The sequence below is a fragment of the Ciconia boyciana genome, chromosome 28 (assembly GCF_034638445.1).
Source record: "Ciconia boyciana chromosome 28, ASM3463844v1, whole genome shotgun sequence".
Classification (NCBI taxonomy): domain Eukaryota; kingdom Metazoa; phylum Chordata; class Aves; order Ciconiiformes; family Ciconiidae; genus Ciconia; species Ciconia boyciana.
Genome location: NC_132961.1, coordinates 423,987 through 704,035, shown reverse-complemented (window position 1 = coordinate 704,035; position 280,049 = coordinate 423,987). Strand labels below are relative to the sequence as shown.

The 280,049-nt window shown below is 53.0% G+C and overlaps 13 protein-coding genes across 14 annotated transcripts; 7 read left to right on the top strand and 6 right to left on the bottom strand.

Annotated features, from left to right (window-relative positions):
- The first annotated feature begins 18,983 nt into the window (after positions 1 to 18,983).
- Positions 18,984 to 34,198, top strand: LOC140644631 (scavenger receptor cysteine-rich domain-containing protein DMBT1-like). Its single transcript, XM_072847652.1, has 12 exons — positions 18,984 to 19,095; positions 21,070 to 21,402; positions 22,889 to 23,200; positions 24,439 to 24,753; positions 25,970 to 26,293; positions 26,775 to 27,101; positions 27,516 to 27,837; positions 30,684 to 31,018; positions 31,432 to 31,437; positions 31,825 to 32,221; positions 32,294 to 32,387; positions 34,166 to 34,198. The coding sequence occupies exons 1-12, from the start codon at positions 18,984 to 18,986 to the stop codon at positions 34,196 to 34,198; spliced, it is 2,910 nt and encodes a 969-aa protein (XP_072703753.1).
- Positions 34,199 to 37,296: 3,098 nt separating this feature from the next.
- LOC140644630 (scavenger receptor cysteine-rich domain-containing group B protein-like) lies at positions 37,297 to 44,120 on the bottom strand. The gene is made up of 7 exons (XM_072847651.1): positions 44,090 to 44,120; positions 42,093 to 42,119; positions 40,674 to 41,003; positions 39,919 to 40,248; positions 39,153 to 39,482; positions 38,268 to 38,597; positions 37,297 to 37,331 (listed from the first exon to the last, which is right to left on the bottom strand). The coding sequence occupies exons 1-7, from the start codon at positions 44,118 to 44,120 to the stop codon at positions 37,297 to 37,299; spliced, it is 1,413 nt and encodes a 470-aa protein (XP_072703752.1).
- A 7,742-nt stretch (positions 44,121 to 51,862) lies between these two features.
- On the bottom strand, positions 51,863 to 55,214 carry LOC140644629 (sulfotransferase 2B1-like). Its single transcript, XM_072847648.1, has 7 exons — positions 55,204 to 55,214; positions 54,392 to 54,564; positions 53,883 to 54,091; positions 53,362 to 53,488; positions 52,714 to 52,808; positions 52,446 to 52,626; positions 51,863 to 52,002 (listed from the first exon to the last, which is right to left on the bottom strand). The coding sequence occupies exons 1-7, from the start codon at positions 55,212 to 55,214 to the stop codon at positions 51,887 to 51,889; spliced, it is 912 nt and encodes a 303-aa protein (XP_072703749.1). The 3' UTR covers positions 51,863 to 51,886.
- A 4,348-nt stretch (positions 55,215 to 59,562) lies between these two features.
- LOC140644607 (uncharacterized) lies at positions 59,563 to 71,048 on the top strand. Its single transcript, XM_072847621.1, has 2 exons — positions 59,563 to 59,618; positions 64,799 to 71,048. The coding sequence occupies exon 2, from the start codon at positions 64,807 to 64,809 to the stop codon at positions 66,484 to 66,486; it is 1,680 nt and encodes a 559-aa protein (XP_072703722.1). The 5' UTR covers positions 59,563 to 59,618; positions 64,799 to 64,806; the 3' UTR covers positions 66,487 to 71,048.
- LOC140644628 (scavenger receptor cysteine-rich domain-containing group B protein-like) lies at positions 70,487 to 74,309 on the bottom strand. Its single transcript, XM_072847647.1, has 6 exons — positions 73,874 to 74,309; positions 72,935 to 73,288; positions 72,099 to 72,428; positions 71,519 to 71,848; positions 70,774 to 70,890; positions 70,487 to 70,629 (listed from the first exon to the last, which is right to left on the bottom strand). Exons 1-6 carry the CDS (start codon positions 74,307 to 74,309, stop codon positions 70,487 to 70,489), a joined length of 1,710 nt encoding a protein of 569 aa, XP_072703748.1.
- Positions 74,310 to 74,389: 80 nt separating this feature from the next.
- LOC140644627 (scavenger receptor cysteine-rich domain-containing protein DMBT1-like) lies at positions 74,390 to 119,730 on the bottom strand. The gene is made up of 27 exons (XM_072847646.1): positions 119,595 to 119,730; positions 118,599 to 118,820; positions 115,848 to 117,813; positions 114,307 to 114,627; positions 113,292 to 113,621; positions 112,561 to 112,875; positions 111,262 to 111,576; positions 110,565 to 110,879; positions 109,957 to 110,322; positions 109,043 to 109,351; positions 107,994 to 108,308; positions 95,989 to 96,324; positions 94,690 to 95,037; positions 93,602 to 93,931; positions 92,632 to 92,961; positions 91,701 to 92,030; positions 84,724 to 85,059; positions 84,268 to 84,638; positions 82,434 to 82,778; positions 81,755 to 82,058; positions 80,868 to 81,197; positions 80,269 to 80,598; positions 78,803 to 79,141; positions 77,813 to 78,142; positions 76,512 to 76,847; positions 74,931 to 75,254; positions 74,390 to 74,730 (listed from the first exon to the last, which is right to left on the bottom strand). The coding sequence occupies exons 3-27, from the start codon at positions 115,918 to 115,920 to the stop codon at positions 74,390 to 74,392; spliced, it is 8,019 nt and encodes a 2,672-aa protein (XP_072703747.1). The 5' UTR covers positions 115,921 to 117,813; positions 118,599 to 118,820; positions 119,595 to 119,730.
- LOC140644598 (uncharacterized) lies at positions 119,712 to 125,389 on the top strand. Its single transcript, XM_072847591.1, has 2 exons — positions 119,712 to 119,844; positions 120,464 to 125,389. The coding sequence occupies exon 2, from the start codon at positions 120,474 to 120,476 to the stop codon at positions 125,055 to 125,057; it is 4,584 nt and encodes a 1,527-aa protein (XP_072703692.1). The 5' UTR covers positions 119,712 to 119,844; positions 120,464 to 120,473; the 3' UTR covers positions 125,058 to 125,389.
- A 1,594-nt stretch (positions 125,390 to 126,983) lies between these two features.
- LOC140644626 (uncharacterized) lies at positions 126,984 to 136,528 on the top strand. Its single transcript, XM_072847645.1, has 9 exons — positions 126,984 to 127,050; positions 128,804 to 128,830; positions 129,739 to 130,053; positions 130,128 to 130,235; positions 130,909 to 131,223; positions 132,170 to 132,325; positions 132,604 to 135,168; positions 135,725 to 135,909; positions 136,445 to 136,528. The coding sequence occupies exons 1-9, from the start codon at positions 127,026 to 127,028 to the stop codon at positions 136,526 to 136,528; spliced, it is 3,780 nt and encodes a 1,259-aa protein (XP_072703746.1). The 5' UTR covers positions 126,984 to 127,025.
- Positions 136,529 to 146,694: 10,166 nt separating this feature from the next.
- On the top strand, positions 146,695 to 148,625 carry LOC140644625 (uncharacterized serine/threonine-protein kinase SBK3-like). The gene is made up of 3 exons (XM_072847644.1): positions 146,695 to 146,866; positions 147,107 to 147,309; positions 147,939 to 148,625. The coding sequence occupies exons 1-3, from the start codon at positions 146,695 to 146,697 to the stop codon at positions 148,623 to 148,625; spliced, it is 1,062 nt and encodes a 353-aa protein (XP_072703745.1).
- Positions 148,626 to 175,765: 27,140 nt separating this feature from the next.
- Positions 175,766 to 176,683, top strand: LOC140644703 (olfactory receptor 14A16-like). Its single transcript, XM_072847761.1, has one exon. The coding sequence runs from the start codon at positions 175,766 to 175,768 to the stop codon at positions 176,681 to 176,683; it is 918 nt and encodes a 305-aa protein (XP_072703862.1).
- A 47,761-nt stretch (positions 176,684 to 224,444) lies between these two features.
- Positions 224,445 to 225,407, top strand: LOC140644720 (olfactory receptor 14C36-like). The gene has a single exon (XM_072847783.1). The coding sequence runs from the start codon at positions 224,472 to 224,474 to the stop codon at positions 225,405 to 225,407; it is 936 nt and encodes a 311-aa protein (XP_072703884.1). The 5' UTR covers positions 224,445 to 224,471.
- A 10,607-nt stretch (positions 225,408 to 236,014) lies between these two features.
- LOC140644716 (olfactory receptor 14C36-like) lies at positions 236,015 to 242,270 on the bottom strand. 2 transcript variants are annotated; one of them, XM_072847778.1, is made up of 2 exons: positions 242,260 to 242,270; positions 236,015 to 237,053 (listed from the first exon to the last, which is right to left on the bottom strand). In XM_072847778.1, exon 2 carries the CDS (start codon positions 237,023 to 237,025, stop codon positions 236,015 to 236,017), a length of 1,011 nt encoding a protein of 336 aa, XP_072703879.1. In that variant the 5' UTR covers positions 237,026 to 237,053; positions 242,260 to 242,270. The 2 variants fall into 2 exon arrangements, with proteins under 2 accessions (XP_072703879.1, XP_072703878.1); XM_072847777.1 differs by lacking the exon at positions 242,260 to 242,270 and having other exon boundaries at positions 236,015 to 236,974.
- Positions 242,271 to 259,422: 17,152 nt separating this feature from the next.
- On the bottom strand, positions 259,423 to 279,642 carry LOC140644624 (maestro heat-like repeat-containing protein family member 2B). The gene is given in 33 exon segments (XM_072847643.1): positions 259,423 to 259,879; positions 260,389 to 260,526; positions 261,142 to 261,335; positions 261,627 to 261,789; positions 262,038 to 262,183; positions 264,289 to 264,398; positions 265,343 to 265,466; positions 265,692 to 265,796; positions 266,260 to 266,352; positions 266,458 to 266,593; positions 266,959 to 267,026; positions 267,349 to 267,471; positions 267,698 to 267,859; positions 268,692 to 268,808; positions 268,974 to 269,093; positions 269,349 to 269,456; positions 269,902 to 269,954; positions 270,678 to 270,819; positions 271,125 to 271,165; positions 271,560 to 271,719; positions 271,915 to 272,022; positions 273,074 to 273,193; positions 273,528 to 273,601; positions 274,090 to 274,203; positions 274,315 to 274,384; positions 274,885 to 274,977; positions 275,539 to 275,682; positions 276,072 to 276,163; positions 276,166 to 276,222; positions 276,840 to 276,938; positions 277,341 to 277,506; positions 278,040 to 278,162; positions 279,517 to 279,642. Coding segments are annotated over 33 exon segments (4,146 nt in total).
- Positions 279,643 to 280,049: the final 407 nt, after the last annotated feature.

Sequence of the window (280,049 nt, the reverse complement as noted above, 5' to 3'; positions counted from 1 at the left end):
GAATAGAATAGAATAGAATAGAATAGAATAGAATAGAATAGAATAGAAAAAGCACAACATATTGCAAAACATGTAGAAAAGAAAAGCCGTGAAAACAAACAGCAAGTCTTAAAGCGCCTGCCAAGTACTCTGTTGAGACTGCAATGCCAACACTGCAGCAAATGCAAAGACTGCAACAAACACCCTGAATAAGAAGTGTAATGCTGAACACTGAGCACAGCAGCTACAAGCAGGGACAAAGAGAAGGATGAACAATAAAAATGAAAGTAATGCCATAGGAAAAAAAAAACAACACAAAACGGAGAAGTGCAGAAAGGGATCTGTGCCCATTACATGATATCGGTGCTGGTCTGGGGCTTTCCAAGGGGTCTGTACATCCACATCCCACAGTCAGAGCATGGATTTCTCTCCACTAAATCCAACCCTACTCGGCTCCAAATCCAAATCTAACAGTAAGCATGGCTTCAGGATACGAAGGTATGTTTGAGGTTTTTCTCTTGCTCCCAAGCAGCAGTTCACCATGCAAAAACAGACACAAAACCGAGCTCAGCAGAGATAATCCTCAGATCTTTCAGGACAACACCTAAAATATCTGGCAAACAACACAACACAAAGCCTGCAGGAAACAGAAGGCTAAGAAAACATTCAGAGCTCTTCCCTAGAGAAGCAGCCAAATAAACCATTGCTTCAACAGAGAGAAACACAAACCTGTTTTTCAAGAACACCACCCTGGCTTTCCAGAAACGAAGCTGCACCTTAAAGAAATGTGCATGCAGGTGCTTGCATCCGTTGGTGATGCTGGTACCTTTGGACCCTGTCAGTCACTGCAATCCTGACCATAAAACTAACTTTTATTTCCAAAGGTTAGCTATTAACCTTTGCAATGCAGTACAGTGAGAGTGAAAGAAAATAAAAACAGGTGGGGCTGGGGAATTTTACTATTCGTGTTCAAATACTCTACGATAAGTAAAAAGAAGTGTAAAGAGCCCTTAGAAAACTTCAGACAGTGGAAGCTTTCTATAATGCTGTGAAAAATGGACCCCAAGAAACTAGTAGGGCTGGCCAATAAATTACAGTTAATCTAAAAGCAGAATAATCACTGGAAAAAGTAATGACTGTTATTGACTGTGCTGTAAAAATGTGTTGTTTTACCATCCTAGTAGTTACCCGATGTTTGCCTTAGCCCTGCTCCAAAATGCTTGTGCAGGAAAAGCTTTAGAAGACATGGGGGTGGATTGTCTCCCATCCTGAACTACTTTTAATAGAAGGCAGAACCAGGATGAGGAAGGAGGAGAAAAGGGGACAGGGACAGGGTGACAATGTGAGCTTGACGTTGGATGTTTTGGAAGAGGTCTCTTTGGGGAGAAAAAAAGCCCTCCTACTTGCAATCTGGCATCTATGTCCTCACTTGCTTTGATATTAGAAGATAAAATATGTGCCCTCCCCAAACTGACAGAATTCTCTGTCTGTCTATAAATCAATGTTAAACATTTTGCATAAAACCTCCCCCCTGTGGAAGTGTTGCATTCTTCTGAGGCTACTTCTATGGACTAAAAAACAAAACAAAACAAAACAAAACAAAACAAAACAATCCCTTCAATGAAAACGTGCACACACTGCAGAGGGGGAGTTTTTAGCAAGTGAAAAGGCATGGGGAAGGGAAGTCAAAGAGAAACTCATGCTGTTGTGTCTGACAAAATACTCCATGCAAAGACAGTGTCATCCCACCAGAGGGAGTTGCGACCTTGGCAGAGCTGCATCGAGTTTGTGGTGAGCCAAATGGAAAGCTCTACTTCTGCCAATACTTCAGCTTTTTGTGGATTTGGAAACCAAGAAGAGCCTCCCTTTCCAGGTCATGGGAAGCTTTTGGATAGATCTCTCGATTTGGATTGGCTCTCTGATAAATAGCTTATTTCCCCTAGAGAGGTGCAGTTTTATGTGCCTTTATGAACTGTTCACTTTCATCCCCCAGTCGCTACAACTGCACATCCCCGAAAAATACTATTCTCTATAAAGCATGAATTTTGTATAGTGTTGTCATGATTTAGCTTCAGTCTGCAACTAAGCACCACACAGCCACTCGTTCACCCTCCCCCCCCCCCCGGTGGGACAGGGAGAGAATCGGAAGAGTAAAAGTAAGAAAACTCATGGGCTGAGATAAGAACAGTTTAAGGGGGGTGGGGTGGGGTGGGGAATATATATTGTAATGAAAAGGAAAACAAGAGAGAGAGAGAGAGGAAAAAAAACCAAGTGATGCAGCCACTCACCACCCGCTGACTGACACCCAGCCAGTCCCTGAGCAGCGACTGCTATCCCCCGGCCAACTCCCCCCAGTTTCTATACTGAGCATGACGTCATATGGTATGGAATAGCCCTTTGGTCAGTTTGGATCAACTATCCTGGCTGTGCCCCCTCCCAGCTTCTTGTGCACCTGGCAGAGCAGGGGGAGCTGAAAAGTCCTTGACCAGTGTAAACATTACTTAGCAACAACTAAAACATCAGTGTGTTATCAGCATTATTCTCATACTAAATCCAAAACACAGCGCTATAGCATCTACTGGGAAGAAAATTAACTCTATCCCAGCCGAAACCAGGACAGTATCCACCCCTTATTCTATACCATCTACGTCATGCCCAGGTTCTACCCTTTCCAATACATTCCAATTAATCGCCACCACTTTCCCTGTCTTTTGATATATACACACAGGTATCATTCCCTTGGTCTGTGGACCATCCTTCTAAATGTCCGTTGAGTTCATTTAGTCCATGACTTTGGGCTCCATCTGTCATAACAGAACTTCTGGACAGGAGAGATGCTGTGTGCTGTTGGATTGTTGCACGCTGAAGCCAGTTCTGATTCCATCACTGCTGCACTTTGCTTGGTTTTGTCAAAGTTCATTCTTCATTAATCTAGGCGATTCTTACTGTACAGTTGGTATGGCATATAGCAACCGTAAAAGTGATGACATACAGTATTATATAGCAATTAACATCATACCATTTAGTTCATTGGCTATTCTCACCCCAAATCAAATCCCCTTGAGGTACATAGTGGACTTCCCCATCCTTTCGCATTACCCGCCAAGTACACCCAGGTCCTTGAGCAAAAGTAATCCCACGAATGGGCTTGCCTTTGCCCGGGGCAGGAGTAACCCAGACTGTCTTGCCCAGCATATTTTTTTTATGTGTTTTACAGGGACTTTATCCCCTTCAACAGTGCGTAAAAGTTTTGATTGGGTGGGGCCAGCTCGATTGACAGATCCCCTACTGTTGACTAGCCAGGTGGCCTTTGCTAAATGTATATCCCAATGTTTGAATGTCCCACCACCCATTGCTCGCAGTGTAGTCTTCAACAGTCCATTGTATCGTTCGATTTTCCCAGAGGCTGGTGCCTGAGAGGGGATGTGATATACCCACTCAATGCCATGCTCTTTGGCCCTGGTGTCTATGAGGTGGTTTCAAAAATGAGTCCCGTTGTCTGACTCAATTCTTTCTGGGGTTCCATGTCGCCATAGGACTTGCTTTTCAAGGCCCAGGATGGCCTTGGGCAGTGGCATGGGGCACAGGATATGTCTCAAGCCATCCAGTGGTTGCTTCCACCATTGTAAGCAGATAGTGCTTGCCTTGGCGGGTTTGTGGGAGTGTGATATAATGGATCTGCCAGGCCTCCCCATATTTATATTTCAGTCATCGCCCTCCATACCACAGGGGCTTTAACCACTTGGCTTGCTTGATTGCAGCGCATGTCTTGCATCCATGGATAACCTGTGCAATAGTGTCCATGGTCAAATCCACCCCTCAATCACGAGCCCATCTATATGTGACATCTCTTCCTTGATGGCCTGAGGTGTCATGGGCCCACCAAGCTATAAATAATTTACCCTTATGTTGCCAGTCCAGATCCACCTGAGCCACTTCAATCTTAGCAGCCTGGTCCACCTGCTGGTTGTTTTGATGTTCCTCAGTGGCCCGACTCTTGGGTACGTGAACATCTATGTGACATACTTTTACAACCAGGTTCTCTACCCGGGCAGCAATATTTTGCCACAACGCGGCAGCCCACATGGGTTTGCCTCTGAGCTGCCAATTGTTCTGCTTCCATTGCTGTAACCACCCCCACAGGGCATTTGCCACCATCCATGAGTCAGTATAGAGATAGAGCACTGGCCACTTTTCTCAGTCAGCAATGTCTAAAGCCAACCAGATGGCCTTTACTTCTGCAAATTGGCTCGATTCACTATCTCTTTCAGCAGTTTCTGAGACTTGTCATATAGGATTCCATACAGCAGTTTTCCATCTCCGATGCTTTCCTACAACACGACAGGACCCATCAGAGAACAGGGCATGTTGCTTCTCATTGTTCTGGTAGTTTATTGTACAGTGGGGCCTCCTCAGCACCCATCACCTCCTCCTCTGGCGATATTCCGAAATCTTTGCCTTCTGGCCAGTCCATAATTATTTCCAAGATTCCTGGGCAACTGCAGTTTCCTATTTGAGCCCATTGTGTAATCAGTGTGGCCCACTTACTCCATGTAGCATCAGTTGCATGATGTGTAGAGGGGACCCTCCCTTTGAACATCCAGCTCAGCACCAGCAGTCGGGGTGCCAAGAGGAGTTGTGCTTCAGTACCAACCACTTCCAAAGCAGCTCGAATCCCTTCATATGCTGCCAGTATCTCTTTTTCAGTTGGAGTATAGCAGGCCTTGGATCCTCTGTATCCCCAACTCCAAAGCCCTAAGGGTCAGCCTCGAGTGTCCCCTGGTGCTTTCTGCCAGAAGGCACCATTCTCCCTGGCTGCGCCGCATGCAGGGCCATTCTCCCCGGCTGCGGTGTAAAGCACATTTTTTACAACTTGCCCTGCCCGGACTGGCCCAAGGGCTACTGCAGGAACTATCTCCCATTTAATTTGTTCAAAGGCTTGTCGTTGCTCAGGGCCCCATTTGAAATCGTTCTTCTTCTGGGTCACTTGATAGAGAGGGCTTAAAATCAGACTGTAATATGGAATATGCATCCTCCAAAAACCCACAATGCCTAAAAAAGCTTGTGTTTCCTTTTTGCTAGGTGGTGGGGACATGGCTGTTATTTTGTTAATCATATCCATTGGGATCTGACAACATCCATCTTGCCATTTTATTCCCAAAAACTGGATTTCCTGTGCAGGTCCTTTGACCTTACTTTGTTTTATGGCAAAACCGGCTTTCAGGAGGATTTAGATTATTTTCTTCCCTTTCTCAAAAACTTCCTCTTCTATGTTGCCCCATATGATGATGTCATCAATGTATTGCAGGTGTTCTGGAGCTTCACCCTGTTCCAGTGCAGTCTGGATCAGTCCATGGCAAATGGTAGAGCTGTGTTTCCACCCCTGGGGCAATCGATTCCAAGTGTACTGAACACCCCTCCAAGTGAAAGCAAACTGTGGCCTGCACTCTACTGCCAAAGGCATTGAGAAAAATGCATTAGTGATATCTATTGTAGCATACCATTTGGCTGCTTTTGACTCCAGTTCATATTAAAGTTCCAGCATGTCCGGCACGGCAGCACTCAGTGGCGGCGTGACTTCATTCAGGCCACGATAGTCTGCTGTCAGTCTCCACTCTCCATTAGACTTTTGCACTGGCCATACAGGACTGTTAAGAGGTGAATGAGTCTTACTGATCACTCCTTGGCCAGTCAACGAATCAGCTTACGGATGGGAATCAGGGAGTCTCAGTTGGTGCAATATTGCCTCCGGTGCACCGTTGTGGTAGCAATTGGCACCTGTTGTTTTTCGACGTTCAGCACCCCCACAACAGAAGGGTCCCCCAAAAGACCAGGCAGGGTGGACAGCTGTTTAATTTCCTCCATCTCCAAGGCAGCTATACCAAAAGACTACCGGTACCCTTTTGGGTCCTTGAAATACCCTCTCCTGAGGCAGTCTATGCCAAGGATGCACAGAGCCTCTGGGCCAGTCACTTTTGCCACTCATTCCCAGTTAGGCTCACTTCGGCCTCCAATACAGATAGCTGTTGGGATGCCGCTGTCACTCCAGAAATACAGATGGGTTCTGCCCCTATATACCTTGATGGCATTAGGGTACACTGTGCACCGGTGTCTACTAGAGCCTTATACTCCTGTGGGTCTGATGTGCCAGGCCATTGAATCCACGCAGTCCAGTAAACCCGGTTGTCCCTTTCCTCCACCTGGCTGGAGGCAGGGGCCCCCTAGTCCTGGTCATAATATTCATTACCCATTTCTTGTATATATGAGTCAGGAGCTCCTTCATTAAAATCAGGAGTAAGATCAGCCCTTTTACTCTGCCTGGGGAACTGTCCACTGGAAACCGGAGCAGCAATTTTCCTGGAAGAACCCCCTTTGCTGACTGTTTTTTCCTTGCAACTCACATTCCCACGCCTCTAGGGTCGAGGTAGGTTTTCCATCCTACTTCCTCATGTCCTCTCCGTGGTCACGCAGGTAAAACCATAGGGTGCCCCATGGTGTGTACCCTCTATATCCTCTCTCTTGAGCAGAGGAACACTGACTCCTAATAGCTGAGATACTGGTCTGTACAAGTGGAAAGTAGGACCTATCTTCTTTGAGTTGCTGGACCTTCCGGGACAGTTTCTACACAACTGAGATGAGGGAGGAAGAGATACCTTCTTCATATTAACGGATCTGGCTAGCCACTTCATCCACCGTTGGACCCTCTCCATCTTTTCAGGTTGTTGCGTTAAGAGTTACTGTCGCATACAAATAGGAATCTGAGGAGTGGCTGGGGGGGGAAACCCTCCCGTTGAGTCACGAGGTTCAGACAGGACCCCCTTGCTTTCTAAACTCCTTCTCAGAGAGGAGCCTAGGTGCGGCTAGGTCTAGTCTTAGTCTCAGACTTGCTCAACGGTTTATTTTCTAAGGACTGTGTGTATAGCCACTCATTAGTTCAGGGCTTTCGCTAAGGCGACAGCATCAGTTTTACACCCCCAGTCTGGTCGTGTTGAAGGAACTATCACGGCCAGAGCAGTGAAGAGTGCAGTTTCTTAGAGCAACAGACACACAGATTCTTTGGACTACCGGTGATAAATTCACTGTCTGCACAAAGCACATGCAAATACCAAGAATATGAGTATGAATAACACGGCCGGACACAAACATGTATGTAACACGGCCGGACACAACGCGTATATCAAGAATATGAGTAACACGGCCGGACACAAACGCGTTAAAGATAATAAAGCGACTCTATATAGAGAGAGATTTCTAAGTTTTCCGGGGAGGCACTTGATATAACCAAGTGTTCGACTCTTACCCAAAGGCGTCCCGATGGGGGGGGAAGAGAGGCTCAGCTCGTCGCCTGATCCCAAACGTCAGAGTGGTACACAATGGTGTCTTCCCTAACATTCTCTTTCTCTTAAACCATTTTATACTATCTTTCACCTTTCGGGTGGAGCTTGAGTGACTCTAGTCATACATACCTTTGTTTAGGATTGGTGTAAAGTTTTCTCGCTTTGCTTTTAAAAGTATGAGCTAGAAAAATTCAGTGTGCAAGCTCAGTGAGGGGTGCTCGCACCTTGGAGGCGGGTAGCTTTTGGGATGGAGGTGTGTTTTGGTATTGTAATGATGTTATAATGAGCAAAGTTCACCAAAAGGACAGCATTTTGTCAAAAATGGGGCAGGCTGTTGGCCCAGGGTAGTAAATATGCAGCTTATCAGTTCCATGACACCTTTAAGTTCTCTTATTATTGCAGAGCCTGGCCGCGGCATCTCCACACCGCTCCACCCTCCGGGCAGCGCCTCTTAGAGTCAGCACACCAAGTTCCCCTGGCATTACCAACATCTAAGGTTGCAGGCCTAGGGAACTCCCATGGAATGGATTCCTTACATGTCAGCCGCATTCCACCTGGGGAGCTTCTTCAATGCTGTGCCTTACCTAAAAGTGTGAATATAAGTTCTAATTTTTAAGTCACCTCAGCAATTATCCCACACAGGTCAGTATTGCCAATAAGTTGGCATGCGATGATGGTGCGTTCCGTACCAACTTCCGCCACATGGGTCATGTGCTCTGGACTTCATCTGGATCTTTGAATAACTGTTGTATGGGTCACCATAAACTACCTTCAGCACGGCTAATTCCCTCAGGTACTAGATACCTTTCTCCGTAGTGGTCCATTTCCTGGGTAGATACATAGCATCTTCCTTGAAGGGATATCTTTCCTTCATAGCTGACGGGAGTCACTTCTAGAGGCTGAGGACTGGTGCCCTTTTTCTAATTGCTTTGTCAATGCTCCCTTCCCCAGAAAGGGATCCCAGCTGTTTGGCTTCCTTACCCTCTAATTCCAGGCTACTGGCCCTGTTATCCCACCATCAGAGCAGCCAGGTGACAACATATTCACCTGGACGACGGCTGAAATCTTTGTGCATATCTCGCAGCTCACTCAGGGAGAGGGATTGGGTGGTTTTGGTCTTGTCCACAAGTTCTTTCTCTGCCTCTCTTTGTGATGGCCCTGCTTTTTCACCCTCCCTTTCTAAATGAGCTGAGTTTTGTGTCCAAGATTTCTTCTTGTGTATAGGGGCGACTGATACCGACATGGGTTGGTTCCCTGGTTCAACTGCAGTATCTGTTGCTGGAGCTGAAGTAGCTGCAGTGCCTGTTGCAGGGGAGGGCTGCAGTGGCCACGGTGTCTGTCGTGGGGGGGTTGAAGTAGCCACTGTGCCTGTCGCTTTGTCGTCAGATCCAGAGACCTTCTCTTCCCCTTGAGGGTACTGAATAGTGTTGAACAGGGCTTGGTAGGTATGGGCCAGGCCCCAGCACATTGCAGTGACTGGTGTCTCCCTAGAATTGCCAGGGTGACAGCATACTTTTTCCAAATATTCTTCTAATTTTTCAGGATTCTGCGCTTGTTCAGGGGTGAAGTTCCAAAACACTGGAGGTGCCCACCATCCTAGGCTTTTGTCCATGCTATCCCACACACCCTGCCACTCGTAACTATCCAGCCTCGGGGCAGATCTGTGGATGATATTCTTAAATTGCTGATTAACCTTAGACAAAACCGAAACAATATTCCCAAGCAATACCAATAGATGTATCTTAACTACCCAAGGATGTTCAAGATACTGAAAAGTTATTGTAACGAAGGAGGAAACATCATAGAAGAAGGTAGCGAAGGTGCCATTCTGCATTGCCTCCATAAAAAACCTCTCAGAGGAAGAAGTATAATTGCTAATTGTCTCCACGAGTTGGTACCTGAAGCACAGTAATGGCTTCAGTACAAAACTCAGATACCAAAGTAAACCCAAGGTCACTGTTTTAATAAAAAATCTCACAGGCAAAACATCACTAATCACTGCAGAACACAACAAACTGCAAAAACCAACACCGATCTTTAACATGTACAGCAAAAAAATAAGCCTGGTGCAGATCAGGTAAACTGATATTGAGAACAGGTGAATCAATATTGTGACCCCCAACCATTAACAGATGTAAATGCCTTAATACGCTCTGGTTAATCTCTTATTATCTCAAACCCTTTGTGCCCCATGTTGGGTGCCAAAAAGTACTGTTGTGGTTTAGCTTCAGTTGGCAACTAAGCACCACACAGCTGCTCGCTCACTCCCCCCTGGTGGGATGGGGGAGAGAATCAGAAGAGCAAAAGTAAGAAAACACATGGGTTGAGATAAGAACAGTTTAATAATTGGGGAAAATATAATAATAATAATAATAATAATAATAATAATAATAATAATAATAATAATAATAATAATAATAAATGAAAAGGAAAACAACGAGAGAGAGAGAGAGAGAGAGAGGAAAAAAAGCCAGGGGGGAAAATTAAAAACAAGTGATGCAACCACTCACCACCCACCAACCGATGCCCAGCCAGTCCCCAAGAAGTGATTGCTACCCCCCCGCCAACTCCCCTCTGTTTCTATACTGAGCATGACGCCATACGGTATGGAATAGCCCTTTGGCCAGTTGGGGTCAACTATCCTGGCTGTGCCCCCTCCCAGCTTCTTGTGCACCTGGCAGAGCATGGGAAGCTGAAAAGTCCTTGACCAGTGTAAACACCACTTAGCAACAACCAAAACATCAGTGTGTTATCAACATTATTCTCATCCTAAATCCAAAACACAGCGCTATACCAGCTACTAGGAAGAAAATTAACTCTATCCCAGCCAAAACCAGCACAAGTGTCTATTGCTTTGTGATCAAATGTGCTTTTGGAATTAAGTTACCTGTCCCAAAAAAGCCCTTAGTACCAAAAATTATGACACCATTACATGTCTCATCATTAATTTATTTTTTTTTATTTTAATGCTACAAACCACATACATGTGTAAATATGCTGATAAGTAAACTTGGAAAAATGAGCTGTACTTGGACATTTCTCAAAATATCTGTTGGCGATGTGCAGTGAAGTGAAGGTCCAGAGCTTGAACACCACCACATCTCTGCTCCAACAGGATTTGGAGCTTGTGTCTGTAGCCACTCATCCCTGGGCTTCTGCCCTGGTATTTCCAGGCTGTGGTGGGCTACCTGCAAGCAGGATTTTTGCAGGAAGAGCATGGACGAGCATCCAAGGAGCTTCTTGCTCTTCAGCTGGAAGAAACTCTTTGGCTTCTTTTCAGGGCAAAACTTCTGTGTGAAGGACTCCGTTCATTTTGCATACAAGACAGCCTAATCACAGATTCCCATTCACATAGACAAGGGTCAGTCAAGACACAAAGACCTCCTAGAAAGTCTCTGCAGCCTCTGGAAAGCTCACCTCAACCAGGCTAAATATGCATATGGGTACCAAAGACCTTGCCTTTGGGTGATGCATCAGCCAAGAGTTGGAGCACCCTGCCCTCCATCTCCACTATTCTACAACTTAACCTCTTGTGTGCCTGCTGTGACCCCCTCCCACGACTGTTTTTGGATGTCAGTCCAGTTGTGTCACTCAGAGAAGAGAGGGATCACAAGCTGATGTAGAAAAAGAGGCAGAGATCTACTAATGGCGTCTGGGAATTAATGAGCTGGTGGATAACAAAAACACAGTGCTGATGTGATGGATGGTCTGGACACACTCCAGCCATACATTATCCCTCACTATTTGTCCAGGACCTTTCTTCAGTGCTGGCTAAATGTTTCACCACATTCCAGTACCAACATACCTTCCTGGTATCATCCTCATTAGAGATTGCAAATGGGCTGTTCTTTGCAGAGATATTTCTAAAGGTTTGGCAAGAGCTTTACAGATCTCTCCTCTCCCATCCCTTTTCCAGCTTGCAGATCTCACGAATGAGTCCTTGCTGTCTCCATCTACACATAGATGTCATCCATGAGGCATAACAGCTACAACACAGAGCATCTCATTGCTAGTCTAGTGCAGGACAATGGAGATGGGAGTGACACCATGCTGGTCAGGATGGCCCTCCAGGTGCTCAGAGGAAAAAAAAATTAAACAGATTATATGGGTACAATTATGCTCTTGAACAGCTCCTTATTGGCAACTTTCTGCTTCATGCCCCAGTTTAGCTCGGGCCCCTATTTGCTATCATCCAAACACATCACCAGGAAGAGGCTGACTATAAACCCACACTAGCTATTCCTTTGAGGATTAAACCTCTCTCAGCAGAAGGGGAGAGGGTTTTTGCTGTCAATGCTGGAGGCCTAAGCAACAGGAGCCCCAGAGCCTCACCCAAAGCAAGATGCTCACCCAAAGGATGTGGCACTGTTGATTTCTCCCAAGATATGCTTCCAGAATGAAGAACCCATCTTGTTTCTGCAGAACGTGACAAAGATTTGCTTTGTTTTACTCCTTAGTTGGAAGCTTTCCAAGAGCTGTAATTAATAATGACAGGTCTGTTCTCCAACAGAGAAAGCCTGAGGCACCTCAGTAGACTGATGCTGGGAGAATAGGGAGGAATTCACATGCTGTTCACCTTGACAAAGAAAATATTTACTTCTTTGAGCACCTGAAATTACCCTCTCCGTTGCAGTTTTACTCTCAGAAACTTAAGGCAGCAGGAAGATACCTCAAGCACATCAAGAAGAGGAAAGGCCATCTCATCTGAAAGAATGATGAGCTTTTGGGTAAATGTGTGAGTATTTCTTTAAAGGGAACGTAGGTTAGGTAGAGACATTTAAAGCAAATTCAGTAGCAGAACTAGTGGAAAAATGAGTTTCAAACAAAAGAACACACTAAGAGGTGTTAATGCTTCAGGAACTGGATTTAACAGTTGAAGAAATTAAAGGTTATGTATTTGAAATAAGAACTAAATTAGTTAATTGAAATTAATAACTTACAGTAGAGACCTTTTTAAAAAAAGATGAGCAATTTGTTCAATAGGTAACTCCTCAAGTGGAAGACAAGATCAAATATTATCACAATACTATCTGCTCGCATAGTAATCTATCGCATTATTTTGTACATAAGATGACTGCACCTGAACTTAGAAGAAAGATGTCAGTCATCAAAACCTGGCTGAAAATATCACTCAACAAATGTTTACAACTGAAAAAGCAAATGAACTTTACAGACCTAAAAAAAAAGTCATACCTATTGATACCAAACTTAAACAAGTCATAAGAGTTGGGCCATTGTTAGCCCTTGGCAAAGTTGTGCAGTTGCCTTATTTCAGTCAGCAATTAGACAGCCTCATCAAAATCTAGTCACTAGCAAACAGCACATACCTCCAACAGTCATAACTTTTGATGCTCAGTTCCTGTGCCTTTCATCACCCTTACAAACTGATGTTTATAGAGAAAATCATTTCCTACTTTGCCTGAGGGATATAATGTTTGCAATGAATGATGTCAAACAAAAATGCGCATGCATTAGAACATTATGGTTTAATATGAAGGTTCAAGCATTTTGCACTAATCAAACCCCTGTCTGTGTGCAAAGCCAAGTTTTGTAAACAAATTAAAGTCTACTTAAAGCTACTTTTGCCATTACACTACAGAACTTAACTCTTTCATGAACTATCTAATGCCTCAAACTGCCAAAGTTGCAGAACAAGTAAAAGTCTTGACTATCACAGAGCATGCCCAATTTAAGGTAGCTAAAGCCTTCAGTGAAATAAATTTACAGACATTTTTTCCTAATGAAAAAGTTGGGGTTTTTGTTTGTTTGGTTTGTTTTTAAACAGTCCCAGAAGCTGCCATGATTTTTCCATGCAATGCTCCAGTTTGACGCAGGTCAAATGTCGCCATTCCTAATGGTTGTATTATACCCCTTTCTTCTACACATGGCCAAAAAATAATGCAGCTTGAGGCCCTTGATGTGCAGTTTGGTGTGACTGTCTCTTTTGCATGAGAGCATTGCTGAGCTGCCAGACGGCTTGCAAGCGAAAAACAAGCAAGAGAAGAAACGTGAAAGCAGACAGATGCAAAATTGTTGAGACAAGAATGATGGAGACCCTGCAAAATTAGATCTGGTTTGACTTGCACATGTCCTTAGCAGGGCTGTGGCACACCACTTAAGGACTTAACAGCATTACTATCTCATTAGCTCAATGACTCACTTTCAAACATGTTCTTCGAAGGTGTTAAAAGTAATTATAAATATTTCTGGATGGTTTGGCCCTGTATTACACTACGCACAATTGTCAGGCCTGAGAAACAAAGACAATTTCATTTCCTTTAACATACAGGCAGGTATGAATGCATCTAAATAAGATTTTTGTGAACTATTATTGCATTTAATTGCCTTCTTTATTATGGGCAAACAAGGAGAACATACCTTATATAGAGAGCCAAGACTTTACTGTTAGCTTAATTCATGTTTTAACAGTCCAAAGATCATTGGCAACAATTATTGGCAACAATTACTGGTCTAATTGCAATTATATTAACACTTATAGCCCTAATTATATGATTATTACAGGAAAAATAATAGTTACAAATGGTCTACATAAACTTCACAACACATGTACATGTTCAGCACCAATAAATTACACAGTAGCCCCTCAGCCCCAATGAATATACAGTGTTGATATTTCTCAAAGGCTATATAGTTTGGTGTTCGGTTGGGGTTTGGGGGTTTTTTTATGCATTTCCTATTTGTTTATAGCTTAGCTGTGCAAATACCACTAGGCAAAAGTTAAGTGAGCATTAGACAATCACTGTCACAGCTAAAACAAGCTAAAATCTGCCCATATCAAGGCAAACCCTGTGCCCTACATTGGTGTATTGACACAAAACCTACGGTTTTTACTAGCAAGTGCAAGGCACTATCTACTGTATCTACAAGGCTGCAGCGTGCAAATATGACAGCTGGGTGAACCATATAGACATAGCAGGTGTTTCCAGTCTCCCTGCTGCAGATGCTGAGCTTCTTGCAGAGCCCTCGCACTTGGGTGAGCCAGAGACAGCAGGCAGGCTGAGCCCTCCCTGCCATAGTGTCCCACCGACAAATGTCCCTGTCAGCCTGTGACCATAAAGCCATGCCTTAAATCAGCAAAAGCCACAAAGAGGCTGAATTTATACAAACAAAAAGTATTTCAGCAAAAGGTCAGGGTGGCCTCAGCAAGAGAAAAGCAGGCTAAGCCAAGCCTGAGCAGCCACCTCAAGTTTGGCTGAAAAGTTGGGAAGAAAAAGGCACAAGCAGCAATCCAAGAAGAAAAATTGAGGAAAAGCAACATCTGCCCTGAAAGTTTGGGATTCCCAAGGAGCCAGGAGGGACAGCTAAAATGTGAAGGGGTGGGCAAGGGTTTCTGAATGCTCCGGTCACCCTGAGCTGTGCCACAAGTAGCCATGCATGGAGGGACAGTGTAGGAGCTTGTCTAGCTAGAGGGATTTAGAGGAGAGGCAGAAGAGATCTCAGGCAGCCTTGACAGCACTCCCAGGTGGGAGCAAGGGAGCCCAGACCACCAGAACAAGCAGAAGAGATCATGGACCTGCAGAAACAGCAGTTGTCAGAGAAGCTCCTTACAGATTCCATGAAAGAAGAAAATCACAGATAGGATAGTTCAGACAATAAAAATCAATAGTGTGGTATCGCCCTAAGGTCAAGCATCTAGGTGTCTTTATTTTTTATAAAAATAAGAAAGACATGTTCTCCCCTTTGGTGATGAAGACTATAAAAAATGATATGGTTAGAAAAGTATCCTGCAGTCACAAAGCTACAAAAAAACCCCTGACTCCAACCTGCAAAAGACAAATACCCACTGGTATGACTACTAGTGCTACTAGAATATCCCCTCCACTTTCCAAGCCAAGAATGGGAACTCTTCAAAGGCATAGGGCATGTCCAAGATGGATGGTCAGCTCTAGAGCTGGGGTGCTGTACAAGAGTTCAAGAAAGGGTGTACAGACAAGACAGCATGCCATTGCACCTCTCTTTATCCAGCCTGATAGAGCCTAAACCAGGTGATGGGTTTCAATGAACCAGCCCAGTTGTGCGAGACGCGGTGGGATTTAGAAGCACAGCCTTGTGTCCTTTTGCTGAAAGAAGTGTAGTGCAGGATGGGATCTCCCTGTGAACCACAGCCAAAAGCATCCCAGATAATCAGACTTCTACAAGATGTAGATGATTGTCCCCACAGAGTGGCTTTGGGGAATCAAAGAAGGAGAAGGACCTTTGTGGACCTCGGCCAAGGGATGGCTCTGTGGTTTGTGTACCCCCCGAGCCTCCACAGAGCCCGCAGGGAAGCTCAGCTCCTTGCAGTTGTGAAGGTGCCAAAGTATTTCTTGTAATTAATGACAGCCTTACTTCCTTACAGAGGCAGCCAGAGACACCAGGAGATGGGTCCAGGCTTAGCAAGACGCTGTCTAGAGAGGGAAAGTTGTTCTGGGGCAGGCAGCAATGCCTTCCATTTTTGTCAGTGCGGTTGACACATCCATGTTGAAGACTTGAGCAATGTCACAGTCAGAAGATGACCTGACTAAAAGGAAGTCTACTAGCCCTGTTAGCTGTGAAGACTAGGCCACCTTTATTGCACACCTGCTCATGCCCAATGACCAGCAGGTCAGGAGCTAAGACATAAAGAGAGAGATATAAAACTGCAAAATATTCTCTAAACCCACTAAAGTTAGGACCAATTTTTTTCCCCTCTTCTATTGTCAGGATGCTGAGTTCATTAATAGCCCTTAATTGCCAGACCCTGGAGCCTACACTAACACCCACACCCATGCCTGGAGCCTCCACCCACGCGCTCTGGCCAGGGGCTCCATTTAAGCTCACGGTTAGAAATTCAATCCTTACTTGAGGTCTGATGTGGGCGTGCCTGTTCCCAGCCTTGTTCCTGAGTTGTTGCTTGGATTTCCTGACTTGACCTTGGAGCTGGCTCATTACCTTGTCTTCACCTTATGATTATTGTCCCGTTGGTAGGTTCCATTGCTCTTATTATCCTTCTCTGCTCTTCCGGTGCTGCGGGATTGTTCCCTGTGGGTGAGGTCATTGGTTTGCCTGTGTGGTGGCTGCCCTCAGCTCCTGTCTTTTCTTCCTTTAGAGAACAGCCCTGTTCTTATTCACTATAGTCAGATGCCTTCACTCACGTGCTGTGCTCCAAATGTCTGTGTGCCCTGTTTGAACACTTGCATTCAAGCCACACGTAGCTCATCCTGCACCTAGCACAATGTTCTTTTCTTTCCCATCCTGTTAACGCTGAAGATTTACGTCAATGCTGCAGCATGGCTTTGCATGAACAAATTATGCTACATGCTCCTGAGAAGACTTCAGGAAAGAGCAATGCAGCAGACTCCCCTCCTCCAAATACAGGGATGGTAAATAAGCCAAGGCAGGATGATTTCAAAAGCAGAGGGAGATGTAGGAGCAGAGGAATGCAGAGCTGCTCGACTACTTGGCCAAAGGTCTATTGTTTCCAGTAAGTGGGGACAAAGAAGATATATAGGGTTATATTAAAGGTCAATAGGAATAGGATTGAAGGGTAAACAAGGAACTACAAAGCCAATTGAAGTTGAAGCAAATAGTAAATAGTAGGCTCAGAACGCAAGCTGAAGGAACAATGGCTACTTGAAAAAGACATATCTTCCTTGAAATTGTGAAATACTAAGGCAGAGCAGGGAGACTAATTGGCACCTCTGACAAAGATCTGGGCATGAGGACTCAGTGGCTCCCTTCAGAGACATAGAAGGTGTTGCTGATATTTTGTCCACAGGAGATAAGATTTGTTCATTGTTGCTCCAATATCTCATGGGATCTCTCCTCTTGGCTTATGGTCTCTGCCCCTCTTGCAGCCTGCTCTGTTCCAAGCCTTTCTTTCCAGTTGCCAGCTCATCTGCTCAATTTTCTTCATGGCATATGATTCAGTAATATTCACCTCTTGACACTTTTCCTGTGCAAATATGACTCAAAATGTGCTTCCTCGTCCATCTAGGAGTCTTCTACACTCCCATAATGCAGAGAGGGGGAAGAAAAATAGGAAAGACCAAATAAATTGAATGACCTGAATATCTGCTATGATCCAAAGAGTTTCTGCTTTCAGCCTTGGTCTGTGCCATGGTTTGGCTCAAAGGTAAGAGCTACCAAGATGGCCAGGCACCTAGAGCACGTGATAAATAAGTTGGGTTTGTTTCTTCTGAAGAATAGAAGGCAAAGGATGATGAAATAGCAGCTTAGGATCACTTGAAGGTCAGCAGTAAAGATGACAGAGCCAAAAGCTTCTTTACAGGGGCAGGATAGATAACAAGGCAATCAGACAGGCCCTGCACCTTATATTGTTCTTCATACCTCCAAATGTTCATCTTGGACATCTTCTAGAGTCAAGGCCAATCATACCATCACAGATGTCCAAAAATTCATCCATAATCTGTGTCCATGAAAATAACTGGTTGATGGCATCAAAAGCATCTTCATCATTCTGAATTTGAACTGGTGACTGTGAGTTTCGCCCTGTAGCTCTCAGAAAGTGTGCTTTTCCCCAGGAGTGCACCAGTGAAAATCACTTCTCTAAGGGAAGAAGACATAGTCCTGAAAATGCAGGCTAACAAAGTTTTTCTGAAGACAAACATTATTTTAATCACCAGTATTAAATACCAGAAATGTAGGTTCACTAGTGTTATTTATCCAAGCTGATGTTAAGCAGACTCCTTGCAAGCTGTTTCTCTCCAGAGGCCATGTTTATCTTCTGCTCCCTCCTTCAGCCTCCTACTTGCACATGCTGTGTCCCTGTCCTGGGACAATGTCTTGCATTGCACTCTTTGATTCTGAAGTTCTCATTATTGCAAGTGGTTTACAGTGACTTCACGAATGGCCCCATCCATTTCCTGAGACCCTTCCCTACCCAGGACACACCACTATATGGAGACTGCATTTCACTGTCCCCCAGTTCAGGCAGGAGTTAATCCACAGAGTCGCTGAGGTGGGAAGGGACCTCTCCTTCCTCATCTAGTCCAGCCCCCTGCTCAAGCAGGGTCAGCTAGAGCAGGTTGTCAAGGACAATATCAAGTCAGGTTTTGGGTATCTCCAAGGATGGAGACTCTGCAGCCTCTGTGGGCAGCCTGTTCCTGTGTTTGACCACCCTCACAATAAAAAAAAAAGTGTTTTCTTGTTTTCCATATGCTCCCCATTCCTAAACAACATTTAAGAGTCAGAGGAACAGGCAGACACAGAGATCACTCCTGCCTTCTCCAAGAAGTCTTCCTAGGGCACTGCCTGTTCATAAGCTAGTCCTGCCAGGAGAATGGCAGTTTTAGAAGTGCCAGAAACAGTTTGCTTTTTGCCAAAACAACAACAGAGAAGAAAAGATTCAGTGCTTTCTAGCAGGGGTTATTTTCCCTTAATAGGTTGATGTACAGAAGAGCATGAGAGCAGGGAAGTAGCATAGGGAGATGCAAGGAACAGGAGGGAAGGGGCCAGCACTGGAGGGTGAAGGGGGAGAGACCAATTAAGGGGAGGAGTCAAGGTAAGGAGTATTTGTCATCTACCTCCCGTCTTGGTCCTTACTGCCTTCTCTCCTGCCTCCCCAGCCAGCCACTGACTCTGTCTCTCCTACAAGGACAACCTTCCTGCTCTACCCTGCCAACCCAGCCTTCAGGACCTGGATTGTATAAGGTCTCTGCTGCTACCATGGGACCACCAGGAAATCCTCTCCGACCCAGAGATGCCCGCAGTGGGAACCTGGCTGCCTTCCCTCGAACCAGGATGGAAACTGTGCTCTTCTTCTTGGCATGTCTTTGGGGTAAGTTTTCTCCTTTGCTCCTGGAGAACAGGGTTCTAGATACGGCCAGATAAATGGGACTCATAATGGATTGACCCCTCTCATATCCCCAGTCTTGGCAAGGAAAATGTGTTTCATGGCTGGAATAAAGGACTGAAGGTCCAGGAAGCTTGGCTTTTAACTCCTGGCACTGGAAAAGGGCTTTACGTTTCTGAAACAAGAGAAGACAGTAGTAGAGATGATAATTTGGCTTCCAAAAGTCACCTAGAGATTTAGAGGCATTAACAATGCAAACATACAGAGACAAACCCTGGGAACAAACAAATGCAAGCATAAAGAGAGCTTCCTTTGATTGATCCATGTAATCCAGAATGTAGTCCTGTTTTTTTCCTCCACCCTAGAGTCACAGCCTGTTGGAACCAGGACCTAAGAGTGAATAAGCATAGGAGACCTCTGTTGCCTCCCTGTCAGAGTCAGTGCTTAATGCAGCTGCATTTATATCCTGCAAATCAGGATAATCCAATAACTTAAACCAAAAAGTAGTAAAAGAATTGGATAAGGATTATCCTGAGACAGTGATGTTGGTTTTTAACAAAACCTGGTACAAGTTGAGGCTGTTTCACAGGCTTGGATGAAGTAAAGGCTCTGCCAGATCTGCAAATGATCAAGGAGGATGATCTGGGAATTTCAAGTTTGTTAGAAAAATATCTGTGCTTTCCAACAGCATAGAAGAGTGGACCTGGCAAGCCTTAGGTGCCAACCCTTGCTCTAAAGCCTCTCATATATCAAGGCCGTGGGGAGCAGCACCCAGGACCAAAGATGTAGACACAGTTTAAGCATCTGACAGGGCCTTTCTGAATCAGGAGGGATCTTTGGCATCTTCTTCCAGGCTTAGATTCCAACAGTAGCCTGGATTTTCCTTATACCCATAAAGAGAAAGAGGCCCTTCTCTACCTCAAGTCTTCCTCCCTTATGGATGGATGCTGACTGGAAATACTTTATTTTCTGCATTGTATGGGAGTCCAGTTGTTTAGCATGGACAACAGTGCAACTGTCAGCAGCCGGGAGGTCAATCCTACCCTATGGACTGTAGGCAGTTGTCTTAATGTAAGTGCCTAGAGCCATTTGAGTTGCCCTAGTTTCTCAGTCCTGACCTCCAACTACTGCTCTGGAGGGTGCAGGTCTACAAAGGGCACTAGAAACCTTAATTTAGGTGAACAAACTGCTCCACATGGCACCAGGTGAGCAAGCTCTGGATAGCAAAGTTCTGACAAGCGTTTTGGACAAGGATGTGGATATCCTAATTTGGACCCAGAGAAGTGACCTGAAAGCTTCCTTCCATAACTTGCACAACACAGGGAGAGTGGCAGACCTCAGGAAGAATGTTCATGGTCTTGTGCATGGAGCAGGGAGCTGCACAATGAGGGTGGGGAGGGATGATCTGAGACCCTTGGCGCTACAGCAGCTCAGGTTGTGTGGAGGCACTTACTCTGGGACCTCCATGTTCCTAAGGACCATAATCTGAGGTTTTCGTCTCGTCTTCCTGACTGTGTGCAGGGTACAGTCTAGGGTTTCTGTGTTGTGGAGCTGTCACACACCCTGTCGGAGGGTATGTTGGGACTGTTCCATGGCTGGAAATGATTGGTTCTCATCCGAGGTTTTGCATATTTGCCATGTGTCTGGGAGGGCCATATTAGTAGGAAACCCATGACCAGAACTGTCCTAGATGACTGAGATCTTGCAGCTGCTTGTAGAGATGCAGAGATGTGTTAGAGGTCCTAACACCACCTGTGCAAGAAATTTACACCACTAATTAGCCAGCAAGCTTTTCTTATAATGTTCTTGCTGGAAAAAAAGTGGTGAGCATTTCAGCAATCCTTCCCCAGACAGACCCAAAATGGCATTATTCCTGCAAGAGCAAAATGTTACGTTCTCCACCATCAGCCAAAACCTGGCTCATGCCCATTTTCTACCTTGGCTTGTTTTGGGATTCAGGTGTGGCCAACTCAGCTCCCATCAGACTTGTGAGTGGCCCCAGCTGCTGCGCAGGGCGGCTCGAGGTGCTTTGGAAACAGCAGTGGGGAACCGTCTGTGATGATAGCTGGGATCTGTCCGATGCCATGGTCGTATGCAGGCAGTTGGACTGTGGGGAAGCACTGTCAGCCCCTGGCTCGGCCCACTTTGGTCAAGGAAGTGGTCGTATCTGGCTGGATGACATGAACTGCACCGGTACAGAAGCTGACCTTTCTGCCTGCAGGACCAGACCCTGGGGAGAGCATAACTGCAATCATGGAGAAGACGCAGGCGTTGTGTGCTCAGGTAACTCATGTTTATGCCCTTCCCCGTGTGACCCCAGGAGGCTGTGCTATGTAGAGGGAGGTTTTTAAGGCTGTTTGCAAAATTTTATTTCTCCATCAGTTCTACCCTTAGGGTGCAGGATGGAGATGGCTGCTTCAGGCACTGACCTGTACCATGCCAAGGACAACGTTATCCGGTTCAGTTCTACCAGTAAAACAGTGTGTGGGGGGGTGGTGGTGTTTGTGCTTGTTCTGTTACTGGGGCAGAACAGAGATCGTGGGGGTTTTTCCCTGATCCACATTATTCTTGCCTCTTACGCCATCACCATGAAGTTAATAGGCAAGGAGACTGAAGGATCCCCACCTGGATTCACGTACTCTCCATGCACATATTTCATGGCTGAAATATGCCATGGAAGTTGAGCATTTACATGGCCTCTTTCCATTTGTATTTTGTGACAATACTCTCTCCTGGTGGATGTGTTTATTCTCCAGACTGGGACTGGGATGAGAAATTCAATTGTGGGTCACTTGTCTGTGAGCCAGTCCTAACTTGGACATCACAGCATGATGCTAATGATGCTGTGATGAATGTGCTGAGCTCCAGGAACTGGGTGGGGAAGGCTTGAATGTGTTCCCTAGCCCTCTACATCATGGTTAACTGGGGAGTAAATCTTCATCAAGTGGGCCATGGACCCCAGGAGGTAGAAAGGGGATTGGGATGTTGACAGGCTGCCCATTGCCCTCTTTCAGGTCAGTATTTCCCAAACACTGCTCCACTCAGCACTGAACAACAAGTCAAATTTCCAAATGCACATCCCCGTAGTTGGATCTGGAATGGGATTCAGCTCCATGTTAAGACTCAGACATATATATGTCTAAATGCAGGTGTCACCACTTGGGCTGGGTGTCTTCCTGTTGCAAGCAATGGAGATCTAGGGTGGAGTGAGTTCCCTACACAGAGTTGCCAAGTGCAATTAGAGATGTCCTGGGGCATTTGACACAACATGGCAGATGAGACACTGGTCCTAAGGGAGACCCTACAGAGCAGGAGTCTGGGGGAATACCTATGGCATCACATGTGCTGCTGAATGCTTATTTGGGCAATTGAATCAAATTCCAGTATTTGGCCAGCTGAGCAGCTCCACAAATGTCATTGACTAACTAGAATTTCAACACCCACCTCACATGAAGACACCAACAGGTCTATAAGACATGTGGGTCTCTTGATCTGTAGCCAGTCCCTACCCCTGGAGTAACATCACAGGGGGAATTGCACAGTCCTGTTTCATACGGGATTCCCAACCTATGATATTTATCTCTCTGATTCTGAGCTCTGAAACCACAGAGGCAGATACAGAACTTGATACTCATCAGCCTTCACCTTGTCAAACCCTGGCCAGTACTAGTGCAGATCTTTCCTCACCTTTGATCTCTAGGCAATCTTTCCATGTGCAATCCCTGACCCTGTTTTTGTTGATTTTTTTTTTCTTTTTTTAATGCAGAAATTAAAGAAGCAGTTAAGCTGCAACTAGTGAATGGTTCAAGTCGCTGTGCTGGGAGAGTGGAGGTGCTTTACAGCCAGCAATGGGGAACTGTCTGTGATGACAACTGGGATATAATTAATGCTGAAGTTGTATGCCGGCAGCTGGGCTGCGGGACCGCTTTGTCTGCTCCTTCCTCAGCTTACTTTGGGGGAGGTCCTGACCCCATTTGGCTTGATGATGTGATCTGCAAAGGCACCGAAGCTGCCCTCTCCCAGTGCAGTGCAAAACCTTGGGGAAGCCATAACTGTGTGCACGGAGAAGATGCTGGTGTTGTGTGCTCAGGTAAATCCCACTCTGCATGACACGAGTGGGTTTTGTGGGATGTGGAGAGATGCTGGAGGTGCTATAGGAGGCCCTGTTCCCTTTTGAGCAGCACTGACCCCAACACCCAAGAGAACTGTAAGATAAAAAGCGATTCATACTGTTAAGCCCTAAAGTGGTCTTGCCTCTTCTCCTTAATTAAAAACCACCACCACATGAGCCACTGGTAAAAGACAGTGGTGCTGCAGGAATTACTTGTAGGGCTCCCCTTGCACGTGGCCAGTGGATGCCTTGGCAGACCCTCCTCTCTCACTGCAGAAAGCAGTGGCTTTGGCAGCCGCGCCACCTCACCCTCATGCCAGTAGACATAGTTCCTTCTGAAGTTCCCAAAAAAATCTTGCATTGAGTGAGGTTCTTCCCATGGCCCGCATTGTCCCTCCCAATGCATTAGTATCAGGTCCTTCCATGTAACTGGAGCCCCAAGGTTACACCTCCAAGTCTCCTTTCATGATTCCCAGAGCCACCCACTCCTTCCCAGTTCACCAGCTGTCTGGTCAAGCAAGAGGCAGCATATGCCATAGCTGGATTACCATTAGGCATTTGCTGGTGGGCCAGTTATTATGAATGTGCTGATTGCTTGGACAACACTGGAAGGAGAAGAGTTGGTTTCCACCTGCCTTTCCTGTAATGGGGTGCTAATTAGTGCCTTTCCTCTGTACACACGTACAAAGTTTTGCAAAGTTTGTAGGGTCTTAATATATTGAGAAATCCACATTTTGTTCATTGACTTGTGGGTAAAAACAGCATTAACATGAAGCTGAGAGGTGGATAGAGATAGAGAGTATGAGAGTGATTCTGGCATCTCTAGGTATCTAGCACCTCTGGTGTGTGTTAAGGGAGCTGGGACATCTATAAGGGGCTGGCGGCAAGACATACAGCAGACCTGAAACCCCTTGCAATGGCAGACAGATGCTAGAGCATGTTAAAAGCACTGGACATCCATATTTAAACAAGACTGGGGCTTGTATATCTTGTATATCAGACTGGGGACTTCTGCCATCCAAAGTATATTTTAGTTTGTAAAAACCATTGCTGAGCAGCTAACATTGTGATGGTGGAGGAAGTGCTTGTGTTGCCTCTTTATGCAATTTTTCCCATGCAAAACTGTGAGAGATGCTAAGTTCATTGCCAGGTGGACCACAGATCCACCAGATACTTTATTGGGTTTTTTTTCTTTTTTTTCCCTGTAGGCTTTGCAGAACCTGCCCCACTTCGATTAGTGGATGGATTGACCCACTGCTCTGGGAGAGTCGAGGTGTTTTATGGCCAGCACTGGGGAACTGTGTGTGATGATAAGTGGGACTTGGTCGAGGCAGAAGTGGTGTGCAGGCAGCTGGGCTGTGGGAAGGCCTTATCGGCTACCCATGGGGCTTACTTTGGGCAAGGATCTGGCCCCATTTGGCTTGATAATGTCAGCTGCACAGGAACAGAAGCTGCTCTCTCCCAGTGCAGAGCCACTCCTTGGGGAAGCCATAACTGTGGGCACAGAGAAGATGCCGGGGTGGTTTGTACAGGTACCCATCACTCATGGCACGTCATGGGGGAAGCTGTTTGTGGGCAATCCTTTCAGACAGATCCTGAAGCCCAGGTCCTTCAGCACAAATAGGTCTTCCAAAGAAAGTGACACAGAGTGCTTCAAAAGTGCTTCAGAAAAAGATGTGTCTAAACCTATCAACAATTCTGACCTCTCTTTTCTCATTTAAGTCTTTTTCATTGATTGCTTCTGGAGGCCAGTTTGCTAGAGCAGATGGAGGAAACACTCATTTTGGGGTGTTTTCTCAGCTCAGCTACTCTTCAACACAATAATTTTGTGCTTCTTGTAGTGCAACAGAGAAGAGCACATGGAGTAGGAAGGATCTTCTTGCTGATTAAGTCAGCTACTGCCCAGTCCATCCATGCGTGACAGCTCTGAGTCTCAAATGCTACCATTCTTCTTTCTCTGGTTCCTCTTCCTTCACACTGATTCACAAAAATACATCTGTCAGGGATGCCCGTAGGTCTTCCAGTCTTCTGCTCTGCTCAGCCAGTCCTGAGCAGTTTCCATCCTGAGCAGCTGCCTAGTCTGAGGAGGAGGTATTTCACATCTACCTCAGAACGCAGATGTGAAAAATGCATATGTTAAATCTAACAGTGTGGGTTGACTTCACATCTGTGAAGGAAACAGGCATCTCCAGCGAGATTTGTCTGGCCTGTCTCACAGTCCCCAGCACCAGATACCTGATGTTCACCAACACCAGAGCTAGAAAATTTCAGCACCTGATATTAGCAGTCCTCAATCAACTCTTTCTGCTTTACCAAAATTCTGATCCCAGATGCTAAGACTCCTTAACACAGCCTAGATCATAAGGTAACCCGCTGCTCCTGGACCAGTGTTAGTCCACAGGTCCCTATCCCTTCCCAGCTCAGCTGGCCAGCCCAGTGCTACTCCCCCTAGTCTGGTCCACCACAATAACAGGCTGCAGGCATAACTGTAATCTTCTGGTGAGATAAAGGTTCAAAGACAGCTGGCTGATTTTAGGAGGGACTAGTTCACAAGAGAGGTCCACTGGAGACCACTGCTCTAAGGGACTGAAATTGCTGCAAGGATCTGCTGAGCTGATATGAAAAAAAGAGCAATGTCTGTCTATGCCAGACTGATGCAATCCAGGAGTGAACAGCACAGTGCTCTACCCTGTCAGCACAGACCAAAATACAACAGAGAATTGAGGTCTTTATTATTTCTCAATACAGGATTTGCTGAGCTGCTTCCAGTCCGGCTGGTGAACGGTTCGAGCAACTGCTCTGGCAGAGTCGAGGTGTTTCATGAGCAGCAGTGGGGGACCGTCTGTGATGACAGCTGGGATTTGACAGATGCTCAAGTGGTGTGCAGGCAGCTGGGCTGTGGGACAGCGGTCTCAGCCCTTGGCTCTGCCCAGTTTGGACAAGGAACTGGCCAAATTTGGCTGGATGATGTGAACTGTGCAGGGGCTGAAACCACCCTCATTGAGTGCCGGGCGAGGCCTTGGGGAGACCACAACTGTAACCACGGAGAGGATGCTAGTGTGGAGTGCTCAGGTACCACTAATGCATGTCATGAAATGTGGGATATGAGGGAGAGCCTGTATTTGTATTTGATGGCCTGAAGGGTGCCAGCGGCCCTGGACCTCTCATGGGGATTAGGGTGCTGCCGACTTTGTTGGCCAGTCTTGATGGCCAGGCTTGTAGAGGCTCAGCTTGTCCTGGGGACTCAGCACTCTCAAATGCAGTGTTTCCACCAGTGCTCTGTTCCCTCCTCCCCATTTCAGTGCTCTGCTGTTAGGGAAGTAACCTGGGTGCTCATCTATGATCACGTTGCAGGTGATTGATTTATTGCAAAAACTCCAGCCAAGGATGTGGGATCAAGCTGTGAGATGATAGGCATCTAGTGCCACTTTACACATCATGCACCCAAGCCCTGTTGGCTTCCAGACCCCTGAAAGGAGGGGGTTTTGCCCTCTCCACAGAGCTCTGAGGCATGCAAAGCTCCTCGAACATTTCCAATTGTGTTTCGGTCCAGGTGTTGCAGAAGCGGATCCCATCCGGCTCGTGAATGGTCCAAATCGTTGCGCTGGGAGAATCGAGGTGTTTCATGGGCAGCAGTGGGGAACCGTGTGTGATGATGGCTGGGATACAGCTGAAGCCAGCGTTGTGTGCAGGCAGCTGGGCTGTGGGACAGCGCTGTCAGCCCTGGGTTCAGCTCATTTTGGACAAGGGCCTGATCCCATCTGGCTGGACGATGTGAATTGCTCAGGGAACGAAGCTGCCCTCTCTGAGTGTAGGGCCCAGCCTTGGGGGTCCCATAACTGCAAGCATGGAGAAGATGCTGGTGTGGTGTGCTCAGGTAACCCCTCTCTGTGTCTGTCTGTATGATGGGGAAGGTTTTCTGTTTCCAAGAGGGGTACACATGTACCACCTCAGCAGCAGGATCTGTCTTGAAGTATCCTGAATCTGGATTGTGAGCTCTCTTTCATCATAGTGGAGACCTGTTACAAATTCTTCTCTTTTTTTTTTGGCGTGTGTGTAGCTGTTTCTGTAAACAGAAGCTTTCCTCGGCTTGGATTTCTAATTTATATTCTGCAGAATACGGTATGCTGTCTGTTGTCCACTTATCTCTGAATACAAGAACTGGGGAAGATATACCAGCTTTATGCAACTGGATAAATGCATCCTGGATGTCATTAGGCTCACACACATTTTATCTTATTTTTAATCTGGTAAATGGCAACTTAATGTATATGCCTGCCCTTATTTTTTTCTTCAGATATACCAAGAATAGCTCCACTGCGGTTAATGAATGGACCAAATCGTTGCAGTGGGAGAGTTGAAGTTTTTTATGGCCAGCAGTGGGGAACGGTATGTGATGACAGCTGGGATATAAGTGATGCTGAAGTTGTTTGCCGACAGCTGGGCTGTGGGAGAGCACTGTCTGCTCCGGTCTCTGTTTATTTTGGAGAAGGATCTGGCCCTATCTGGTTGGATGATGTGAACTGCACAGGGACTGAAACTGCCCTCTCCAAATGTGAGACCACTCTATGGGGAGCCCATAACTGTAGGCATGGAGAAGATGCTGGTGTTGTGTGCTTGGGTAAGTCTCATCTGTGTCATCAGCTGCTCGACTTTTGGGGTATGTGGAGGGAAGTTTGAAATGCCCTAGGGTACCCTCTTCCCATCTTATGACTCTAAAACCATAGTACTGTATAGAGAAAGTGCTTCAAACAGGGATGTGGGTAAATCATCTGTATTCCCCTCTCCTTCCCATTCAGAAGCTAATCATGACACTGTGATACTGCAGTCCAGCCTGCTGCTGGCTGTGCAGAAGAATTTAAATTTGGGACTCTTTCCCAGGTGAGTTACCAGTAAACCTGGTGGCATTGCAGGACTGGTGTGATTCACCCTGTTACAGAGGGTGTAGAGTCACTCGAACCCTTCTGCTGCCACCAGTGACAATCCCAATGAACTTACCACATTTGAAAAGTCAAGATACACTCTCCATTTTTCTCTCTCTTTTCTCTTCCGGACAAGAATATTAAAAAAACTTGCAGAAACCGACTTAATGTACCTCTCCTCCTCCCTCACTTGGTAGAACCATCTTCACGAGACCTTTTTTCACCAATGTTTCTCCAGTGTCTTCTCTGAAACCTCCACAGTTGAGACAAATTTCCTCAAAGTATTGCAGCACTGCACTTTATTGCCACTAGAAGGAAACCCTGAGCTCACTATCATTACCTGGAATTTATTCTACAGCCTCTTGTCTCTTTGCAGTGCACATTACTACCATTGATTCTTTGCATCTACCATACTGTTATGTCCCTTTTCCATTTCCTCAGCCTCTTCCCATCTCCCTCTTGAGACACATTTTTAAGCTTCTTCTCATTCCTGTCGTTCTTCTCTGTTTTTTCCTTAACTGTTGGGCATATGTCTTTTAGTCTGTTATGACAGCTGAGGCTTTGCCAGTGCTGAGTAGCTCTGAAGGCTTGGTTTGCATAACTTGTAGTCAGCACTCCCATTTATACATGCCCATGCCTTTCTTAGGACAGCATGACACTGTAGAGTGTCACTCTCAATCCCTTATATCCCTTAAATCCCTTTGTGAAGACTTGTAACTTAATTTGTTCTTCTTCATCCTCTATATGATCATTTTACCTCTGTCACGGATGAGTGGAATGAACCTCACTCAAAAGAGAGAAGCAGCAATATGTTTTATTGAGGTAAAATAATAATTTGACAGAGTTCAATAAGTTTGATGGAATTTAACAAAGTTTAACAGTGATTTGACAAGGTTCAATAAGTTTGATGACAAGGGTCACCTTATTAATTACTGCATGAAAGAAACATACAAAGGAAAATTGAGTTAGAAGCAAGTTAGAATGATGCACGCAGAGACTGGAGACGCAAAGAGTAAGGAGGACCCTCCCGTTGAGTCACGATGTTCAGAGTGGACCCCTTGCTTTCTAAACTCCTTCTGGAGCCTAGATGCAGTTGGATCCAATCTTAGTCTCAGACTTGGTCAACAGTTTATGTCTAATGGAATGATGCATACAATGTTTATAATAATATTGAGTAGCTACATGGATTAGTAATGTTTCATTAGTATTAATTCAGCATGCTATCAGTCACTTACCAAGGATCTGTCGCAGGTAAGGGAGTAAGGAAGGATCTCAATCTCAGGTAAGGAATCTCTAACCTTGAGAGGGGTCCCTGCTCAAGGGGAGAGTCACCTGGCCTGCAGTCCAGCTGCAGTTCACGGAGAGCTCAAATTGGGACCATCCTGATGGTAATATTTATAGAGTGAAGTAGTTGGCTGCTAGTCAATAGTATAAGCAAGATAGATGTCTTAATCTTAGCTCTGGTATCCTGTTCTGCACTTCAGTTATCTTGCATTTTTTAGTTTCGAAACCACCTTTTGAAATATTTTTCCCAGGCACCTTCACTCGCTTGTACATGAGCCAGGGGCTTTCCAGCTTGCAAGTTCACCACAAGGGTGTGAGGCGTGTTGCTCCTTAGTCAGCCTGAACCAAAGTACGGCTAGGAGTCAAATGCATCCATCACAACCTCCCAGAAGTGGTGAACATTTGCCTTGCCCTTGCAGGAGATAAACTGCTTTCCTCTGCTTACTTGCCCACATCTTCAAAACACCCTGTGGATTCACTGACTAAACACAGATGTCTGTCTCTGAATTAAACATCCTGCTGCCCCTTTGCAGCCAGTGAGGACTGAGTCAGTGCAGTCAATGGCAGGATTTGGCCTATCCTGATGCAGATGTCCAAAGCAGATTAAAGAAGTTGCAACCCAACAGTGTTCATTTCCTTCCATTGACTATAAAGGGTACCGAGGGTCCTCAGCAGAGTTGTAAAACTGAGGTTCAGTTGCCTAAACACAGGTGTCTAGTGTCATCTGAGGTGTCCCACTATATCCCACCCAGTCTCTAACTGCAGATCCAGAACGGCACCAATCTCCCTTGAGTCCTGCATCAAGTCTGCCAACCCCATTGGGAATGTCTGAGATTCCCTGGGCATCTCAGATGACACCAGGTACCAATGCTCAGGAAAGCCAATCAGCCCCTGGAAGTTTATGCTTAAGGGCTCCAAGTCTAGCTGAGATGAATCATACGGAAGTTTTCTCACTGTTCTCCTAAAGAGTTCTTCCTTGCTAAAGTCTTTTCCCTTGGTCAGTAAAGTTACCTGCATTTGCTGTCTGAGCACAGGTATCTTTCTAGTCAAAGACGGAGGGGGAAAGAAGTCCTTGGTTTTGGACAGCACCTTTCCTTGACTTTTGGGACAAGAGGAGGGAGAACAACCGTGTTGAACTTTCTTTCTCCATGCTGCTTGTCCTTGTCAGTTGTACTAAGCCATTGGGTACATGTTGTGCCTGCTGACATGGCTAGCAGGAATGTGTTTGCCAGAATAAAACTTACCTGGTCTTACCTTTCTGGTTCAGGTGTTCCAGAACCAGCCCCAATCCGACTGGTGGGTGGTTTGAATTTCTGCTCTGGGAGAGTCGAGGTGTTTCATGAGCAGCAGTGGGGGACCATCTGCGACGACAGCTGGGATTTGACAGATGCTCAAGTCGTGTGCAGGCAGCTGGGCTGTGGGACAGTGGTCTCAGCCCCTGGCTCTGCTCGGTTTGGACAAGGAACTGGCCAAATTTGGCTGGATGATGTGAACTGTGCATGGGCTGAAGCTGCCCTCTCTGATTGCCGGGCACGGTCTTGGGGAGACCACAACTGTAACCATGGAGAAGATGCTGGTGTGGTCTGCTCAGGTACTGTTATGCCATGTAATGTGGGGTGCAATGGGGACTATGTTTCAGGAAGGGTTTTCTGTGGCCTTAGGGAACATGTTTTACCATGATGTTGCTCTTAGATGAGATACAGAAGGAGTGAATCCAGTGCTATTTTAGATTTCTTAGGGGATCCAAGACACCTGCACGGTGCTGGGGAATATGACAGAGGATCCAGTGCTCCTCTGGAGCAGCAGCTGGAAACCAGGCAGAATAAATTGTCTCCCAAAATGGGCATGTATGTTTAGGTAGCTGAAATTCCATCTGCAGTATGGGCCAAGCAGGGAGAAGGCAGGCCCAGGTGCTGTGGGGTGGTGTGTGGGAGGGTTGTGTTGAGTAATGAGGTAAAGAGCACTCTCCACTCCAAATCACAGCAGCACAGCATCGTGACAGAGAGACGTGTGCCACAGTGGCTAGGGAATATTCCTGGGAAGGTGCTGTGGGAAGGAAAAACAACGGGAACAAGCTGCCCTGGCCATCCCTGACCTCTGCAGAAAATGGGAGTGCTGTGTAGCCAGTCATGGCACTGGCAGCATCTGCAGCTTACCCTGGGCCCTGAGCCAAGACTTCAGGCCCTGAGTTCAGCTCCTTGAAGCTCTCTCCAGTAGTAATCTGCTGCAGGTACAAACTGGCTCATCTAGGTAGCAAAGCTCACATGCTCTGGTGATCAACATCCATGTCCACAACCTTTTTTTGGCACAGGACCCCTGTGAGGGTTTTTTGCCCTCTCCACAGAGCTCTGAGGCATGCAAAGCTCCTCGAACATTTGCAATTGTGTTTCGGTCCAGGTGTTGCAGAAGCAGCTCCCATCCGGCTTGTGAATGGTCCAAATCGTTGCGCTGGGAGAATCGAGGTGTTTCATGGGCAGCAGTGGGGAACCGTGTGTGATGATGGCTGGGATACAGCTGAAGCCAGCGTTGTGTGCAGGCAGCTGGGCTGTGGGACAGCGCTGTCAGCCCTGGGTTCAGCTCATTTTGGACAAGGGCCTGATCCCATCTGGCTGGACGATGTGAATTGCTCAGGGAACGAAGCTGCCCTCTCTGAGTGTAGGGCCCAGCCTTGGGGGTCCCATAACTGCAAGCATGGAGAAGATGCTGGTGTGGTGTGCTCAGGTAACCCCTCTCTGTGTCTCAGTCTCAATGGTGTTGTAAAACATGGAGGAAAGATTTTCACCCTCAGTGGAAGGTCTTCTCTGAGCTCATGCTGCTCCTAGTGTGTGCTGTTAATCATAAACCCATTCTTGCGTAACTTATGCAGTGCTCTGGCCCTGGCCATGGTCAGCAGTCACCACTGGAAGCTGATCCAGAATTATGGAGTTACCATCAGCAAGCCCCAGGCTGATAGCTGCAAGGTTTGTATCCCATACCTCAGCTCCTGAAGGCTCCAAGACTTTTCCAGGGCTGGACAGGTCCCAGAAATATCCCATTCCTGCTGAGGTACAGGCTTGCGGTGTCATATAGCCAGAGTCACCTCTGAGTCTACACTTTTACATGAAGATCACAGGTAAAACTCAGTAGTGTTGTCAGCAAGTTTTGGTCTCTGGCTGATTGGGAAGTCCATTTCATTCTCTCATGAGAAGAAATAAAATGTCCCATTTCAGGATTCACAGAGAATTTTAGAAACCTGAAACCACTGAATGTGTCTTTACAGCACTTGTATCTAAGTGCTTTTTCAGTCTTCTCTTCAGTGTCTCTTGCAATCTGCAGTCCTGAAGAAACCTCTTGCTTTGTTAAAGCAACTGGGAGGCTCGTAGGATAATTCAGGTTGAAGGGACCACAGGGGGTCTCTACACCAGTCTCCTGCTCAAAGTGAGGTCAGTTATGAGGTCAGACCAACATACCTTTATCCAGGCTCAAAAACCTAGTCTAACAGTCTTTCAGGGCAATCCTAAACAATCCCATTATTTTCTTTAAAATCAGGCATCCTGTTTTCTCAACTTTTAGCCATTCTTTTCTACACTTCTGGGATGTCACAGTGAGAAGCTAGTAGAGCTTTCCTGGAGTCCCTCCTTCCTTCCATGAAGAGCTTTGGGAAACTTCAGGAGAACTCAGTGCTCTTTCAAGAGGAGTCATCTCTCCTACCATGAACATAGCAAAGTACACACCTGCAGCTGAGATGGTTGAAATGCTGTAATGCAGTGCTGGGTTCTCAACTATGGACAGGACAGACCCTTTGTTAAAAACCTAATTTTAACCTCCTCTTTTGACTAATTTTATTTGGCACACTGCTTCAGCGCAGGAAAGGGTTGGCTGATGCTTTTTAACACCATTTATTGTCCAATTCAGCTGGCTTTACCAGTCATAAGAGTTTTCAAGGAAGATTAAGTGTCTATTAATATACATTACCATAATCTGCTTTCTCCTAGCAAATTATCCAGAATACATATGGTGAATACTGCAGTAACTGGAGTAAAATGTGTAAGGTCAAAAGAAAGTTTCAGGAATATGGGCATTCGCTAGTCTGTTCACTGATGGACACTATGAAGCTTCACGTATGTGACTCGGTTTATTTGGGCATGCATCATGTTCCTGGACATAGGTATCTAATGTTATATAAGACACCTAACAGTATGCAGACATCTACGTGGGGCTGGCTGATATGATCCTGGAGCTATGAGACCCACACCTTTCCAACATGACAGCGGATGGCAAGGATGCCCCAACACATCTCAAATGGGAAAAGACACCTAATTGGAGGCTCCTGAATTGCTCCCTTTGTACAGGTTTTGTCTGTAGATAACATTAGATTTTTATTTCAGAGCTCAGCCCAGCAGATTGCTATTTATACAGAGCAGGCACAGGGTCCCATGTCACTGTAGCATCAGCAGCAATTAAAAAAACCACATGTGAAACATGACTGCTTGGAAGGGATGCATTAGTATGTCTTACTGGCTGTGAGACTGAAATCCCACTCCCAGTCCTAACTGGGACATTTCTGCCAGTCTGCAGGCAGTGCAGAGCCACACAGACTTTGGGGTAACCCTGAATGGATACCCAAAATATCCTCTTTAGCCATCCGTTCTTCATCCATGGGACACCCTGCTTGGCCCTTGTCCCCTACAATGTGTCAGCAGTGTTCAGGTGCGGTGTGTTTGTGTGCCTTTATCCTTTTTGGTTGCTTTTTGTGCAGGTACTCCAGAAGTGCCTCCTCTCCGGCTGGTGAATGGCCCCACTCGCTGTGCAGGGAGAGTTGAGGTGCTTCACAGCCAGCAGTGGGGGACGATCTGCGATGACAGCTGGGACTTGAGCGATGCTGCAGTGGTGTGCCAGCAGCTGGGCTGTGGGACTGCCATGTCCGCCCCAGGTTCAGCTTATTTTGGGCAAGGTTTTGGCCGTATCTGGTTGGATGATGTGAAATGCTCCGGTAGAGAAGCAGCCCTCTCTGAGTGTGTGGCAAGGCCTTGGGGAGTCCATAACTGTAATCACGGAGAAGATGTGGGCATCGTGTGCTCAGGTAACCTTCATCCATGTCCCATCGTACTAGGCATTAGTCGATACTAAGCTTCTAGGCTGGATGTTGGGGCTGGTGGCTCTTTGTCCTTTCCCAGTGTAATCTTCTTGTCTTAGACAAGTGCCACGGGGTGATGGTGGAGGCGTGGAGTTGGAGCTTGGTGTTTTGAGGGATGATTCCCACCTTTCCATGTGGCAGCACATTTTTCCTATTTGCATTTTTTAAATACCACTAAATATTATATGCACACTAGTAACTTTCAGTGGCTTGTCAGGCTAAAGCAAGCTGCTTTTACAGGTCTGAATTGCATACATTTCCTTCCAGGTGGGATCTAAACCTCACAGATGTTCCAGAGTGGAGAAGAGAGATGATATTGCCAGCCAACATGAGTATGACATTCATTTCACCCAAACAAAAGTGATTTTTGAAGTCCAAAGAGCAAGCACTACAGAAGCAAACAACTGAGACTCAGGTGCCTGCACATGGTCCCACTGGCCACAATTCCTGCCACAAGACAAATCTCCAGGCATCTTCTCTCAGGGGTGGAGGGAATATTTGGAGAACACTGTTGGGCACTTGAAGTCAACTTGAATCCTTGCAACATCTCATATTAGCATGCCTTCCCTGCCCAATAGATCATATAGTTCCCATGCCAGCTCATCCTTGCCTGATGATATTGCCTCTAATCCATAAAACTTGTCTTGTGCTGATGGTAGGGATATCATATATAAACATTTGGCTCTTGCTGTATGGGCTTGGACAGCCTTGGGTAGCCAGCACCCTTCCTCCAGAAGTGTTTGGTTACTGCAGTGAAGTCCTCACATAGCTTGCCCTTTCATAAGTAAGACAGACTGAACCTCGTGGCCCTCTGAGACACTCCCTCCAAGCCTTAAACCATTTCTGTGCCTCTTCTCACCTTCTGTTTAAAAAAAAAAAAAAAATGTACACAAGTACCTGAACTTCCTGTTTCTGTGAGTCTGTGTGATGCTCTGTGTTGTGGCAGCATCACTGGCAGCATCACCTCATTTCTGCCCTCCCCAGAGCCATACTGAACCAGGGCACCTCCCAAACGCATGATGATATGAGCTGCTTTATACCTGCTTTGCAATGGGGTCAACTGGTCTGGGGGGAGGTGGGAGAGAGGACCCCGTCATCTGTCCTTCCCATAAAACTAGCTTGAGTTGGCCAACTAATTTGGAGACACCTGATGTCAATGTCGAGCTAAAGACCTTTGCTCTTTGCTTCGCTGGGATTAAAGCATTTGTGTTATGCTGACAGGCACAAAGTACATTGTTTTTTGGAAAGCAAAAAATCACCAAAAAAATCTGTGTTGGAGGCTAAGTCTTGATTGGACATCCCCGAAATGGGAAATTATCCACTTGTAAAGTGCCAGCTTTGGTCTGTGGGAAAAGTGAAGGAGGAAAAGGGGTGAATTGTTCCCACAGGCTGGATCAACGGGCTGAGGCCAATTGTATGAGGTTCAACAAGGCCAAGTGCAAGGTCCTGCACCTGGGCCACAACAACCCCATGCAACACTACAGGCTTGGGGAAGGGTGGCTGGAAAGCTGCCCAGCAGAGAAGGACCTGGGGGTATTGGTTGACAGCCAGCTGAATATGAGCCAGCAGTGTGCCCAGGTGGCCAAGAAGGCCAATAGCATCCTGGCTTGTACGAGAAATAGTGTGGCCAGCAGGACTAAGGAAGTGATCGTGCCCCTGTACTTGGCACTGGTGAGGCCGCACCTCAACTACTGTGTTCAGTTTTGGGCCCTTCACTATGAGACACTGAGGTGCTGGAGCGTGTCCAGAGAAAGGCAATGAAGCTGGGAAGGGTCTAGAGAACAAGACTGATGGGGACTGGCTGAGGGGACTGGGATTATTTAGCCTGGAGAAAAGGGGGCTCAGGGGAGACCTTATTGCTCTCTACAACTACCAGAAAGGAGGTTGTAGCAAGCTGGGGATCAGTCTCTTCTCCCAGGTAACAAGTGATAGGACGGAGGAAAAGGCCTCAAGTTGCGCCAGGGGAGGTTTAGACTGGATATTAGGAAATTTTACTTCACTGAAAGGGTTGTCAAGCATTGGAACAGGCTGCCCAGGGAAGTGGTTAAGTCACCATCCCTGGAGGTATTTAAAAGACGTTTGGATGAGGAGCTTAGGGACATGGTGTAGTGGTGGTCTCGGTAGTGTTAGGTTTACGGTTGGACTCAATGATCTTAAAGGTCTTTTCCAACCTATATGATTCCGTGATTCCTTGGGGGCAGTTCCCCCTGCCTAAGGAGGGACAGACAAACCTTCAGAGATAAGCTTGTATTGTGCAATGCTCAATACCCTTCCCAAGGTTCTTATGGCTGCCCTTGTTACTGGTCTGAATGTTAGTGGAGGCAAATGTTTCTCTGCAGACCTGAGAAATGGTATGCTGTCATACCATTGGTATAAATATTCATCAGATAAATATTCATCATGTTGGACCAACAGCTCCCTGCCATATGTGCTCATATATGGACCTCAGCAGAAGTCCACGAGCAATTTATGAGACAGCCAGATGTTCAGTTTTAGGGGAACTTTATTGATACTTTGTGATATTTGCTTTTCAGTGGGAATAACGTGTTCAGCTGGGTTTTCCATGAGTGCAGTTATAACCAAGTTTGGAGATCCTTCAAAGGATGAGAGAGAATGGTTTTGCCAAACCCTGGATCCCATTATGGCACACTGATGGTTCTGCAACATCCCTGCCCTTTGCCTTCTCAGCTGAATCTTGCTGGCCCATCTTCCTGTGGCAAGATGAGCATGGTCCAGTGGGGCCAGTCTGGCACTCACGGTGCTTCTGGCTCCTCCAGGTTCTTGTTAACTGCAGAGAAAGGGAGCAAGGTAAAGCAAAATCTGCTCCCAGGAACTGTCTGACACCAGAATTGCCTGCTAGAAGTGACAAGGACTCTGCTCCTGAAGAAGGTCTGCAGGTTGGGTTATACCCATGTATTTGGGGCTGTCAGGAACCCAACACCTGAGCTTTGGACAGGGCCCTGTGGGAGCCAGGACAGGACTGCATGAAGTGCAGACTCTGACCCTGATGCACAATGCACTGCTTGATCCAGAAGACTGCAGCACATGGTCCTGACACCATGACCCTGCGCAGCACCCAGGTGAAATCCAAGCCCCTACAGCCCTGCTCTTCCATAATGAAACCAGCCAAAGACCCCCAGGGATTCCTCCCTTCACCCATGCAGGGCCTGTCCAAGATTCTCTCCCAAGAAATTCCCTCCCAAGGGCATAAGGAGTCAGGAACTCAGCTCCTAAGAGCTTCAGAGAGTCCAACTCAGACATTTATTGAGTATTGATACAGAGGCATCTCGCCCCAGACACCATTCCAGCTGTCCTCCCCTTGCCTCCCATGGATGCTTGTTGTTATGTCCTTCCCTAGAAACTGCCCAGCTTCCCTCTTTCTGCCCTTCAGGAGCCTTGCCCTATACAAAAATCCCTTGTCAGCATCTCCCTGGCAGGATCCATCCCATAGTCAGACTGTCACTGGTGTGTTTGCCTCTGCTTTGCTGATGCCCCTCTCCCACCAGCTGGTCCAACCACATCCATCCTAACCAGATGCTCTATATTCCTTACAGCTCCCTGCTGTGTCCATTTCCCTGCCTCCACCAGCATTATCCTGAGCTGGGGGGAGCCCTCCTGCCCTGTGATTCCCCTTCTGAACCCTGCAGTCCAGCCTGCTGGCTCTGCTAGAAGTGTTTGACACTGTCCTCGCATCACTTCAGATGCCACGGTGATGGGTAGTTACCTTCACAAACAACATCAGCGTCCTCTCCGTGATAGCAGTTGTGTTCACCCCATGGTCTGGCCTGACAGTCAAAGATGCTCTCTTCCGTCCCATTGCATTTGACATCGTCCAGCCAGATGACGTCCGGCCCTCGCCCATAGCGGGCACCTCCCAGAGCCGACAGTGGTGACCCGCAGCCCACCTGCTTGCACACCACCTCGGCGTCCTTCATGTCCCAGTCGTCGTCACACACACTGCCCCACCGGTTCTCGTGGAGCACCTCGACTCTCCCAGCACACTTGTTCGGGCCATTCACGAGCCGGACCGGCCCCTCCTCAGGAATGTTCACCTCTGCACCCATGCCCAGAAAATAAATGTTAAGGGACCGTCTTACATACTCCACCACCTGTGGAAAGCTTGCCTGCTCAGCAGAGGTTCAGGTGTCTCTGAGCACACCAGAGATATGGCAAGGGCTGGGCTTCTCGGGGGGGGAAGGAGGACAGAAAAGCCAGGGAGAGGGGCTGTGGGAAAAGGGCAGGAGGAAGCTTTCCTGGTCTTCATGGATCTACCATGTGTCTGCTTCAAGGAGTCTGCTGATGCTAATCACCCTGCAGCACAGAGGTGGGATAAGGGACCAGAGCAGTCTCAGGTAGGAGAGGATTTAATGCTGCCCCTGGGTCAGCTACATCCACGTGTCCCCCCTGGGTCATTGGGCAAGCACTGCACCCAGTGATGGGATGTTAATCAGCTGCGTCCCTCTCTTGTTCCCACCAGCAGACATCCACAGAGCCCGAGTCCCACTGGGGCTCAGGACCAGCCCTGATTCAGGCAGGGGGCATATGTGTGGTGGGATCTGCCCATCCTACTGCCCATCATGTGCAGGATGGGGGACAGAGAGGGGGTTACCTGAGCACTCCACGCTGGCATCTTCCACATGGTTGCAGATGTTGTCTCCCCATGGCTTTGCCTCACATTCAGTGAGGGATGCTTCTGTCCCTGTGCAGTTCACATCGCTCAGCCAGATCTGGTCCTTCCCTTCCCCATATTTTGACTCCGGAAGGGCTGATAGTGCCGTCCCACAGCCCAACTGCCGGCACACAACTTTCGCCTCCCGTAAATCCCACTGGTCGTCACAGACAGTCCCCCAGATGTCATTGTGAAGCACTTCGACTCTCCCAGAGCAGCGGTTGGGGCCACCCACCAGGCGGACTGAAGTGGAGACGGTGATCTCCGAGTCTGCAGACATACCCAGAGAGGGCATGCTCAGAATGTGCATTGGTGTGTGTGTCCCCTCTTCTCTGAGTATCCCTGCCCTTCCCTGCACAGCCTCTATAGCTGTGAGCTATAGAGCAGCCTCTCCTCTATAGCTTTGTCTACGTACAACATGCAACTGTCCAAGCAAGAAGCACAACAGCAGTCTTAACCTCAAGCCAGAGCTGAAGAAAAATGACCACAGAGCACCCCAGTGAGCAGAGACAAGAAAACCTCCCAGACTGAAGCCCTCTTCCATAGTATAAGGACCCCAGGCCACCAGCAGGACTATTAGGTTAGCACCAACTCAGTAGGAGAGTGTTCCATGGGAAGCCCTTGTTCCTGTCCAAGGTTGTGCCCACATTGACTGTGAGGACATCCTAACACATGGCTGTCAAAAGCGGGAGAATGAAAGGATTACCTGAACAAACTGCACTGGCATCTTCCCCATGGTAACAATTGTGCTCCCCCCACGGCCTCGCTGGGCACTCAGAGAGAGCAGCTTCCACCCCTGTGCAGTTCACATCATCCAGCCAGATGGTGTCAAATCCTCGTCCAAACTTGGCTCCAGTGGGGGCCAGCACCGCATCCCCACAGCCCAGTTGCTTGCACACAACTTGGGCATCATTTATATCCCAGTCGTCATGGCACACACTGCCCCACTGTTCTTCATGAAGCACCTCAACCCTCCCAGCACATCGGTTCGGGCCTCCCACCAGCCGGATTGGCCCTGGCTCAGGTATTTCTGTTCCTGCCAAAAACAAATGAGGGAGAAGTTTTGGGACAAGTCTCTGTGCCCCTGATCACCTGGAGAAAGTAGAATCTCCCATGATGCACCAAAACTGTTTCTGCTTATCCCAAACGCCTGTCAAAGGCTCCCTTCCTAACTTCTGGCTTGAGAAGAAAAGTTGAAGGGAAAGTAATATCGGTATGGAGGCCATCAGGGGAGGGAGGGAAATATCTGTGTCCTCTCCCAGCTCTGCAGGTTGTTCCAGATCCAGGATTTATGATGCAGTTATGACCCAGTTCCCTGGGTCAAGTGGGGTAGGAAGCTGGAGCTGAACAAAGTCATTCTGCAGCCCTGACCTCCTAGCTGGATGGGTCAGAAATTGCACCCTGGCTTATTTGAGGCAGAAGGGTCAACGTGGCACGAAGCAGAAAACACCTGGTGGTTACCTGAGCACTCCACGCTGGCATCTTCCACGTGGTTGCAGATGTTGTCTCCCCATGGCTTCGCCTTGCATTCAGCGAGGGATGCTTCTGTCCCTTTGCAGTTCACATCGCTCAGCCAGATTTGGCCTTTCCCTTCCCCGTATCTAGACTCCCGAGGGGCCGACACCGCCATCCCACAGCCCAGCTGCCGGCACACAACCTTCGCTTCCCGTAAATCCCACTGGTCATCACAGATGGTCCCCCAGATGTCATTGTGAAGCACCTCGACTCTCCCAGAGCACTGATTGGCACCATCCACCAGGCGGATCTCAAGTTTGGTTGTGTCTACGTCTTCTGGAGAGAACAGACACCCCAGGGTGAAGGCAGGGAATGAGAAAGAGGGCTCTTCCTCCCCAGTGAGGCTGTCTTTATTGCCAAACCAGGAGGAAGAAAAGCCCAGGGTATTCTGGCATCCCAAATATTCCGTGGTTGGGAACTGGGTTTTGAGCTGGGAATGGCAGGTGTTCATGGGACCGTAAGTCTGTTTTGAGATACAAATCACAGGGTTCATTTTCAGCTGTAAAGGGAGAGGTGTAGCCCCCTGAAAACCTACACCAGCATTCAGGTTCTGCATAAGTTTCCCCATAGTTAAGGCCAGCGTCTCCCAGCAAATGCTGCTACAAGGACTGGAAGCAGGGAGGAGGGAATTGAAACATTTCTACCCATTCTCCAAGGGAAGGGTTGGGTTTGCTCAGTTACTGGCAGTGATTGCTGGGTGCTGTTGTGGACCTACAGACAGTCAGCACTCGGGAGTGGAAAGGAGCTACTCAGTCCTGTTCCTGCTGTTGAACCCACCAGGACACACAATCCCTCTCAAAACCTGGCTCCAGCTGCCAAACCTCCGATCACAACACTGTTTGCCACCTGAATATCAAGAACCAAATCTCTCCAGATACCATTTTCCCTTTGCACAGATCTGGGGTGCTGTATTTGGAGAAATTCAGGGACTGAAAAGTGCCAGGGACTGAAACCCTGAAGCACCTCCACACCGGCTCACAGAGCCAAGGGGACACCAGGCGTTCCTCCACCTCATGGAGATCAGACCCCAACATTGAAGATATCCTGACTTCTGGTTTAACTTTGCTAAAATGAGCAGCTGTTTTGTCAATGTTTTGAATCAGTAATTCTCCTTTCACCCAGCATCTCCAGCAGCTGCACCTGACAGAGCATACAGGAGGTAGAGTCAGGTCTTCTCCATTGGCTAATCAGGAGAATGTGGTTTACAGAGAGATCACTGGCCACAGAAATAGATTTCAGACCAAGGTCTCTTGGCCCCAAGCACCATATTTAAATGTCCAGATCAGACATAGCATCATCCTGCATGACATTTTATGATAGCTGTGTGTGCTGACTCATGCTCCACTCTCTACTACAAATACTGACCTGCCAGTAGGACTCCTGCAAGGGAAGCTGAAATAGAAGAAATACAGGATGTTAGTCTGAGTCTCATGAGCTCTGCAGAGTGTGGAGATTCAGGAGAGCAAAACACCTGGCAAGAGACAAGACTCTGTGAGCTCTGTTAGAGCCCATCATTGGTCTCTGTCTCCCAAACCCAGCTGTCAATGGGCTATGCCTATCCTAGTGCATGTCCACGGGACTTTCTTGATAAAGACATCGGATAAGGAGAGAAAACCTAAAAAAAACCCAGTCTACTGGAAAAAAAAAAAATTGTTTGGGCAGATAATGTGAAAATACCATAACAGAGCAGTTGGGATTCCTCTTGTCCGGATTCAGTCCCCTGAAAGTCAGTGTCCAGACAGATTAGATGATATGATTAGATTAGATTAGATTAGATTAGATTAGATTAGATTAGATTAGATTAGATTATCTAGGCTCCTGTGACAGCCAGTGAAAAGAGCTGAGTCATGGCTGATGCATACTTATCTCATTCTAGGGCTGGTGTCCAGAGCAGACAGTAGAATTGGGGCTGGAGGTGCTTGTCTCTGCCTAGAGACTCTGGATGTGACACCCAGCTCTTACCAACAGTCAGGCAAGAGGTACACCACTGAATGAAGCTGCTGAAAATGTGATGAGTTGCAACGAGCACAGTGTTTTTATTTTTTCCTTTTGGTTAGGGCCAGACCATGAAAAAGCATTGCCATCTCTGAACTTCAGGCAGACACCAGACAAAATTAACCCCAGGACTACTGTCAGTCCTGCAGACATTAATGGCAGCAATGAAATGCCATGGGAACAGCTATGTGCCTGCTAATGGGGTTGTGCAAAAAAGCATCTTCAAGGTGGAATGCATCTGGAGACTTGTGCAAAGAGGCTATTCCCATTCAGAAGATTTCCCTGAAGATTAACTAGAGATTGAGACAAACCCTGGGAGGGAAAGCCCAAGGAAAAACTTGCCAGGATCTGTTTTTCCTGGAAACCCAGGAGAAGGGGACTTTGTGCCCACTGTAGAAGGTCAACAGCAAAGACGAGCTCAACACAAACAATAATTTCTGCTCCTAAATGCAGCAGTCTGGCAAGATCCCAAGCATTGACCAACAGCTTCGGGCAAGGGCAGAACTGCTGACACCAGGACAAGCATTAGCGTTATTGCCCAGGTAAGTCTTTTTTCCATCTGCCTTTTTTTTTTTTCCAGCTACTTTTAAGATTTATGGGCTGAGATGCCTAATGGTTATTCCCTTTCTCTGTAAATTCCAGTTGCATTCAGATAACATATCATCTTGGAAGCCTAAAGTGCCTACCCCCGTACCGTAGCCACCAAGTACGCTTAGTGCCTCTGCCCATTGCCAGCAGGTCTGGTGTCATCCCTGATGCACGGGAACAAAGGAAGATATAACGAAGAAATTTTTTACGATGAGGATGGTGAAACACTGGAACAGGTTGCCCAAAGAGGTGGTAGATGCCCCACCCCTGGAAACATTCAAGGTCAGGTTGGATGGGGCTCAGAGCAACTTGATCTAGTTGAAGATGTCCCTTCTCATTGCAGGGGGGTTGGACCAGATGACCTTTAAAGGTCCCTTCCAACCCAAACCATTCCATGAACCCACACAGACTAGGAACCCATAGCAGAGAAACAGGAGCAGGGAACCCCACCCTGACCTTGTGTGCTGCTGTCTTTGCTCACGAGGGCTGGGATTCAGTTCCCAAATGAGACACTTCTCAAGGTGTCTAGGTATTGGTGTCAAGGTGGGGCAGTATCCAGCTGCCCACCTGTGGCTGCCTAGTGACATCTGAGGGGATCAGAGTGTCCACACTCAGCTATCAGATATGGATCAAACACCACTGATTGCATTTCAGTTCCTCACAATGTCCCATTTGCTTTGTGCTATGGGCTGTAGAAGAAGCAATAACGGAAGAGGAGAACCATCAGCAAAGAGATGCCAAGCCAAAAGCAAAGAGAAAAAAAATCCCACCTCACTTACCCCAGAGACATGCCAGAAGGACAAGCCTCATGTTGGTAGCAAAGATACTGTGTGCTTGTTGTCTCCACAGGAGAGCAGGGCAGGGAGGAGGCAAGACATGCACCCAAGCGACTGGCTATTTGAGAAGTCCCCCTTGTCACGGCTCCTCCCCTCCACCCCAAAAACCTCCCTCTGTGCCCTGTGGCAGGTGCTCAGCAAGTACAAAAAGCCAAGCCTCTGCCAGGAAGTGACTCTTATGAGCATCACGTAGGCTGCGGGATTGTGAAACTGGGCTGTTTCGGGAATCTGCTGAGGAAACAAGTCCTCTCAGGACAGCTGGTTCTGGACCATCACTGGCAGGGATGGGGAGAGACAGGATTTTGCAAGTTGCCTTCCAGGACTGGCTTCAGGGAGCTGCAGGAATAGGGCACCAGTGCCCAGGCTTAGCTGGGAAAAATGGGTATGATTCCGTGCTGTGTTAGCAGCATGAGAAGATGTAAGAAAACTTTTCCCACTGCTGAAAGCAGCATCTTCCAAAAGTGGAAATTTTTTCCAGTTTTTCTCCCATGTTTGTCCCAAGAGATGGAAAGTATTCATGAAATTTGGTTGCAAGGTTTGTGTGTGTTCACAATCCAGTTAATTTTTCGGTTGGTGTGAGACCTCTTCCCAGTCTTGACAAAGCCAGACGTGCAAGCAGCAGGATGCTCTGTCCCTGGACAGCAGAGCCAGGCTCCCAGGTCCCTTACACGTTTGAACCACCCAGATAGTCACACAGCCGAGCAGGGAAATGATGCTGCAGGGATGTGCTGCTGCTGCTGTCATGGGTGGGATCTACCTCGTGCCAACTTCTCTATCTGGCAAATGCATTCAGATACATTGTATGCTCAGCAGAGATCATCAAGCACTCCTAAGAGGTGCTTGCAGTCAGGTGTCGGACTCAGACACCTGTACTGGAGCTGTGTAAGGGGGAAGATGCCCCAGGGCTGGCTGAGGAGGTGGATATCCTGAAGGGAAGGCAGTGTGATGCTAGAATTGCACCGCACTCTCCATCACTCAGCAAAATCCTCAACCCTCCTCTTTGCATTTGCACTAGCTATCTGGGCAAGACTGGCCCACAGGACCATTGCTCAGCATCATCTCTAGGAATAGAGGTGGGTGCAAAATAGCTCAGCTGAACACACAGAAAATATGCTTTACTGCTGAAGACACACAGGACTATCTTTCATCCCAGGGAGTGTGTGTTGGACAGACGAGAGTTTGTGCAGCTCTGAGGTAGTCCTCTGCTTAGACTGTACAACCCAGGGAATACTTGCAACATGTCCTTTGTCTTCCCCATGCCAAGGAAGAGTGTGAAGATACCCTCTGGAGATGACAGACAAGGAGAGAACATCCCTGGCAGAAAGGGAGGGTAGGAGTGGGTGACAACTCACAGGGAAGGTGGATGAGGGTAGGGGTAGCAAGTCTTTTCTTTGCAACAGCCAGTCCAGCAGATGAAAGGTGAAGCTGATAGGCCAGAAAAGCAAGCCTGAATAAATATAAATCTCAGGCTAACGAGGACCATGGCCTTCTCAAAGACATGCATCAGTCCAAGTTTAAGTCAGTTCCATATTAAATTCATTATCAAAGCTGTGCGTGGTGGAGGAGAGCATCGCATCCAACTGAGAGCAGATGAATCATAGAACCACAGAATAGTTTTGCTTGGAAGGGACCTTTAAAGGTCACCTAGTCCAACCCCACTGCAATAAGCAGGGACATCTTCAACTAGATCAGGTTGCTCTGAGCCCCATCCAACCTGACCTGGAACGTTTCCAGGGATGGGGCATCTACCACCTCTCTGGGCAACCTGTTCCAGTGTTTCACTGCCCTCATCATAAAAAAGTTATTCCTTATATCTAGTCTGAATCTACCCTCTTTTAGTTCAAAACCATTACCTCTTGTCCTATCACAACAGGCCCTACTAAAAAGTTTGTCGTTTGTCCCCATCTTTCTTGTAAGCTCCCTTTAAGTATTGAAAGGATGCAATAAGGTGTCCCCGGAGCCTTCTCTTCTCCAGGCTGAACAACCGTAACTCTCTCAGCCCTTCCTCATAGGAGACAATACAGATGAGCTCTGTATTTTAGCATTTGAAGACTGTTCTCATCTGTTTGCTTAGTTTTCAGTTTTGCTCACTGAGGACATTTTCAATCTCTCCATCTCTGTCCTGTTTTCTATACTTAGATAGCTGTTACTGCCTCCCTTCTGGACAGTTGCCAGCAGGCCAACAGTTGGCCAACACCCTTCTTGAAAGCTGATGCACACACTCAGCCACTGATGTGCAGCAGACACCTCAGCACTCCTGGGAAAAGACAACGGTCACACAGACATCTCGTACATGGGAGGACCTTCTGTTCCAGAAGTCTCAGGTGAGGTTTGCTTTTTTCGCAATACCCATAGGTTGTTGAGCCACAGGCCATTGTGCTTTGATACTGATCCTTAGGTTCCTCCCATTTGTGGGGAGTCTGGCCAGTAACTCCTGGTTTGTATTTGTACAGTCGATTACTCACTTGACAGTTAATCCCAACAAACCTGTATTCGTTGATAACACTTTGCATGTTATCTTCTAGGCAGCTACAAATAGAAGTATTGGCTTTGTGCTCAATATTTTTCTAGGAACTGAATTTCGACTGAATCTTCTAAAATTCACCAGAGTTCTTTCCCTCCCCCCTCCCTTCATCCCTCCCTCGTTCCCTCTTCCTTCCTCTCTTCCTTCCTCTTTTCCTTCCTTCCCTCCTTTATTCTTCTCTTCCTCTCTTTCTTTCTCTCTCTCTTGTTCATTGATTTATTCATTTGTTCATTTCTCTTAAGATCCAAGTGGATCAAAGTGTAATTTTGACCACGCAGGGAGGCTTGGAGCAACTGACTGTGCATGAGGGTCCTTGCACGGAGTGGTGTCCCTTATACTATATGACAATTCTTGACATCCACTGTGGCTTTCCTGAAATGCTGTGGAGTTTCCCAGCACCCTTTACTTGGAGTAACCAAAAATTCAAGAATAAATTCCTCTTTTCTCTCTGCTGACCCGTTGAAAACACAGTTCTGCCCAGCCCTGATACTTCTCCTCGGGACACTGTGAAGATAACCTGAATTTCCTGATTTTTCTTCAGCCCTACACTGGTCCTGTGCATGCACACCAGGGAAGGCAGTGCCTTCAGCTGCTTTAGCATCATAGCTGTCAGTCAGTTCTCAACACGGAGCAGCAAAGACCTGCTATTTATTTAACCAGGCACTCAATCTCTTCCAAGGGAAGCAGTGTCCATGCTATCTTTTAATAATATCATCACTTTCTCAGGCATGCCAGGATCAACCTTTAATATCATTGCCATTTTTAGGGTAAAACCTCAACCACTTGCTGAGTTTCACCATCAGACCTGCTGTGTTCATCAAGCTTTAGTATCACTGGCATTCTTAGGGTGAAAACTCAACCATTTAACCTTTCATCATCAGACCTGCTGTGTTGAACGTGGCTCTGTGGACCACTCCATGCAGCCAAGGCATGAACCAGCTCACATTCACACTACTGAGGGTTAGCACCACACAAAGTGGACTAGCTATGCTCATTCGCTATGCTCATCCTTCACGATGTTTGGTTTGGGTGGGTTCTTTGTCCCATGCCTGAGGATATATTTGCACTGTTTTTCAGCTCAAAATGTTTGAGGCAGTAGGAATTTCTTTTTTTTAAGCCTGCTAGAGAGTGTTTTTTCATAGGATGAAGAGGAGATGTGTTGGATACACTGGGGAGTGGCAGGGAAGTGTGTGCATGGGGAGGGCAGAGCTGGCTACAATAGAGCCGGAGTTGAGAGAGGCAAAAGCAGTCTGACACATCTCTACATGGCTTGTCTGGAGTGGGCTCTGGTGTGAACTGTCCCTTAGCTGGGCTCTGGCTTTCCGTGGGGAAAATACATGGTCTGGTCTAGAAGAGAGGGTGGGATAGGATTAGCACGCATATCGTGTAAACACAGAGGGAACAGGCGAGAAACTAGTTAACGAAGATATATCTTGTCTGGGACCTGATGTCTGTGCCCTGTGGCAAGGTAAAATTTACAACTGCAGCTGGTTGATCTGAGGTGAGACGGTGTAAACGTGTAGAGATAGGAAGGATGCTCTTCACGTATCTGAGGAGATGCATCCAAAGAGAACTGAAGCATGCTCTGTTTGCATTCTCCCTCCGAAGGCCACGTTCCCTGAGAGAGAGAGAGAGTGTATGTGTAGTGTTCTTAAGACTCCTGATCACTGAGTGACGCTGGAGTCACCACATAGTATCTAAAACACGTTCCCTGAGCACAGTGATTACTTTCTATGGCTTAAGGAGGGCTCTGCATTTAAGAGCAAGTTAGGAGGAGAAAGAGTAATCACAAACTGAACTCTTTTTTGCTAGAACAGCTGTACTTGCTGTATTTTCTTTGGGCTCTGCTCCTGCTGAAAAGGAGTTTGAGTAACTCTGGACGTACAAGGCCCATTGTTTCCCAAAGCCAGCAAAGCCCTTTAGTGGTCTCATCTTTGATGGAAAGCCTTTGCACACACCATAACATGTCCCACTGGCCTCTATCTGATACCCTGATGTCTCTAAAGGCAAGATGAATGGGGTAAAAAAAAAACTTGCTATTTTCACATTGTGGTGAGATGCTACCTAGTGCAGAAAGATCGCTCAGGTGTCTCTGACAGACAAACTCAAAAGTACCCATAGTGAGCTAGTTCTTCCTCTGTCATGATCTAAGCACCTTTTTTCAACTTTAAGTTTGCCACCCAGTAGGAGAATGTGGCTCAAATAGTCTAAAGAACAAAATACCTTGAATGTTGTATTGCAGTCTTGGGTCTGCATTTTCTTTTAATAGCTGGGAGGACTCTTCAGAGTGTGTGTGTGTGTGTTGTGTGTGTGTGTGTGTGGTGTTCTTAAGACTCCAGATCACTGAGTGATGCTGGAGTCACCATGTAGTATCTAAGACATCTTCATCAAGTTACAAATATGGCACAAGAATAAACAGAGACTAGCAATTTTCTGTAGTGGATGACTGTCTATATTTAGACAAATGAGCCCTTTCCTGGGTGTCTGTCGTGTTGGTGCCTACATCTGATTAGTAGACATTCAGGGTTCCTTTTATAATTACTGATGATTCAATCGATACACATAGTTCAAACTAGCATTTTGGCCTCTGCAAGACATTGAACATGGCCCAGCCCTTTGTCAAAAAGTCCTGTGCCAGGGTCCTTGGGGATCCAACAGCTCTCCATGTCCATTCCCACATCCCACTCTCCTTTAACCTTGGCTTTTTCCCCTCTCCATACTTTGGGTTGAGGGGGGCTGTTGCACCAAGGCTCCACGGTATATGTTCTTACAAAGCCTTGCTGAGGCATTGACCCAAACCCCAAATTTTAGCAGGATGGGAGGCGGAGAGAAATGTCGTGCTGAGTATAGAATGAGCCACATACAGCTTGAAGGCAAACATTTCAATAAGGCACTCGGACATCTGGAGCATAACACATGAATGGGGTCATTTGACTGTACTTTATATAAGAGGAAACAATTTTGACTGTGGTTTTGGGGAGTACCTTCCAATGCCATGTCACACACTCTTTCTCATTATTTCTCAACTCCTGACCTGGTGGTCATTGGGCAGAATGTGTTGGGCATGAGTGGGCATGCAATAAAGGTAGCCCAGCCTTCACGGCCAACAGGGCTAGAAGGCTTTCTCTAACTTAGGGCATCTTCTGGCTAGGACGTTGCTCAAGACCTCAACATGGACATGCCAAAGATGGCACTTCTCACTGTCCCTGGGACAACTATCCCTCTCTAGACAGTGTCTTGCTAAGCCTGGACCCATCTCCTGGTGTCTCTGGCTGCCTCTGTCAGGAAGTTAGGCAGTCATTAATTACAAGAAGTACTTTGGCAGCTGACGGAGCTGGTCTTTCCTGACAGCTCTGTGGAGGCTCAGAGGTACACAGAGCCGTCTCTCGGCCAAGGTCCACAAAGGTCCTTCCCCTTCTTTGATTCCCCAAAGCCACTCTGTGGGGACAATCATCTACATCTTGTAGAAGTCTGATTACCTGGGATGCTTTTGGCTGTGGTCCCCAGGGAGATCCCATCCTGCACTACACCTCTTTCAGCAAAAGGACAAGGCTGTGCTTCTAAATCCCACCACGTCTTGCACAACTGGGCTTGCTTCACTGAAACCCATCACCTGGTTTAGGCTCTATCAGGCTGGATAAAGAGAGGTGCAATGGCACGCTGTCTTGTCTGTACACTCTTTCTTGAACTCTTGTACAGCACCCCAGCTCTAGAGCTGACCGTGCACGTCTGTCTTGGACATGCCCTATGTATTTGAAGAGTTCCCATTCTTGGCTTGGAAAGTGGAGGGGGTATTTTGCCATCCTGCTCTTCAACCCATCCTGTGCAAGGGACGGACTGGGCTTCCAGGTTCCCAGGGTCTGGCAGCCAGCAAGCCTTACTTTTGCTCAGATTTTATTATTAATATTATCTATTTCACCATTTGTGCTAGCACCAGCAGCACACCTGAAACACCTCTGCATTCAAGCAGGCCTCCCTGTTTTCCCTGCTGTTCTCCTGTTTGATGAGCAGCCCCAAGAGAACATTTTGGCTGGTTGCAGCTCCTAAACAAGGTGCCCTGGTCAGTGGATGTGACGGGCAGGATGTTTCATCTGTGTGCTCTCAGGCGTGTGCTACTCTCCTCTGCCTGCAGAAGACGAATGTGTTGGAAGGCAGGGAGGTGGGTCCTACCCTGGGAGACCCTAGAGCCTGCCTCAGGGGAAAAAGAGTCGAGGGATGGGACAGGGAGGAGAGGCACAACCCAGGAGAAAAAGCCCTCCCAAGGAGAAAGGGTACAAAAGTGCAGCAGAAAGTGCTGGAGCGTGTCCAAAGAGCAGCAAAGCTGGTGAAGGGTCTAGAGGACAAGTCCTATGAGGAACAGCTGAGGGAAGTGGGGTTGTTCAGTCTGCAGAAAAGGAGGCTGAAGGAAGACCTTATTGCTCTCTACAACTACCTGAAAGGAGGTTGTAGAGAGGTGGGGGTCGGTCTCTTCTCCCAGGTAACAAGTGATAGGACAAGAGGAAATGACCTCAAGTTGCGCCAGGGGAGGTTTAGACTGGATATTAGGAAATTTTACTTCACGGAAAGGGTTGTCAAGCATTGGAACAGGCTGCCCAGGGAAGTGGTTGAGTCACCATCCCTGGAGGTATTTAGAAGACGTTTGGATGAGGTGCTTAGGGACATGGTATAGTGGTGGTCTTGGTAGTGTTAGGTTTACGGTTGGACTCGATGATCTTAAGGGTCTTTTCCAACCTATACGATTCTGTGAGTCTGTGATTCTGTGAAAGGAGGTTGTAGCGAGGTAGGGGTTGGTCTCTTTTCCCAAGTAACAAGTGATAGGACAAGAGGCCTCAAGTTGTGCCAGGGGACGTTTAGATTGGATATTAGGAAAAATTTATTCACTGAAAGGGCTGTCCAGCATTGGAACAGGCTGCCCAGGGAAGTGGTTGAGTCACCATCCCTGGAGGTATTTAAAAGACGTGGAGATGTGGTGCTTAGGGACATGGTTTAGTGGTGGACTTGGCAGTGTTAGGTTTATGGTTGAACTTGATGATCTTAAAGGTCTTTTCCAAACTAAATGATTCTATGATTCTCTGAAATTAATTGCTTGCACACTGAGGTTCAGTACCATTTGCAGCCCTGGGTACAACCCCCTCTGTCCAACAGCAGCCAGTTACCCCAGATGTTGGTGGCTGGTTTATACCCAGTTCTTAGCTGGCTTCAGATAGGGACAAATACTAATGCCTGTCCCAAGGAAAGGTCATGTTCAGGCCCTGCATCCTGTCCTGGTAGATCCTGTCGAAGGTCTCGCTCTGCGCCACTGTGAAGTGGTTCTCCCAGTCCCCGCAGATGCCTGAGGAAGAAGCATTTCTGGCTCAGAGCCCACCCCAGCATGCAGCCCTCCTCTCTGCTCTGTAGGCACAAGGGGAGAGGCTCAGCTCTTGGGTCCAGCTACCATCCCAAGGGGGTTGTCCAAAATGAGAGACCATCCCCATCCCTGGAAACATTCAAGGTCAGGTTGGATGGGGCTCTGAGCAACCTGATCTAGTTGAAGATGTTCCTGCTCATTGCAGGAGGGTTGGACTAGATGACCTTTAAAGGTCCCGTCCAACCCAAACTATTCCAGGATTCTAGCCTATGATTCTATGATTCTATGCACCCCGTTCTTCAGACCCAAATGCACTGTGATGCGGCTCTCCAAGACACCCTCGCTCTGGCTGTCCTCATGGGGGAGGACACCTAATGGTGGGGGGGCGGGTCTCCCTGAGGTGTCGTGATGGGGTCCCTCTCGCTCACCCTTCCTCAGGAACTGGCCCTTCGTCTGGTCCATGATGTCTGCAGGGAGCAGGACGGAGCTGCACATTGGGTTCCCCCGCATGGCTGTGAAGGAGGCATTTTGCACCACCGAGGAGATGGCATCGTCATCCAAATCCTGCCCCAGGAACTCGCAGAGACGTCTCACACTGCTGTGCAGGTCCTGGAGGGACAGATGGAGCCTGTTACCACCAAGCGGTGTGTGACACACCAGCATGTTTGGAGCTAGAGGGTCTGCCTAGGTGTCTACCTGCTTCAGCTCTTCATAGGTGATGAAGAAGAAATTCTCCGTGTCCTTCATCTCCATCCAGCCTCGGACATGTTCGAACCAGGAGCCATGGGGCACTGATGGGAGGCAAAAGGCAGTAGGGCAGGGCAAGGCAGCGGATGTGTAAGGCTGAGGAGGATTCACACAAGGTTGGGAGCAGAGCAGCCATGATGCAGGTCAGAGCAACGGTGTCCAAGGAGCAGGTGGGACTGGGAGGTTCAACTGCAATTGCAGCTGAGCAATGGGCTCTCTCCAGCCGCCTCCACGATGGGAAGAGGTTGAGGCTAGAGGTGTGCAAGGCTCATGGGTAAGGTCCTGACAGGGCTTTACAGGGTTTCTTGGCCAAGACGATATCTTGGCTTCTTGGCCAAGAAGATATCTGAACTCTGCAGGAGAAGGCAGGGAAATCTACTTTCCAACTGCTTCGAAGCACAAGAGGGCTTTGTGGGCCTGTGTCTCTCCAGAATTGCTTTGCTTTCCTCCCGAGCCATTCACCTCTCTCCTGTGGGAAGCTTGCCCTCACAGCCATCATCAGTGGACAATAGCAAAAGACCCTTGAGCCAGAGGCAATGGGAGACACCACCCACCCACCCACCTCTGTGCCCTGAGTAAGCCCCAAACCACACTCACAGTCTCCATTCAGGAAGTCCCTCAGGAACTGCTCGAAGGACGTGGGATCCTCATAGCTGTTGCACATCTTGGAGAAGTAGTAGTAGGAGACGACAACATCTCGAGGATCCCGTAGGGTGTAAATAACCTGGAGTAAAGTGTGTACAGGAGTGATACACTCCTGGTAGAGGAAGGGGAGCTGCAGGCCCTGGCACTGGGGTAGATCTGAAAATGGAGGGGTCTGCCACACAAGGACCAACTCTGTGCTAGACTCCATCATGCAGACCTTGGGCAGGGGTCTCCATGAACACACAAGTCCCCTAGAGCCATTGGAGACTTCCCAAAATATCCAAGAGGGGAAGGATGTGAGATAAGGATCTGCATATTTCCATCTGGAGGGCATGGAGGACACCCGCCACTCTCCTAGGCCAACATCAAGGTCTTCACCCAACGCCCCTCACTCCAAGGTTCCCCAGATCCTGGGCGATGGTCTTCCCAGCCCCCCTGTCCCCCTTGAATCTCTGCATGGGTGCCCGTCCCACCTTGGCACTGGAATGGGAGAAGGACTTGGGGAAGATGTGCCTGGGGAGGTGGCAGGTCAGCAGGCGAGGCGGAGGGTAGCTGAGGGCTGACTCCAGACCCAGACGGGTTGAGAACCAGGGCATGCGGTCAGAATTGAGGACGGTTCGGTTCCAGCTGGGGCAGCCGTGGCTGCGAATGAGGCTCAGGATCTCGGTCATCCACACGGTGCCTGCCAAGGAAAGCAGAGATGCAGGGCAGGGGACCTTGCCCGAAGGGTCGGGATGGGAGGACCTCACTGTACCACAGCTCCTTGGTCAGCAGCACCCTCAACACCGAGTCTGTGCCCTGCCAAGAGATGGTGCTGCCCTGCCGATGCACAGCCACTGCAGTAACTCCCCCCCAAACATTCCTGTTGTCCACCACAAGGGAGGATTCACTCTCTAAACAATACCTGGAGATGTTTCCAAAGCCCTCACTGCTCTCCTGCCCCTCTCCACCCTTGGCCAGCCCTGCTGTCCACCCCTCATACCAGACTTGGGGTAGGTGACGTTGAAGATGTCATCGTCCCGCACCAGGAACTCATTGTGGGCGAAACTCAAGCTGTGCTCAGAGTTGTAGGCAGGAGGGAACTTAACGCCTTCGTACGTCACATAGTGGACCGGCATCGCGCCTGGGTGGGGATGGGGATGAAATGCTGCAGCTCTGCGTCACTATGAAGGGGAGGGAGAGAGACGGGGTAAGGGTGCTGACTCCAAGCCAAGAAACCTCTTCCCCCAATAGCGCATCCCCAACAGGAGCCCAGATACTCTCCAGTCCTTCCTCATGGGGACCTTACCCCAACAGTAGGTTGTGTGGATGGGGGACTGCTGGCTCATAGGGCATTTAAGGAGCTCTAGGACTAAATTCCTGCTGATGGACCAACTTCCCATCTCCCTCCCCTTGCTGCTCCACATGTTTACCTGCCCTCACAGCTTGGAGGAGTGTCAAGCAGCCATTGATGCAGGTTCTCTGGCCAGCCAGGGGGAGAGGAGGTAGAACTTCCCTGTCTGGTACACAAAACCCAGCTTTGCTCTGCTCCAGGAGCTACAGGTCCTCGGAGGTGCCAGGAGCTGGAAGGAGAATAAAAAAAGGAGGGAAAAGTTTCCTGCCCTTTTGCCACCATTCTGGAGCAATGATTAACAAGATCCAAAGTCCAGCGGGCACCCCTTTCCTGAGGACAGGGTGGGTGGGCTGGGATGCGGGGAGCACACCAGTGTCGGTACTTTTGGGAGCACGGTGCGGTGGGAAGCTGGTGTCCTGTGTCCCTTGCCCTGAACTCCAACCCCACTGCAAGAACCCCACTTTTTTCCCATGCCCCTTTGAATTCCCACCTAACCCTCTCCCTTTTCCTCCAAATACACTATTAAACGATTTCCCTGAGCTGAAGATCCTTTCCCAGAAAATTTCGCAGTAAGTCCCAGTAAATTTAACAAATCCATTAAAAAATGGATTATTAAAATGGCTCATTAAAAAAAAAAGTCTTTCCAGGAAAGGCAGAGATGCTGCTACAGCAATAAGGGATGGGCCAGATCTTCTTTTTCATTAAAAACCTTAATGATTGCACTACAGGGAGAGGAACAGAAGTTCTCCCTCCATTGAGGCACTATATGGTCTGCTGTAGATCCAAGGACAGGGATGTTTAATGCCATTAACTAGAAGCAACCAATGCTTCTTGTAAATAGGGCAGCCATGCAGTCATCTGTAAAATTAAAAGCATTCTCTAAATGTTCCCCTAGGAATGCAACAAGTATTCCGCTTTCTCGCAAAAGGACTGCTATTTTGAAAATTTTATGGAACACGATATGCTGATAAAAGTAGACTGAAAAATAAGTTCATGGGCTGTGTGCAGAGTGTTTGAGACAGTTGTTTTTTTAAGACAACCAACTAAACCAGCAATTTCCCTTTGGATCCTGCTTTGTTTTCCAAGCAAACAGGAGAGAAAATGGGATTAAGAAATGTTTAAACACTTCAAAGAGGAATGTTAACCCACCCCTGTAGTAGGTTAACAGTGGAAGTGGGAAATAAATTAACCCATCACCTTCCTTGCTTTGAGTTAAGAAATAAGTTAAGCAAAACTAAAAACAACAGGGAAAACCTCAAAGTATTACCAAATATTTTTTTTTTATTTGCAATCCGAGCGGGTATCTACACTTTTCAGAACAGACCTAAAAGAAATCTACCTGGTGTTTTACAATCAACAGTTAATAAATAACTGTAGGCTTGCCTACCTCCAAAAAGTAAGTATACTAGCCTAAATAATTACTAAAAATTAGATAACAAATATGTTTGTAAACACCTTGCTGTGGATGAATTGTTAGTTAAAAAATGGCATCATCTGTATTTTAGAAATATGTATATCATCATATTAAAAGGCATTAAAACATTATAAGCAGTGTTTGGTTAGTTAAGATATAGAGAAAACCAAAAATGAATATATTAAGTTTTAGATATTTTAAAGTTTTCTTATTAAAATCCCATCCATGCTACTGGGGGGAAAAAAAGGAAAAAAAAAAGGAAAGAAAGGATTTTAAACTGCAGCCATGGCATTTAAGTTAAACTTTAACGAAAAGCCTGTAATTATAAAGATTGTCAAGTATTAAAAATATTAACATGCAACAATTACAAATCAAACTCGTCATGTCAGAATTAATAGCAGTTAAATAATATTTAAAAGCTAAGAATGAATGAATGCATGCTAGCCTTTTAAAACATAGTGATGAGGTATGAATATAATAAATTAATTTCTTCAGCACTAAGGTTTTAGAAAGAAATCCCAATCTTACCCAAACTGGAATCCACAGCACTTTAGAATGAATTAAAATTAGTTAATTAAAGTTACCACTTTAAAATTAATTAAAGTAGTAATAGAGGAGTGAAATCTCATTAAAGAAAACCTATTTGTGCTAAAGTAGGACAGAAATCAAATGCATCACACCTTCCAGGAGCCCATGCAATTCCCCCGCTGCTGCAGATCCAACAGGACATTGTCCCTGGTTGGATGGAAAATTCGAAATAAATAAATAAAGCAGCAAAAATATCAATATCTGTTTGGAACAGTGTTTTTTCAGATCTCACCTGGATGGGATGCGCTGGTTAGACACTCTGGGTAGGCGGTGAATGGTTAATCAAAGATAGAGATGGCAAAAGGTGGTTTGTTTCAGGATCAGTCAAGCTCTGGGTCTTCTCTGGAGGCACCCACTGGTGCTCATAGATGATGGGGAGCAGCAACACGTCCAGATGGGATTATGAGGAGCATCAGGTCCCTTGGGGACGTGATTCCCTGCCCTTCCCCACTGAACATAGAGGGAATCTGGCAACTTTTAGGTCCCTAAAGGGTGCTTATAGATGCAGCCCTCCAGGCTGGTTAGCATGATGGTCCTCCGTTGGGATGTGCCTCAAAGAGGTCCATGTCACCATGTCATCGTGCCTCAACCTCCACCAGTTGCCTCAAGCCAAGTCCTTCCTGGGATCCCAAGCAGGCAGCAGATTGAGTTGCAGTACGAGATGGTCCAAGCAGCCTGGGGACACATGGAGACATTGCTCGTCTGCGTTGATTGCACCTCCAAAGACCTCCTTCACCTCCTCCAACTGTGGTTATTTGCAACCTTGTTTTGTCTTTTTTTCCTTTTTTTTTTTTTTTTTTTTGAAATACGGTGTGGCTTTTCAACCAGCTCCTGCATTTCTTTTATTTCTCTGCTTGGTGCAGCTCCAAGTAGCTTTGTATCTCCTTGTTTGCTTTGCCTCTTGGCAAACTCAAGTCAAAGAGCTGCATCATCCATGGGTCCTTTGAATCACTTACAGCCCTTTCAAACCAAGGGCAAGCATTTGAGCTCTTTGAAAACGTTTGCCTATGGGCTGATGGTGATTGTGTTACTGTTTTTTCTTGAGTCCTCTTGCACTTTGGCAGGTGGAGGTAGGGTTGGGTGATAGGAACATCTCAGAGCTTCCCTGTAGTGAACCCCAAACAATCACTTTGGTTAGCAGGGTGATGACCCAACAACACGAACCCTTCGGGTCCTGGGGCTGGATGCAGCAGGGTTATGCACCTCCCTTTTGCAATGAGGGTGGCGAGGCACTGGTACAGGTTGCCCAAAGAGGTGGTAGATGCCCCATCCCTGGAAACATTCAAGGTCAGGTTGGATGGGGCGTTGAGCAACCTGATCTAGTTGAAGATGTCCCTGCTCATTGCAGTGGGTAGGTGGGGGGGGGTGGGTTGGACTAGATGACCTTCAAAGGTTCCTTCCAACCCAAACTCTTTGATTATTCTATGATTCTACTTCATCTCTCTCTCTGTTTCATTCCCAGGATCTGACCCTGTTCCATGTGTCCTCCCGTTCATCTACCAGGAGAGATCCTACTCCTCCTGCCCTGAGGATGGGAGCAGCAAGGGAGCAGCCTGGTGTGCCCTGGCCAGCACTGGGTTGCAAGGTGAGGGGCTTGACCTGCACACACATGCTCCAGGCATGTCCCTGCCATGCACATGTGTCTCCACATGCACACACACACATGCTCCAGGTGTGCCCCTGCAATGCACACGTGTCCCCATACACATGCATGTGCTCCAGCTGTGTCCCTGCTATGCACACACGTCTCCACATGTGCACACGTGTACTCCAGGTGTGTTGCTGCATTGCACACGCATGTCCCCACATGCACACATGCTGCAGGCATGTCCCTGCACTGCACAAATGCCCTCACATGCACACCCACAAGTGCTCCAGGCATGTCCCTGCCACACACATTTGTCCCCATGTGCACACGTGTGTCCCCACATGCAAAAACACACACACTCCAGGCATAAGCTTGCCATGTACACACATGCCCCACATGCAAATGCACGTCTCCATACACACACGCACTCCAAGCACATCTCTGCCCTGCACACGTGTCCCCACATGCAAACATGTGTTCCTGCATGCACCCACAAGTGTTCAAGCATGTAACAAGCATGTCCCCACATGCACACACGTGCTCCAGGCTCGTACCTGCCATACACACACACGTGTTCCCGTGCCTACACATGTGCTCCAGGCATGTCCCTGCATTGCACAGGCACGTCCCCACATGCACACACGGGTCTCTATGCACACACATGTGCTCCAGGTACGTCCTTGTATTGCACACGCATGTCCCCACGTGCACACGCGTGTCCCCATGCCCACACACGTGCTCCAAGCACGCCCCTGCATTGCACACGCGTGTCCCCATGCCCACACACGTGCTCCAAGCACGCCCCTGCATTGCACACGCGTGTCCCCATGCCCACACACGTGCTCCAAGCACGCCCCTGCATTGCACACGCGTGTCCCCATGCCCACACACGTGCTCCAAGCACGCCCCTGCATTGCACACGCGTGTCCCCATACCCACACACGTGCTCCAAGCACGCCCCTGCATTGCACACGCGTGTCCCCATGCCCACACACGTGCTCCAAGCACGCCCCTGCATTGCACACGCGTGTCCCCACACGCACCCGCGCCTCCCCCCAGTCTCCACGCTACAGCCCCGCGCATGCGCGCATCCCCTCCCTTAACGCCGCGGCCCCTCCCCCCCCCGCGCATGCACCACCCACCGCCGCTCGGCTCCGCGCCGCGCGCATGCGCGATTCCTCCACGGCCGCCACCGCCCCGCCCCCGGAAGTGGCGTCGCCGCGCAGCGCGCGCGCGCAGCCGGAAGCGGCTCCGGGGGAGGTGTTGGACTGCGGCACCGGCCGGGGGTGAGGGGCGGCGGTGGGGCCCGGTGAGCCCGAGCCGGGGGGACAGAGTCGGCAGTACTGGGGGAGGGGGGAACGGGCCGCGGCATCCCCCGGGAAGCGGTCGGGCTGGGAGGATCCACCGCGATACTGGGCTGGGGCGGGGGAGGCCGGTGGGGGGCGAGGGGCTTGTGGTAGCGGGGGGGCGGCGTTGGGGAATGGCTGGGGGTCGGCGGTGATAGCGGGGAGGGTCTGGTTGATACTGGGGGGACTGGGGCGCGCTGGGGGCTGGTTGTGATGGAGTAGGGGAGGGATGAGATGGGAGGGCTCATGTTGATACGGGGGGGGACTGGCGCGTACTGGGAGGGTCTGGTTGTAATGGCGGGAGGAGGGCAGTGAGATGAAAGGGTCTGGTTGATACTGGGGGGAGCTAGGAAATGCTGGGGAGGTCTGGTTTTAATGAGAGTGGGGGATGAGATGAGAGACTCTGGCTGATACTGGGAAGACTGGGACGTGCTGGAGGGATCTGGTTGTAACAGGGACGGGGGGAGAGCAGTGAGATGAGAGGGTCTGGTTGATAGTGGGGGGACTGGGACATACTGGGAGGGTGTGCTTGTAATGGTAGGCGGGAGGGCAATGAGATGAGAGGGTCTGGTTGATACTGGGAGGGATTGAGCATATTGGTGGAGTCTGGTTGTAATGGGGGAAGGGATGAGATGAGAGTCTGGTTGATGCTGGGGGGGACTGGGATATACTGGGGTGGTCTGGTTGGGATGGGGGAAAGGGAGGTCAATCAGATGAGAGGGTCTGGTCGATACTGGGAGGGATTAGGGCATACTGGGAGGGTCTGGCTGTAATGGTGTGGGGAGAGGGCAATGAGATGAGAGGGTCTAGTTGATACTGGGAGGGATTGGGGTGTGCTGGGGGGGTCTGCTTGTAACAATGAAGGGGAGGGCAGTGACATGAGGTCTGGTTATACTGGGGGTGGGGTTGGGACATACGGGGGGATCTGGTTGTAATGGGGATTGGGGATGAGATGTGAGAGTGTGGTTGATACTGGGGAGATTGGAGCATACTGGGTGGGTCTGGTTTTACTGTTGCAGAGGGGGCAGTGAGATGGGAGGGCCCATGTTAATACTGGGGTGCTCTGGTTGTAATGGAGGGGGAAGCAGTGAGATGAGAGGGTCTGTTTGATACGAGGGGGGGACTGGGGCTGGGATGTTCTGGTTGTAATAGGTTTTGGGAGCGGGATGTGATGGGAGTGTCTGGGTGATACCAGGAGAGACTGGGACATGCTGGGAGGGCTTGTGGTGTTATTGGGGGGATGATATCAGGATATGCAGGCAGGATCCTTGTTGATACTGTGGGAAAACTGGGCCCTACTGGACTATCTGGGGTGTTCCAGGGGGTGGAAAAGGGGTGAGGGGCTGGGCTGGGGGGGTGGGTCCTGGCCATCCCACAGGCACTGGGGATGCTGGGTGGGGTGGGGGCGTTGCTGATGCTGCTGGGGGGCGAAAAAAATTGTATATTTTTGGCCCAGCAGCTCCTACGCGGCTGCGGTTGGAGCCTTTTCCGCTGCTGCGAAATCCTCCGGTGCTGTTCACTGCCTCTTCGCTCCCACACCGGCCCTGGCCCTCCACTGAAATTATTCTTTTTCCCTTCCTGACATATTTTCTTGCTTTTATTTAGAGCCTGCAGGCAGAAATTCCTTTGCAGCTGCGCTTGATACCCCCAGCTCTTGCTCTGCGGGTAGGACTGGTCGCCTCGATCAGTCCCGTGACTCTCTCCGAAATGGCAACTTGCCATTGCCCTGTCTTCACCCAAGCCGTTTTCATCGGGCTTCGGCTTGGCCGTGGCGCTGCCCACCCGGGGAATACCTCTCCTGCTGCGTTTTAGGAGCACGTAAGCTTTTTTGGGACCCTTGTGGTTGCCTGTCTTGGGCTGAACCCCCCAAATCTTCTCTGCTTGGGCATGTAGAAGCTCTGCTGCGGCAGATGCTTGCTGGTTTTTCCCCCAAATACGTCGCCTTGCCACCCTTGTGCTTTTCTTGCTTCACCCCTTTCTTTTCCTCTGGCTTGCGAGGTCTGCAGGTGCTGCCCGTATACTTCGATCCCTTCTCCAAGAGCAGACCCCTCAGTTTAAACCAACTGGTGGTGGTGGATCCCTCCTAGCCCTCAGTAAGTGTAGTGTCTAGCTCCACTCCTCTCCCAATTAACATGCCCCCACTGTGGTGGGGGGGTCTTCCACGTATCCGTACCCAGCACTGCGGCAGGTAGGGTAACCCTAAAACCCCTCGATGACGTCACTGTTCCCATCACACAGTGCCAGAAAACACTGAATTTATCAACCTGCCTGAATTCATGGTGGCGACTCAGCCAGAACGTGCTGGATGTCTGGATGGGAGCAAAGGCAGCCCTAATATTTGACTTTTTCAGAGCTGGGGGAAGCGTGTTTCCAACGAAAGGCCAGGCATGGGGCTCCTCACCACCTGCTTGTGTGAGTCTCCTCCATGTCCCCTGTGAGCTGTGTCCCGCTCCCAGCCTGCTCTGTGCTGTCCCTTTCCGCCCACGCAGGCGATTCCCTCTTTTAACACCTGGATTTGAGAGCAGGGGGACCTGAGACAGCAGGTTCATTCTTCCCTCTGCTTGGTGGGGGCTTTCTGATCCCCTTGCCCAGTGTCACCCTGATGTCTCAACCCAAAGGGAAGACCACAGCCTCCAGGTGAGAAATGGTCAAATCCATCCCAGAAAGGCGAGCGTGCCCTGGGAGAGGGTAATCCTGAGCCCTCTTCTCCGCTTCCAGCATTACTTGTGCAGTAAAGACTCAGGGCTGGGCTGTTTAACCAGTAACGGGAGTGTCTTGTGAGTGCCTGCCTCAGCAGGGGACAAAAGCGTTCGTCTCTGGCTAAATAAGGATTTCTGCTGGTTTGGGGTTTTTTATTGGCTTTTTCTACTTCTAGCACTCTCATTTATTCAACTTGCTGTCCCCTTCACCCTTTTTGTAATATATTCAACCGTCACCTTCATCTCTTCCCTTTTCAACATGGGATTCCTTGGCTTTGCTTTTTTGGGGTGTCCCCTGTTTCTTGCTCCCTCTAGAACAAACATCTCCTCTCCATTACTGCCATGTAGCCCACATGGCAAGTGCCAAGGCAGGCTTTATCCTAGAGCTTTCTCTGATAACACTCCAGGCACCCGACACAGCACCAGCAGAGACAGTAAAACCCTTTTGCTGTCCATCAGGGGTTGGTGTTTCTTTTGTGATGTGAAAAAAAAAAAAAGTCTATTTAAAGGATTCTGCAACCCTTTGGGTTGACGGTACTCACTCCGTGCCACTGAGATGAAATTGCGCCTGGAAACCCTCTCGCTTTGGCTGTGAATTCCCTTCTCTGCACCTCAAGACCTGGCCGGAGGTGGAAGGCACAAGTGAGGAGCAGTGTTTCTTGGAGCACCTTTTACTTATTAAGCTTGAATGGGATCAAAGTGGTTATTAATAGTGTTTAGCTCGTTCACTTGTAGCTCACCCTGTTGCCTTCCCTTGCAGTTGTCTGGTTGAAGTTGCATCTGCAGCTGCGGTGGGCTCTCATTGACATCCAGGTGCTGGGTGGGGCTAGGAAAATCCTTTGGAAAGACCCCGCCGCGTCGCTGGCTGGCTGTAATCCCACGAACTCCCATCTGTTCATAGCAGCCACTGAGTTACACCAAATTGCACGCTGTCACAGATGCCAGTGCGGGCCGGTGGCCTCAGGCAGACTCAGAGGTGTCTTTGTGCCCAGAGTTTGTCGGTTCTTGGGGGTCCAACTGTGCTGGCAGGTCTCCAGCACTTATCAGTCCTTGGGAGGCTTTGGCATGCTGCCTCCCCAGCCTGTACCTTTCTTTTCTTCTGCTTTTTATTCTCTGGCAGCTGTTTCCCTGCTCATGCCCTGGGGATTCCCTTCTCGGGCACCTCTAGGACAGTTTTACATCTGGCTTTGCGGCAGCTTTCTCGCTATGTTGGCACCAGGTCGGTGGGAGTACTCTCCTCTGTGCAACGTGGTGCTTGGAGGCTCTTAAAGCATCTGCTGCTCCTGACCTCCCCTCCACCCCACTGCCTCACTGGGATGTTTCTGGACATCGAAGGCAAGACTGAACCACCTGAATTTAGCTGTTTGCAATGAAGAGCTCCTTATTTTAGCTGATCATTCTTGCCTGTGCATCAGGCCCTTGCGGGGTGCGATTTCACATGGGGTTTTGGGAGACGGATCGCGCTTTAGCCTTCTTCCCCTCCCTTGGCTAAACCAATCCATGCGTGGTGTCCTGAATGGGGACAGCGAATCCAGTGCAGGGGATCTCCGAGGTGGACATCGGAGCCTGGCATCTCTTGTCGAGCTGCGCAACCGCTGAACAGGCTCCGGAGGTGTCAGTGGGCTTGGATGGAGCCTGGAAAAACAGCGGCCTAAGACAGGAGCATTTGCTGAGAAGGTGATCTGAGAAACGACCAGAATATGCTCTGGAGCTGAGTTGTGCTGTTGAATCCCCAGGAGATGGGGGCTGAATCCCTTTGTGCCTGTGCCCGAGGCAGGGCTGACAGCTCCTTGTCATGGGCGAGGGGTCATGCAGGCACCTGGTGAGACCAAGCACCCTCTGAGGAGCTTTTCAAACCCTGCCTGGAAGCTGCTGGCCAGCCAGTACGGCCCTTGACGGCTGGGGAAACAGTTGAGGCCAGTCCCTCAGTTGTTGCTCTGACCAGGTAACTATGAGCAGGCCCTGCGAGGAAGCGAACCACTCCCCGCTATGAATAGCAGCTAGTTTTGGGTGCTAGTGACAGGCTCATGGGTAAAAAGTCTTTTAAGTGCTGATCTGGGCCGTTTCTCTGGCACTAGGACTGCCCGCCACCTTGATCCCCCGACAGGGGATTGGTGAGGCCAGGTTTTACAGACTCTTTGGTGTCTGTCTCTCTGCCTCCTTTCTCCCGCTCCCTTCTGCCTCCTTTCTCCCGCTCCCTTCTGCCTCCTTTCTCCTGCTCCTTGTCCTTTTTCCCTCTTCTCCTGCCTCCTTCTCCCTCTTCCCTGCCCCCCCCCCCCCCCCCCGAGAGAGAGATCTGTATCTCTCTCTGACCTCAGTCTGTGCTGCGGCCACCCATGTCTTTGTCTTCAACCCCCTCCCTCACAGTCTTGCCCCCAGCCTCTTGTCCCTCTCACGCTCTCTCCTTTCTCATTTTTGCAGGGGCTGCCATGGAAGGGCAGCCGGGTCCTCCGGCCTGCGAGCTCCCCTTTTCCCGGAGGGTCTCCCTACTTTCCGAAGGAGATGGTCCTGAAGGTGAAGAAGAACAGGAGGAGGCTCAGGAGGATGATGCGGCCGGGGTGCAGCTGAGAGAAGAACTGAGGGAAGGCTCCCTGGAGCGGCTGGGGCAAGCTTCTCCACACCGCTTGGGTCGGTGCTGCCGTGGGCAGGGCTCTCTCGCCCCTCGGGCTGCAGGCAGGCCCTGCCAGAAGACTGGTGAGGATGAGGGGGCTTCCCCATGCCGCCAGGCGCCGGGGGAGCTGCGGCTGTGCCGGCGGAAGCACCGACTGTGTCTGAAGCCTGAGACAAGCCGGCCCTCTGCATCCCCGGGACTGGGGGAGAGCACCGAAGAGCCAGGACCCTCCCGGGGTAAGAGGCTGCGGTTGATCTGGAGCCGGACAGGTGACTTCAGACAGAGGGAGATGGAGAACGGGCTGGAGGAGGTGCCACGGAGCAGTGAGGAAGAAGAGGAGGAGAGGCGGTCTCGGTCCTGCTCCCCTGAGCTGCCCCTTTCTGACGATACCCGTCCCAAGCCGGACTTTGTACAGCTGATCGATGAGCGTGGCATCTACTCCACCGCCAAGCTGGTGCTGGGGAGCGCGGTGGGTGAGCTGGAGGAGGTTGCAGTGGGGCTGCCAGCCCACCCAAAGCGGGGAGCAGGTGGCGTTGGCGAACTGGAGATCCGCGAGGTGATTGTGGACGAGAAGCCCTTCCAGTGCGGTGTCTGTGAGAAGGCCTTCAAGCGGGCCTGGGAGCTCTTCAGCCACGAGGTGGTACACAACGAGGAGCGTCCCTTTCGCTGTGACCTCTGCCAGGCCTCCTTCAAGCGCCACTCGGACTTCAAAAGCCACCGGCTGGTCCACACGGAGGAACGACCCTTCCGCTGCGAGCTCTGTGGCAAGCGCTTCAAGCGTTCCTCCAACCTCCAAGAGCACCGGCGCATCCACAGTGGTGAGCGTCCCTTCCGCTGCCCCCGTTGCGCCAAGAGCTTCAAGACCCCCTACGAGCTGCAGCGCCATGCACTCACCCACTGCGCCGAGAAGCCCTTCAAGTGCGCCGACTGCGGGAAGGACTTCCCCACCTCCAACGCCCTCCTTCTCCACCAGCGCCAGCACTGCGATGACAAACCCCACGTCTGTGGGGTCTGCGGTAAGAAGTTCACCTATGGGCACAGCCTCAAGGTGCATGAGCGAGTGCACACGGGTGATCGCCCCTTCGTCTGCCCGCTCTGCGGCAAGGGCTTCAAGCAGTCCAACGCCCTCTCTTCCCACGAGCGGGTGCACACTGGTGAACGCCCCTTCGTCTGCAAAACCTGTGGGAAAGCCTTCAAGCAGTCATCCTACCTGGTGATCCACGAGCGGGCGCACACAGGGGAACGCCCTTACAAGTGCGAGGTATGCGGGAAGGCCTTCGCCCGGCCCTCCTTGCTCCTCCAGCACCACCGCGTGCACAGCCAGGAGCGGCCCTACAAGTGCAGCTTCTGCCACAAGTTCTTCAAGGACCTGGCCTACCTAGCCGTGCACGAGAAGGTACACACGGGCGAAACCCCCTACAAATGCAGTGTCTGCGACAAGGGCTTCGCTCACCCTTCCAACCTGCTGCAGCACCAGCGCGTGCACCGCGACGGTTGAGCCCCAGTGCGGCGAGCACAGCCACGGTGTTGCCAGGCCGCAGCGGCCATAGGCATGCTGCCACCGACAGCAGATGAGCCCCAGGCTGGGGGACCCCGTACATGCGCTCGAGGACCAGCGTGGACCCTACAAAGCTGCGGTGCTTCTTCTGAGCTCTAGCCCTTTGCCAAACCCGGACCTGTGCCGTGCTCTCCTCCTCCCTCCATGGAGGGTGATCCCAGCGGGACCCTCCCTGAGCTCATGGGCCAGGGTGGCTGCAAGCTCCTGGTAGGCATGCTGCAGCTCGTGGCATGCTGTGGCTTGTGGCACACTGCCAGCGGGCAGGCAGGAGCCCTCTTCTTTGCCCTTGTGCAGGGAGGAGGGCTGAGATGCCCCTTAAGTCACCCCAAGACCCTCACCCCAGTCATCCCAGTGAGTGTGGCTCAGCCTGGGCTGGAGGCTCCCAGGGAGCTGGGGCACGCTGTTACTGCAAAAGGGGACAGACCGGCTTGTATTTTGGGAGGGCGATACGATGACGGTACGGGCAGCGGAAAGGATTATGGGGAAGAGTGAGGAGCAGGCACCTCCCTTTCCCCTTGGAGCCTTTTGGGGTTCAAGTGTCCCGTCCATATCTCACGCTGCTGCTAATGACCTGGTTAATCACCCCCTTTTTTTCTGCCCCAGGGCACTGGTGGGGCTGGTAGGGAGCAGAAAAAAGGGGGAACACGCTGCTGCCATCCACTTTGGGAGCCTCAGCAAGCAACACCTGGCGCTGTAAGTCCTTCTCCAACCTCTCCTGGGACTGTCCAGGCAGGAACCTGGATGGGGTACGGGCAAGCGAGACACAGCCAGCCCTCTGCATCATCATCCTCCTCCTCTCTCGCTTCCCAGAGCTACCCCCGTGCTGCTGCCGGAGCCTGGATTTGTCCCCTCCTTGGCTGATGGCTGCTGGGCAGAGGGTGGCACATGGACCTTTGCTCACGAGGGCAAGACAGGAGCCCTGTCCTTGCCTGTGCTGGTGCCCTTGTGCTGTCCCTCGGACTTCTGGAGATCCCGGGTCCCACCCCGTGCCCCCCTTTTCATACAGTCCCTGTAGCACTGGGAACGGGGGGGTGGGATGTGCGCGCTCCTCGGCACTGCACACTAACTACAGGATGGTTATTTAATGACAGCTCTGTCTCATTGCCTCTAGCTCACGGCCGCGTCCAGATGGGTCTTGACATGGGCTTTTAGTGCTGGTACAATCCTTGGTGGTCTTGCCTCCTTCTCACCCAGTACTTTCTCCCAGTGTCCTTCAGACATGAGTGGGAGGTCACCTGGCACATGTTGCTGGCAGACATGGTAAGGAGAGACCCACCAAATCCTGGGTGTGAGGCGGATCTCACACAGTGTCACCAAGCCTGTACCCTGCAGAAGTTGGGTGCAAGATGGGCCAGCAAGATGTATTTGGGATTTGGGCTGGTGGATCCCCCTGCAAGGATGGTTGTGGGCCTCCTGGTAATGTTGGTCTTTTCCCCTGGCCCACAGCTTCCCAGCTTCCTCCCATTTCAGCCCTTGAGACAACTCTGGCGCAGCTCTGGCCTCTTCCAAATGCTGTTCCCAGCTGTGGGTTGTGAGGTTGTGATTTGGCTTCAGGGTTGAGCCTGTCCCTGAACATCTGTCCTCTGTAGCCAGCTGGTGGTGGACACATCTCAACAGGTTCCCATCCTGGGATCTGCTGTGTCCGTGTGTCTCCGGGGAAGGGAGGTTGCACCTGCAGCCCTGGGAACAGACTGTCTGTGGTGATGGTGGTCCTTCACCCTTTAAGGCACGGTGAGACGCTGGAGGTGGTGTATTGGCAATGAAGCACCTACATGATGTGTGTTTGTAGTGGTGGGGCCCCCTTCACCCCAACTCCAGAGCAGAGGCAGCTTCCCTTAAGCCATATCCCCCCCCAAACTCGCCCTCTCCTTTAACTCATGGTCCTGAGCAGAGGGGGGGATTCTCATAAAGGAGGAAAAACTTGGGGACATGGGATTTGGAGGACACCTGATGGTGCTGGTGGCAGGAGGTGGCTGCCTATGTAGTGTCATTTATGTCACTCCAGGTCTCTTCCATGTCACATTTTTGCTTCTGTGGGTGTCACACACCTGAAGGCACCTCCAATGATGTATGTTGCCTGTGTAATCAAGTGCTCCAAATGGTTGGTGGAGATCTGGGGTTGCATTCCACTGCTGAGGCCATCAGAGATGATCTGGGGTACCCAGTTGGCCTTCAGCTCCTCTTCCAGGAGTGCTTGCATCTCTTATAGACCGTATGTCCTATATGCCAGCCCCCCTTATGAGTGTCTGGGGTGATTGAAGGCATCTCAGGTGGCACTAGGTAGGTAGTAGTTAGACTCTGTGTGTTCTTGAAGTTGGACAAGCCCCAACCTTTGATGAGCATCCTGCCCTGTGGCATCTCCAGCCTTTGGCATCCTGGAGGCCAAAAGGAGGTTTATCTTCCTGATCTCCTGCATTTCAGATGGGGGGAGAGGACCATCTCCGGTGGTTCAAGCCCAAGGGTGGCTGCTCCCAGAGATGCCCATCTTGGAATTGAGGCTTTTCTCATGTGCTGGGATCATGCGTTGCGTGATCACCAAGCAATGTGGTCACCAAGCAATTGATAAGGTCACCAAGCAATGACCTTATGGCCAACAGCAGCTTTGTAGCTGGCAGGAAAGGGATGGCCTCACTGCTGGAGGAAATTATTTCAGGTTTTGTGCTGCTTGGATGTCCTGCAGTCCCCCAGCTCCCCTCTCAGCCATGGCCTGGGGGGTGATCTCATGCTGGTGATGCCCAGCTTTTCTGATCCACCTTGAGAGGTTTCCTCCAGCACCTGGTGACTTCCCGGAGTTTCTCAAGCAGGATCTAGGGGACAGCTTCACCTGGGGTGAGGAGCAGGGGGGCTCGCATGGAGGGCTTTGAGTTTTTTTCTGAATGTGATGGACCCCAAGCAGCCCTGACTCTGATTTTGCTCCTAATGTTGGGACCTTGCTCTTCAGCCCTACTGAAGTGTCACAGGAAAAAGGAGAAACATGGAGAAACCTTTGGTTCCATGCCTTTCCCAGTTTTGGGATGTCCTTCATCCCTGGGGAAAGTACAGAGAGGACTGGGCACAAATGTACCTGTGTTTCCTTCTGGCAAGGAATGCATAAGTTGCCTTGGCAGACGCCATCTCCTGCTGTTGGGACCTCTGCTCGTTGGGTCTCCTGGCCTCCCTCCTATCATCCCTGCTGCTTTGGGGGCACAGCCCTCAGTTTGCAAGCCTGACAGACCCTGGGGCAAGGCTGAGAGTGGGGTCCCTCTGCACTGGGATGCTTTTGGGCATGGAGTGCCAGCAGAGAACTGCGAGCTAACAGGCAAGAGCACGTTTGTGTCCCCATGAACCTCAGCAGAGAGGACTGCCATGGTTGGGTCCCCAAGCGATGGTCACAGATTGGGGGCATGGAGCAAGGAAAATGGGGCTCTCTGGCCACCCCAAAATGTATTCAGGGAGGATGGCTGAGTATTTGGGGTTATGGGGTAAAGTGCTTTGCAGCTCTGGCACCTGGGATAGTCAAGAAATAGGGGGACTTGCCTCCATCCAAGTTCTGGGGGGAGCTGTGGCATAGGAGCACAAAAGCAGCTCATGTCCCCCCCCACTGGCACTCACAGCTGTCATGCCTGGAGGGTTGGGGACCCCCTTTTAATTCATTTGCATCCTTCCTTCTGCTCCTTTAGCTCAGCCTTGCGTTGGCCACCAGGTTCATCGGGCTCCTCCTGAGCTGCGGGGGCTGCCCGGAGGGTGCTGAGATGGGTTAAATAAATGTTACCAGACTGGGAGACCCCAATTGACCAGCTATTTTGGTGCTCCTGATACAAGTCATTGGTACCAGCTGGTTTTGAAATGTCCTGCCCGTCAGCTCCTGCATTGCAGTCTTCAGGAAAGCAGATTAGGGAAAAGGGGGTGCAGTGGGAGCCCGGTGCGACCCCCTGGGGCATGAGCTTGGGAGGGGCTGGCATCACAGGGCAGCATCTTCCTTCATGAGCTCTGTCATCTCGGTGTTGGTATCCTCAGGGGCTTCTGCCTTGGTGGGGAGGTAGATGGCCCTCCCGGGCTGGAAGGGCGTTGCTGAAGTACTCTGGTCTCCAGGGTGCCGGTGGGCTGTGAGATGGAGGGGACACCGGGCTGTCACTGGGCTCTGGCTGAGCTGAGCTGACCCCCGTCTCTGTGTCCCCCTGTGTTTTGGGGTGGCTGGAGCGGGGACTGTGAGTTGGGGGGTGGGACACACAGGGATGGGACTGTCACCTCCAGCCTGGACTGCTGCTATGCACCTCCTCTTCAGGTTGAGCCACAGCAGGACCCCACTCAGCAGCATCAGCAGGGCCAGCAGCGCTATCAGCACCGAGCAGGATGGTGAAGCACCTGGGATTGGGGGGTAGAGCAAACTTGGGATCCCATTTCCAGCCAAGACCAATAACAGTGTGCAAGAAAACCTAACACCGAACATGGCCTGACTGCCCCCAGCAGCTCAGCTGGTGGTGGAGATGGGCTTTCCTTAATTAGGCTTCACATGAAGACCCATTTCCCTTGGGTGGACGATGGGATGGGAGGGTTAGAGTGACCTTCCATGTTCCTGCTCTTAAAACCTGCATCAGCTCTCTGGTGTGTTGTCCTGCTTTGGATTTGGGATGCTACATCTCACGTAGGCCTATTTCTGACCCTCCTCCATCCTTCAAAGTTGTCCCAGCTCTACCACAACCTATGTGAGGAACGGGGGCTGGTCCTGGAGGGAGCCCAGAGGGTTTGGGAGGGGATAAGGAAATTTGGGCTCCAATAAGAAATGGGAGGGATTAGTGCGTTTTGGGGTGAGGAAAGCATCTCCAGTGCTCCCAAGGGTGATGGAAAACAAGGTGCATTCCCCAGGAAAGGTCCTCAAGAGCTTTCCGGGATGAACATGTGCCACCTTTTCCCCTTTCTTCTTGCCTTGGGACCTTCCTCCCCGCCCCCCCCCCCCCCCCCCAGCACAGACACGGAGAATCCCGGCGCTCACCTTTTGGCTTTGTGCACACCACGCCGGCTGCCCAGCCCTGCCTACACGGCCCCAGCCCTATCTCTCTCTGCTGGCACTCCAGGAGCAATGACTCGGTCCCCCGGCAGCTCAGGCCCTCCAGCAAGGCAGGGCCGCTCCCCTGCCTGAGCTGGGGTCCAACAGGCACCGACTGGGCTGGCCCACAGCCCAGCTGCCTGCAGACCACTCCGGCTTCCAGCAAGCTCCAGGTGTTGCTGCACACCCCGTGCCAGGTGGTGTTGTACAGCACCTCCACCTGCCCTGCGCAGGGACCGGGGCCATCTTTCACCCGCAGCTGCAAGGGGCTTGTTCCTGCAAGAGGGAGCAAAGGGGGTGAGACGGCCCCTCCGACCCAGCAGGCAGACGGAGAAGGGCGTGCAAGGGGCACATGCATGCAAGGATGGGCATGTGTGCCATGTGCCACCTGTACCTGCTGCACCATTCCACCCCCAGGTCCCTTGCAAGGTAATTCCCATCACTGATGTCCCACCAGTGCTGCCAGCCTCCCAGTCCCAGATAAAACCCTTTTTTGGGGCATCTGAGCATTCCCCCTGGGGACCACCTGAGCACACAACTCCTGCATCTTCCTCATGGTTGCAGTTATGGATGCCCCAGCTGCTAAGGCTGCACTGGGAGAAGGTGGTCTCCATGCTGGTGCACTCCACGTCATCCAGCCAGATGGGATCCAACCCTTGCCCGAAGTGAGCTTGGCCTGGGGCTGACACGGCTGTCCCGCAGCCCAGCTGCCGGCACACCACCTTGGCCTCTTTCAAATCCCAGTTGTCATCGCAGATGGTCCCCCACTGCTGGTTGTGAAGCACCTCCACTCTCCCGGCACAGCGGTTTGGGCCATCGGCCAAGCGGACCTGCACCTCCTCTGTGACGTTGGCATCTGCCAGGAGAAATCTGGTTAGGAAAGGAGAACAAGGCACCCATCACCTCACCAAAAAAAAATAATCCCCATGCCAGGGTGCAAATAGAGTTGTTGTGGTCCCCCACAGCAAGGGATGCAACCTTCCCCAACCCTTCCAGAGGAGCGTGGCTGTAGGGATGGACTTCAGTTGCACCTTCATACTCTAAAATGGTGGTATGACCTCCATGCAAGCATGTGGACCAGGCAGTGGAGAACAGGCTGAGGATTTGGGGTCAGGTGGTCCCCTCGAGACAGGGCTTGGCTTCCTTAGTGCCATGGGGTGGGGGTGTGAAGGTTTCAGTGAGATCATGGTTATGAACAGGGTGGGAACCTGTTGCTGGGTTGGGGACAAGCCTGGCCAAAAAGATGCTACAACCCTTTGCCAGTCCCCCTCCCCAAAGAAAATGTCCTTCCAAGGCTAGCATTGCCAGAGAGGCAGCCAGACACAGGATAGACCCTTCTGTCCTGTCCTGTCCCCCAGATGCCCTGTATTGCAGGATGGGAGGTACCTGAGCACACCACACCGGCATCTTCTCCATGGTGGCAGTTACTCTGTCCCCAGGGACGGGCTTGGCAGTGGGCGAGGTTGTCCTCACTCCCGGTGCAGCTCATGTCATCCAGCCAGATGCTCCCCTTCCCCTGCCCGAAGTGAGCCTGGCTGGGGGCTGCCATGGCCCTGCCGCAGCCCAGCTGCCTGCACACCACTGCTGCATCATTCAGATCCCAGCCGTCATCACAGACCGTCCCCCACTGCCCGGCGTAGCGCACCTCCACCCTCCCGATGCAGCGGTTCGGTCCTTCTGCCAGGCGGACCTCTGCCACCTCTGCCCTGGGCAGGTCTGCGGGCAGAGAAGCAGGGAATGCAGTGTTGAGGACAAGAGGACCGTGTGTCCATGGGGGACTTTCTGGTGGCAGTGGCTGGGGTGCAAACCTAGGGCAGATGCCCAGGCATGGTGGGACGGGAGGACAGATGCTGGCCTGAGCCCTGCCTGCAGAGACGTGCAGGCAGGCATAGCCCTTGGGGCTTCATAAGCACCACCAGACACCTGTGTTTGGCCTCCCAGCTCGGTCCCTGATGGGGAAGGGGAGAAATAAATCCCCTTTCTTGGAGCCTCGCTGGGATCCAGCAGAGTCTTGGTGCAGCCTGCATCCCAAACCGGGCGTCAACGTCTTTTTTCCCCCCTTCCCTGCTCAGCTGTGCCAAGGGTGGTTGGATTGGGGCAGCTCCATGGGCTACTGGGGTGTGGGCTACTGGTGGGGGCAACACCATCTGCCAAGGGGACAAGCCCCATGCCCTTGAAATCTCCTTCCTGCAGCCAATGGTCCTGGGCTCAGGTTGAAGAGGAAAAGGGTTTTTTTTTTTGGGGGGTGGGGGGGTGCAGCTCCAAGCTGTGCTTTTAGGACCCCGCAGGAATGAGCATCACCTGAGCAGACCACGCCGGCATCCTCTTCATGGGTGCAGCTGTGGATTCCCCAGGGCCTGGCACGACACTCCATGAGGGAGGTCTCCTTCCCAGTGCAGGCGACCCTGTCCAGCCAGATGGGATCTAGCCCCCTCCCAAAGGAACCCACTTCTGGGGCTGTGACGGCTGCCCCACAGCCCAGCTGCCGGCAGACCACCGCTGCGTCGCTCAGGTCCCACTGGTCATCGCAGACCGTCCCCCATTGCTGGTTGTGAAAGACCTCCACCCTCCCGGCACAGCGATGCGGGCCATCCACAAGCCGGACAGTCGTGTTAGTTGTGGCGGCATCTTGGAGCACTGTAAAAATGTCACAGTGGGTTGGGGACACACATGGTGCCGGTGGCAATGGCTGGGGCTGGGGCAAAAGGACCCCCCACCCCAGGAAGGGCTTGACCATCCCGCTGCAGCATCACGCCGGAGGCAGCAAGATGCAGGATGGACCCCCCCTGGCTCCCCAGGACACCCCATGTTACAGGATCAGGACGTACCTAAGCACACCACGCTGGCATCCTCTCCGTGGTGGCAGTTACTCTGCCCCCAGGGACGGGCTCGGCACTGGGCAAGGGTGCCCTCACTCCCAGTGCAGGCCACGTCATCCAGCCAGATGCGCCCTGTCCCCTGCCCAAAGTGAGCCCCGCCAGGGGCTGCCATGGCCCTGCCGCAGCCCAGCTGTCTGCACACCACTACTGCGTCGTTCAGGTCCCACTGGTCATCGCAGACCGTCCCCCATTGTTGGTTGTGAAAGACCTCCACCCTCCCGGTGCAGCGATGCGGGCCGGCCACAAGCCGGACAGTCGATGTGTTGGTTGCGCCAGCATCTGGAAGCACCATAGAAATGTCACAGTGGGTTGGAGACACACACTATGCCGGTGGCAATGGCCAGGGCTGGGGCAAAAGGACACCCCACCCCAGGAAGGGCTTGACCGTCCCGCTGCAGCATCACCCCGGAGGCAGCAAGATGCAGGATGGACTCCCCCTGGCCCCCTAGGACACCCCATGTTGCAGGATCAGGACATACCTAAGCACACCACGCTGGCATCTTCTCCGTGGTGGCAGTTACTCTGCCCCCAGGGACGGGCTCGGCACTGGGCAAGAGTGCCCTCGCTCCCAGTGCAGGCCACGTCATCCAGCCAGATGTGCCCCGTCCCCTGCCCGAAGCGAGCCCTGCCGGGGGCTGCCATGGCCCTGCCACAGCCCAGCTGTCTGCACACCACTGCTGCATCGTTCAGGTCCCAGCTGTTGTCACAGATAGTCCCCCACTGCCCGGCGTTGAGCACCTCCACTCTCCCGGCACAATGGTGTGGCCCATTCACTAGCCGCAGGTCAGCTGAGCTGGAGTTGCCTGTTTTTGTGGAGAGGGAAATAGCTGGATGCGTGGTTGCAGGGAACCCCCACATCCCTGGACCATCCCCTGCCTGCATCCCTGGACCACTGCCCACCTGCAGCATCCCGTGTGCCTCCAGGGAGGAGCAGGGCAGGGCCAGTATTTGGGCATTGGTAGCATTGAGTAAAAAAGGGATTGATGTGGCCGGGCGCTGCCATTTTACCAGGGGGACAAAACCCTGGGCGTGATGCCTGGCTGCAGGGTTTGGGTTGGAAGGGACCTTTAAAGACCACCTAGTCCAACCCCCTTTTGTGGGCAAGAACATCTTCCACTAGATCAGGTTGCTCAAAGCCCCGTGCAACCAGACTTTGAACACTTCTAATATAGATTCATAGAATGGTTTGTGTTGGAAGGAACCTTTAAAGATCATCTGGTCCAATCCTTCAGCCATGGGCAGGGACATCTTCCACTAGATCAGGTTCTCAAAGCCCCATTCGACCTGACCTTGAACACTACCAATGATGGGGCATCCACAACTTCTCTGGGCCACCTGTTCCAGTTTCTCACCACCTTCATCATAAAACATTTCTTCTTTATGTCCAATCTAAATTTACACTCTTTCAGTTTAAAACTGTTGCCCATTGTCACTACAGGACTTGGTAAAAAGTCTCTCCCTGTCTTTCTTAGAAGCCCCCTTTATATATTGAAGGGCTGCAATAAGGTCTCCCCAGGGCCTTCTCTTCTCCAGGATGAACAACCCCAACTCTCTGAGCCTTTCTCCATAGGAGAGGTGTTCCATCCCTCTGACCATTTCCGTGGCCTCCTCTAGACCCGATCTAACAGGTCCGCATCTTTCCTGTGCTGAGGACTCCAGAGCTGGACGCAGTATTGCAGGTGGGGTCTCACCAGAGCACAGTAGAAGGGGAGAATCACCTCCCTCGACCTGCTGGCCACGCTTCTTTTGATGCAGCCCAGGACACGGTTGACTTTCTGGGTTGCAAGCACACATTGCTGGCTCATGTCCAGCTTTTCATCCCCAAGCCCTTCTCCGCAGGGCTGCTCTCAATCCCTTCATCCCCCAGCCTGTATTGATAGTGGGGATTGCCTTGACCCAGGTGCAGCTGGCCTTGAGGTGAAGGTCTGGGAGATACACATGGGTGAGAGCTGCAAGAAGCTCCTACACCAGCCCAGCACACAGCATCTCCTCCGAAGTGGGGCAGCTGCCTGCTCCTGGGTACTGGCAGGAGCTCTCCCTCCAGCCAGACCCATCCCGGCTCTCACCTGCGCACACCACACCGGCGTCCTGCCCGTGGTGGCAGTTATGGGTACCCCACGTCTTGGATTGGCACTCGGAGAAGTCAGTTTCCTGCCCCGTGCAGCTCACGTATTCCAGCCAGATGGGGCCAGCTCCTTGCCCAAACTGAGCTGAGCCGGGGGCCGAGAGGGCCACCCCACAGCCCAGCTGACGGCAGACCACCGCCGCGTCATGCAGGTCCCATCTCTTGTCACAGACCGTCCCCCACTCGTTGTCATAAAACACCTCGACCCTCCCGTCGCACTTGCTCAAACCATCCACCAGGCGAAGCCTGGGGATGCCGGCATTCCCCGAGCCTGAAAAACACCACGAACCGGGCATTATTAGGGATCTGCTTGTGTGTCTTAACACCTGCTGGGCTGGAGAAGGCAGGACATCCCTGCAGTGGTTCTGGATGCCATTGCTGCAGCGAGCATGTATGTCCCTTGCTCTTTATCAGGGACTTGCAGCAAAGTGAACACAGGTTTTTTCCTGCAGGGTGGAAGGAGCTGCAGAAGATCCCCTCCACCAGTTGCACCCTGAGGGTGGTTGCACCCTGGTTCAGAGGTTGAGACAACAGAAAGCACGTGTTTCCACCTGAGTGACACTGTGCTGGGAAGAAGGGATGCACAAGGGTCCTTCCCAGTGTTTCTCCGTGCTTTCCTTCCCTGTTGCTTGGAAGCTGTATCACCTAGGTTCGCCTGGTGCTACCCACTTCTTGCCCTAGAGGAAATGGCAAAGGATCTTTTTCTGGTTGTCCCTGTGCTGACTGATTCTGACTGCCACATTGACCTGTCTGTGGAAGATGACCTTCTAAGGCCAAGGCTAAACTGGTAGCAGCTAGCTCAAAAGTGGTGCATCACATGAGAGCAGCTGGTTCCAGTGTATCTTCCTGCATTTATCAGCACATCCTGGCATTTTACAGTGCCAGCAGCGCAAGTTGCCCTGCCTGCTCTTGAGTTGAGGCAGGACACAGTCGCATCTGCTGCCATTCGAGCAGCTCCCATGCACCCTCCAGCTACCGCTCCCAAAGGGTACAGGTGCTTCGCCCCATGAAAACGTCCCGGACACCTCCAATGGTACCAGGCACTGAGGCATGTCTTAAGCCATGCTGCTTTTTTCCCAGCATACCATATTTTTCCATGTCTCTGAACACTGTTATTTTAACAACTTTTCTACCAACCTGGGCAATTTGTTGGGCAGCTTGTTCCCAAACTGTTCCCAGCCTGCAGAAGGATGGGGCTTTGTCTGTCTTACAGTGAAAACACGTGGTGAGGATTACCTGAGCACACAACGCTGGCGTCTTTTATGTGGTTACATGCATGGTGTCCCCAAGGCTTGCCCGGGCATTCAGCGAGGGTGGCTTCTGTCCCAAGGCAACTCAGCCCATCTAGCCAGATGGGGCCAGATCCTTGCCCAAACATAGATAAACCTGGGACTGACAGGGCCTTCCCACAGCCCAACTGCCGGCACACCACGGCCGCGTCGTTCAGGTCCCAGCTGTCATCGCAGACGGTCCCCCACTGCTGGTTGTGAAAGACCTCCACCCTCCCGGCACAGCGGTGCCGGCCGTTCACCAGCCGCAGGGCTTCTGAGCTCCCTAGGTCCAAGTCTAAAAAGAGAATTGGAGGACAATAAATCCTGGCCTGAAATTCCTGCCTGCCCAGTGGCTGGCAATGTGGTGGACCTCCCCTTGCAAGGGGTCTTGCAAGGTCTCCACCAGCATGTAGCATTTCTGCTACTACTGCACCCTGGGTGTGCGCACATGAACACCTTTTGGGACAAGCCTGCTAGGGCCATGCCCAGTAGATTGTGAACCTGGCCAAGTTACCAAGGAGCTCCCATGATGTGAATATCTTCATGGGGACAAGCAGGCAAGGAGGCACCAAGTGCATTGTGCACCTGAGCAAGGAACAGCTTGGTGAAGAGAAGGGACTCCCCGAGGACTAGAGGCTGTGCGGTAGCACAGATCAAAAAAGCCCCACAGGGGCAGCTGCAACCCTGGTGTGCCAGGGCTCTTTGCATGTGATGGAAAGCCTGTGTCTTACAGGGTTGGGATTTCTGGGAATCCCAGGCCTGGGATTTCCAAGCACTTTGACTGAGGGAAGCCAGGGACTGGTAGACCTCAAAACAGAAAACACCTTGTGCTCCCTGGTGGAACCTCAAAAACAAGGGGTGGTTGAGCCCCAAGGAGGAGCTGGATGGGTGAATTCTGGTCAGATTGCACGGCCTCCCCCAGGGGAGGACTGGTCCCTGACTCACCGCCACTGACCTGCAGCCGCAGAGCACGAGACGCCTGCGTGCCTCCTCGACTTGCAGCTCTCGGCACCCCAGAACTTGACCTTGCATTCGAAGAGGGCCCCCTCTGTCCCCGTGCACTCCACGGCATCCACCCAGATCAGGCCATCTCCTGTCCCAAACCAGGTAGACCCTGCAGCCGAGTGTGCCACCCCGCAGCCCAGCTGCCGACACACCACATGGGCTTCAGCCAGATCCCATCCATCAGTGCAGATGCCCCCCCAGCGCTGATCATGAAACACTTCAACTTTCCCGGAGCACGAGTCTGAGCCGTTCACCAGGCGGAGGCTTCCGAGGTCAGAAATGCCCGATCCTACAACATCAGAGAGCATACACATGTTAAGGAGATACCTGCTGCCCCAGGAAACCTCCAGCTGCCAGGAAGGGGTTTATACCAGAGGCTGAGCACCCTTGGGGGTCAAGGATGCTCTTGTGGAGACAGAGAGGGCAGACCTTTGAGGTGTGATGTGAACGGCCCAATGGCCCAAGGCTTGATTAGCATGGACTTGACCAGACTATAGTCACTGGACCTTACATAGTTTGCCCTCCTAAAGCAGACACATAGGGCAGGGTCCAGTCACCAAGATGCAGGTGTCCTTGTGCCATTTGGGACTCCTGGGATACCTCACCTGCCCTCCAGCTGCTGCTCCTGAAGGGCACAGGTTTTTCTGTAGCCCGACTAGGGTGAGATGCTACCTTCCCATGCTGGGGTGACTGAATTCAATGCTGGCTGTCTCAATCAGTGACACCCAGATATTAAGCAAAGTCCATCCTGATATTAAGCAACCTGGTTGCAACCCAGTGGCCCCAGCTTCTTAACAGTCACTAAAATGGGCTGCGGGGTTCCTCTGGCAGAAAGTCAGAGCTGGAAAGGAGAGAGAGGGATGGGAGGTGGGCTTTCATGGGCTCATGCAGCTCTGAGCATCATGGGGTACATCTATCATGGATCAACTAAAGGTGTCGGAGAGTCTTCCCTGACCGTAATGGGAGAAGACCCATTTGTACTGCAGCCTGCCCTGCTATGAAGAAGTAGGTGGCCATGTTGTAATTTGTGTGATGGGAATGGTCTCTGGCCCATGCTAACTGCCAGGATTTGTGATAAATAACGTCAGCCAAAAGCATGCCAGAGACTATTTTTAGCGATAGCTGTGCAAATGGGCAAGGTGTTTGTTTTTCTCAGACTTTAATGTCTGCGTACAGCTGCCCTCTTCCACCAGGCTGGACCACGAGGGGTCAAAGCAAAGCAAACGGTCTCCAAGCAAAGGGTCCAAAGCAAAGGGTCTCCTTTGCTTCAAAGCAAAGGGTCTCCAAGCTGGCTGCAGACTGTTGTGCATTGCAAGCCCTTGCACCCATAGGGGAAAGCAGAGTCAAACCCCAGTGCAGGAGGACCACGGTGAGGTTTGACGCAGTGCTACCGGCACCATGACGGATGGCGGTTACCTGAGCACACCACACTGGCATCTTCTCCATGCTCACATCCATGGACACCCCAGCCCTTGGTTCTGCATTCGGAGAGGGCTGCCTCGGTCCCCATGCAGTGCACGTCGTCCATCCAGATTTGTCCCTGTCCCTGCCCGAAGTAAGCCCGCTGTGGAGCTGATACCACCATCCCGCAGTCCAGCTGCCGGCACACCACTTTGGCATCCGCGAAGTCCCAGCTGTCATCGCACACCGTCCCCCATTTCTCATTGTGAAACACCTCAACCCTCCCAGCGCAGCGACCTGGGCCATCCACCAGCCGGACTGGGGCAAAGCTGGAAACAGCCGAGCCTGCAAACAGGCAGGGAGATGCTCAGAGCATCCAGCCTCTTCATGGGAGGAGGAACGACCATGTGTTTGGGCACATAGCCGGTGCTGTGTGGTCACATCGCCTCTGAACTCACAGCATCTCATCCCCACCTCATGGAGGAACTTCTCGAAGGGTTTAGGGGTACTTGACCCAGCAGCAAGTGGGGTGAAACTGGCACCTTGCTCCCATCTGGGATGGGGGAAATTACCAATGCATCCTGACCCACTGCTGGTGCCAGAGTGAAACCCACCTGAGCATACCACACTAGCGTGCTTTCCGTGGCTGCAGCTGCTCTCTCCCCATGGGCTTGCCTGGCATTTCGTAAGGGCTGGCTCCGTCCCCTGGCAGTTCACGTTGTCCAGCCAGATGCGTGGGGGTCCGGCACCAAAGTCCACCCCCTCCAATGCCGGCAGCGCCGTCCCGCAGCCCAGCTGCCGGCACACAACCTCAGCGTCTTGCTTATCCCAGCTGCGGTTGCAGATGCCTCCCCACTCCTCCTGGTGAAGCACCTCGACTCTGCCAGCACAGCGGTGTGAGCCATTTGCCAGCTGGAGATGAGCCGGCTCAGGGATGATCGAGTCTGCAAACATCCGAGAGATTTATTAATGCCTTCAGATGGTGGCCACTTTCCCTCCATGCTTATCCTGTTGCAATTAAGCTCCCGGCCCCCCTTCAAGCTGTCAAAAAGCATGGAGGAGGGGAGAACAGGAGGGCTCCCTACCACCACCCAAAACTCTGGCCAGGAGCACCCTGCACCAGAGCATCTCCCTGCAGAGGGTGGTCTGCACTGGTCCTGCATCCTCCTGGACCCCAGCCCCACTGCCTGCAAGAATTGCTCTCCAGGCAGCTTGCTTTCACCAAGCTTCCCCCAATGAGTTGGTCCTGTTGTTGGAGCTGGAAGGTTCCCGGAGTGGTGGGAAATAGGGATCCCTGCAGGAATGCCTCCCACCACCTTAAACACCTTGGGATGGGAAGAGCAGTCCTCTGATGGGACCATCAGGTGCAGGGAGGGTCCAGGAAAACCCACTGGCTGCTGATGCTGACCCCCAGTCTTACCTGGGGGTGCAGACCTGCCGTCATGACACACACCCCCTCCCGCTGCCTTGTGTGGAGCGATGCCAAAGGAGCATTGGTCACCTGAGCAAACCACGCCAGCATCTTCCCCGTGGTAGCAATTATTGATGCCCCAGGGCCGGGCCCGGCAGCTGGACAGCGTGTGTTCCATCCCTGTGCAGTTTGTCTCATCCATCCAGATGATGCCGTTCCCACGCCCGAACTGACCCGCCCCGGGGGCCGACAGCGCTCGCCCGCAGTCCAGCTGCCGGCAGACGACCTCAGCATCCAGCAGGTCCCAGTTGTCATCACACACGGTCCCCCACTGCTTGTTATGGAAGACCTCAACCCTGCCAGCGCAGCGGCTGCCATAGTTCACCAGCCGGACCTGGTCTCCATCCATATTACCTAGAAGAGGAAAATATGGGGCAGGGCCGGCACGCTGAGACCCCTGGGTAAGGAAAACTGCCCTGGCACCTTCTCAGGTCACTGCGCATTGCACCAAGTGCTGCAGGCTTGTCTAATCACTGCAAAAAGGAGCTGGCTGATCCCCAGTGCCTGCTGGCAGAGGGGCGAGAGGCTGCAAGCTGCACAGCGGCAGCATCCCACCCACTGGCATTGGCACTGACCCCTCCAGGAGGACACTCAAAATTTCTCCACCCCCCAGACACCCCACGACACCCTGTCATGGAAATGCCCCCAAAGAGGGCACATTGTCTGGGGCTGCTTGCAGAGGTGGAAAATCAAGGTGATGGACCAAGACCCCTCCCACTTCTCGTACCATATCGCTCTTGAGGGGGTTACCTGTGCACACCACGCCAGCTTCATTCCCATGGTGACAAGTGCTGTTGCCCCAGGGCTTTGACTTGCATGCAGAGAGGGCAGTCTCTGTGCCTATGCAGCTCACGCTGTTGGGCCACATTTGCCCAGGTCCTTGCCCAAAATGTGACCCACCGGGTGCCGACAGCGCTGTCCCGCAGTCCAGCTGCCTGCACACCACTTGAGCCTCAGCCATACCCCAGCCCTCATCACAAAGGGCTGCCCAGGTGCCGTTGTGGTTGACCTCCACCCTGCCTTCGCAGTGCGTCGAACCGTTGGCCAGGCGGAACTTGGTGGCCACAGACACCCCCGAAGCTGCCAATGACATGCAAGGGTAAGTGCACCAGGAGAGCCACAGCTGCTTCTGCTCCAGCCTGAGCATCCTCTGTACACAGTGAGCACCCAAACTGGAGACTGAGTGACTGCAATGCTCACCATCCTTTTAAAAGTGAATGCTGAGGGTGGGCTTTGCAAAGGGGCTTTATTGCAAAGACATTTTATTGCAAAGTCACCTTATTGAAAAGATACCTTATTGCAAAGTCACCTTATCATAGAATCATAGAATAGTTTGGGTTGGAAGGAACCTTTAAAGATCATCTAGTCCAACCCCCCTGCAATGAGTAGGGACATCTCCAACTAGAACAGGTTGCTCAGAGCCCCCTCCAGCCTGACCTTGAATGTTTCCAGGGGTGGGGCATCTACCACCTGTCTGGGCAACCTGTTCCAGTGTTTCACCACCCCACCTTCACTGTAAAAAAATTCTTCCTTATAGCTAGTCTGAATCTCCCCTCTTTTAGTTTAAAACCATTACCCCTTCTCCTATTGCTACAGGCCCTACTAAAAAGTCTGTCCCCATCTTTCTTATAAGCCCCCTTTAAGTATTGAAAGACCGCAATCAGGTCTCCCCAGAGCCTTCTCTTCTCCAGGCTGAACAACCCCACCTCTCCCTGCCTGTCCTCATAGGAGAGATGCTCCAGCCCTCTGAGCGTTTTTGTGGCTCTCCTCTGGACCCATTCCAACAGGTCCACGTCTTTCCTGTGCTGAGGACTCCAGAGCTGGACACAGAACTCCAGGTGGGATCTCACCAGAGAGGAGTAGAGGGGCAGAATCACATCCCTTTACCTGCTGGCCAGGCTTCTTTTGATGCAGCCCAGGATACGGTTGGCTTTCTGGGCTGCGAGTGCACATTGTTGGCTCACGTCCAGTTTTTCATCCACCAAGTCCTTCTCCATGGGGCTGCTCTCAATCCCTTCATCCCCCAGCCTGTATTGATACTGGGGGTTGCCCTGACCCAGTTGCAGGATGTTATTGCAAAGGCACTTTATTGCAAAGGCACTTTCCTGCTCCCTGCTGCACAGCCTAAATAAAAGAGCTGAGCTACACATGCATCAAAAACTCCATCCAAAGCCCTGCATCGTGGGCAATGGGCAAGACAGACCTGGCCTGGCTGGATGGGCAGGAACTGGGGATGGTGATTTATGCCTGCAGAAAGCTTTGCATGGTACAACATAGTTGCCCCCAAGGCAAACCAGGCTCTGGGGTAGGTCCTCAGTAATTCATGCATGCGACTGCAAATGAATGTCCCTTTGCTGTTCCTGCAGCTTCGCACTGGATTCATGGCAGAAGGAGGTGGGCAAAGGGTTTGCAGGGCGACTTGCCTGCCTGCATGCTGCAGGTGCTTCCCAGCACTGCAAAGGGAATGCCGCAGACCAACATCCTTGGGGAGGATGCGGGAGCCATCCCATGATCCCTGAAAGTCTGATGTTGACCCCTCTTGCACCTCGAGGTGAGTTACCTGAACATATCACTCCAGCATCCTCCCCGTGGTAGCAGTTGTTGTCCCCCCACGCACTGGCCTGGCAGTCGAAGAGGGTGTCCTCAGTGCCGGTGCAGTTCACCTCGTCCAACCAGATGGGATCGTGGCCCCTCCCAAAGTGAGCCCCGCTGGTGGCCAGCAGCGCCGTGCCACAGCCCAGCTGCCGGCATACCACTGCTGCATCCGCCAGGTCCCAGCCGTCATCGCAAACCGTCCCCCACATGTGGTTGTGGAGCACCTCCACCCTCCCGGCGCAGCGGTTGGAGCCGTTGAGCAGCTGGAGGGTGCCCAGGGTGGTGATGCTAGAGTCTACGGGTGCCCAAGGGGAACAGTTAGAGAACGGTTGTGCATCACTGCCGGTACAGCAGGAAGGGATGCAGGGATGGAGGTGGTGCACAGCAGGATTGCTGCTATCCTGGGCTACCTGAGCACTCAACGCTGGCATCCTCCACGTGGTGACAGTTGTGTTCCCCCCACGGCCTGGCTTGGCATTCGAAGAGGTCCCTTTCCTCCCCGGTGCAGTTGACCTCGTCCAACCAGATCTGTCCCATCCCTTCTCCATACCGAGCTCCTGGTGCCACTGACAGCACTGTCCCGCAGCCCAGCTGCCGGCACACAACCTGGCCCTCAGGGGAACCCCAGCCATCGTGGCACACTGTCCCCCATGTCCCGTTGTGGAGCACCTCGACACGCCCAGCGCAGCGGTCAGGGCCCACGAGGCGAAGGAGCCCCCCTGGGCTCTCAGCAGCTGTGCCTGCAAAGCCAGGAGGGGCAAGAGGAGGGGAGGTGAAATCCTGGGGGTGAATGAGGCTCAGCTGCTTGCATGTTTGAGATGGCTCCTGCTCCCCAAAAAGGGTTTCAGAGGAGGCGTTGACCATCCCACGCCTGCCCTGGGCATCTCAGACAGCCCTGGGCGGCTGTTTGTAGGCAACTGAGCCCTATCTCTGCATCTAAATGCCTGAATGTAACCCTCTTAACATCAGTGGGGATCTCACACCTCAGGAGCCCTTTAATAGGAGCTCATGTAATAGGCAGAAAAAAGTGGGTATTTGAGCTTATGCATGTTTTCGTACAAGCAGCCAGCAGCAAAGACGTAGCTTGACCATCAAGGGTAGGTAATGCCTTGGGGTCCAGCTGAGCAGTGAGCTTGCAGGGACAAGTGGAAAAGTGCTTGAACTAAGGGTCTTGGCAATGTGGAAGACCCACAGCGTGAGATTGCTGCTGGTGCCATAGGCACGCTTTTGCAAGAGCGCTAACCGAAGGGAGACCATGCAGAAAGGAGCTGTAACTGGCTGTTAGTCACGTGGAGAGCTTAACTGGGTCAGCAGAAAAAGAAGTTCAAGAGGGATATGATTGCGTTGTGTAAATAAGTTTTTTGACCATGGATAATGATTTCCCAAGTGCTCAGGCACTGATCTGTGCGTGGGTCTGACCATCAGCAAGCGAGGGGCCAGACGTAGCACTTGGGAAGTCACAGGAGCCAGAAAGAGGACAAAACAGGTTAAAAATCAAATCCCTGAGTCATTAAAATATGAACAGTATCTGGGCAGCTGTGGCACGCTGCATGCAGGTGTGCCTAGCTCACCTCTTTCATTCGGACTGCACAGCGGGGGGCGGGAAAGCGTCTTTGCAATAAAGCATCTTTGCGATAAAGCATCTTTGCAGTAAAGCCCCTTTGCAAAGCCACCCCTCAAAATTCACTTCTATGAGGAGGCTGAACCACATGCATTGTGGGCACTTGGTCTCCAGATGCAAGCTCTCCTGTCCCCAGGCTAGAGCACAGTCCTGAGGATGGCTGGCTCTTCTGTTTCATCCTTTCCCCATGCGCCTTTTGCTCTCCTTCCTTATTTTATACTAGGAGCGATGAGGCTACCCTGTGATAAGCAATAAATCAGCCCCGCAGCTGAGACTTAGCAGAGCTTACAGATTTCTTGGCAAGTTTCTTGCAAGCATTGCCTGGTCACGTGCGCATTGACTGTGGTTGGGTGGACAAGTCCCAGCACAGGTGACTCCAGCCAGCCAGGAGATACTGACTGTTGAAGAGGCACACGCTGTACTGAAATTTCCAGGAGCAGGACTTCCAAAAAAAGTGGGAAGATTGTACTGTTCATGAATAGATCACCAAAGAAGGAGAAAACCCAAATGAGTTAAAGCAAAATTTTAGTTCCAAGAGGCAGTGGTACAAACTGGCCTTAGCAACTAATCATCCTGGAAATCAAAACGAAATCCCTACCAGCAGGGAAAGCATGTTCCTAATTTTGCTCACTCCAAGTCTGATCAGAAGATGAGTGTTTCTGCTCGTGCCCTTTGTAAATGGGAAGCAGCACTAAGAAGGTTGCCCAAATCAAATAACCAGCTTCTGCTCTGAGCTGGGGCAGCTTGGGCAAAGCCCTGAGCCCTTTCTTAGCCATTTCCAAAGTAAAGCTGCCTTTGAACCATTGGCATGATATTGCTCTTGCAGCAGAGCTCTTCCCCATCCTTGCACCGATGTCTGAGAGCAAACCATGGCTGCGGATAAGGGACCTGTAGGGTCTGCGGCTTCCTTACAGCTTTGCCGGAGCACAAGGGTCATGTCTCTTGCCTGTCTTCTTTCCTGTCTGCCCCATTAGCCCAATAAATATTTGGTTCCTTGTGCTGCACAGCCATGAGCCACCCAGCCTTGTCCTGGCAATGTGGGTCCCTACTTGCTCACCCCCGCATCGTACGGGGAGCCGCCCTCTTAATGCACAGTGCTGTTGGGTGTGGCCAAGCCCCCTCCGTGCTGCAATGCCCTGAGTTTGCCATGCACAGCCCGAGATAAGGCAAGATTAAGGCAGGGCAGGAGGCCTGGCGAGCTGAGAGACAGCTTCAGGATCGGTCATGCTTCCCTCCACTCTTGTCATGCCCACAAGCCTTTAATTATGAGGCACAAGCCTTTGATTATGGGGCAAAACCATGTGTGCCGAAGTAGACCTGCAATGCATGGCTCTTGGAGTGCAGCAGAGAGAGCTGAGCTCCCGACTTTGCGTAAAAAACCTTTCACCTGCCTCCAAAGCCATCACCAGCCATTTCCCCCTGCCCCAGACCACCAAGAGAAACCCAGGACCCACGACCAGCCTCTGCTGTGCTCCATGAAGTGCTAGCTGAGCAGGCTGGAGGAGCAGATGTGGCCAATGGGCTCCCTGCGCTCAGCAGCGAAGGCGAACACCACTCACCCCAAAGGCACGCCATCAGGAGGAGGGTCCCTGCGCTCTTGGTCCCACCGCAAGTGGGTTGGTTTCTGCCCCTGGGGCGGCAGGACAAGCTACGGAGACCGCCCAGCATCCCCATGTTCGCAGCCTGGCCACGGGCTGGAGGCTGGAGTGGACTGTCGTTGTGAGAGATGCCAGCTGAGTCCCGTGTCCCACTGGCCAACTGGGAGGGCAAACTGGGATTTCTGCAGCGAGCCCTCCTCTTCCTCTGCCTTGCTCCCCCCGGGAGCTTCACCTCCTGTGAAGCTCTGCCAGGAGGTGACCTGCTGCCCCATGCAGCGGCCAGTCCTGTCATCGGCTTGCGAAACGGCGAGCTGTTCCAGGAACACATGGAGCAAACAAAACCCTCTCAACACTCGGGTCCTGTCTCGTATACGCCAGTCTCTGCGGGCACCTCAGCTGCCCTGACGCATCCTGGTACAAGATATCTACTTTTGACCAACTAAATCAAGCCTTTATGTACAGAACTTGGGAAATATAGCTACGTTAGCTTCATTAGAAAGTGTCTGGTTGGGTTGTGGGGCGTGAGGGACCATCCACTGCAAGAAAATAGGTTACTAAAGGCTGGAAATGGCTTTATTGTGGAGGCTGGAACCAGCGCCTGCACTGTAGCTGTTTGTCATCAGGTGAGCCTGGACACCTTCCATGATGAGAAAGGGGTCTTGAACCAACCTTGTGATGCTTTGAATGCTCAGTCGGATTTGGAAAACAAGGGGAACTGCCATTTTCTTACCCTACTGTGGCTGCACTTGCGAGACCCCAAGGGTCCCTTTTGGATTAGCAGTTTGCTTCCCAATTGCTGTGATGCAGCTGATGCTCCAAGCATGTCCCTTGCAAATCACTGCCCCAGGCATGTCCCGAGATGCTGAGAGGATGGAAGAGTTTGCTGTCCTCCCATCCCTTCATGGTGGCATGCTGAAGTTGTGCAAAGAAAGGGCCTGAAGACAGAGCAGCATGCTGCTGGAAAATATGAGTTTTGCAAAAGGGTCATCAAATTAACATCACTCGTTGCTCCAAATGGGAGGGTTCAGACGGAGGTGGGTGCTGTGCTGGTGGTGCATTGAAGACAGGGCTTGCACTGGGCAAGGATGTGACCCCTGCCAGAAACAGGGTGGATGGTTCTGCCCATGTCTGTGCAAAAGTAAGCAAAACTGGAGCATGTAATGGGAAGAGGACAGCATGGCCAGGAAGGTCTCAGGCTGAGTTTAACCTGTTCAGCCTGGCAAAACCTGAGAGGGGTAGTAGAGTGGAGAGTAGATTGCTGCCTGTAGGAAGATCAAACAGGAGAAACCCAAACCTCAGAGGTGTGCAGAGCTAGGGCTGAAGACCAAAGGAAAAAAGAGGTGTATTAAACAAAGGTACAAGAATGAGCGGGTGAAAATTAGGAGGAAGCGAGTCAAAACGCATCTCATAAAAGGTCGAGCAGTCGGGAAAGGTGACTGTATTCATTTGTACCGAGGCTCAGTGAGTCCAAGGACTTTGTTCCCCTTCTTTGCAAACAAACAGGCCAGCAGCAACGAGATTCCTGACACCAACCAGCACAGAAACGCTATGAACTATCGTAGCCTGACGTGGCCGACGCAGCTCTGGGCAAGGGCGTTTGTGCTGGAGCTGTTTTCACAGTTTGGACAAACAGCCGCTCTGGAAGTGAGTCATGGTCCTATGTCCCTTCTGCTCCTTTTGAATGTGGGTGTTGTGTCCCCCTGGGAAGTCTGAAAAAAACCCTTCTTGAGATACTGCAGTCCCGGCAGAGCATCTCTGCAGAGTAGCCCATGGCCTGAGCTCGGATCTAGCAGGTGCTGGTCCTGTATGTTGGAGCCCTGAAGAGCCCCAACTCATCCCAGCTTTATTACAAAGACCTTCTCCAAACGGTGCACAAGTTTTATTGCACAAAACTAGGTCCAAGCTCCTGTTTTCCCCTGTTCTATCCAGACACTCTATCCAGAGCTAGAAGGAGCCCTAGGCCTTTGATGTAAACTTTGGGACAGGCAAGGCTGGAGGCAGGTCTTGGCAGGTCTGCTGGGGCAGCCAGCAGGAAGATGAGAAGGCTCGGGTACTAGCAGGAGGATGAGCAACCCTGAAGTCCCAGGAGTGACGGATGTCCGTGGAGGAGTAGAAGATGACCTTGCGGCCATGCATTGACAGGAGACAGCCGGCCAGGGGAGCTCTATGGCTGGGGCTTAGGACAAGGAGCAAGACACAAACTGGTCACAGCTGCCAGCCACTGGCTGGGAGGGAAGGAGAGGTGGGAGGCTAGACCTGAAGGGCATTGAAATACGTGCTGTGACTTCCATTACGTGCGTATTCTCCCTGCTGCCTCTTGCACCGACTCTTCCTTTCCGTGCCCTTGTGCGGACATCAGCTTGGCTCACAAGGTGCACCTTCATCACAAACTGGTCAAGCGTGTGGTCCCTTCATCCCCTCCCCATGGCACTGGGATGTTCCTCTGACCACAGCCCCTCCTGGCTTTACCAAAGTGGTGGATGGTTTGGGGCTCAGACCTGACTCCATGGGTTGCTCCATTAGGAACATGACCCTTCCTTGTTGGTGGCCAGGACAATACTTCACCCAGCATTAGCAATCTTGAGTCTCCTGTATCTGACCTGATCATCTACAATCCCTGTATAACCAAGGGGCCTAATCTTCCACCACTTCCACCTCGCCAAGTCACTCCATATCCCTGAATCTGTGCTGCAAATAATGCTGCATTCTCGTTCTTTTGGGTTTCAGGGTTTTTACCGGTATTCAAAAGTGGATTGAATAAATACAATGGGTGAGGGACTTCTCACCCTATTCTGGATGGGCTTTTAAGTGCACTCTTCATTTTGCAAAGGTGGTTGTGTACAGTGCAGGAGAGCACCCTGCTCGCTTGCTCCTGGATCAGGAAGCAATCCTCACTTCCGTGGGAGATTAGGGGAAAAAGTATGATCCCGTTGGGAATGCAGTGAGGGTGATGGCACTGGGTGCCACTGCAGGTGACTCTGCAGGGGTTTATAGGGATTACAGGGGACTATAGGGCTGGGAATAGGGATTATAGTGGTTATAGGGCTGGGAATAAGAAGAGTCTGTGCAGATGGGGTTAGAATGCTGGAGCCTACCCGGAGGACCAGAAAGGGGTTATTCTGAGAAGACCTTGCTTGGAGACTGAGGGACTTCATGGTGCTGCGTGGAGGAACTGGGACCCACAGAGGCTCAGCGCAGTGAGCTGGGGGCTCTGGGGTACACAGGGTGGGGGTCTCTGCTCTGCCAGAGGGGGTCCTCTCTGCTGACCATCGCAGCCACTGCTCTGCTCTTCTGGCTCCACAGAACGGGGTCTTCTGGGGTCCTGAGGGAACCTTGCCTTCGACACCAGGAGCGTGGCTGCCTAAGCCTCAGATGATGTCCCGGTGTCCTCTGGCTTCTTTATAAGTGGCTTGTCTGCAAAATGAAGGAGCAGGATGATGCGTGGAGGGTGCAATCCCCAGCCCCAGGTTGGGGTGCATCCATGCCAGCCAGGAGTGCAGCCAGCTCCACAAGCAGGCCAGGTGCACCACGTGCTGTGGTCCTGCTCTTACCTGGGGAGCATCCAGCCTGTCTTCCACACCTCATCCACAGGTACAGGACCAACAGGGTCCCGCAGAGCATTGCCCCTGTGCCGAGCAGGCCTGCCAGCACCGAGCAGGAATGTGTAAGGTCTGCGGGAAGAGTGAAGCTCAGAGGGGTTTGGTTGGATGGCCTGCCCCTCTCTGCCCCTCTCACCCTTCCCTTCTGCTGCATGTTTCTGGGGACTTGCAACATCCTCCCTCACTGCCCTCTTGGGTGCTGGGGCTGACCCTCATCAGCAGGAGTGACAGCTCACCCTCTGCTTTGTGAGGGTGGCTGCATGGACACCTCCCCATTGGGCTAAGGCAAACAGAGCATGCCCACCGAGGATGCTTGGATCTCCATGCCCACTGAGATGCCTTCACCCAGTTGGTCCCACTCCGTTGCCTTACAGCCGCTGCCTTCAGGTGCTTCTACCCCGCCCACCTAACGTCTCCTGGCAAAAAGGTTTATGGCAACGCTTCTGCCTGCCTGGGAGGAGGCCAAGACTGGGACGGAGATAGGAGCCTTTACCCCACCATGTGTCTGCACCAGGTTGGCCCTGATGCAGACAGAGCGAATGACAGGGGATCCTGGCACTCACCTTTCTGCTCTGCGCACACCACACCGGCTGCCCAGCCCTGCCTGCAAGGCCCTGGACCCATCTCTCTCTGCTGGCACTCCAGGAGCAATGACTCGGTCCCCCGGCAGCTCAGGCCCTCCAGCAAGGCAGGGCCGTTCCCCCGGCTGAGCGGGAATCCCACAGGCGCTGACTGGGCTGGCCCACAGCCCAGCTGCCTGCAGACTACTCCGGCTTCCAGCAAGCTCCAGCTGCTGCCACACACCCCGTGCCAGGTGGTGTTGTACAGCACCTCCACCTGCCCCGCGCAGGGACTGGGACCATCTTTCACCCGCACCTGCAAGGGGTTTGTGCCTGCAAGGAAGAGCGCATGGGGGTGAGACGACCCCTCCGGCCCCATATGGCGATGAGAGCTTCTGACTTGCTCCTGGACATTTTTTTCTGGTGCCCTGCTGAAGGCAAACCACCAGCACCCACGACCAGCTATGAGGCATGGATTGCCTTCCTCCATCCCCTTGTACGAGATGCCATAATAAGCAACGTCTGCCGCAGAGCTGGTATCTGTGAGATGGGGCTCATGGGAGACCCACACCCACCTCCCCGGTGGCACTGGACTCCTGTGTCTAGGAAAGGTGTGCCTGGATTATTTTTTTTTAAGCAAGGCTTTGCCCATCACAGGATGCTGTCATTGATGAGCTGGAAGGACATAGTCTAGACTAAATCAATATCAACTCCTGTCTAAGGTAGGGTGGCATTTTTGCTCAACTCCAAGCCAAGTGGCTGGGTGAAAGCTGACTTCTGCTCTGATGCTGGGGATGGGGAAGACTGAGCAGAGAGAAAAGAGCCTGGCACAGCCCTGGGGTAGAACAGCAGCTCCAGCACCTGTCAAGCCCCTCCTTGGAGGGACACCAACCATCCTGGCTCACCCACCCCGGTCCCTGCAGCCTGGTGTTACCTGAGCACACCACGCCAGCATCCTCACTGTGGCCGCAGTTGTGCTCTCCCCAGTTGCTCAGCTCACACTCGGTGAGGGCGGACTCAGTCCCTGTGCAGTGAATGCCATCCTGCCAGATGGGATCTGACCCTGGCCCAAAATGAGCCGAGCCCGGTGCTGACAGTGCCATCCCGCAGCCCAGCTGCCTGCACACGACAGTGGCGTCGTGGAGGTCCCAGGTGTCGTCGCATACGGTCCCCCACTTATGGTCGTGAAAGACCTCGACTCTCCCCAGGCAGCTGTTCGAGCCGTTTGCCAGCCGCAGTGGGTGCTGCCCCGAAGTGTCCGTGTCTGTGAAGGGAGGAAGGGGCACGTTCATGCCTGACCGTCACCCATGGTTCCAACTGAGCTTTGCAACATGCTAAGCGGTGGGAAAATCAGAGCATCCTTCCGTGTGTGCAGCCTCCAGCTGCCTGGGAAAGGTGCTACACCGACAGGGCTGGCTTGGGATTTGCTTCTCACTGGGGTGGATAGAGGTGTTGCAGCTCCAGAGCTTGGGGCTTGGAGCCTGACAAAGGGTTCTGGGGTCAACAGTGACTATGGGAGGGTCCTGGGGTCAGTAGCGAGCATGGGGTGGTCCTGGGATCAACAGTGACTATGGGAGGGTCCTGGCGTCAACAATGACTATGAGAGTTGGTAGGAGGCATTGCCCAATGAATTTGTGTAGCTAGAGCTCTCAGAAAGGGGAGAGGTAGGAGAAGGGCTTGCACTTCCTACACCAAATCATCCTAACAGCACGCTGGGGTCTCACAGCCTGCACCGACACAGGGAAGAGCATCACCCACTGTGGCATTCATACCCTTCTCTTGATTTAAATTTTTTTTTTAAACTAGGCTGGGGTAAAGGCACCCATCCCTGGCTACCTGGGACGCAATTGAGCTGATCCTGCACCCCAACCCGCACAGTACTTATCATGACTAACGTGGATCACCTGAGCACACCACGCCAGCATCTTCCCGGTGGTCACAGCTGTTGGATCCCCATGGCCTGGCCTGGCATTCAGAGAGGTCAGCTTCTCCCCCTGTGCAGTTCACGTTATCCAGCCAGATGCGGCCGGACCCTTGCCCGAAGTGAGCCGAGCCTGGGGCCGAGACAGCTGTCCCGCAGCCCAGCTGCCGGCAGACCACTGCTGCCTCAGCCAGGCTCCAGCCATTGTCGCACACCGTCCCCCACTGATGGTGGTGGAGCACCTCCACACGCCCTGCGCAGCGGCTGGGGCCACTCTCCAGGCGCAGACGAGCTGGTGTGTTGGTGGCGGTGCCTGCTCATGACACGAGACACAAGGGGAGTGTCAGACTCGGTCTCCCCCAAGTTGCCTCTTCTTGCTACCATGGTGAGACCCATGCTGGAGGATGCTCCCCTGTGTTTTGCACAGGGGGGTTCCCATGTCCACAAAGAGTCGTTGAGGAATATCAAAAGTTTGAGACTAAACATCTCAGGTACAGGCAAAACCAGCCATGCAAACTCAGAGCCCATGCATGTTCAACATGAGCGCAAGCAAACCATAAATGGCTGCAATCCTTTTTTTTTAGTTCTCCCAGGTGGCTGTCCGTGAATCCTTCACATGGCCGCAGCAGCCCCCAAAGGGAGAGACTTTCTGCAGACTCCCGTTGCCACTGCCCCTTCTTCAAAAAGACTTCATCCACCCCGCCCCCCATCTTTGCACAGCCCGTGGGCTACTGGTCCCCGTAGTGTGTTGGGTTGGGACCTTGCTAGGAGCATGTAGCACCCAGTCCGGTGCTTCCCCTCTCTCCTTGGTACCCATGCGAGTGCACTTTTGCATGCTGCCCAAAGGGCATCGTTCCCTTCCTGTTATCCCTGCTGCTCCTTACTTTCATGGACCTGCGTGCTAAAGGGTGCCAGCATCACATGTTGTAGGAGATGGGACAAGGGGGATAAGGTCACCCACCCAGGTGTCTGCTGCCCAGCCCTTGGCTTCAGCTGTGAAACCAGTACAAATCCCCAGAGCAGAGCATCCTCCACTGAACTTCTCCTCCTGGTCCGCAAGCGTGATGTTACCTGTGCACACGACGCTGGCGTCTTCTTCATGGTTGCAGTTGTTGACACCCCAAGGTCTGGCCAGGCATTCGGACAGAGCAGCTTCGGTCCCACTGCACTGAACGTTGTCCAGCCAAATTGGGCCCAATCCCTGGCCAAAGTGAGCTGCGCCATAGGCTGAGACCGCTGTCCCGCAACCCAGCTGCCGGCACACCACGCTGGCATCACGGAAGCTCCAGTCGTCGTCACACACGGTTCCCCACTGATGGTCATGCATCACCTCTACTCTTCCAGAGCAGCGGTTTGGGCCGTTCACCAGGCGGAGCTCTGCAGGACCAGCGTGGATGGCCGTAGGGTGGCTGGATGATTCTACAGAGGGCATGAGTGGTGAACCATGAAAACCCCCTTGCCCCTCATTTCTGCAGGACCATTTCTGCACTCCACTACAGTCATTGGCTGTGCCCAGTTGCTACCAACGTGCAGCCACCTTGAGACTGGGACAGGGGTGATGCCACGTGCGCCCAGCAACCCGTGGTCTTTCCAGCTGTGGCTGGAGGTCCTGAGGATGCTGGGACAGGAGAAGGAGAAAAGCTTTTTTTCCTGGTGTTCATGCGGCACTACGTCCTCTTTACAGGTCAAGGTGACAACCAAGGGGGCTCAGCACACCTGTGTGCTGATGTCTGTTGGGACAATTCTGGCACCGGTGGTTCCAGCATCTACTGTGATGCCATGAGTGCCTGCACCTTGATCAGCCACGAAAGCCCCAAGCTTTTGGAGCTCCAAGCTTTTGGAGCCTCACAGTTTGTGGCCATAAAAGAGTGTTCTCTAGCTGACTGCAGCTCGCCAGAGGCAAGGGCGTGGAAACCATCCTGTCTCTCCTGTTGGTGTTGGGGAGGAGGAATCTGGGTGTCTCCTCCTGGCCATTCTCTCCCCTGTCTCACAGTGCTGGCCTGCAAAACACAACCGGTCTCTAGCCCTGCCTGCGTCCCCAGAACATGCAGCCAAAGCAAGGCACACGGGGTCCTGTTCATTACGGAGGTGTGTGATGTGCAAGGGGTCCCTACGCCTCCCCCAGAGGTGGTTCAGCATCTCAGGAAGGTGGAGTTAGCACAGATAATTTTTCCAAGCCTGCTTCCCCAATTGCTCACTAGCCTGCAGTCCCTTGTATGGGACAAACCACAAAACCATCCCTTGCTGGGGCCATGGATGCTCTGTGCCACAGGGAGCTTTTGGAAAATTGGGGGGGGCAACACTACTTGTGAGGCAATTGCTTTGCAGACCATGTGTTGTCATCCCCCCCGCCCCATAATTTCCGCGGGCCATTACCTGAGCATACCACGCCGGCATCTTCGCCGTGGTGGCAGTTGTTCTTTCCCCAGCCCTTCGTCCTGCAGTAAGACAGGGCGACCTCCGTTCCTGTGCAGTTGACATCGTCCAGCCAGATGGGACCGGACCCTGCCCTGAAATGCCTGGCTCCGGGGGCTGACAGTGCCATGCCGCAGCCCAGCTGCCGGCACACCACGCCAGCATCGTCCAGGTCCCAGTGGTCATCGCATACCGTTCCCCACCGGTTCTCGTAGAAGACCTCAACCCTGCCGGCGCAGCGGTGTGGGCCATCTGACAGGCGGACGGGAGCCCGCTGGGAAGCAACTGCGTCTGCAAGAGGGATACGGAGAGGGTCCAGTGCGGAAGAGCTGCACCAGGAAAGGCTGCGTCGCTTGCATGAGCTTCACGGAGCCTCTGCAAATGGCAGTGGCTTATGTGAACCATGGACGTGCTTCTCCTTTGGCTCAAAGACAAACAAACAAACAAACAAATCCAAATCCAGGAGAGAAAATGCTCTGCAAACCCACTTTTTGAAAGACAATTATCTCTAAAGGGGCTTCAGATATTTTTTTGCTTAGTATTCCCAATCACTGAAAAGAAAAACACTGCCAGCTGGATTGAAAACTCCAGGAAACTGTATGCAGGGAGTAGCTGCCAGCCATCTGATGGAAAGGGGGGTCTGTCTGTGTGCAACCTGATGCTTTCATTAGCGATTTGCATGATGTGATTGGGAACCTGTGCGGCAAATAGGCCTGTGGCCCCTAGCCAAGTGGAGCTGCGTCTTAGAGGAAGGCATTGCACGGGCTGAAACTACAGCAAGAAAGGTAAATATGAGGTGTTTAATCGCTGTGGCAGTAAGCGCTGGTGTGGCTGAGCCACTGTGGGATGCCTGGGTTAGGGTCTGGGTAGAGGCTGCAGCATCTCCTGGAGAAGGGGATGCAAAACAAGGCAGGCAGAGGCAGAAAAAAATAAGAAAAGCACCTTGGCATCCCACTTGCAGCACAATTGGTCACCTCCTGGAAAGCCTTCATGTCTGCAGGGCGCAGAGCAGAATAAATGCTCCTGTTTGCGCTGGGGGGAAGAGGACTTTGTGCCTTTTGTAAATGAACTGGCCGGCCCTGAAGAGGTGGCCAACACAAATAAGCAATTTCTGGTCTTGACTGTCACTGGTTGGTAAGGCTCCAAGCATTTCCCAACCACTCTGTGCAAGGGCAGCAGCGCAGAGGCCAGGATAATTACCCGGCTAACAAGGTCTCCTTCCCCATCCACTGCTTTCTCTTCCTTTTAAGGGCTGGTGGGTCAAAGAAGGCTTTGCCCCATCCATCTGCAAGCCCAGTCCCCCCTATTCCTGCAGATCTCCGACCTGTCTTTCTCCTAGGATGCTCCTTCCCCATGCAAGAGCCACTCACCGCAGAGGCACGCCAGGTAGATGAGGAGCCCTGCTCTGGCGAAGCCAGCCAGGCTGCTGCGCAGGGACAGGAGGCAACGTCCTGAAAACCCCATGCCCGTCACATACGCCTTAGGACAGGCAACTGTCCCAGTGCGAGCTGCAAGCTGAGCTGGGTGCCCTGGGTGGCGAGAGCAGGTTTGTCCCCTCCTCTGCAGCGACTTGCCCCGTGTTTGCGTGGCGCTCATCCCTCCTCCTGCATTGACCCCTCCTCCCTGCTGTCCCTGGGATTTTGCCCTCTGGTTTTAAGTGGTTAAAGTGCCCCCCCAGCACTCGAGCCATGTCTGCTAGAAGGCTCCCCCTGTTCCCAGCTGCGTCTGCCCCGTTTCACCCCTGAAGTCACATCGCTGAAGCCATCATACATATAAAATGCACAGCCTGTATTCTGGGAGTATCACATAATATAAAGAATAAGGGGAGGGTGGTCCAGAAACCATGCTGTAGCCACTGAGATTAAGCTGCTAACACGCTCAGGTTTTGGGCACCCCCCGTTGCGTTGATTCTCATCCTTAGTTTAAGGGAATTTAGGGAATTTACAGACTGATCTCTGAGGCGGGTGACGGTTTAGCACAAACCCCTGGGTCTGTGCTAAACATCCCCATGCTTGTACTATAATTCGGATATTCAGTGAATAGTCTTGTCACCTACAAGCCACAGGATGGGGTGCCACAGGGACTCTGGGATGACTTGCTGGCTTTTGCATCCCAGGGCTGGGGTGGAGGCATGGGTCTGGGGCAAGGAGCCTGCCCGCACCCTGGGGCTGGTGCAAGGAAAGCAGAGCATTGCCGAGCCCTGGGACTAGGACACTGGACTGAGTGGGCTCCTGGCTGTGCCATCATCAGACATAATAGAGCTGGGCACAGTCATGCCTGGCAGAGGGAGCAAAGAGCGGAGCTCAGCACCTCCCGACGCTGCAGCCAAGGACCCTGCAGCCCCTTTACCTTCTCAGCTCCTGGCCAGGGAGGAAGGTCACCCATCCATCAGAGATGAGTCCTCTCCTCAAATCCCCTCCCTGGGCTGTCTCCACTCAAATCCAGCCTGCAGCCCCAGCAACACCAGGCACAATGGACAGCAGGCATCAACATTTCTGAGACGACCCCGTGGAGCACACCACCCCTCTTTATGACCGTGAGATGGGAGTCCCATTCAGTCCATGCTGGGCTGCTGGCTCCCCAGGGCCACAGGCTCCCACAGCTGTGCAAGGCGAGCTGAAACAAATGCAAAGACTCTTAGCAAAAAAAGCAGTCCTGAAAGAATGCTCCATGCTGCTCCCAGCAATGAACATGGCCCGGGGAAGGGTTGCCTGAGCACACAGCACTGGCATCGTCCCTGCTGTGGCAGGAGCCTGCACCCCAGGGCTGAGCTGGGCACTTGGAGAGAGCAGTTTCTGGCCCCATGCAGTCCACGTTGCTCAGATGGATACAACCCGGCCCCTGTATAAAATCCTTACTGCTTTACAGTGGAAGATGACCGTTAATTTGTAGCTTTTTGTGTCTGCAAAGTTTAAGCCTTTCCTAAAGAGAGCTCCCCCATCTTTTCAATTCACTGCTCATGCCAAGAAGAGGAGCCCCAAAGGCTTCCCTGCCCACCTCCAGCTCCCTGTAGTTTGAACATCATCTTAGGGGCTGCAGGAAGGTATTACCCCACCGGTAATTAAGGTGCAGCCCTTGGTGTGATGCAGCATGGAGGCATGATGTCTTGCCTCCATGATTTGCTTGCACAGCTACTAGTACCCTTCAACCTGGAAACATGAGCCTGGATGGTCCAACAGCTCCTTCTGGAGCCACATAAACATGATGCAATAACTGTGAAGCCAGAAGAACAGAGTGAGATTGCATCCCTGTAAGCTTGCATATGATGGGCTGGGTTGTGAAGTCCTACAAGGTGTGTGTCATGGTTTAGCCCCAGCCGGCAACTAAGCACCACACAGCCGCTTGCTCACTCCCCCCGCAGTGGGATGGGGGAGAGAATAAGAAGAGTAAAAGTGAGGTTGAGATAAAGTGGTTGAGTGAGGTTGAGTGAGGTTGAGAAACTCGTGGGTTGAGATAAAGACAGTTTAATAAGTAAAGCAAAAGCCATGCACGCAAGCAAAGCAAAACAAGGAATTCATTCACTACATCCCATCAGCAGGCAGGTGTTCAGCCATCTCCAGGAAAGCAGGGCTCCATCACGCGTAACCGTTACTTGGGAAGACAAACGCCATCACTCTGAACATCCCCCCCTTCCTTCTTCTTCCCCAGCTTTATATACTGAGAATGACACCATATGGTATGGAATAGCCCTTTGGTCAGTTTGGATCAACAATCCTGGCTGTGTCCTCTCCCAACTTCTTCTGCACCTGGCAGAGCATGGGAAGCTGAAAAGTCCTTGACTGGTGCAGCAACAACTAAAACATCTCTGTATTATCAACACTGTTTTCAGCACAAATCCAAAACATAGCCCCATACCAGCCACTATAAAGAAAATTAACTCTATCATCTATCATCTCAGCTGAAACCAGGACAGTGTGACATGCATGATGCTCATGAAATCACTGATGTCTAGGGTAAACAAATAATTTTTGGCTGGTAAGACAGTACACAGAGGGGAAAAAAAAAAAAAAAACCAAAAAAACAACCAAAAAACCCCACAAAAAACTGTGCTCCACTTTCAGTGTTGCTATCCCAGCAGCTGCATTTTGAAACCCAACCCTCACTGCATTTGTTGAGTGCAAGTGAAAAGGGGTTTGTGTGTTCATGCTGTCAGTGGTGGGAGGGTGCAAGAGCTTTGCAGGCATCACAGCTTGGAAAGACTTGGACTGCAAGCCCTGCTGATATCCCTCACAGACCCATTTTTAAGGGTTCTGTGAAGCAGAGACACGGAAGCAAGTTTGCGGTTGGGGGATGCCCATTCTGACCAAGTATTTGACCAAGAGATCATTGTATAACTTACCTTTAACTCTTACTTTAACTCCTAAGTAAGAGCTAAATGTAAGTTATACAGCATTTTCCGCTGAGTCTGAGAAGTGTTCAATCCAACCCACCCCATAAGTGGCACAGGAGATGGGGTCAACATGCAAACTAGGCCACTTCTGATGGCCTCCTGGCATCTAGACTTCTTGTGTTAAGCATGTTCCCTTTAGCATCTGCTTTTAGACACATTGTTCACACTTTTGTCCAATTTCTCTTTGAACTAGCTAACAGCATCAGCCCCACAACCTTCCCTGAGGCAGCAGCTTCCAGAAGCTTCCAGCCCTTTGTGCAGTCTCTGGACCTGCTCTAGTTGCAGTACACTCTTCCTGAGACATGGTGACCAGCACTACACACACTACAAAAGATGTGGAAGAAGCAGGATTGTATATCGCAGCAAAATTATACCCCGTCTTGTCCTCAATGCTCTTCTTAGGGTATGCAACGTTTTGTTGGGTTTTTTTGGCTGCTGCAGCACATGGAGATGATGATTTCGGAGAACTCATTTGCAGCTAGGTACTGGAAAAGGAAAATATTCAAAGCCAGACATGGTACACCATGAATTTCATTGCATTGCATTGCACAGATGAGTAGCTAGATGGCAGAAAATTGCCTTATTATTCGAGGGCAAGCAGTTGGAAACACTATCCTGTGACTGCCTTGCAGTCTCCAAACTTGTTTGCACCTTCCAGGGAGAGCAAAGAGATCATGTATGTGCCAAGAGCTGAGTGTCACAAACTGTTCTCTGCAAGGCAGGGATGCAAGATGGGAGAAGCCATCAGGATCTTCTTGTGCAGCTCGTTTTTCTCTGCTGACTGCTCTCAGTGACTGTAATCGCAGCCCAGCACAGATATCTGCACTTGAGCACTCAGGGTCTTTGCAAATGACTGAGGTCTGCAAGTGCCAGCATCTCCATGGTTCAGCCCACCATGGCTGATGCAATGCGGACTCATCTTGCCCTTCGGCCTTCAAATCTCAGCATCTTCTGCTGATCTGAAGCATCTGAAATCTCTCATCCTCCCCTTCAACGATGAATTAATCTATTGCAAACTCTGTCTAGATAAACGTAAAGAAGAGATCCCAGGGAATAACAAGCTGGAGAAAATCCATTAGCCATAACAGGAATGGAGGAAGCTCACAGCTTGAAAATTTTTTACTATAAATGGCCTGATGATTTTGTAAATTACATGATTTTATGCAACACGCCTGATGCCCCTCTCCCCGCAGCCAGGCTGTAGGACTCCCCAGCACCATCCCTGGACATTTGGGCTGCCACATGCCCTGGCAGCCCTTCGGATCCACCCCAGAGCCCCTGAGGATCCTCACGGTTCTGGATCCAGCACAGGCAGCCAAGCAGCCCCAGCTGCTCTCGCAGACCCTCCAGAGGCAGAGTCCAGCCCCACCAGGGCTGGGACGGGGGAGAAGATGGTACTGGGGAGAGACCTAAGCTGTGCTCAGTGTCATGGTCGCAACTGGGGAGTAGGGGAGGAGGATACAAAGCAAATCGCTGTCTGCCCAGACACTGACCCCCCCACCCCTTCATCTGCCCATCCTTTCGTGTCCTCCATACTGAACCTCCCCCAGGGGCCTCCTGAAGGAGCTCTCTCCCAGGGGATCATCACTGCAGTGATACTCAGGAGACACAAAAACAGATATCCCATGGAGAAGTATCTCTGTTAGCAAGGACCATTGCCTCATTTATCACCCCACAGAGAAGGCAGCATGACTGATGGGTCAGAAGTGTCAGCATCCTGGGGCAGCAGGGCATGGACTGGAGTTACCGCCCAGGCCTATTTGCAGAGAGTACTGAAAGGAACTGCAGGGACAGGCGGGAAAATGCATTTAAGATCAGCACACCCCAACCTTGGATGTTTCAGAGACCTGTGCATGAGTGTCAATTCTTTTTTGCAAGGTGCCCTTATGTCCCTCAGTGCCGTTAGACACATGCACTCAGCTACCCAGATCCCACTTCTACCCTTAAAAAGAGCTTTACCCTGCTCCTAACCCTTTCTTGCCACCTCCATGGGCTTTAAACACAACCTGAAGGATGGGCAGGTTGTAGAGTCAAAGTTAGTGCCCAAGGAGATGTTGGGTGGTGGGTGGGCTGCCTGTCCCACCACACTGGTGGCTGGATCTCCTGTCTCACCTCCCAGTCCTCTGCAAAGAGCCAACCGAGGATCCCTGGTCAAATATCCAGGTTGCATCAAACTGGAGCAACCCAGGGATGTGTCCAGAACGGCTCATCCACAGAGGAGATGAAGGAGTGGGAGGCTCTGCAGCAGCCTGAAATGACCACCCAGCCACGCAAGGGAGGACCCTGGAGCTGAACTCCTCTAAACCGTGCTGGCAAAAGGCTGAAAAGGGAACTGTGCTTCCTAGGGGTGGAGGTAGGTAGAGTGTAACTCTGGGCCACAGCTGTAGGAACAAGAAGAAAGAAAAGCTAACTTTGCAAAGCCTGCTGCATGCGTCTCCATTACCCTCATAAGGGTCATTAGGGGAATGACCGCTACCCTGCTCATTAGCAGACAGCAGGATCAAGGCAGTCAGCGGTCAGCACAGGATGTCCTTGTGGCCTAAGGCAGAACTATTAATTCTGATGTATGTTTTAATCTCAAAGTGGCTGAAATAAGGTTTGTTTCAGCTGACTAAGGGGTGTTTCTGCAGCACAAAAGGGACCATGTGTTGCATACCCCAGGTCATGGTGCCAGGACCTGGGTGCCTGGTGGGACAAGACCTGCTGAGATAGCTTTGGGAGACTGGATAAGGGGTGAAGGATCCAGCCCTGCTGTAGTCCATACCACTCTCTAGAAGCAGCCCATGGAGTGCAGGACATGTAGGGGTGTCCAGGGGCTCTCAAAGCCGGGAAGAAACATAAAGCTGGTGTTACAGCAGAAGCCTTGAGAAATAGAAACACACAAGTCGGTGTGGAGGACAGGCATGGGATGATAAAGAGACGGGGCACACTGGAAAGCCCAAGGCTATCAGCAGCTCACCAATCATCAGCTTGCAGGCTTGGATCTGGACAAAAACAGTTTTAAGGGTAATAAAGAACAAGTACCCAACACAGAGAAAAAGCCCCATATAAAGTCAGTTTGGGTGCAATATCGATTAACGGGGCAGATAAGGGAAGAACAAAGTGTGAAGGTATGTCAGAAAACATGTGAATCTGAAAATAGAAGAAGGTGAGGAGGAAGAAGAAACCCCATCAACATCACACTCTTCCCCAGAAAAAGCTTGGACCCCTGATGACCCACTGCCAAGCCCCCTTGCACAAGGAAGACTGGTGCCATTGACCTTCAGATTGAGGGAACAGCAGAAAAGTGAGCATAAGACCTAGAAAAGTGGCAGAAACTAGGGAGTGTGTGCCCTGGGCAACTCCTTTCTAGTGCAATAGAGCCCAGGACCAACCCACATCCATGCAAGTATTAACTGAAAATTCCCAACATCACCACCAACTGGACTATGGTTCACGCAAGGCTTACTACAAGTTTAACACAAAGAGTTACTACTCAGAGAAGCACTCCCACAAGCCTTAAACACTCCTCTGTACATACCACACATGTCCTGCACGCTGTAGGATCAACTTTTACTCATTAGTTCTCCGAGCTTTTGGCCTGTTTGGGCTCTTCATGTACTCCTCATTTCCCTTGGCAGATGCTTTCCACACATTGTGCAAGCTATCTTCTTTTTTCCAGCTTGGTCAATCCTCTCGGGGCACTCCAAGCCTTCATCTTCTAAGCCCCTGCAACCCAGCGTGCATCCCGTTTCCTCTCTTCCCCTGCCTTGCAGATGTTCATGCTTTTACCCCACCATAGCCACTATATTGATCACATCACTCGTCCCTCTGGTTGGCTACCTATCTATTTTCCTGGTCCTTCGTGAGCAGGACTATCCTGCCAACACATGGTAGGGTGCTTGCATGGGGTCCTGCTTAGCTGCTCATAGTCCCATACCACTCGGGCTGGCAATGGCTGCGCTGGTACCCAGTGCGTATTTGATGACCAGAGCTTCTTAAACCTCATGCCAGCATCCCTCTGCATGGCTGACTCGCACCTCCATACCCTTCACAAGAAGCCCCTGTCCTCTGAGAGGCCCCAGGAGACTGATGTCCAAGGACACAAGGCACAGGAGCGTGTCTGGGAATACAGCAGATGGAAGCGATCAGAGAGACCTGGTTGCCCCCATACAGATGCATCTAGTGACCTGTAGGTCCTTTGTAACGTTTGCCAGTCCCATATCCATGTCCTAGAACTAGGGCATCTTGGATGGCTCTAAATATCTACGTGAGGCCTAAACTGAGCTCACAAAGTTGTTCAACTTAACCATTGTAGGGAAACAAGCCCTGGTATATACTTCAGGGTAAACTTTGCAGCCTCCACTGACTGGCTATAAAAAAAAGAAGAAAAAAAAACCTCCAACAAAAAATCCTCCAATAGTAAAACACTGCTCGAGTCTTACAGAATGTTTTTATTTTTCACAAATGCATGAAAAAAAACCTGAAATAGGGAACCTGAAATATTTCTACGCCTTGAATGTCTTCTGCGTGCAGACCGTTGGTGCCGCACAGTGTGTGTCGTGCCTTGTATTGCTCGGAGTGATTGACCGAGGTGGGCATGGAGATGAGTGGTGGATCTAGTGACCTAGCTCTGTAGAGACAAGGTGGTCCAGGGCCCTTGGTGAAAGAGCTGTGTGCTGCGATAGAGCTGCATCACTGGAGTTTTAGGTCTGAGCTTGTCACAGCCTGTGCTGAGCTCTCTTCTTGTTGGCATCCCCAGCAGGAGCCACCTTGGCCGCTGCTTGCTCTTCTCCAGGCGTTGAGATGGACGTGTCAGAGACAACCAGCTCCTCCATACGCACAAAAGCTGCAGAGCACAATGATTCAGTTGACGGTTTGCTCCATGCGGCCTGAATTTTCCCCTTTTTAACAAGACCAACTGAGGATGCCCACTCCATTGGAGACAGCACAAATCACTTTGGCTTGGCCAACAACAGTGGCAACACAGGGCATACCACCATTGCCCCTGCCAGCACTCAGACATGAAGCCTGCTTTGCAGAAACCACCCTTGATCCAGCATTTGGTCCACACGCAGCACCTTTCATCAATGTGATGGATGTTCAACAAGACAACATGGGGATGTTCAACATGGGCAACCCCAACCGCTCAACCCCACTTTCCAAGAGTCTCCACCACAGCCCTGAAACTTCAGGAACAGACACAATTCCTGGTCTTTTCTCAACCCTCGGGCTAAAGGTGGAACATCCCTTGCCAACAGGGAGCTAGGAACCCACAGAGGTGTCCTCTGCTGAGAGCTCCTGTCTGATGTACAGGCAGCACAGGCAGCAGAGGGAAGTGCAGGCAGGCTTCGAGGAGGCTTCAAGGGCCGTCCCACCTCCCAGCATGTCCATAACCCAGCAGGGAAGATGGTGTCAAAGTGAAAGGGGAAGAGTGGAAAGAAAGAGAAAGGGGAAGGGATGGGGAGAGAAGAGGTCAAACCAGAAAAGAAAAGTTCCTTTCAACACAAGCCACAGGGAAAAAAACCTTCTGCCCCAACTCTGCTGACATTAAGATTTTGAACAAAGCTCATTTTCAGCCACACACTTCTGCAAACTCCATTGCCCTCTTCACCCACAGTGGAGCTCACCTAGGTGGGAATTAAAAGCCCTGTTTTGCATTCGCCTCCTCCTCTGGTACAGAAGAGCCCCGCAGACCAGTATCAAGACTGGAGGGATGATCGAGACCAGCAACGGGAGCAGAGGCAGAGGCTGCGGAGGTCTGATAGTAACAGAGCCTGTGGGGAGAAAGCAAACATCTCTTCATCCAGAGCTAATTCAGGAGATAAACAAACATCACAAGGACATGAGGAAACGGGCACCGTGTGCACCGTGGCAAATTCCCATTAAGCAGTGGAAAATACTCTTTTCCCCCATGAGGATGGTTAAATATTCTAACAGAGATGAGAAAGGCATTTGGATCTCCATCCTTGAGGACTTCCACATCTTCACTGGTCAAGGCCATGAACAAAATGGTCTAGTTGGTCTAATAGAGAGTGGAAGATTAGACCAGAGCTCTCCAGAGATCCCTTGATTGATTCAGGAATGGAGATACAAAGAAAGCTTCTGCTAAGACCCTGTCACCATCAGGCATGGTCCCCTTGGTGCTGTAGCACCTTTGCACTGGTCGTGGCCATTCAATGCCCACATCTATGTACCATCTGGTGCATCACGACTGTCTATGTTCCAGGGGTGGACCACTGGGGAAGCCAAGGCCATTCAAGGAGCCACCACTCTGACTGCTCCAAGTAGGGCAATCTGCAATGGCTTATCCCTCGTGGGCCCTACCAGGGCTGGACGATTGCAGAATGGTCCCTTCTGCAAACAACATCCCATGGTCATTTCTCTCCTCAAAGAAGCCTGGGTGACCAGTTAAGACAGAGGTGCCTGCAGGATGTACCACCCATGTGGTACTCTCCCCAAGGAGACTGCATTTGAGTCCAGGTGGCTCCCAAGCAAGTGCATCCAGTCCTGGATAACTCACTGGACACAGACATCCTTCTTAGAAGGACGTGGAGATTACTCTGTTCCCACTGGCCTTGAGGGGACCACAGAAGCCTTGAGGTTTGTCCGAAGTTAGTCAGGAAGAGAAGGGCAAGGCTGGATACTGGGACAAGTCTTTCCAACACCAACCATGGCCCTCATCTTCCCAGCTCAGCCATGAGGATATTCCCCATGCTGTAGCTTTTCCTCCTGGAAGGTTTTCATCACAGTATTTCCTATGGCCAGGATCATTCCCCTCCAACTTGTGCTGAGCGCATACTCAGGAACCTCCATCCTGAGATGATGCTGTTGGCCATAGTGCTCAAGATGATTCCAGTGGGGTCTACAAACATAGGACCCAGCTTGCGCTGAATGAAAGCCCATCTTCACTCTCCAGCACACACATCCCTGTTTCTGCCTCCTGAGCCACTGGCAGGCATGCACTCTCCGAGCTTGAGCTCACACCAGCGTAGAATGGTTTGGGTTGGAAGGGACCTTTAAAGGTCATAGAATCATTTAGGTTGGAAAAGACCCTTAAGATCATCGAGTCCAACTGTAAACCTAACACTGCCAAGTCCATGACTAAACCATGTACCTAAGCACCACATCTACATGTCTTTTAAATACCTCCAGGTCTGGTGACTCAACCACTTCCCTGGGCAGCCTGTTCCAATGCTTGACAACCCTTTCCGTGAAGAAATTTTTCCTAATATCCAATTCAAACCTCCCCTGGCACAACTTAAGGCCATTTCCTCTTGTCCTATCACCGGTTACTTGGGAAAAGAGACCAACACCCACCTCACTACAACCTCCTTTCAGGTAGTTGTAGAGAGTGATAAGGTCTCCCCTGAGCCTCCTTTTCTCCAGACTAAACAACCCCACTTCCCTCAGCCGCTCCTTGTAAGACTTCTGCTCTAGACCCTACGTCATCTAATCCAACCCCCCTGCACTAAGCAGGGAGATCTTCAACTAGATCAGGTTGCTCAGAGCCCCATCCAACCCGATCTTGAATTTTCCCAGGGTTAGGGCATGCCCAGACCCTTCTCCAAACCCATGGTAGCCATGTTACCTGAGCACACCACACCAGCATCTTCCCCATGGTCGCAGTTGTGTGTCCCCCATGGCCTGGCCAGGCACTCCAAGAGGGTGTCCTCCCTCCCCGTGCAGTTCACGTCATCCAGCCAGATGGCATTGTGCCCTTGCCCAAACCAAGACGCACCAGGGGCCGAGACCACCGTCCCACAGCCCAGCTGCCGGCACACAACCGTGGCATCCTCTTCATCCCAGCTGTCATCGCATACGGTCCCCCACTGATGCTTGTAGAGCACTTCAACTCTCCCAGCACAGAGGCTTGAGCCGTTCACCAGACGCAATGCCACAGGGTCTGAAATGGGACAAGGTGGACACCCTTTTTGGAGGTCTCCTTCCACGCCTGCGCTGCTCGTAGTGGCTAATGCACATCGCCCATTTTTGCTCCTTTTATGCCCTTGGCAACCTGGACCTTTCAGAAGGACATACTTGATCCTGCTGTTATACTGAACATCCCCAAACACCAGAGGGATGTTGGATATTTAAAGCTAGGCTTTAATTAACATCAGCCAGAATAAGAAAACTGCTGAAATAGAGAAAATTCAGACATGCTTGCTGGAAAAGGGTAACAGCAGTGGAATTTGTAAAACTGTTCCCTTCCCGACCACTAGCATCTTTGTATGATGGGTCCCTTCTTCCTACCCTGCTCTCAATCCAGCAGCTTTTGGTGGTTTTCTGGATTGCAACAAACTCTACATCTCACCTTCTAGGTCCCTAAGTAAAGCCTCTTTCTTCCCATCCCCTTGAAGGCTTGGTCATGCGTCTTTCATTGCTTTGCTCAGATTCTTGTGCTCAGCATTTCTCAGGTTGCTCGGGTCCTCCACACCCCCAGGGTTTCATCAGCAAGACCAGTCACCGAACAAGGTGGACAGACCTCTGCCAAAGAGCGACCTCAGCTCTTCCGTGGGGTTTGGTGCTACTGCTACTGCTCAGAGGAGATCATATCACCAGCAAAGTCACCCTCCCTCTTTCCAGCCACACAGCCCAACACTCCTGAATAATGCCATTTGAGAAAAAAAAAAAAATTACCTGAGCACACAACACCGGCATCTTCCCCATGGTGGCAGTTAATGGGTTCCCCCATCCTGGACCTGCATTCAGAGAGGGCAGCTTCTGCCCCTGTGCACTCAACATCACCCAGCCAGATATGGTTGGACCCTGGCCCAAACTGAGCCAAGCCTGGAGCTGACACAGCTGCCCCGCAGCCCATCTGCCGGCACACCACCTCAGCATCACTCAGGTCCCAGCCGTTGTCACACACCGTCCCCCACTGCTGGTTATGAAGCACCTCGATCCTCCCGGAGCAGCGGCTGGAGCCGTTCACCAGCCGGAGCTGAGCTGGTCCTGGAATTATGAAAGACATGTGGAGGTCAAACGCATACATGTTTCTTGCCCATGCACTGGAAGATGGGTCCTCAAATGGTGGCCACGTGCAAGGTGATGTGGAGACTGTCACCGGCATAGACACAGACATCTGATCCCATTTTAGGTGCCCTCAGGCATCCAAGAAACCCAGGAGGACAGGGCAGCTGTGACACAGGGCTGAATGGGAGACCCACCCCCATCTGGAGTGATGGCAGGAGGCCAGCGCAAGTGGCAGTAGATGCTGGTGTCCTGGCAGTCCAACCAGATAAGATGAACCCAAGGTAGAGAGGAGGTTCAATGGACTTTACAGTACAGTGACAATGCGTGTCACGTTAGCACCGTGCATGTATGAAAAAGGAAAGAATGCTCATAGCAGAAGAGTTGAGGGACCAGTTAAGGGGTTATAGGGGAGACCAAGGTGGTGGTTGGGGACTGACACTCGTTCTCCTGGCAGAAAGTCCTCACGGTGGCCAAGGGGAGCTGCTGCTCTCAGACAACCTGAAATTGGTTCCTATACAGAGGCAAGAGGCTTAACGTGAGCAGAACAGAGGTGTTTCTCCACTGAGTTATCCATGCACCAACATTGCTCTTCCCAGAGCTGCACCACAATGGAGCATGAGGTGGCTTACCCAGGCACACCACGCTGGCATCTTCTCGGTGGTTGCAGTTACTCTCTCCCCATGGTCTGGCCCTGCACTCGGAGAGGGCAGCCTCAGTACCAGTGCAGTTCACATCGTCCAGCCAGATGGGCTCGTGCCCCATCCCAAATTGAGCTCTGGGTGGAGCAGCTATGGCCGTCCCACAGCCCAGCTGCCGGCACACCACTTCTGCATCGTCCAGGTCCCAGCTGTCGTCGCACACACTTCCCCATCGCTGGTTGTGCAGCACCTCAACTCTCCCAGAGCAGTGATTTGAGCCATTCACCAGCCGGACCTCAGTAGGGTCTGAAATGGAAAGATAGAGCGGTGTCGCCTTGTGGTGGTGGACCTAGTGATGTAGAAAGCAAGTGTTGGATTTGAGATGAAAGATGAATCCCCACATGTCCAGCATCTGTCTTGACTCAGCGTTAGAGATTTGAGGATTCCCATGTGGAAAGAACATAATCAGAGATAAGCAAGGAAAACTGGTCCCAGAGCTCCTGCAGTGGTGGTACCCAGGAGCTCATCAGCAGAGGAGCAACAGCTACCTGAGCACACCACACCAGCATCTTCTCTGTGGTGGCACTTGTGGACTCCTTTTGGCTTGGCCCCGCATTCGGAGAGGGCGGACTCAGTCCCTGTGCAGTTCACCTCATCCAGCCAGATGGGATTAAGTCCGTGGCCAAAGTGAGCTGAGCCTGGGGCTGCGACTGCCACCCCGCAGCCCAGCTGCCAGCATACCACCTCGGCATCGTGCAGGTCCCAGCCATCGTCACATACCGTCCCCCACTGCTGCTGATGAAGCACCTCGACCCTCCCGGTGCAGCGGTGTGGACCGTCCACCAACCGAAGCGCCATCGGGTCTGGAACAAAAAAGGACACCAACAACCCTTCAGGAAGGTCTGGTGGAGATGGTCCTGGGCATGGGATCTCATGCAGGACTATGGCCCCCTCTACTTTCGGCTCCCTGACGTGACACCTTCATGAAACAGGGATTCCTATAGGACCCAGCATGGCCATTCACACCATGGAGATGCTCAGTGGTTGTCCACTTGGGCTGAAAATGAGCCAGGGAACAAGGGAGAAGCAGCAGTGATGGGATCCCCCTTGCATCCCTTACCCTTATTACCATTAGTATCAAGGGAGTTATCATTCCCTTGCCCTCTGGAGGAAAGGGAGCTATGGCTCAGTGGTGGCACAGCTCTTCCTATGAACACGCGGGAGGAACGCAGTGTGGGGGGTCACCTGAGCACACCACGCTGGCGTCTTCCCCGTGGTGGCAGCTGTGGATGCCCCACTCCTGGGCTCTGCACTCGGTAAGGGCAGTCTCTGTCCCCTGGCAGCTAACTGTCTCCAGCCAGATGGGGTCATAGCCCCTGCCAAACCTGGCCCAGCCTGGGGCAGAGATTGGAGCGCCGCAGCCCAGCTGACGGCACACCACTTTGGCATCCTCCATGTCCCAGCCGTTGTCACACACGGAACCCCACTGCTGGTTGTGAAGCACCTCAAGGCGCCCAGCACAGCGATTCGGGCCGTCCACCAGCCGTAGCTCCGTGGGGTCTAAAGGGGGAATGAGACAAATGAATAAATGGGGGCATAGCGTACCTCAGTCCTCTGAAGTAGACGCCCTGCTAGTGTTGGCAACAACATGCAACTGTACAAGGTATGAGTGCATAATCGTGCTTCCCCCACAGCATCTTCAGCTTCCCCACAGGTTCCACATCAGCATCGTCAGTTGGAAGCAACAGAAAGACCTGGTTGTATTTAGGAGAAGGTAAAAACACTGGGATGCCTCACAGAGAGCGTTTCCCTTGGGCAATACCAAGAAGACTCTTGGACATCCATGTCCAAACCACGAGCGTGCTCTGGAGGTTTGCTAGGGTGACTACATCTCCCTCGGAGAACACATCTAACAAGGAAAGACTTTAAAAACCTGCATTTATTTACTCTAGCCAAATGAAGGCTGGACTGGCTTGGCTCCATCAAGGAGGAGAGTCTTTCCATGCTGCTTCTCCGTTTGCTCTGCTTTACTGCAGCTCCTTGCAAATACTCCCTGAAGTCACCCAGGTTTTGTCTTCTGGTGAGACAGGGCTGGCATTCCATTGCAAGCTGGTGGGATGGAGGGGATGTCTTTCCATCTTGGACTGCCTCTAGAGATCCAGAAGAAACTTGGGACATAGAGATGGAGAAGCCTGCAGCCATTCATGGCAAGCATCGATGGCCAAATGCCTCCTCTGACCACAGGCACTTCAACATCCAGAGCAGGTGTGCATGATAGACGTGGAAAGCCACTTGAGAACCAAAATTTTCAGGTGTCAGATAGAGGATTACCACAAACGGACAGGAGTGCATCCAGATAGTCCATTGATATAATGCCTACAGAAGCAGAGATACCTCACCTGCCAAGCATTTTTGATTGTTGCTTGCAATGGCATTATACCCAAAGGAAAACAATGTGTGCAGAGAGGGAAGCAAACTGAAATTAGATGCAAGCATACCCACAGAAAAACTTCTCCCTGAAGCCATGGCCTGGACCAGGCTTACCTGAGCACATGACACCCGCATCTTCACCATGATTGCAGTTATGGGCTCCCCAGGGCTTGAAGCTACATTCAGTGATGGCACCTTCCGTCCCTGTGCAGTTCACTTCATCCAGCCAGATGGGACCATGTCCTTGCCCAAACGGAGCCCTGCCAGGGGCTGACACGGCCAGCCCACAGCCCAGCTGCCGGCAGACCACCTCGGCATCACTCAGGTCCCAGCTGTCATCGCACACCGTCCCCCACTGCTGGTTGTGGTGGACCTCGACTCGCCCTGAGCAGCGGCTGGAGCCATTCACCAGCCGGACCTGAGTTGGTTCTGAAAAGAGACAAGTACCAAAACCATCTGGATGTCCCAGGAGAGGTGACAGGGCTGGAGCTGCCTGGTCCTTCAGTCATCCCAGAACCTCGCAGCTGGAGGGTGAGGAGGTTGCCCATCCAAAATGAGAAGAGCAGGCTCCCCTCAGGTGCTCACCACCTCCCCAAACTCATCACCCTCCCTGGCAGGTGGCATCTGGATGAACGTCCCCTCTGAAGCTCCCTCTTCCCTTCCCCAGCACACACCCGCCCATCAGGGCATTCTTCCTGCCTCCACTGGCAGGGATGCAATGAAGACATCTACATCCAGGATCATTTCAAAGGTCTTCTGCTCTTTTCTCTACCCCTCCCTCACAAAAAAAAAGAGACTATGATTGCCTGAGTGCCAGCCCTGATGGGGCAGGAGTCAAGAGTTACCTGTGCATTCAGCACCAGCATCCTCTCCATGGTTGCAGTTATGGCTTCCCCAGGACCTGGCCTGGCACAGAGAAAGGGCAGCCTCCGTCCCAGCACAGGTCACTTCGTCCAGCCAGATGGGCCCCGACCCCTGCCCGAAGGCAGCCCCGAACAGAGCTGACAGTGCTTGGCCGCAGCCCACCTCCCTGCACACCACTTCAGAGTCCATCAGGCTCCAGTTGTCGTCGCACACAGTGCCCCATTCGCCATCATGGAGGACTTCAATTCTGCCAGAGCAGAAACTTGAGCCATTCACCAGCCTGGTATGGGTCGAACCTGGAGCGGGTGCCCCTGCAAAAACCCCCGGGAGCAAATGGTCAGAGACTTTGCTGGGCATGCCATTGCCGGCAATGCTTAGGAGCAGGGTCTCCTGCCTAGCAAGCCTGGATGGCATCCAACAGGCCGTGCCCATGAAGAGATTAATCCCTGTGAAGCCAGGAGGTGACTGGACTGAAAAATGGCGAGGGAGCTGCAGCCTCGATGCCAGGAGATGTGGAGAGCTTTGGAAGGTGAGAACAGCATTTGGAAATTGCCTGGAGCAATGGTGTGAAGAGGCTAATTCTTCACAAAATTAGGTAGGGAGGGAGTAATTCTGCCTACCTGTAGGGGACAGATCGAGCTCAAAATTAAGGGTCCTACCTGCCAGTGGCCATAGGTACGTGTCTATCTGTGAGATGGGTGCCTACACTCACTGTACAATCAGAGGACACCCAGTCAATAGCAAGGGGCAACTAGTCAACAAGAAGTGGCTACCAGTCAACAACATGGGGCAACTAGTCAACAGCAAGAGGCAACCAGTCAACAAGGATTGGCTACCAGTCAACAAGAAGGGACGACCAGTCAACAGCAAGGGACAACCAGTCAACAAGAAATGACCAGTCAATAGCAAGAGGCAAGATGGCTGTCCTGCCTGCTGTTTAACCCTTTGGTCATCCACAGGGGCTGATGCAAGCCATGGTGAATGCATGTTCCTCACCCGAGCACACGACGCTGGCATCTTCCCCGTGCCCACAGTTGTGGGCTCCCCAGGGCCGTGCCCGGCACTTGGAAAGGGCAGCCTCCGTCCCGGTACAGCGTACGTTGTCCAGCCAGATGGGGTCTGCTCCTCGCCCGTAGCGAGCCCCGCCAATGGCCGACAGCGCTGTCCCGCAGCCCAGCTGCCGGCAGACCACGCGGGCTCCATTGAGGTCCCAGTGATCGTCGCACACCGTCCCCCAGGTGCCATTGTAAAACACCTCCAGTCGGCCCGTGCAGGGGTCAGGGCCATTCACCAGCCTTATGTCGGCAGGACCTGGCGCTGGTGATGATGGAGAGCAAAGGGAAGATGTTAATGGGAAATCATGCAAAAGAAGAGGCTAGGCAGCAGCTAGGAAAGCATCTTGACACTTGTTGGCCAAAAGGAATGGGGAAGAACCAGCAAGAGAGAGAGAAAGACATGAACAATTATAATTTTATTATAATTATTTTCAGGGGGACACATGGCAGCTGGCCCTTGAGCAAACTCCAGGCTTTTCCAGCCGAGAATACAGTCCCTCAAAACAAGGAAGGCCAAAATACATCAAGATGGTTTGCTAGTTGCTTTTTAAGTGCACTGCTAATTGCTTTTTAAGTGTTTGACTCTGCACAGGTTGCAGGATGAACTCCCTAAGCACAACACCAGCACGGGTAACTGAGTTGCAGGCTCTTTGTGGGAGTGATTTTGAGCAAGACTCTGCAGCCAGACCACAAGGTGCCAGGGACCCTGCACCCATGGCTCTAACCTGGCTTTGCTGAATGAACAGCTTTGACCCCAGGGTAAGGAATGGAGCTGAGCAAAGGGCTCCCTTATCTTCTGCAAGCACCCATCCTGCTTCCTCAGACCAGCCTGACCGAAGCACATCAACACTGTGATATTTTCTTCCCCATCACAGGGCAGGTAAATCCCATTCCTCCTTGTTTTTTGGCCATTCAAGTTTCATAGCCCATCATCAGCGCTACTGAAATGGCAGCGACACCCTCACTGCACTTGGTTTCTACACCTTTCCCACTTTTCACTGCTTATTCCTAATGTGCTGTGCAACTCTACCACCATAAAAATTTCTCCCCTCTTCGTGGCATGCACCTTCTAGAAGATACTGACAATTCTGAGGGAGCCTCAAGCCTTCTGCAGCCATTAGCTGGAAGACAGCGGCCCCTTGCGGCTCTGCTTGGCAGGTCTGCATCTACCCTACTTGCAGAAGCACCCATGGAACCATGGGCGTTGCTCTATATGCATACCTTATGAAGCCATGAAACCATGAGTGTTGCTCTAAGCATACACCTTAAGAAACCATGAAACCATGGGTGTTGGTCTACATGGGCACCTTAACCATGAAACCATGGGTGTTGGTCTAAGCATGCACCTTACAAATTTGCAGCAACCACAATCAAACCACCCAGAAGAGGAGCGGCAGCACTCTGGCATGCCACGTCCCGAAATGCGGCGTGCAACCAGCACCGGGGAGGGGGGAACGTGGGGGGAAATGCAAGAGCACTCACCACACAGCCCTGCTAGGACGAGGAGGATCTCTGCAGCCCCAAGCCCAGCACGGGTGGATAGTCTGTCGCCCATAGGGTCCCCAGCTGACAGCAAAGGACTTTTGGAGAAGCTGCTCCGAGCCTGGCAGAGGTGCAGGAAGAGGTAGGCTTGGCAGAGGTTGAGATCAGGTCCACCATCACCAGCTGGAGAAGAAATACACCGACGGCCTGATGAAGGCAGCTGGGAGAGGACGCTTTCCGCGCTGCTCCGTCCCCTGGCTCCCTGGTGACTCTTGCATCACGTGGAGTCTAGTGGATGAAGGGGAACCGAATCTTCTGCTTTCAGCTTGATCCTTGGTGACCAGCAAGCACCCTCTGGCCATAGCTGCTGTGGGTGATGTCCCATGGGTCCACTGTACAACAGAACATCAGAAGGGGGACATGGAGGGCTGGGGGAGTTGCAGGGCTTGGTTGTAGGGTCTTAGTTTCGCCCCAGCGAGTGTGTCTGCTCATACACAATGCGGACTCCATAGCCAACGGACAGGAAAATGCATGAGTATCGAATGGCTCGTCGCCTTAATGAGGAGCAAACTCAGGTCTGGCCCCACCAAGGGCGCTGAGACCAGCGGATCAGGCATAGGCACCAGCATGGCAACCCTTCAGGAGCATCTCAGAGGTTTGGGACAGGCAGCAGGTGCTCTTGGCGGGGAAGAAGAGCAGCCTCTTCCACTTTCAGCTACTATCTTGTTCAGATCTGAAGCAGGAATTTGGCCCAAACCTGCTGAGGCCATCTGCAAAAGGTCCTTTTCTTCATCTCCACAGGCAAACGTGGGCAGTGAGGCTCCAGACATGCCCGTGGGACCACAACTGGCAGCAGGTCAGCCAGTTATTAATTGCCAAGCAGAGGACGCCAGACACCACATCTTCCTGCCTAGCTCTCGTTCTCATTTCTTGCTTGGCTTAAGCTGCCATCTTCCTCATGGTTCTTCCCTCCTCTTTGGTTCACCCAGGTCTGGGATGGGGTCTCCATGGTTGACCCAAGGACTTCAACTGAGTCTCATCAGTCAAAAACGGCTGGGGCAGACTTGGGGTTGCTTTTAGGATTCAACCTCAGGAACAAACCTTGGCTTCACCACAACAAAGCTCTAAGCTACGAATTCAGTTTCGGGCTTCATTGAAGGTGAGCTGGAGCCCACAGCCAGCCGATGGAGACTGGTGATGGCTGCTTGGTATCAACCACCCCCAGAAATGCTTGCCTCATGGCAAATATCTGGGAAGACCTTCGTATGGAGGGTGGAAGGCAAAGCAAGCTCCTTCTCCCAATTATTTTTTTTCCCCCGGTTGTTTAAATAAAATAAAATAAGATTGAATAAGGTAGAAATGGCCACCAAAGTATGAAGCTGTAACTTGCTGTACCCACTTTGCCTGGGTTTCAAACCACTTCCCGCACTGCCCCTCTGCACGGGGTGCCGATTTCAGGTGAGCATCCTCTTGCAAACATTGGACCAAGAGTAGTAGCCACTGTCGGATGCAAGGAGTGCCTCGTGGGGAAGGTAAAGGGCTTGTCTGTTGCTCGGAGAAGCCTCCTGCTCCAGGGAAGGTGGCACTGGGAGTCATGGAGGAGCAGGGATAAGAGCAAGCATTTGAGATGGCCCACTGAATCAGCTGGTGCAGCCAATGCCCCATGTGTACATGGGCAGGGAAACATGTTGGAGCATTTCCAGCATCATCTCCAACGTCATCTCCAGCATCGCAGGTGGGGCAGGTGTTTTGCATCCTACACAAGGTCCCCAAGGGTGCAGAGGGTGCGGATGGAGATGGCTGGAGGATAGGGACACCTGGCACGCTCCACATGCATAGGGAAGGTGGGCAGAAGGATGTTCTGATCCTGAGGTCTAGCCAGGTGAAGGACATTGCTGTCTGCCTGGGTTCCTCCTCTGCTGGGATGAGATCCACGCCACTGGAAAGAAGCAGGAGGAGATCCAGGCTGCCGGGAAGAGCAGGAGGAGACTGAGGGGGAGCTTTTCAGGGATCTGTAGGGCACAGCTGGGGACACCATGGGCTACAGGGCAGTGCTGGGGGGCTTTTCAGGAATCTATAGGGCACAGCTGGGGATACTTGCCGCTACCAAAGCCAGGGGTTGCATAAGAATGGACAACATAAGAACAGACGATATAAGGACGGACAATATAAGGACTATATAAGGATGGACAATATAAGGACAGAGAAGATGCATGCAGCCATGCAGGGACAGGAGATGTGGGGCAGGGAAGGGGGAGCACAGGGGGAGATGTGGGGCAGGGAGAGGTGCAGGAGAAAAGGGGGTGGATGTGGGGCATGGAGGGGATGCAGGAACAAAGAGTGAGATGTGGGGCAGGGAGGGGGTGCAGCAAAAGGCAAGATGTGGGGCAGGCAGGCGTGGGGCAGCCCCCCTGTACTGGTGGCCCAGGCCAGCACCCGCAAGAGGGTCCCCTGCCCCATGCCCAGCTCCCGCCCCCCGGGGGACTATGGGGCACCCCAGGCACAGGTACACATGGGCCACCAGGTCCCCAGAGACATGCTGACCCCCCTCAACTGCCCCGCCATCACCCACCTGCCCCTGGGTGGGGACATGACACGTTGGTAGCTCCAGGGTGGTGATGTCGGGGGCTGGGGGCTGTGAGCAAGAGGGGGCAACAACGGGGGGGGGGGGGGGAAGGGGAGGATGAGAGGGGCCGTAAGCAGGGGGCAATAAGGGGGGGTATAAAGGGGAGGCAGTAAGGGGACCCCCACCTTCTTTCTTATGGCAACCCTGCCCAAGCAACAAGCCTCCCCCAAGGGACATGGGGGGACAGTTCCCAAGCTGGGGGGGCAGGGGGACAGTAGGGACACCCCAACCACCCTCACCAGGGTGGCTGCTGTCCCCCTCCAGGGGCTCCTGGGGGGGGGAGGGTGCCTCTCCTGTCCTGCACCCGTCACTGTGTCCTCGGTATCATGGCCTGGGGAGAGGGTGGCCTGCAGGAGAGGGGACATCACTGTGGGGGGGCTGGGAGGGACAGGGGGACTGGGGACAAGGGAGATGGGGTGACAGGGGTCCTGGGATCTTGCCTGTTCCCGTCCCCACCCCATATCCCAATGGCACTGGGTCCTCCAGGAGGTCCCAGGGGTGTCCAGGGGACCCCCAACCCCTCCAATCACTCCCAGCCCCCCAGTTCCCCCCAACCCCCCTGTCCCCCCATAGTGCTCCAGTTGTCCCAACCCCCTCTGAGCCCCCCCCAAATTCAACCAACCCCTTTCTCCGAGCTCCCCCAACCTTTCCCGAGCCTCCCAACTCCCCAGCTCCCCTAAGACCCTGCCCCTCCGTTCCCCCAACCTCCCTGAGCCTCCCTAACCCCCCAGCCCCTGACCCCCGAGCCCCCAAATCCCCATCAGCCCCCAACGTCCTGACCCCCAGTTTCCCCAATCTCTCTGAGCCCCCCAACCGCTCTGAGCCCCTCAAATCCCCATCAGCCCCCCTCAGCCTCCTGCCCCCCCCCCGAGCCCACACCCCCTAACCCCTCCCGGCCCCCTGAACTCCCCAGGCTCCGAAGCTCCCCGCCCCCCCAACCTCCCTGAGTCGCCCAAACCGTCCAACCCCCGACCCCCAACCCGCCGAGCCCCCCAAATCCCCTGAGTCCCCTGGGGGCGGGGGAAGGGGACACGCGGCCCGCCGGTCACCCGGCCCCCTATCGCGGTGACCCGCCGGGTACCCGGATCCGTTATAGCAGGGACACGCTGTGCGCCCCTCACCTCCCTTCCTAACCGCTCCAAGATGGCGGCGCCGCGGACTCCATTTCCCAGGAGAACCCGCGCAGACCCGGCCCGGCCACCGGGTGCGCGCGGCGCGGCGGGGGCGTGGCTCCGCGCGCGGCGCGGCCCAGTCGTTGCGCGGCGGCGGGGGCGGGCGGGCGTGCGGCGGAGGGCGGCCGGAGCGGGCCCTGCCCTGCCCTGCCCTGCCCTGCCCCGCCGCGGCGGCGCTTCCCCGCGCCCTTCCCGGCAGGTGAGCGGGCACCGGGGGGGCGGCGGCGGCGGCGGCGGGGCCGGGGCCGGGGCGGCGGCGGCGGCGCCTGCGCGGGGCGGGCGGCGAGGGCGGGGCCTGCAGGGGTTTGCGGGGAGGCGGGGGCGGGACCTGGAGGCGCGGCGGGGCGGGGCGTGGAGGGCAAGCCCGGGCCGTCCGGGGCGGGGCCTGAAGGAGAGCGCGGGCCGGCGGGGCGTGGCCTGAGGGGGCTCTCAAGAGCCGGCGGGGGCGGGGCCTGCAGAGAAAAGCGAGCTGGGCCGGGGGCGTGGTCTGGACGGCCTTGAGGCCCGGCGGGGGCGGGGCCTGAAAGGATTTCAGGTACGGCGGGGGCGTGGCCTTGAAGGGAAAGTTGGCCGACGGGGGCGTGGCTTGAAGGGGGATCACGGCTCGGCGGGGGCGGGGCCTGAAGGGGAACGCCGCTGGTGGGGGCGGGCCTTCCGCGGGGTGGCCCCGCCCCCGCATGCCGGGCCACGCCCCCGCAGCGCTGGCAACGCGCCGGGGCCGACTCCTCCCTAACTGGTGAGGCCACGCCCCCGCGCGGAGGCCACGCCCGCTCCTCCCCTGCGCTCGCACCCTGCCCAGCCCCCCCTCTGTCCCCCAGGGCTGTCAGCATGGCGGGAGCGACGCCAGCAGCGGGGCCGGCCGGGTCCCGGGCTGGGGGTCTGGGCACGGCCGACCAACCCTACGCCTGCCGGGAGTGCGGGAAGGCCTTCAGGTGGTCGTCCCGCCTGGCCCACCACCAACGCAGCCACACGGGTGAGCGGCCCTACAAGTGCCCCGAGTGCCCCAAGGCCTTCAAGGGCTCCTCCGCCCTCCTCTACCACCAGCGAGGCCACACGGGCGAGCGGCCCTACGCCTGCCCCCAGTGCGGCAAGGCCTTCAAGCGCTCCTCCCTGCTGCAGACCCACCAGCGGGTTCACACGGGGCTGCGGGCTTTCGAGTGCGCCCAGTGCGGTCTCACCTTCAAGTGGGCATCCCACTACCAGTACCACCTCCGGCAGCACACTGGCGAGCGGCCCTACCGCTGTCCCGCTTGCCCCAAGGCCTTCAAGAATTCTTCCAGCCTCCGCCGTCACCGTCACACCCACACCGGCGAGCGGCCCCACGCCTGCCCCGTCTGCGGTAAAGCCTTTGCCCAAGCCACCAACCTCCGGCAACACCAGCGGGTCCACACTGGTGAGCGGCCCTACGCCTGCCCCCAGTGCGGCAAGACCTTCACCCACTCCTCCAACCTCCTCCTCCACCGCCGCACCCACGCTGGCTCCCGGCCCCATGAGTGCCCAACCTGCGCCAAGGCTTTCGTCTCTGACGCCTGCCTGCAGAAACACCTCCAGAGCCATGCTGGCCACACTGCCATGCCTCCGCTCCTCCCAGCACCCACCGCGGCCCCGGAGACACTCTGGAGGTGCTCTGCCTGCCCGCTGAGCTTCACCAGTGAGGAGGAGCTGCTGGGCCACCAAGGCAGCCACTCGGTGACAGCAGTGACCCCCTCGGCTGCCCCCCACCGCTGCCCCACCTGTGGCAAGACCTTCAAGAACAGCTCGGGGCTGGCCCGGCACCGGCATGGCCACGCTGCCGAGCGGCCCTTCAAGTGCGCTGTCTGCCCCAAGACCTTCACCCAGTTGGCTGGGCTGTTGGGCCACCAACGCAGCCACCCTGCCGCTGTCCCGCCACGTCCCCCCCCCGAGGCTCCTCACCCACCGGCGGCACCCCAGCCCGCCCCGGAGCGCCCTTACCAATGCACTGAGTGCGGCAAAGCCTTCAAGGGCTCCTCGGGGCTGCGTTACCACATGCGGGACCACACGGGCGAGCGGCCCTACGCCTGCCGCGAATGCGGCAAGGCCTTCAAGCGTTCCTCCCTCCTCCAGATCCACCAGCGGGTTCACACAGGGCTGCGGGCTTTTGAGTGCGCCCAGTGCGGTCTCACCTTCAAGTGGGCATCCCACTACCAGTATCACCTTCGGCAACACACTGGCGAGCGGCCCTACCGCTGTCCTGACTGCCCCAAAGCCTTCAAGAACACCTCCTGCCTCCGCCGCCATCGCCAGCTCCACACCGGCGAGCGGCCCCACGCCTGCCCCGTCTGCGGCAAAGCCTTTGCCCAAACCTCCAACCTCCGGCAACACCAGCGGGTCCACACCGGTGAGCGGCCCTACGCCTGCCCCCAGTGCGGCAAGACCTTCACCCACTCCTCCAACCTCCAGCTCCACCGCCGCACCCACTCCGCCGCCCGCCCCTACCGCTGCCCACTCTGCCCCAAGGCCTTTGTCATGGCCTCCTACCTCCAGCGTCACCTCCGCACCCATGCCCCCGGGCCCCGTGGGAGCCCCCGACGCCCCCCTCCCCCCCCCCCCGAACCCCAGACCTTCCTCCTGGTGCAGACGCCTCAGGGCCTGCAGCTCATCCCCAGCCCCCCAGCACCTCCGCGGAAGCTTCTCCTGCTGCCCAGCCCCCCGGCCGAGCCCCCTGCCTTCACCCTCCTGCCTGCCGAGGGTCCCCCGCCACGGGTGGGGAAGGGTCCCCGGGCATCGGGACCCCCCGCCACTGGGCAGAGCATCCTGTTGGTACCTGGCACAGGGCAGGCGCTGCCCGGCGTCCAGCTCCAGGCAGTGGCGGGGGCCCCGGCAGGGGCCAGCGTCATCGTCCTGAGGGGTGGCGTCAGCAGCGTCCTCCCCCCACGGGGGCCACAGCCCCCTGAGGTCACCGGCATCCAGCTGCAGGCAGCCGAGGTGACCAACGTCCAGCTCCAAGCCCTACCACAACCCTTGGAGGTCACCAATATCCAGCTCCAAGCTGCTGAGGTGACAAATGTCCAGCTCCAAGCCACGGAGGTGACAAGTGTCCAGCTCCAAGCCCTGCCGCAGCCCTTGGATGTCACCAACATCCAGCTCCAAGCTGCCGAGGTGACAAATGTCCAGCTCCAAGCCCTGCCACAGCCTTCCAAGGTGACCAACATCCAGCTCCAGGCCAGTGAGGTGACCAACGTCCAGCTCCAAGCCCTGCCGCAGCCCTTGGACGTCACCAACATCCAGCTCCAAGCTGCCGAAGTGACAAATGTCCAGCTGCAAGCCCTGCCGCAGCCCTTGGATGTCACCAACATCCAGCTCCAAGGCAGTGAGGTGACAAATGTCCAGCTGCAAGCCCTGCCACAGCCCTCCAAGGTGGCCAACATCCAGCTCCGTGCTCTGCCACAACCCTCAGATGTCACCAACATCCAGCTCCAAGCTCTGCCACAACCCTCGGACGTCACCAACATCCAACTGCAGGCCGCAGAGGTGACAAATGTCCGGCTGCAAGCCCTGCCACAACCCTTGGATGTCACCAACATCCAGCTCCGAGCCCTGCCACAACCCTCAGAGGTCACCAACATCCAGCTGCAGGCCACTGAGGTGACAAATGTCCAGCTCCAAGCCCTGCCACAACCCTCCAAGGTGACCAACATCCAGCTCCAAGCCCTACCACAACCCTTGGATGTCACCAACATCCAGCTGCAGGCCACTGAGGTGACAAATGTTCAGCTCCAAGCCCTGCCACAACCCTCGGACGTCACCAACATCCAGCTGCAGGCCACCGAGGTGACAAATGTCCAGCTCCAAGCCCTGCCACAGCCCTCTGAGATCACCAACATCCAGCTCCAAGCCCTACCGCAGCCCTCAGAGGTGCCCAGCGTCCATCTCCAGGCCACGGAGGTGACCGATGTCCATCTCCAGGCCACAGAGGTACCCGACGTCCAGCTGCAGACCACAGAGGTGACAAATGTCCATCTCCAAACCACCAAGGTCCCCGACATCCATCTCCAAACCACAGAGGTGTCCAACATCCATCTCCAAACCACTGAGGTCCCCAGTGTCCATCTCCAAGCCACAGAGGTCCCCAGTGTCCATCTCGAGCCTACAGAGGTGCCTGACATCCATCTCCAAGCCACAGAGGTGCCCAGCATCCAGCTCCAGGCCACGGAGGTGCCCAGCGTCCAGCTCCAGGCCATGGAGGTGCCCAGCATCCAGCTGCAGACCACGGAGGTGCCCAGTGTCCATCTCGAAACCACTGAGGTGCCCAACATCCATCTCCAAGCCACAGAGGTGTCCAGCGTCCATCTCCAGACCACTGAGGTGCCCAGTGTCCACCTGCAGGCCACTGAGGTGACCAACGTCCATCACCAAACCACAGAGGTGACAAATGTCCATCTCCAGGCTGCAGAGGTGCCCAGTGTCCATCTCCAGACCACTGAGGTGCCCAATGTGCATCACCAAACCACTGAGGTGCCCAGTGTCCATCTCCAAGTCACGGAGGTGCCCAGCGTCCATCTCCAGACCACAGAGATGACAAGTGTCCAACTCCAAGACACTGAGGTGTCCAGTGTCCATCACCAAATGGTGGAGGTGCCCAACATCCATCTCAAGATCACGGAGGTGCCCAACATCCAACTGAAGACGATGGAGGTGACAAATGTTCATCTCCAGGCCACTGAGGTGCCCAGTTCCTGTCACCAAATGATGGAGGTGCCCAGCGTCCAACTCAAGACCATGGAGGTGCCTAACATGCATCTCAAGACCACGGAGGGGCCTAATGTCCAACTGAAGACCACAGAGGAGGTCCCCAACATCCAACTCAAGACCATGGAGGTGCCCAGTGTCCAGCTCAAGACCGTGGAGGAAGTGCCCAACATCCAACTCAAGACCATGGAGGTACCCAACGTCCAACTCAAGACCGTGGAGGTGTCCAGTGTCCAACTCAAGACCATTGAGATGCCTGACATCCAACTCAAGACCATGGAGGTGCCCAGCGTCCAACTTGAGCCCACAGAGGTGGCAAATGTCCACCTCCAGGCCACAGAGGTGCCCAATGTCCAGCCGCAGCCCCCTGAGGTGCTCGTGGCAGGGGGGGGGCCGTCCCCCTCCCTGTCCCCACGGCTGGCAGTGGTGGGGGCAACCGGGGGGCTGCCCCCCTTATTGCTGCTGCGGGGGGCAGCGGGGGGACCTGCCCGCTTCTGCTTGAAGGCGCTGGCCCAGCTGCCGCCCCCCGGCCCCCCCCGGATCCTCCTGGTCCGAGGTGAGCCGGTACCGGGGGGCAGTGGTGGGGGGCAGCCCCCCGCCCCGGCCCGGGGGATGGCCGGGGGTGGCAACAGTGGGGGGGGGACGGGGACGGGACCCCCCACCCCGGAGCTGCCCAACGTCCCACTGGTTCACACCTTCTGAGGAGGGGGCGGACCCCTTGGGACCCCCCAGAGCCCCCCTGCGGAGCCGGAGCTGGGGTGGCTCAGCTCCGGGGTCCCACTGATCTTCGGGGGGGGAGGGGCTGGACCCCCATAACCCCCGGGACCCCCAGGATGCCCCAGGGCCCCCCAAGGGCACCCGGGACTTCCCCAGGATGCCCCACGGGACCCCCCATGGCCCCCCCCCAGCCACCCCTGCAGAGCCGGAGCTGTGGGGGGGGTCACAGCCCCGGGGTCCCGGGGAGGGCGGTGGGGGGTCGGGCCCCGGACGCCCGGGACCGTCGTGGGCGTGGTCAATAAACGGTGCCCCCCCCCATCCCTGCGCGCCGTGCGGCTCTTCCTTCTCGGCGGGGGGGGCGGGGTCACCAGGGGGAGGCTGGGCCGTCGCTAGGGGCGGGGACGGTCGCTAGGGGAGAGGCCGTCGCTAGGGGCGGGGCCGCGCTAGGGTAGAGGCTGTTGCTAGGGGTGGGGTTGCGGCCCGGCGTGGCGAGGGGCGGGGCCACGCGGGGTGCCTGCGCGGTGCAGCGTGGCCGGGGCGGGTCCATGGGCGGGGTGGGGGAGGTGCGGGAGGGACCATGAGGGAGCGCTGCGGGGGGGGAGGCGGGAGGTAGAGGGGTTACTGGGAAGCTGGGGGTTACTGGGAGCACTGGGGAGGTGGGGTTGGGAGGGAAGGGCGGCACTGGGAGGGGGAGTGGGAACAGGGCTCTGGGGGTTATTGGGGGCACAGGGCTCCGGGGGGGGCGGCACTGGGATCTTGGGGGCTCTGAAGGCACTGAAGGGCACAGGGGTCCGGTGGGGGGGCTCTGAAGGACATTGGGGGCAACAGGGGACACAGGGGTTCCCCCAACCCTTCGCCCAGGGGAGCCCCCCAAACACTGCCCCGCTGCCCCCCCCCCATGCTCCCAGCCCCCCACCCCACATCAAGCCTAGTGGGCCTGTGATCCCCCCAGTACAGCCCAGCTGACCCCAGTATGGCCCCAGTGTCCCCCCAGCATGGCCCCACTGACTCCCAGTGTGTGTGTGCCTGTGTGTGTGCGCACGTGTGTGCGCGTGCGTGTGTGTGCAGGTGTGTGCCTTTGAACGTGTGTGTGCACATGTGCACACATATGCATGTCTATGCGTGTGTTCCTATGTGTGTGCACGAGTGTGTACATGTGTGCACGCATGTGCACACGTGCACACGTGTGTGTGTGCAAGTGTGTGCATGTGCACATGTGTGTGTGTGCATGTGTATGCGTGCATGTGTGTGTGCGCCTGCACGTGTGTGCACGTGTGTGTGCATGTGTGCAGTTGTACATCTGTGTGTGCATGTGTGCGCATGTGTGCACGTGTGTGCAAGCGTGCATATGTGTGTGTGCACATGACTGCATGTGCGTGCACCTCTGTGCATGTGTGCATTAACAACGTGTGTGCAAGTGTACGTGTGTGTGCAAATGAGGGTGCACATACGTGTGCCCGTCTCTGTGCACGTGTGAGCGTGCAACAGCTGTGTGTGTCCTGTGCCTGTGTGCTGCTGCTGCAGGAGGCCCTGTGCCCATGTGTGTCGGTGGGAGGCCACGTGCTCATGCGTGTCAGGATGGCGGGAGGCCACATGCCCACCCGTGTCAGTGGGAGGCCACGTGCTCATGCGTGTCGGGGCAGTGGGAGGCCACGTGCATACGCGTGGGAGCCGCACGTGTGTCCCCTGGGCGCTGCATGCTCCGGCGTTAACCCCCACCTGCCCTGGCCCAAGCCCCACTGGGTTGGGGGGGACACAACAAGGGGGACACCCTGATCCCCTCTGCTCCCCAGCCTGGGGTGTCCCAGGGCCCCTCCTGCCCCCCAGCCCAGCCCCCTGGCCCCTGGACGGCCAGCTGGACAGACGGATGGACAGACTGAGTCATCCTTGGCCCAGCAGCCCCATCTCGTCCTCCCCGCCCGCCGGCCGTCCCCATCGCCACCACCGCCCGCCATGGCCCTTGCCGTCCTGCTCCTGGGTGAGCCCGGCAGCACCACCTGCGCTGCATGAGCACTGGCACTGCATGAGCACTGGCACTGCACTGGCACTGCACTGCATGGGGCTGGTGTGCGTGTGGCACGGGTATGGTGTGGGTGCTGGGAGGGGGGTCGAATACAGCACCGGGCACTGCACAGGCACTGGCACTGCACTGGTGCAGGCACTGCATGGGCACTGCACAGGTTTGGTGTGCATATGGCACAGCTATAGCATGGGTATGGTGTGGGTGCTGGGAGGGGAGGTTGAATACGGCACTGGGCACTGCACTGGCACTGCACTGTATGGGCACAGTGCTGGACATGGCACTAGCACTGCACGGGCACTGCAGTGGGCACTGCACGGGGGGGTGTGGGCACTGTCCTGGGCACCCCATGGGACCAGGCGCGCTGCACTGGGTGCTGGAAGGGAAGGGCACTGCTGGCGTGGGGGCACTGGGCAGGGCACTGCAAAGGGGCTGGGCACTGCAAGGACACTGCAGGGGGCACTGGGCACTGCATGGGGCGCTGTGCTCAGTTAGGGCTGTGGGACACTGCGGGAGGGGGGGCAGGCACTGGGCACCATGGGTGGTGCTGGGCACTGGGAAGGGCACTGGGTGCTGTGGGTTGTGCTGGGCACCGGGCAGGGTGTGGGACACTGGGCACTGGGAAGGGCACTGGGTGCTGTGGGTTGTGCTGGGCACCGGGCAGGGTGTGGGACACTGGGCACTGGGAAGGGCACTGGGTACTGTGGGTTGTGCTGGGCACTGGGTGCTGTGCGTGGGGCACTGCGGGCTATGCTGGCAACTGGGCTGTGCGGGATACTGGGAAGGCTGTGAGGCACTGGGCAGGGCACTGGATGTTCTGGGCTGTCCTGGGCACTGGTCACTGGGAGGGGAACTGGGTAGGGTGGGCTGTGATGGGCAGTGGGCATGGGTGGCACTGAGGACTGGGCACTGGGAAGGGCACTGGGCACTGGGAAGGGCATTGGGCACTAGTCACTGGGAACTGGGAAGGGCACTGGGCATGGGACAGAGGTCACAGGGCACTGGGCACTGGTACTGGTTGCTGGACATGGGGTACTGGGCACTGGGAACTGGGAAGAGCACTGGGCATGGGGCACTGGGAACTGGGAAGCACACTGGGCACTGGTCGATGATAGTCATGGGGCACTGGGAAAAGCACTGGTCACTGGACACTGGTCAGGGGGCACTGGGCCCTGGGAACTGGGAACTGGGAAGGGCACTGGGCATGGGGCAGAGGTCACGGGTCCCTGGGCAGGGCACTGGGCACTGGGCTTGGGGAGGGCACTGGGAAGGGCACTGGTCGTGGGGAACTGTGAAGGGCACTGCGCATGGGGCACTGGGGACTGGGAACTGGGAAGGACAGTAGGCACTGGTCGATGATGGTCACGGGGCACTGGGCAGAGCACTGGGCATGAGGCACTGGGCACTGCAGGAGGCCACTGGGCATGGGGCAGGGAGCACTGGGCAGGGCACTGGGCACTGGTCATGGACACTGGGAAGGGCACTGGGCACTGGCTATGGGGCACTGGGCACTGGTCACAGGGAACTGGGAAGGGCACTGGACACAGGGCACTGGGCACAAGGAAGGGCACTGGGCACGGGGCACTGGGCTCTGGGCACTGGGCACTGGTCCCTGCCGCTGGGCACCCCAGGGCCCCCCAGCAAGCCTGGGACAGGGTGGGGTGCCTGGACGCCTGTGTCCCCCCACTCATCCTCTCCATTCGATCTCCAGTGGGGCTGCTGGGACCCCGCAGCACAGGTACTGGGGGAGCAGGGGGGGGAGGTGGGGCAGCAAGAGGGGGCCTGGCCCAGTGGCTCCCAGTGAGTCCCAGTGAGGGGGAGCTCCCAGGGGGTCCCAGTGCGTGCAAAGGATCCCAGTGGGTTCCAGCAGGTCCCAGTGTGTGCAGAAGATCCCAGTGAATCCCAGTGGGTCCCAGCATATGCAAAGGATCCCATTGGGTCCCAGTTTGTGCAAAGGCACAACACGTCCCAGTGCAGGCAGGGCTCTCAGTGGGTCCCAGCAGGTCCCAGTGCGTGCAAAGGATCCCAGTGAGTCCCAGTTTGTGCAAAGGATCTCAGTGGGTCCCAATGTGTGCAGGGGTCCCAGCAGGTCCCAGTAGGTCCCAGCAGGTCCTGGTGTGGGCAGGGGTCCCAGTGGGTCCCAGCAGGTCCCAGTGTGTGTCCATCCTAGTGGGTCCCAGTGGGTCCCAGTTTGTGCAAAGGATCCCAGTGCGTCCCATTGTGGGTGGGGGTCCCTGGGACATGTAAGGGTCCCAGTGCATCTCAGCAGGGCCCAGTGTGTGCAAAGGATCCCAGTGGGTCCCAGTAGGTTCCAGTTTGTTCAGAGGATCCCAGTAGGTCCCAGTGTGTGCAAAGGATCCCAGTGGGTCCCAATGTGTGTAGGGGTCCCTGCAGGTCCCAGCAGGACCCAGTGTGTGCAAAGGATCCCAGTGGGTCCCAGTGTGTTCTGGGCTCCCAGTAGGTCTCAGCGGGGCCCAGTGTGTGCAAAGGAGCCCAGTGGCTCCCAGTGGGTGCAGGGGTCCCAGAAGGTCCCAGCAGGTCCCAGTGTGTGCAGGGCTACCAGTGGGTCCCAGGGAGTCCCAGTGGGTCCCAGTGGGTGTTGGCAGGTGCCGTTGGCCCCAGTGCCTGAGTGCGGGCTGTCCCCAGGGCCATTCCCGGTGCGGCTGGCCGGGGGCCCCGGGCGCTGCGCTGGGCGGGTGGAGGTGCAGCACAGTGGGCACTGGGGTACCGTCTGCGACGATGACTGGGGGCTGCCGGACGCGGCGGTGGTCTGCAGGCAGCTGGGCTGTGGGGCTGCCCTGGCCGCCCCATCGGGAGCCTGGTTTGGAGAGGGTTCCGGTCCCATCTGGCTCAATGGGTTGCGGTGCCGGGGCACTGAGGAGCGCCTGGCCCTGTGCCGGCACCGGGGTTGGCGTCCCCACGTCTGCGCCCACGAAGAGGATGCCAGCGCTGTCTGCTCAGGTGGGCTGCGATGGGTGGGTTGGCAAGCGGGGGGCCAAGCTGGGGACCCCTCGCCTGACTGCCGCTCCCCACAGCTCACCGCTTCCAGCCCCTCGGCACCACCGAACCACCCTGGAGCCCCACGCCGCTGCCCACCGTCACCCAGCCACCCGCTACAGCATGCAGGGGTGCAGCGTGCACAGGTACGGTTTGCACGGGTAGAGCATGCACAGCAATAATGTGTGCAAGTATGGCAAGCACAGGTTACAGCACACACGGGTACAGCGTGCAAGGGTATGCTGTGCACAGGTAGAGCATGCATAGATATAGCGTGTGCAAGTACAGTGTGCACAGGTTACAGCATGCACAGCTACGGCGTGCACAGCTACGGCGTGCACAGGTACAGCAGGCACAGGTACAGCATGCAAAGCTACTGTTGGGTACAGTGTGCACAGGTACGGTGTGCAGGGGCATGGCGTGCACAGGCATGGCATGCACAGCTATGGTGTGCACAGGTGTGGTGTGCACAGGCAAGGTGTGCACAGGTACAGCATGCAGCGGAATGGCGTGCACAGGTATGGTTTGCACAGGCAAGGTATGCACGGGTACAGTGTGCATGAGCATGGTGTGTACAGGTACGGTGTGCACAGGCACAGCATGCACAGGTACGGTGTGCACAGGTATGGCGTGCACAGGTAGGGTGTGCACGTGCAAGGTGTGCACGGGCACAGCATGCACAGGTAGGGTGTGCACAGCTATGGTGTGCACGGGCATGGCATGCACAAGGAGGGTGTGCACAGGCATGGTGTGCACAGGTACCCCCCACCCATGGGTCCCAGGGGCCCGCGCCAGCGCGGACCCCAGCCTCTCTCCCAGGGCATCCCACCATGCGGCTGGTGGGGGCTGCAGGGCGCTGTGCTGGCCGGCTGGAGATCTTCCACGACGGGCACTGGGGTACTGTCTGTGACGACCTGTGGGGACTGCCGGACGCGGCAGTGGTCTGCCGGCAGCTGGGCTGTGGGGCTGCTCTCGACGCACCCCGGGCAGCTTTTTTTGGTGAGGGCAGCGGGCCCATCTGGCTGGACGATGTGCGGTGCCAAGGGAACGAGTCATCCCTGCTGGGGTGCCCGGCTTCCCCCTGGGGTGTCACCAACTGCCAGCACCGGGAGGATGCCGCCGTTGTCTGTGCAGGTACCCGCGATGTGGGGGGCTGGGGGCCATGCCCCCACAGGGATGATGCAGTGGGTGAACAGTCCACATACCTGTGCACTGGTCCCGGGGCAGTGGGTGGGCACGGGGATGCCGCGGCTGAATTGCAAACCCTGTGGGTGCGCGGTCTGCAGGGTGCACCGTGGCCGTGCTGCAAGCGGTAACAGTGAGGGTGCAGTGCATGTGCAGTGTGTGCGTGGGCAGGGCACAGTGTGTGGGTGCAGTGCATGCGTGTGCAGGGTGCACTATGTGTGTGCAGTGCGTACGTGGGCAGGGTACAGCGTGTGTGTGCAGTGCATGGGGACGCTGAGTCTGTGCAGTGCATGTGTGGGCAGGGCATAGTGCATGTGTGCAGTGCACAGGGACACGGAGTTCATGCAGTGTGTGTGTGGGCAGGGTGCAGTGCATGCATGGGAAGGGCACAGCACATGTGTGCAGTTCACGGCAACACCGAATCTGTGCAGTGTGCACGTTTTCAGGGTGCAGTGCGTACATTTTCAGGGTGCAGTGCGTGTGTGCAGTGCATGGATGGGCAGGGCGCAGTGCGTGTGTGCAGGGCATTGGGGACACAGAGTCTGCACAGTGCGTGTGTGGGCAGGGTGCAGTGCTTGTGCGCAGTGCATGCGTGGGCGGGGCGCAGTGCGTGTGTGCAGTGCACGGGGACGCTTAGTCTGTGCAGTGCATGTGTGGGCAGGGCGCAGTGCGTGTGTGCTCTCTGTGCATGGGCAGGGCGCAGTGTGTGTGTGCGGTGCACAGAGATGCCGAGTCTGTGCACTGTGTGCACATGCGGTGCTTGCATGTGCGCAGTGTGTGCGTGGGCAGGGCTCAGTGTGTGTGTCCAGTGTGGATGTGGGCAGGGCTCAGCGTGTGTGCAGTGCATGTGCAGTGTGCATGCTGCAGGGCTCATACTGGTCTCCTCTGCTTGCAGATGAGCTGGCCACATTGGATGTCCACCCTGCAGAGCCCACTCCCCCTCAGTCGCGGATGAAGCCAGCCCGGGTGCCCCCCTCCACATGGCCCCGCATCCCTGGCTCTCCCTGGAGCACCGCAGCGAGCCAGCCCGCTGCAAGGACACCCCGCAAGGGTAGGAGGAGCAGGGATGGGGGTCCCTGTCCCCCTGTGCAAGGTCCTAGGGAGCCAGTGGGTGGCCGGTCGCAACATGGGACCCCATGTTTTGCCGCCCTGGCCTAGCTGTGGGGCTGGGGGCTGGAGCAGATTTGGGGGCATGGACCCCCCCATGCACCTCCCCTGCCTGCTGGGGTCACTCCCCATGTTCCAGACACCCTGTCCCCAAGGAATGCCCCTGCCTCTGGCCCTGGGTACCCCCCAGAGCTGGGCTGAGGAACCCTCTTGTTGCTGCAGGGCAAGGGGACCTGCCGTCACCAACGGTGACCTCTCCGCCGACCAGCAGCACCCAGCACCCTGTAGGACAGGGTCTGGCCAGCACCACCCCTGGCACCCAGCACCCTGCACGATGGGATTCAACTGGTGCCACCCCCGGCACCCAGCGCCCTGCAGGACAGGGTCGAATCAGTGCCACCCAAGCCAAAGCGGGGCGAGATCCCATTCGTAATATTGGGATCACCCGACTCAAAGCAGAACAGGATCTGTCCAGCATCATCCAGAGCACCAAGCCCAAGGCAGGACGGGATCCAGCTGGTGCCACCAGGTCTAAAGTGGGACGGGATCCGGCTGGTATCACCAGGTCCAAGGCAGGATGGGATCCAGCTGGCACCAACAGGTCCAAGGAAGGACGGTATCCAGTGGGAACCAACAGGTCCAAAGCAGGATGGCATCCAGCTGGCACCAACAGGTCCAAGGAAGGATGGGATGCAGCTGGCACCAACAGGTCCAAGGTAGGATGGACTCCAGCTGGCACCAACAGGTCCAAGGAAGGACGGTATCCAGTGGGAACCAACAGGTCCAAGGAAGGATGGGATGCAGCTGGCACCAACAGGTCCAAGGAAGGATGGGATGCAGCTGGCACCAACAGGTCCAAGGCAGGACGGTATCCAGTGGAAACCAACAGGTCCAAAGCAGGATGGCATCCAGCTGGCACCAACAGGTCCAAGGCAGGATGGCATCCAGCTGGCACCAACAGGTCCAAGGCAGGATGGACTCCAGCTGGCACCAACAGGTCCAAGGTAGGATGGCATCCAGCTGGCACCAACAGGTCCAAGGCAGGATGGCATCCAGCTGGCACCAACAGGACCAAGGCAGGATGGCATCCAGCTGGCACCAACAGGTCCAAGGTAGGATGGCATCCAGTTGGTACCATCCGCGTCACCCAGCCCAAAGCAGAGCGGGATCCAAGCAGTACTGTACGGATCACCCAGCCTAAAGCTGGACAGATTCTGACCGGTGCCAACCAGACCTCCAGGAAACCACCAGGACGGGGTTTGGTTGGGACCATGCAAGGTACCAAGTCCAAGGCAGGGAGGGATCCAGTTGGTGCCACCCAACTGCAAACAGGGCAGGATGTGGCAGTTGCCATCCAGCTCACCCAATGGACAGCAGGACAAGATCCCATTGATGCCACTCAAGCCAAAGTGGGGCAGAATCTGGTTAGTACCACGCAAGGCACCAGGCCCAAAGCAAGGCAAGACTTGGCCCCCACCATGGTGGTCCCAGCAGGTAATACCATGTGGAGTAACCAGAACCTGGGAGAACCAGGTCCTGAAGGTACCATGAAGAGCACACCTCCTCCAGCAGAACTGGATGCAGATGGTACCAAATGGACAACACGTTCTTCAGCAGATTTTGGTCTAGGTGATACCCTGAGGAGCACACATCCTGCAGCAGAACCAGGGCCTGAAGGTACCATGAGGAGCACACGTCCTCCAGTGGAACTAGTTCCAGGTGGTACCATATGGAGCACACGTTCTCCAGTGGAACAGGATTCAGATGGTACCACATGGAGCACACATCCTGCAGCAGAACCAGGTCCAGAAGGTACCATGAGGAGCACACGTCTTGCAGAACCAGGTCCAGAAGGTACCATGAGGAGCACACATCCTCCAGTGGAACTAGTTCCAGGTGGTACCATATGGAGCACACGTTCTCCAGTGGAACAGGATTCAGATGGTACCACATGGAGCACACATCCTGCAGCAGAACCAGGTCCAGAAGGTACCATGAGGAGCACACGTCCTGCAGAAGAACGAGGTCCTGAAGATAATGTGAGAAGCACACGTCCTCCGGCAGAACTGGATCCAGATGGTACCACATGGAGCACACATCCTGCAGCAGAACCAGATCCTGAATTTGTCATGACGAGCACACATCCTGCAGCAGAACCAGGTCCAGAAGGTACCATGAGGAGCACACGTCCTGCAGAAGAACCAGGTCCTGAAGATAACATGAGGAGCACACGTCCTCCAGCAGAACCAGATCCTGAATTTGTCATGACAAGCACACATACTGCAGGAGAAACAGATCCAGAAGGTATCATGACGAGCACACGTCCTTCAGCAGAACCAGGTCCAGAAGGTAGCATGCAAAGCACACGTCCTGCAGAAGAACCAGGTCCTGAAGGTACCATGAGGAGCACTCATCCTCCAGCAGAACTGGGTCCAGATGGTACGATGCAGAGCGCACATTCTTCAGCAGAAAGGGGTCTGGATGATGATACCATGTGGAGTGCACATCCCACAGCAGAACCTGGTCCCAGTGGTGCCACACCGTACACACATCCTTCAGCAGAACTGGGTGCAGATGGTACCACATGGAGCACACATTCTTTAGCAGATTTTGGTCTAGATGTTATCCTGAGGAGCACACGTCCTGCAGCAGAACCTGGTCCAGATGATACCACATGGAGCACACGTCCTGCAGCAGAACCTGGTCCAGATGATACCACATGGAGCACACATCTTGGAGCCAAACCTGGTCCAGAAGCTACCATGAGGAGCACACATCCTCCAGCAGGTCTGAATCCAGATGGTACTAAGCAAGGAATTATTTGGAAGAAATTTTCAGGAAAAGAATGAAATGTTGGAGGGCTGGGGTGGGTGGAAAGACAGTAGGGACTATGTGTGGATAGACTGAGAGGGGAAGGGGCGATTGACTGGACAGAAAAGTGGAGGGTGGGAAGGGCAGCAAGTTAGGAGAAAGGGAAGGTAGATTGATGGATGGATGGAAAGGAAGAACTTGTGGGACACTGGATGCATGGATGGCAAGGAAAGAGGAATGGATGGATGGGTGGGTGGATGGATGAACAGATGGATGGATGGATGGATGGACAGATGGATGGATGGATGAATGGGTGGGTGAATGGATGGATGGACAGACGGATGGATGGATGGATGGATGGGTGGGTGCGTAGATGGATGGGTGGATGAGTGGACAGGTGGGTGGGTGGATGGATGGATGGATGCATGTATGGATGGGTGGATGGGGTTTTCTTCACCCAGCATGCAGGGCAGGGGGCCTGGAGGCGGTGGTGCAGGGGCCTCGCAGACCTCTGTGTCCCTTCCCTCCCCAGGTGCAGACCCGGACCCAGGCCCTGCTGAGGTCTCTACTCCCCCCACAGAGCCCCCATCACCCCCTCCATCGCAGAACCCCACCCCGATGCCAACATCCCCTCCTGCCCTTGCAGTCCAACTGGATCCAGGCTCCAGCATCCCCTCCCAGTGCCTCCCAGAGCCCCCCAGCACCCAGAGCCCCCCAGTACCCACCCACTCCCCCAAGGAGACTCCCAGCACCCAGAGCCACCCAGCACCCACACAGCCCTGCAAGGAGACCCCCAGCACATGGAGCCCTCCAGCCCACACCCAACCCCCCATGGAGATCCCCAGCACCCAGAGCCCCCCAGCACCCATCCAGCACCCCAAGGAGACCCCCAGTGCACAGAGCCCCTCAGCACTCACTCAGGACCCCATGGAGCCCACAAGCACCCATAGCCCCCCAACACACCCCTGCACCCCATGGAGACCCCCAGCTTCCAGATACCCCCAGCCCCCACTCAGCACCCCATGGAGACCCTCAGCACCCAGAACCCCCAGCATCCCCCCAGCACCCCATGGAGACCCCCAGCCCACAGATACCCCCAGCACTCCCTCAGCACTCCATGGAGACCCTCAGCAGCCCAAACTCCCCAGAATCCCCCAGCACCCCATGGAGATCGTCAGCATGCAGACCCCCCAGCACCCTCCCAGCACCCTTTGGAGACCCTTAGCACCCACGCCCCCCAGCACCCCTGCAGGGCCCCACAGACACCCTCATCACCCAGACACCCTCAGCACCCCCGGGGCACCCCATGTTGCTCCTCGGGACCCAGACCCCCTAGCACCCCCTCAGTACCCCACAGAGACCCTTGTCACCCAGAGCCCCCCAGCTCCCCCCAGCACCCCTTGGAGACTCTCATCACTCAGACCCCCAGCACCCAAGCAGCACCCTATGGAGACTCTCAGCACCCAGATCCCCCTAGCACGTCTGCAGCACCTCATGAAGATGCTCATCACCCAGACCTCCCCAACACTCCCCCAGCACCCCACGGAGACCCTCAGCACCCAGACACCCCCAGCACCCCCTCAGCCCCCCTGGAGCCCCTCGGCACCCAGACCCCCAGCAACCCCACAGCACCCCATGGAGACCCTCAGCACCCAGACCCCCCAGCACTCAAGTGGCACCCCTGGAGTCCCTTGGCACCCAGACACCCCCAGCACCCTCTCAGCCCCCTGAAGCCCCTCAGCACCCAGACCCCCCAGCACCCCCGCAGCACCCCGTGGAGCCCCTCAGCATCCAGACCCCCCAGCACCCCCTCAGCACCTCATGGAGCCCCTCGGTACCCAGACCCCCAGCACTCCCGCAGCACCCCACGGAGCCCCTCAGCACCCAGACCCCCCAACAACCCCTCAGCTCCCCCCAGAGCCCCTCGGAGGCCTCCCGGAAGCCCCGGAGCTTCCCCCCACCCATCCTGCTCGTACCCTGACAGACCCCATGCTCCTTGGGGCCCTGTGTGCAGGTAAGCCTGAGGTGAGGGAGCACAGTGGCAGGGGGGTGTCCTGCCAGCGGACCCCCAACTCCTGAGGTGACACCCCCTAGGACCCCAGGGCTCTGGGGCGGCATGGGGGTGGGTGCTGGGAGGATGGGGGGGGGGAAACAAGGCCCCCTTTGCACCCCAAATTCTGAGGGTTTTTTGGGGGGACACATTTGGGGGGGCTATCTCTCATGGCTGTGCTTTAGGGGGTCTCTATGTCTCACCCCACAGGTCCAGCTCCACCAGCAGTGCCACCAGTAGCCCACCCCGCGGCTGGGGAGCAGTGGGGAGGGGAGTCTGGCAGCTGCCCCCCCTGCCCGGCCCCCCAACTGCAGGCCCTGCTGCAGGAGGTGCGGGGGCTGCGGGGGGACCTGCGGGCTCTGGCCTTGACCCTCCAGCACCTCCTGGGGGGCTTTTCAGGGACGCCCTCTGCTACCGGCTCTCAGCCATGATGGGGTTGTGACCCTTGCAACTGGGTGACTCAGGGGCGCTGCCATGACCCCCAGATGAAATAAAGTGGGGCTGGCTCCCCCAGCCCCCCCCAGTCCTGGAGCACCTTGAGGTTGTGGGGTGGTGGGATGAGGAGCATCAATTTTTTTTTTTTGGGGGGGGATAGGGGGACTAGCCTTGGGCTGGTCCCGTGGGGTGCCTGTGGGGTGCCACGAGGTGCCCCAGCAGGGGAGGGTGAGCTGGTGGGGCACAGGCAGTGGAACCCCTTCTTGGGAGGGGGGGGGATCCTGATACTGCTCCCTATCCCACACCCCCATCTCTGCCGGCCCTATGGCGCCGGGCTGGCTCCCTCAGCGCTTCCCCATGGCACTTTCACTTCCTCCCCCCTGCTCCCGCCCCCGCTGCCCCCCAAAGCCCTCCCTAGGAGGAGCTTTAAAAGGGGGGGGGGGGGGATGCTGGGAAAGGGGTCCCAGGCAGCTGCGGCATGGGGGGCTGGTCGGCCTCGGGCTGTGTCTCGGTGAGGGATTGGGGGTCATGGTGGGGGCGGGGCTGTGGGGCAGGGGCTTGGGGACCCCAGGGCTGGGAGTGCACTTGGGGGCACAGAGCTGGGGGTGAACTTGGGAGGCACAGAGCTGAGTGTGCACATGGGGGGCACAGATCTGGGGGTGTACTTGGGGTGAACAGATCTGGGGGTGAACTTGGTGGGGCAGAGCTGGGGTTGAAGTTGGGGGTCAGAGCTGGGGGTGCACTTGGGGTGTGTGTTGGTGGTTTTACTAGGGTGTGCAGGATGTGGAGTGTCTGTGGGGTGTGTCTTGGGGGTCAGTGGGGTGTGTGGGGCATGGGGTGTCCGTGGGGTGTGTCTTGGGGGTCAGTGGGGTGTGGGGGGTGGGGAGTGTCTGTGGGGCAAGGGCTGGGGCCCCACTCCCAGCTGTTCCCTCTTTCCCCTCAGCTCTGTGCTGCGGCATCGTGGCCGGATCTGGTATGTTGGGGGACCCTTGGGTGTCCCTTGGGTTTTCCCCGGGTGTCCCCTGGTGTCCCTCTGGTGATCCTTGGTGACCCCTGTGTCCCCCTGGTGACACCTGGGGGCCGTGGGGTCAGCAACCATGGGATGTGGCAGGCACTGGGGCATAGACCACATGTAGGAGGGCTTGAACTGGGCCGACTGGGTTTGTACTAGGCAGACTGGGCCTGTGCTGGGCAGACTGGGCATGGGTTGGGCAGACTGGGGCTGTACTGGGCAGACTGGAGCCATGCTGGGCAGACTGGGGCTGGGTTGGGCAGACTGGGCTTGTGCTGGGCAGACTGGGGCTGTGCTGGGCAGACTGGGCATGGGTTGGGCAGACTGGGGCTGTGCTGGGCAGACTGGGGCTGTGCTGGGCAGACTGGGCATGGGTTGGGCAGACTGGGGCTGTGCTGGGCAGACCGGGTCTGGGTTGGGCAGACTGGGCTTGTGCTGGGCAGACTGGGGCTGTGCTGGGCAGACTGGGTCTGGGTTAGGCAGACTGGGGCTGTGCTGGGCAGACTGGGTCTGGGTTGGGCAGACTGGGCTTGTGCTGGGCAGACTGGGGCTGTGCTGGGCAGACTGGGTCTGGGTTGGGCAGACTGGGCTTGTGCTGGGCAGACTGGGGCTGTGCTGGGCAGACTGGGTCTGGGTTGGGCAGACTGGGCTTGTACTGGGCAGACGGCATGGGTTGGGCAGACTGGGGCTGTGCTGGGCAGACTGGGGCTGTGCTGGGCAGACTGGGCATGGGTTGGGCAGACTGGGGCTGTGCTAGGCAGACTGGGCATGGGTTGGGCAGACTGGGGCTGTGCTGGGCAGACTGGGTCTGGGTTAGGCAGACTGGGGCTGTGCTGGGCAGACTGGGTCTGGGTTGGGCAGACTGGGCTTGTGCTGGGCAGACTGGGTCTGGGTTAGACAGACTGGGGTTGTGCTGGGCAGACTGGGTCTGGGTTGGGCAGACTGGGCTTGTGCTGGGCAGACTGGGTCTGTGTTGGGCAGACTGGGCTTGTGTTGGGCAGACTGGGGCTGTGCTGGGCAGACTGGGCATGGGTTGGGCAGACTGGGGCTGTGCTGGGCAGACCGGGTCTGGGTTGGGCAGACTGGGCTTGTGCTGGGCAGACTGGGGCTGTGCTGGGCAGACTGGGTCTGGGTTGGGCAGACTGGGCTTGTGCTGGGCAGACTGGGTCTGGGTTGGGCAGACTGGGCTTGTGCTGGGCAGACTGGGTCTGGGTTAGACAGACTGGGGTTGTGCTGGGCAGACTGGGTCTGGGTTAGGCAGACTGGGGCTGTGCTGGGCAGACTGGGTCTGGGTTGGGCAGACTGGGCTTGTGCTGGGCAGACTGGGGCTGTGCTGGGCAGACTGGGTCTGGGTTGGGCAGACTGGGCTTGTGCTGGGCAGACTGGGTCTGGGTTAGACAGACTGGGGTTGTGCTGGGCAGACTGGGTCTGGGTTGGGCAGACTGGGCTTGTGCTGGGCAGACTGGGGCTGTGCTGGGCAGACTGGGGCTGCGCTGGGCAGACTGGGTCTGGGTTGGGCAGACTGGGCTTGTGCTGGGCAGACTGGGGCTGTGCTGGGCAGACTGGGGCTGTACTGGTCATACTGGTGCCATACACCTTCCCCCCGCCCCCTGCAGCGGTGCCAGCCCGGCTGCAGGGTGGCCGCTCACGCTGTGCTGGGCACCTGGAGCTCCTCTTCGCCGGCACCTGGGGCTCTGTCTGCGCCGAGGGCTGGGACCTGGCGGCTGCCCGGGTGCTGTGCCGCCAGCTGGGCTGTGGTCGCCCGCGGCTCGTCCCAGCGCCCTGCGGCCCCGCGGCAGCCAGTGCTTCCATGGTGGTGCTGCAGCAGGTGCAGTGCACTGGGCAGGAGCCGGCCCTGGAGCATTGCATCCTCCAGCCAGGGCACCCATCCTCCTGTCCCACAGATCGGGTTGCCGCTGTCAAGTGTGAGGGTAAGCGTTCGGCAGGGTGGGGTGGGGGACCCCCACCTTAGGTGGGGGGTCCTATGGGGCTGGTGTCACCCCGGTGTCCCTGCAGAGCCCTTCCAGCTGCGGTTGGTGGGTGGCCCTGGGCGCTGCGCTGGGCGGTTGGAGGTGAACCACGCCGGGCAGTGGGGCACAGTTTGTGATGATGGCTGGAATGGGACCAACGCGGTGGTGGTTTGCCGAGAGCTGGGCTGCGGGGCGGCAGGGGCAGTCGGTGACCTCCCCCGGGGACGGCCCCGCTTCGGCTCTGGTGCTGGGCGCATCTGGCTGGATGACGTCCGCTGCCGGGGTCAGGAGGGGACGCTGCAGGATTGCGCCCACCGTGCCTGGGGACGCCATGACTGCACCCACCAGGAGGATATCAGCGTGGTCTGCCAGGTCTGGGAACCCCTCTGCTGCTGTGGGACACCTGGGGTGGCCTGGCAGGGCTGGATCAAGCCACGGTCATCCTCTTGTCCTCGCAGGATGCCTGAGCACTGCAGCTCTGCCCCCAGATGGCCCCCGATCTCAACAGTCACCATGTCCCCCTGTGGAGCATCCCTCCTACATCCCTGCCTGGGCAGTCCCTGGCCCCATGGGGGACCCCACGCACAACATCCCACAGGAGGCCATGGGTGGCAGCAAGGGGTCCTGCCCCAGCTCCTTGTCCCCCCACCTAGTCATTAAATGTGAAGAACTGAGCATCTGTCTGCACCATGCCTGTTGCCGGGGATGTGGGCACCCAGCCCCACAGGGCACCATGGGATACCTGTGCACAACTGTGGCCATGCTGTGGGGCTACAGTGGGGTGAGTGCATGGGCCTGGCTGTCCCAGGTGTGGCGCTGAGCCAAGCCTGGCCCCCTGCCCACGCTCCCCTCATGGCCTCTCGACCCTGTTATGAAACAGCTTGTTAGCGCTAATCCTGCAGCCACCTGTCCCGCTCCCAGCACCCTGCCTGCCCGGGGGAGGGGACCTGCCCGCAGCTGTGCCCCATGGCATGGGGCAGGGGCCAGGCTGGGTCCTACTGGGAGGCAGGTGGGGTGGCCAGGGCAGGTGGGGCAGCAAGGCAAGAAGTGGGGCAATGGGGTTTGGAGGGCAGAGGGGCTGGGTGTGGGGCAGTGGGACTTTGGGGTGCAGAGGGGCAGAGCATGGGGGCAATGGGGTCAGGGGAGCAGAGGGGCAGGGACTGGGGCAATGGGACCTACGGGTGCAGAGGGTATGAGAGCAGTGGGGCCATGGGCTGCAGAGGGGGAGGGTGTGTAGCAATGGAACCTATGGGTGCAGAGGGGCAGGGAGTGGGGCAATAGGGGCCAGGGCTTGCAGAGGGGCAGGGTGTGGGGAAATAGGGGCCAGAGGGGCAGGGTGTGGGGCACTGGGGTCCATGGGCTGCAGAGGGGCAGGGTGTGGGGCAATGGGGAGCTATGAGTGCAGAGGGTGTGGGTGCAGCGGGGCTATGGGCTGCAGAGGGGCAGGGTGTGGGGCAGTGGGACACCAAGGGGGCACATCCAACCCCCACAATGACAGAAGGGGGACAGGGGGATGCAGTCAGGGGCAGCAAGGATGGGGGCAGTGGGCCAGTGGCTTGTGGGGCTCAGCACTAGGCTGTGTCCCTCCCAGCCCTGGGGACGAGGACGGGGACAAGCTGGTGCCACCTGGCCTGGCTGCCCGCTGGCTATTTCGGTGCCCCCGCAGCTGTCCGTCCCTCCGCCCCCGCAGCCCTGCCACCACGCTCCCTCTCATGCTCCTGGGATGCCAGCCAGCAAAGGGCCCCCCCCGGGGGGGGGGATGGACAGGGACAGGGACAGGCGTCCGCATCCTCCGCATGCCACTGAGGCCAGAGACGTGCCGGTGGGGCTGGACAGCCAGACCCTGGGGATGGTCCTCAGTGGGGCAGGGGGGTCACAGCCCCCTGATTCCTGTCCCATGGTGGGGGCTGGGGGGACAACCCCTGGGAACAGCCCCCGCTCCCCAGGGGGGTAATGGGGGGCATGACCTTCCCCACCTCGGCCATCCGCCAAGCGGGTCCCGCTAATGTGCTGTCAAGTATTAATTACCTTCCAGCGGGGCCGGGGTCAGGGCCTGGCGAGCAGATGGGATGGGGGGAAAGAGCAGGTGGGGAGGGAGAGGGAGGGATACGGCCCTGGGAACTGGGGAGAGGGAGGTGGCTGTGGGAAATGGGGGGAGGGAGGGAGATGGTCATGGGAACAGGGGAGAGGGAGGGAGGTGGCCATGGGAAATAGGGAGAGGGTCGAGTATTATTATGGGAAATGGGGAGAGGGAGATGGTTATGGGAAATGGGGAGAGGGAGGTGTATGGTTGTAGGAGCTGGGGAGATGGAGGGGTTATGGTCACGGGAACAGGGGAGAGGGAGGGAGATGATTGTGGAAAGTGGGGAGAGGGAAGCGTATGGCCCTGAAAACTCGGAGAGAGGGAGGGATACAGCTTAGGAACTGGAACTGGGAGGATGCTGGGGCAGGCACAGCCCTGGGGTGCAGGCAGAAGGATGAGCAGGGTGCCCCAACCCTCACGTGCTGTCCTCCCCTCACTCCAACCTGGGGAGACCCCCCAGCACCCCCTGCTCCGTGCACACCTCCCCCCAGGCTGCACCCACATGGCCGACCGCCGCATTTTGGTGTGGCTGGTACTTCCTTGGCAGGGCACCAGGTGTGTGTGCCGCCAGCTGGGCTCTGCCAGCCCCATCCCAAAATAGACCCCCCAGGAACGCACCCCGCTGAGAGGGGGCCAGATGTGAGTCAGAGCTGGGGGGGGACGGCGAGGACATGGGGCGGGGGTGGTGTGGCTGGGGCTGGGGACGCTGGGGACAGTGGTGGAGGGGGCTTGGTGTGGGGACGGCATCTCGTGGGGTTGGTGCCAGCCCCATGGGACGATGTCTCAGTCCTGGGGATGGCTGCAGGCCAGCAACCGGGGCTGATGTGTCCCCCCTGTCCCCAAACCATTCTGCCCCACATCTGGGGGTCTGGCACCCACTGCTTGCTCCCAGTCCCTGCCCCGTACCCCTGTGGAGCTGTCTGGCTCGTAGGTGGGTGGAGCTAGAGCTGTGAGGTGCTGCATGTCTGGGGGACACACAACAAAACAGATCCCTCCCCCATCCTCTCACGGAGGTGGCACCAGAGAGGGGAAACTGAGGCAGGTGGAGGGATGCTCGTGACTTGCTGCATGCTCCCAGGATGCCACCACAGTGGGATGAGGGGTCATGGCCAGGCTGGGGCTGGGACTGCAATGGGATGTGGTGGTAGTGGTGGGGCTGTGACTATGGTGGGGGAAGGTGGTGTGTGGTTGTGGTACGGCCAGGGCTGTGTCCTGGTATTGCTAGGCTGTGTCATGGCATTGCTGGGCTGTGTCGTAGCATGGCTGGGCTGTGTCGTGACATGACCAGGCTGTGTCGTGGCATGGCCAGAGCTGTGTCATGGCATTGCTGGGCTATGTTGTGGCACTGCTGGGCTGTGTTGTGGCATGGCTGGACTCTGTCGTGGCATGGTCAGGCTGTGTCGTGGCATGACCAGGCTCTGTCATGGCATGGCTGTGTTGTGTTGTGGCATGGCTGGGCTCTGTTGTGGCATGGTCAGGCTGTGTCGTGGCGTGACTGAGCTGTGTCATGACATTGCTAGGCTGTGTCATGACATGGTTAGGGTTGTGTTGTGAGATGACATTGTGATGGCATTGCATGGGGGACAGACAGACAGGATGGGTTGGGCATGGGGGGACAGACAGGGCATTGCACATGGGGACAGACAGACATCAAGGAGCATGGCTTGGTGAAGCAGAGCAGATTGGTCTGGTGGAGAGGCAGCACTGTGAGGAAGGACAGATGGACAGGATGGAGCATTGCATGGGGGGACAAACAAAGGTGGCATGGGGCAGCTGCCACAGAGGACTATGGACATGGGCAGACAGACAGAATGATGCATGGCATGGGGGGATGAACAGAACAGGGTGCATGTGTGGATGGACAGACAGCACAGGCAGGGACAGTGAAGATAAGAAGCAAGGCATGTGGGGACAGATGGACCAAGCGCTGTGTGGGATGGATGGATGGATGGACAGACGGATGGACAGACAGTGTGGAGGACAGCTTGCAGGGGTGGATGGACAGAGCGTGGTGCTGAGGACAGACCCCCTCTCTGGGTAGACAAGCCGCACAGGGACAGACAGACAGACAGTGCAGAGCAGCACACTGAGGGACAGCCAAGAGGCCTGCACCCTGCTTCCCGACCCTGCGTTGGGTGCACCAAGCCCTCTGGCCTCAGCTCGGCTCAGACCCCATCCCCAGCTCCATCCTGTCTGTCTGTCCTCCTATGAAATGTCCTGTCTGTCCCTGCCTGCCCAGCTTCATCCTGTCTGTCTGTCCCTCCATGCAATGCCTCATCTCTACCCCCATGCCCAGTGCTACTCTGTCTGTCTGTCCCCCCATACTGAGCTCCACCCTGTCTGTCCCCCCATGCAATGACCTGTCTGTACTCCCACCCCCAGCTCCATCCTGTCTGTCCCCCCATCCCCAGCTCCATCCTGTCCATCTGTCCCCCCCATGCAATGTCCTGTCTGTACTCCCGTCCCCAGCTCCATCCTGTCCGTCTGTCCCCCAATGCAATGCCCTGCCTGTCCTGCCTCCTGCCTATCTTTGGCCCTCGGCACGCGTTGGGGCTGACACATGTTCCCTGCGCGCGAGCGGCAGAGATTAGCACGGGCCGGCGGCATGGGAGCGGGCAGGAAAGTCTGAGTCACAGCTCCTGGTGCCGGGGGCAGCCGTGGGGCCGGGGGCACCCAGCAGTGCCCCAGGAGCACCCGACCCTGCTGGGACACACAGCGAGGGACACAGGTGAGGCATGCACTTGCTCGGCTGTCCCCGTGCAACCCCGAGTGACACTCAACCCTGCCTTCTGCTTCTGGCTTGCTTGCATGGCCCTCTTGGCTCAGCCCCATGGCAGTGGGGGTGTGTGTGTGGGGCACAGGCTGGTTGTCCCAGCCCTGCACACCTGGAGGTGCCGGTGGTGGTGGTGACCTCACTGCGGCTGTGCTGGCACAGGTGGCTGCAGGCGGTGGGATGGGAGAAGGGTCCAAGGTTCTGCTTCAGAGCTGGGGATGGAGGAGCAAAGAGTCATCCCTGACTCCCTGCAATGGGGGGATGTGGGGAGGGACGGAGGCAGCCCTGAGCCCTTGCAGTGGGGAGGATGTGGAGTGGAGAGAGGGAGCCCTGACTGCTGCTGTGGGGTGATGTGGGGTGTGATGTGGAGCTTCCTGTCCCTTGTCTGGGAGGTTATAGGGCTCACTGCCTCTCCTCTGGGGTGTGATGTGGGGCTGACACTCCCTCCTACATGGGGATGTGGGCGGTCAATGGAGTGAGTGTTCTGGCCCCCCCCAGCTCCCTTCGGGGGTGCTTGACCCCACTGGACAGGAGCGTTTTGGGGTCCCCATCACCTCTTGGCATGGGGCTGCACCTTCCCACCAGCTGGGACCCCTATGTCTATGCAGTGCCTGGGGGAGAGGGGCAGGGCTTGATCCTGGCCAAGGACACTGTGGGGAGAGCCCCTGGGGTGGGACTGGGCTGAGCTGGGATGTACTGGGCTTGACTGTGCTGGGTTGGGCTGGACTGGACTGGGCTAGAATGGGTTGGACGGGACTGGGCTGCATTGGACGGGACTGGGCTGGAGAAGATTGGACCAGGCTTGTCTGGGCTTCACTAGACTGGGCAGGGATGGACTGGATTGGGCTTGCGTGCATTAGACTGGACTGAATTGAACTGGACTAGACTGGTTGGTCTGGGCTCCACTAGGCGTGGCTGGGAAGGACTGGACTGGGCTTGGCTGGGTTGGACTGGACTGAACTGGGCTAGACTGGGATGCTTCAGAGCAGGTTGGTCTGGGCTCCACTAGGCTGAGCTGGGCTAAACTGGACTGGACTGAGCTAGACTGGGCTGCACTGGGCTGTCCTGGCCGGGTGCCCTTGGGCGGTGAGGCTGGTGCTGTCACCATCTCCCCATACAAGGGCCTGGGAACAGTGGGGCTTTGCAGCAGCACGGGGGGCTTGACTCTCCCCAGGGCCCATGGAGGAGTCAGACGAGGACGGGGAAGACAATGAAGAGTTCCTGGAGCGGCTGATGGCACAGACGGGCCAGGAGGTGCCACAGAGGGAGCTGGAGGAGCATTACGCCGTGCTGGAGGAGCTGGGCAGCGGGACCTACGGCCGTGTGGTGCTGACAGAGCCCCGGGATGGTGGTGAGGGGTGCTGGGGGGATGGGAGATGGGGAGGACGACCCTGGGGAGAGCAACCCTACTGCTGGCTGGGGGAATCTGCTCCCCAGTTGTGCACAGATGTGCACAGCCCCACTGCTCGCCTGACCCACCTGAGCCCAACCCCAGCTCTGCCCAGACCACCCCATGCCAGCCCCTGTCTCTTCCCTGCCTTGGTGTCCCAGCTGGTGCTGACCCCCCTTCAGCTCCTCCCGTGTTTCCCAGGCTCACCGGTGGTCCTCAAACTGATGCTGAAGGAGCAGACAGAGCGGCGGGCATTCCTGCGGGAGTATTGCATCGCCCTGTGCCTCTCCAGCCATGCTGCCTGCCTGCGTGCCCTGCCCATTGCCTTCGAGAGCTCCACACACTTCGCCTTCGGGCAGGAGCTTGCTCCCGCCGGGGACCTGTGTGCCCTCCTCAACCCGGGGGTGCGTGCTGCCTCGGGGCTCTGTGGCAGAGGGGCAGGGGTCAGGAGGGGTGGGAGGATGGAGGAGAACATGCCAGAACAGCTTTGCAGTGGGTGCAGTGATGCTGTGTGTGGGGACACCCTTTGCAGTGGGGTGCATGGTCATGCTTTTTGCGGGGACACCCTTTGCAGTGGGTGCAGTGATGCTGTATGTGGGGAGATCCTTTGCAGTGGGATGCATAGTCATGCTTTCTGTGGAGAGCCCCTTTGCATCAAGTGCAGTGACACTGCATGGGAGGAGACCCTTTGCAGTGGGGTGCAGTGACACTCTGTGCGTGAGGAGATCCCTTCCAGGGAGCACCCACTCACACCATGCAGGCAGACCCTTTCCAGTGGGATGCATGCCCACACTGTGCATGGGGACAGACCTTTAGCAGTGGGTGCAGTGACATCATGCATGGGAGGAGACACTTTGCAGTGGGGCGCATGCTCATGCTACACGTGGGGAGACTCTTTGCAGTGCAGGCATGTGGCTACAGGCTGCTGTGGGGCAAGGCACAGCTCAGCGGTGCTGGACAAGGGTCTGGGTGCTGCAGCAACCCCTTCGGGGAGGGGGCCGTGCAGTGGGTGATGGTGCCACCCTGCCTGCAGGAGGGCCTGGCGGAGGAGCTGGTGAAGCGCTGTGCGTCCCAGCTGGCTGAGGCACTGGACTTCATGCACAGCCGGGCCCTGGTGCACCGGGACGTCAAGCTGGACAACGTGCTGCTCTTTGACCGCGAGTGCCGGCGGGTGAAGCTAGGAGACTTCGGGCTCACCCGCGTGCAGGGCTCAGCAGTGGGTGCCATGTCAGGCACCTTGCCCTATGCCCCGCCGGAGCTCTGCCTGCTCCAGGGCTCTGACACGCTGGAGCTGGACTCCAGCCTGGACGTCTGGGCCTTTGCTGTCCTGCTTTTCTGCCTCTGCACTGGCTGCTTCCCATGGGCTGTGGCTGCCAGCTCTGACCCCCAGTTTGAGGACTTCAGTGCCTGGCAGGGCGGTGGGGCGGGGGGGGAGGTGCCTGCGTCCTGGCAAGGCTTCGGCTCTGCGGCACTGGAGATGCTCCGGCGCTTGCTGACACTGGACCCCGACCGCCGAAGCCCAGCCATCGAGGTGCAGAAATACCTGTCCCTGCCCTGGGTAATGGCCCCCAGCACCGGGGAGCCAGCACCAAGCAGCTCCCAGTCCCCCCTTACCAATGGCTCAGGGGAGAACCCGGGGGGCACCGGGGGATGGGATACTGCTGGTGGGGGAGATGGGGTTCCCATGCCCCCCGCTAACGCCCTGGCCCCATGCTGGTAGCCAGCACCTCCCTCCATCCCGGGGCTTGTATCGCGGTGGGCGCACCCTGGGGGTCTGGGCTCCCTGTCCGATGCCAAGGCCTGTGGGGCTAGAAATGGGTTGCAAGTGTGGGAAGGAGAAGCGATACCTCAGGCAGCACTTGGAGACCCCAGCCCTGCAACTGGATGCCCAGCACCTTGCAAATCGATGTCACTCAGCAGTGGTGACAACAGTCTACCTGAGCAACCGTTGCACAGCTCTGAGATGCACAAGGGAAACTCAGGGCAGAAGCAGCCCACGGGATGACAGACAGAAACAGGAGGAGAGCAATTAATTAGAAATTAAACCTGTTAAGGCCGATGCAAGACCTTGGCAGAGGTGGGTGGTGAAACTGCTCAGCAGAGGAACCCAGAAACGGGTATGACCTTGACCTCCTTCCTGCACCTTAGGGATGAGGAGGTTGTCAGGGCTGCTGTTAGTTAGGAAAGATGCTAAAGAGCCTCCCCGGGGGTTCTGTAACTGCTGTAACTAGGGAGAGATGCTAAACAGCCTCCTGGGGCGTTAAGGAGCTGGGGAAACAAGTGTAAGCTCTCAAGGCATGCAGCTGAACTGGGGTGTGATGGGGCTGGGAGGAGCTGCCAGGTGGATCTCTAGGACTTAAGTTAAAATTGGACAAACCTGGGATCTGGCTGTGTCTGAGCAATGCAATGGGCAGGGTGATTTGCACTGTTAAGGGCTGGATGTCGGTTGTCTGATAGTGCAAAAGGACAAAGAGACAGAGTAAGAGAACAAATTGGGATGGCTCTACATGTGCAGGAGGGGACACACATGAAAATCAGCTTCAACGACTGCAAATATCCTCCATCTCCAGCACAGGAGGGACTGGACAGACTCCAGAGGGAAGTTTGTGGGGTGAACTCGCGGTTTGGAGGCTGGACAAACACCTGCCCAGGCTCAACCAGCCATCTGGTCCCTGCTGGCTTTCCCACCGGGACTGCTGGCAGCCGGGAGGAGAGCAGCGGGGTCCCACAACCTTTGGCATCTAACCTTGGTGCTACACTGCACGCGGGCAGGGCTCTGCCTGCCTGCTGGGGAGCACCATCCTGGGGCTCTCCTGCACCCCTTTGAGCAGTCTGCACCTCTGTTTTGGGACACAGGGCTTCTGGGTCCCCTCCATGCTCTGCCTGGGGAGCCCATGCCCACCCCTCCCCGGGGACACCCAACAGGCTGGGGAACACTGTGCTCTGCTGTTGGCAGAGGATCCGTCTCCTGCACCACCACCCTGGTTCAAAGTGGAAGGGGAGGGGGAAAATTAGCTGAGATGCTGAAGCTTAATAAAATTCTCTGTTGTTTTGCCTTCTTTTTTAACTGTGTTTTCCCATGAACCCACTGCTTGAGCCCTAAATCCTGCTTTTTCTCCTCCTTGGGGCAGGCAGGCTCTGAGCAAAGGGGGTCCGGCCCCCCCCACCCCTCCATGGTGGTGGTAAGTCTCTGGGGAGTAGGGTAGGGTCCTGCAGCCTGTTGCTGAATTTCTCCTGAGCTACACGGTTTTTCAGGCGAGAAAAACCTTCCCAGCACAGCGCTGGGGTGCATGTCGTGGAGCTTCCTCCAAAGGAAATAATGTTCCATGGAAAATGCATTGGGTAACGCTCACAACTAGCAGCTCATGAACACATTTGCAGCATGGGTTGATCTGCCATCCACACAAATATATGGCTGTAGCCCTCACTCAAGCTTCCCAGTGGCTGGGGACAGCTGGGCCAGTAAAGCTGGACAGGGCGGTCCAGAGATGCTGCTGGCTGAATGGCAAAGGGGGGCTGTCCCATCATAAGAGGGACAGCCAAGCTCCCTGGATGATTTAAAGGAGGGTCTTGGGGACCTTATGAGGGAGTGCAACCTTGCAACAGCCCCCTGTTATGAGCTATGAAGCAGTGCAGCTAGACCTGCAATGGAAAAAACATCGGCTGCATCTATGGAGCCAGGATGGGAGAAACCTCCTGGTCTGAGTCCACCCATCTCATCTCTAGGGTACTGGGAAGGAGAAATCCCTTGGGGTCTCAAGATCTGCAGGATTTGGCTACTCCTTAACAGGCAAACCCTCCCATCTCCAGCCCCCAGCATCACGGTGAGAGGGGCTGCGGGGGGGCACGCTGCAAAAACCCTGGGCCAGTGACTGGCAGAACTCTTTACTGAGATATCCAGAAATAATGTGTACGGGTGTTGTGGTTCAGCCCCATTCGGCAATTAAGTACAACACAGCTGCTCACTCACCCTCCCCCACGGTGGGATGGGGGAGAGAATTGGAAGAGCAAAAGTAAGAAAACTTGTGGGTTGAGATAAGAACAGTGTAATAATTAGAACAATAATAATAATAATAATAAATTGTAATGAGAAGGAAAACAACAAGGGAACGAGAGAGGAACAAAAACCCAGGGGGGGAAAAAAAAACCAAACAGTGATATAACCGCTCACCACCTGCCGACCGACACCCAGCCAGTCCCCGAGCAGCGATCGCTGCCCCCCGGCCAACTCCCCCCAGTTTATGTACTGAGCATGACGTCATATGGTATGGAATAGCCCTTTGGTCAGTTTGGATCAACTGTCCTGGCTGTGCCCCCTCCCAGCTTCTTGTGCACCTGGCAGAGCATGGGAAGCTGAAAAGCCCTTGACCAGTGTAAACACCACTTAGCAACAACCAAAACATCAGCGTGTTATCACTATTATTCTCATACTAAAATCCAAAACACAGCACTATACCAGCTACTAGGAAGAAAATTAACTCTATCCCAGCCGAAACCAGGACAATGGGCACGTACCCAATAAAATGTATTGCAACTGGGTGTATCCAGGAGATGCACCAAAAGCAAACCTCAAGAGCACTGTTGAGGGGTGGCCCCCAAACCAAGCTGAAGCATCATCACATCACCTCTATCTTCCTCCTTCTGAGGCAGGAGCTAATTTGGATACAAGACATTAAAGCACATTGGAGGCTTACCTCATGGGCTCTGCTGAAGAACAGGATTGCTCCTAATTCCTCTTTCAGGATGGACTTTAATGGGAAAGACAGGAAGGCCACACTGGGAGACAGTGGCACTGGTGGAGAGCTGCAGCTCTCAGGCTCTTGGCATTGCCAGAGCAGGCATGGAGCAACATGAGAAAAAAGCATCTCAACTGCTGCTGTAGTCAACAGAGCTCCCAGAGGGCTCTTGGAGGGTCTCAGGGGCCCATCCATGGCTTACATTGACCTGCAAGTCTTGTGTAGGTCAACTTTGCATCACCTGCCTCAGTCTGAAGCTTGTGTGGCACTTCACAGATGGAAGACCAGATGCAGGGGGAAATGCTTAGGACAGACCGCCGGTTTCCAGGTTTTGGGAGATTAAAAACCCCTCATCTCTGTTTGCATTCCTTAAAACCTACTGAAAATGAGGGGTTTGCACTCAGAAGAGGTTGCAGAAATCCCAGTTCCTCAAATGCCCAATTGATGGTCCAGATCTGTTGGCATCACCACCAGGGACCCTTCCCGGGAACTGCTCAAAACCCAGCGAGAAACAGTCACAGCTGATTTCTGGCTTCTTTTGGGGTTTTTTGTGGGTTTTTTGTTGTTGTTGTTTGTTTGTTTTTTTTAAACTCTGCTTTTCTGAGAAATGGAAATTACTTGCAAGGTTTTCCACTATAGGCAGATCCAGGGTTGCAGAGCTGGTTTTTTAACCCCCAGAATTTATTCAGTGAGATAAAACATAGGTTACTGTCAGGGCCAGTGATTTAATCTAATTTCTCTTGATTATTTTTGATTAATTGGTATTTCTCCCCAGCTGCCTCCCTCCTCAAATGATGATGTAAGTGGCGGAGAAAAAATAGCCTAATGCTTCCTATAAGCTGGAGATTTTTCTTTAGAATCGTAGCAGGTTAATGCAAAATCCTAAAATTATGTTAAGGATCTGGCAGTTCAGCACTTCAGGTTCGCTTTATGGGAAATGACTGCTTGTTGCACTGAAACCGACCCTGCTTTGACAGTCGTGCTAGTGGTTTTTGGATTCTGAAAAACTCCTTTCAACTCAGCTGTGAGCCCACCCTGAATTTAAAGTGAAGCACCTGCATATCCTCAATGACCATCAGGAACGGATTTTTTAAAAGTTAAATATTTATTAAAATATTCATCACAATATTTATTTTAATATTATTTTTTATTCACTCAAGGGGGAATTGGATGAAGGCAGTGTCCTTTCACTCTTTCCCTCCAAGAAATGATGTCCCAAGGAGTGCTCAGAAAAGGACCTGCTTCGCTGCTAAGCATCCCTGTCCTTTGCAGTAATTTTGTTTAGTAAAGTTGCAAATTGCAAAGGCCAGCACGTTCCCCTTACAGCTGCACTCTCCACCATGTACAGTCATCTTCCTTCCACCTCTATGCAAGACTTCAACCCATAACCGGCACTTGACGAGCTTTCTTCTGGTTCAGACCAGGCTGATTCCTGCTTCTCCTGGCTGTCTTTCCTTGGGAAGGACTGTACACCCTCCAGGATCTTTTGTAGGTGCACAGCTCAGACCTCCATCCCTCCTCGCGACAATGTCATCCGGTGCATGTGCTCTGCTTGGCTCTGCTCTCCATGATATAAAGCAGGTACAGGTTCTTGGGGGCAAGAAGAAATCTCCCTGGGGTGTGGGAGGAGGGTGAGGGCAGCCCCTTAAATCTCCCATTGGAGCTCCATGCCCAACGCGGGGCCAAATGTTGCTGGGACCCCTCCGCAACAATTCGAGTGTAGTTATCCTTTTATTTTTACTTTTATTTTTAAACCATAAAAAACATCTTCGCATTCCATAGCAATATACAGATGTGCAAGGGACCGGTTTCTCCATAAATTTAGAGAAATAGTCCAGCTCTAGTCAGCAAAGGTGTTCACCACTTGCTGCAGTTTCTGGGGTCCTCACCCCCAGCGTGGAGAAGGCAAAGAGCCAGGGACACTTCCAGGGGTTTACCCCAATTATTGCATACTCATTCGATGATTTCTAGATGAGGGATGGGACTGACCCACCCTCTCTTTTGCTTTAACATGTGTTTTCTTAGAGAGCAAAGGGAGAGAAAAATGTCCAAACGACATGGCTCTTTGAGCATGGTGAAGTGCTCTGTTGTACCCCACTGCACAGCAGGAGCAGCCGGGATTAAAGGACCATGTCCATGCTCTGAGAAACCCTCATTCAGGTTTTCCATTGGAAAAAAAATGCTCATGAATGCCCGTTCTCTCACCCTCTGTCAGAATAAGTGGACTGAGGGGTTTCTGTCCTTCAAAGGAAAATCATAGACTGGAAAAAATTAGTTTCTGATTGCTTACAGGACTGATTTTAGCCTGTCCAGGAATGTTGCACAGGTTCACAGGCTCAAACATGCAGCAGTGAAAGCTCCTGGTAAGAAAAGTAATTAAAATCCTTGTATCCCCTTGCATGCAGATGCAAGAGAACAACCTCGGTTTAAGAAAACAGCCACTGCACTCACCCCGCATGGCTGAGATCCTCCCTTCCCATCTCTGTGCTGAAGGAACCAGGGCTGTGCACTTGGCACACACCTTAGCAGAGTGATTTGAGGTTGATCCTTGCAGGAGCTGTACTGGCTGGTTAGACAAGAAAACTCTTCAGCAACAGATCACGTTTGAGTCTGCTCAACCATTCCGCAAGTTACAGCTGTTGTGTGATAATTTTGTTATTTTCTAGGTGTTGCACAAATTGGTCTATTTCTTGCTCAAATATTCTGCTCTGCAGAAGCTAGTGCAGAGTTGCATGAAGGTGTCCCTGCTGTTTTTTCTCTAATGCCACAGAGAGCAGACATGACGCCAACTTTATGTTCAAGTGCATTGGCATTGATGATGTGTGGGGGAAAGAAGTGACCACCAAATTTTACAAAAAACATTCTTGAACCTCTGGATGAGTCTGGAAAGCTGGCAGATGCTCTTATTACTGTAAGTTTATCATTTTCCCAGGGCTACTTAGAGAGACTGAGTCCTTGCTGAGGCCAGACCCCCTTTTGCTGCCAGACACCAGAAACCCAGGCTCATGATGTGACTTCCATCATGCTTGCCTCCTTTGACTTTTTCTTCCAAAAGAAGCCATCTCCTGACTAGGCTGTTGGCTCTTGCCCTTGCAAAAAGGCTGAAAATGTTCCCAGCCCTGGCAGATTCATTTGAGCTGAGGTGAGAGCACTCGGTGGGAGGTTTGCCGAAAAGCAGCCCATCCTTGGAGCTATAGAAAGGTCATTTGTGAGTGTCAAGACCATTTCCTCGGAGTCACATCAGGTGTGCCTGGTTGCAGTGTCCACAGATGAAGGATTTATCATGCCCAGTAAAGGAGCTCTTCTTCTGATTCTGCTCTTGCTGTGTCCACCTCTTCCCACAGTGACTGCATTTGTTTCTGCAGCCCTCCAGATCAAGCCAGGATCTGCTCAGCTCCAATTCGGTAGTGGTGTCTCTTTTTGGAAGCTGTGGGCTTTCACAATGAATTTTAATGACCCCAGTATTAATGTAAACCACAAAGGGGATATTCTACCCTTTCTTCAAACTACTCTCTTCCTTTTTTTTCAGGCTCTGGGCTCTGAGAGCAATGAAAAAACAGCTGACGACTTTCCTCCGAAAACTGGGGCATCTTCTTCCCCCAAAGAAGAGAAGAAGCCACAAGTATGGACTGAAGTAACCAGAAAGGTCATGAAACTGCTGATTTCTGTACCTTTCAATTTTTTTTCCTTGCCGGTGGGTGCTTGGAGCCCAGATTGCAATGAGGTTCCTGGGATAGCAGGCTGCACCTTCTGTGCAAATCTCAAGGGACTCATTTTTGTACAGGATCCCAGGAGCTCTCAGCACCACCCACTGCAGTAGATGGTGCTGAGGTGCATATTGCTCCACTACTCTGTTCCCTAGAGTATAACTCTTCTATTTTATGAGCTTGGTTGTAGCAGAAGGGAGTAAAAATTTGGGGGCACTGTGAATAACAAACTCTGCCTTGGGTTGTGGGAGACTGGGCGTTGGCATATCTCTTGGACTGTGTCGTAATTCGTTGAGAAAAGTCCTGTAGAGGACAACTGTACAAAGGTTGCCAAGCTGTGCTGAAGCCTCATTCCTCTTTTACAGCTGGGAAGTCTGAGTCCTCTTTCTCAATTCCTCATGAGCACCACGGTTATAATGTGTTCAAGTTGAATGCACCACGGTCACAAAATTGGGTATGCAAAGCTGGCATAGAGATCCAGGAATCTGTTCCCCAGAAGGTGGCTATTCATAAGCTAAGGACTGGTGAGATATGGTGATATCAGATCTCCAAAAAAACATGTCTCCAAGGCAATCACAGTGAAGGCTTGGACACCTTACACCATTAGGGAGCAGACCTGCCCACCACTCCTTTTGGAGCTGCCATAGACAGTGACATGAAGGGTTTTCCTCTTCCATGCTTGCATGGTCTCCTCCCACCACCTGCCTTCTCCTGTGACAGAAGATTTCTCCCAGGGGATCAACGGTTGGCCAGATGAACAAAGAAACAGTGCAGAAGGCCAAGGGAAAAGAGTTCCCTGACTTCTGGAGGGCAATATTAGTGCAACGCCATGATTCTGTACTAGTCTGATGTTCTGTTCCACAGGTCCTTGTGGGAAATGTGCCACAGGGCCTTGTGAATCTCCTAATTCGTCCTCATTTCTCTCCTGGCTGTTTCCAGGGTCCAGATCCTCTTGGTAGCTGAAAGATGAGGTCAATGCACGAGGGAAGGGCCAGAGACAGCTAAGTAGGAGAATCGCTGTTCTCAGTCTGCCTTTGACTCTGCTCCCCATTTTCCATCACTGAATTCAAGAATCATGGAATGGTTTGGAAGGGACCTTTGAAGATCATCTAGTCCAATCCTTCAGCCATGGGCAGGGACATCTTCCACTAGATCAGGTTGCTCAATGCCCCACCAAACCTGACCTTGAACACTTCCAATGATGGGGCATCCACAACTTTTCTGGGCAACCTGTTCCTGTGTCTCACCACCCTCATCATAAAACATTTCTTCCTTATGTCCAATCTAGACATAGCCTCTTTCAGTTTAAAACCCTTGCCCCTTGTCTTGTCCCTACAGACCCTGGTAAAAAGTCTCTCTGCACTGTTCTTATAAGCCCCCTTTATATATTGAAAGGCTGCAAGAAGGTCTCCATGCAGCCTTCTCTTCTCCAGGCTGAACAACCCCAACTGGGCATCTTGTTCTCAGCAATGTAGGATTTCTGCAAGGAAAGAGAGACCCTTCTCAAAGGCATATGGAGCTTGTTCCCAAATACATGATCCCCTTCTGAGTTCAGGTTTTGTCCTGAGCATCAGTGCTTGCTGCTTCCCCAACAACAGACAGCCCAGTACTGGGGATTAGCCAACACAGTCCTACCAAGTGGTCTCTGCTCTCTTCAGTAGTCCTTCTTTTCATCTCAGAAGTCTCCATATTAAAAGCAAGCTCTTTTTTGTTGATTTAGATTGTTTACCAAAGGTTTCAACCTGCTATGCAAGGGAAATATATATAATGCCTATTGGCTCATGGGGTGAGCAGCAGGAATAGCCCTGAGCCAGCTGGAAGCCATCTAGTGATTGCACTGCCATGCCCAGGACACTAAGTCCACATAATTCAATTGAAAATTAGATTTGCAAAGTTATGCTTTCTTATGAAAACAATAGCCACCTGCCCTGCTCTTTGTAGGCAGCGGTGACTTCCTCTTCAGCCAAGGATGGCTGGTCATTTCTTTTGTCCTGCTGCAAACATCTGCAGCACAGTTCCTGCACAGAAATGCAACAGTTACCTGCCCTGTTACCTGCATCCCTTTCTAGTTTAAACAGTTTCCCTCTTGTCTTCCCCTTGCCTGAAGGGTTTCTGTCAGCGGTGTTTTGCTCCAGAGTAATTACAATTGCAAGCAGAAAGCCTTTTATGACCAAGCAACTGTCACGTCAACGAGCTATTAAGAAAATAGCTATTTCCAAACCCATTAAACAGGTACATTTAGAGCATAGCAATACTTCTAGAATAACAGGTGACCACGCAAAATGTTCTTAGGTCCTTTATGAGATTATAGATATTAGTAAGTGTAAAAATGCAGAGTAATTTGCATCTTTAAGATTCAAAAGAAGCAATTTACTGTTTAAAGGAACACTCATTAAGAAATCTTTGCAGAATCAGTATCCCTAGAGGTATGCTTTCCTACATCTAATGTGACCCAATAATTACATCCCTCTGTGTCACATACTGCCCTTCTATGATCTTCACATTGTGGGTGTGCAACTGGAGATTTGCCTGGATGAGCGAGTTTGCACTCCTCCTTGCTTTCATCTTTCTGCTTGGGAGAGCTGCTTGAGCATGGTGGGAGCCACCTATGAATATGCACCAGGGCACATGAGTGCAGGAGGAGTTTCTCCTCCGTCCTATGTTCACATGCTGATCACTGACTTCCGAAGCAGAAGGTGCTGCTGCAGGAGAACACGGTCTCTTCACGTAGTTATCTTCCCATCAACAGACAGAATCCCCCTCCTGGCCATTGCGTCACCAACTGTGAAGTAGTCCCAAATATTGTGGGGAAAAAAAAAATAATGGACATAAGCTAGCAATGTGTGCTTAGCCCAGAAGGCCAAGCATATCCTGGGCTGCATCAAAAGAAGTGTGACCAGCAGGTCAAGGGAGGAGATGGCTCCCCCTCTACTCTGCTCTTGTGAGACCCCACCTGGAGTACTGTATTCAGCTCTGGGGCCCTCAGCATAAGAAAGACATGGACCTGTTGGAGCTGGTCCAGAGGAGGCCATGGAAATGGTCAGAGGGCAGGACACCTCTCCTGTGAAGAAAAGTTGAGAGTTGGGGTCACAAGCGCAACAGCTGAGCCTCCCCAAAATCCGAGAGAGCTGGGAAAAAAGCTGCAAAAAAGAAAAAGCCACAGAACCTGGAGATAAAGGTCTAAAGATGGGCCAAGTGAAGAGATCTGCTCTCCTGCTGAAGCTCTGGGGCTTTTGAACCTCATCCTGCAGCATTTGCTTTCACCATCATTAAATTTTTTTTTTTGTGTTGTCCCCATGCGTACAGTTCTTAGGGCTTTTTTTGGTTTTTAATGCTACCTCTTGCAGACATGCAAGGAACACTGCCAGCCTCCTCTAACGTCCACTGAAGGCCTGAATGTGAGGAAGTTTGGGTGCAAGAAGAAACCCACAAGCGGCCCTTTGCTGGATGCAGATGCCTCTGGGCAGCACAGCTCAGCAGCAAGGATGGGAACAGCGAGGATGTAGGATAGTGGGTGGTCATGCTTGACCCACTCAAAGTCCCTGGGCTCAGTGGTGCTCAGGGCTATAGTGCTCATGTTGCAGCATGCGACCCAGGGGTCTGCAACAGCTTGGGCAGGAGAATTAATGCACAGCTTGCTCTGCATCGCAGATAATACTTAAGGGCATAAAGTCACTACAATCTGGAACAGTGAGGAAGAAGTTAACTGGGATGGACGGTTTATTGTGGTGGTGATTGGGGAGGTAATGAGGGTGGTAAAAGATAAAAATGCACGGATGGAATAAAGAGGGAAAACAGGAATATAAGGGAAGAAAAACTTGTGAGTGGGGCTGTCTGGTGGTGCCATGTGGACACCATGGCTTGAGCAGGTCAACAAGCAGCAAAACGGTGGTCACCCTGGTCCTACTGCAGAATCCTGCTCTACATTCGGGAGGAACCTGGACATCCTCCCCTATGATGGTGAGGAGCAGGAGTCCAGGGGTGCTGGGGCATCTGGGGGTTGGCTCTTCTCTAAGAAACTGGATGCATCAAGGAGGCAAAGGCATGGGGGAAAGGGATAAAGAGAGGGGACAATATGGGCACAGTGGGTTCAGACTCATGGGGATCAGACATGTGGGGTCACAGGTGATGGGAGACTTGGGGAGAGAGGAGCATGAAGGTGGTGGTCAGGAAGTCACACTGCCTTTGAAGGAGGTTTCTTAGTGGCAAGATCAGAAATATCTGCAGCAAAACGAAGACCTGCTGGAAATATGGACCTGCTGCTAGATGGGGCAAGAGACCTGGTGACAGGGGAAAAGGTACAAGAATGAGGTATTGAATGCTTTCATTGCCTTGGTCTTTACTGACAAGACCAGCCTTCAGGAATCCAAGGACCCAGGGACCAGAGGGAAAGCCTGGAGCAAGGAAGACTTACCCTTGGTAAGTGGGTAAGTGGAGGAAGGACTGGGTTAGGGAGCACTTAAACAAACTGGACATATCCAAGTCCATGGGCACTGCTGGGGTGCACCCATGAGTGCTGACACAATGTCATTGTGAAGCCACTCTAATTATCTTTGAAAAGTCACGGTGAGTGAGAGAGGTGCCTGAGGGCTCTGAGAAAGAAAGTGTCACTCCTATCTTCAAGAAGGGCAAGAAGGAGGAAACAACAGGCCAACCAGTCCCACCTCAATTCCCGGGATGATGAGGGAGCAAATCCTCCTGGAAGTCATTTCCAAACATATAAAGGACAAGAGGGGGTCTGGCAGTAGTCAGCATGACTTTAGTAAGAGGAAATCATGCTTAACCAATTAAACAGCCTTCTACAACAAAATGACTAGCTCAGTGTGTGAGGGGAGAGCAGTGGATGCCGTTTATCTTCACTTTAGAAAGGCAAAATGCTGTGTTTGTCAATGAGGATGTCTCCCATAGCATCCTCTTAGACAAACACAGCAAGGTAGACTGAAAACCGGCTGAACAGCCAGGCTTAGAGGGTGCTGCTTGGTGGCACCAAGTTGAATTGGAGGCCAGTAATTAGTGGTGTTGCCCAGGGGTCAATACTAGGTCCTTAACATCTTCCTGAAATAATGGTCTGGGTGATGGGGCAGAGAGCACCCTCAGCAAGTTGGCAGATGACACCATTACGCCATTTGAATTGTTGCCTAAGCCACTCGTGCATTGCTCTGCTATTACCATTACTCTGAGGTCAACTGGGTAACTGGAAAGTCCACATGACTCCAGGCTTGATACACCATTCCTGTGATATTTTATTTTTAAAAAGTGGCCCATTGTCTGACTGTATCTCTGCTGGCTTTAGGTGCGTAGTGGTTTAATCCTGCTACAGTCACCCACACAGATGCAGTGCGTGGAAAGCAAACGTTATCCAAACTGCTCACTACTTCAGCTGCAGTCACAATAAAATTCCACCCCCTTGGGGTCTGATGCAGTCTACTTGCCAAGTATTCCAATGGGCTTTTCATTCCCTTTTCGTGGTTGACTTTTGACAAGACAAACCTTCATTTCATTGCAAAACCCACAGGTGCTCATAGGATGGTCTCCTTGCTGCTTACTCTCACTAGTCATATGAGCCAGTGTGTCCCAGCTGTTCCTGCAACCATCTACCCAACCACTCAGCACTCAAGGCAGAAGAAAGTCCTCCCACACTTATCCTGCTAAGTTGTTGGCCATATTGCCACCTGAGTGGTACTTTTCTGGAGTGCTGCTATACGTCCTACAGGAATAAGACCAAAGTTAGCAATATCATACATTTGCTACCAATATTCCCTTCTCCTTTCCTCTCCATTCCCTGTCTGCCTATTGTGTTTTGCCCAATTTCCTAGCCATGGTCTGGCACCAGCCCATACAGCATTGGGACTGGTGTGCCATTTCCAAGAGCATCTGCCACTTACCCTTTTTTTTGGTGAGGGTATGTAACAAGTATTCAAGTCCATGTGTACGCAGCAAAAGGAGCCATGCAGGGTCCTAGTGGTTGCTGTACATGCACTTTAAAACCTCCAGGGCATCTTCGTGTTGTGGCATAGTTTGCGTTTCTCTCTAATAAGCTATAGAATGTTTGCGTTATGATATTAAATCTCGGAATATGTGCCTCCAAAACCCTAAAGTCCCTAGCACAGTACATAACTACCTTTTTAATACTTGGGGATGGTAGATGGTAGATGGGGATGGGGATGGTAGAAACTGCTAGATTTCCTGTGGCACCACAGCAGGGGCCATTTTTCTCCCACCTTTCCATCTGATGCCCCAAAAGCTTCCATCCTGAATGGATCCCTCTTTCTTTTCCTCCAGTACCTATACCCCAACAGGCTGTAGGCGTGTGATAACCTTGGCCACAGCCTGTGTCACAGGTTCTGCAGGACCTCTGATGACATCATCCATTGGCTGCACAGCAGTGACCTCCTTTGGTAATTTTAATATATCTAGCTCTTTAGCCAAAACAGCATGAGGCCATGCAGGAGAACTGTGGGTGGGATGAGAATTGAGAGTGCTGATAGATTCGAGTATCTCCCGGGGATCACATCCCGAACACCATCTGGCTCTCAAGTCATTACTTTCTTAAATCACCCAGCATCACCCCCATAACCTGATACAGATTTCACAGGACTATCGCGAGGAGTTAGTAAGGGAAAACCAGCCAACTGCTGTAAAACCGGAGTTGGCAGCCCATTTAAGTAACTCAGAGAGAGCCATTTATGTACACACACTTTTCTGGCATCTCTTATGCTCAGTGGTGTCTGAGGGTGCTCCCTGTTTTCCCCATTTTGTGTAGAGACAGGCTGACTTTTTCCCATTGCATTTCCTTTAGCTGAGGCTCTCCCCTTGTTTCCATCTCTTGCGAAGTGTAGTGGTAAATCTGCTGGCAGACATTGGAGGACCTTGCAGAAAGTAATGATGTTTAAGACTCAGGGCTGTCTGGAAAGGTGGCAACCATGCCCCAGAGCCTGCCCCAAGGCACCTCAACATGTCTGACCACGAGGTACCTGATGAGTCAGGAGCTCAGACCAGAGCTTTGGCAGAAGATGGGAACTGAAGCCCAACACTATCACCCCCAACCCATTCCTCTCCCACCCAGGGAGGTTGCACGGCTAGGTTTTGCTGTTCCCCAGGTGCACAGTGATGCCTGCACAGCTCTGGGTACATCCACATGGCTGGCAAGGGTAGCCAGGAGCAGTCAGTCATTGCAATGAAGTGGTTGTATTGCAATTAAGACTGTTGAAATATTATTTAGACTTAATTAGACTCCGCAGAGAGGGGTGTGTTGTTCCAGTTGTCGATACTGAAATCTTTGGTCCAAGTGTGCAGCGTGCAACACTAAAGGATTAAAAAGACAGGTAGAAATACCGTAACCCTGTTTCAGTTGATGGCTTACTGGAGCTGCTGCTGCACTTCAGCAGCTTTTGTGATCCTCCTGGGACCCCTTGTGTCCAAAGTCGGGAACTTCTGCGCTTTTCATTTACAGGTTTTCATTTATAGCATAGTTCAGTTGGAAGGGACCTACAACGATCATCCAGTCCAACTGCCTGACCTGTCCAACTGTTAACCTCAGTTAAGAAGTGAGAAAATGAACTGTGAGCTGTGCTGCATCTGTAGAGCTCAGGGGAAAAAAAAAGCAACAAAAATATTTTAGTTAACCAGGGCTGCACACATGGATCTGAATACACACAGGGAACAGGGTTTTTTTTAGTAAAGCGGTGCCATTTTTACATATTGATGAGTAATAAAACACTCAAAAAATGTTTTATAGGATTTGATTGTGAGAGACAGAATTATTTTGGAAACTTTGCCTTTTGAAGACCATGGCATCCACTAGAAAGGTGAAAAACAGTCTCCCTGGGTCATTTCTGTGGAGGTTTCTGATAGCAGCTTGGCTGGTGCTCACTTCTCTGCATGGCAGCAGAATTACTGACTTTGCTGGGAACAGCCAAGACTCTCCTTGCTTAATACCAAGTTATGACAAATCACTGTTAATTCTAGTGCTGGCTATAAATTGTATTAAAATCTTTATTTGAGATTTTAAGGACCAGACAAAGGATTTGGAGGACTGGAATGGAAGTGTTCCCCTGTTGACCAGTTTCTCTGTTAATTCCATACAGGTGCCTTGATTCTTGGACCTCTTCTTTCTCTAAATAAAAGTCTGTGAAGGTCTGATACCAGCTATCTGCCAGCTGTGAAATGTCCTTCTGTGACTTGCACAGCATGACTTGCACAGCAAACCACCGCACTCTGAGTGGCACTTAATCAACCTGGATCTATGTGTGGCAGGACCTGAGGCCATGGGACAAATGGGTACTGAACACCAGGACAAAGCCTCTTGACTAAGACTTTCTTTGGAAGGAACAGCAGACTCTCTGCCTTAACAGGGGAGCATCAAGTAGCTGATTATTCCTTTAATCTTGAGCCACATAATGCTTTTCTGTCCTGGATTTAGATCACATTCTTAGATCTTGTTCCCAACAGATTCCCTGTGGATGAAAGGGATGTCTGACTTGGTGTCTGACTTAAAAGAATCTGCTGCTCTTGCACAAGTGGTGTCCGCCTTCCCTGGCGCTGCTTGTTGCAGAGGAAAGGATGTTGCAGGAGATGGGGAAAAGCCTCAGGTGTGTTTGCAGATATGTACTGGACAGTCTGATGCTCCCCATGGATTTTTCTCTCTCATCAGGGATCATCTTCTGCAGTTTTGTCTACAGAAACCTTTGAGAGCTTTGTCAGAAATTGTATAACTGTGGCCATAGCTGTAATACCGCAGGCGTTGCTTGTCTTGCAATTGCAACACTAATTTGGGGACAAGGACCAGGCGTCCCAGCTGCAGGCTGCTGTGCAGGTCTGGTGGATGCTTGCAGCAGCCCGGGGCCCTGGCTGTTAAAACTGATTGCATGGCCACGATTTCTTGTGAGAAGTACAAGTGGAGGAGCATCACAAATGCAAAGGCTGTGAATGTGGACTGTGCTGCAAACAAATCTGTAACGTAAACCAGCAACAGCACTGCATGCCTGTGATGGAAAGTCCAGAAGCAGAACGTGGATGTATCTCCTGAAAGGGAAGAAATATGCTCAAAAGGTGATATCTTATTCCACTCATGCCCACAGAAGACTATCTCCCACCCACTAGCCACTTTTTAAAGCCAACAGAGGAATAGGTCCTTGGATGGAGAAGGTCCACCGCTGCAGCTGGAATGAAACACGCTCTGGGTTGCATGCTGTGCATTTGCACCTAAGATCTCAGCGTTGGCAACCCGAACAACACAATGGCTCTGCAGAGTCTAATTAAGTTAGTCTAATTGACATTTCAATAGTCTTAATCTGCAGTGTCTTTCCCTCCTGCATCCGAAGCTGGAAGAGGACTGCAAGCTCTTGGGACAGACACAGTCCCGGGAGGTCACAGATTAGTCAGAGGACTCTCACAACACTCTTCTTAGACATTTTATCCTCAACCCATTATTTTCCTGCCCTAAGAAGGGCCTTCCAAGCCTGAACAAACAGATTTCTAAAGCTCAGACAACCAGGTTGGGAGCCCACACACAATTCAATTGTTAAAAGCAAAAAGTGATCACCTGATATAAAAATCCCACAGACTGACTTTTAGCAGGTTGGTAATTCTTTCAGACAGCATAGTTCCCCTGCTCAGCATTCATACTAAAAGCAGAAATTTTAGATCATGATCTCCAGTTCGGCTGTGTTTTGCTGGAGGTCACATAGGCAGAGCTATTCACTGAAGATCCTTGCCCTTAAGCACGATTCTGCTCCCCATCATCTCAAGCAACACCCTGTTCATGCCAGTGATCTTACTGAAACCCACGTGTTTACTTGGGAATAAATATTTACAAGCATGAGGGCACCTGAGATGGGTCCTTCTTGAGGCTCCCCGTGCATCCCCTCAAGGGGTGCAAATCATGGTGTGCTCCTGGCATCCAGCGTGGCTCCTCCTCTTCTTTGTCTTCCGACGCCTCATCATGCAGTTGTCACCTGCAGCCACCTCCTCCTCACCATGCTTTTGTCTCCTGCTGCCGCCTCCTCCTCCTCCTATTTGTCATGCTTTTGTCTCTTGCTGTCTGCTCTTCCTCCTGCTCCTCCTCCTCCTCGTCATGCTGTTGTCTCCTGCCTCCTCCTCTTCCTCCTCCTCCTCACCGTGCTGTAGCCTCCTACTGCCTCCTTCTCCTCCTGCTCCTCATCATGCTACTGCCTCCTGCTCCTCCTCTTTATGTTCCTCTCTCCTGCTGCCTCCTCCTCCTCCTCCTCATCATGCTGTTGTCTCCTCTGCCTTCTCCTCCTCCTAATCATGCTGTTTTCTCCTCCTGCCTCCTCCTCCTCCTCCTCTTCATCACGATGTTGTCTCCTGCTGCCTCCTTCTCCTTCTTCTCTGCCTCCTCATCCTCCTCTTCCTCCTTGGCATGCTGTTTTCTCTTGTTGTCTCTTCCTCCTCCTCATTCTACTCCTCAGCATTCTGTTGTCTCCTGCTGCTTCCTCGTCATCCTCCTTCTCATCATTATCATCCTTGACATGCTGTTGTCTCCTCTTCCTCCTTCTCCTCTTCTACCTTCTTTTCCTCTCATGCTGTTTTCTATTGCTGCCTCCTCCACGTGCTCCTTTTCATGCTGTTATCTCCTGCAGCCTCCTCCTCTTCCTCCTTGTCATACTCTTGTCTCCTGCAGCCTCCTGCTTTTTGTAATCTGTTGTCTCCTGCAGCCTCCTGCTCCTCATCATGCTGTTGTCTCCTGCCTCCTCTTCCTCATCATAAAATTAATAGAATCCTAGAATCATTTCGGTTGGAAAGGACCTTTAAGATCATTGAGTCCAACTGCTGACCTAGCACTGCCAAGTACACCACTAAACCATGTCCCTAAGTGCCACATCTACATGTCTTTTAAATACCTCCACAGATGGTGACTCAACCACTTCCCTGGGCAGCCTGTTCCAATGCTTGACAACCCTTTCCGTGAAGAAATTTTTCCTAATATCCAATCTAAGCCTCCCCTGGTGCAACTTGAAGCCATTTCCTCTTGTCCTATCACTTGTTACTTGGGAGAAGAGACTGACACCCACCTCGTTACAACCTCCTTTCAGGTAGTTGTAGAGAGCGAGAAGGTCTCCCCTCAGCCTCCTTTTCTGCAGACTAAACAACCCCAGTTCCCTCAGCCACTCCTCATAAGACTTCTGCTCTAGACCCTTCACCAGCTTTGTTGCCCTTCTTTGGATGTGCTCCAGCACCTCAATGTCTCTCTTGGAGTGAGGGGCCCAAAACTGAACACAGTAGTCGAGGTGCGGCCCCACTAGTGCCGAGTACAGGGGCACGATCACTTCCCTAGTCCTGCTGGCCACACTATTTTTGATACAAGCCAGGATGCCATTGGCTTTCTTGGCCACCTGGGCACACTGCTGGCTCATATTCAGGCGGCTGTCAACCAACACCCCCAGGTCCTTCTCTGCCAGGCAGCTTTCCAGCCACTCTTCCCCAAGCCTGTAGTTTGGATGGTGCTGTTGTGACTGAAGTGCAGGACCTTGCACTTAGCCATGTTGAACCTCATACAATTGGCCTTGGCCCATCGATCCAGCCTGTCCAGATCTCTCTGTAGAGCCTTCCTACCCTCAAGGAGCTCAACAGTCCCGCCCACTTGGTGCATCTGCAAACTTATTGAGGGTGCACTTGATCTGCTTGTCCAGATCAGTGATAAAGATAGTAAAGAGAACTGGCCCCAGTGCTGAGCTGTGGACAACACCATTTGTGACCGGCCGCCAGCTGGATTTAACTCCATTCACCACCACTCTTTGGGCCCAGCCATCCAGCCAGTTTTTTACCCAGAGAAGTGTACGCCCGTCCAAGCCATGACCAGCCAGTTTCTCCAGTAGAAAGCTGTCCTCCTCCTCATTATCATCCTTGACATGCTGTTGCCTCCTGCTGCATCCTCCTCCTTCTTTTCCTTCTCCTTATGCTGTTATCTCCTGGTGCCTCTTCCTCCTCTTCATCATGCTGTTGTCTCCTGCTGCCTCCTTCTCTTCTTCCTCCTCTTTTTCCTTCTCATGCTGTTTCCTTCTTCTGCCTCCTCCTCCTCTTCCTCCTCCTCCTCCTGCTCATCATGCTTTTGTCTCCTGCAGTCTCCTGCTCTTTGTAATCTGTTGTCTCCTTCTCCTCCTCCTCCTTCTCCTCGTCCTGCTGCCTTCTCCTCCTCTTCCTTCTCCTCATGTTGTTTTACCCTGCTGCCTAGTCCTCTTCATCATCTGTTGTCTCCTGCTGCCTCCTCCTCTTCTTCCTCCTCCTCATAATCCTGTGTTCTCCTTCAGCCTTCACCTCCTCCTTCTCTTTGTAATGCTTTTGTTTCGTGCTCCTCCTCTACCTCCACCTCCTCCTCCTCTTCCTCCTTTTCCTCCTCATCCTCATTTCTTTCTTGTCATACTTTTTTCTCCTCCTGACTCCTCCTCCTTTTTCTTCTCCTCCTCTTCCTTTTCCTTCTCTTCCTCTTCATGCTTTTTTTCCTGCTGCCTCCTTCCCCTCTTACACCTCGTCCTCCTTCTCATCATCCTGTGGTCACCTGTGGTCACTCCTCCTCCTCCTCCTCTTCCTCCTTTTTTTTGTCATGCTGTTGTCTATTGCTGCCTCCTTCTCCTCCTCCTCCTCATGCTGTTGTCACGTGCTGCCTCCTCCTCTTCGTAATATCTGTCTCCTGCTGCCTCCTCCTCTATGTCCTGCTCTTCCTCCTCCTCCTCCTCCTCCTTGCCATGCTGTGTTCTCCTGTTCTCTCCTCATCTTCCTGCCATGCTGTTGTCTCCTGCTACCTCCTCGTCCTCGTCACACTCCTCTCTCCTTCTGCCTCCTCCTCCTTCTCCTCATGCTGTTGTCTCCTGCTGCCTCCTTGTTGTCGTCCTCCTCCTCCTTGTCATGCTCTTGTCTCCTGCTACCTTCTCCTCTTTGTCATCTGTTGTGTCCTGCTGCCTCCTCCTCATCATCATCATGCTGTTGTCTCCTGCTGCTTTCTCCTTCTCCTCCTCTTCCTCCTCCTTCTCCTCTCCCCTCCTCCTCCTCCTCCTCCTCTTCCTCCTCCTCTTCAACCTCCTCCTCCTCATGCTCTTGTCTACTGCAGACTTCTCATTGTCAACTGTTGTCTCCTGCTGCCACCTCCTCCTGCTCCTCGTCCTCCTCCTTGTCATGCCGTGGTCTCCTGCTGCTGCCTCCTCCTCAGACTACTATCCGTTCCTGCTCTTTCACATGGGTACAAAAGATGTTGCAAGAAAAAGTCTGAGGTCAATCAAAAGAGACTTCAGAGCCCTGGGAAGAATGCTAAAAAATTCAGGAGCTCAGGTAGTGTTTTCTTCGATCCTCCCAGTAATGGGGGGAGACATTGGAAGAAACAAGACAGCCCAGGATATCAATACCTGGCTCCAGGCCTGGTGCCCCCACCAAAACTCTGGGTTTTTAAACCATGGAAGAGCCTTTGAGAGACAAGGTATGCTGGGGCCTTTTGGGATCCACCTGTCCTGATGGGGAAAACACATCTTTGGGCGTAAGTTGGCAGGGCTGATCGAGAGAGATTTAAACTAGAATCAGTGGGGGAAGGGGATACCAACAGGATTGCAGTAGGTAAGCCGAGGGTTGGCATGGCATTGCCTGAGGGTGGCAATGCTAGTGGGAACATTTACGCTGCTCCTGGGAGCACGGAAGACTCAGGAGCGTATCTGAAATGCTTGTACACCAATGCAGGCAGTATGAGAAACAAACAGGATGAACTGGAAACGTTTGTCAGCTCCCAGAGCTATGATATCATTGGTATTAGTGAGACTTGGTGGAATGAGTCCCATGATTGGAGTGCTGGGATGGAGGGCTACAGGCTGTTCAGAAGGGATAGGCAGGGCAGGGAAGGTGGAGGTGTCACACTATATGTAAAGGAGAGGTTTGACTGTACAGCCCTTACAGTCAGTGATGATGTGGTTGAGAGCCTCTGGGTAAGGATTAGGGGGATGGAAAACAAAGGAGCTGTTGTAGTGGGGGTCTACTACTGATGACCCAGCCAGGATGTAAGCACCGATCAGTTATTCTACAGGCAATTAGGAGAAATCTCTGGATCAGTAGCCCTGGTCCTTACGGGAGATTTCAACTTCTCGGACATCAACTGGGAATATTATACTGCTGTGATGAGAAGGTCTTGGAAATTTTTTAATTTTGTGGGAGATGATAATTTCTTGTCACAGGTATTCAGTGAGCCAGCTAGGAAAGATGCCCTCCTAGACTTGCTGTTTCTGAATAGAGAAAGACTCGTGAGGGATGCAATGGTAGGTGGCTGCCTTGGCCACAGTGATCACAAAATGGTTGAGTTAGTTTAAAATTTTCAGTGTAATAACAAAAAAGGACAGCAGAGTTGCTACCCTGGACTTTAGGAGGGAGCTATAGCAGAGTACCCTGGGAATCTGCTTTTGAGGCCTCAGGAGTCCACAAATGCTGGCCAGTTTTTAAGAACCACCTTTCAGAAGCACAGGAGCAGGCAATTCCGCTGTGTTGTAAGTCAAACAAGCAGGGCAAAAGAACAGCTTGGCTGAACAAGGAACTTGGAGTTCCAGAGGAAAAAGGAATTGTATGATCTCTGGAAACAAGGTTGGGCTTCATGGGAAGATTACAGAGCTGTGGTTTGTATATGCAGGGAGAAGACATGAAAGGCCAAAGCTCAATTAGAGTTGAAACTGGCCAGCGTTGTTTCAGATAACAAGAAGGGCTTTTTTAAGTATGTTAATAGCAAGAGGAGGTCTAAAGAAAACATTGGACCAATACTTGCTGAAGATGGTCATCTGACTAATAGGGATGAAGGAAAAGCAGAACCATTCAAGCATTTTTTGCCTCAGTCTTTAATAATATTGATAGACCTTGGGCTGCTCGGTCCCCTGAGTCAGAGGACCAAGACTGTGGGAACAGTGACTTTTGTGGACATTGAATTTGTAAGGGACCAGCTATATCAGCTGAATGCTTACAAGTCCATGGGGTCTGATGGGATTCATCCCAGAGTACTGAAGGAGCTTAGCGGATGTTACAGCAGGACACCTCTCCATCATCTACCAAAGGTCTTGGGAGTCTCGGGAGGTCCCTGCTGACTGGAAGCTAGCCAATGTTATTCCCATCTACAAAAAGGATGTGAGGGAAGACCCAGGGAACTATAGACCTGTTAGTCTGACCTCAGTACCTGGAAAAATTATGAAGATTATACTGAGTACTACTGAAAGGCATTTAAAGAATAATGCAATTGTCAGGCACAGTGAACATGGGTTCACAAAGGGAAAGTCCTGTTTAACCAACTTGATATCCTTTGATATAAGGTCACCCACCCAGTGGATGAAGGGAAGGCGGTGGATGTAGTTTTTCTGGATTTTAGTAAAGCTTTTGGTACTGTCCCTCACAGCATCCTTCTGGACAAATTGTCCAACTGTGGGATGAGCAGGTACATGGTGCACTGGGTGAAGAACTGGTGGGATGGCAGGGCTCAAAGGGTTGTAGTGAATGGGGCTACATCTGGCTGGTGACCAGTTACCAGAGGTGTTCGACAGGGCTCAATCCTAAGGCCAGTTCTGTTCAATATATTTATCAATGATCTAGATGCAGGGCTTGAATACACCATTAGCAAGTTTGCTGATCATACCAAACTGGGAGGTGCTGTTGACTCTCTTGAGGGACAAGAGGCCTTGCAGAAGGATCTAGACAGATTGGAGCATTGGGAAATCATAAATGGCATGAAATTGAACAAGACTAAATGCTGGATTCTGCACCTGGGATAGAGTAATGCCAGGCACAAGTATAAACTGGGAGAGAACTGGCTGGAGAGCAGCCCTGCAGAACGGGATCTGGGGGTGCTGGTTGGCAGCAGGCTCAATAGGAGTCAGCAGTGTGCCCTGGCAGCCAAAAGAGCAAACCGTGTTCTGGGGTGCTTCAAACACAGTGGAAACAACTGGTCAAAAGAGGTGATTATCCCACTTTATTTAGCGTTGGTGTGGCCTCACCTGGAGTATGGTGTGCAGTTCTGGGCCCCACAATTTAAGAAAGATGTGAAGGTCCTTGGCTGCGTCCAGAGGAGGGCAACAAAGCTGCTGAAAGGGCTGGAAGGAATGTCCTCTGAGGAGCGGCTGAGAACTTTGGCTTTGTCTAGTTTGAAGAAAAGGACTCTGAGGGACCACCTCATTGCTCTTTACAGCTTCCTGAGGAGGGGACGTGGAGAGGGAGGTGCTGATCTCTTCTCCCTGGGATCCAGTGATAGGACACATGGGAATGGTTTAAAGCTGCATCAGGGGAGGTTTAGACTGGACATTAGGAAGCATTTCTTTACCGAGAGGGTGTTCAAACCCTTGAACAGGCTTCCTAGAGAGGTGGTCGATGCCCGATGCCTGTCAGTGTTTAAGAGGCATTTGGACAATGTCCTTAATAACATGCTGTAACTTTTGTTCTGTGCTGAATTGGTCAGGCAGATGGACTAGAAGATCATTGTAGGTCCCTTCTAACTGAACTATTCTGTTCTGTTTCTATTCTATTCTATTCTATTCTATTCTATTCTATTCTATTCTATTCTATTCTATTCTTTGCTATCCTATCCGATCCCATCCTATCCTATCCTATCCTATCCTACCCTATTCATTTAATCCAAAAAATCACAGTTCTGTGACAAACAATGGAACTACACCTCTTCCTGGCAGTGCACATTTGGGCCGCAGCACCTCAGCTGTGACACCAGGGTGGAGGACAGCCTTCTCACAGGGAAACTTGAGCAGTCAGTGCTGTGCTGCTCTGTGTGCATGTACAGTGTGGTCTTCACACCTGAGCTGTGCTGCACAGATCCTTGGCTGCAGGACAACCTCAGCAGCTCATTGTCAAAAGGAGCCTGGAGGCAGCTCCCACTCAGTACTGGCCTTTATCCCATCTGCCTGGCTTTGCCTGTACCTAACAGTGCAGCAAAGTTCTCATGGCAACATTGTTTCTGTTTGACTGTAGAGGTTAAATAATGTTGTTTCCTTGTAAGAAAATCCTATAGTAGCTTGAATGACCAAACCAGGAGACTCTCTTCTACAGATGGGGTCTGCATTGCATGCTGCATGTGCGTCAGAAGCCCATTTAATGCTACACCACCTGGGGTTCCCAACATCTAGAAGGGCATAGGTTTAGCTATACAATTCTCTCCTTATAGTGTTAGAGCTAACAAACAACATTTTAAAAGGTACCTTACAGAGTCTGAGTTCCTTTCTTACTGGGATCATAACAGACCTGCACCTCCTGGTGAAAACCTCTCTCAGCAACACTTGGGTGCAGCCCCTCCAGTTCTATGGACTGGTAAGGGTGTAGTTTGCTCAAGTAACCCCTGCCTTGATCACCATTCCATGGCTGGTTGTTCCCCTTCCTGTCCAGAGTCCTGCCTCAAAGCACAAAGGCCTGGGAGACCTCTCTGATGGTAACTGAGGCAAATAGGACATAGACTATCATCTCAGATCTACCTACACCTACTCTTATTAAATTTAGTAGTGGTCCACAGTATCTCTGTTTCTTCTTTAGCTGTTCCTGAAGTAGCAACAGCTCATTGTAGTGCCCTTGAATTTCCTTTAGAGTTTCAATTGAGTTTTGATATGGTTGCTGTGCTTGTAGGATGTTGTCCTTGAAGACAAGATGTATCCAGGCACTCTGTGAAAATGCTTGGTATGTTCCTTCACTGTATCATCCAGGGAGTGAGTAAAGACCTTGGTGTGATGTGCTTTGTGTTCATGCAATGCCTGCAGCTACTGTGTAGAGAAGGGACAGACCTTGCCTCTCTGATGGCATCTGATGGCTGATGCCTCTGATTGATGGCATCAGTCAATGGCACACAGGCACCAAACTGCACTCTCTGTGATGCTGTTTGGGGTGTCTGTCACGCACTCACCCTGAATGGGAATTGCTTTCTTGTAGGTCCTGTGCTGTCCCTGCAAGCCCTGGCATCTCATGTAGCTCTGTAAGCCTGGATCTGAACATGAAATTGAGTAGATATCCTGAATTCTGTAAGGCAATGTGGGGCTGAACATGAGGCAACTGCCAATATCTCCATGTCAGTGGAGATCTAGTAAATACAGCAGAAGGAGAAGAGAGAGACTGAGCTCTCCCTAAGGCACATGAATCATTCAGATGAATAACTCTATAAACTGCCCTGAACTTAATGAGTAGTTCAGTTGTCCTTACTTTGGCTGTCAGCTGCCATTTCAGTTGGCCAAATAAATTCCCAAGAGCTTCCAAGAGTATGTCCACAGATGTTGCCCTGTCTATGAACTGCTCCATTTGAGTTTGCAGGTACCTGCACATATCTCAGACTACTTCTCCCACCTCACATGTCACCAGGTGTTTGGGTCTGAACAGCTCACTGCTGCCTTCCACCTCAACTAATTAGCATGAGAGCTGAGACAAGGAGCTCATATGCAGGTGCCTATTTAATGCACACCTGAACTGAGGCAAGAGGAATCTCTCCTCCTGTGAGTTTGTGGCACACATGAGAGTGAGTTGAGTCACCTTCCACCCCAAATAGAAACCCAGGATAAGGTGCTTCAGTTGACTCAGCTGCATCACTTTCCTCAGCAGTAGGGGTAAAGAAGGTCCCTCCCTTGCACTGTCTGGGTGTCCACCCTAATGATGGGACAAGAAAATGTGATTATAGGACGTAACTCTCTCCCTGATAGGTGAAATGACACTGTAGAAATAAGTGTCTCTCCCGAGCTGAGGGAGGGAACATCAGTGATTGCTTCAGCTTGTTTCACAGCAGAAACCCCTGGAGCCCCTGAGACATCTCCAGGGAGCCCAGAGGGCTGGCCCTCTGCTGCTGAGCTGGGCTGGGCTCCAGGGACGGAGGGAGCTCATGGGAAGCGGGCAGCACTGCAGAGAGGCAGCTCTGCCCAGGAGCACCTCCTCTGCAAAGCGCAGCAGGGCTGAGGGCACTGCCTGCAGGCACTGAGGGGAGAGGAGCAAGGCAGGGAGAGGTTAAAGGTGGTCTGGGCTGGGTGGGTGGCTGAGAGCTCACTGGTGGAGAAAACTTCACAGCCCCCTACATGGTAAGTCTCTTGGTACAGGGCAATGAACAGGAGCTTCCTGGAGTGGTCTCATAAAGCTGTCATAGCCCACAGAGATCTCTCTCCAATGTAGAGGAGGAGGAGGAGGTGCTCCAGAGCAGGGCTTCCCTGCCGCACCATCAGAGGGACAGGGCATGACGGCGGCCTTCTCCCGGGGATGGCTGCAGGGTTGTGAAGCCAGGTATGCAGCCAGGGGTGCTCAGGGCTGTCCTTCAGAGGAGGGTCCCTGCACTCCAGAGGGCTCTGTGCTGAGGCAGGGACTCTGCTGCCTGCCAGAGTCAGCACTCAGCCTGCCCATGGAGCTCCCCACAGCACTGTGGGGGAAGCTGTGGGTGGAAGGAGCGATCCCCAGCAGGGCAGGGTCTCTCTGCTGTCAAGGGGGTTCTGCATGGGCCAGGGATGTTCACAGCTCCAGATTACTGCAGGACATTGCCAGAGGCAGATTTTCAAGAAGCATGTCAAGGCAGGTAGTACCTGGAAGGAAAAGTGCTTTCTGAGGTCTGTGCTTTCAGTTTCCTGCTCTGTTTGTAGAGGAAAATAGCAATGGAGCTGTCAGGTTTGCAGAAGAGACTGAGACTCCTACAGCATTAGACTGAGAGGTCAGTAAGTCGGTGAGAAAGCTGATTAAGTCCCTTCACCTGTTCATTTGCCTACTTAAAGCCCAGTCACTTCTGTGGTCTCCTTGTGGTTTATCTATCTATATCTGACCTGTTTCTTAGGCCTTGCCAACACAGAGATGCCCCTGGGCCATGCCTGGCTGCCAGGAGATGTCTGCAGGGCAGAGCTGAGCACACTGCAGGTAGGATGGGGTCTGTGATGGGGTCTGACAGGGAGGAGACCTGGAGACAGAGAAACAGCTCTGAGCAGGGAAAACTCCAGGAAGCAGAGTGCCAGGCCACCCCTCTGCATCACTCTCTGCTCAGCTGCACGGGGAAAGAGAGAGGAGTTTGGAGAAATGGACTTTTAAACGGGACTTTTCCGAGCTCACAGAACTCCAATTTCTTCTTCAAGTATGTTGTGTGAGATCATCCTCCAACAGAGAGAGGTGTAAGCACTGGGCACCTGTGTGGTGACTAGCAGATCACTCATGGGCAGACAAGCTCTCCTGACTCTGCACTAGGGCACAGGGAGCTCTTTCGTCCCTCAGTATTCAGGCTGAGAGCAATGTGAGAGGTGTTGACTTCTGCCCCTTCAAAGAAAGTGCCCTCACTCAGCAGCACAAACTTTAGCTCACAAAAAGGAGTTGAACAAAGTTCCCCCAAAGAAAGAGAGATCATTTAGGGGGGATGTTTTGGGAAACTGCATAGGATTGCTCTAAGAAGTCTACCCTAACTTGTCAATGTCTTCTCCTCTTTCAAAGCTGCCCATGCCCAAAGTGAACAAATGTTCAACAGCAGCTCTGTCACTGAGTTCCTCCTCCTGCCATTCACAGACACACAGGACCTGCAGCTTGTGCACTTCTGGCTCTTCCTGGGTATCTACATGGCTGCCATCTGGGGCAACGGCCTCATCATCACTGCTGTAGCCTGTGACAACAACCTCCACACCCCCATGTACTTCTTCCTCCTCAACCTCTCCCTCCTCGACCTGGGCTCCATCTCTACCACTGTCCCCAAATCCATGGCCAATTCCCTCTGGGACACCAGGGCCATCTCCTATGCAGGATGTGCTGTACAGGTCTTTCTGTTAGTCTTTTTGATCTCAGCGGAGTATTTTCTTCTCACTGTCATGGCCTATGACCGCTACGTTGCCATCTGCAAACCACTGCACTATGGGACCCTCTTGGGCAGCAGAGCTTGTGTCAAAATGGCAGCAGCCGCCTGGGGCAGCGGGTTTCTTAATGCTGTGCTTCACACTGCCAATACATTTTCACTACCACTTTGCCAAGGCAATGCTGTGGACCAGTTCTTCTGTGAAATCCCTCAGATTCTCAAGCTCTCCTGCTCTGATGCCTACCTCAGGGAAGTTTGGTTTCTTGTGATTACTGCCTGTTTAGCATTTGTTTGTTTTATTTTCATCGTGTTGTCCTATGTGCAGATCTTCAGGGCTGTGCTGAGGATCCCCTCTGAGCAGGGACGGCACAAAGCCTTTGCCACGTGCCTCCCTCACCTGGCCGTGGTCTCCCTGTTTATCGGTACTGGCACGTTTGCCTACCTGAAGCCCACCTCCACATCCTCCCCATCCCTGGATCTGTTGATGGCAGTTCTGTACTCGGTAGTGCCTCCAGCAGTGAACCCCCTCATCTACAGCATGAGGAACCAGGAGCTCAAGGATGCGGTGTGGAAATTGATGACTGGATGATTTTCAAGAGCAATAAACTGCTTGTCTTCTTCTGCAAATCACTTGTAATGTAACTCATTAGAGGCCCAGCTTAGTTTTTGCCTCATGCACTCCTCATACACACAGGGGTATTCAGAGACACGAGGCCTTCCCTTGCACATGCAGAGGCCATGCACTGCAGCAGTCATAGTGTCTTTCTGGCCTCCTGCTGCCACTCCAAGAGGATAGGAGGCACCTCAGCCCTGTGGTGTGTCACCCTGCTCTGCACTCGTCTGAGATTCCCCAAGGCATGAGCAATGGACACGGGGACCTTGGTTCAAGGAAGCACATCCCAGCGCTGCATTCAAGTGTTTTCCCAGGGAATATTACTCTCCATGTGAAGTGATGTCAAGACACAGTCTGTCCCACAGGCCTTCATCGCACCCCCAGGAATAGCTGACGGATTTGGGCTCACTCAGGTTCATCTCACCAAACTTCTGTGGCCCTTCTGTAGTTTTTGTTGGTTTTGATTGTGGGTTTGTTTTTTTTTTGCTTTATTTTACTGTTTATAATATTGTCCACAAAGAAATGTCAGTATTTGTGCCATTTCTAATTATTATCTGTCCAGCTTTTGTGTGACCCAGAGACTGTGTAAATGAGGAGCTGTGCTATGTGTTTAAACAACATAAAGAATGCTGCAGTGACTTGTTTGTCTGAGATCCTTCCTCCGAGACCTTCTCCGGAGCTGCAGGGCAGTGCCCGTGTGCAGAAGTGGAGGGGAAAAGAGTCATGGCACAGCAGCACTGCCAGGGAGCACTAGCACTTGGTCTTTCTGAGCTGCTCACTTTCCACTTCCACTCTCTTCTTCTGAGCCCTTCTATTGGTGTAAGATCTGAGTGCTCTTGCAGCTTGGTCACAGTCCTGCTGTGTGACAGTCCTGTGATAGCAGGCAGAGACAGGCAATGGGGACTTCTGTGACAAAGCTGGCCTACATAACAGCATTTCCATCATACAAGGGGATCTCCTCAGGGCAGTGCCTGAAGGCTTAGGTCTTCTTTCAAAGTTGTTCTCAAGAACATGCCCAAGAAAATGTTCAGGAGAGAAAACACCAGTGAACAGCTGAAGTGTGTGAATGTGCAGGGTGGGGGCCAACAGCAGTGTCCTGTAGAGCCAGGCTCCTGGGAGAGATATGAAAGACCAGAAGAGCAGGGTCTGGTCTTTTCCCATGTGTGCTGGACACCCCATGGAAGCTGCCCCTGGCCAATTGTCACAGACAGGCCAATAACAACCACCATTTCCAGCACTGGCCTCTTACCCCAGCTCAGAGAGGTTCTTTATCCTTCCATGGAGGGACACTGAATGACTGGCTCAGAAGTCCATGTTTGCATTGTAAACGTGAGACCTGAGAATACACATTGTGTGCATGTGGTGAGATGAACCTGAGTGAGCCCAAATGCCGTCAGCTATTCCTGGGGGTGCGATGAAGGCCTGTGGGACAGACTGTGTCTTGACATCATTTCACATGGAGAGTAATATTCCCTGGGAAAACACTTGAATGCAGCGCTGGGATATGCTTCCTTGAACCAAGGTCCCCGTGTCCATTGCTCATGCCTTGGGGAATCTCAGACGAGTGCAGAGCAGGGTGACACACCGCAGGGCTGAGGTGCCTCCTATCCTCTTGGAGTGGCAGCAGGAGGCCAGAAAGACACTATGACTGCTGCAGTGCATGGCCTCTGCATGTGCAAGGGAAGGCCTCATGTCTCTGAACACCTCTGTGTGTATGAGTGCATGAGGCAAGCTTGAAAATGGATGCCTCACAGAGCCCTGACACTTCTGTGTGTGACTCCAGGAAAAACACCCACCATCCCCATGAGATTTCTCTGACCTGTCTTGGACAGGTTAATTGCAAATGCCTCTGTCTGCTCTGTCACTCTTCCTTGGCTTTCTGGCTTGTGCCTTCAAATGCACAGTATGAAAGAAACACACCTGTGGAGCATCTCACCTGTGCAGTCAGAAGGGGTTCTGCAAGCATGAGCAACATTGCCCTTTAGAATAAGACATTTCTCACCTTTCACAAGGCACAGAGCACATCTAGGGAGTATGAATGCACTCAGAGGCACACACACCTTCATGTTTCACCTCTCTGAACTTTCTTCACAATTTATTTAAGCTATTAACAAAGAAAAAAATGTTTTTCCATGTAGGTAGCATCTCTGCTTGCAGCAGTGTTAGTACTGTTTTCAGCACCTTTTGCATGTACTGTTTCCTGCTGTGGCCTCATCCTACAATCAGTACTACGCTGTATGCTACCTGCTTCTCTCTGAAAGACTCCCAAACTGGAAGGTCTGTCTTGAGTAGGCAGCTGCACCTTGGCTAGAGGCTATTTATGTCACCTACAGTAATAATTTCATTCTTGTCCCAGATACTGTGGCCCCAGTGGAGTGGGCCACCTCTTCTGTGATTTCACTGGAGCTCTCCTGCAGTGACACCATGACATTCATGCTGTTTGCTTTCATAACCTGCTTTTTAGATTCAGTCCTCCCCTGCCTGTTCACACAGGCATCCTCCTGTGTGTGCATCAGAGCTGCCAACCTGGGGCAGCTCTCCTGCCCAGCATGGGCAGACAGAAGGTCTTCTCCAACTGCTTCTCTCACCTCACTAGTGTCACTGTTTTCTATGACACCCTTGTCATTGTCTGTGTGATGCCCAGAACAGCCCTCCTGAGATCGTTTGACAAAGCCCTTTTTCTACACCATCCTCAGGCCCCCCTCATCTACAGCCTGTGGACCAGAAAGTTGTGGGGGGAGGGGGACACTGAGAAAAATGCTCAGAAAAGCTGTGAGCTGCAAAGAGAGCAAATTGGAGTAGTGGACCTGCAGGAAGAAATTACTTCTGGTTCTTTTCTGAACAGAGGACCAGGGCAAATATGTGCTGTTTCCCAGGAATTCCTCTGGAAGTGTGCGATATGGAGAGGGCTTTGGCTGTGGGAAGGGGCAGAGAGGTATTGGTGGAGCTGGCCGGCATTATCATGAGACCTCTCTCAAACATCTCAGAAAAGCCAGAGCAATCAGGGAGGTTCCAAGGTCCTCAGAAAAGGCAAATACCAAACCCATCTTCAAGAAAGGCAAGAAAGAGGTTTGGGAGAATTACAGGCTGGTGAGCTTCACCTCAGTCCCTGGGAAGGTGATGGGGCAAGTCCTCCTGCAGCCATCTCCAGGCACTTGAAGGAAAAGAAAAAAGATTGCTAAACGTGTATGGGAGGGGAAAGTAGGCAATGTTGCATACTTGGACATTAACAAGGCCTTAGACATGGTTTCCCATAGTCTCCTTATAGCCAGATTGGTGATATCCGGACTGAAGAAGTAGATGGTGATGTGGGTGGGGGTTTGGCTGGATGATCAGGCCCAGAAGTTATCAGTGGTATGGAGTCCTCCTGGCAGCCAGTCACTTTTGGCATTCCTTTGTGACCAACACTTGGGCCAACACTCTTGAACATCTTTATGATCTCCCTGTATGATGGGATAGAGCTCACCTTCAGCTCCTTTGTGGATGATGACAAGATGAGGGGAGCCTTTGAGATACCTCATCTAGGTCACCCTGCCTTGACCAGGAGAGTTGGACAACAAAAAATGTTCAGGTCTCTTCCAACATGAGTGATTCTATGATGCAAGGAATCTTTCCCTTGAAGAGCTCATTGAAGATAGAATAGGCAGAGGAAGGAGAAAAGACAGAGCAGCAGTAGATTAAATGTGCCAATATAAATACAGTAGTTCCTCTGAGCAATATTTCTCCATTTGAACCATTAGTAAGAAAATTTATTTTGATAAGTGGCCGCATAAAACTATTCACAGAGTGAGAGAGAGCATAAACAGCTTACTAGTAAATACCCTTGGTGCTGTTAATTAAAAAACTTTGAAAAAAATAATGAAAATTCATTTAAAAATAGCAATGCTGGAAAGGAAGAGTTCTTTTATTACATTGAGTTCTTTTCTGCAGAGGTTTCATGTTTTTCCTAAAATCTACATTGAGGACTTGATTCAGTTATCCACACATAGGTTGCCATTGCCTCCAGGATGTCCTGGGGTAGCTGAAGAACCCATGTGGGAAATGTCTCCCAGGAGATACGGGACCCCTTCTGGAGCATGAGCTGGTAGGCAGGCAGAGTACCTTGGGGTGGTGGAGGGCATGGCCTGCCTCCAGCACTGCCAGGGTGACTGAGCAGGGACCTCTCCAGCACAGAAGCACATTGTGTCCCCTTGGATGCTGGCTGTGATGTCACTTCTGACTGGCCAGCAGTGTGGAGACAGATACTTGGAGGTCTTGAAAGCCATTATAATACAGCCCCCAACAAGATGAAAGATTTGGGGAGGTCAAGGGTAGCAGGAAGAAGAGAGATGGAGATTTGGGGGAGGGAAGAGGGATTTGGCCCACAGAGATGAAAGATTTTGAAGAGTAAAAATGTGTTCAGGTAATTTTGATGCCACTGTGACACTGCGAAAATATTCATGCCAGGCCTTTACCTTGTTTCTAACCAGTAACCTTAAGCCCTAACCGAACCCCTAAATGGCACCCTTCACCCTGACAGGAATCCATTACTTTAATCCCTAACCTCAAACCTTACCTCTAAACCAAAGCCTCAAACCATAAACCCTTACTCTTACCCTACTACTAACTCTGATTCCTAGCCTTTATCCCTAACATTAAAATGTTGGCCTTAACCCTAACGCTCAACCTGGCCCTAAACAAAACCCTAATCCACAAAGCAAGCCCATATGCTAACACTAACGAGATACCCTCAGCAGAACACCAAACCCTCCCCCTAAGCCCAACAGGACTGACATATTTGTCCTTTTGGTTATGGCAGCTGCCTCTGCCACTGAGGCCTACCAAGAGAAACTTTATTTTGAGGCTCTGGACTTCATTTCTTCCTCACTCCTGCTTAGGGAGGCCAGGAGGTGTTGCACAGTTTTTCTGCACGTGGCAGTGCTCCCCTTCACATCTCACTGCCCCGAGGAAGAGCCCTGAGCCACACATGAGGGACAGGATCTTCCTTCTAATGGCCTGGGGGTCAGGGCTTGGCCTTTCTGCTTCATAAAACAAACCAAGGGTTTTCCCAGCATTACAGCCATCTGCAGAGTGCCTTTGCCTACCTGTAATCACAGCCTCAAATTATCAACTCTAACAAGTCCATGAGGAGGCTTTGTCAGTAATGGTCCTCAGTGGGACCCATTATAGCTTCACGGTACTCTGAGTTTTGCTTCTGACTTTGACTTCTTGAGAGTGCTGTTCAATCTCCTCTTCTCAGTATCTGAGGTTCATGGACTCAGCCCCAAATACACCATGGGGCTCAGTAAAATATAGAAAGACTAATGCGCTCTTTCTCTTCCTGTAATTTTCTTTAAGTCTTAAAGACTTGTACAGCTAATTGAAGAGGTTTTACCATCTAGTTAAAGAGGAAGATTTCAAAGTGCACCTAATAAAAATGATTTTTTTATTTTAAAGGGAATATTTTATTACTTTTCAGTTTAAATAAGAGGTGATAGCATAATTGTCTGATTGATATTGATCCAGAGTGTCTCCTCAGGATGTCTGGGCAGCTAGGAAAAGCAGTCCTTTGAGGTCTGACACTGTACAGACAACCTTGCTCCTCATCTCCCCAACGTCACCATTTCTGCCTTTGGCCACCTGGGATTTGCATCACTTTGCCTTACATCAGAATTCACTGAACTTTGGGAGCTGAATGTTACAGCTGTATTGCACCATCTCCCACCTGTTCTCCTTAGAGAACTGGCTGCACAGAGGCCCAGAAGAATTTTTCCTATTTGCAAGCAAAGAAAAGTAAAGCATGGTAAAGCTTCATAAACAATAAAGCACACTCTGCAAATATATGCTAAGTGCAAGCTACCTCTAATGAGGTTGCCTTTCTACAAGGGATAATCTTATGAGAAATATTTTAGGTAGGTAGATATAAACAATTAAAAAGTTGGCTAAGGAGACAGTTAGGCTACTGAAAGACAGGCAAGCTTTTATTCCCTGAAACTCAAAGCAGTAACTGGAAAGGTGAGAGGAATCTGAGTGAACAAAGAGTACAGGAAGGAGAAAATTGGAGAATAATGGAAAGGGCTTTTGCCTAGACAGTTTGCATCTGACTGTTAGAAACGGTCATTGTATCAGGAATGGTGAAAATATATGAAAAATTAGAGAAATTAAATACACCCTATAACAGGCAGAATAGTGGTAATGAAGTTACAGAGGAAGATTGATATTTCTTTGGAATATCCCTTTTGAAAGTTAATTGGATTGGTAGAGGTATCTTGTGAGAGAGAACAAGCAAATTTTGCACCTATCTTTGAAAAAGACCAATAGTGCAACCCAGGGAACCACAGCCTGTACCAGCTCACATTGGTGAGGAGTGTGCCACCAATTAGAGTCTGCTTGGGTGACATTTCTGGGCACCTAAAAGAGAGTAACTGTCAACATGGACTTTCCAAGAGTAAATCATGCCTTGTCAACCTGATAGCCTGCAGTTGTGCATGAGGAGATAAAAAGTGGATGTCATTTGCCTCAGCTTTGCCATGCCAAACTGTTGGCATGGTCTCCCTCAATATTCTTCTATCCAAGTTAGGACATTACAGTTTGGACAGGTAGACAAACAGATGGGCAAGACACGAGGTGGATGATCAGGCTGAGAGAGCAGTGGTGAAGGGGTCATACCCTACCTGGAAGCCACTGGGGCATGGTAGGGCAGCAGACAGGATTTTCCTGAGTCCTGTGCAGTTTAACATCTGCACCATTAGCCAGAGGAGGCAACTCTCACCACATTTGTTGATGACGCTAAACTGGGAGATCCATTCCTGTGCCTTGGAATTCCATTCAGGGGAAACCTGACAGGCAGAAGGACTGTCCTGTCAGGAACTTAATGAAATAGAAGAAGGACAAAGGCCAGGTCTTCCATCTGGGGTAGACTAACACCTTGCAGTGGCAGGGGAAGGGAACTGCCTTGCCAGAAAGCACCTCTGTGGAAACAGCAAAGGGAACAGAAGGCAAAACATGATCTAGCAGTGATCTACATGATCAAGTGTGATCTAGTAGCAAAGAAGGCCAGCAGTGTCCTGGAGTGTGTAAAGAGGAGCCTCGCCAAAAGCGTGAGGGAAGTGATTGTCTCCCCCTGCTCATCACTTGTTAGACCACCAGTACACTACTGTGACTATTTCTGGGCCCCCAATTCAAGTGTACTGAGTCTGGTTGGGATAGGGTTAACTTCCTTCGCAGCAGCCCCTATGGTGCTATGTTTTGCATTTGTGCCTAAAACAGCGTTGATAACACACCAGTGTTTTGGCTATTGCTGAATCGTGTTTGCACAGTGTCAAGGGCTTCTCTGTTTCTCACTCTGTTCCCTCCCAGTGAGTAGGCAGAGGCAACAGCCACAAACCGCCTCTTGGGAGCTTTAGGCTGAGCCTTAGGAAAAATAAAATTGACTAGGAGGAGTGTTGCTGTGATATCCACCTTTGGAGCTCTTTGCTCCGCAAAGTCACAGCCAGCCTGTAGGCTGGACTAGAGACTCCCCAACAGTCTCTTTCCAACCAGCTCTTCCAGGAGCCTGTGCCTTGCCACACGCTGTACAAGAAGAGATAAAGCTGGAGGTGAGGGACTCTACATCATATGCTTGTAGGACAATTCCGGATGGAAGGGAGCTCAGGAGGTCTCAAGTCCAATGCTCAACTCCAAGGAGGGCCAGTTCTGAAGTCAGACCAGCTTACTCAGTAAATGTCAGCATCCAGAGAAAGAGTTTACACCACATGAACCAGGCATCTAGGCCACCATTACAAAAATGAAGATGAGGTATTTGACCAGCTCTGTGAACACAGCTATCAGTAGGCCATGCCTCCTGAAACTCCTGGCAACATCTACCTTCTTGTCCAGAGGAATGGGATCCTTATGCAAGTTTCCTGGAATATCTCCAGACCATGAGGTTCTTTGGGCCGTAAACAGAATTGAAACAAACTGACTTGGGCACTATCAACTTAGTTCCTAAAAGAGAGGGAGATGGAGGGATCTCAGGATTTCCAGGTTCCCATGGAAGATTTAAGGCATCAGAGAAAGGAGCTGAAGATAACACTTTTGAACTAGCATAGCCTATACATTATTTCACAAGTGATGGCTCTGTTCCCCCCTTTCAATCATTGACACCGAGAAACCTCACCTGCTTTTCCTTCCTCTCCTCCCCAGACCTGAACAAGTGATGGGAAGAAAGGCAGCAGAAAGGTCCTAGGCCTCTGTGAATCAGCTGGGGTCTGGCACTTGGAGGGCCATGGTGTCATTTCATTGGACCCCATAAAGTATCAAGCTGGGAAGTGAGTCTGCAAGTCCATATCATCAAGGTCCATGGACAGGCAAGACTATGTCTATGGCTGTGTCTGGAGACCCGTACACATACAGCATACATCAAGCTGGGACTGAAACTCAGGCCTGGGCTTCAATGGTCTCCTGGGCCCATGAACAGAGATGCAGGTGGAGGCCCCAGGTGATGCTGCTCAGGGCCATGAAGGCCTATGGATGCTCTCAGGGCCCTGACACTGCCCCCATGGGTTCCCACCTGCCAGTGCCCTCAATAGGCCAAATCCTCATTCCCTGATGTCCAAGGTCTGTGCTCTGCTATTCTTCTTCCTCATGTCCCTGGGGATCTGAAAGACCACAATTTCGTGGTTGCTACAGCCAAGGCTGGCACTGGTCTTCACATCCCTGACCGGCTCTTCCTCTTTTGGGAGTACTAGGTCCAGGTGAGCATCAGACTGGGTGGCCCACTTGGCAGCTGTGCTCAGGAGTTGTCCGCAAACCCCAAGAGAAACCTCCTTGACTGTTTATATCCTGCTGTCTTACCCAAGCTGTGAATAGCGAAGAGACTGAGTCCCCCATAAGAGCCAGGTTCTGTGATTCACTGATTTCCTCAGGTCATTCAAATAAGACTTAGTTTATTCCTCACCCTGACTGTATGACTGGTAACTCTTTCCTGGATCTGGCTGGGATGGACCTGCTCTGGATTTGTTACTAAACAAGAGCTGTTAACACACCAGTGTTTTGGCTACTGCTGAGTAGTCCTTGCAGAGCATGAAGGCTTTCTCTTTTTTACATTGCCCCCACAGCAAATAGGCTGCGAGTATGCAAGAATTTGGCAGGGGCACAGCTGGGACAGCTGACCCCAACTGACCCCAGCAGTATTCCATACCATATGAGGTCATGCTCAGCAAAAAGAAGGAGGAAAGGGGGAACATTCATGGTCATGGCATTTGTCTTCACAAGTAACTGATACATGTGATGAAGCCCTGATTTCCTGGCAATGGCTAAACATCTGCCTGCCCATGGGAAGTAGCGAATGAATTCCTCATTTTGCTTTGCTTGCACACACAGCTTTTGCTTCACCTATTAAACCGTCTTTGTCTTGGCCCATGAGTTTTCTGGCCTTTGCACTTCTGATACTCTCCTCGGTCCTGCAGTGGAGGGGTAGGTGAGAAAGTGTCTTTGTGGGTGCTTAGTTGCTGGCCAGGGTCAAACCACAACTAGCTCCTACCACAGTGTAATCCTTTCATGCCTCTCCTCTGACACACGCACACAAGCTCCCACCTAACCTACTGACTGTGCGATAGGGAAGCTCGATATATCTGAGCTTCCCTGTCATCACACAGGGGATCCCCCACTCCACACTCCACATCTTCCCTGTTGGTCTCTCCTCAAGACACTGTATCTCCATCTACCACAAAACCTGTGGGAGCTGTCCTTCCACACCTCAGCTCTTATTCCGCTCATGTCACACCTCTGTGATGGCACACAGGGCTCCTGCTGTCTGTGCCCCAGACTGAGGGATTTGGTGCACATGTGGGCTGTAGCACCTCATATGTGGCACCAGGGCCAAGGTCAGACTTGTCACATGGAAACCTGATATCCAGAGATTGGACCGCTTGTGTGGAAAGGCTTTGCTTCACAGCAGAGGCATGCTAGAGGGGATGGCAGGTGGCAACATAATGATGAATGAGATTCCCATAAAGAGAGCAAAAGCTGCAGTCCCCAGGGCCAGAGAGAAACAGGCCTGGGCTGTGCAGCCCTGGCAGGAGAGGGGTTTGCTGTCCCAGGTGACGCTGCAGCGCCATGAGGCCTGTGCCAGAGGTGAATCTAATCTACAAGAAGGAGAAGCTGCTGCTGAGAATGTCCCAGGAGGACAGCATGTACTCAAACCACACTGTGGACATTATGCTGGAGGATTACCAGCTAGATAGCAGCTCTGCAGAGAAGGACCTTGGGGTCCCAGAGGACAACAAGCTGAGCATGAGCCAGCAATGCACCCTCATGGCAAAGGCGAACAGCCTCCTGGGCTGCATTAGGAAAAGCATTGCTGGCAGATGGAGGGAGGTGACCCCCTCTATGCAGCACTGGTAAGGCCACATCTGGAGTGCTGTGTCCAGTGCTGGGCTGCCCAGTGTGAAAAACTTGTTGACCTACTAAAGCAAGCCCAGTGAAGGGCCACAAAGCTGATTTAAGGGACTGGAGCATCTTTCATAGGAGGAAATCTGGGACTGTTCAGCCTGGAGAAGAAGAGGCTTGGGGAGGCCTTATTAATGTGTATAAATACCTGATGGGTGGGAATGAAAGCAAGGGAGCCAGACTTTTCTCAGCAGTTCCCAGTGACAAGACAAGGGGTGATGGACACATTAAAAACACATGAAATTCCATCTGAAACCAAGAAAACACTTTTGGACTGTGAGGATGGTCAAACACGGGAACAGGTTGCCCAGAGAGGTTGTAGAGTCTCCATCTATGGAGGTATTCCAAACCCAGCTAGACAAGGTGATGAGCAACCTGCTCTAGCTGACCCTGCCTCACCTGGGGATTGCACTATATGATCTCCAGAAGTCCATTCCTACAACTGTTCTGTCAGTATAAAGGAGAAAAGTAAGACAGAAAGAAAGACAGAAAAAAAAGTAAAACAGAAAGACACATAGCCCTAGCCATAAATACCATGGGATACTGTGGAGACGATCCATGCTGGAGCAGGGGAAAACTGTAAGGAGGAACAAGCAGCAGAGATTAATTGTTAGGTACTTAGTGTAACCCCCCATTTCCCATCCCCTTTGTGTCTCTCGGTGTTGGGGTGGGTAGAAGAATTGGGAATGATGGAGTAATTTCAGCCTGGGAAAAAGGAGAGTAGGGATGGTCTTCATTATTTTTGTCATAATTTCTCACTATCCAAAACTATTTTTATTGGCAATAAATTAAATCGATCTTCCCAAAGTCAAGTTTGTCTTGCCCATGACAGTAACTAGTAAGTGATCTCCCTGTCTTTATCTTGACCCATAAGCATTTGCATCTTATTTCCCCTTGTTCTCGTATTTTAAGGAGGGAGAGTGAGTGAACAGGTGTCTGGATGCTGGCCAGAGTTAACCCACCACAGAACCACATCAGGACTGCTGTGTTCAGTATGGGGCTTCCTAGCACAAGGAAGACACTGACAGGCTGGAGAGTGAGTCCTGCTGAGGCCAGAAGGATGGTTGGAGCCTGGAGCACATTATGGACAAGGAGAGGCTATGAGAGCTGCATTTTTGAGAAATCCCTCAGAGCCAAACACTGGAGCAAGGATCCAGGCCAGTTGGTGGGATCACAATCAATGGAGATTTGTCTCCAAATTGAGATTTGTCCAATCAATGGACAAAAATGTCCAATCAATGGACAATCTCAAAAATCTCCAATGGAGATTTTGTCTCCAAATGGAGATTTGTCCAATCAATGGACATTTATCATGACAAGGCCATAAGCACCTGATCTAGCTGGAGCTCTCTGACATGGGCTTGGCTGAGAGACCAGCTGTGGCAAGAGCTAAGGGGCTTGTGTGTAATGAGTGTCAGTAGGAAACTGGTTTCCTTTTATTAATAATAGTGGTGGAGTTGGGTGTCACAGAGGACAGCAGACGTGACCATACAGCAAAGGCCCTTGCTCAGGGCTGGGCTGTATGGCCAGAGATAGAAATGGCCGGTGTGTGGGGTCATCAGGCAAAATTGCCCTGGGACACCTTCCCTGGGGTGTCCAGGGAACATGGCACAGACTGGGCCCCTCTCTTCTGCACCTTTGATGCCTTTCTTCCTTCACCATGGCACCTGCCTCTGCACTGTGAGCACAATGCTAGGTGCCCTCACCCTGCACACTCAAACAGCTGAGCTCTACACAGGTATTTTGGTCTCCCAGACACTTTCCTGCCCAGCCCAGTCCCTCCCCAGCTCTCCCCACCTCCTCTGCATTCTCCCCAGCCTCACCAAGCCCAGTACCCTAGTCTAGGTTGGCTCCATCGCAGTGCCCACCACAGGGTGCTGCAAAGCTCTGGGCACTCACCCCACAGCCACAGCCCCTCTGAAGGGCACATTAGCTCCTGGGGGGACAGAGAGGGGTCTCAGCTTTCCCAATCAACCCCAGGGCTGAGGGCCAGCCACAGCATGAGTAGGCAGAAGCCAGTGTCTCCCATTGTCCCCTGCTCTTGTCTCCAAGAGATCCTTACTGCCAACCGACAGAAGCCCCTCTGTGCCAGATCGTCTCCCCAGCACAAGACTCCTTGCCCAGGGGTTCCTCAGGATGCTCCTGCAGCTCCAGCAACAGTGCAGCCTGCCCTGAGCTGGTGCATGCAGAAATAGGTCTCTCTTTGTCATTTATTCTGCCCCTGGAAGCATGGAGTTTCTCCTTTGCTCTTGTCCATGGATCTCCCTGTCCTCAGAGAGCCTTTCCCCAGGGGACTGTGTCTGTGCTGGCCTGGCTGGCCACTCCTGGCTGGCCACTCCCTCCCCATGCTCCCCACAGGGCCCCAAGCTGGCAGTGCTGCTCTGCAGGGTGAGGGGGCTGTGGTGCCTGAAAGCCACGGGGAGACAGTCCCAGACAGATTGTTGTTGATTGTTCATCATTTCCATTGGAACTGGACACCCACACTTGAAGGCTTAGCCCAGACCCATTCCCTAACACATCGCCCCATGCCATCCTTCCCTGAGCCCATGGAGAACCCAAGCACAGTAGGATGGCTTTGTGGGTGCAACATCTTCAGCCTGTCCCTGACCTCAGGTTTTGAAGAAGAGCCTAACATCCAGCCATTTATTACAGACATAGGACATAGGAGGCCAGCTGTACAATCATGCCAGACACACGTACAAAGGCCTCTGGGTCAGAAAGGCTGGGTTCATGCCCCTGGAGAAGTGGAGTGGATGTAGACATTCCTGGGCAAACAGGACTATCGCAGATAAAATGCCCAAAGCACAGGAGGTTCCCGGGATGAATTGGAAATCACTTGTAAAGAGACACGGGCTGTTTATCCCTGCTGAAAGACAAGTGATTGAATCAGCTTCTTCAGTGCATCTTTGAGATCCTGGTTCCTCATGCTGTAGATGAGAGGGTTCAATGCTGCAGGCACCACCGAGTACAGAACTGCCATCAACAGATCCAGAGATGGGAACTCCTCCATGGAGGAGGGGGGCTTCAGGTAGGCAACTGTGGCAGTGCTGATAAACAGGGAGACCACAGCCAGGTGAGGGAGGCACATGGAAAAGGCTTTGTGTCGCCCCTGCTCAGAGGGGATCCTCAGCACAGCCCTGAAGATCTGCACATAGGACAGAACAATGAAAACAAAACACCCTAAAGATAAAGAAAAAGCAAACACAAGAAGCCCAGCCTTCCTGAAATAGGAGTCTGAGCAGGAGAGCTTGAGGATCTGGGGAACTTCACAGAAGAACTGGTCTATGGCATTGCCTTGGCAGAGTGGTAGTGAAAATGTATTGGCTGTGTGCATCAGAGCATTAAGAAACCCACTGCCCCAGGCAGCTGCTGCCATGTTGACACAAGCTCTGCTGTCCATGAGGGTCCCATAGTGCAGGGGTTTGCAGATGGCAACATAGCGGTCATAGGCCATGATGGTGAGAAGACAATACTCCCCTACAATCAAGAAGAGAAAGAAAAAGACCTGTGCAGCACATCCTGCATAGGAGATGTCCCTGGTGTCCCAGAAGATATTGGCCATGGCTTTGGGGAGAATGGTGGAGATGGAGCCCAGGTCAAGGAGGGAGAGGTTCAGGAGGAAGAAGTACATGGGGGTGTGGAGGTTGTTGTCACAAGCTACAGCAGTGATGATGAGGCTGTTGCCCAGGAGGGCAGCAAGGTAGGTGCCCAGGAAGAGCCAGAAGTGCATGAGCTGCAGCTCCCGCGTGTCCACAAATGCCAGGAGGAGGAACTTGGTGATGGAGCTGCTGTTGAACATTTGCTGCCTCTGTGCATGGGTTCCTGTCCTTAGAGGAAGAGTCATTGACAAGTTAGGGGAGACTTCTTTGAGCAAAATCAAAACCATTTCCCCTAGACACACACTCTCCCTGCTACGCACACCAACTTTTCCTTTACCAGGAGACCTTCCTTCAGCTTCATTGCATGAGCTCTGGTTAGTGCTGGCTGAGTGTGCCGTAAGGAGAAGGACCTCTGCCTGCTGACTGCTAAAGAGTCAGCCTTGCTCTGCAGCAGTGGGTTCATGGGAATGGTAGGGTCAGGTGCCAGTCCTGGTATTCAACTTTGTCAGATGAAACTGCTCCTAATGCAGAAGTGCTTGTCAGCATCTGCATTCCCAGTGCTAAGGAACCAGGATGGCAGAAGGCAGTTTGGGGTCTTTTAAAGCTCCCCCCATCTCACCTGGGGGGTGTTCTTTGATCTTGGAAACCCTCAGCATTTTTGTTGCACCCAGGGAAAACAGAGTGAGTCCTGTGAGGCAAGAGGATTGCCTATGGCTTAGTGCAGAGTGAGGGGAGCTGGTCTGTCCCTCTGTCTTGTTCTTAGCTGCCCTGGACTTGCACCTTCACGAGATGGAGGGCAATCAAACTCTTACATTACCCTGAAAAGTCACCAGACACTGCTGAGAGCAGAGGGATCAAGTGCAGACTACTAAATGTTTCACCCTTTCTCAAGGACTCAGCACCCCACTTCTAGCCAAGGATGCACATGGCTGATTTCACCAACCCAACAGCATTCCCTCAGTCATAGTATCTCTGCATTTCTTCATGCTTTCAGATAACACAAAGGTTAGGTTTGCATCCTGGAAGGCAGCTGACAGCTTGGAAGGACATCCCAAGGAGATAGACAATTGTCCTAATGTTGGCATCTCAGTAAGAGAAAATTGACTCATTCCTCAGCCCCACAGGCTGCATTGCCCACAGCCCACAGGTTAGAGGAAAGCTGGGACACTTGTTCCCATGGACACACCTGCATGAATGGATGAGCAAGATCAGTGTGTGACTCTGCAGCTGAAACTCCCATCCTCAGAGAGGTCTGACAGCAATAGAAAGATTACTTTAAAATGGGCAAGTGGAGAAACAAGGAAAAATACAGTGAGGGTCTAGCTGAGAGAGGCAAGGGGAGAGGCAACCAGGCACTCAGGAAAGCGTTACCCTTACCCAGCTGTGCACACCACCTCCCAGACAGTGATAATGCAGGACAGTTGCCCTCAGCCCGATTGCTGGTCAATGGGAAATGGGCATGTGGCAAGAGGGATGCCCTTTGCCTCTTCTGCTGGTCTGCTGGTCAGAGAGGTGACTCCCACCCTAGACCCCATGGCCATGACGGCTGAGTATCATGCTGGGTGGGAGAGGAGAGATGAAGGGGCTTACTCAGGGAAGGCATCCACACTGCAGGGGAGGAGGGGGTGGGAGGTGCCCATATCTCCCCTGCAACAGGATTTCCATTAGCAGTTCCCTCCTTTCCTGCCCATCTCTGCTGCCTGGAGCTGTCCCTGTTAGGAGCTGTTTCTCTGGCCCCACGTCTCTTCCTTGTCAGTGCTCACAGACCCCATCTCAGCCTCTGTGCGCCCAGCTCTGCCCTGCAGCCTCTCTGTGTGTGCAGGGACTAAAAAGCGGGTCACACAAATGCTGATGAAACTGGAAAGGGGATGCTGGTGCTGTCTGTAGCCCCCAGAGTCGGAAACTGAAAACACAGGCTCAGAAAAGCTCCTTATCTATACAGTAATGTCTCCTTTGACCTTCCAATTGAAAAGTCCCCTTGGAAATGTCCCACTGCCCACCTAGCCAACCAAGATAAGAAACCTCAAAAGACAGACACCTTCACTTTCAGGGAACCCTATCTTGAAAACTCCTCTCAGAAATGCCAGGAGGTAAGCTGCAGCTGTGAACATCCCTGATCCACGCAGCACCGTCTCGATAGCAGAAGGACCCTGCCCTGCTGGGGATCGTTCCTTCCACCCACAGCTTCTCCCCGCAGTGCTGTGGGGAGCTCCATGGGCAGGCTGAGTGCTGACCCTGGCAGGCGGCAGAGTCCCCACCTCAGCACAGAGCCCTCTGGGGTGCAGGGACCCTGCTCTGAAGGACAGCCCTGGGCACCCCTGGCTGCACAGGTGGCTTCACAACCCTGCAGCCAGTCCTGGGAGAAGGCAGCCGTCATGCCCTGTCCCTCTGAAGGTGTGTCAGGGAAGCCCTGTTTTGGAGCATGCCCTCCATATCAGAGAAGTTGTGAGAGTCCTCCTGAAAGGTCCCATAGGCTGTGGGATGTGCCAGCTTTTGTAGATCTCTCCAGGAACTGCATCTTCTTTGTCCTGCAGCCAGAGACTTACCAGGTCAAGGGCTGTGAAGATTTCTCCTCCTGTTAATTCTCAACAAACTCCCACCCCAGACTGCCTATAACCTTTCTCTGCCTTGCTCGTCTTCCCTCAGTGCCTGCAGGCAGTGCCCTCAGCCCTTCTGCTCCTGGGAAGAGCTGTCTCTGTGCAGTGCTGCTCGCTTGCCATCAGCTCCCTCCGTCCCAGGAGCCCGGCTTAACTCAGCAGCGGAAGACCAGCCTAAGGCACCACTTTCTCTGTCACCTCTGGGCTCCTTCCAGGTGTCCCTGGGGCTCCAGTGGAACCTACTGTGGAACAGGCTGATGTTCTCTCCCTCAGGTGGGGAGAGACACTTATTTCCAGCAGTGTCCTTTCCCAGATGAGAGACAGAGTTAGTTCTAAATATCAACTTTTCTTGGCCCATCATTAGACAGGACACCCAGACAGGGAGAGGCAGGGATCTCCTTTACCCCTGCTGAGGGAAGGGATTCAGCTGAGTCAGCCGAGGCATCTTCTCCTTGGTTTGTAGTCCTGGGGCTGGAAGGGGACTCAGCTCCCTCCCATGCACACCACCAACCCACAGGAGGTGGGATTCCTCTTGCCTCTGTTCAGGTGTTCATTAAATAGGTACCTGCATGTGAGCTCCTTGTCTTAGCTCCCATGGTCATTAATGGTGATGGAGGCCAGGAGTGAGCTGTTCAGATGAAAATGTCTGGTGACATTTGAGGTGACAGAGGTGGTCAAAGGTATGTGCAGGTAGTAGAGACAGATTGCAGGCTGATATAGAGACAGGACAACATCTAGTGGCATCTTCTTGGCGGCTCTTGGAGACTTCCCTTTGGCCAATTAAATGACAGCTTATGCCCAAATTAGGGGCAACTGAACCATTCCCTACTCATTATGTTGAGGGTGTCCTATAGAGGTATTCATCTGATGGAATGGAGTCATATGCCATAGGGAGAGCTCAGTCTCTCTCTTCCTCTTCTCCATCTGTTGGATTTACTAAATCTTTACTGACTGTATTTGTAGTTATCTCATGTTAATCCCCACACTGTGTTACAGAATGCAGGGCAGACTTACTTAAATAATGTTCCAGTCCAGGCCCACAGAGCTACATGAGATTCCAGAGCTGGCAGGGAAATCACAGGACGTACAGGAAAAGCAATTCCCATTACGGGTGAGTGCATGACAGACACGCCAGACAGCATCGCAGAGAGTGCAATTTAGTGCCTGTGTGCCATTGACTGATGCCATCAATCAGAGGCATCAGCCATCAGATGCCATCAGAGAGGCAAGGTCTGTCCCTTCTCTACACAGTAGCTGCAGGCATTGCATGAACACAAAGCACATCACACCGAGGTCTTTACTCACTCCCTGGATAATACAGTCAAGGAACACACCAAGCATTTTCACAGAGCATATCAGACCGAGATCTTTACTCACTCCCTGGATGATACAGTGAAGGAACATACCAAGCATTTTCACAGAGTGCCTGGATACGTCTTGTCTTCAAGGACAACATCCTACAAGCACAGCAACAGTCCATATCAAAACTCAACTGAAACTCTAAAGGGAATTCAAGGGCACTAAGATGAGCTGTTGCTACTTCAGGAACAGCTAAAAAGAAACAGAGATACTGTGGACCACTACTAAATTTAATAAGAGTAGGTGTAGGTAGATCTGAGATAGCCCTCTTTGCCTCGGTTACCATCAGAGAGGTCTCCCAGGCCTTTGTGCTTTGAGGCAGGGCTCTGGACAGGAAAGGGGAACAACCAGCCATGGATGGTGATCAAGGCAGTGGTTACTTGAGCAAGTAACCTTGCTCAAGGTCCATGGGACCATGGACCAGTCCATGGGACCAGAAGGGCTGCATCCAAGGGTACTGAGAGAGTGTTTTTCACCAGGAGGTGCAGGTCTGTTATGATCCCAGTAAGAAAGGAACTCAGACTCTGTAAGGTATCTTTTAAAATGCTGTTTGTTAGCTCTAACACTATAAGGGGAGAATAGTACAGATAATCTTATGTCCCTTTATAAGGCTGGAACCCCAAGTGGTATGGCATTGAATGGGCCTTTGATGCAAATGCAGCAGACAATGTAGACCTCATCCATTTAAGACAGTCTCCTGGTTTGGTCATTCAAGCTACTATAGGATTTTCTTGCAAGGAAACAACTCTACTCATACTTGCTGCCATTAAAAAGAATGTTTTCATGAGAACTTCTTGCTGCACTGTTAGGTACAGGCAAGGCCATATGTGAGGCCTAATGGCTGGTACCGAGTGGGAGCTGCCTGCAGGGTCTTCGTGACAATGAGCTCCTGAGGTTGTCCTGCAGCCAAGGGATCTGTGCAGAACAGCACAGGTGTGAGGGCCATGCTGTACGTGTAGCACAGCCCAGCCCAGCACTAACTTCTCAATGTACAATGCTCTTCTGGTCAGGATCACTGCTCAGGTTTTCCTGTGAGTTGTTTCTTCGTTAGCTGAAGAAAGCCAAGGGACAGATCCCAGCTCCCAAAAACTACAAGGGAAGGCAAAATTTTCATGTGGGATACACTGACACAAAACCATTACCTACATTTCCAATCTCTGAACTCCTAACTGTGCAGCAGAGAGCCTGGAAGCTCTGAGCTCCATCCAACTGCCCCGCATTTCAGCAGGTAAAATGAAACTAACCTAGCGAAAAAGTGTGTTTTGATTCTCTTCAAAGGCTGAAACTCCAATGGGTCAAGAGATTGGCTAGGACACCTAAAGAAGAACCAAATGTAGGACTAGAAACCTCCTAAGCACAGGACAATCGCACCCTGGATTATTCCATGAGCCTCTGCTGTAGAGACCCTCATTTCCAGTTGAATTCCTTTTCCTGGGGCACACTGCAGTGTAAAGGTTCATGGAACTGATAGTGGGAAAGGGACTGCTGGGGGTCTCTGGTCCAGCCTCCCACCAAAGGGTGGGGTATCACCAACCCCAGTGTCCCACTGGCTGACAATTTGTGGAGCTGAAACCTGAAAACCTCCAAAGGTGGAGATCACAAAGAGTCTCTGGGTGTCCTGCTGCAGGGCAGCACCATCGTCCTAGTTAGTTTTCCCTAAGGCCCAGTGGGAAGTTCCCAGGATAGAGCTTCTGGCCATTGCCTCTGCTATACCATCTGCCACTGCAGAAGAGTTTGGCTCCATCACCTCTCCAGGCAGGTGTCACCTGCTTTTAGACTGCCCTGTGCCTCCCCTTCAAAGAGTAAAGAGGCCCAGTTGCCTCCGCCTCTCCACACAGCTCATGTGCTTTTGGTCCCTAACCTCATCATGACAGACTTCCTCTGGACCTTCTCCAGTTTCTGCATCCTCCTTTCAAACTGGGAAACTCACTGGTTCATACAGCATCCATCATAACTCCCATGCCCTTCTCCCCAGGACATTCCTCAGCTGGTCATGTCACAGCCTGTCCTGATACACGGGGTTATTCTGCTCCTGGTGCAGACCTTGCCCCCTTCGCCCTTGTAAAACTTCAGGAGGTTTCTGTTGACCAAATCCACAAGGTCCTCTAGACTGAAACTCCAACACGTCAACATTTAAGGTTTGTTGGACAGTGCTTTAAACAAGGTAAGAATATGGGGAATTGCAGGACACTACAGGTAAAGAAAGAAAATTATGTGCTTAATGGAGTTGCTACCCAAGGTTGAAAATTACCACAGCAAGCATCTCAGAAATACCAAAGGACTGTATGAAAAAAGAAAGGCATGGCCAATGGATAAAGGATTAACAGGGCAGACTGTTCTTTTGGAGGGTATTACGATAGTAAAAGAGGGCCCAGCAGGAGGATGGAGATGGCCTCACAGCAAAACTCTCTCGTAAACCTGAGGTGAGCGCCAGTGCTGGAAATGGCCAGTGAGAGAGGCTGGGGGGTGACGAAGGCCCTGGGCCACCTCCCCAGTCTGTCATGCCACCAAGGACACAGACCAGCCTCCTCGTCTCTCCTGCACATCTTCTATGCCTTCCACAAACCCTGGCTCTGCACCATAAACCCCCGGTATAAGTCCTCACCCTGCATGGTCACACACTACAAGATATACACTGATATTTTTCTATCCTGGGCACTTTCCAGCTCAGCCCAGTTCCCCCCAAGCTCTTCCCACCTCCCCTACCCTCTCCTCAGCACAGCCCAGCCTGGACTGGCCCCACAGCTGTGCCCACCACAGGGAGCTGCAGAGCTCTGGGCACTCACCCCCCAGCCCCAGATCCTCTGAAGGGCAGAGTAGCTCCTCAGGGGTGGAGAGGTGTAAGCCCCAGACGTGGGGGGCATCCATGGAACAAGGCAAAAAAGGTCAGTGGCACCTTGTGTTCCCTACTCTCCTCTCCAGGAGAACCTGAGATATCTGCAGCCCCTCCATGCCACCCCTTCTCCACAGGTCAGCACAAGACCCCAGGCCCTGGGTTCCCCAGGCTGCCCCAGAGACAGAAAAGCCTGCTCCAAGCTGGTACAGCCAGAAAGGTATTTTCATTTCTCATGCATTCCTGCCCCATTGAGGATTGAGCTCAGACAAAGAGTTTCTGCTGGTTCATTTATTTTGCTTAAATACACAGAGAGCCTGGGTCCTCATTTACACAAACTTGAGATGGTCACACGAGATGATTGAATACTTAAGAAGGAGGGGATGAATAAAGACATTTCTTTGCAGACAGCATCATCACAAGTGGAAAAAGGAAAAAAAAGAAAGAAAACAAAAAAGAAAGAAAACAAAAAAGAAAAAAAAGACGGAAAGACAAGCTTGGACTGTCATGACATATACTGGGAGTCATTTGCAAAGGAAGGTACACAGTCTCTGGCTGTTAAAAAACACCTAATTAGTTTCCTCAGGGCATGCTTGATCTCCTGGTTTCTCATGCTGTAGATGAGGGGTTCACTGCTGGAGGCACCACTAGGTACAGAACAGCCATCACCAGATCCAGGGATGGGGAGGAGATGGAGGGGGGCTTCAGGCAGGCAATCATGGCAGTGCTGACAAACAGGGAGACCACAGCCAGGTGAGGGAGGCACATGGCAAAGGCTTTGTGCCGTCCCTGCTCAGAGGGGATCCTCAGCACAGCCCTGAAGATCTGCACATAGGACAACACGATGAAAATAAAACAAACAAATGCTGAACAGACACCAACTACAAGTACTCCAGCTTCCCTGAGGTAGTCGTCTGAGCAGGAGAGCTTGAGGATCTGAGGGATTTCACAGAAGAACTGGTCCACAGTATTGCCTTGGCAGAGTGGTAGTGAAAATGTATTGGCAGTGTGAAGCACAGCATAGAGAAAACTACTGCCCCAGGCAGCTGCTGCCATGTTGACACAAGCTCTGCTGCCCAGGAGCGTCCCGTAGCGCAGGGGTGTGCAGATGGCAATGTAGTGGTCATAGGCCATGACAGTGAGAAGAAAATACTCCGCTGAGATCAAAAAGACTAACAGAAAGACCTGTGCAGCACATCCCAAGCGGGGGATGGCCCTGGTGTTCCAGAGGGAATTGGCCATGGATTTGGGGACAGTGGTGGAGATGGAGCCCAGGTCGAGGAGGGAGAGGTTGAGGAGGAAGAAGTACATGGGGGTATGGAGGCAGTGGTTGCAGGCTATGGCTGTGATGATGAGGCCGTTGTCCATCAGGGCAGCCAGGCAGATGCCCAGGAAGAGCCAGAAGTGCAAGAGCTCCAGCTCCCGTGTGTCTGCAAATACCAGGAGGAGGAATTTGGATATGGAGCTGCTGTTGGACATCTGCTGTCCCTAGTCACAGGGGCACTGTCCATGGAGGAAAAGACAGTGACAAGTTAGGGTAGACTTCTCTGAGCTTAACCTACTCCATTTCTCATAGAAACCTCCCAAAGTGCCTATACACTTTCAGGAAGACCGTTAGACCAGGTATCTTTCCTAAGTTCAGGTTGGCACTGGCTGAGGGTGCCGGTGGGAGAAGGGGGCTCTGCTGGGGGCTCTGGAGGAGTTAGTCCTGCCTTACAGTAGTAGGTAAACAGGAACATGGGGTGATCTCAGATTAAATCCACTCGTAATAGCAAAGAGCTTTTCAGAATTGTTGGTCCCAATACACCCGACTGCAGAGCAGAGCTGGGAGCATTTTGTTTTTTTTTTATTTTGTTCTATTTGCATTACCACACCTGAGGGGTTTTTTAAAGGCATAAATCTTTGGCATTTCTTCTGCCTCCAGGTGAAACCTTGGGGGTCCTGAGAGATAAAGGGACTGCTCCTCTGTACAGTGTGAAGAGAGCCAGTCTGTCCATCAGCCCTGGTCTCAAGCTGCCCTGTGCTGGCACCTCTTTGAGCTGGAGGATGATCGCCCCCAGATGTTCCCCTGAGAAGTAACTGGACACTAGAGGATCTCAGCTCTCCCCTCCCAGCCAGGGACACAGAGGGCTCATTGCAGTTGCCTGTGTAAAGCTGTCCATCAACATTTCCATGGCCTTAGCATGGAGTTGTCTTCTCCATGGGGCTGCTAGACACAGAGGTGCCATGGGAGAGATGTGCCCTTCTGGTGGGCAGCCTGCAGCTGAGCAGGAGCCACCCACCACCACCCCCCCCAGGGAAATGTCATAAAGATGGGGTGTCCTGAAGGAAGGTTAAGCTCATTCCCAGCCCCATACACTGCAATGCCCAGAGCCCCAAATATTAGGAGGAGACGTGGATGCTTTTCCTCCATGGATCTATCTGCACAAGAGAACATGCAGCGCTGGTGTCTGAGCTGCACCTTAATCACTGCCTGCCACACCAGTGATTCCAAGGGGAAGAACAAAGGCAGCAGGGACAAGAGGGGAAAATGCCAAAGTACTCCTGCCAAGGGAGTCAGAACAGAGAAACACAGTTGGACACTTGAGTGTTTCTCCTCTTCTGTGGTTGGGCTGCTGGGAAGGAAGCTCATGATCAAGTCCCTGTGACATTAAGGATGGGAGTATCTGCTGGGTGGGAGAGGAGACCAGGGAGTTGCTCTGGGGAAAGTGTCTACACTGCAGGGAATGGCAGGGAGATGCCAAATCTCCCCCTCCCATGGCGTTTCTGGGAGCAGCTCCCTCTCACACCCTGGCCATGTCTCTGCTGCCTGGAGCTGTCCCTGCTGGGATCTGTTTCCCTGTCCCCATATCTCCTCCCTGCCAGTGCTCACAGACCCCAACCCACCCGCTGTGTGCTCAGCTCCTGGCAGCAGGACACTGGCCAGGGAAATCTGTGTGTGCAGGGGCTAAGGAGGAGCTCAGAGAAGAGCTAAAGTGATCCTAGAGTTGCTTTGGGGGTACATATGCCCCCATGGGTTAGAAGGGGGCTGGGGCACCTTACTTCCATGCAGACCCCTGCCTAGCGAGGCTTGAAGGGGTGGTGTCTGAAACTCCCCCAACCCCACAGAACCCATGAACAGGAACAGGAGCAACACAGACAGGTGGGAAAAAGAGGAGCAGCACCATGATCCTTCTGCCAAGGGAGGCAAGAAGAGAGACAAAGGCACTTGAGAAAGTTGTCAGTTTAACTAACCGTGCACACAGTGTCCCAGACAGCAATGCTGCAAGGCAGTCACACTCGGCCCCTCTGCTCTGCAGAGGGAAATGTGCTGCAGAGAGGCACCTCTCCTCTGCTGGAGCTCTGGCTGTAGAGTGGGCAGCTGAAGCCTTGTGCCCCACAGCCAAAAGGACAGACACTTTGCTGGGTCAGAGAAGAGGCAAGGGGGCTTCTCAGAGGAAGGGGTCTGCACTGGAGGAGATGACACAGAGTTTTCCCAATTCTCCTTCCCATGACATTACCATTTTTAGTTTGGTCTTCTTCCCTGCCCACCCCTCTGCTTCCTGAACCTTTTCCACCTGCTTCCCTGCCTCACTTCACAGCAAATTCTGAGAGACAGTTCTGCCCTACAGAAAACTCGCTCTGGGAGGACACTGTCTAGGGACACCTCCTTGCTTGCAGGTGATAAAGAGCAGGTCAGACAAACCATGATGACAGCAAAGGTGATGCTGGAGCTGCCTGTAGGCTGAGGAGTAGGTGAAGGCAGTTTATGAGGTTCCTAGCAGACCTACTGCTCACACTGCATAACAGTTCAAGAGTCTCAGTCACCGCAAAAGTTAGCAGCTCCTTTTCCCTTTACACTCCCACAGCATGAAATTGAAGACTAAGGGAAGCACCTTCCCTTCCAAGCAGCCCCTGCCTGGACCTTCCTCTTGAAACATCCCCTTGGAAATGCCCTGGGGGTGATCTGGAGCTGTGAGCAGCCCTGACCCACACAGCACACTCCTGAGAGCAGAAGGACCCTGCCCTGCCCTGCTTGGGGTCACTCCTTCCACCCAGACCTTCTCCTCACAGCACTGTGAGGAGCTTCCCAGACACACATGAGTGCTGACCCTGGCAGGTGGCAGAGTCTCCGTCCTGGCACAGAGCCCCCTCGGGTGCAGGGACCCTGCTTGGAGCCCAGGGCAGCCCTGCATGCACACTCAGCTTTGCACCCCTGCAGCCATCCCTGGGAGGAAGGAGCCATCATGCCCTCTGATGGTGTGGCAGGCAATCCCTGCTCAGGAGCACGTCCTCCTCCTCCACACCAGAAAAGTCAGGTGAGCCATCCTGACAGGTCCTATCAGCCGTGGCATGTGCCAGGTGTAGGAGAGACTTCCAGGAACTCATCTGCATTGATCTGCAGCCAGAGACTTACCGTTTCAAGGGCTGTGAAGATTTCTCCCCAGTGAACTCTTTGCTATTTTCCCACCCTAGACTGCCTTTAATCTCTCACCTCTTTTGTCTGCCCTCAGTGCCTGCAGTCAGTGCCCTCAGCCCCGCTGCACTTTGCAGAGGAACTGCTCCCGAGCAGAGCTGCCTCTCTGCAGTGCTGCCCACTTGCCATGAGCTCCCTCTGTTCCAGAAGCCCAGCTCAGCTCAGCAGCAGAGGAACAGCCCAAGGTGTCACTTGCTCGTCCCCCTCTGAGCTCCCTCCAGGTGTCCCTGGGACACCACGGAAACCTACTCTGAAACAGGCTGAAGTCACTACTGATGTGGGTTTTTTTAACACATAGGGCCTTGGGTTCTTGGTACCAGGTGTCTCTGTGACAAGTCTGCCCCTGGCCCTGGTGCCACCGCTCAGGTGTTGCAGTCCAAATGGGCACCATTGTCCTCAGTGTTTGCTCTACCACCTCACCCTCACCCTAGTGTGAGCCCAGCTCCAAAAGGGGTACTACCACCTGGGGCTCCCACGCAGAAGTGGCCAGGACTGAAATCTGTTCATTGCCATCACCTTCCCCTGGCAGCCCCTTCACAGCCCCAGCAACACGGGCTCTGTCCTTACTTTACCACCCAATCCTCACCCAAACCTGTCCCCTCACCATAATATGAGCCCAGGTCCAAAACAAACACCACCCAGGTGTCAAGGAGAAGACCCAGGCGTCCAGGAAAGGGACCCAGGCATCCGGGATAAGGGACCCAGGCATCTGGACTGAGGACCCAGGCGTCTGGGATGGGGGACCCAGGTGTCCAGGAGAGGGCTGTCGCAGGTGAATTATTACAAGAAGTCATCGTTATTCGGTTAAATAAAATCTTTTACTAATGATTAAATGATGATCAAATGGTAATTAATTAATGATTAAATGACAAATGATAACGAAATGGTGATTAAGCGATAACTGAACAGTAATTAAACAGTGATTTAACAATGATTCAAATGATTTAAACAATTATTTAAATAATAATGAATCGATAATTGAGCAATAATTAAGCAATAATGAGCATTTGAGCAATAAAGAGCAATAATTCCATTTAATTGAGGATAGTAGGGGGCATGAAGTAGTCATTGAATTTCTTCCTGCTTTGCCCATTCGTGCTCTTCCTTGCTGGAAAAATGTGAGCCATTGTCACTTTGGATGATGTCAGGGGTTGTTAGGCCTGAAAATCAAGAGCAGAATCCTCTAATGGTGCTCTGACCATTAGCCTTCTGACATGTAGTTGCTGTAATTAGGCCTGAGATGACCTCTACTCCTGTGAGGATGTATCGATATCCTGAGGATGGTTTAAAGGGTCCAATGTAATAAATTTGCCATGTTGACCATAGGGTTTTTCCCTCATTAATGTGTAGGGGTGGTGCTTTAGCAGGGTGATCTGTTTGCAATTTCAATTTACATTGGGGCATTCTGTAAGGATGGTTTCACATGTTTTCTGGTTTAGAGGCCAACCTCGGCTTTGGGCTGCACAATAAAGTCTGCCAGGCCATTGCCTGTTTTTGGTGGGTGCCCATCCGGGCCATGGCCTGCTTAGCATTGCCTCTGGATTGACAATTAAGTTGAGACAGGCAGGTGTTCGTGGGGAAGCAAGTATTATCAAAATCTTCAACAGCAGTAGGACAATGTATCTTATTTTCTTCTTGGAGAAGACTGCAAGAACAAAGGGTAAAACAAACTGGTCTTGGTGGGGTTTTTCTGGACAGATTACCCCATTAGAAAGAGGGAAAAATCCATCATGCACTAATTCTGTGTTTTGCACCACTGCTGTCAGTAGCTTCCCAGACAAGTGGCCACGAGGTTTAGTTAGAGTCATAGGTACAGTTACAATTTGTGGTAAATTTACCATGACAGGTGGTCATGTAATGTTATTGGATATTTTCTTTCATCAGGAGGTTTAGTTTTTGTAAAGAATGCTCGGCTTACAGGGCTCCCAGTGGGCCCCATCAGTAGGCAGTATGGAATACCCACTGAATTTCTTCCTGTTTTGCTCATTCTTGCACTTACTTGCTGGAAAAATGTGAGCTGTTGTCACTTTGGATGACATTGGGTGTTGGTAGCCCTGAAAACCAGGAGGATAATCCCCTAATGGTGCTCTGACCATTAGCCTTCCAACATTTAGTTGCTACGATTAGGCCTGAGATGACCTCTACTCCTGTGAGGATGTATCTATAACCTGAGGAGGGTTTAAAGGTCCAATGTAATAAATTTGCCATGTTGACCATAGGGTTTTTCCCTCATTAGTGTGTAAGGGGTAGTGTTTTAGCAGGGTGATCTGTTTGCAATTTCAATTTACATTGGGGGCATTCTGTAAGGATGGTTTCACATGTTTTCCTGTTTAGAGGCCAACTTTGGCTTTGGGCTGCAAAATAAAGTGCTTCTCAGCCCATGTGGCCTAATTTTTGATGTAACCATTTCCCCAGTTGGTACCATTTGGGATGTGGTGCATTTCCTCTTTTTATTCCCCTAATTCTGGCTAATTCATCTACTCGTTGGTTCCATTTTGTGGCTGGTTGGTCATTGTTTACATGGCCTTTTACCCATCCTACTTTAAAGGGTACTTGTTTGGCTATATCTAATAGTAATTGCCAGTCTTCAGTTCTCCAAACTGGAGATCTATTTACTTCCCAATTTAGGGCTTCCCATTGACAAAGCCATTGTGTGGCACCTGCCCACACGGCATAGGAGTCGACATAAGATAACTTTTGCTCCGTTTTGTGTTGCTAGAACAACTGCCCTTAGTTCTCCCACTTGTGCACTACCTTCACCACCTTCTATTACTTGTTTGCCAGTAGTAATTTCTAATGCAGCGGCTTTAGTACTGCCATTTGCCGCTTACCCTCTTTGCTGAGGCATGGGTAAACCAAATGTCTTTGGTCGGTGTTTTCTCAGTGAGGGGAGGTGCATTTAGAATCGGTGAGGGTTTACATGGCTCTTTTAGTGCTAGTGGGTCAGTGTTTACAGGCATTTGTAATTTGGAAATTTTTGTATGTCCTTCAGTCAATTGCATTTCATCTGCTGCTCCCATCAGGTAGGCGTACCATTTTCTGGTGGTGGGTTTCTGTGCAATTCCCTCTGGGGGAGCAGTTCCTTTTAGGACTGTTTCTAGCAAATTAAATGGCCCTCTAGTCTGAACAGGTTGCCCCTGGTGTACTTTCTCAACTTGTTTAACTGCTTGGACTAAAGACAAAAGTCCCTTTTCCCACTCAGAATATCTCTATTCTGTCTCTTTAAATGCAGTCAAGCTAAACATTAAGGCTCTTTTTGGTCCATTTGGCCCAGTCTGGAATAGATTGCGATAAGTACCGTGTTCTGCAAAACCCCATTCTGCTATAATAGGGTCACGGGGGTGTGCTGGCCCCAGTGACGGATATGTCTTTAATTCCTGTTTTAGAGTTTTGCCTGCCTCTTCCTGTTCTGGGTTCCATTTCCACAGTTTTCCCTTTCGTAGAAGTGAGTATAGTGAACGAGCAACGATAGAAAATCCAGGTACGTGTTTGTTTCCTCCAGTATCCTAAAGTACCCATGAGCTGTTGTAATTCTTTCCTAGATTGGGGCATCTGTAACCGTTCTGTTTTACTTAGGGTGTCCGATGGGATTGCTGCACTACCTGCAATCCACCAAGGACCTACATATTTTACTTCTCTACTCCCACATTTTTTGTGTGGGATTTCAACTTCTGCTTTTGTGGGATAATTGCTGGAGGTGACTTAGAAATTAAATTTATATTCACACTTTTAGGTAAGGTACAGCATTGAAGAAGCTTCCCGGGGAGAATGCGGCTGACATGCAAGGAATCCATTCCATGGAAGTTCCCTAGACCTGTAACCTTAGACGTCGGTGACGCTAGGGGAACTTGGTGTGCTGACTCTAAGCAGGTACTGTTCGGAGGGTGGAGCGGTGTGGAGACACCGTGGCCAGGTCCTGTGATTAAATGGGAACTAAAGTATGTGTGTGACCAGTAAGCTGCACATTTGCTACCCTGGGCCAACAGTCTGTCAAATGCTGTCCTTTGATAAACTTTGCTCATTATAACATTGTTATAATACCAAAACACACCTCCATCCCAAAAGCTACCCACCTCCAAGGTGCGACCACCCCTCACTGAGCTTGCGCTTTGAATTTTTCCTAGCCTATACCTTTAAAAGCAAAGCGAGAAAACTTGACACCAATCCTAAACAAAGGTATGTATGACTAGAGTCACTCAAGCTCCACCCGAAAGGTGAAAGATAGTATAAAATGGCTTAAGAGAGAGAGAATGTTAGGGAAGACACCATTGTGTACCACTCTGACTTCTGGGATCAGTCGATGGGCTGAGCCTCTCTTCCCCTCCATTGGGAAGTCTTTGGGTAAGATTGGAACACTTGGTTATCCAAGTGCCTCCCCGGGAAACTTAGAAATCTCTCTAAAGTTGCTTTATCATCTTTAACGCGTTTATAGCCGGCAGTGTCACTCATACTCTTGGTATTTACACGTGCTTTGCAGACAGTAAATTTATCACTGGTAATCCAAAGAACCTGTGTGTCTGTTGCTCTAATAAACTGCACTCTTCATTAATCTAGCCGTGGTAGTTATTGAACACGACCAGACTCTTTAAGTGTGGCCGTGATAGTTCATGCAACACGACTAGACTGGGGGTGCATCGCGTTATTTGTGAATCCGTAATCGTGAAGTTCAGTACGCTGAACACGACCGGACTTAGAACATTGTAAATTAACGCTGTCGTCTTAACTCTGATGAGTGGCTACATATACCGTCCTTAGAAAATAAACCGCTGACCAAGTCTGAGACTAAGACTGGACCTAGCTGCACCTAGACTCCTCTCTGAGAAGGAGTTTAGAAAGCAAGGGGGTCCTTTCTGAACCTCGTGACTCAACGGGAGGGTTCCCCCCCTCCAGAGGGTTCCCCAGAGGGTTCCCCCCCTCCTCAGACTCCTATGCAACAGTAACTCTTAACACAACAGCTTTATGTAGTGTTTGCCACACTGCTGGTGCCGCTTCCCCCACCCTTTCAGGGGAGGCTCCTCCAATTAGGATATAATCTATATCTTGGTATAGTTTCACATCTTGAGGGAGCTCAAAGAAGGCTCGCTTAGGCTGTCATATTTATGGGATAAAGTCGTTGGCTTGTAGTCAAATTACATGCTATGGAAAAGGTATGCATGAAGCTCCTTGCACCCACAACTTTCTTTGTTCCTTGATAAATTTGAGTCTTGGAATAGCCACCTGCTCTTCATATGTTAATCGCATGATCGGAGTTCCAAGCTCCTATGTATCAATGCTGACTGTGTCACTCTGCTCCTTCGTGGGTTTTCAGAGAACAGATTGAAACTAGAGGATTTCATGGCCCGGCTACAGCTCAGGCTTTTACCTCTTCTGGAGCCTGCACCAAACCACCACCAGTCTGGTGAAGGGGTTGAGCGCACCCATCACAAGTAATAAATATCAATAAACAGGATTTCTTCTTTTACCTGTTTTCTTTACTTTTCTGCTTACAGAACAAGTTATATCAGCGTTCCCCAATTCTTATTGATCCAGTGTCTCCTGATGAAGTCTGAATATATGGGAAAAGTAAGCTCCTTTCTGTACGACACTGTGTGGGCAAACTCTGTCCCCCCCCACCTCCCACACACCCTGCCATTTCTATCATCTGCCACCTGGGACTTGCATCATGCTTTCTCAAATCCAAGCTTTTTCCACTAAATTGTGGAGCTGAATATTTCAGCTCATTTGCACCAGTTCCCACCTGCATTCTTTGGACAACCAGCTGCGCAGAGTCACAGAAGGATGGTTTTTACCTGGCAAGAAAAAAAAAAAAGAAAGGAAAATAAATGAATGGTTCAATAAAAAATAAAACACATTCCTCAGCTGCATATGAAGTCCAAGTTGCCTCCACTGAAGTCCACTTTCCAGAGTGGGTAACCTTAGTAGAAAACCTCCAGTGAGAAACATAAAAAAGGACAGGTGGGGACATAATTAAGGATTTGGCTGAAGGGACCATCAGGCAGACTGCAGAAAAGTGAGAAGGGGTCAGTTTAAGCAGGACATGTGGAAAGATGTGAAAGAGTAGTGAGAGTCAATGCACAGGAAGATCAATATTTCTTCTCCTGAATGTAGTATAGGGGCTGGAAATTACCATGTTGGCATCATGGCACATGTCACCTAGATTAATTGTGGTGATTTATATGTATGGGGCTTTATTTATCAAAGACCCCATCCATGGGTCAGGGACTTGAGACACCACAGCTGTGAGCTGCAACTGCCTTGGGCAGAACTTGTCCTGGGACCAAATCTCTTGCTCCCTGCTTGGTAATGGCACTAAGCAGCCATCTGTCAGGCAAATGTGGGCACCAAATGAGCTCCTCCCCCCACCCTGAGCTTTGCACAAGGACCTAGATTCAGGGAGAACAGATGTGCCTGGAGGGAGGCCTTCCCCTCACATAGAAGTCTTTCCTAAATTGGTATTTTTGGGATCCCTGAATGCTGAATGGAGAGACACGGCCATTTCTGGAAGAGGGGGATGGAAAGCCCTGCTGGGAAAGCTGGTTGCTGCCTGGTGCAGGTCCAGGGAATCACCATCCAAGAATGCACATGTTGCTCAGGAAGCTGTCCCTGTGGAGGAGGAACCCCATGCACCAGTATATGCTGGGGGTTTCCCAGCTGGAAAGCAGCTTGGCAGAAAAGGCCCTGGGGGTCCTGGTGGACACCAAGTTGAACATGAGCCAGTAATATGCCCTTGCAGGAAGGAAGGCAAATGGTATCCTGGGCTGTATTCGAGGAATATTGCCAGCAGGTGGGGGGAGGTGATCCTTCCACTTTATTCAGTGCTGGTGAGGCCACAGCTGGAGTACTGGGTCCAGGTCTGTGCTCCTCAGTACGAGAGAGACATGGACGTACTGGAGAGAGTCTAACAAAGGGCCAGGAAGATGATGAAGGGACTGGAGCGTCTCTCCTATAAGCACTGCAAGAGGTTGCCCAGGGAGGTTGTGGAGTCTTGTAACAGATGCAGAATTGAAGAACAATTAAAATTAGCAAGAGGAAATGCTACAGATGGTAAAGGAAAAGGAATTATTTGTAGGATGTTAGGCAGCTGCCTAAAAGCCACCTGTCAGGATAGGAAAGACCATACTAGAGAGAGACACGATCTGAGAGAGGAAATAGAAGGCAGGAAGGCAGCTGAGCCTGTCCTTGCAAATCGAGCAGCCACAGAAGCAGTTACAGGAAGAAAAGGAAAAAAACCAGAAGTTGGAAGAAAAGATCGAGATGATGCTCATGCGGGCTCCACATCCCCTAACTCCATGCCAATTAGGAAACTTATAGTGTTCCCGGAGCATTGGGATGGTGATATTTGAGGTGATCTTGATGGCTATGATGAGGGAAATGATGACTCCCTGTTCCCCTCAGATTCCCCTGAATATGAGGGTAGACACATCATTAAAGCAGAATACTCTGAAGGACCTCGGGGTGGTGCTCTGCGATGTGCTACACGAACCACTCCCTGGGATGCGTTACAACTGGCAAACTTACAAGAGAAATGCGGCAGGAAGTCAGGTGAAACTGAAACTGAGCATTTGTGGCATGTCTGCCTGAGCGGCAGCAATCAAATCATGTTGAGCAGAGACAAAGCAAACGGTTTATGGAGTTTGGGAGTTTTCCTAAACACGATGAATGAGGCCCATTGTATCACCAGTATGGTAGGCTACTGGGCTGGGGGAATAGATGCCTTGGAACAAGGTGAACCTTCCATAATTCCCAGCCATTCCCTAAGCGAGCTCTCCACTGCTGTCACAAAAGCCATCTGCATACAAGCCATGCAAAAATGTGGAGAATCCGGTGATACCCCAATATCTGCCATGGTAGATGACACAATATTAAAGCCACAAAATGAAAGAGGCACACACATTCTGATTCCATTTGGTCCTAATAGACAGCTGGAGAACTTTCTAATAGATGCGGGAGCACAAATTTCAATACTAACACAAAAGGATGCCGAGAAGCTGGGTATGCGACCTGGAAGGTGGAGAGTTAAAGTCACCGGAGTAAACGGAGCAAGTGTTATTTGCCAAACTGTGAAAGTTAATTTATGGCTCCCGGGTGAGAAGCGCATGTCATCTATCCGGTTTGCAATTTAAAAAGCACAATGAAAATATTTTGGGTTTTGATGTTTTGACCAGATGAAACTGGCACTTGCCAGATGGAAGCGTGTGGTTCTTCGGTACAAATACCGACCCCAACCTCAGTAGAAATTGAGAGGCTACAGCGCATGTACTCCGTGCAGCCCCGGCACTCCCCAGTTCGAAAATTACCAATGTACCACAGCATCCAATTTCTGCTGTGGAACAAAATGGAATTTCTGATGGAACAGCAGACTTGGAAAAATGGCACATTATTTCCAGAACCTTCTCCCCATAAAATTCACCAGTCTGGCCAGTCCGAGAGCCGGATGGGAGATGGCATCTGACAACTGATTATCAGCTCCTAAATGCCAACACAGTTCCACTAATGGCTGCAGTGCCCAATATTGCAACTTTAACAGCCACACTACAAGCAGCCGCACATCCATGGATGGCAGTGCTAGATGTCAGAGATATGTTCACCCCACTCCTGATCCTTCCAGCCTGTCTCTCCTGAAAAGACTATCCATCCATTGCAGCGCCCCAAGTTGTGTGAATTGGCCCACTACGCCTTGGCAGTGTCTCCTTCGATGTCTAAAAGCACAGATTCCAGGTCCTCCTGGCTGTGCCTCGGGCTGAGGGAATCGGTGCACATTTGGGCTGGAGGACCTCAGGTGTGGCTCCAGGCCAAGCTCTGACCTGTCTTAGGGTAACCTGGTACCAAGCATCCCAGACCCCATATGTGCAAAGGCTTTGCTTCAGAACACAGACATGGTGGAGTGTACAGCAGATGGAAACACAAAGCTGAAATTGTATGCCAAGAGAGTGAGCAAACCCTGCTGTCCCCTGGGACAGAGAGAAACAGGGCTGGGAAGTGCAGCCCTGGCAAGAAACGGGTTTGCAGTCAGTGGTGTCTCTGCTGCCCATGAGGGCCTCCGGTGGAGGTGAAGGTGATCTCCAGGAACAACAAGGTGCTGTTGAGAGGCACACTGTGAGAACTGTTGGTCTGTTCCTTGACTGTCATCCTATCAAGGGGGTGAGTACAAGAATAGGGGAGAGAAAAACCAGCAGTTGAAGAGTGTAGGCACATGAGTGGAGACTCCAATGTGATGTGCTTCCTATTCCTGGACTGCCCTACATCTACTGGACAAAGAAGGGTCAGACCTTGCCTCACTGCCGTGGTAGCAGTACTTCACTGGCACAAAGGCACCAAATGTGTCTGTATGCAAATGCTGTCTGGGGTGTCCGTCACGCACTCGCTCTGAATGGGGGTGGATGTATAGGACCAGTGGCTGTCCCTGCCAACTGCATGTAAGAGTATGTGAAAGTCTTGGCACCTCACGTAACACTGCAGACCTGTATTTGACCATTAAAATGAGTACCTGCCCTCAATTTGATTAGGCAATGTGGGGATGTTCATGAGATCACCATCACAATAGTCAATGGATAACAGGCAAAGCCAGCTGATGGAAAAGGCAGAGAGAAACTTAGCTGTCCCTATGGTACATGATTGCATCTGACCAGATGACTCCTTGCATAGACCGCCCAGAAATTAACAAATAGGGAAAGGTTCAATTGTTAAAAATGTGGGCATCTGCTGTCATTTCTGTTGGTCAAAGCAAATTCCCCACCAGCCTCCACGAGGATGCTCCAAGATGTTGCCCTTTTGCTCAGCATAGCTCCATCAGAGCTTGCAGGTGTCTGCACATATCGTAGAGCATCTCTGGCATCTCAAAGGTCACCAGGTGACTGTGTCTGAAGAGCTCATTCCTAGTCTCCAACTCCCTGAATTACCATGGGAGCTGAGACAAGGGTATTTTGTGCACACCTGAACTGAGGCAAGAGGAATCCCTCCTCCTGTGGCTTTGTGGTGTGCATGGGAGGGAGCTGAGTCCCCTTCTAGCCCCAGGACTGCAAACCCAGGATGAGATGCCTCAGCTGAATCCCTTCCCTCAGCACGGGTACAGGAGATTGCCTGCCTGCCACTGTCAGGGTGTCCTGTCTAATGATGAGACAAGAAAAGGTGATTCTTGGACTTAAATCTGACTCAGGTAAGAGAAATGCCACTGCTGGGAAGAAGTGTTTCTCCCCAGCTGAGGGAGGGGACATCAGTGATTGTTGCTTCAGCCTGTTACACAGTAGGTTCCCCTGAACCCCCAGGAATATCTGGAGGGAGCCCAGGTGGGGCAGAGAAAGTAATGCCTGGGGCTGCTGAGCTGAGCTGGGCTCCTGGGACGGACAGAGCTCATGGCAAGTGGGCAGCGCTGCAAAGAGACAGCTCTGCCCAGGAACAGATCCCCTGCAAAGCACAGCAGAGCTGAGGGCACTGCCTGCAGGCAGCGAGGGGAGAGGAGTGAGGCAGAGAGATGTTAAAGGCAGTGTGGGGTGGCAGGATGCTGAAGGCTCACTGGCAGAGAAATTTTTACAGTGCTTGACATGGTAAGTCTCCAGGTGCAGGGCAATGCATCTGCTGTTCCTGGAGTGATCTCATAAAGCTGGCATAGCCCACAGCTTATGGGATCTTCCAGGAGGACTCACGGCTTCCTTTGTGTAGAGGAGAAGCATGTGCTCCAGAGCAGGGCTTCCCTGCCGCACCGTCAGAAGGACAGGGCATGACAGCTCAATTCTTCCACAGGCAGCTACAGGGGTGTGATGCTGGGTGTGCAGCCAGGAGTGCCCAGGTCTGTTCCTTCTGAGAAAGGTCCCTGCGGCCTGTGTCCCTGCACCCCAGGGGGCTGCCAGGATCAGCACTCAGCCTGCCCAGGCAGCTCCCCAGAGCGCTGTGGGGAGAAGCTCTGGGTGGAAGGAGGGACCACTGGCTGGGCAGCGTCCTTCTGCTGTTGAGAGGGTGCTGCGTGGGTCAGAGTTGCTCACCTCAGGGACACTTTCAGAGGGTCCTTTTGAAGAAGGACATCAAGGCAGTTTTTACCTTCAAGGGAAAGTGTCTGTGCCTTGACTTTTCCCTTATTGGTTGTCTGTGTAGGCAGTGGAGATGGGAATTTATTTCTCCATTCTCGAGAAGACACTGAGACCCCAGTTCTCGTTAGGACTTGTCTGAGCTGCTGCTTAGCCCCTGCACACACAGAGATGCCCCGGGGGTGCCTGCAGGGCAGAGCTAAGTGCGTAGCGTGTTGGATGAGTTCTGTGATGGGGTCTGATAGGGAGGAGATGTGGGGACAGTGAAACGGCTCCCAGCACGGACAGCTCCAGGCAATAGGGAGTGAGAGGGATCTGCTGCCAGAAATGCCATGGGAGGGGCGATTGGGGCACCTCCCTGCCATCCCCTACTCTGCAGATGCCCTTCTCGGAGCAACCTCCATGTCTCCTCTCCCACCCAGCATAGCCTCTGCCCCCCAGGCCACAGGATCCAAGGCAAGAGTCACCTCCCCAGCAGCTGGACCTCCAGAAGAGGACAGGTGCATGTGTCCTGCAATGTGATACACAACAAAGAGGATATAAAAGCACCTGCCCTGCAGTGTCTCTGCCTGTGAGGTGGTGAGCACAGCTGCGTAATGAGAAGGCATCACTGCATGCTCCTCTGCCCTTTTTTTCTTCTTTCATTTTTAGATCATTGTGCTGCTCTTGCTCTAGAGCAAGGGGTTGGAGTGGGTGTGTGGATCAGCTTCTGTTCTGACACTGACTCCAGGGCTCCTGCCCTGGAGGTGTCTTCGTGGGAACTAGGTGCCCAAAGTCCATGAGGCACAATGTCATTCTGTTGGTAGGGATGGAGAGTGAGCTGACTCGTTCCTCATTAAGCTCAGACAGGGGGATTTCTATGAGAAAAGGCACGGATTTTTCTCAGATAAATGCCTCCTAACTTGTCATTGACTTTTCCTCCTTGGACAGTGCCCCATGCCCAGAGGCAGCAAATGTCCAACAGCAGCTCTGTCACTGAGTTCTTCCTCCTGTCATTCACAGACACATAAGAGCTGGAGCTCTTGCACTTCTGGCTCTTCCTGGGCATCTGCCTGGCTGCCCTGATGGACAATGGCTGCATCATCACAGCCATAGCCTGTGACCAGCACCTCCACACCCCCATGTACTTCTTCCTCCTCAGCCTCTCCATAATTGATCTGGGCTTCATCTCTACCACTGTTCCCTAATACATGGCCAATTCCCTCTGGGACACCTGGGCCATCCCCCACTTGGGATGTGCTGCCCAGGTCTTTCTGATTATAGAGGAATTGTATCTCCTCACTGTCATGGCCTATGACCGCTATGTTGCTATCTGCAAACCCCTGCACTACGGGACCCCCCTGGGCAGCAGAACTTGTGTCAACATGGGGCAGTGGGTTTCTTGCTTTGTGCTTCACACTGCCAATACATTTTCACTACCACTCTGCCAAGGCAATGCCGTGGACCTCTTCTTCTGTGAAATCTCCCAGATCCTCAAGCTCTCCTGCTCAGACGACCACCTCAAGGAAGTTTGGCTTATTGTACTTGGTGTCTGTTCAGCATTTGGGGGTTTTATTTTCATTGTTCTGTCCTATGTGCAGATCTTCAGGGCTGTGCTGAGGATCCCCTCTGAGCAGGGACGACAGAAAGCCTTTTCCACGTGCCTCCCTCACCTGGCCATGGTCTCCCTGTTTATTACCACTGCCATGGTTGCTGGCCTCAAACCCCTCTCCTTTTCCTCCCCATCCTTGGATCTGGTGATGGCTGTTCTGTACTCGGTTCATTGCCTCCAGCAGTGAACTTCAGCAGTTCATGCCTCCAGCAGTGAACCTCATCATTTACAGCATGAGCCACAAGGAGCTCAAGGATGCCAAGGGAAGTGGTTTCAGGGATATTTCTCAATAGTGATAAGGTCACCGTCTCTCTTCGCAAGTGACTCCCGGGTTCTCCCACTGCAGGCCTTTACTTTGTTTATCATTATTGTCATTACTATGTGTTTTGTTGTGTCTATTGTGTTCCTAAATAAATGTTTACATTCATCTCACTCCTTCTGAGGAATGAACTGGGTCTATCTCACCTGAAATCTGTGTAAAAGGGGTGTCTAACACTGGGGCAGAGCAGAATTGTCACAGCATCCCTGTAATAAAACGGCATCTCCCCAGTGCAGTTCTTCAAGATTGAGCTATTCTTCCAAAGCTGATATCAACAACAGGACTGTAGAATTTTTACTACAAAAGGGCCTGTTTCTCCTTGCACTGGGGGAGAAAAGCTCATGGTCATGTTGGTAGCTTTTAGAGATGAAGGGTTGCATTTTGGATTCACCCATTGGTGTGTGGTAACAGTGGAGTTAGGGAATAGTCACTGAGGGACCAACCTAGGGCTGTCCCACATGTGACAGGACAGAGGAAATCCTTCAGGAGAAGAGGCTGCAGCTGCCTGGAGAGCGCGGGGGATCTCCAGGGACAGTGTGTGCCTGGGGTGGGCCGTGAATGAAATGTCCCAAAGCAAGAGATCGCCCAAAGTAGAGTCAGTCAAATGGAAAGCACATAGCATCAGCAAGTCAAATGGAAAGCATCCTGGCATCGGAAGTAAACACAAGATGGACACAGCTGACCATACACAGACCAACTCCAACAGGGAACAACACCTTTACAGCCACCACACCAGCAGCACCACATACTCAACCACTAGCAACACAAGTGGCTCCATCCTCTTCCCCTCTCAGGATAGCCTGCTGTGAAGGCCATGAGCCCCTGCAGCACTTACCCATGGGCACACACACACTCGTAGTTCCTCCAGTGTGGTTGTGGGCTTTACATCTGCCCAGGTGCTCTTCCCAGACTCAGGGCCATTACCCACTTGGCAGCTCCAGCTGTGCAAGGTTTGGGTTGCAGGCGGGGGGCTACAGGGGTGGCTTCTGTGAGAAGATGCCAGAAGCTTCCCCCATGTCCAACAGAGCCAGTTCCAGCCAGCTCCAAGATGGACCCGCTGCTGGCCAAAGCTGAGCCCATCAGCAACGGTGGTAGTGCCTCTGTGATAACATATTTAAGAAGGGGTAAAAACTGCTGTGCAACAGCAGCTGGGAGAGAGGAGTGAGACTATGTGAGAGAAACAACTCTGCAGACACCAAGGCCAGTGAAGAAGGAGGGGGAGGAGATGCCCCAGGCACCGGAGCAGAAATTTCCCTGCAGCCTGTGGGGAAGACCATGGTGAGGCAGGCTGTCCCCCTGCAGCCCATGGAGGTCCACAGTGGAGCAGATGTCCACTCTGCAGCCTGTAGAGGACCCCACGCTCTACCAGGTGGATGCGCCCGAAAGAGGCTGTGATCCCATGGAGAGCCTATGCTGGAGCAGGCTCTTGGCAGGACCTGTGGCCCCATGGAGAGGCACCCATGTTGAAGTAGCTTTTCTGGCAGGACTTGTGTCCCTGCGGGGGACCCACACTGGAGCAGTCCATTCCTGAAGGACTGCACCCTGTGGAAAGGACCGACGCTGGGGCAGTTTGTGAGGAACTGCAGCCCGTGGGAAGGACCCACATTGGAGAAGTTTGAGGAGGACTGTCACCTGGGGGAGGGACCCCACGCTGGAGCAGGGGAAGAGAGTGAGGAGGAAAGAGCAGCAGAGACAATGTGTGATGAACTGACTGCAGCCCCCGTTCCTTGTCCCCCTGCATCGCTCTGGGGAAGGAGGTGGAGAAATTGGCAGTGAAGTTGAGCCCGGGAAGAAGGGAGGGGTGGGGGGAGGAGTTTTAAGATTTGTTTTTATTTCTCATTACCCTACTCTGACTTTTGATTGGCAATAAATTAAATTAGTTTCCTCAAGTCGAGTCTGTTTTGTCTGTGATGGTAATTGCTGAGTGAGCTTCCTGTCCTTAGCTGGACCCACGAGCCTTTCATTGTATTTTTCTCCCCCTGTCCAGCTGAGGAGGGGGAGTGACAGAGCAGCATGGTGGGCACCTGGCATGCAGCCAAGGTCAACCCACCACAGCATCTCTTCACATCCTGGTGTCCCCCTCCAGCCATCCCCACTTGGAGTTGGCCAGCAAAGCATGTACGTACATCGAACCCTGAACACACACACATAATAGTAAACACAATCACACAGCAAATAGCCAGGAGCAGAGTTTAATAAGAAGGCAGGACAGACTACAGTGATCAGGAACAGGGTTTGGCCAGACCAGCACTGACCAGTCCCCTGGCCACGTGCAGCTGGCCCCTTGCATCCGTCTCCTCGGCCCTTCCACAGGCTTCTTCCTCCCAGTCCACCTTGTTCCCTCCCTTTCTCTGCCCCAGTATCCTCCCCAATTAGCAACCCTCACCAATTACTTTTTTCCCAGTAGTCGCAGGGTTGCTCCCTTTGTATCCTCCTTTGGTAGCTGGGATGCCATTGACTAGGTCATCTGGGCCTTAAATTGCAACACTGAAAAGAACTGACTGCCCAAAAGCTCCCCAGTGCTCCCCTCCAGTTATCTGTGCAATTTGGCCACTTCTCCTGTCTCAGCTCTTCAGCCACCTGTGACACCCAGATGGGACACACGGTGCTGCCTGTACTGCTGGTCCCTTCCCACGCTGTTCTCTGCCACATCTGGCAATTTCTCATACCGTGTCCTATAGTTCCCCATGTCATATACAGGTACCTTCAGTGCAGGGTAGAACCTAACCAGGGGACCAGTCGTCTGCCTGAAGCTTTCACATCTGGTGGTCCTGATGACCTCATGATACCTGCCTGCTCCTGGCCAATCACATTGCTGTAATGAGGTGACCTCACAAGCAACAGCCTGGCCACGTTGGCTTTACCTACCTATACCCCTCTCCACTGCCTGAGCTATCATCTGTGTCATGTTGAGGTTTGTGATGCGCTTGATGATGTCGGAGTGCCGCAAGTCAGTCAGGTTACTGCAATAGAAATGGCATCACACTCCACCTCCCAGCCGTGTCATCTTCACCTTCCTCTACCTCTCCCCTCTGCCCAGTTATCAGCCCCGCTGGGTGGGTTTTCTGATACTCCAGGTGACATCACTAGGCCTGCTCTGGTACCTGGCCAATCAGGTTCTTGCAAAAGAAGCGACCTCAAAATCCACATCCCAGCTACAATGCCACTCCTTACATGTCCTTTTCCCAGCAACAGAATTAACCTTACAACTACCTCCCCTTTGCCAGCATCTCCTCTCTCTTCCCCAGCATTGTAATTTCTGCTGGCCAGGCAGAAACGTGCTCCCCCAAGGGGGACTGCAGAGCCCTGATGGGACAGCTCAAGTGGTGGGAGGGCATCCATGGATGGCAACAGCTGCTCAGGAAGGCAGGCAGGAGGGTGAAAAGATGGAGGTGAGCTCTGTGCAAGGGGACAGCTGGTGTGCAGACAACCTTGCCTTGGAGGAAGCCTCATGGTCAAAGGCCCTCAAAAACACAGGAAGCGGAACCATCACAAAATCTACTGGAAGGGCAGCAGGGCTGGACACAAGCAACCCAGGAGGTTTCTGGAGAGCACCAAAGACAGCATTTTGACACACACAGTCCATGAGCTGACAAGTGTAGGTCTCTTACTCACAGACAAGGTGAATCTGCATGGGGAGATGAATGCTGAGAGCAGCCATAGCTGCAATGACCATGAGATGGTGGAGAAGTAGGACAACTAGCAGAATCACAGTACAGAACTGCAGGAGATCTGATTTCAGTTAGCTGAGGCTCTGCTTGGACTGTCCTGCAGAGCAAAGGGACTGTGGGGTCCTCTTAGATCTTCAGGGACAACATGCTCAAAGCCCAGGAACACACCAATCTGATGTGCAGGGAGTTGAGCACGGCCTGGCAGGAGGTCGACATGGATGAACAGGGACCCTGGCTTAGGAGTTCAAACACCAGAAGGATGTGCAGAGGCAATGAAGGGGGATGTATTTGGTCTGGCTGAGATGGAGTTAATTTTCCCCATATCAGCCCTCTCATAATGCTGTGCTTTGTATTGGTAGCTAGAAAGGTGTTGATAACACACCAGTGTTTTGGCTACTGCTGAGCAGTGCTTGCGCAGCATCAAGGCTGTCTCTCCAACATTTCCCCCCCTCCTCTCACAAGTAGGCTGGGAGTGGGCAAGATCTTGGGAGGGGACACAGCCAGGAGAGCTGACCAAACTGAAGAAAGGGATATTCCATACCGTATGACGTCCGCTCAGCAATAAAAGCTAAGGGAATGGAGGAGGAAGGGGGGGCATTCATTATTTATGATGTTTTACTTCCGGAGCAACCACTACGTGTACTGAAGCCCTGCTTCCTGGGAAGTGGCTGGACATCGCCTGGTGATGGGAAGTAGAGAATAAATATTTTGTTTTCCTTTTGCTTCCACGGGCAGCAGCCTTTGCTTTTGCTTTTATTTAACTGCCCTTATCTCAACCCACCAGCCTTTTGTTATATTTTCTCTCCCCTGTCCAGCTGAGGGAGGGGAGTGATAGAGTGGCTTTGGTGGGCACCTGGCATCCAGCCAGGGTCAACCCACAACAGGGCAACAGGCTGCCCAGGAGACAACAGGGACATGGCCTGTAGGTACAAGGACGGAGCCAGGAAAGCTAAAGCTCAGCTGGAGCTGGAACTAACCAGGAATGGCAAGGGCACCCAGGACTTCTGCAAGTGGCCTCTCCCGACCACTATCTACAAGGGTGCTTGACACTGCCCCGTTACCTTCCCTCCTCAGGAAGGTTAAAGCATCTAAACCCTCCTTATTGATGCTGAGGTCAGTGAGATCACTCCTTGGAGGCCTTTGCTCTGACATCATCTTTGCCACAACAAAGTACCTGTTTAGCCCATTTGGCATGACGTGGGAGAGAAAGGAAGAAGCTCCAGTGGTTTCTCAGGCTTTCCCTTCTCCCTCAATGTAAGATGTTGGGGATGCCAGGTCTTGCCAAAACCAGAAGCTCAGCTGACTGGGGAGCTGGGACAATTGTGAAGATTCCTCTCGAGTAATGTGGATTTACGGCCTTGATGCGCTGTGGGCCTAGAGTGGAGAGCTGTCTTGGTCAGAAGAGCTTAAGAGAGGAAGAACTCAATGCCAAGCTCCTTGGAGCTACTTCAATAATTTGGTGAGGCACACTGTCGTGGTTTAACATCAGCCAGCTAGTAGGCACCACACAGCCACTCGCTCACTCCCCCCTAGTGGGATGGAGGAGAGAATCGGAAGGGTGAAAGTGGGAAAACTCGTGGGTTGAGACAAAGACAGTTTAATAGGTGAAGCAAAAGCCACGTGTGCAAGCAAAGCAAAATAAGGAATTCATTCACTACTTTCCATTGGCAGGCAGCCACCTCTAGGAAAGATCCATCACACATAATGGTTACTTGGGAAGACAAACACCATCACTCCGAACACTCCCCTCTTCCTTCTTTCCACAGTTTTATTGCTGAACATGACATCATATGGTATGGAACATCCCTTTGGTCAGTTGGGGTCAGCTGTCCCAGCTGTGTCCCCTCCCAACTTCTTGCCCACCCCCAGCCTACTCGCTGGCGGGGTGGTGTGACAAGCAGAAGAGGCCTTGGCGCTGTGTAAGCACTGCTCAGCAATAACTAAAACATCGGTGTGTTGTCAGCACTGTTTTCATCACAAATCCAAAACATAGCCCCATACAGGCTGCTATGGAGAAATGTAACTGTATCCCAGCCAAAACTGGAACACACAGACATCTTTGGTCTAGTTGGAGTTCGAAGTTCTTTGCACTCCTGATGGCGCATGACTCCATTTGGCCAGCTGACTATCTCTATAGATTTTCCAGAAAATAATGAGGAGGGACAGGTTTTGTTGTCCTAAATGTGGGACTCTGCTATCATTTCAGTTGGCCAGAGGAATTCCTCATCATGCTAAAAAATGATGCTCTCAGATGCTGTCTTGTCTCTCAGCATTGCTGCATCAGAGCCTACAGCTGCGTACACAGGACCACCTCTGGCACATCAAATGTCACCAGGTGTTGGCATCTGAATAGCTCACTCCTGGCCTTCACCTCTATTAATTACCCTGGGAGCTGAGACAGGGAGCTTGCATGCAGGGGCCTGTTTTATGCACACCTGAACTGAGGCAAGAGGAATCTCACCTCCTGAGGGTTTGTGGTATGTGTGGGAGGAAGGTGAGTCCCCTTCTAGCCCCAGGGCTACAAACCCAGAATGAGAAGCCTCGATTGACTCAGATGAATCCCTTATCTCAGGAGCGGTAAAGGAGATCCCTGCCTGTTACTGACGGGGTGTCCTGCCTTAAAAATGGGACAAGAAAAGATTATTTTTAAACCTAAATCTGACTCTGGTAAGTTACATTGGAAGTTACATTACTGGAAATAAGTGTCTCTCCACAGCTGAGGGAGAAAATATCAGTCATTACTTCAGCCCCAGGAGCATCCGGAGGGGGCCCAGAGGGGGCAGAGAAAGTGATGTCTTGGGCTGGTCCTCTGCTCCTGAGCTGGGCTGGGCTCCTGGGATGGAGGGAGCTGACAGCAAGCAGGCAGCACTGCAGAGAGACAGCTCTGCCCAGGAACAGCTCCTCTGCAAAATGCAGCAGAGCTGAGGGCACTTAGGGGAGACAAGTGAGGCAGAGAGAGCTTAAAGGCAGTCTGGGGAGGGAGAATGCTGGGAGCTCACTAGGGGAGAAATCTTTACAGCCTTTCACACGGTAAGTCTCTGGCTGCAGGGCAATGCAGCTGCAGTTCCTGGAGTGATCTCTATAAGGTGGCACATCCCACAGCCTATGGGGTCTTCCAGGAGGGCTCTCACAGCTTCTCTAGTGTAGAGGAGGAGGATGTGCTCCAGAGCAGGGCTTCCCTGCCACACTGTCAGAGGGACAGGGCATGATGGCTGCCTTCATCCTGGGCAGAGTTGGAGGGGTATAAATCCAGGTGTGCAGCCAGGGGTGCCTAAGGCTGTCCTTCAGAGCAGTGTCCCTCAACCCCAGGGGGCTGTGTGCTGGGGCAGGGACTCTGCTGTCTGCCAGGGTCAGCGTTCAGCCTGCCCAGGGAGCTGCCCACAGCGCTGCGGGGAGAAGCTGTGAATGGAAGGAGCGATCCCCAGCAGGGCAGGGTCCTTCTGCCCTCAAGAGGATGTGGTGTGGGTCAGGGCTGCTCACAGCTCCAGATCACCCCCAGATTATTTCTGAGGGGATGTTTCAAGAGGAAGGTCAAGCCAGGAATTACTTTAAAGAACAAAAAATTTTCCTGAGAATGTGCTTTCAGTTTCCTCCTACTGGGAAGGGCTGGGGAAGGGAGAGAAATGGAAAAGAAGTTGTTAAGTTTGGACAAGAGACTGAGACTGACAGATGGGTAGGTCTGCTGGAAACCTGAACACATCCCGTCACCCACTCTTCAGCCCAAGACTGTAGCAGCATCACGTTTTCTGGCCACAGTATGTTTTCTTCTGACCTGCTCCTGTGGACCACCAAACACGAGGGTGCCCCAGTGTGTGCCCTGCCACCGGGAGCTTTCTGCAGGGCTCAGTTCTCAGAGGCTGGGATGGGAAAAGACAGAGAAACAGCTCCAGGCAGTGGAGATATGTCAGAGGAGGAGAGGAAAGTGTTGTCAGAAGTGCTGTGGAGGGTGGATTTGGACAAATCCCTCTCTGTTCCTCCAGTACAGATGCCTTTCTCTGAGCAAGCTCTCTTGTCTCCTTTCCCACCCAGAACAGCTTCTACCATGAAGACTGTGGTGTCCAGGACTTGAGCTGCCGCCTCCGCAGCCAGAGGTTCAGAGAGGAGAGGTGCATCTCTCCTGACATGTGCCCCTTTCCTTCCTGTACAACTGAGGCCTTAAAGTGACTGCCCAGCAATGCTGGTGTCTGTGGGTGGCATGCACAGCTGGTTAAGGTAACATCTCTCTGGGATGTTTCTCTGTCTCTTTGCCTTCTTCAGCATGAGCAGAATGGTATTTGCCCATGTTTCTACATCTGCCTATGCTGCTGTTCCTGCTATCGTTTGCAGGTTCTCTGCGGATGGGGGTTTCAACTGCAGTTCAGACACTGACCTGGAGCGTCCTGCCACAGATGTGTCTACATGGGAATGAGGTGTACCTGCCCCACTCTGACTTCTGGGACCCCAGGAATTCAGTGCGTGGGGGTTGAGGTATGTCCTTTCAGAAGACCCCCACCTTCTACTGTCTTCCTGTCTTCTAACCTGTGCTTATCAGGGCAGTGCAGTTGATGGGGTTTGGGAAAGAAGCAGACTCTCTCTGAAAGCCGTAACACTTCAGGAAACTTGATTGTCCCCCTGCAGGGTCACGTCAAGCTGTTCTCCATAAAGGCACAGCTCTCCCACAGTATTTTTGTGATACCTAAGAGCCCCACAGTGAAGCCATGGTGATACTGAGGCCATAAAAGTGCTGCTGGGCTTTTTCCAGCATGGGTATGTGAGCAGATGAAATGAGCCTTGCATGTCCTTGGCAAGAAAGGTAGTGTTGACATCTCACTCTGGTGTGGACATAACATCCCAGAGTGGGTGGTCTAGTCACCTGCCTGAGGAACCACAACCTCTGTGTCACTCTCTGCCTCTTTGGGCTGAGAATGAACGAGAGGAGTTTGGAGACTTTGCACTTTGCATCATGAACCACCCAGCTCTGTCCAGTTCCTTTCTCAGAGTAACTGCTGAGTGTGATCATCCTGCAGCTGCGAGAGGCAGGATGGGGCAGCTAGGAACAAGATTGCTGGAGAGACCAGCTCTTCTGCCTCTGCAGTAAGGCACAGGGAACCCTTTTGCCTCTCAGGGCTCACTAGTGTTCATGCTGAGAGCAATCAAAAAGTTGAGGATTTCTACCCCTTCAAAGAATGTGCTCCTGATCTGACAAAGGTATCTAAAAATGAAAAAAGTATATTGCTAAGCCCCTATGCTATGGCCCATCTGCTGGAGCATGGAGAAGGAAGATGCTGAGCAGCCTTCCTCCTTGATGGGTGCCTCTCAGGTGAGCAAGGATGTGAATGTATTGATAGTCCCCACCCACCCCTCTCTCGTGACCATGTCTGTAGATGGACAGCAGAGGGTAAATTGATGGGAGGACAGAGTCTAATGGGAGGACAGGATCTATCTCAGTGGTGACTGATTCAGACCCAGGCCCCTCTGCTCAGAAGGGTAAAAACAGAAAAGAGAAATCCCTTCCAGGGCACTTTTCCAGAGGCAGGTGGCCCGAGTGCTGATGTGCTCTTTTCCTCCAGGTCATGGCGACTATTCCCACAGGGTCACTGCATCAAGGCTCGTGCACTCGGCCCAGAGTTTCCACCCTCAGTGACCACCTCAATATAACTGGGTTTTTTGCTGCTTCTGTGTACCAGCTGTGTAGAGCAGGTCTGACTCCTGAGGAGCCCATCGCATGAGGCCCCTGCTCCTCTTGGTGCACTCAGCCAGACCAAATCAGAACTGAAGGGAGGAAGCTGCATGAAGGTCCTCTTGAGAAGAAGAAAGGTGGTGTGGGCAGTTTCAATGACAAACAGAACAGGTTTTCCTCAGACAAGGCTGCCATAACTTGTCCATATCTTTTTCTCCTTGGACAGCACCCAAGTCCCAGAGGGACCAAATGTCCAACAGCAGCTCCATCACTGAGTTCCTCCTCCTGGCATTTGCGGACACGCGGGAGCTGCAGCTCTTGCACTTCTGGCTCTTCCTGGGCATCTACCTGGCTGCCCTGCTGGGCAACATCCTCATCATCACAGCTGTAGCCTGCGAGCATTGCCTCCACACACCCATGTACTTCTTCCTCCTCAATCTCTCTGTTCTTGATATTGCTTCTATCTCCACCACTCTTCCCAAATCCATGGCCAATTCCCTCTGGGACAGCAAGGCAATCTCCTATGCAGGATGTGCTTCTCAGGTCTTCTTTCTCTTCTTCTTCTTTGGTGCAGAGTATTCCCTTCTCATTGTCATGGCCTATGACCGCTATGTTGCCATCTGCACACCCTTGCACTATGAGACCCTCATGGGCAGCAGAGCTTGTGCCAACATGGCAGCAGCCACCTGGGGCAGTGGTTTTCTCCATGGTCTGCTGCACACTGCCAGTACATTTTCACTACCACTCTGCCAAGGCAATTCTGTGGACCAGTTCTTCTGTGAAATCCCTCAGATTCTCAAGCTCTCCTGCTCTGATGCCTACCTCAGGGAAATTGGGCTTCTTGTGTTTAGTCTTGCTTTAGCTTCGGGGTGTTTTGTTTTCATTGTGCTGTCCTACGTGCAGATCTTCAGGGCTGTGCTGAGGATCCCCTCCGAGCAGGGACGGCACAAAGCCTTTTCCACGTGCCTCCCTCACCTGGCCGTGGTCTCCCTGTTTATTAGCAGTTGTATGGTTGCCTACCTGAAGCCCCCCTCCATCTCTTCCCCATCCCTGGACCTGGTGGTGGCAGTTCTGTACTCGGTAGTGCCTCCAGCAGTGAATCCCCTCATCTACAGCATGAGGAACCAGGAGCTCAAGGATGGCTTGAGGAAACTGATTCAATGGGTTCACCTTCAGCAGCAGTAAGTTGCCCATCTCTCTTCACAGGTTATTGCTAGTTTTTCCCAGGGCAGGCTTGTGCTTTATTTGCTTTTGCATCTGTGATGATCATGCTCATACAGAAATGTTTGAATTCATTCCATATCTCCACAGACATGATCCTGCTGTGCCTGCTAACCTAGAGGCCTTTGGTAAATGTGTCATCACAGTGTCAGACCTGTCTTCCCGAGGAGCATCTCTGCAATAAAAGGGTGTCTCCCTATTGCAATGCCTGAAGATTGGGCTCTTATTCCTGCTGAAGTCAGGAATAAGTTCCAGGAACTGCATTCTCCGTGGGCTGCTGCAGTGCTTGCTTCTCCATGGGCTCACGGGAAGGGTCACAGGAAGATGTGTTGGGGAATGAGGGCTGGACTCAGCTCTCACTTGTGGGTGCCCAGTGCCACTAGAGATGGTGAACGGGCTCTGAATTGCCTGCCCAGGGCTGTTCCACATGCAGCAGAACTGAATGATAGCTGCCCAGCTTTCTGGAAGGGAACCTGGAGCCCCTAGGAGAGCAGAGGGCATTTACAGGAACACCATATTCCTGAGGTGAGCCTGACAGAACAAGGCACTATCCAAGGTGATGTTACCCAAAGGTAAAGCACTATATTTAAGTATCCACAAGGAAACAAGGTCTCTGCCAACACCAGGAAAGGCAGTAGGGACCCAGAAAGGCCAAGAAAAGGAGACTGGAGGACAACTGACATCTCCCTTAGTAAAAGAACATGGGTAGATCAACATGCTCACTGGAAAACATCCTGAGCCAGGGGGAATGCTTTGTGCTCCTTCCACAGCTGCAGACCCCCAGGGAGGGGCTCAGTGGAAGTGCTCCCATCCCCCTGGATCTGCTTCTCACCCTGACCAGCACAACCAGTGCAAGTCACTCCATGGCCCCAGGCACCACAGCCCCCTCTTGCTGCAGAGCAGCCCCGCCAGCTCTAGGCCCTGCAGGGAACATGGGGAGGAGGCCAGGAGCACAAGGAGGTGTGAGGATCAGAGGAGGGATGGGGAGAGATCACACAGGAGTGGATCTGGGCTGGAAATTGCCTCGCAGAGAAAAATGCTGGTGCTCAGCTAACCCAAGATGGTGCCAGGAGTTTGGTTACCCTAAAGCATGCTCACAGTGCAGTGCCATAAGTACTTACTGTCCTAGTGCTCTAGCAGGCCTGAGAAGTAGCTAAAGGATGGATGTCCCCAACTCCTCATCATCCCTCCTGAAGGGTGGCATCGAAAGGGAGGCTGCGACCCTGTGTCAGGGCTTGCACCGAGAGAAGTATTGATCCAGAAGCCACTTCATTTCACTGCTGTCCTTCAGTCCCTGTTGGACCAGTCCATGACCTGGAGACAGCCTCCCTTATGCTGTTTGCCAGCCCTTACCCCAAAAGTCACCTCCAAACAAGGCTGCTCATCCAGGGCTGAGCTGGAGGACAGGGGTCCAGCTGTGACCACAGGGTGGACAAGGCCTCTCCTGGGTCATCTGCAGAGCTAGAAGGCTTTTCAGGAAAAGGCAGCGTGCAGAGGAGAACCTGGGAAACTATAGACTATCCCTATGTCCATGAGGGCCATCAAGAAGAGTCCCTCAGTCCAAATAGCCAGCCTGGCTTGTTGCTGCATGAACAGACAGGAGAAACTTCCCCAGGAGCTTCCTTCTGGACCCATGTCCTCATACCAGCCATTTCTAGCCCTCGCCATTCACCACGCTCCTGGGGAGTGCTCATCTTTGAAATATGACCATCTCCATCCTCCTGCTGGGCTCAGTGGCTGTATCAGTAGGACAGGCAGCCCTGCCCTGCCTCTGTCCTTGCCCAGACCCCTGTAAACCACAGAGCAGGGCCGACTGGAAACCAGCACCTGGAACACAGCTGAGACTGGGCAGTGCCAGCCCCAGCACTCCTGGCAGCCTCTCTGTAGCCAGAGCAGCTCTCCATGGTCAGTAAAAAACTCAGTGCTGCTTAGGAAGTCGAGGTACCTTGGAGGTGGCAACCACTGGCACCACCTGCTGGGAAACGCATACCCAGTGCTGAGTTTTGATGCCCTGCACTGCAGCTCATGGTGCCTCCCCTCCCGTTCCACTATCCTCTCTCAGGAGCATCACTGAGTGTGTTACTCCCTGACCGGTTGTGCAGAGGAGCTGCTGGAGGTCTTCTCTGTTGAACCCCATGACCCCTGGCTCTGCCCTGGTGTCAGCCCATGGGTACCACCACAGTTCCTCTGTGCTGGGTTGTGCTGTGGGTTGATGTCTCCACATGCTCTCCTCCGGGGCACATGCAGGAACCCCCAGTGCATATCTATGCTTGGAGTGGACCACCTGGCTGCACCATCCCAGGAAATGCCAGTGAGGCCACACTTGGAGAGTAGGTTCTGATTGTTATGGCATGTTGAGCTTGTCCAGCAGCTAAACACCCACCCTGCTTTTCATTCACTGCCCTCTCCTGGAGGACTGGGAGAAAATGGAAGGCAAAAAGTCTCATGGATCGTGATAATGACAGTTTAAAAAGAAAAAAAAAAAACCTGTGCAATGCAAGCAAAGCAAAGAGAGGAATTCATCCACTACTTCCCATTGGCAGGGAGATGCCTAGCCACTTCTTGAAAGCAGAGCCTCAACGTGTAACGGTTGCTTGGGAAGACTGTTTTTAGTTTGCGTTGCAAGGTTTTGGGAGTGGGAGGGCTACAGGGGTGGCTTCTGTGACAAGCTGCTAGAATCTTCCCCTACGTCCAATACAGCCAATGCCAGCTGGCTCCAAGATGGACCCACTGCTGGCCAAGCCTAAGCCCATCAGCAACGGTGGTAGTGCCTCTGTGATAACATATTTAAGAAGGGGAAAAAAAAAGCAACTGTGGGGCAACAACAGCAGCTGGAGAGAAGAGTGAGAATATGTGAGAGAGACAACTCTGCAGACACCAAGGTCAGTGAAGAAGGAGGGGGAGGAGGTGCTCCAGGCAAAGGAGCAAAGATTCCCCTGCAGCCCGTGGGGAAGACCATGGTGAGGCAGGCTGTCCCCCTGCAGCCCATGGAGGTTAGCGGTGGAGCAGGTATCACCTGCAGCCTGTAGAGGACCCCACGCCAGAGCAGATGGATGCACCCAAAGGAGGCTATGACCCCATGGGAAGCCCACGTTGGAGCTCCTGACAGGACCTGTGAACCCATGGAGAGGAGCTCATGCTGGAGCAGGTCTTCTGGCAGGACCTGTGTCCCCACAGGGGACCCATGCTGGAGAAGTTTGTGAAGAACTGCAGCCTATGGGAAGGAGTCATGTTGGAGAAGTTTGAGGACTGTCACCTGGGGGAGGGACCCCACACTGGAGCAGGGGAAGAGCATAAGGAGGAAGGAGCAGCAGAGACAACATGTGATGAACTGACCGCAACCCCCATTCCCTGTCCCTCTGCACTGCTCAACCATGAGGCTGCTGATTTAGGTTACATATAAGGAAGAAATTCTTCACTGTGAGGGTGGTGAGGCACTGGAACAGGTTTCCCAGAGCAGCTGTGGATGCCCCTGGAAGTGTTCAAGGCCTGGTTGGATGGGACTTTTATTCTACTGGAATGTGTCCCTGCCCATGGCACGGGAGTTGGAACTAGATCATCTTTAAGGTCCCTTCCAAGGAGAAAGGAGAAAGGAGCACAAGAAGAGGTGGAGAAAAGCTGAAAACCCTCTCCCAGCAGTGTATGGGAGGACTGGAAGATCTCCAGCTGGGCTTCTGCTACCATCTCCCACCGCCAGACAGATGGGAGCCGAAGCCCAGCTGGAGAGACTCCAGACAGAGTAAGTGTGTGCTGGCTCTAACCACAGCCTGGGGCAGTCGAGCACCTGTGACCGTGTCCTGGGATAGAGTTAAATTTCTTCCTAGTAGCTGGTATAGTGCTGTGTTTTGGATTTTAGTATGAGAATATTATTGATAACACGCTGATGTGTTGGCTGTTCCTAAGTGGTGTTTACGCTGGTCAAGGACTTTTTCAGCTTCCCATGCTCTGCCAGGTGCACAAGAAACTGGGAGGGGGCACAGCCAGGATAGTTGATCCAAACTGACCAAAGGGCTATTCCGTACCATATGACATCATGCTCAGTATATAAACTGGGGGAAGCTGGCCGGGGGGTAGCGGTCGCTGCTTGGGGACTGGCTGGGCGTCGGTCGGCGGGTGGTGAGCGGTTGTATCACTTTTTTTCCCCCCTCCCTTGGGTTTTATTCCTCTCTCTCTTGTTGTTTTCCTTCTCATTACAATTATTATTATTATTATTATTATTATTATTATTATTGTTGTTGTTGTTGTTGTTGTTGTTGTTGTTGTTGTTGTTCCAATTATTAAACTGTTCTTATCTCAACCCACAAGTTTTCCTACTTTTGCTCTTCCGGTTCTCTCCCCCATCCCACCATGGGGGGAAGGGTGAGCGAGTGGCTGTGTGATACTTAATTGCCGACTGGAGCTAAACCACAACAGTCCTTTTTGGCACCCAACGTGGGGCTCAAAGGGTTTGAGATAATAACAGATTAACCAGAGCGTATTAAGGAATTTAGATCTGTTAGTAGTTGTGGGCCACGATATTGATTCATCTGTTCTCAATACTGGTTTAACTGATCTGCACCATGCTCTTTTTTTTTTGCTGTACATGTTAAAGATCAGTGTTGGTTTTTGCAGTTTGCTGTGCTCTGCTATGATTGGTGATGTTTTGCCTGTGAGATTTTTTATTAAAACAGTGACCTTGGGTTTATTTTGGTATCTAAGTGCCATACTGAAACCATTACTGTATGTCAGGTACCACCTTATGGAGACAATTAGCAATTATACTTCTTCCTCTGAGAGGTTTTTTATGGAGGAAATAAATACACAATGGCACCTTTGCTACTTTCTTCTACAATGTTTCCTCCTTTGTTACAATAACTTTTCAGTATCTTGAACATCCTTGGGTAGTTAAGATACATCTATTGATATTGCTTGGGAATATTGTTTCGGTTTTGTCTAAGATTAGTAAGCAATTCAAGAATATAATCCAGAGATCTGCCCCAAGGCCAGATAGTCATGAGTGGCAGGGTGTGTGGGATAGCATGAACAAATGCCTAGGACGGTGGGCACCTCCAGTGTCCTGGAACTTCACCCCTGAACAAGTGCAGAATCCTGGAAAATGAGTAGAATATTTGGAAAAAGTATGTTGTCACCCTGACAATTCTAAGGAGATACAAATCACTGCAATGTGCTGGGACCTGGCCCATGCCTACGGAGCCCTGTTCAACACTGTTCAGAACCCTCAGGGGTCTGGTGACAAAACGACAGGCACTGTGGCTACTCCGCCCCCCCTGCGACAGGCACTGTGGCTGCTCCAGCCCCCCCGGCGACAGGCACTGCGGCTACTCCAGCCCTCGCTGCGACAGGCACTGCGGCTACTCGGGACCCCCCTGCGACAGGCACTGCAGCTACTCTGGACCCCTCTGTGACAGGCACTGTGGTCACTCCAGCCCCCCTGTGACAGATAATGCACTTCACCCAGGGAACCAACCCGTGTCAGTATCAGTTGCCCCTATACACAAGAAGAAATCCTGGAAGCAAAAGTCAGCTCCTTTAGAAAGGGAAGATGAAAGAGCAGGGCCATCACAAGGAGAGGAAGAGGAAGAACTTGTGGATGAGACGGAAACTACCCGATCCCTATCCCTGAGTGAGCTGTAAGATAATGCAAAAAGATTTCAGCCGTCGTCCAGGAGAGCATGTTGTCACTTGGCTGCTCCAATGCTGGGATAACGGGGCCAGTAGCCTGGAATTAGAGGGTAAGGAAGCCAAGCAGCTGGGATCCATTTCTAGGGAAAGGGGCATTGACAAAGCGATTGGAAAAGGGGCACCAGTCCTCAGCCTCTGGAGGCGACTCCCGTCAGCTATGAAGGAAGGATGTCCCTTCAAGGAAGATGTTATATATCGCCCCGGGAAATGGACCACCATGGAGAAAGGTATCCAGTACCTGAGGGAATTAGCCGTGCTGGAGGTGATTTATGGTGACCTGGACAGTGAGCGGTTACCCAGAGATCCACATGAGGTCCAGTGCACACGACCCATGTGGCGGAAGTTGGTACGGAACGCACCATTGTCGTGTGCCAACTCACTGGCAATACTGAACTGGAAAGACGGAGAGGGTCCAACAGTGGATGAAGCAGCTAACCAGCTCCGGGAATAAAAAGAAAGTATCTCTTCCACCCTTGTCTCGGCTGTGGAGAAACTGTCCTGGAAGGTCCAGCGACTCGAAGAAGATAGGTCCTGCTTTCCACCTGTACAGACCAGTATCTCAGCTATTAGGAGTCAGCGTTCCTCTGCTCAAGAGAGAGGATATAGAAGGTACACACCACGGGGCACCCTATGGTTTTACCTGCGTGACCACGGAGAGGACATGAGGAAGTAGGATGGAAAACCTACCTCGACCCTAGAGGCGTGGGAATGTGAATTGCAAGGAAAAAACAATCACCAAAGGGGGTTCTTCCAGGAAAATTGCTGCTCCGGTTTCCAGTGGACAGTTCCCCAGACAGAGTAAAAGGGCTGATCTTACTCTGGTTTTTAATGAAGGAGCTCCTGACTCATATATACAAGAAATGGGTAATGAATATTATGACCAGGACTAGGGGGCCCCTGCCTCCAGCCAGGTGGAGGAAAGGGACAACCGGGTTTACTGGACTGTGTGGATTCGATGGCCTGGCACATCAGACCCACAGAAGTATAAGGCTCTAGTGGACACCGGTGCACAGTGTCCTAATGCCGTCCAGCTATATAGGGGCAGAACCCATCTGTATTTCTGGAGTGACAGGGGGATCCCAACAGCTAACTGTTGGGAGGCCAAAGTGAGCCTAACTGGGAATGAGTGGCAAAAGCACCCCATTGTGACTGGCCCAGAGGCTCCGTGCATCCTTGGCCTAGACTACCTCAGGAGAGGGTATTTCAAGGACCCCAAAAGGTACTGGTGGGCTTTTGGTATAGCTGCTTTGGAGACGGAGGAAATTAAAGAGCTGTCTACCTTGCTTGGTCCCTCAGAGGACCCTTCTGTTGTGGGGTTGCTGAGGGTTGAAGAACAACAGGTGCCAATTGCTACCACAACGGTGCACCGGAGGCAATATCGCACCAACCGAGACTCCCTGATTCCCATCCATAAACTGATTCGTCGACTAGAGAGCCAAGGAGTGATCAGTAAGACTCGTACACCTTTTAACAGTCCTATATGGCCAGTGCAAAAGTCTAATGGAGAGTGGAGACTGACAGTAGACTATTGTGGCCTGAGTCGTCACACCACCGCTGAGTGCTGCCGTTCTGGACATGCTGGAACTTCAGTACGAACTGGAGTCAAAAGCAGCCAAATGGTATGCTACAATTGATATCGCTAATGTGTTTTTCTCAATCCCTTTGGCAGCGCAGAGGCAAACCCATCTGGGCTGCAGCATGTGGCAGAACATTGCTGCCTGGGTAGAGAACCTGGTTGTAAAAGTATGTCACATAGATGCTCACGTACCCGAGAGTCGGGCCACTGAGGAACATCAAAACAACCAGCAGGTGGACCAGGCTGCTAAGATTGAAGTGGCTCAGGTGGATCTGGACTGGCAACATAAGGGTAAATTATTTATAGCTTGGTGGGCCCATGACACCTCAGGCCATCAAGGAAGAGATGCAACATATAGATGGGCTCGTGATCGAGGGGTGGACTTGACCATGGACACTATTGCACAGGTTATCCATGAATGTGAAACATGCGCTGCAATTAAACAAGCCAAGTGGTTAAAGCCCCTGTGGTATGGAGGGCGATGGCTGAAATACAAATCTGGGGAAGCCTGGCAGATCCATTATATCACACTCCCACAAACCCGCCAAGGCAAGCACTATCTGCTTACAATGGTGGAAGCAACCACTGGATGGCTGGAAACACATCCTGTACCCCATGCCACCACCCAGAACACTCTCCTGGGCCTTGAAAAACAAGTCTTATGGTGACATGGAACCCCAGAAAGAATTGAGTCAGACAACGGGACTCATTTTTGAAACCACCTCATAGACACCAGGGACAAAGAGCATGGCATTGAGTGGGTATATCACATCCCCTCTCAGGCACCAGCCTCCAGGAAAATCGAACGATACAATGGACTGTTAAAGACTACACTGCGAGCAATGGGTGGTGGGACATTCAAACATTGGGATACACATTTAGCAAAGGCCACCTGGCTAGTCAACAGTAGGGGATCTGTCAATCGAGCTGGCCCCGCCCAATCAAAACTTTTACGCACTGATGAAGGGGATAAAGTCCCTGTAAAGCACATAAAAAACATGCTGGGGAAGACAGTCTGGGTTACTCCTGCCCCGGGCAAAGGCAAGCCCATTCGTGGGATTGCTTTTGCTCAAGGACCTGGGTGCACTTGGTGGGTAATGCGAAAGGATGGGGAAGTCCGCTGTGTACCTCAAGGGGATTTGATTTGGGGTGAGAATAGCCAATGAACTGAACGGTATGATGTTAATTGCTATATAATACTGTATGTCATCACGTTTATGGTTCCTATACACCATATCAACGGTATTTCAGTAAGAATCACCCAGATTAATGAAGAATGAACTTTGATGAAACCAAGCAAAGTGCAGCAGTGATGGAACCAGAACTGGCTTCAGCGTGCAACAATCCAACAGCACACAGCATCTCTCCTGCCCTGAAGGACTGTTATGACAGATGGAGCCCAAAGTCATGGACTAAATGAACTCAACGGACATTTAGAAGGATGGCCCATAGAGCAAGGGAATGATATCTGTGTGTATATATCAAAAGGCAGGAAAAGTGGTGGTGATTAACTGGAATGTATTAGAAAGGGTAGAACCTGGGCATGACGTAGATGGTATAGAATAAGGGGTGGATACTGTCCTGGTTTCGACTGGGATAGAGTTAAATTTCTTCCTAGTAGCTGGTATAGTGCTGTGTTTTGGATTTTAGTATGAGAATATTATTGATAACACGCTGATGTTTTGGTTGTTGCTAAGTGGTGTTTACACTGGTCAAGGGCTTTTCAGCTTCCCATGCTCTGCCAGGTGCACAAGAAACTGGGAGGGGGCACAGCCAGGATAGTTGATCCAAACTGACCAAAGGGCTATTCTGTACCATATGATGTCATGCTCAGTACATAAACTGGGGGGAGTTGGCCGGGGGATAGCGATTGCTGCTTGGGGAATGGCTGGGCGTCAGTTGGCGGGTGGTGAGTGGTTGTATCACTTCCCCCCCGCCTCCACCCTGGTTTTGCTCCTCTCTCGCTCTCTTGTTGCTTTCCTTCTCATTACAATTATTATTATTATTATTATTATTGTTGTTGTTATTATTGTTATTATTATTGTTCCAATTATTAAACTGTTCTTATCTCAACCCACAAGTTTTCTTACTTTTGCTCTTCCGGTTCTCTCCTCCATCCCACCGTGGGGGAGGTTGAGCGAGCGGCTCTGTGGTACTTAATTGCCAACTGGGGCTAAACCACAACACCCTGGACAGTGTTGGACTCCCAGGAGGAGTGCTGGAACTAGATGATCTTTAAAGGTCCTTTCCAACCCAAACTCTTCTATGATTCTATGATTCTGCCAGTATAGACCCTGATCCCAGCAGGAGGATGGGGCTGGTCAGATTTCAAAGATCAGCTCTCACTGGATGGTGGTGAATGGCCCTCCCTGTGCTCCCCACAGGCCCCGAGCTGGTGGTGTTGCTCTGCAGAGCGAGTGGGCCGTGGTGCCCACGGGGTGACTCCGCATGGCCATACTGGTCAGGGTGGGAAGCAGACCCAGCCAGCTGGGGATCACACTGATGCTAATCCTCCTCCCCGGGCTCTGTGGATGTGGCAGGTGTTTGAAGGGATGATGGTGCATTTCCAATGGCTGTAGATGTGTCCAGGTGTACCTCTCCATCCAGCAGCTTCACTAACGGTGACATGAATCCCTCCCCAGCTTCCCTTCCCTGTGCCTGACAGGTTCCCACTGCCTCTCCTGGGATTACAGAGTCCTTGTTTGCCTGCACATACCTGGATTTGATGGTTTTCCTTTGGGGGATTCCATCTTGAGAGATCTCTCACTTTGTGGGGCTCTAGTCACTTCACACCCCAAGCACATGCTGTCCCTGGAGATCCCCTGGGTTCTCCAGTCAGCTTGAGATTCACCTCCTTAAGGACATCATCTGCATGTCACCTGTGGGACAGCCCTGGGTATGTAATGAAATGACCATTGACCATCCTGGCCTTGGTCTCTGACAGGTCACAATGTCACAATGAGCTTTATGCTCCTGAAACCAAGGAGAAAGAGTCCCTTCTGGGGAGCAATTCCTTGGCACTATTCTTGGCACCAGATCTGGAAGAAGAGACCAGCCTTCAGACAGTGCACTGGGGTGTTCCCATTTTATTACAGAGATGCTATAAGAGTCTGCGCTGACCCACTCTTGGACGTACATTCATACAGGCTCCATGTGAGACAGAAAAGGTTTGTTCTTCTTTAGCAGTGGGAGGAATCCACATTTTTCTGTACGCACATGAGAAGCACAAACAGTAAAAATAATTCCATGAAAAGAAATCATCATGATAATGCAAACAAACAAAACACAAGCCTGGAACAGGATGCATTGGGAGTCATTTGTGGTGAGTGATGGGAACTTTATGACTACAGAAAAATGTCCATAAAATCAGTTTCCTCAGGGAATGCTTGAGCTCCTGGTTCCTCATGCTGTAGATGAGGGGGTTCACAGCTGGAGGCACTACCGAGTACAGAACTGCTACCACCAGATTCAGGGAGTGGGAGGAGATGGAGGGGGGCTTCAGGTAGGCAAACATTGCAGTGCTGATAAAGAGGGAGACCACGGCCAGGTGAGGGAGGCACGTGGAAAAGGCTTTGTGCCGTCCCTGCTCAGAGGGGATCCTCAGCACAGCCCTGAAGATCTGCACATAGGACAGAACAATGAAAATAAAACACCCAATACCTGAACATAAACAAAAGACAAGAAGCCCAACTTCCCTGAGGTAATCGTCTGAGCAGGAGAGCTTGAGAATCTGGGGAAGTTCACAGAAGAACTGGTCTATGGTATTGCCTTGGCAAAGTGGTAGTGAAAATGTATTGGCAGTGTGCCCCACAGCACTGAGAAACCCACTGCCCCAGGCAGCTGCTGCCATTTTAGCACAAGCTCTGCTGCCCAGGAGGGTCCCGTAGTGCAGCGGTTTGCAGATGGCTACATAGCGGTCATAGGCCATGACAGTGAGAAGATAAAACTCTCCTGTGACAAACACGACAAACATAAAGATCTGGGCAGCACATCCATAGTAGGAAATAGTCCTGGTGTCCCAGAGGGAGTTGGCCATGGATTTGGGAAGAGTGGTAGAGATGGAGCCCAGGTCGAGGAGGGAGAGGTTGAGGAGAAAGAAGTACATGGGGGTGTGGAGGTGCTGGTCGCAGGCTATGGCTGTGATGATGAGGCCGTTGCCCAGCAAGGCAGCCAGGCAGATACCCAGGAAGAGCCAGAAGTGCAAGAGCTGCAGCTCCCGTGTGTCTGCAAATGCCAGGAGGAGGAACTCAGTGACAGAGCTGCTGTTGGACATTTGGTCCTTCTGGGCATGTGGGCCTGTGCAAGGAGGAAAAGTCAGTGACATGTTAGAAGATACTTCTCCGAGAAAAACCCTTGTGTTTTCTCATGGAAATCCTCCTCCCTGCTTTGAACGAGGAACAAGTCAGCTCATTCCCCAACCCTACCAGCTGAGTGACATGCTTGCCATTTTAAAATGGAGCTTGAGCACCTAGTTCCCATGAAGGCACTTCCAGGACACATTCCCCAGAGTCAGTATCAGAACAGAAGCTGATCTGTGGCCCCACATAAACCCCAGAAAGCAAGAGCAGCATGGATACGTGGAGAAACAAGGAAAAATACTGCAGTGCTCAAAAAAAAATGAAGCAAGGAGGGAAAGACAGACAGGCATGCAGTGAAACCTCCTCCTTACCCAGCTGTGCACTCCACCTCACAGTGTAGGTGCTTTGAGCCCCTTTGCTGTGTACCACATTGGAGGACACATGCAGCTCTCCTCTTCTGGGGGTCCGGCTGCGGAGGAGGTGACTCATGCCCTGGACCCCATGGCCTTGTGGGCAGAGGCCATGCTGGGTGGGAATGGAGACCAGGAGGTAGCTCTGGGGAAGGCATCTGCACTGCAGGGAATGGCAAAGACATGCCCAAATCTTCCCTCCCATGGCGTTTCTGGGAGCAGGTCCCTCTCCCTCCCTGCCCATGTCTCTGCTGCCTGGAGATGTCCCTGCCCAGAGCTGTTTCTCTGTCCTCTCATCTCCTCCCTGTCCATGTTCACAGACCGCACACCCACCAGGTGTGTGCTCAACTCTGCCCTGCAGACACCTCCTAGCAGCAGGGCAATGTCCAGGGGCATCTCTGTCCGTGCAGGGTCTAAGGGGCATCTCAGACAAGTCCTAACGAGATCTGGGATCTCAGTGCCTTCTCCAGAAAGGAGAAATAAATTCCAATCAACCACTGCCCACCCAGAACACCCATAAGAGAAAACTGAAAGCACAGACACCTTCCCTTTCAGATAGCCCCTGCCTTGACTTTCCTCTTGAAAAGTCTCCTCCAGAGATGTCCTCAGGGTGATGTGGAGCTGTGAGCAGCCCTGACCTACGCAGCACCCTCTCCACAGCAGACAAGCCTTGCCCTGCTGGGGGTCACTCCTTCCACCCACAGCTTCTCATCACTACACTGTGGGGAGCTCCCTGGGCAGGCTGAATGTTGGCCCTGGCAGGTGGCAGAGTCCCTGCCCCAGCACACATCCCCCTTGGGTGAAGGGACCCTGCTCTGGAGGACAACCCTGGCCACCCCTGGCTGCACACCTGGATTCACACCCTGCAGCTGTCCCTGAGAGAAGGGAGCTGTGACGCCCTGTCCCTCTGAGGGTGCAGCAGGGAATCACTGCTCGGGAGCACATTCTCCTCCTCCACGCTACAGAAACTGTGAGAGTCTTCTTGAAAGATCCCATAGGCTGTGGGATGTGCCGGCTTTAGGAGATCCCTCCAGGAACCGCAGCTTTGTTGCCCTGCACTCAGAGACTTACCATGTAGAGGACTGTGAAGATTTCTCTGCCAGTGAGCTCTCCTCTTCTCTCCCACTCTACGTTGCCTTTAACCTCTCCCTGCCTCGCTCTTCTCCCCTCGCTGCCTGCAGGCAGTGCCCTCAGCCCTGCTCGCTTTGCAGAGGAGCTGCTCCTGGGCAGAGCTGTCTCTCTGCAGTGCTGCCCACTTGCCATGAGGTCCCTCTGTCCCAGGAGCCAGCCCAGCTCAGCAGCAGAGGACCAACCCAAGGCAGCACTTTCTCTGCCTCCTCTGGGCTCCCTCCAGGTGTCCCTGGGGCTCTACTGTGAAACAGACTGAAGCGAGCACTGATGTCTCCTATCAGAGACAGAGCTGGGCATGAGAATAAGCTTTTCTCATGCCATTATAAGACAGGACAGCCAGACAGTGACAGGAAGGGATCACATTTGTCTAAGCTGAGGGAAGCGATTCAGATGAGTCAATTGAGGCATCTCATTCTGGGTTTGCAGTCCTGGGGCTAGAAGGGGACTCAGCTCCCTCCCATGCTTGCCACAAACCCTCAGGAGGTGGGATTCCTCTCTCCTCAATTCAAATGTGCACAAAATAGGCATCTGTGTGCGAGCTGCTTGTTTCAGCTACCATGCTAATTAATGGAAATGGGGGGTAGGAGTGAGCTGTTCAGATGAAACACCTGGTGACATTTGAGATGCCAGAGGTTGTCCAAGGTATGTGCAGGACAGCTGAGCCTGTCCCTGTTTGTTATTTCCTGGGCAGCCTACACAGGTTTTCAGTTGACCAAACCATGTCATGTACCACGGGGAGAGCTAAGCTTGACTCTGTCTTCACCATCAGCTGGGTTTACTGCATCTCCGTTGACTATAATGCCATCCGTCTCACAAACATCTCCACATGGCCTAATAAAATTCAGGGCAGTTACTCTATTTATTGGCTAAATACAGGCCTGTAAGTGCTACGTGAGATGCCAAGGCTCTCCGAAAACTGTGTCTGGCAGGGATTGTCTGGTCCAGCCAGGTAGCTGATGAGAGAGAAAAGGTGGGGTTGGGGCGGGTAGGGAGACAGACTGCCCATCAGGTGTCTGACATAAAGGTTATTGATTTGCCTACACATACAGACTCCAGTAGGAGATGCTTAGGACCAATCTCAAGTGGAGGTCGCTGACATCACTTAAGCTGTAAGTAGACAAAGGAAGAAAACTGGAAAAAGAAGAAAGCCTTTCTTAGTTTTATTTACTGTTGGAAATGTTTTCACTTTGGCTACACTCCTGAAATCTCTCTGATCAAGCAAATAAGAACTGAGGAATTAAGGAAAATTATGCCCAGCGACTTGGCTTGTTAGGGTGTTTTGCCTGTTAAAGGGCCCTCTGGTGCCAAGTTCCTGAACCGCAGATCCTGAAAGTTTGAAGAAGCTGCTAGGGAAGCAGAAGTCAGAAGCAAGCATCCAGGTTTCTGAGGGTGTTAGCAGGCCTCACTGAGGGCCGTCACTGAAGAGCCCATGGAGGGAACGACCAGACAAGGTGCCCATCCCTGGGGGCTGGTGAAGCAGGAAGTCAGAGGCACTGGTTACAGGTGGAAGATCAAATGTGGAGGTGGCTCTGAAAGCTCTCGATGCGTTTTGCCAAGCAAGATGGCCAAGGCCTGACCCCCATCCCCTGCAAAGCGGGAACCTTTCTCTCATGGGATGCTCGTGGCTCTTCCTGGGGGCAGTGAGATGTGGGGGTGTGCGATGCTGAGGGCAGGACAGCGCTAGGACATCTCCCATGCTCTATGGTGGTGAGGAAGCAATGAGATGCTGGGGTTGTAAGGAACCAGCGTCCTCTCCTGGGCCTCACTGGAAGAAACAACAGCCATAGCCGAGAGGACAAGTACCTCAGATCTTTTGCAGGTGGGTCTGAGCCCCACCAAGTCCCCCAGCTCTCCCCACCAGGCTGTCCTACACTGTCCTATGCCTGTGCCAGTTTCCCTGCAGACTTTAACCACCGCCCTTCTTCTCCCAACTTACTCTGGCCCCATGATGTCCCAAGCTTTACTGGTGTCCCTCTGTCCTCACTGGCTGTTGCTTCAAACACAAAGCTGTGTTTTCTTGACGATTTTCCAAGGCCTGTGAGTTCCCCACAACCCGCCCAGCTTCTTTCAAATTCCTGCTAATGCTCCTCTATCACCCAAGACGTCACAGCCTCAGGCTTGTTTGAATCCTCACTGTTTGAAGCCGGCACTGGAATGCACATCCTCCTTCTGCTGCTGCCTCAAAGTGCAAACTCAACCTATTCCACTTCAGAATGACCACCCTGTATCATTTCAGGTCTTCTTCCTGCCTTTAACACGCTCGCTGCCATGCACACACCTCTCTCTCCCTGCACTCCCATGTGTCTCAAAAACCCTTCCCTCTTCCCCTGCAGCAATGGGTCATCACTCCAGGAGGTTTGTGTCATCCTCCAGGCTCATGGATGTTTCCTGAGGTCCATCCAAACGTGAGGAGTGACAGAGGGGAAGAGAGCAAGGTCAGCTGAGGGAGCATGACTGAGCACAGCCACCCGCAGCACCCCATCTCCTAGGCTGAGCCATGCACACAAGATGGAAGCATTTCTATCATCCCTGATTTGCACAGGAGGGGCCTCACTTCCTGCCGTATTCCCAGGACAGACCTGCTCCACTCACAGACATCAACTGCTTTCCATTCCTGGGCTCAGGCATGGCTGTAAGGATTTGTTAAGCCATCAGCCATCACCTGGTTTCTCACTGACACCCCCTTACCCTCTGTCCCAGACCTACACATGGCCAATCACTACTTCTCAGGGCCACTCATACTTCAGAAGAGGCCTTGAGCTTCTTGGATCTTCCTCATACTTATTAACAATCTTGCTGGCTCCCTTCAGAGCTCATGGTGAGACTTCTTGTCCATAGCAGGGCCTTTATGACCATCTCGTATGAAATGGTTGTCATTTTATGACCTCCTGTGCAAAAGGAGTAGCTGCAGAAAAGCACCAAATACACCAAAACAGATGCCGAGTGAAGTGCCAATAAGAACTAGGTGAACTAGCCCCATGCCTGAGCAGGGAGTCTGTCCTGAGGAGGGATTCAGCCTCTGCCACTCTTTGGAGAGGGAAATCAGCGGTGTCCATGCCACCTGGGGACATAAAGGGCAACTTTTGCAAGGCCACCCTTCATCTGAACTGCGTTAGATGTGTACTTGAGGATGGGGTATCATGCCTTATATTGCAAACACTGGATTCAATTGGCATTGCCCAGAGCGGCTAGCACAGATGGATGTGGACTGCTGTGTTGTACATATTTAGATTTAGGCGGCTAAATGCTTTTGTTTATTTTTATTTTTATTTTTTTAGCTACTGATACTCTTAGGGAAATCACACAATCACCTGAAGGATGACTGAAGGCTTTTTGACAAAAGCCCCAGCAGGTTCACATCTCAAGAACTGGGACGCCAGAGGGCAAGGGAAGGATGGATGGTTTGGGCAATAGCCTGGGCTCTGGGAAACCAAAGTGTGCTCCTCTCTCCCCGACATCCTCCACTCCTCAGTGACGTGTGTGAGAAACTCTACCAGCTAGCTCTGAAGCCACAGTTGAGTCAGGTAACTTATGCTTAATTGCAGCCAGTGTTGTCCTGCCAGTTATTGATTTGAGCTTCCATTTCAGGACAAACTATTTCAATTGACACTATCTCCATCTTCCCTCTGACACGGCTACTGTGTGACACAACTGCCCTGGCTCTCCAGGCAAATTGGTTCCTGAACTGGACCTTTTCCCCTTGCTGGAAATGAGAAGGCCACAGGCTCGAGCCAAGCGGCCCAAGAAACCCAGCTTCTCATAGGGCCAACTAATGAAAACGTCGCATAGCCTATGGGACTTTCCTTCTCCTTACTGACAGAGAAATTGCGAATCCAGACGATACAGCTCCACCTACGTTTCCCTCTCTTTTTAACCCGGCTGTCAGCATTTCTGTGTTCGATCTGCTTTGCCACTTTGAAACTGTCTTTGAAAAACTATCCCAGCATCAGCATGGCTTATTTTTAACCCAGATGAATAGGCAGCATTAAAGTGTGTTTCCATACGTGGAGCACCTTTGCACACTGTCTGCCCCAAGAGAGGAAATATCTCGCCTTGCATTTGGAAATGGGTGAAGCTATGGGGCATAAATGTGCTGTTTCAGACAAGAAGAGATAAGGTTGGGGAGATTTGGGTTGCCGAGATTTGAGGTAGTTCTTTCAAGATCTGAGTAGGCGGAGCTTTGGAGCCAAGGAAAAATAAGGAAGCTCTCAAAGATCTTTTGGAATCAGTGGCACTATCACTAATAACAGTAAGAGGACAGTGCTGTAAGGGAATTCCTTTTTCTTGGTGGTCATGAACTAATGTGCTTTCATTTCCTTCCTGACAGTCATTCTTAAGTGTCAAAAGAGCCATAATGTCTCAGGAGTTTGCTTTTGGCATGAAGTTTTTCAAACAGTGTTTTTTCCTCTCATTGCTAACTCTTTGTTCTCATGTAAAGATTACACTTCCTAGACAGTATTGTGCTTAAGCCGTCCCTGCTCCATATCTACCGGGTAGGCTGTTCTTTCTGGAGGGTCGTAGGAGAGTAAGAGAGAAGAAGTTGAGGAGTGGGAAAAGAGGGGATGGTAACATCTGGGGGATGGTTGAATGATGGGGGAGAGAAGAATCAGCAGAGTTTGAAAGTGAAGGCACGTCAGGGGAGACCCCAGTGTGATGTGCTTTGAATTCATGCCCTGCCTTGCATCTACGTGACAGAGAACGGACAGACGTTGCCTCACTGCAGTGGTGGGATTTGGTTGCTGGCCCAGAGGCACTGAGTCTGTCTGAGATGCCCTGGATGGTGCCTATAACACAGCCCGTCTGAATGGCGGGAGGTCCCTGGAGAGGACCTGTGCTGTCCATGTCAGCTGCATGCAGTTGTGCTGGAAAGCCCTGGCATCTCACATAGCACTACAGGCCTGTATTTGGGCATTAAATTGAGATTCATCTGCACTGAATTAGGTTAGGTAATGAAGGGATGTACATGAGAAAACTGCCATTATACTCAAAGGACACGTAGGAAACACAGCTAATGATGAAGAGAAAGAAAAGCTTAGATCTTCCTAGGGCATATGACTCCTTTTGGTCAGATAAATATCTCTAGAGGCTACCATGAACATATGGAGTAGGGAAACGTTCAGTCGTCCTAAGTGTGGGCATCTGCTGTTGGCCAAAGGAATGCACCACCAGGCTCCAAGAAGATGCCCCCAGATGCTGTCCTGTCTCTCGGAGTTGCTCCATTAGAGCTTGCAGTAACTTGCACATATCTCGGACCACCTCTGGCACTTCAAATGTCACCAGGTATTTCTGTTTAAGGAGCTCACTTCTGGCCTCCATCTCCATCAATGATCAGGGAGACGAGACAAGGAGCTCACATGCAGGTGCCTCTTTTGTGCACACCTGAATTGAGGAGAGAGGAATCCCAGGTCTGGTGGGTTTGTGACAGCCATGAGAGGGAGCTGAATCCCCTTTGAGGCTCAGAACTACAAATCTAGAGTGAGATGCCTCGATTGACTCAGCTGAATCACTTCCCTCAGCAGGGTTAAAGGAGATCTCTGCCTGTCACTGTCTGGGTGTCCTTTCTATGAATGGGGCAAGGAAAGTTGAGTCTCATGCCCAACCCTTTTCCTGATAAGAGAAATTACACTGCTAGAAATAAGTGTTTCTCCCCAGCTGAGGGAAGGAGCACCAGTGATTACTTCAGGCTGCTTCACAGTAGGTTCCCCTGGCGCCCCAGGAACACCTCGAAGGAGCCCAGAGGGGGCAGAGAAAGAGATGCCTTGGGCTGATCCTCTGCTGCTGAGCTGTGCTGGTCTCCTGGGACAGACAGAGCTCATGGCAAGCGGGCAGCACTGCAGAGAGGCAGCTCTGCCCAGGAGCAGCTCCTCTGCAAAGTGCAGCAGGGCTGAGGGCACTGCCTGCAGGCAGCGAGGGGAGAGGAGTGAGGCAGAGAGAGGTTAAAGGCAGTGTGGCGTTGGAAGACAACTGAGAGCTCAACCAGTTTACCTGTCTCGCTTTGCATGGCTCCTTGTCCCTCTTTCTTCATTCCTCCCTCTCTGCCACATCACCCGTTGCTTCTTTCCTTTCTCCCTCCCTCTCTGTCTGTCTTGCTGTCCCCATTTTTAAACTCTCCTTCTCTGCCCAGTAGCCTGCCACAGTGTTTTTTTCCTTCTCCCTCTCTCTCTGCCCAACTTCCCATCTCTAATTTTTAATGCCTCCTTCTGTCTCTGGAAGCCCGTCATGACTTTTCCCCTTCTCAGTCTCTCTGTCCAGCTCCCTGTCCCTACTTAGTTTTTTTAATTCCTCCCTCTCTGCCCTGTACGCGATGCTCTTTACATTGTCGTTCCCCAACATCTTCTCTGTAGATTGCTCCCAGTCCCGTTTTTTTAATTCCTCCCTCTCTGTCCTGTAGCCTATTGCAATTTGTCCTTTCTCTGTCTCTCCTTTTTTCAGCTCTTGGTCCCTATTTTTCAGTTTCTCCCTCTCGGCCCTGGAGCACAATGCTATTATCTGTCTTTCCTCTTCTCTCTCTGTCCAGCTCCCTGTCCCTAGTTCTTAATTCTTCCCTCTCTGCCCTGTGGCCTGTCGCTATCTTTCCGTTCTCTGGCCCACTCCCTGTCCTGAGTCCTTCATCGCTCCCTCTCTGCCCTGTAGCTTGTTGCAGGTTTGTTGGGGTTTTTTTTCCTTTCTCCATCGCTCTCTGTCCAGCTCCCTGCCACTATTTTTTATTTCCTCCCTATCCGTCTTGTAGCCCATCGCTGTTTTTTCTCCCCCCTTTCTCCATGTCCAGCTCCCAGTCCCTGTTCTTTAATTCCTCCCTCTTCTCTGTAGCCCACTGCTATTTTTTTCCATTCTACACCGTGTTCTGTCTGGTCCCCTGGCCCTATTTATCAATTCCTCCCTCTCTGCCCTGTGGCTCGTTGCTTTCCCCCATTTTATTTCTGCCTCTCTCTCTGTCTGGCTCCCCATCCCTGGTTGTTTCATTCCTTCCTCTCCGCCCTGTAGCCTGTTGCTTTTGTCCTTTCTCCATCTCACTGTCTCTGGCTCCTCGATGGCGCTATTTTAGAATACCCCCTTCTTCTTTTTGTATGCATTGCTATGCTTTTTGCTCTCCAGCTGTCTTTTCCATCTCCCTGTCCCTATTTCTTAATTCTTCCCTCTCTGCCCTGCAGCGGGTAGCTATGGGGGTTGTTTGGTGCTGTTCTCCCTGCCGCCCTTGGAAACGGCAGTGTTGACCCTTCTCCTGCTCCTCCTATGAGCTCTTTGCCAGCCATGTGAAGGTGCAAAATCAAGGATGAATGAATCAGATCTGAGAAGTTGCCCCCCCAAAATTCAAAACGATCAAGAAGTCTATTTGTAATATGGGTTCTCATCCACTGTTGTGGATGATGAACCTCGCCCTAAGCACATGTCATGCCTCAGGATAGGAGGTAAGGACTGTATGAAGTCACTACCGCAAGCAGACATTCAAACCTCAAGCATCCACAGCAGGCAGGCAAACCTCTACCCTTTTTTTCAGCGGTTTCAAGTCACACGATACTCAGTCCAGGACTGTACAAAACATCACTAAACAACAGTAGCAGCCTCTTTGCAGGTTTCTTACTCAAAAGCAAAAACCAAAAAGCCAGGTACCCTTGGGGAAACCCTGGTCCTTCTGTGTGGCTGGGGTCTTCCTATGGCTCTTCCTCAAGGCAGCAGAAATGACCATGAATTTGGGAGTCCACACAAATTCAGAAGTACACTTAGTCCTCCGGCAGTCATTACCTATGGGCCAGAAGTCCCCCGACACCCCAGAAGTGCCCGTTAGTTGTCTGGCAGTCATTCTCCACAAACTCCAAGTCCTCCACACCTAACCACCTACCTACTGACTCAGTGGAAGTGAGTTGGACTGCAACAGAAGTGACACTGCCTGGCCTGTCACACATATTAGACCACAAATGGTGGTTACAAGACAGAAAATGCAACACAAACTACCAGAAGAACAAAAAAGCAACCAGAGGACACATCATACAAAAACCAAAGGCCACTACCCAAACCCTAAAAAAGCAAACAAACTAAAAAAGGACTCTCCAAAAAAACCCCACCCGGAACACAAGATAAGCCAAAAATAACCTAATCCCAGGAACCCAGGGCCAACAAACCCAGATCCTGTCTGTAACAATAACATGCTTTAATCCAAACTCACTTAAACTCTGGCATCTAATAACCCTAGCATCCCATAACCCTAGCACACTGTAGCCCTAAGATATCAAAACACTGAACATAAACTCCTTGGAGATCTCTGCCAGGGCCTTCAGGTGGCCCCCCATCTCAGGCATCACAACTTTGAAATGGGAGTGGGACAGAGCCACCAGGACATCACCAGCAGCCATCCTCACATCATCCACCACACCCTGAAAAAGTGCCTGGGTTAAACACTCCCAGGGAGAAGCCTGAGGCACTCAGAACCTTGTAACTGGCCAGCCATGACCACGGGGCTTCAGCTCATCATTTCTGTGTCAGAGCCACCAGGCTGATGACCCCGTCCTCCCTGCGAGACCCCTCGGGGCAGCCGAGCCCAGTGCCGGGTGGCTGGATACTGCCTTTGCTCTATGGGGAGCCGCCTCCTGGGAGCAGGATCTCTCACGGGGGCACTGGGAAATCCTCCTCAGGCCTGGATGCCTGAGAAACACCTCTGCGCTGCTCCGTATCTCACCAGAAAACAGGGGCAGAGGAAGGCTGCTTTGGTGGCCTCCAAGAGAACCTCTTCACCTGGGCTCCTCTGTGGCCACTAGGCACCTTTGCTGTCAGGTGGGTCTCAGCACCGCTCTGCCAACAGCTGTCACCTCCCTGCAGGATGCTCTCCAGCGCATGGTACGTCTCCACTGGGTCTCCCTGGGGACAAAGACTGGAAGGGAGGGATTGGGTTTGCTTTGCCTCCATTCCCAGGGTGCCACAAAAGAGACCTGCCGCCCCCAAATCAGCTGTGTGACGCGGACACCACGTAGGAGCTGCCGACGTGGGTCAGGAACGTCAACAGGCCAGACGTTCTGCTGTGCCCCCAGCGCTGGCAGAAAGCAGAGCTGGGGGCACCACGGGGAGAAGCCCAGGGCAGCCAACAGCCAGCGGTGGGGCCCGGCAGGGTGCAGCAGCCACAGAAATGCCTGGCTCCTTGAGCCTCAGCCCTGAGGCTGCAGCGTGGGGCCAGCACTGGCTGGGGCTCCGCTGGGAAAAACCATGTAGGGGTGACCCTGACACCCTGCACACGTACCTGGCACTGGGATTCCATAGCCTGTCCCTTTGCCCATTGCTGCCACGGGATCCAAAAAGCAGCACCACCAGCGCTGGCGTGGTCCTGAGCCATCTCTCAACAGATGACTCTTCAACCAGCAGGCCTAAAAAGAGGAAAAACTGCCCACAATTAAGCTGTGCTCAAGTGTTTGCAGGCAGCACATTTTCTGAGCTGCCTGGTGGTGCCGTTCCTGGGGAGCGCTCAAGAAACAGTGCGGCTGCCTGTACTTGCAGGCAGGCGGTGCAGTGTGTGCAGCGGGAGTGAGCGATGGTTTGTTTGTGAGGCTGTTGAATAGGTTCAGGCTTTAAATGCGCCCAAGCTGGTATGCCTGGTTCCTTCTTCCTTGCAAGTGGTATTTAGAGCTTAAATGGTATTTCTTTTAAAAGCAAAACCAACAGGCAAACAAACAAAAAACAGCTGGGCAATTTCCACCCCCCACCGCAGCTGAGCGTTTTTTCCTCAGTCCTGGCCAGTGTGCAAGGCGATGCTCGTCACCAATATTAGGCTGCAGGATTGGGCCCAGGGCAGAGGGCTTTTAGGCAGCACATTCCTCGAGGCTCCTGGTACTGCAGTTCCTGGGGAGTGCTCAAGAAATGTGGGCAGTTGCCCATAATTGCAATTTTTGGTCTCTCCCCATCGCTCTCTCTCTGGCTCCCCATTTTTTCATTCCTCCCTCTCTTTCTTTAGCCCATCACTATTTTTTTTTTTCCTCTTTCGCTGTCTGGCTCCCGGTCTGTATTTTCTAATTCCTCTCTGTCTGTCCTATATCCCCTTGCTGATTTTTTTCTTTCTCCACAGTGCTCTCTCCCACTCCCTGTCCTTCTCTTTTTTCTATCACCGTGTCCTGCTTCCTGGCTTTATTTTTTCTCTCTGTCCTGCAGCCTGTCCCCTCTTTCCTGCCTGCATCCCCTGCTCAGCTGGCTGTGCCTTCTCTCTTCCCTCTGGGCCTCTGTCCTGCTCCCCATCCCCTTTTGCTCTTCCTCCGTCTCCATCCTGGAGGCCATCGCTGTTCTGTCCTTCTCCGCCTCCTTGTCCCGGTGCACATCCCTCTGTTTCTCAGTCTCTCTGCATTGCTTCCCGTCCTTCTCTTGCTCTCCCACTCTCTGTCCCTGCCTCTCCCTTCCTCTCTCCCCTCCCTTTTCCCTCTCACCTTTTCCCCTCTGTCCCTCTGTCCTGCTCCCTGTCCCATTGCTCTGTCACTCCACTCTCCCGGTGCCTTTTCTGTCTCTCTGCCCCCCTGCCCCGCTCCCTCACGCTGCCTGTGTTGGTCCTCCTCTGTCCTCCTTCCTGCCCCTCTTCTTCTCCCTCTGTCCCTCTGCCCTGCTGCTTAGCACGAGTTTTCTTCCTGGCCCCCCCTGGCCTCCTTCCCCTCCATCTCTTTCCCGCACCATCCCTCTGCCCGCTCCTCACCAGTACTTTTCCTTTCTCCACTCCCTGCCCAGCTCCCCCCTGCTCTCCCTGCCCCTCTGTCCTGCTCCAGTCCCTCTCCGGCCACCCCACCGCCCTGCCCTACCTCCCTCTGCCGCCCTGTCCCTCGCTCCCCCTCCTCCCTGCTCCACCACAGCTCCACGGCCTGGGCCAGGGCCAGGGCCGGGGCAGCCCCGGGCGGGTGGCCCCGGGGCCTGCGGGGGCGGGACCGGCCGTGGGATGGTGTCCCCGCAGGGGCAGACAGCAGGAAGGAGCGCCCCGTGGCATGCCGGGAGCTGTAGTCCTGGGGCAGGGGGCTGCTGGGCGGCCATGTTGGTGCTGGGAGGTGCAGGCTCTGCTCCAGCCGTGGCCCAGCTGAGGCAGGGCTGGGGCCTCCCGTGAGGCGAGGACAGGCAAGCGAGTGGAGGCAGAGAAGGGAAAGGGAGGGAAGGACAGACAGACAAAGAAGTGCCTGAGCTGAAAAATTTGCATGGCACTGCAGAGAGCAGGAGCTGCGGTGAGTCCCAGGCCCTTGGGGCCATGTCACCCCTCTTCTGCATCTCAGTTCCCCCCTGCCCCCCTTCCCTCTGTGTCATATTTTTTGCTTCCCCCTACCTCTCATCTTCTATTATTGTGTTCTGCTCCCCGTCCCTCTCTTTTCTCCAAGTCCCTCTTTTCTCTGTCGCTCTACCCGGCCCTGTGTTTTGCTTGCTGTCCCTCTCCCCTGCTCCCTGTCCCTCTTTTTTTCTTCCTCTGTCTCTGTCCTGCAGCACATTGCTGTTGTTTTCTTCTCTGTCTCTTTGTCCTGATCTGCATCCCTCTCTGTTTTTCACAGTCTCTCTGGCCTGTTCCCTGTCCTTCTTTGTCTCTCTCTGCCTGTATGTCCCGCTCCCTGTCCTTGTCTTCCCCTCTCCCTCCTGCCTTCTGCTCTCTTTGTTTCTCTCTCTATCGCCCTGTCCTGCTCACTGCCACTGTGTTTTTTCATTCTGTAATTCTCATCCCACTGTCCCTGTCCTTCTTCCTGTCCATCTCTCCTCTCTCTGTCTCTCTCTGCTGCTCCCTGACCCTTCCCCTCCCCACTCCCTCCATCTCTCTGCAGGCCTCCTGATACCTCTCTTTCTTTCTCCATCCCTCTGTGCTGCTCACTGTCCCTGTTCTTCTCTTTGTCTTTATCGTTACTCTTGTTTGTCGCTCTGTCCTGCTCCCTGCCCCTACTCTTTTTTACTCCCTCTCCATCCTGCTGCCCACCCCAAAAGTTTTTGCAATCTCTAGCCTGCCCCCAGTCCTTATTTCTCTCTCTCTCCCCTGATCCCTCTCCCTCTTTGTGCCTCTCTTCCTCTTTCCCTGTGGCATCTCTCTTCACGTCTGTCCTGCTCCCTGCCCCTTTTTTCCTCTCACTGTCCCTCTGTCCTGCTTCCTGTCCCCATCTTCTCTGTCTTTATTTCTCTGTCCCGCTGCCTGTCCCATTGTTTCTTGCTATACCCCTCTGTCCAGCTGGCTCTCCCCTTTATTTGTCCTCTCTTCCTCCTTGCCATCTTCTCAGCCCTCTTTTCCTCGGTCTCTGTCCTCCAGCCCATTGCTGGGGTTTTTTTCCCCTCTTCTTGGTCTCTTTGTCAGGATCTGACCCTCTCTTTAGTTCTCAGTCCCTTTGTTCTGCTCCCTGTCCTTCTTTTTCCTCTCTCCATCTGTATGGCCAGCGCCCTGTCCCTGTCCTCCTCTGTCCCCCCTTCCTTCTTCCTCGGCTTCCCTCCCCGTCTCTCTGTCCTGCTCTTGTCCCCGCTTTTTCTTCCTTCATCTCTCTGCAGGTCTCCTCATGCCTGTTTCTCTTGATGTGTCCCTCTCTCTAGCCTTTTCCCTGCACCTTTCTTTCTCGGCTCCTCCTTCTTCTTCCTTGTCATATTTTTCTCTTTCTAGTCCTCTGTCCTTCTCCCCATCAGCTTAAACTGAATGAGCAGTTGTCCCTGTGCTCTGGCATTTCCTTAGCATTGCCCTAGGGAAGATCTGTGTTTTGAGGGCTAGGGATCATTTAGGAGCTGGTGTCCTTATGTAGACAGTGGAGCTAGGTGGAGTTAAAGCAGAGGTTGTTCTCAGCTGGTGCTCTGTGCATCTTGTTGAAAGAGCAGGCTGTGGGCCTTATTTTGAAGGAAGGTTTCTTGTTCTGCGCTTATTGCTCCTCAGGAGGCTGTACAGGAGTGGTGCTGGGGTCTGGAGGGATGGATGGGACCTGCTGTGATTCCTAGTAAATGTGAACTTGAACTTACCTAGACTGGAATGAAACCAGCCTGACTGCATATGGTTTTCTTCCCAGCTCCAGTTCCAACCTATGTGCTCAGCGCTAATGAACAAGAGAGCCCGAGCTGCAAATTAGCTGAGAACATCACTCACTCAGGTAAGGGGGCAGGTGGTCTGTGATAAGGGATGTGGACTTGCCTGATGGTGTTTTCATGAACGTTCTCTGGTCTTGCCACTTCAAAGCGCTTCTTTTTTCCAGAAATTTTAAGATGGCATTTCTTATTCTGGGGCTCCGACTGGAGTTGGACTTAATGTTGAATGGCTGATATAATGGGCTCCGTCAAATGTGAGAGAGAACCCTGCTTTTTTGTTGCTGTTTTCTAACACTGTCTGAACTTTGGTAGGCAAAAGGAAGGGTGGTTGAAAGAGCCTGTTTTTTGAGAGTAATGTATTCCTGTATGCCTGTCTGTGCCTGTGTGCCTGTCTTTGTATGGTGAAGGTTTCCTCCCTGCAGTATGGTTTTGCTGGGCTGTGAGGGTGTGTTGGAGTAGCAAAGGTAAGAAGTGTTGTCTTTAAAGGTAATGAAGCTGTCGCAAAAGTAGCGGGAAAAGAGCTTTTGGTATTGATTGATTTCTGGGAAGCAAGGCAGCAATGAGGAAAGAAAACTGGGGCTTGTCTAAACGGCTCCTTGACCGTAGGCAGGGTTTGAGCCTTTGCGCTAGAACAAGTCTTTACTCCAGTGTACAAACACAGAGGATGAGCTCTCCGTAAGGAAAGTTTCAGTAGAAGTAAGGCTGAATTTGCTAAATTGGGTCTGTTGCCTTTAGGTTAGGGTTAGGGTAAGGCTGAAAGAATGAAGCAGCCTCTAAAGAAGTGAAAGGCTTCTCGAGGTCCATCCAAGTGTGGGGAGTGAAGGAGAAGAAGAGAGGAAGGTCAGCTCATGGGCCACGTTGAGCACTGTCTAGCCACCCCACAGCAGAGGGCATTCCCCATCTCCCAAGTTGAGGCATGCATACATGATGGAAACCTCTCCTTTGTGCAGGGGCCTTCAGCCACATTCCCAGGTGTGCTGGTTTTGGCTGGGATAGAGTTAATTTTCTTTATAGTAGCTAGTGTGGGGCTATGTTTGGCTTTGTGCTGAAAACAGTGTTGATAACACGGTGATGTTTTAGTTGTTGCTGAGTAATGTTTACACTAATCAAGGACTTTTCATCTTCCCATGCTCTGCCAGGTGCACAAGATGTTGGGAGGGGGCACAGCCAAGATAATTGATCCAAAGTGACCAAAGGGCTATTCCGTATCATATGATGTCATGCTCAGTATAGAAAGCTGGGGAAGAAGAAGGAAGGGGGGAGACATTAGGAGTGATGGTGTTTGTCTTCCTGGGTAACCGCTACCTGTGATGGAGCCCTGCTTTCCTGGAGATGGCTGAACACCTGCCTGCCAATGGGAAGTACCGAATGAATTCCTTGCTTTGCTCTGCTTGCGTGCGCGGCTTTTGCTTTCCCTGTTAAACTGTCTTTATCTCAACCCATGAGTTTTCTCACTTTTACTCTTCTAATTCTCTCTCCCATCCCACTGTGGGGGGAGCGAGCGAGCGGCTGTGTGGAGCTTAGTTGCTGGCCGGGGTTAAACCACGACACCAGGGCAGACCTACTCCTCCTCCACCCACAGACATCAACGGCTTTCCGTTTCTGGGCTCTCACATGGTTGTAAGGATTTGCTAAAGCCCTCAACCATCACCTTGCTTCTCGCCAAGTTCCCTCCGCCCTCTCTCGCATCCATACACTACCTAATCACTAACAGAGAAGCTAAGAAGCTCTCAAGGTTTTCCAGCTCTTCCTCAGGGGATGACCGTGTTTCTCCAGTCACCATTCATGCACCCTAAAAACACCAGTTGAGGAAGCACATCTTGGTGAGGAGAGGACCTCCCCAAGGCACCTCTGTGCTCTTTGAGGTCTAAGCGCTTGCACAAAGCTCCAGGAGGGGTTCATTTGGTGCCCACCTTTGTATTGCAGATGGATGGTCTGCAGCGGACAGGGAATGAGACAGAACTGCTACCAGAAATGGCATGGGAGGGGAGGTCCACTGCTCAGGGAAAGAAGGATGAGGGGTGGACGTTCAGGGTTACGGTGTTTCTTTTCCCAAGTCACCATGATGCATGATGAAGCTCTGCTTTCCTGGAAATGGCCAAGCATCTGCCTGACGATGAGAAGCACTATATAGGTCACTTTGGGAGATCTCTGTGGTGCCATCAGTTGGCACATTCGGCTGCTAACCGAAAGACTGGTGGTTCGAGCCCACCCCGGGACAGGTTCCCCTTTCCCTGCCCATGGCAGGGGGGGTGGAACTTAATGACCTTTAAGGTCCCTTCCAAGCCAAACCGCTCTATGGGCCTATAAAAAGAGGAGGCTATTCAGTCCCCTCAGCAAAAGCAGAGGAAGGAAAGCAAACGGATATGAATTCCTTATTCTGCTTTGCTTGTGCACGCAGCTTTGCTTCACTTATTAAACTGTCTTTGTCTTGACCCATGAGTTCTTCTCACTTTGCCCTTCCAATGCTCTCCCCCATCCCACTCCAGGGGAGTGAGCGAGCAGCTGGGTGGGGGCTTAGCTGCCACTTGGAGTCAACCCACCGTGTCATTTGCCTTATTTCTACTTTCACTAAATCCAGTGACAGCAGCATGCTCTAAAATAATTTCTTCTTCTTCATGATGATGATGGTAAACTTTATTTCTTTAATGTTATTCCTTTCATTTGTTCTTCCTTGACAAGACAGTTACAATTTCTCAGTATTACATTCTGGCGTGGAGTTTTTCGAAGAATACTTCTTCTGTCCTTTCTAAACTGTTACCATTTAATGGCCACACCTCTCAGACAGTATTGCCCCTAAATCATTTCTGCTCTCTATCTTTTGTTCCCATTTCCACTGTGCTTGTGTATGTGTGTGTGTGAGGAGTTGTTTATCCTGATTATCGCATCCCTGACCAGCTCTTCCTTGTTTGCCAGTACCGGATCCAGGTGAGCATCCAGGGCCCTTGTTGGCCCACTGGGCAGCTGTGTTAAGAAGTTGTCCCAAGAGCCTCCAGACTGTTTGCACCTTGTTTTGCCTGGTCTGTCAATGCCAGAGCAATTACAGTCCCCCACAGGAACTGGCTCATTGGCCTGGACACTTCCTTGGGTTGCTGACAGAAGACTTTTCCTGCTTCCTCACCCTCACTGAGTGGTTCATAACTGCCACCACGATGTCATTGTTACTGGCTCCTCTAATCCTCAGTGAGAGAAGCTAACCCATCCTGGAAGAGCTCCAGGCATCTGAGCTGCCCCTTCATGCTGGGGGCATCCCCCATCCTCACCTTCCCTGCCACTCTCTGTGGCAGAGCCTGTATCTCTCCACTGCAGCACCCCACGTGAGCAAGCTGTCCCACCACATCTCATTTCATCCAAAACCATTGCAGTGCAGTGAGGCTCCAGCTCCTCCTGGCTGTTCTCCAGCTCCTCCTGGCTGTTCTCCAGCTCCTCCTGGCTGTGCATGTTTGGGCTGCAGCATCTCAGCCGTGGCACTGGGGCTGAGCACAGACTCGTTATGGGCAAAGATGGCAATAGGTACCTAGGACCCCATTCTGCTTCACATGCTGGAGTGTTTGACAGATGTTAATGTAACAAGGAAAGGAGGTGCCCACAGACTGCCCTGCAGTCTCCAAGGCCAGAGAAACATGGCTGGGCAATGACATCTTGTCCAGAGAGGTGTTTGGTGACTCTGCAGAAACTCTGCAGGGCTGTGGGGCTTGCAAGACAAACTCCAGGAAGGACAGGGTGCTGCAGAGAAAGTCTTTGGGGCTGGACAGCCTTTGGTCCATCCACACTGTGGACATGACCATCATCATCTTCCCTCTCCATAGCATCAGGCAGGTGAGTAGAGGTTCAGAGAGAGGAGAACGGTCAAGGGTGGAGAACACAAGTACAGGGCTGAGCACCCTGGCGTGACCCGCCTCCCAGTCCTACGGCACCACCAAGGGAGGGACCTTGCATCTGTGCCATGGTATTGGTGTTCGGGTGATGGCACAGAGGCCCCAGACCCCTTTGGGAGGCCCTGGGCTGTCTGCCCCCCACCAGCTCCAACAGGGCATGGCTTTCCCAGATGTCCTGTGTTTGCCTGCTGAGTGCTGTTGTATTTGGCACTCCAGGCACCTGGAACAGCACTGGAGGCTCTTTTTTAAAGCAATTTAATACATGAAAATAAATAAGGTGTCTTCAGTGCAGGCATTAGGTGTCTTAAGCTGTCATAAGGTGTCATTAGGTGTCATTAGGTGTCATAAGGTGTCTTCAGTTCAGGGCTGCAGCCTCTCCGTGCCATCCTCTCTCCCCAGGCCAGCACAACAGCCCTGCCTCTGGGGTCCTCAGGCTGCTCCTGCTGCCCCAGCGACAGAGCAGCCTGCCCCAAGCTGGTGCAGCTGGAAAGGGGTTTTCATTTCCCATTCAGTCCTGCTCCGCTGAGGATGGATCTTAGACAAAGATGTCGCTGCAGGTTCATTTGTTTTGCTAAAATACATAGAGACCCTGGCCCCTCACTTACACAAAGTCTCTGGATCACACAAGGCAGCTGGATACATCGGTAGGAGGGGAAGAATAATGACATTTCCTTGTAGACAGCATCATCACAAGAGGAAAAAAGATTTAAAAAAAAAAAAACACCAAAAAACCAACAAAACAAAGGAAAGACAAGCTTGGCCTGTCACGACACACACAGGGAGCCACTTGCAGAGGAAGGTTGGCAGTCTAGGGTTGCTGAAATAAATCCAACCAGTTTCCTCAGGGCATCCTTGAGCTCCTTGTTCCTCATGCCATAGAAGAGGGGGTTCACTGTCCGGAGCACCCCTGCACACAAAAGTGCCACGACCAGATTCAAGATGGTGAAGAGATTGAGAGGAGCTTCAGGTTGCAAAACATGGCAGTGCTGGGAAATAGAGATACCACGGTGAGGTGAGTCAAGGGAGGCACGTGGAAAAGGCTTTGTGCCATCCCTGCTCAGAGGGGATCCTCAGCACAGCCCTGAAGATCTGCACATAGGACAGCCCCTAATGAAAATAAAAGAGCCCCCAAATAGAAAAGCACTAAACACAAGAAGCCCAGCTTCCCTGAGATAAGAGTTGGAGCAGGAGAGCTTGAGGATCTGGGCAAGTTCACAGAAGATCTGGTCCACAGCATTGCCTTGGCAGAGTGGAAGTGAAAACGTATTGGCAGTGTGCAGCATGGCGTTGAGAAAACCACTGCCCCAGGCAGCTGCTGCCATTTTGACACAAGCTCTGTCCTCTCATTCCCTGCCCATGTCTCTGCTGCCTGGAGCTTCCCTGCCTGAGTTGTTTTGATATCCCTGGGTCTCCCCCCTGCCATCGCTCACAGACCCCATCCCACCCGCTGTGTGCTCAGCTCTGCCCTGCAGACACCTCCTGGCAGCAGGGCACTGCCCAGGGGCATCTCGGTGCATGCAAGGGTGAAGGAGCAGCTCAGACAAGCCCTAACGAGAGCTGGGGTCTCAGTGCCTTCTCCAGAAGAGAGAAAAAAAATTCCCATCGCCAACTGCCCACCCAGACAAGCAAGAGGAGAAAACTCTAAGCACAGACACCTCCTCTTTCAGGTAACCCCCACCTTGACCTTCCTCTTAAAACTCCCCTCCAAAATGTCCTGGGGGCGACGCGGAGCTGTGAGCGGCCCTGAGCCACGCAGCACCCTCTCGGCAGCAGAAGGACCCTGCCCTGCTGGGGATGGCTCCTTCCACCCACAGCTTCTCCCCACAGCACTGTGAGGAGCTCCCCAGGCAGGCTGAGTGCTGACCCTGGCAGGCGGCAGAGTCGCTGCCCCAGCACACAGCCCCCTGGGGTGCAGGGACCCTGCTCTGAAGGACAGCCCCGGGCACACCTGGCTGCACACGTGGCTTCACAGCCCCGCAGCCATCCCTGGACAAAGGATGGCTGTGATGCCCTGTCCCTCTGAGGGTGCAGCAGGGAACCACTGCTCACAAGTACATTCTCCTTGGAACTGGAGAAACTGAGGGTTGTTCTGACAGATGCTTTGATGTGCCATCTTTTGGAGACCCCTCCAGGATACTCACATGCACTGCCCTGCAGCCAGAGTCCTACCATATAAAGACTTGTGAAGATTGCTCCCACACTGAGAGCTCAGCCGTTGTCTACTCACTTCTCTCTGCCTTGCTCGTCTCCCCTCAGTGCCTGCAGGCAACGCCCTCAGCCCTGCTGCACTTTTCAGACGAGCTGCTCCTGGGCAGAGCTGTCTCTCTGCAGCGCTGCCCGCTTCCCACGAGCTCCCTCCATCCCAGGAGCCCAGCGCAGCTCAGCAGCAGAGGACCAGCCCAAGACATCACTTTCTCTGCCCCTTCTGGGCTCCCTGGAGATGTCCCAGGGGCTCCAGGGCTGACAGATCAGGGTCAGATCAGGCAGCACGGCCACCTCTGGGGAACATACTTTTAGCACCCATTATTCCTCTGTAAAGAGTGGAGAGAGACTGATTTTAGAAGCATGGTTTGTCCTATCAGTGCATGGACGTCTACAAGAGGTGTAAATGTTCCCCCCTGGAAAGCACTATAGCTGTCCCAGAACAAAAGGACACGCAGGCAGTGACAGGGAGGTGTTGGTTGACCCTGTGCCAGGCAGGGATTCAGCTGAAGCAATGCAGGCATCTCATACCCAGCTGGAAGCCCTCGGGATGAAGCGGGATTCAGCTCCCGCCATGTACCCCAGGGACCCACAGTGCTAAGGGATGCCAAGACTAGCCACCACTTCTAGTTGTTCCAGCCGAGGACCACTCCTGCTGTGCTGCTGAAGCCCAGTACAGACCAGTAACACCCAGTACAGTCCTGCCTGGCTGCTGGAGCCCAGCCTGGTGCCTGGGGATCTGGAGTCTTTGCCCAGGCTGAGGGATCCAGCTGCCACTTTCCCGCCTGCAGGTGTAACTTGTAGTGAAGCTGAGCACGCATCCCAGAGATGCGCACACACGGACACAGACACACACATGCGGAGGACCCTGATGCAGCCAGTCACACAGACTGCCACAGACGAGGTGCTGCCGGCAACAGCACCCACATGAAGGACTCACATAAAACACAGAGACAGTCACGTCTTCGGCTGGCAGAGACAGGAGGTCACTAGTGCAGGCGAACACACAACACTCTCTATGTTCACAAGCACACGCATGGTCGTGGAACCTGAGTACTGGCACAGCTTCTCTGTCCCCCTGGTACCTCTGCCTGGATCCCGGCCCTCTGACCCACCCTACAGGTCCCCTACTCACCGACTGCTCCATCTTGGTGTTCCCTGCAAATGCTTGTCCCGCAGGCACCCCACACTCGCCCATCTCCCCAGGTGCCAGCATGGACCCTCTGCCCGGCTGATAGCCCAGCCCGGACCCGAGGCCCCCCTAGCCACCAGCTGGTCCAGCTTGAAGTTTGCTGGTGAACACACATGCACACCCCATGCGCACCAGGTTTGGGGAAGATACAGACACTCACAGAGCCTCTCACTTGCCTCACTCATGCCCGTCCCCCCCAGTAGGTGGTCTTCAGGACACACACCGTTCCCGCCCCGGTGCCTGGTGGCCGAGACCCCACTCGCTCCAGCAGCTGCACTGAGACCCCCCACTCACTCCACCAGCTGCACTGGGACCCACGACAGTACCTGGCACCACAAGCCCAGGGCTGCCTACACCCCTCGGTTGACTCCAGCAGCTGGCACCCAGTCCACCCACATAGGCACATAGGCCTTTCAGTTCCCATACACACAGGACAGAGAGTGAGATTACGCAGAGAGATCGTTAAGAAAAGGTTTAATAAGAAGATATAAGAAGACAGGACAGACATCATGCGTCTGCTTCTACCAATCACTTGTCTCTGGAGAGACTCTGGTGTCATCAGGTCGTCTGTCGGCTGAAACTTCTTCAGCAAGATTAGAGGGGACGAATCCTCTCGTGCTATCGGTCAGCTATCCCACATACCAACCCTCTTCATCCACATCTCCAAAGATGTAAACATATTGTCCAGCAACTAGAGGAAGCTCTAGTTCAGGCCGCTCATTGGGACCATGGAAAGGATCATAGCTGTATCGAGCTATGAATGCTCGAAGCTCTGCTGGTTCTTTTCTCATAGCCTCCAGGAGGATGGACTCCTTGCCTGCTCCCAGGTTCGCCTGATGCGGCCTGGAAATGATACACTTGGGACTTTCTCTTTCCAGCCGTTCAAGTTCCTGAAATAGTTGCTGGCCTTGTTCCTTTAGCTTCTGATACCGATCATCCAGTTCAATCACCTGGGCTTGAAACAGTTGCAGGGCTTCTTTGTGTTCCCTGTGTACTTCTGTCTGAGCCCCCTGCAAACACTCGCCTTCCTCTTCTTTCCTCTGGAGCGCTAACTTTGTCCCCTCATCTTCCTTCTCCAGCTGTTGACTTCATTCCGCCATTTCTCTCACGGCTTTCAGTTCGCCCTCTGCCTCTTCCAGCTGGGTTTGCAGACAGACATTTGTTTGGATGGCAGAATCTCGCTCCTCTGCCACTCGCGCTAGTGAGTCTAGTGAGCTAGACATCCCAAGCAGCAGTATCTCAGTAAACCCCCTCTGAACCCTTCCTTCCCCACCCCCTGCCTCACCTCAGCAAAGAAAGCTGTAGCTCTCACCCGCAGCTTAACTGAGCAGGAATCCAGCCATGGCAAGAGGTTCTTCACCAGACGGGGGGAGAGGAGCCCAGCGTGGCGCAGGACGCTGCGCAGGCGACACAAGCGAGGGACACACAGTTACCCAGGAAGGCCACAGGCCGGGTCTCCAAAATTCACTTGCTCCGATGCAGACACTATTCTATAGCTCAGGACGGCTTCCCAGGCATGCTGGAAGGGGCCCAGCAGCCATTTCCCTGGGCACAGCTCCGCAGGAGGTGGCCAGATGCATCCCTGGGGCTCTTACCTGCTCAGGAGATACACCCCCTCAAGGTGAGCCAGGGGGTCTTCCAGGTGAGCCCACACTGCCCGATTCACGAGCAGCCGCATCCATTTCTGCGACATGCATTTGCCTAGCACCAACTCTATAGCGGAAAGGAAAATCCTGGCAGAAGAAACAAAACACAGAATAAACAAACACAAATGAAACAAAACAAATCAAAATAAACACAACACAACACAAACCCAAAGAAATCTCAAATCACGGCAGGTTAGGGGAAGACTTATCTTTAGCAGAGCTAAATACCCCTGAAATGATGCTTCATAGCCTTCAAGACTGCAGCTAGTGACACTGGCATTTTCGTCATGCTCCAAAGCCACTGAAGCAGAAGAAAACCACACCCCTAGACTGACTCCATGCCAGATACTTACCAAGGCAACACCTAATACCTCTTCCCACCAGCATTTTGCAAAGAATGACACCCGTGCCCGCGAGAGTCACTGCTCCCAGCAGGGGTCCGTTGAGGGAGCGCAATGCTATTGGGCATGCAAGTGTATGCAGGAGGCAGATGACAGCCATCCGCAGTACGAGCTGCGTAAGACCTTCCTGCCTGGGAGCTGGAGTTTCTCCATGAAGGAACAGAAGTAAAACCAACCACAATGTCGGGTTTCCACATCTAGGAAGCGGGGCAGGCAAAGCACTCCCTCAGCCCTGCGAAGGCACATGCCTTGGCGAGGGGAACTGAAACCAGCCTCTCCATCTGCCCCCCTGGCTCCTTACCTGCATGGCTTCTCCTCGAGCACCTGGCCCTCGAGGAAGAGTTGTCTCCAGCTGCTCATGGGAGAAAGCAGCCTCTCCTTGCCCAGCGTTTCGCTGGCCCACCTCAGGAGGCTGGGAAGGAGGTGGGGAAGCAGTTGCCTGAGCTCCTCTGTGCTCCTCAGGGCAAGCACCACCTCGGAGATGGCACAGGTGATCTGCAGAGAAACATGACCAAGAACCACCTGTTCAGGCAAGGCCTTTTCCCACCAGCCTGGTTCCCCCGCCTGCCTGGGGCGGGGGGGGGGTTACTGTCCACAATTGTCACTTCTGCAACAGCCTCGGGAGCACAAAACTGTCCCGGCTCCCCACACTCCCTGAGGCCAGATCAGCACAGCGTCCTGGGAGTCTCCACGGGCATCCGCAAAGGGCACCTGACTCCCTCGCGCCAAAGTATGAGTTAGAGAGCAGATGCAAAGCTGCAGAAACGTGTCTGCCGTTGAACGTACCGTCAGAGTCTCCAGAGCAGTCTGACGGCTGTGCTGCTCACAAGCAGAGGAGTCAGTCCCCAGGCAGTTGTTTCCTGCTCTGTTTAGTTTCTCTACTAAGGACCTCAGGATCTGAGTCCCAAAGATGCTTCTCCCCAGGCTCCTCCATAGCTCCACCGTATCACTGCAAGGGAAGAGACGTTCACCCCTAAGTCTGTATCCTTGCAGTCCTGCAGTGCCCTCAAACCTCCTCACCTACAATGGGGCTTACAATGCCCCACTGACGGCAGAGACACAAGCACACAGTCTTGCAACACTCAAGACTGTTCAGGCAGAAAAATAAGACCTGCCTCTCAACTGGACCGCCCCAGTACAAGCGAGCCGCAGGGTCACTGTTTGACTACAGTGGGGGAAAGTGGGTAGTGCCTGTACCTGTCCATGGGCAGACCTTTCCGGAGGAGACTGCTGATCGTGGGCTCCTGGTGAAAGTGGGCGAGAAGAAGCACCGCACGGAGCAGGAAGGGCCTGTGGGTGCTCTGCTGCATGTAGGTGTAAAGGGTGTTCAGGATTTTTGGCACCTGAATGGAAGAAGAGGAGAAAGAAGGGCTCAGTGCAACCTTTACCCCCTCCTGCAGGGCCCAGACACAGCGATTCAGCACCTGCTCCCTTGACACAGAGTCCAGACCTAGCTCGAAACCTCACCCCTTCCACCCTGCCTGACCCTGGCTCACGTCTGGAGCCGAGTCTGCTCTTGGCAACTGTGCGCTCGCACACACGCATGCACAATGCATGCATGCACGCATTCGCACGCACAGCCTCAGTCACTGCATGTGCCTGGGCACAGCCGTAGGAGCAGCTGTGTGCCCTGTGTGCACACAGAGGACCCGGACACTTTTCACACCCAACACTTGAATAACTCTCCCCATGTGTCTGTAGCGAAGGAAGAGCAAGACCAAACACGCTCTTCGAGACCCTCAAGATGCCTTGCAGGGCCTGTGCGCGTGACTCCTTCCAGAGGAACGCAGTTCTCCAGGGACACTTTTCCTTGCCTCTGCCCTCCTCTCCCAAAGCGCCAAACCCTTCCCCACACAGAGGGCCTTCCCCTGAAGGAAGGGGTGTTTCTTTGAGCCTTTCACAGCTAGAAGCCGTGGCCATGATAAGGACGAAGAGGCAGCCAGGTCCCTCATCCCATGGAAGATCCCAGCTTCTCCCACGGCTGCCCACCTCTGGCCCGTCGCGCAGACACAACCTGCCCTGCGTTTGGGGAAGCAGCAAGGGGTGACCGCGCAGCCCACAGATGTGGCGCTCCCGCTGCCCAAAGCGGCCACGGGCTCTGCAGGGACGGCACAGGGACGCCCTGCCCTGGCTGTAACAGCAGCCGCCTAACAGCTGGGTGAGCTTTAGCTCAGCTGGGCGCGATCCTGTGGGCTGCCACCCGTGGTTGCTTGTCACTGTGACCGACCTTTGTCGGTGGCAGACTGAGCGAGCTGCTGGTGGCCCTAGAGCCCAAGTGGAGTGCAGCAGAGCATGAGTGAAGGAGGAAAACAGGAGCCCTGCAAGGGCAGGCACAGCATGAAGCCAGAGGCTCCCAGGCTACAGACGGGCAGCAAACGGTGGCTAAAGGGAGGGCACCTCGCAGGCTGGGTAACACCACAGTCAGGGAAAGCAGTGTGAGCAATGAACAAGTATCCAACCTGTGGAAAACCTAGCGTGCCCAGCAAAGCTCAGAGGAGAGGGAATTGGGGACCAGTGAAGAAAGAGCAGCGTGAAGTGGGTCCCAGGGCAGGGAGGACTGACTGTGACCCCAGAGGAGGGGAGGAACGGCAAGGTTGGTGCCCCACTCACGGAAAGGACCTGGACCAACGGGAGCCTTTGGACAAGAAGTGCCCATATCCTTGGTCACCAGCTGGAGCAGATGCCAGCAGCAGGTGCTAATGCACGACTCAGACCATCAGTAGCCCCTTGGCTCGGCACACAGGCGGCGTTTCTTGAGCCCATGCCAACTGCACAGGGTGTAGTGCAACAGCCAACAGGAGAAAAGACAAAGTCAAATGGAGAAAAAAGGTCTCCTTTACCTCCTGGAGTATTTCCTTTCTGCATTCCACCAGGAAGACAAACACCCACTTCCGCACTGCTCTTGCACGTGTGGGTGTGACATGCAGCAAGCTGTGCAGGATGGCTGTCAGAAAGTCCGTAGCCTGTGCTGGAGGGATGCATTTGCAAACAGCCTAGAGAGAAGTCAGGAACAGGAGACACCGTGTCACAGCTCTGCTCCAGCAATTTGGAAAGGAAAGGAAACTTGACGGGACTGTTAGTTTGACAGCCACAGAGGGGGCAATCACTTGACCCTCCTGCTGTGCATACAGTGCTGTTTACATCTGATGCAGCTAACCGATTTGGAAGTGTCTCCCCCCATACCGTTTGCTCATATACCAAATTTTATTCTGACAAGAGCACTCACACACACACACACACGCACACACACACACACACACACACATATCATGGTATCTGCACCAGCATGCCTAAAGGACAGTCTTGTCTCAAAGCCTCCTGCTACTGGCTAACAGCAGCCGTCCTGGACAGCTCATTCGGGAGACAGTGAGAGATTCTGGAGGGGAGCAGGGAGATGTGCAGGAGCCCAGGAGCTGGGCCCCCACCCCGCTGTTTTGGGGCCAGTTACCTTTGCTGTTTTGGTACGGGCCTCCACCAAAGTCTTGCTGTTTGGGCTGGTCAGCTCCTCACAAAGGCGCCTGATCTCATCTGTCTGAGGCACCACCTTCATGCTCTTGACTGGAACAAACGCCAGGAGAAAAGAGGAGTCACGTCTACAGAAACCCAACCTCTGGCCCCGGATACCGATAAAGGAGAACCCAACTGGTGGCAGTGAAGGCCACAGGGAAACCCAGGGCCCTCCTGAACACGGTGCAGCTGGATTTCCTGAGCCCGATAAATGGCTGATAAATTACGGGCTGGAAAGAGCCCTCTTCCTCCTTGAACCGTTTGCTGGAGCTTCAGGGTTTCAGCAGCCTCTGCTCCCAGCAGCTGCATCCCCTATTCCCACATAGGCCACCACCGTCTCTGGGAGGCAGGAAACCTCCCCGTGACTTCCTCAGCACAGGCAGTCCCTGCTGCCTGAAGAGGAAAGGGTTCGAACATAACCCTTTGCAGCACGCCTCGAGCCTGCAGCTCAGATCCCTCCCTCCCTGCCCAGTTTGCTCTGGGCAGCAAATGGGTTTCCTCTCTTGTGCTCGGCAGGAGATTTCTTCCCTGGCAGGGATGAGTTTGGAGATTGCCTGGGTAGCTGCCTGTCTCTCCAGGCTCAAGGCAGGGAGTGAGGGGGAAGGTACCCTCTGAAATGTCAGGGACCTCATCCGAGCAAGTTGTCTGACCACCACCCTCTGTCTCTCCTTGAACACAGAGGGGCATAGACATGGAGGGGGACAGTCCCCAGCATTGGCGACAACGCCCTGCTCTCAGACAGCAGTGGGGGATGGCCTTGACCACCCAACCTCACACATGCCCTGGGGAGGTGGGACTCAGCGACCCTCTCCCAGGGATCCTTCCTGAGATGGCCGGGGAGGCAGAGGGTTAACACGGTGGGGCAAAAAGCAGCTGAGCACGTTGCCTCTCACTCCCAGGGACGAGGCCTGGCCCCGCGGGACCCCGGTGGCACCAGGCCAGGAAGGGAGGGAGGGTCAGGCTGAGCAAGGCTGGGAAGCGCCCGCTCTCCTCACCCTGCATTTGGAGAAGGTAGCCAAGGCAGATCCATGCCCTCTGGCGAGACGTGGCCAGGCAGTCACTCGTCAGAGTTCCCAGCAGTCCCACCAGGGAGCCAAACTGCTTGCAAGGACGTCCTCTCTGCAGGGGAGAGCAGCAGGAAAAGGGTCGCAGGCAGCCCCAGCACCCGCTTGCCTCTACAGCCCATCCTGCTCCCTGAGCAGCGACAGGGCAGAGGGGCAGGCAGAAGGGCTGCCCCATAATCCCAGGAGCCCCAAAACCCAGCACCCAGTTGGGCAGGGTTCCTTTCTGGGGTCATGAATGGTGGGAAGGGGGCACCAGGGCACGAGGGGGGTCCCCACTCACCATGAGCTCAAATCGCTCCTTGCAAGCTCCCAGCACATGGGCGCAAACCCACAGGGCTCTCTCCCGCTCCCATTCTTTGTCTGAGGTGAGCCAGCCCTTCAGGACCTGAGGCAGGGTGCATCTCTCTCGCAACAGGCATCTTTCTCTCCCTGAGATCCCCCTCCCTCTCCCTCCTTCTCTGGCCCCTTCCCAGCATGGCCCCCAGCCCCACCGAGCACTGGCACTGCAGCCTCCACCACCTTGCTCTCTCCAGCCGCCTCTGCCCTGAGCCAGGTGTTGCTTCCCTGCCTGCATCTCCCCTCTCCGGCCTTCCCCCAGGCTGCTCTTGCCCAGCTCAGGGCTGCCCCTTGGCTTTCCCTCCGGTGCTTCTCTGCCTGTCCTGAGGCTGCAGTGGCTGGGCGCTCCCATCCCCCAGCTCAGCCCCTGGCCCCGGCCAGACGCACAGCCTCAGAGCGGAGGGAGCCAAAGCCCCACTTTCGCACAGGAAAGGTGTCCACCTCCTGTCACCCTCTAAGGCCTCGATTCTCTGCCCCCATGACACTGTCCCTGTTGCCCCATGGCTACTCACATGGACCACGTCGTCAAAGCAGGCAGAGGTCTCCTCTGCCTCCAGAAGGGTTTCTATGAGATGGCCCAGATCTTCCATGCTTCTGTGCAGAAGCTGAAAGCAGGAAAGGAGAGCTGAGGTTCTGCATCACGGGGGCTGCCAGGGTGCACTGAAGTGGGATCCTGACCCAGAGGTGGGCAGGCACTGGCTGGTGGGTACCTGCATGTTCACAGCTGCCCTCACTCTCTTCCTTCCCTTCTTCATCTGCTCCTTGGAAGGATAGCGCAGGGCACTCCGGCAGCACACTGCCAGCAGGCTGCGATTTTCCTCCCTGCTCAGAGGTGGCCTCAGCTTGCTGGCCAGAGGAAAAAGGAAGAGAAAACAGAAAAGGGATTTACTAGCCCTCTCCAGGGTGGCTTAAACCACAACTGGGTTCCTCCTAATCGACGGCCCCAAATCCAACACCCCCAACCCATGCCAGCGAGCACCGCCTTCAGCTCCAGCAATTCCTGCCTCCTCCCAGGCAGCAGGCAAACCCCCGCCCCCAGGTTAAGGAGCCCCTGGGGCTCCCTTCCTTTGAGAGACACACAAAGTGGGGAACACCCTCCCACTCCACAGCCCCAGCAGCTCCCAGCCCCATGCTCAAGGCCACTGGGGCTGCCTCAGCCAGCTGGGATGGGGCACGCCGGGAGTCCCCAGAGCCTGAGGAACAGACCTCACCTCAACTCCTCCAGGGCCTGAAACACTCCATACACCAGGGAGTCCCAGGGCTCCCCCTTTATCCAGTCCTGCAAGTCCCAGAGAGAGAAGCGCAGAGTTGGCAGTGGGCAGGGACACGGGACAGCCCTCCCGCCTCTCCCGGGGACAGGCTCTGCTGACAGCCTGGGCAGACACTGCCTCGTCACCCCCACGGATCCCCAAAGGCACCACAGCAGGGACCCTGCTCCTCAGCCACAGCCACCCAGCACCAGCACCCAAGGGCCCCACCAGCTCGGAACGCAGCTCCAGGAGCTCACATGAAGCCCAGAGACCATCGTGCCTCTGGGGAAACCAGTCTGATGGCACAGCCCAAAACTCCCCTGTGCGACTGCCCCGGCTACAGGCACTCACCAGCAGGGTCTGCGTCACCTCCTGCTTTAAGGAGAGCTCAAAGCTGCCGCAGTCACCCACAGCCTGGATGGCACAGCTGACCTCGGTGATGCTCTGCACCAGGGCGAGCTTGAGCTGCAAGTCCTGAGGCCAAAGAGAGCAAAACACCCCTTCAACTCTTGGAAGGGCTGAGAGGTGGCAGAGGAGCATGGGCAGGGGGAACCCACAGGGGTTTGGATCTGGATCTTGAGGACAAACCCTTCCTTGGGGGATCTTTAGAAAGAAACCAACCATCTCCATACGCCCCAGCCCCGAGGGGCTGGAGCTGGGGCAGCCAGGCATCCCTGCCCTGCGCGCCCTGTGCTCCTACCCTCTCTTTGGCTCTGGAGAGCCGCAGGATGTTGCCCATGATTTCATCATCCACACGGGTGAGCAGCTGCTCCTTGGGGGCACGCAGCGCAATGCCGCTGTAGGTGCGCATGAGAGCAGCGCAAATGACCTGGGCTCTCTCCATCTTCTGCTGCTGCTGTACCTGTGTCGACAGACACCCTGAGACGTCAGCCCTGGGACTCCCGTGGGCTCCTGCAGCAGGCCCTGCCCTGCACCCTCACCAGTTCCTTGTTTCCCTGCATGCCTCCCAGCAGCTCCCCAAGCCACTCCTCAAGCTGCGAGCTCCAGGGCCAGGAGCTGTTCCCATCCCACAGCTTGGGTTCTCGCATGGGGATGGAGCGGAGGGTGCAGCCAGCATGGCACATGCTGCTGGCTGGTTTACCACCGATTTGAGAGGTTGGGGAGCTGTCTGGAACCTTTCTGTGGAAAGGTATCTGACATAGCCCGTTATGGTCCTGCTCAGAGACGCGCAGCCTGTGTGGGTCAGCGGTGCAGGTGAGCCCAGTCTGCCCACATCCTCAGGCCAGGCTGCACCACTCTCTCTGCAGGGCCCTGCCCTGCCCAGAAAGGCTGTCCCACAGCCCGCAGGTGGGGAGCAAAGCCAGTGAGACCTCACCAGGCTCCTGCTCCCGGCCCTCAGCTTTGAGGAAGGGGCAGAGTGTCACACCGTGCCCACCCCATCTTGTCGCCAGCTCCTGCTGAAGTTAAGTCAGGGGCAAGGTGGCTGCAAGCAAGCAACTGCTGTAGCTGCCCCAGCTGGGTGGGCTCTAATCCACCAGGTGTCAAACCCTGTCCTTTCCAAAGACACCTCAGGGGCCCCAATGCCAGGACGTGCCCTCTGAAACACAGGTCTCAGGTAGCTCTTACAAGAGGGCTGATCTAAAGGCAGCTGCCACGGTTTGGCTGCTGCAGGTGTCGAAGTGGAAATAAGGCCAAACAAGGAAAGCCAAACAGCAAAACCCTGGATCCTTTACCTTCCAGCCTGTGGAAGTCTGATAGAACCAGCCTCTGGTGAAAGTGGCAGAGAACACTGTGTCCAAGACCAGGTGGAAGTGGCTCTCGGCAGCATGGGACACAACAGAAATCATTCCCTGCAACCACAGAGAAATGAGGAGTCGGCTCCAGCCCAAGCACTCAGCTGTGGCCAGCAACAACAGCCAGGCAGGACGTTGCAGCAAGGGGGAAACGGCAGCAACAGGGAAATCAAGGAGATCTGGAGCAGGGCCGGCAGCAGCCCTCCCTCTCCCTCACCTCACCTGGGACTCAGACAGCTCCATGAGGTTTGTCTCCTCGAGGAACCTCAGCACCTGCCCTTGGACGTGCCTGAGGTCCCGACAAGCTGCCAGCGCCGTCCCAAGAGCCTTGTACAGGAAAAGCTGAAAGAGAAGAGGCCGAGCCCAAGATGCGGTCACGGCCTGACCCGTCAGGACAGGGCTGGCCCCAGACGGACCTGACCGCCCCTGGGAGCAGGCAAGGCTGGCTGCAGTGCCAGGCTGTAGCCAGCCACTGGGGCAACCCTGGGGGAAGCACCTTTTGGAGGCGAGGGAAGGGGAAGCAGTGAAAACCGCCTGTGTGGGCAGAGCACTGGCACCGGCGCCAGCCCCAGCCCTGGCACGGGGCAGGACACACACCTTCTCCCAGGAGCCAGGGGCAGAGCTGCCCAGCTGCTGGCTCAGCTCCTGGCTCAGGCCCACGGTCCAGGCCTTGTCCTCGATGGGCTCCAGCGACGCTCGCAGGAACTGGGGTGAACAGGAGAGGAAGCAAGTGTTCCCCTGACCTTGGCCAGGGCCCTTTCCACACTCACGTGTCCTGGGATGCTGCTGGGGGAGAGCTGCCGGGAACAGCAGTCTCTTCCCCTGCCCCACCCAACTCCCTTTTCACCAGCCTCCCTCTTCTCCTAACACCTCATGTGAGACCCCCCCCGGCACACCAGGCATAGAGGAGGAGGCAGCGCTAAGGTGCGTGCCACAGCGTTAGAGGGCATTAGCCATCAGCCGTGGCATGTGTGCAGACAGCAGCTCCTCTGAGCGGGCAGGCATCTACTGTGGGGGGAGGTGCAGGGTGCTCAGGAGGTGCCCCCACCTCCTGGTGCCTACACAGGCAGCCCCCAGCTTCCTCTCACACCTTCGTCTGCTCCCTCTTCTCCCCCTCTATTTGTGACACCCCCACCCCAGGATGCTGTACCTTAAGCACACGGTGCTCCCACTCCGCAGACTCCAGGGAGCTCTTGGATTTTCCTAGAAAGCAAGAGGAAGCAAAAGCTCTTGCTGCTATTTAAGCACACACCAAAGATGAGTCTGGCGGTCTCCTCTGCGGTCAGACCTCCCAAAAGTCCCAGGCCATCAGGCTAGAAAGGGCCTACAAGCATCTACGTCAAAGCCCTTGCGACGTCAAAGACACAGGAGGGATCCCAGGGGCATCTGTCAGAGCCACTGATTCAAGCTGGGGAAGGATGTGTTGACCGCAGCTGATCCCCACCGCTTGACTGCAGCTCCCAGAACAACTCCGACCACTGACTCACAGCATGCACCAGCAACACACATTTTCTCCTTAACGACCCACCACCTTCTGCCCATTTGCAGACCTTCTCCCAGGCTATTGCCAAGGGCGGCTGCTGCAAACCTGGCCTGGCCTGGGGACTTGGTCCTCCAAAGCCAGGGGCTGCACCCCATCCAGGAGCACCAGTCCTGTCCCTCCCCCAAACACCGTCCTGGGCAGGACATGGGGATGCCACCAACACCTGCCACCCAAAGGCACATCAACAGCCCCGTCCATCCCCTGGGCCAAATCGATGCCAGGGGATGGCTGCCCCCAGCCTCAGTGCTGGCTCCCTGGAAGGGGAAAGGCAACAGAGCAAGTGCTGGGGAACTGGGGACAATTCTCCTTCGTCACACTGGGAAGCTGCATTTTCCTGCCCCCCTGACACCCCTCCAGCCTCTCCTTCCCCACCCACGCTTTACCTTCCAGGTACTGCAGCAGGAGGGGGATCTCAGTCGCCCACACCACCCCCAAGGCTCTGTGGATCCTGCCGTGGAGGGCCTGCAGCAGCTGCAAGGCAGCAACCGCGCGTTCGCCGCTCGCGTAAGGAGCCGCTGCCACCACCTAAGTGAGGGCAGGAGAGAAGGGTCGCTCCAGCTGCCAGAGCCACAGTTTCTCCCTGGAGGGAGGGGGGCAGGGAGGGAGGGAGGGAGCTCGGCACCGCTTGGCCAGCAGCGGGCAGCTGATGGCTTCACCCAGGGTGCTGCCAGCCCCAGGAAAGGAGTGGGATCCCCGATGGGCTCGGGGAGGCTCAGGCACGCTGCCTCCTCCTCAGGGGCTCCTGGCACTGGCCTCAACAGCATCTCTGCCCCGGGCTCTCCCACCACCTCTGGCCAGAAAACCTCTTTCCCCAGGGCCCCACTACTCACCAGCAGTCGAGCCAACAGGGCCTGGGGAGCTGGCAGCTGGGCTGCGGGGAGGAAGAAAGGCTGGGTGAGCCGACGAGCCCCCACCGTGCCTGCCCCTCACACCTCCGATGCCCTGCACAGGGCTCAGGGCTGAGAACAGCTGCACTGCCACAGCGCTGGCCCGGCGGGGCTCCACAGGGCTGCCCAGCATGAGATGAAGGCAGGTCCAGCATGGCCAGGAATGAGCCCTGCCTCACCAGGAGACTGCTGAGAGCAGGAGAGCCAGGCCTCTGCACCAGGCAAGGGGCAATGCGGGGCAGAGCCCCTCGTGCCCAGCAGCGGCCTGGCTCTGCCCTTTGGTTTTCTTGGGCTCCTGCTCAGGGCTGGTGAGGCACAGGGAGACACGGACTGGCCCAACCCCCAGCCAAACTCAGCAGCACTCACTGGGGCTCCTACCTTGCTCCTGGGACTCCATGGCATCCAGCTCCTCCTCTTCTTCCTTGCACCCTGCTCTCTCCCGTCTCCAAACTAGGGCTTGGAGGCAGCGGGAGAGGGGGATCAGCATGCCGCTGTACTGGGCTGGCACCACGTACTGCAGCAGCCTCGGCCACAGGAGCTGCAGAGAAGAACCAGGCATTTCGCCACATTGGCATTTCCACTCAGCTCAAAGATGAAACGGACAGTCGGCGTTTCCCTCAGCCTTGTGCGCTTCAGCACACGTGAGGGGAGAGGTTCAGGGCATGGGGGAGCACAAGGAAAAAGGTCCTGAAGGCAAGAAGTGGCCACAGCAGCAGGGCAGAGGGCAACTTACTTTGGTCATCCCTCTCAGAGAGACATCCAGCGAGCCCAGGATGTCCACACACAGGGCTCGAAGAGCTCCATCCTCCTGGGTTTCCCAAGCAAAAAGGCCTCCTGCCACCTGTAAGACAGAGTTGGCAAAACCCCCGTTACTCTCGGCTCCCCACCGACGAGGCTCGGGCGCGACCCACCAGTGCTCCTGTGCCAGCCTCCCAGCAGCACTGACCTCCTGAAGGAGGACAAGGACAGCTGGACCCAGCACGAGGACCAGGTCCCGGACCCTGGGAAGGACTGGGAAACCTGGGAGCAGAAAGCACCGCTGCTTGTCTGCATGGTCCCCAGGGCCCAAATGCTGCTGTCGCACCACCAAAGCAGAGGTGAGGAACATGCCCTTCAGCAGGGCTGTGCTCGGTGCCAGACCTCGCGGCAGCACGCCCCACCCAATGGATGCGGAGTAGCATGCGGAAGCCCTTTCCTTCACCCTGCGCCCAAAGCAGAGCCTCCCTGAGCCTCAGAGCAAAGCAATGCATACGCATCTCCCACCTAGAGGGACGCTCCGGCCAGAGGGAAGATCCTCAGCAAGTCAGCGGGAGGCTTGGCCATCCCCAGCTTTCATCTCCTGGGTGCCCAGCTGGAAATGCTCACCAAAGGGACTGCCAAACGGCCTGTACCCTTGCCAGAAGGGATGCGGGCCCCCAGACTGTTATCAGATGGGCAGGGCGTGCTTTGGAGGGCCAGAGCACGAGACCACCACAGAAAGCTCCTCTAGCCATGCCCACCCGTCTGCACTGGCTGTGTTTTGCTGATTGCCCATGAGCGTTTAAGGTTGGACGATGTCCTGTCCCTACAAGCCCCTCCATTTGCAAGGCGGCTTTGTGGAAGGCGCCTGTGGGCACAGCTCAGCCCGTGGTGTGTGCAGGCAGCCCTGCAGTCCTGGGTGGCATGTCTGGGTGCAAACCCACATCATCCACTGACATCTCCACCAACGTCAGCACAGACACCCACGAGGAACGGCCATTTGGAGGAGCTCTGGAGCTCCACGGCGTGGAGCTCTGGAGCGTGGCCCTGCTGGAGCTGATGGCCCTGCAGCATGGAGGCCAAGGATGCCTGCAGGAGCTCCCAGCACAGTCCAGGCACTGGTCAAAGCCCTGGGTGTCCTGCTCTGCCCTTACCAGTCTGCCCGAGGTCCGGCTGAACTCGATGAACATGTGCCCCACCACATCCCATGCCCAGCAGCACTGGGAGCCGGAGCTGAGCAGCTCCCTGATGAACTCCAGAACTGCCCTCCGCACCTGCCAGGGGAGAGTGTGGTTATGATCCTCCTCTTCAAGACCCAAAGGGAAGCTGCCTTTGCTTGGGGGCAGCCTTTGTGGCTCGTGGAGAGATGACGAGCAGAAGCTTTCGCTCCTGGCGTCAGGGCTGGGCTTTAGCACGAGGCTGGTCGGGCATTTGCCCCACAGAGCACAGCGACCTCCCCACTCCACTCTGCCAGCTCTCCCCAGGGAGGAGCCATCAACCACCACCTGGGCAACACGCTGGTGCTTCCCCAGGCACCCCAGCTCTGCCCTGAGGGAAAGGGTTTCTCTGCCTCCCCTGGCAGCGCCATCCCTTCCCAAACCAGCTCACCTGGGCACTGGAGTCGTTGCACACCGACTGCACAGCCTCCACCACCTGGGGCAGCTTCTCTCTCGTCACAGGTGCTGGAAGAGATATGGAGAGGTGTGTGTTGAGGCAGAGCCCCAATGGCAGAGGGGATCCCTTGAAGCTTCCAAGTTTTTCGCACACCAAAGGGACAGAAAAGCGGGGCCTGACTCTAACTTTGCAGGAGGCAGCGGTGTAGCCAGGGCGACTCCGTTTCTAGAGGCACATAGAGACTGAAAGCTATGCTAATATGGTAACACAGAGGATGAGAGCAACGGCATGGGTACAAGCAGCTCCTGTGCACACCAGCCCACCCGCGCCTGCCTAGCAGCCTGCCCACGTTACTGAGCTTGGAGCATCGTCCCTGGTGTGCCGCCATTTCTAACTGCTGGGGGAGAGCTCCATTCCTGTTGCGGGTCGTCAGCTCAGCTGGGGGGCCTGCTCTTTGCAGCTCCTTTTGGGTGCAGGTGCACCACTTTCAGCTCGTTCCTGCTCTCAGCCCAGCAGCCCCAACCCCTGCCTTTTGTCTCTGGTCTGTGGCACTGACCGTCGGAGTGGGCCAGCGCTCCCAGCAGGTCCAGGGCTGCCACGCGACCGGCCTCACTCCCACCGCTCAGCTGGGAGTGTAGAAACACGACCGTCTCCTCGGGGTACATTCGTGCTGCAGGGAAGAAATTGCATTCTGCATTAGCAGGCAGCTGCCCCTGACCGCCAAGGTCCGGCAGAGAGCTGCCACGGCACGGCGGGGCATCGCCCAGTCTCCTCTCCTTACCCTGCAGCACGATGCAGCGCAACAGCACTGCCTTATGGGCCGGGCCAGGCTCCTTGGTCACATCAGAGAGCTGTGGGAACAAGGTCCGTTTTAGAGAAAGTCGCATCAGTGTTGAGAGGGACTGAAAAGAAACCGTGCTCTCTGCTCTCCTCTCCCTGGCACTCTGGGCACGGGACCCACTGCCAAAACCCAGCCCCCCTCGGTGGCCCCGGCTACACACAGAGGTTTGTAGCAGCCCAGGCTGCCCAGGAGCTGAGGCTGAGCAGCGTCAAAAGGCTGCCTTTAGGGTGCTGGCACTCCAGAGTCCTCCTGCGACTTGGCAGAGAGGGAAATTGCTGTGGGAACCGGGCTGCCCCTCAGGCCCATTCCAAACAGCCAGGATCAGGCCTCCTGCAGCCTTACGGTGACACCGGCATCACAAATCCTGGTGTGCTCCTGGCCTGCAGGAAGGTCCTGGCGGAGGGATGCCATGCCCTGCTCTGCCCTGCCCTGCCAGCTGGCAGGTCTTCCCCTCCATGGCTATCACGTGTGTGGGCCCCAGGCTGGCAGCAGGGCACAGGCTCCCCTTACCTGGCGGTGCACAGTGGTACTGATGGCAAGAGCCGTGCCCTGTGGGGCTGGGGTCTGAACTCCCTCCAGCATCTCCAGCACATAGCTGAGGCTCTACAAGAGAATGGGGGAGGAAGAGGAGGTTAAAGCCACCTAAAGGCACTTGGAAAAGGAGAAACCCAGCACATCTGGGATAAGGGGAGTCCCTAACACCAGCTCCAAGGGAAAACCCCAAACCCTCCTGCACAGGGCTGCTTGTTTGCCCTACCCTCAGAGCAGCATCGCAAGGCTCTCTTTCCTCTGAACAAAGCCCAGCGTTGACAACTCAGTTTCCCAGCACTTCCCACTCAGCAGACCTCGCCCCTCACTGGATGGGACTGGACATGGCCCTGGGCACTAGGGCAAAGCTCTTCCCACACACAGAGCCGCAGGGACGTGCCAATGCCTCCCTTCCTGAGAAGATGAGCCCCAGGGACCCTTGCCTCCCTCCTGACCCCCTCTGCGTTGCCCTTTTCTTGCCCAAAGAGCCCAGGAAGCCTCAGGCCTCCGCTGCTCGCCCTCTTCCTTCTCTAAGGGCTTCCCAGCTCCTCCCGGCACCCCGCAGCTCCCCAGCGCCTCATGGCACTCGCATAGACCCACCCCAGCAGCCACGCTGGGCCCTGTGCAACACCTCACCTTGGTGACCTGGGAAGTGTCTCGCACCTCCTGATATTGGTGCAGGAGCCAGAGGAGCTGCTCCCAGGCATGCTCTTGGTGCTGCTCCTCATGCAGAAGGACCCCCATCATGGCAGCCACCGCCCCGAGGACAGCCTGCTTGTCCTGAAGAGGGAAGGGAGAGGCTCTGCTTGGAGGCCTGAAGGTCTGCCTAGCACTCAGCATCCCCTGGACACCAGTCTGCCCTTCCCACTGGGAGGGGTCTCCCATTCCCTTCTGCCCTGCAGGAGAAGGGCTCACTCCAGAGGAGACAGAGCATTTCCCCATGCTGGTACCCCAGCCCTCCCTACAGAAAGGCCTCACGACTTGCCTGCTTCCCGTCAGGGAGCTCCCAGGCTCAGGCACAGTGCCAGCAGGCTCCCAGCTTGGGGTGCTTTCTCGCCCAGACCATTCCCTCCCCTCGCCCCTCTGCTCGCACCCAATGGGGCACAGACAGACCCACCAACATGGACATCCCCACTGTGGACCCAGGGGTGGAAAGCAGCACTTCGCACCTCTTCCTCCTTGCAGTCCAGCCAATTTACCACCGCATAGCGGAAGACTGGGTAAATGGCTTCACAGAACTGTGCCACCCCTTGCGAGGGAAGGGGCATTGCTCCGGGTTGCCAAAGTACGCACGGACTCCTTTCGACCATTGCTCCAGAACTGCACCAGGAGAAAGAAAAAGGGAGCCTGTGAGAGTCTGCAGCAGGGACGGTACCTTGCACCCTCGCCCAAGCCTGCTTTAAGGACAGTCCCAGGCTTGGCAGGGCTCAGCCCAGGACCAGATCTGGATCTGAGGGCAATGTGTGTTCTTGAGGTGTCTGGATTCAAACACCTCACGGTTTCTCTCCTCCTCCCCATCACACTTTCTCCTCCTCAATGGCCAGTCCCCCTTCAGCACTTCTCACTGCAGCCCTTCCCCTTCCCTTCCCTTCCCTTCCCTTCCCTTCCCTTCCCTTCCCTTCCCTTCCCTTCCCTTCCCTTCCCTTCCCACACACATGCCCTTTCAGAGCAGAGGGTTTAATCTCAGAGGAAAGCAGGGCAACAGAAGCCATGGGAAGGGATCTGGGAGTTCCTCCATGTAGCACCACTGCGTCCTGCCCACAGAAACCTCCTGGGCTGCCCCCACTCCTTCTACACACTCACAGCAGTTTGGGATCACCACGGCCTGACCTCGCTGCAGGCTGACACCCACCGTGTTCCCTCTGAGATCACATGGAGGCACTGAAGGCCACCCCAGCCCCTGCCCCTGGGACCCCGGCCAAGGAGCCGACACTCACCACTGCAGACGGCGCGCAGGATCCGGCCGCTCCCCACCCGGCTCAGCATGCCACGCAGGGCAAGCAGCGTCATTCCCACGAAGGGGATGCACTGCGGGGCTGCAGAGAAGCCAGGGACAGAGGGACCAAGAGGGTCAGTGAGAGACATGGGAGACTGGCGTCGATCTCTGGCAAGGCTGGGGCTGCTGGGCCATGCAGGACATGCCAGAGGGTGTGGGGAGGGCTGCTTTCCCCAAGGGGGACACAGGGAAGCCCTTTGGGGAAATGGGGAGGACAGTGCGGGGCAGGGACCCCACGGGTTTGTCTCCAGTGGGTTCCCACCCTTCAGGAACCGGGATCGGGCTGGTAAGGCAGAGCTGCCAGCCGGCCCTGGCACGGAGCAAGGAGGCACGGCAACTCCATGGCCTCCCAGTTCAACATAGAGCGTTTAGGGAGGGGGAGGATCCCTTCTCCCCGTTAGCACAGACCCCTGCCCAAAACAGGAGGCCGAAGGTGCCGTACCGTAGCTGCGGGCCATTTTGCCCAAGGTGAGGAGCACAATCTCAGCAGGGACCTTCCCCATGGCCTTCAGGTGGCTCTGGAGCTCGGACATGACAAAGTGGAAGTGGGAGCGGGCCAGAGCCACCAGGACGTCACTAGCGGCCGTCTTCACATCACCTGTCACACCCTGCAAAAGCATCACAGGTTAAACACTCCTGAGAAAAAGGCTAAAGCACTCGCACAGGCTGAATGACCCCGTCTCCTCTGCAAGACCCCTCGGGGAAGTTGTTCTCGGGGCCGGGCAGCTGCCGCCTCTTGCACCCTGGAGCAGGCAAGCAGCTCCCTTGGCGAGACGAGGGAGGCTTTTGCCTGGCAAAACCCTGTGCTGCTGACCCCTCTCCCTCTTCATGGAGATGCCAGGAACAAACTGTTGCACACTCGAGACCCCTCTGAGACCTCCCCGTGGAGCTGGTGGGTACTCATGGCTCTTCCTCAAGGCAGCAGAAATAACCTTGAGCTTGAACCCAGATCTTGCTTAGTTAGGAACAGCCCTGAGTACGCTTCTCTGCACAGCTCTCTGCGTCCCCTCTCCAAATTCCCTGTAATGACAAGTCCCCAGAGCCTCTCCCTTAGGACCTCCTCTGGGTCTGAATAACCGAGGAACATCTCTGTGCCACTCTCTATTTCCCCCAAAACCAGGGGCGGAGGCAGGCTGCTCACCTGGGCTGCTCGCATGTCACTGGACGCCTCTGCTATCAGGCGGTTCACGACACCGCTCGTCAAACAGCCGTTGTCTCCCTGCAAGACACTCTCCAGCTCCCGGTATGTCTCCACTCGGTCACCCTGGGGACAGACCACAAAGGGGAGTGATGGGATTTGCTTTGCCCTCGTTCCCAGGCAGCCGCGAGAGAGACCTGCTGCCCCCCAAATCATCTCTGTGACACAGGCACGAGGTACGAGCTGCAGGCATCGGTCAGGACAGCCACGGGGAACAGCAAGATCTTCTGCAGCGTCTCTGACACTAGCAGAGAGCCAGACAGGGAGATCGATGCCACCAGGGCAAAAGGCCATGCGGGAGCCGAGGAAGTCACTCCTGAGGACGGAGGACAGCGGAGGTCAGAGGGAAAGTGCCAGGCAAGGAAGGGTGTGACTGTTCACTCAACTCCTGCCTAGATTTTGGCTAACCCAGCTCACGCTAAGGCTGGGAGCAGCGCCATTAGGTCAAAGTGAGAGCACCATGTAGGCAGGACAGGCAGCCAGCAAGAGCTAAATGGCCATGATGCAGCCATTATCACCTGCAGATTGCTGTCTGCAGCAGCCATTCTCTTTCGTCTGGCACTTTCCTCAGAATCCACGAACTTCGGGAAATGGTATAGACCAAACCTCCAAGCTGGAGGATACAAAACATCAGCTTACGCAAAAAGCTTTTGAAGCACATCCAACAGCAGCTGAACTGCTGAGGCTTTCCTGCTTCCCAGTGTGATACAGGGGATGCCCGTGGGAACCGATACAGGGAACCGTGATGGAGGAGGAAGGATAAACACTCTCACTGTCAGCTAGGTAACTAATTCTTTTTTTTTGCTCATAGGTGCATGATATTAAGAGTTACAGGTTGTAAGTTATGAAACCTTATGTCTTAACTGGTGAAGAAGTGCATTCATGTGATAGACTAGTCTGGGCAAAAGGGGACTGAGCCCCTGTTTGTCGTCTTCGTTTATTCTATTTCTTAATGAGCTTATGAAATAAAGTTTATATCACAGAGTATGTTGTCCTGTAAATGTGAGAGGTCCAAATGGACCGTAACAAAGGGGAAGGCGTGGGAAGAACGAGACCACGCCCCGAGGAGGGGAAGCCACGAGCACCCTGCACCTTGGGGCACAGCGTTGCTCCACGCACAGGCAGGAGCCCCGGCGCTGGGACAGTTCCTGAACCAAAGCTAAGGAGGGGTCTTGGGCACTTGGGCAAAGGCACTGGAGAGACGTCAGAGGCTTTGCCTTGCCCACGAGAGTGCCGCGAGCTCCTGGGGAAAGGAGCGGGGAGCAGTGGAGCATGAGTCCAGCTGGAGCGGCAGGATCAGCGCTTGCGGACAAAGCGCCTGCAGGAGGGCAGAGGTGCCGTCAGGTGAGATGCCCCTCTGCCATGACACCCAGAGAAGCCAGGGGCATAGAGGGGAACCCTCAACACCCCCCCGCCTCACCTCATGGTCTTGCAGCCGCTTTAGCAGAGAAGTCCCGACAGCTGCAAAGGTAGCGACGGCTGCGGGGACAGTCCCCGTTGCCTTGCCTCCATCCTCAGAACGCGCAGGCCTGGACTGGGAACCCATGCATGGGCACAGAGCTGGAAGAAAAGAAAGAAAGGGTTTTGCTGGCTGCAGGGCTTCACACCAGGGAGAGCTGAGGGTCTCCCCAGCCTCCCCCAGCACTAACAGCCTGTGCTGGACTGTACTGGCAAGAGGGCAGTCAGTGGGATGAGGAGAGGGAGTCTTCCCCTCACTGCAGCACTGGGAAGACCACCTTGGGGGACTGGGCCCATTCTGGCCTCCCCAGTGACACAACGGCAGCAACGTGCTGGAGCGCGGGAGCACTGGAGCACTGGAGCTCCAGTGCAGGGGCCCTGAGCTTGGGCAGGGGATGGACATGGGACCCTGGTAAGGAGAGGCCAGGAGGGCTGGGGCTGGGCAGCCCCAACAAGAGCCGGACGGGCCAGGTCATCTCTGAGCGGTCCCCAGCT

Excerpts from the sequence above, each read along its gene's own strand:
- LOC140644631 (XM_072847652.1), top strand. The coding sequence starts at position 18,984 with ATGGGACCACCAGGAAATCCTCTCCGACCCAGAGATGCCCGCAGTGGG. Across the intron at positions 21,403-22,888 it reads TGTGTGCTCAGGTAACTCAT|CAGTTAAGCTGCAACTAGTG; the intron begins GTTTATGCCCTT and ends AAATTAAAGAAG. Across the intron at positions 27,838-30,683 it reads GAAGATGCTGGTGTTGTGTG|TTCTGGTTCAGGTGTTCCAG; the intron begins CTTGGGTAAGTC and ends CTGGTCTTACCT.
- LOC140644630 (XM_072847651.1), bottom strand. The coding sequence starts at position 44,120 with ATGAGGCTTGTCCTTCTGGCATGTCTCTGGG. Across the intron at positions 42,120-44,089 it reads CCTTCTGGCATGTCTCTGGG|CTTCCCTTGCAGGAGTCCTA; the intron begins GTAAGTGAGGTG and ends CTTCTATTTCAG. Across the intron at positions 41,004-42,092 it reads TGCAGGAGTCCTACTGGCAG|AAGACGTAGACACAACCAAA; the intron begins GTCAGTATTTGT and ends TGTTCTCTCCAG.
- LOC140644629 (XM_072847648.1), bottom strand. Across the intron at positions 54,092-54,391 it reads CGTCACCTACCCCAAGTCTG|GCACCGTGTGGATGACCGAG; the intron begins GTATGAGGGGTG and ends TTTCCTTGGCAG. Across the intron at positions 52,809-53,361 it reads GGACTTCCTGAATGGAGACT|TGCCCCATGGCTCCTGGTTC; the intron begins GTGAGTGTGGTT and ends GCCTCCCATCAG.
- LOC140644607 (XM_072847621.1), top strand. The coding sequence starts at position 64,807 with ATGGAAGGGCAGCCGGGTCCTCCGGCCTGCGAGCTCCCCTTTTCCCGG.
- LOC140644628 (XM_072847647.1), bottom strand. The coding sequence starts at position 74,309 with ATGGTCAAGCCCTTCCTGGGGTGGGGGGTCCTTTTGCCCCAGCCCCAG. Across the intron at positions 71,849-72,098 it reads TGCAGGAGTTGTGTGCTCAG|GAACAAGCCCCTTGCAGCTG; the intron begins GTGGTCCCCAGG and ends TCCCTCTTGCAG. Across the intron at positions 70,891-71,518 it reads GGTGTGCACAAAGCCAAAAG|GTGCTTCACCATCCTGCTCG; the intron begins GTGAGCGCCGGG and ends CCCCAATCCCAG.
- LOC140644627 (XM_072847646.1), bottom strand. The coding sequence starts at position 115,920 with ATGGGCGACAGACTATCCACCCGTGCTGGGCTTGGGGCTGCAGAGATC. Across the intron at positions 95,038-95,988 it reads CGTGGTATGCTCAGGTAATG|AATCATCCAGCCACCCTACG; the intron begins GCCCGCGGAAAT and ends TGCCCTCTGTAG. Across the intron at positions 78,143-78,802 it reads CTCGTGCTCTGCGGCTGCAG|ACTTGGACCTAGGGAGCTCA; the intron begins GTCAGTGGCGGT and ends TTCTCTTTTTAG.
- LOC140644598 (XM_072847591.1), top strand. The coding sequence starts at position 120,474 with ATGGCGGGAGCGACGCCAGCAGCGGGGCCGGCCGGGTCCCGGGCTGGG.
- LOC140644626 (XM_072847645.1), top strand. The coding sequence starts at position 127,026 with ATGGCCCTTGCCGTCCTGCTCCTGG. Across the intron at positions 131,224-132,169 it reads TGCCGCCGTTGTCTGTGCAG|ATGAGCTGGCCACATTGGAT; the intron begins GTACCCGCGATG and ends CTCTGCTTGCAG. Across the intron at positions 132,326-132,603 it reads TGCAAGGACACCCCGCAAGG|GGCAAGGGGACCTGCCGTCA; the intron begins GTAGGAGGAGCA and ends TTGTTGCTGCAG.
- LOC140644625 (XM_072847644.1), top strand. The coding sequence starts at position 146,695 with ATGGAGGAGTCAGACGAGGACGGGGAAGACAATGAAGAGTTCCTGGAG. Across the intron at positions 146,867-147,106 it reads GACAGAGCCCCGGGATGGTG|GCTCACCGGTGGTCCTCAAA; the intron begins GTGAGGGGTGCT and ends CGTGTTTCCCAG. Across the intron at positions 147,310-147,938 it reads GTGCCCTCCTCAACCCGGGG|GAGGGCCTGGCGGAGGAGCT; the intron begins GTGCGTGCTGCC and ends CCCTGCCTGCAG.
- LOC140644703 (XM_072847761.1), top strand. The coding sequence starts at position 175,766 with ATGTTCAACAGCAGCTCTGTCACTGAGTTCCTCCTCCTGCCATTCACA.
- LOC140644720 (XM_072847783.1), top strand. The coding sequence starts at position 224,472 with ATGTCCAACAGCAGCTCCATCACTGAGTTCCTCCTCCTGGCATTTGCG.
- LOC140644716 (XM_072847778.1), bottom strand. The coding sequence starts at position 237,025 with ATGTCACTGACTTTTCCTCCTTGCACAGGCCCACATGCCCAGAAGGAC.